The sequence below is a fragment of the Molothrus aeneus genome, chromosome 5 (genome assembly GCF_037042795.1).
Source record: "Molothrus aeneus isolate 106 chromosome 5, BPBGC_Maene_1.0, whole genome shotgun sequence".
In the NCBI taxonomy this organism is placed as follows: Eukaryota; Metazoa; Chordata; class Aves; order Passeriformes; family Icteridae; genus Molothrus; species Molothrus aeneus.
In genome coordinates, this window is record NC_089650.1 from 6,418,080 (window position 1) to 6,693,117 (window position 275,038).

The following is a 275,038-nucleotide window of genomic DNA, read 5'->3' on the forward strand; positions in this document are numbered from 1 at the left end:
GAGGTGGGTACTGGTAATTTAACCTCATGCTTTGGAAGGGCAACTCAGGTGTGGCTTTGCCCACCAGGAAACTGAATCTGTGTCACAGTGAGATGCTGCAGGTGTCAGCCCCACCAGAAGAGTGTGCTGGGCTGCCTACAGGAATGGGCCATCCTCAAGCACCAGCACCAACTGTGCTGTGCCTGGGGAAGTGGACGTGATGGTGCAGAGGGCTGAGCTTCCACTGTGCTTTAGCTATTGACAAAAGCCACAGACATGATAATGTGTGTAGCAGTGTGCTTCTCTCAGAATCACCCATGTACATTCTTATTTGTTTCAATCAAATGGAAAAATGGTTAAACACCTAGAAATGCTTTACCCACGCAAACTGGGAGTGAAGGCTCTTCATCAAAAGAAAGAATTTAGAAAATGCCATAGAGACATCTTTAAATTGATGGATTTTATTTTAGTGGCCTTTTCTTTCTCTTCTACCTAATATCCCTCTCCTCCCATAAGACATCTCAGGACTTGTCAGATTGATCATCTTCATTTTGTGCTTGGGAACCCTTGGTCCTTCAGGTCTTACTTGCTGACTGAAAGCTCAGTGCTGATAAATCTTTAGCAGAGGAAGTTTTTCTCCCAGGTGTTTCTCAACCACATGAGTTATGGCAAGGTGCACAGGACAAACAACACAAAAAACACTGAGCTTAACAGAACTTGGCTGTTTCACACCTGACAAAATCTTACTGCCAGAATATCCAGTGACTTTATCTCACTAGTTCTCCCTGTATCCAGAGTATTCCAGGGGAAAGAAAATGAGTAGGCACACACTGAACTAAAGCACTCTAAGCCAATCTATTTTTCATTGACAGGTCACTTTTAATCTCCTCCAGTGATGGAAATTCCTTTTCTTTTCTTGTATTTATTTTCAGTTTTGTTCTTGCCATATTTCTTTTACATTTTTATTCCTTCACCGTGTTCTGTTTTGTTTGTGCTGTTGACAGCAGGAGAGATTTAAAAATGCCCAGACTTTGAAGCAAGTCATCTACAGATGAAATTGTTCCAAAGGGCTCCTAGCAGCTGCAGGGACAAGTGGCATAAATGCAGATTTAATACCAGTGGCTGAAGGTAATTGTAAATAAAAGTACTCTCTGTAAAAAGTATTGCACAGGTTTCCAGATGAATAATATTTCAAAGAAGCTGAGTGCCCTGGAAACATGGCTGGAGAGCTATACATATGTGAGAGCTATACATATGTCCTGTGCCACAGGACTAGCTCATCCCAGCTTGACCAGGATTGCCCAAGATGAGGAGTAGCAGAGATTCTGGCAGTTTTCCTGGGGAGAAGGGGTCAGTGAGGATGGCAGATGATTCTGTTACCAGGTATTAACAGTCCAGCCTCTGGTGACAAAGAAACTCTGGACACCACAAGGGGAGTCTTCAACAGGCCACTGGGTTGGGAGTCACATAAGTACCTGGGAGTAGAAGCTGGGAGGATTGAGCACAGGAATTGTCCTGCCTTCCCTACCCTGGTCTCACACCTTTTCCCTGTCTATTCCCTTGGGTGTTAGGAGTCAGACCTGAGCTCTGAGCCTGCTCAGGGAGGAAGGAGGCCAGCCGGCCTGGCCCCCCCTGCAGGTTGGCAGCATTGCTGAGGTTGCTGAGGAGGAGGCCATGCCGTGACTGGGCTCAAAAAAGCAGTGCCTGCCAGCTCTGCTCTGCTGGCCAGCTTTGCTTCCCTTTGGAGGTGGTGGACTTTGTGGGCTTAGTCACCAGAGCCAGGCAGGCTCATACCTCATAACAGCTCTTTTCAGTGAGTGCAGCCCTATTCCTCTGCAAATTATCCCTGCGTGATTATACTTCTGCTTATTTTGCAATGATTGTGTTAATGATTTTTGCAAATGAATTTTAAACCAAGAGATGTCTAGCCTGATTATTTGGCTGCTTTCACCACTGTCATCACATCCAATAGCTGTTATTTAGAAAACACTCTTTGCACTTGTGTTTACTCACACAGATTATATGGTGGGGTTGGGCTCTTTTGCTGGATATTTCCCAAGCCACCAAAAGCTTTGGAGGTGGCAGCCCAAGTGCTTTGAATGCAAATACTGAAGCCAGTGAGTATTTGTCTGAGTATCTGCCAAGCTCTCATTTTCTGGGAACACACTGGTGAATCAAAATTTAGTCTCATGAACATTTATGGAAAACAACCAAGAGAGCAGCTCCAAATCCCATCCTTTCAAATGAATTCTGCTTCTCTTCTAAGGCATGTTCCCAAATTCATTTGGGCTTACCAGTCTATGCCTAGTTCTTGCCAAGTATGAAATATCCATGTACTGTCTTCTTTTCTTGGTCCAACTTCCCTTTTTTTTTCTGGAAAAGCAGGGGTTGCTCAGACTATTGCTGAGAGACATTATTTCTCTCCAGCACCTTTTATACTTACAGCCTGCTTCTGCCTATAACTCGCACAACAAATATGATACAGAAAACACTTGTGGCTTTCAAATTCAGTTTTTAGCCCTTCAATGGAAAAGGTCACTTTCTGGCCTGTTTTCTTTCCAGACTAGAAGTGCATGAGGTGGGGAAGTGGTTTGCTGTGCTTCCTGTGAAGGGAACCTGCCTGTGGTGGAAAATGGTGTTCCCAGTGACCCACTGCAGTTCTCAGGTGTTCCTCAGCCAGGACTCTCTGGAGAGCTGTGAAAACACATATAACAGGCTGGTTCCCTCAGGCTGAGATCTCCACCTGCCCTGCAAGCAAATTGCTACTGTCTCTCTCTATCTTTTTATTTTAGGAGGTGTCACATCAGGAGTTGGTCTTGAGGAGAGATTGAAGACTGAGAGAGAACAGTGATGGATGGACTAATGCCACACTCAGGAAAGGGTGAGCTATGATATCTTGATAGCTGAAGCTTCACTCTTTCTGACAAAAGAGTGAAACTCTGAATTTAGCTGCAGGTACCTGCTTTAATTTGGTTGGTTTGGCTGAAGCAAATCTCAATCTCCCAGTAACATGGCATTGCATTCAAAAAGCTCCCACTCCTCTGAGATTTGTGGCAACTGCAAAGCAAGCCGGGCAGATGAGGGAGAGCTGAGCCTCCTGCATGGTCCAGCACATCCAGGGCTGTGCCTGCTCACTTCCCAGGAGACAGGGCAACATGCCTCTGCCAGCTCTGCTTTCACCAAGAGTTGCTTCATAGATAGAATGGTTTGGGCTGGAAAGGACCTTAAAGGTCTTCTAGTTCCAGCCCCACCACCACAAAAAAAGCTCTCCAAGACAATGGGAACCTTTGTTCACCAGGAAGGGATTTGATCTTGTCCCTGTGGGACTGAGCTGGCAGCAATTCCAGCAGTGTTCCCTGGCATGGTGGGCAATAGTGATTTCCCTGTTCTGCACTGCGTGCTCCCTGTGCTTGTAGGTCTGGCCAGTGCAAGCTGTGCTCAACAGCAGAAATACAGAACGGGTTTCCTAGGGAGCAAAGGCAGCACATGTTCACTGGCTTATTTTTTATCCCAGCTAAGAGCCTAAATGAAAGATTTCCAAGATAGATGTAGTTTACTTCTCTTTTTACTCCATAGGCTGCTAAATAAGAGGTACTCAAGCTTCCAGAGTAGAGTGGGGGTCACAGACTCCCTGAAGAGAAGAGGGATGAGAGTGCTCTGTCAGACCCATAGCTTTCTTCCAGAAGGGATTCCCACTCACTGCATTTGCTTCAGGTCAGAGAGGGTGCCTTTTTGTCAGAATGCATCCAGTGTGTGTGCTGGAGAGCCACTCAGCTCTCAAAGCCCCCTGGGTTTACCCAGTAAAAATAATTTTCTTTCTCCAATTTCCCTCTTGCCAGCCTTCCTAGCACCACTGTCTTTCTCCTTTAAGGGCCAAAAAAGCCTGATGGGGGTCTTACTGCCTACTCCATGCTCCTCCAGTGACCACTTAGTCTGAAATGTGATCTTTAAACACAGTCTGATGGCAGGATAATAGCACAGATGTAGGTGGCAGCACAAGCAGCAACCTCAACAAAGCTCTAAGGCAGCAGGTTTTCCCTCCCATCCCTATAGGGCAAGAGTTTTGGCTCATGAGCTGTGTCAGGTTTAGCTGTGATGGGTTATTTCCTGATCCAAGGGGGCAGAGGGGGCCTTTAAAAAAGGAGAGTTTTGATAGCAAGGAATAAAAACTGTGGTATTACCTTGGTCTCCTCAGCACTGAAAGCCACTAAATGAACTTTTGTCATTTTAAGCATCCCTTTTAAGCATCTGTTTTAACACAAAGAGAGGAGCTGGTGAAGTGCTAAGGTGTCCTCTCTGGAGAGAATTATGTTTTAGCTCACTTGGGCTCCTTCCCCTGCCTCTCTGTCAATGCTGCCTCTAACAAGGTGATGCTCCCAGCATCAGCAGCTCCCCCATACTGCTTTTGAGAGCAGCTTCTCCCGACTCCCACTGGATGGAAATTATCTTGGGCCCCAGAAAGCAAAAGAAAAGAAGGGTTCCACACAAGCTGTTTTAGAGCCAGTGACAAGATTTACACACTAAGCAACTGGTTATTCACATGTAGCTCCTTTCCTTGGTTGATGGTTGATACCTGCCACTTCAAATGAGAAGTATCCATTTTCCTGCAGCTGGCCCCTCCATCCCAAAAGCCTGACCCACAGCCAGTAATGCACTTGATCCTTGCAGGAACTGCTGCAGCTACATGGGTTCAACCAACCCATTGCAACCAACTTGCTTGATGGCTCCCCCTTCTTTGGCATCAGGCCCTTTTGCTTTGTCCTCCCTCCTGCCCATGACCTTGGAGCCTCTTCTCTCCCAGTGGCTGTGATTTTCCAGTGGCTCTGGGACCCCCCCTCCCCTGGTTGTGATTTTCCAGTGGCTCTGGGACCCCCCCTCCCTCCCCACAGCCCCGACATGCAGGGTGCTGATTTGACTGGACGTGAGTGCAAAGCTCATTAAGGACTCATCAATAGTGCAATGAGAAGCAGTGTGGGGTGAGGCAGGGGGACAAGGGCCCTGTGGCAGAAGGGGCTCACAGCTCCCCTCTGCCTGTGGGAGCAGCTCTGGATGTGCATCCCTGGGCTGGTGGCTCTGTGAGCAGCTCTGCGTGTCCCAGGGATCTGGCACCGTCAGGCAGGTGAGTCCACTGGCACGGCAGGGTCTGGGCTTGGGGTGTGGGCACTGGGGGCAGAGAAGGGAATGTCAAAGCAGTGGTGGCACAGAGCCACCTGCCTGCACTAGCACCCCTGGGGAAGAGTGGGGCAGGTGCTGGGCTCTCCTCCATCCATACTGGGTTGGAAGTGGGGCTGAGTGGTGCAGCACCCTGAGGACAAGACAGGATGCAGGATGGTTCCTGTTCTCCAAAAGGTGATGGAGGGCTGAGCAAATCAGGACAGCCCTGCCTGGCACTCAATAGGAGGAGTGTGAGGTAGAGCAGGTATTGCCCAGCTTTACCTGCAGCTGCACCACCACAATGCCTAAATTTCTTGTCAGTTGCCATTGCAATGTCCCCTTGCTCAGGAAAGACACCAGCAACTTTCCCATCTGTCACTCCCATGCAGAGCTAACTGGATTCCCATTGGTGTTAACAGGCAGGTGCAGCAACCAACCTCCAAAACCTGTTCACTGAGCAAAATCCTGGGCTGAAGAAGTTGTTTCTGCTGCAGCAGAGAGGTGGGGCATGAACCATCAGAGATGGTTCACCCCCAGTGGGGGTGGCTGGGAAGGATCTGCAGGTGCTGCTCCCTGCCCCGCTGCATGAGCAACCCCCTGCTTCCATCCAGGGAGCTGGCACTACCAGGCAGAGCAAGAGGGGAGGTGACCGTCCCAGAGCATGACCTGAAAATGGTACTGGGGTCCCTAAGATTGGAAAGCTTCTCACAGTGCCTGTGGGCTGGGAAAAAATGTAGTGAGTGCAAGTGATTGCTCAGTAAATACACTGTATCAGCACTTATGGTGATACCTTGGGCAGGGTGCTCTGGGGAGGGTCTCCAGTGGGTAGAACTCTGTGAATGGCTTAGGTGATACACACATAGGAGGCATGGGCTCAGCTGCCCCTCCCTGGGGCTGGGATAGCCCTCCCCAGCCTTACATGTTTCAGCCCCAAGGATCAACATGGCACACAGTGTTCTAGGTTCTTTGTGACCCTTCACAAAGGTCCTGCAAGCTCTGATGGTCTGTGGCAGTGGAGCTCAGCTTCCTTGCCTGTATAGCAGCTGGGATGTTTCTGGGGTCTGTGTCTGTGCCCTTCCTTCCTATCTACCTGCAAGAGACTCTGACTCTGGAGGAGGTAATTCACTCCTTCAGTGAAGCCCTCCCCATCTCTCCTCTGTCTCCAAAGCACCGGAGACCTGGACAAACTCACCCATCCCTTTCTCCCTCTCCTCCTACCCTCTCCCTGCTCCCTATCTCTCATGAGTGCTTCTTGGAGCTGCAGTCTGGATACCAAAGTCTCCTCAGTTTGCTGGTGACCTTGCTGTGATTCTGCCAGCACCTGGTAGAGACCTCCAGCACATTTAATTTTGGTTCTCTCCCCTCCAAGAGAAGCTCTGCAACAGTTTGGGATTTTGTTGTGTGGAGAACAAAAATCAGGTTGAAGACATGCCGCTGGAAATGCATTTTCTTATGAAGAAACTTAACAGGCACAAGGAACAAGGAACTGATGTCCTTATACTGCAGGTGAACACCCCATGACACTGAGTCCTGTTTGCTGGGGATAGAGCAAGTGGGAGCTGCGTCTGGCCCCTGTGGAGGTGCTCATGTGGTAAAGGCTGGTGCTGGTGCTGGAGGGCCAGGTCTGCATCCTGGTATGGACTGGCTGTGTGGGATGTGACTTGAGTGTTCAGCCAAGGCAGCAGGGACAACAGCCTTTCCTTCCTCTGATTTATCTCCTGGTCACAAGTGCTGGTGGAAGAGCTGCTCCTTCTCCACAGCTCTATGGAGCTTAGCACAAGAAGTGAGGATAGGAGAGAAGATCTGAATGTTAAATTGGTAGAAATAATGCCCAGCTAGTTGCAGGTTGATCCTGGACAGCAGTGGATGGTGCTCTGGGTAATGAACATGTTTTCCAGGAAACCTCAGCCAAGAGGCTACCAGTGCTCTTGCAAGGTTCCTGCTGAGGCAGCTGGCTCTGCTGTTTTCTATTTTCCACCCCCAAAAAAAGCATGTGATCAAAGGGAGCCCCTGTGGCAGCCTGAGGGCTCTGGAGCACGATTATCTCTCTGGTTTCATGAGAAGAACAAAGAGTTTGGCATCTGAGAATGAACACAGATTTTCTCTTCAGCTTGGCCAGGCTGCAGCAGGAAAACAATGTTACGGTCTCCATGGTGAGGCTCTAGTCCTTTTGGAGCTGTAAACTTGTGACAGGCACATTCACAGGTGCCATGTTCTGGATGAGGTGCTTGGTAGCTGCTGTGACCCTGCCCAGAAGGAGCAGGGGGAAGGTCTGGGATTTTCTCATTCTTTTCGTATCTACTTTCCTCCTTGTGCTTGCATCTGAATGCAGCAGCAGAAATTTGTTGAGGCAGTGCAGGGTTTTCACCTGCTCATCTTACTCCAAGGGCAGCAGTGTGGAGCAGGCTGAACTCGTCTGTGCCCTGTGCATGGGTCATTTCCCAACCTGAGCTTCCCAGCCCCAGGGACAGCCAGTCCTTTGCTCTTCTGCCACACAAGGTGAGAAGAGATTGCTCCCTGGCAGCTCAGAGCAGAGCTTGGATCATTCTCATGCTTGTTTCTGCTCTTTCCTGCACAATTCTTTTCCTTATTCAATTTTATTTTTTATTAAATTGTGGCAACGAAGTCCAAGGTGACTTTCTCAAGTGCGTGTCATTACTTATCTTTGCAACACTGATTTTGCCCAATCTGCTTAGTTCAATGGCTTCATTTAAAAAAAGGAGCAAAACCTAAACAAAACCCAAACAAAAAACCCCAAACCATGAACAAACAAAACCTCCCAAAACCAAACCAACCAAACAAAAAAGAAACACAAAAACCCCCCTAAAGCATACTAAGACAAATACAGCAAATAACCACTGGCATCACTTGCAACACCTCTGGAGCTGCATCAAATCCAGCTTTATGTGCATGAAGTTATGATTTCTTCCCCCTCATGCACTGCACAGCCATGGCTTTTGCACAGCACTGATGAGTCCTTATAAGACAGGGCAGTTTACCCCTGGGAATGCCAAAGTCTCACCCAGGATGTTGCTTCAGATCAGGATTTATGCTAAAATCTTGGCTCAGAGATAGAGTTTTGGTGAGGTAGTGGCCAGTGAGCAGTAACTCAGGCTGTATTGACTGAGCTGTGACAGTGCAGCCTCTCTGGAGAAAAGAGAGAAGGGGTCAGTGTAGATGCCTGCCCACATCCTGGTGGCAGTGCCTGGACACCACTCTGGGCTGTCACAAACAGGCACAGGAGGTATAAAACAAGTGAGAAATTCCATCTGAAATTGCCCTCTCTGTGTCCATTCTAGGCACTTCTGCCCCACTGATGTTCTCGTTGAAGGCCCTGGGAAGGTTTTTTCTGTTTGCCTCCCTGGAGTGGGACTATGCCTTGCCAAGGAACAAAGCAGGTCACCCCACCACCCTTATTCTGGAGGAGCACTAACCTGCAGCTCTTCTCTCCCTCCATTCCCTACTCCTTGAGGAACTTCTTTGAGAGCTGTGCTCTTTTTTCATGTACAGGTGAAACTCACCAGTGAACTCAAAAAGTAGCTGGGGTTGGGATCAGACAGATGGGTCTTTGCAGAATAAAGCTGGGCTAAAAATGTCCATGTTGCTTCAGGCAGGGCAAAAGAATAATGCAGCAAAACCTACCAACATCATGAAACTGGCATCCCAGCATGACAGGTTGCATTATACAAGAAAAGAAAAACACTTTTAAATTTAATCAACACATTTAAAATAAGCAGAAATAGGCCTTTAATCTTTTTAATGCTGTACTTTCACTGAGGAGGATGGAGACAGGGATGGCTTCAAATCTGGAAATGTGCAGTGTGCTCAGACACTGCCATGAGGGAGTGGGATGTGGCCTGGCCTTGATCCTCGTGCTGCTGTGGTGGCTCAGACTGGGTCAAGACAGTCTGCTAGGGCAAAAAAAGAGTCCTGCCATCTCTCTGCTTCCTGAAGAAGCTTCTCAGGGACCAGGATGAGTTTTTAAGTGAGAGCTTTAAAATGGTTCAGAGGCTGCATCATTTGCATTTTCCAAAAGAGGCACGGACCCCTGCTTTCCTTAGGGACAATATTGAGGTGGTGGCAGAAGTGGTGAGTGAAGCACAGCCTGTGGCCAGGGCAGGACCTGAGCCTGCCTTCCCCTATGGGGTGAGGAGCCAGAGGAAATTCAAGTGGGGATCTGGAGACAGGTTGTTGCTCTAGTTGACCCCATTCCTCCTGCATGTATAACACAAAAATGAAGGTGCTCCTTGGCAAAGCAATTGCATGGAAAGATGAAGCCAGTCCCAGCAGCTCAAAAAACTTTTTCAGGGCTCTGAGGTACTGCCATAGCCCTCCTGGAATCATGGCTGGGGGCTGAAAGATGTGTCCTTGCCTCATGTGAAAGTCACATTTATCTGATGGTTTATGAAACTTGGCTCATGCCCCTTCTTCTCATCTGGATAAGGTTGTCGTGTTGTGCCAGCCTCACCTGCCACATTATTAAGAGTGATGTGAGCTGCTGGGGGAAGAAGCACAGTGCACAGCAGCTGCAGGTCAGACCCAGGTATCATCAACACAAATCTTATGCAAGAGGATGGAAAAGGGCGTGGAACTGCAGGCCACCCAGCAGCTCCATCATCCGGAGAGGTAATTTATTTTTTTCTCAAATCCTCTGTGAGTGCTGGCTTCTCTAACCAAGCAATCACCTGTCTTCAGGTGAAAGCCCATGAAATGTTGGGTGACTGCCATGGCACCTCTTGGGCAGCATGCAGAGAGGGCTGTGAAGCATGAGCCTGACCCAGCTGGACAGGACAGTGATGCTCCAGCCCTGAGTGGACTCTATGTGGGGCCAGCACTCTGCCAGAATCCCCAGGCTCCCATAGGGAGCTTTTCCCCAGACTCTCCAGCTTTCATGGATGCAGGAAACTCCAGCATATGCTGCTGCTGCAGTGAGCAGAAAACCAGCAGAGAGTTTGCTGTGCCCTGATGGGCCGGTCATGGCTCTGAACAAGACACACCAGCCTTGGGGCTACTTGGCTGTCATTAAAATGCTGTGGATGGAAGGAAAAGTCTAATTGACTAAACAACAGCCTGCACTGTGTAATTAAACTAATTGTGGCTCTACCTGCATGGGTCAGAAGTAATTTGTGTGGCTGTTAAATCACTGACAAATAAGAGGTGGAGAGGTGTGTGAAAGTATTTCTTACATATGTTTCCATAGGTCATTTTGCTCATTTTGCTGTTTCATTTCAGGCAATTTTATGCCCTTGAAATTTTTGGTATATGTCAAATTTGAGGAGATTGTTAATATTTGATGCTGAAGCAGGGGAAAGGAAAAAGGTCACTGTTGTTAGCAACAGTGTTTCAGGAGGCAGAGTTTCAAGTGGCAGCAATACTTTCTCGGTGCTATTTTCTTATTTGAAGTGAAATCCCTCAAAAAAAAGACAGTCTGTTTGCCAGAACGTGTATCAGCCTGGCTCTGCATGCACTGGGGACAAGGCAATTGTTTTTATTGACTTGAGCAGCAGAAGACCAGGCCTTCTATACAACTTGGTGAAACACAGTCACTCCTTTTACTGCCAGGAATTTATGGCATTAGCTTTCATGGATTGCTTGGAAAGTTCTGGCTTCAGAACATGGTGCATTTGGAAGAAGTTGAATGAAAAACCTGCTGTAGTGTCATGTTGAAACTTTGACCTTGTTTTCAAGTCCTTGCAAAGCAGAGCCACCTCCATCTTGTAGCTCTGCTCTTATTGATTATCATTTTGAGTCCTTCAGGCATTTTGCTGTGCCCAAAGCACCGTGTGCTTTTCAGAACAAATAATCTGACATGACAGAGAGCTGCTGAACTGACTCTGCTCCCTCTCTGCTGTCAGCACAGGACAAAGCTTTGTGCTTGTGCTGGACGAGACCTGTGTGGTTAAGTGGAGGGGCTGATATTTTGTCCCAGTAGGACTTGTTCAGCACGTGAGCAGCACAGGAGTCAAACACTTGGCCTGGGGAGACTGATGCCTGTGGTTTTGCTGGTCAGGGCTATGTGTCTGGGGAAGGACATGGCACAGCTGGGCTGTGGGACATGCACAAGCCCTTCTGTCCTATCATCCATCACTGCAGAAAGACAGGACAGTAGGTGGGATGGATCCTCAGTGGGATCCCCTTGTCTGTTTTTCTGTTTCTTGACCGTGAAGAAACCTCTATAAATCTAGCTTACTCTTTCTGAGCTGGAGATGAAGGACCTCACTTTTCAGGTAAGAGGAAATTTCCAGTGTGGTCTGATGTTCCTTTATCATCTTACCCCAAATCTAGGACATATGAGGTGTGACCATCTAGCTGCAGTATCACCCCAGAAATGTGGCAACAGGAACAGGGAATAGAGCACAGGGAGAGCAGGATATACAAATACTTTTTAAAGATAGCAGATTACCTTTTTTTTTTTTGTCTACAGAAAAAAAAAAGTGAGTCTAAATGGCTCCTACTGAGTCAAATTTTTTATATCTCCAGGCATAGCTTATTACCCTGACTTAGCCCAGCTCTGAGTTCTTCCCAAGGGTTTTGGTGCTATTTCTTCTATTTTGATTTATAAATTTTCTTGATTTTACTTTCCTCCTACATGTTCTGCATAAGCTTTTTCTCCCTGCCTTAGTGAGGAGCCAGAAGCCTGTGTGACAGTGCTATCACAAGGTGTAGCACAGAAATGGGATCTGTCAACCAAAGCCTTTGCTCTGAGTGTCCTGCAATGGTCTCTTCTGGCATCTGCCTCATGGGCTATGTGCAATGGTCTCTTCTCCCCAGAAACCATTTTCATGCTGCCTCTTACTGCTGGGCTTACTGCAACCATCCTGGGGCTGGAGGAGTGAGGGTGAGGCTTGGTGTGGGCTCCATAGCTCAGGGAGCTTGGTTACAGACTTTGTACCACAGCAAGGGGATTTCTGGCTTCTCCACTGACTTATCAGAAGGAATTACAGATATTTCCTGGTTCAGCCATTCCCTTCACAGCTGATAGACTTTTTCTAACCTCAGTGAGGAATTCTGTGGGGAAAGAAAATCCACGTGCTGTAATCATGGGATGCTTGCTGTAGTAAACAGGAGTCACACTGCCATTGAGCCTGGATTTAGGAGACCATCTCTGTCCGGTACACTTTAGGAATGCCAGTTAATGAGTCCCCCAAACATCCCATGGGACAAATGGGTGCTGTTTCTTTATGAGACTAGACTGCCAAGTCTAGAAAGAAGCTCAAGCAAGGTCAGCTTTAACTGCCAGAGCATGACATCTCTTTACAGCATTGATTTGTTTCCTGATATTTCCTGATATACCTATTTTGGTTTTCTTTTTGTTTGTTTGTTTGTTTTCCAATGTTTGCATCTATTAATGTTTTTGTCAACAGACTTCTCTGGGAGACTGTAGCACCGATCACCCTCAGGACCCCTGGTGAGGATTAAATTTGTCTCTATAAAATGGGCTGAGAAGTGGGTGAGAGCAAACCCCATGCCAGTCCTGTCTTCTGTGCTGGCTGAGGGGAGAGGATAAAACCAGGAAAAGTAGAGAGTGCTATTTCCTTGGAAGAGTCCCTCAACCTCCAACAACTTCCAGCTCAAGGTTTACTGCAGAATTGCAGTAGTAGATTCTGGTGGATTTTCCTCCCATTATTTATCCCCTTAATTTCCTCTTCTAAAGTCATATAAACTCTTGGCATCCAGCATGTCCTGTAGTGGGGAGTCTTGCTCTATAGCTACACATTTTCTGGAATATCACCTCTTGCTCTTTTTGAACCTACCACCTGCTGGTCATGGTTTAATCCCTTGCAGTTCTTGTGTCAGAAATGGTGAATACTTGTATGCTGTGACACTGATACATTTATAGGCCCCTGCCAGCTACCTCTTCCACAGAACAATGGATCCTGTTTCATTTATACTCTCTTCACATGGAAGTTACTCTACTCTTTTAAGCAGCCTTTTGGCTCTCTTCCATGCCTTTTTCTGACTTTGCAATAGCTTGTGTGACACGAAGAGAGAATTGCACTTATTTTTCAAGACATGAGTGCAATATTGGGTTAGACACAGGTGTAGTAACATACCCTGCTCTCTCTCTTTCCAAATTGTTTTGGTGTGATGGTTATATACTCCTTAAGAACTAAAATCAATGCAGGTATTAACTAAATTTTTTTGTTGGACTCACGCAATTAATCATCAGGACTTTGAAGTCCTGACTTAATGGGATTTCAGTGGTTCACAGGCTGGCTCTAGTCACAGTCAGCACAAGCTGGGTACACCTGGGGATTACAGAACCACATGCAACATGGTGTACAGGGAGGGGCTGAGCAAGCAGTGATTGCCTTGCCAGATGCTGCAGGTGTGCAGCTGTGAACAGGCTGTGTTGCTGCTGTGGTGAGGGATAAATGCATGGGATTTCCAAGGGGAGCACATCCATAGCAGTGCTCAGCTGGCTGGGCCACACAAACTCTCAGATGGCTCTGTGCTCTAGTCAGTTTTGGACCCCAGACCTGGGAGCTCTGGCACCTTCATCGTGCCCTCCTCCACTGTCACTCAGACAGGACAGATGTATTTCTGTGCTGTGTGGTGGGTCACCCACAACCTGTGGTTTTGCTGCCTGCCTACTGGTCCCAAAGCTCTTCCTGCAGAGCACTGGGATGAGAAGCAGGTAAGATGAGAGTTGAGGGATTTATTCTGTAATGGTAACAACCAAGTCTGACACACCACATTGATACAGGACACTTTCCTTCTCTCCTTTCTCACCAGGAGCTTTGCATAGTGCTTCCCATCTTGTCTTCTCGTGGCCGGGGCAGAAACTGCCTTTCCTGCTCCTCCAGCCCCTCAGCAAGAGTGGACACACTTCTGAGTCACCATGGGCAAGATGGACAACACCTCTGTGGAGCTGAGCTCTCCCTCTGAGGTGAAGCAGGCAGCCCTGGAGGAGCCAGAGCCCATCAGCCCTGAGGTTGTGGGCACCAAGAAGAAGAAGAAGGAGATCCCAGACAGAGGTTCCTGGAAGGGGAAATTTGACTTCTTGCTGTCCTGTGTGGGCTATGCTATCGGTCTGGGCAACGTCTGGCGCTTCCCTTATCTCTGTGGCAAAAATGGAGGAGGTGAGAGAAATGCACAATGAGCAGCCCTTGTACCTGAGCAGGTTTTGGCTTGGTGTGGGTCTGGGCAAATGGGTGGTCCTCCAGCTGAGAGCTCTCCCACATGGTGGGAGTTATTAAGTTGTCCAGAGACAAGTTTCCATGATTTGTGGGCTTTAGTAGCAAGTGCAGGCTGGGAAGAAGCAGTCCAAAGAAATAAAACAAGCAGTTTGAGTTCTGTCATGCTTGTGAAGTTCAAATTTGCTACAAAAAACCCCCAAAACAGGCAGGTGGGACCTCATTTACTTACAGGAAGGGCTATGCACAAATAGGCACCCAGTGGGATTCTGGGGCACCTCCAGAGAAACCAGTTTGCATCTGTTAAAGGTTGGGTTCTCCTCAGTCTAGGGTATTCTCAAGGAAGTTCTCTCTGCTCAGCTACAGAATTTCTGCACGTCTTGGATCAACTCAGAAAACACACTTCTGTGCCTCAGCCCCCCTCTCAAATGGTGCTCTTTCTTCTGCCTTGTCAGGGAGGTGCTTTTGTGGAGGGGAGTACAGGCAGGTGTCAGTAGAGCAGAGGCTCTTTCTTCTCACTCCATGCTGAGCTCTCCCATTGCTTGTGCCTGTTACTAAAACAGCCTTCCTTCTCCCCTTTGAAGAGCTGCTCACTTCCTTTTACAGAAACCATTTTACAGACTTCCCACACAAGTCCAAACCCATTTTCCTCACCTTTAAGGCTGTATGTATAATTTTAGTTTTTGCCTGCCTAGTCTTCCCACGTTGCTCTTTGCTTCCCTCTTAGCTCTTCCTGGCCTGGAGTCCCCATGCCAAGTGCCACGCTCATTCATGTTGCTCTGAGGGTCTCTTCTCATGTTTCTTCTCCATGTCTTTTTAATTTTCCTTTTACCTTTGGCTCTCATAACTTCTTGTATCACCAGCCCATTTCTGCTGTTGCAGGCAGTGTAGGATGCTCTTCTCCTCCAACCCTGGAAAAGAGGAGAAGGGTCTTGTTCCCTGAAGCAATGTCCACTTAACTTCATGGCATTTAAGGGTATCTAGGCCCTTTCTGTGAATCATGTGGAGTGAGTCCTAGCAGGAGATCAGAAAGTTAGCAATTTGGACAAGAAGATTTCTAACTGATTATGCTGTTTTCATGGAATTGTAGAATCATAGGATGATCGGGGTTGGAAAGGACCTAAAAGATCAGCCAGTTCCAAACCCACTGCCAAGGGCAGGGACACCTTCCACTAGGTTGCTCAAAGCCACATCCAACCTGGCCATGTACACTTTCAGGCATGGGGCATCCACAGCTTCTTTGGGTTTTGTGGAGAGTGGAAACGTGCAGCTGAGCTGAGTGAGGTTTATGGGAACGTCCAGGCCTGCCCTGGGGAGCCTGTGCCACCAATTCCAGAGCCATGGTGCAGGTTTGTCATCTTTGTCTGGCCACGCTTTGGCTGCTATCTCTCCTCACAGAACATTTCTTCGTGCCTGGGTCCAGCACTGGTTGTTAGCCCTGTGGTTGCTGTGTCATCTCAAGTCTCACACCAGCTCTGTGCTGCCCATGACTGTCTCCTCACACATAAAGGTGGAGATGACAATGCCTGTAATGAGATGAGGGGTGTAGCGAAGCTAAAATCGATCCTACGCATGAAGTCAGCAGAGAACCTAGGACAGAGGGTGCTGGAGAGGTGCGGGGCGCTATTTTTAGCACTGGCAATGGCACACAGAGCGATCTCTGCCCCGGCAGCCGCGGGCACGCAGAGGGAGCAGCCGGCTGTGAGCAGACAGATGCAATGCGGGAATTGCTCCCTGCTCCCAGCACCCTGCCTCCCCTGCCGCTTCGTGCCGTTCGTGGCAGCCTGGGTGGCTCCTTCCCCTGGCCCTGCCGCTCCCGCAGCCGGCAGCACCAAGGAGCGAGCGGCGCTGGCTCAGCCGGGGCTGACGCACGGGAGCATCACCGGGACGCGGCTCCTTCGCAACCGGGCGGGCACCGCCTCGGCTCTGCCTCGACGGAGCGCAGCAGACTGTGGGTGGAACGCTAATTTTAGCGTCCCCGCATGTGCGCTGCTCAGAGCCCGGCCGTGTGGGCTGCTTCCATTACGCACAGGCAAATTGAACTGAATGGAAATATTGTCGTCTCACTTACCGCTGTCGCATTGCATCGGCTCACGGCTGGCTTGCTCGGCGCAGGGAGCCCGGGGCACGGCAGCACAGCGCTCGGCCCAGCCGCTGCGGGGAGCAGGCTTCACCCAAAGTGATGCCTGGGCTCCCTGCTGGCCCTGCACGCAGCTGGATGTGCCCAGCTGTGCCTCCAGCCTCTACAGTGATCTCTAACCTTATACAGTCCCTCTGATCTCAACAGAATTTGTACGAGACTCCAAATGCACTCTAAATGCAGCTCAGTACATGCTAAAAATTGCTTGTGAGATCCTAAGCTTGAACAACTCGAGAGAAAAACAGTCCTTTAAATAAGCATCCTCCACTCCTCATTTGCACACTGAGACTCAAAACAACACAGTGTAACAGCTTGTAATGCTCAATTTTTGATTCGTGGGCAGTGTTCCCTGTTTTAAGGATTAATTGTTGTTCTCTGCTGTGCAGCATTAGGAGCAGGCAGATCTAGGGCTGCACAGTGAGTGCCAGGGGCTATTGATCCTTCCTTGCCTCCAAGGGTCAGTGCTCTGAGCAGGACCAGCGTCATCACCTCTGACACCCATGGATCTGGAGACAAGCTGGGACTTTCACAAGGTCATGTGCAACCATATTTTGTACCGGCCTGCAAACTTGAGATACAAATTTCAGAACTGATTTCCCATCTGGCTGTACAGGACCTGGGGATATTATCCATGCCTACTTGGGGACCTGGCCCTCCAGAGTGGCAGTGGCATTGCCAACAGCCCTGAGCTCAAGGAGGTGGTCTGGTTTGTAGTTTTCCCACTATTCTTGAGTATCAAGCCAGGATAAAGACTTGTGTCCAAAAGTTCATTTGTTTGTTTTTTAGTTTTTTTTTCCTCCAACAGTCTAATTAGATCTTTCACCTACAAACCTTCCTGACCTACTGTAGATGAGAAGTGCAGAATCATCAGAGCTGCAGCCAAATTTCATTAATTGCTTGCACAGAGGCGAGGAGGAGACTTGCACTGCTGCTAAACTCAGCCTCCAAACTGCACAGCAGCAGGGTGGCAGCAGCCCTGGAGCAGACACAGGCTTCCCACAGGGCTCTCAGGGGCCTGAACCTTGCAGGCTGTGGTGTCTAGTGAGCACACAGGGGAGGCTGCTGAGCAGGCACAGTGATGCCCAGAGCTGTTCTCTCCTGTGCACCAGGCTGCTGGTGAAGCCAAGAGCCTGTGCTTCCACGCCAGCTTGTGATTCAGGTTCATGGTCACTGAGCTGCTGGCACAGAGAGTGTTTTCTCCCCACCACCCACTGCCAGCTCCTCTTGCATGCTGCCTCCCATGGACTCTCATGCCGAGTGCTGGCACCTGCCTCTCCCAGCTGGGTTCAGCTCCCTGCTTGGCAAGCAGATGTCCCCAGCTGGGTGTCCCCTGAGCCAGCATCCCTGGCTGTGCCTGGCTGCTTCCCTGCCCTCAGAGAGCAGCTGCTGGAGCCTGGCTCTGCTGGGTGCAAGCTGGGCCACAGCTCTCCAGAGTGGCTTTGCTTGCTGGCTCTGTGTTTGCTTTCCTACAATTATCTGGAGAGGAAGACTCAGACTGACAGCTCAGCCCTAAGGCTGGTGCAGGAATCAGTGCTGTCCTGAACACAGCCAGCCACTTCTAGGCAAACTGAGTGTCCTCCCTCCATCCCCAGTGAGCATCTTCTGCAAAAGTTTGTCCTCCTCAGAAATGATGGCCTATTCCATGAGAAAGATAAAACTGGGCTTTGTCCCACATCCCAGAAGCCAAGATGACCTGAACTTGTACAGCCTTCCAATCACAGAGCAAGGCTTTCGTATTCTAATTGCTCCTCTAAAACTGGGTGCCAGTAATATCCCTAGTGAATGAGTGTTCTACCTCCTTTCTAGTGATGAGATGATTTCCATAGGGCCATGGACAAGAATAATATTTTCACTAGGAATTTTAAGGGTAAAACCTAAAACACAGGTGGGGTGGTATATAGCACTGTTACAAGAGCCAATACAGTCTTGGTCACAGATTTTTTAAAAGACTGAAGCAGCTATAAACAAAGAAAGCATGGCCAGTGCCAGATATTCCTGTGCACTATTCCCTCAAGAAGAAGAAGAAGAATTGAAAGCTTCTGCAGGTAAGACAAAAAGCATCAACAAGTTATCAATGTCAGTGTCCAAGCTTTTGGGGTTGGTGTCAGATTGGGTTTAGCAGCTAACAAAGTGAGCCTGGCATTGCACAGCTAGTGATGCCAGTGTATTTGTACATGTGGTACATGCATACCCACAGTGATAAGGGAAAGGCAGCTGTGACCTCAGTGGGAGACTCACCAAACACATCAACTCCAGCTGCAAGCTGTCACCTCTGGGAGAGGCTGCTCCTCATCACATAGCTGTTGCAGAGCAAGAAACTGCAGCTGGAGGCATTTCCTTCTTGATCAAAGGGGGAACTGCCTGATAACATTGCTCCTTCTTTCAGGGGCCTTTCTCATTCCCTACTTCCTGACGCTGGTGTTTGCTGGGATTCCTCTCTTCCTGCTGGAAACTGCTCTGGGCCAGTATACCTCTATCGGTGGACTAGGAGTCTGGAGATTAGCACCCATGTTCAAAGGTACTGTGCTGTATGTTTGTGCCAGCAATGACATGTTACTACAGGCAGCATCCCATTAATGGTTTGAAGGCAAATCAGCAAATCCCTGGGGGCTGGGATAGGGTGCCAGGTGAGGGGGGGGTTCCTCTCTGTCTTTATCAAGCTGTCCTTGACCTCTGTTTCAGTCACTAACAGCACTGTGCTCTGTTCAAGCAGTTTTGTGTGATGACAAGGGACTGTGACTCTGGTTGCAGAAGACCCTTTGTTTTCCCAAGCCTCTCTATATGTGCCTACTTTAATTGCATGGGAATGCAACCTGTTGCCATGCTTGAAGTAACTGTTTTCTAGAAGCCAATGGTGATTTAGAAATGCCTTGGATGTGGGAAAATACGGTTCTGCCAGGGAAGTGACAAGATCCTGGTTTCATGGAGTTCTGTCCATGGAGTACCAGTAGCACACTGAAGTAACACTGTTTCCCCAGTAGAAATGGGTGGATGAGAGACATAAGGGAATGAGCCTCCCTTGCTGACCAGCTCACTGCACAGCTATAGCACACTCTATGTTGGTGAGCTGGTTCCCTTTTTTTGGTTTTCAAAAAAAAACCCTTGCTGTGGTGCCCATGAACTCCCTTGGGTACTGGAGATCTGGATTTGTGGAAACCCAGGGCACTGGGAATATTTCTCTGTCTGCTCTGGGGTGCCCTGACCCCCACGGGAGCACTGACTCTGACCCTCATTCATGGAGAAAGTTTCCCAGGCTTCAAGATAAACTAGAACCCACAAAAGTGTGAAATAGATTATAGAGAGTAGTGTAGGTGTATCACTTAGGTGAGAAATTTAGTTTTTGGGATTTTAGTGTGTTTTGGATGGAAGCAAGATGGAGGGCACAGGGTGTTGTCCTGAGCTTCTTCTTCGTGATTCTTCTTCCTTCTTCTTCATGGGTTCTGCCCATTTTTTAATTGGGCAGAAAAGTCCACATTGCAGCTCTTTGGGATGAGTTATTGGGTTAAAAAGGAAAATAATCTAGGTGTCAGTTTTTAATTGGATAGTTTAGTCTTAAAAGACCTTGGAACGAGGGACTGTTGGCCATTTTGTGCCTTGCTGCTGAACTCACAGCAGTGAGACTGTTTTACTGATAAGAAATAATAAACACCTGAGTCCCAACATGAATTAGTGTCTCAAGTGCCTTCAATCCAGACCCAGAGAAACCAACAACTGGCACTGCCACATGGATTGATGCTGCTCTCTGCCTTCATTTGCAGGTGTGGGACTGGCAGCCATGGTTCTGTCCTTCTGGCTGAACATCTACTACATTGTCATCATTGCCTGGGCTCTCTACTATCTCTTCAACTCCTTCACTTCGGTGAGTAACGGGCGTGTCTGCAGCGTGGCATTGGCTGTGCTCTGGGTCCTCACTCCCACCTGTGGGCAGTGGTTTGTTCATGACCCACAGTGGCCACTAGCTGCTTGCCATTTGTGCAAAGAGCCCTTGTCAGCATCGTGCTACACCCTTCCTGAAGAGGTTCATCAGCCCTGGAGGTGCTGATGGGTAGTGGTTTTGTGATGCTGATGGGTAGTGATGCTTGTCCTCTGGTGAGGATGGTCCTATCCCCTCTACAGGAACTGTTCCCCACTCACTTCAGTCTTTAAAGCTCAGCCTGTGTTTCTGTTTTATTTCTAGGGCTGCTCGAATCTGAGCTGCGCATTGCTAGAACTGCCTTTGTTACATCATGGTCTTATTTCTCAGGACTTGCTCCTTATCTTAATTAGTTCTTGTTCACTCCTCTCTTGATAAATGATCTCCAAGGAATTTTTTTTCTGCTGGGAAAATGATTCAGAAAGTATCTAGACATCTGCTTGTGACTGTCCCTTAGTGTGTGCTTTGGTGTTATAATTTATAGTGAGTTTCTCTTCCATAGCAGGGCCTTCTACCATACAAGGTTAGAATCACACCCCATATTAACTTCTTGGTAGCTGAATTATTTATTTCAACCCAGAAACTGGTAAGAGTTTCCTTAATGTAAGTCTCTGAGCAACCTGAAGCCTTAAAGAAATCAACCCCATGGTTCAAATGGGATCTTTTTAAATGTCATTTAGATATAACCATGAAGTGCTATTGTGGATGCTGCACAGCCAGTTTTCCTTTTTGTTCAGCAAAAGTTTCAAGTTTCTGTCAAGACTTTTGCTGAATCATTTTATTTGGCATTCCCAACTGAATTTCTACCACCAAAACCACCTATCACTGTAGGGTCCTGGATCTAGAACAGAATTATTGGCTGTGGGTGATTAGATGCACCCTCAGGGGTTCCCAAATAAACAGAGGTCTTCCCCAAAGTAACCCATCCTAACTCCACCCTGGGCAGGATGTTTCTCAGGATAAGGCTTTGGTACATCCAGGTGTTCTCAGGATAAGGCTTTGGTACAGACCCAGGTGGTGACAGTGCTTGTATGTGTGCATAGGCAGATCCAGATGTTTGGCTCAAGACCTTTTCTTTTACCAGAGATAATAATTGCAAATTCCCAAAAGGACCCAAGGTGCAAATGAAAAAGCCAGGCTGATATCTGTCCCCTGTGCCTTCTAAATTTGACTAAGAGTATTTTGAACTATAGTAAGAGCCCAGCCTGCCTTCTGCAGTTTCTGTCCTCTGAAATTCAGAGGAAATGGAGCAGCAACAAACTGTCCCCCAGCCTGCCCCTCCTTGTGAGAGCTGTGCAGCTTCTCTAACATGCAAACATTGAAGAGCTGCTGTGCAGCACTGCTCACGCCACTGCCTTTTCTTCAGTGCAGTTAGCAAGTCCTCATGAAATCACCACTGAGGGGGGTGCAGTGGTCTGGGTGGCCACTGGAATGTCACCTCCACCCCTGCAATAGTCACCATTCTGCCAGGATACCATGTTTGAAGGTATCTTCTGCTGGAGTGAACTGATTTAGATGGAGCAGTGAAGGCAGCACTTAAAGGCACTTAAAATACAGATAATTTTTTTGAAGAGTGTGGCATTTACATTCTCTGAAAAAAATTCCTTCGCCCAGGGTTTTTCTCCTGGGAAGCTGAAAGGCAGCGAGAGAGGCCTCAGAGAGAAGGAAACAATTCTTATCTCATTTGCTTCTCCTGTGTTGTGCTCATGTGGAATGTGTTTGGAGATCGTTTACCCACAGGTGATTGTTTCATTGGATTCTGGTGTGAGTTGTTTTGACTCATTGGCCAATCAGTGCCAAGCTGTACTGGGACTCTGGAAAGAGTCTCAAGTTTTCATTATTATTTTTTTAGCATTCAGTAAAGTATCTTTTCTGTATTCTTTAGTATAGTATAGTATTCTTTAATATAATATAGTATAATAAAGTAATAAATTAGCCTTCTGATAAGATGGAGTCAGATGCATCATTCTCTCCCCTCGTCAGTGGATCTGCTTTTACAACAAAGAGGTGTCTACGTTCCTGGAGGAATAGGGATAGATACAAACTTCTTCTTAAACTTTGTTGAGCTGTAGCCTCAGGTCTTATCTGCAGAAGGAAATCACCCAGAATGCAGCTGCTCTGCATTTGTCTACACACACTGTGCTTGGGAAAAGAGGTAGCTGCTCATATCTGAGCTGCTTCCTTGGGCTGGCTCAGCCATGGCACTGCATGGCCTGGGTGAGTTGTCCTGCACACTCACACGGTCCCTGGCACTGCTGCTTCACTGCCTGCAGTGCCAGAGCTGATTGCAGCAACTCTGTAGTGTTGTGCTGCTGTCTCACTGCTACCCACAGTGTAAACATCTCCCAGGAATCCCTTTGTTGCTGCTTATAATCAGGGCAGTGGACAGCATCAAACAGCTACTGTCCTGGACAATTTTCTCCTATGCTTGTGTTATAAAAGTCTGTTGGTGTAGACAACCCTTTGCCTCCATTCTCAGGGCCATGTTGCTTTTTAAGCATTGAAGTTGCTGTAAATGAAACATAAGAAACAAATCCCTGCTTATTCTTTCTGCAGTAAATTCCAACCACTTGTTGAGTGAAGCTAGCAAAAAGCTGTAATGGTTATAAACACAGTATCCCTTGATAGTATTTTAATTTGTAGGTATTCATTATCAACAGTTAATTGGAAGTGGCTTTCTATGTGGGAAATTGCTAACATTTTACTGGAGCTACAGTATTGCCCTAATCACATCGTGATATTTTTTCCCCAAAAATCCTTGTCACAATTTATCATATTTTTGAAAATTTTTCCATTATTTTGGCTACAAGGGCATGCCCATCCAGTGGAGCTGCCCATTATCTTTGCAAAAAAAAAAAAAAAATTAAGGGGCTTCAGTTTAGAAGAAGCCAGATTTCACTTGGGAGATATTCCATGAATGATGACCCTCCTGTCCTTGTTCTGGTGCAGGAGCTGCCATGGCAGAGCTGTGGGAACGCCTGGAACACCGAGCGCTGCTTCTCCAACTACTCCCTGAACGACACCACCAACCTCACCAGCGCCGTCACCGAGTTCTGGGAGTACGTCCCCAGCTGCCCACACCAGGTTTCTCCCCCTCCCTGTGGTCACTGTGCCTGCCCACCAGGGCTGTGGCTGTGCCTGTGGGCTCTGCTCCTTGGGCAGCTTTGGCAGAAGGGCATTACAGCCATGGTGGGCATGGGGTGCACTGTGCAGATGCACGTCAGATGGACCTGCAGGCAAACAGTCTGTCCACCTCTCTTCACCTCCCTTTGTCCCATCACAATGATCCTCACTTCTCTCTAGGGTGCTCACACTTGTCTGCACCTGGCCCTTCACCCTCCAGCCACCTCTGGGAGCTCCAAATTCCTCAGCCCTTGATTGTTAGACCTCCTCCTGACACAGTGTCTCCCACCCTTAGGAGGAACATGCACCAGATGTCCGGAGGCCTGGGGGAGCCTGGCACCGTCCGCTGGCCCCTGGCTGGCACGCTGGCCCTGGCCTGGCTGCTGGTCTACTTCTCCATCTGGAAGGGTGTGGAGTGGACAGGCAAGGTACAGTGTGAGGGCTGGGTCTTTTGGTGCTGCCTCTCATTGCTGCGCCGTCAAAATGTCCTCCAGACTCAATTTTATTTAAGTGTCTATAACTAAGGTTACAGTGCTTACAGGCAAAATCACAGTAGATGCTATTAAATTCCTGACATTTACCTTTCATGGCTGTGAAAATTGCTATGATGTTTATGGTAATTTTCATTCTAAGTGTAGAGAATAAGTCTTGCCAGTAGGGTCATGGGTCTGAGCATGCATTCTTTTTGGGAAGAGGCATTTTCAGAAATTACTTATATTTCCCACTTTGGGACAGCCCTTAGAGAGAGCAAAGCTTCTTGTGGCCTCCCAGTTCTGACAATCACAGTCTCTTAAATTGCCTCTGGTGGAAAAAATCTCACCATCTCCTTTGACAATTTCCCTGCTGCCCTTTTGATATTGGTGGGAGACGTTCAGATGAGAAGCCCGTTGTTTTTCCCTGTGCAGTGTTCCAGGCTAGCACAGCAGAAAGGTAATTGCTTTGTTTAGTGAAACAGCAGTGCTGAGATGCTGAGATGTGTTATTTAGAGCACAGCATGGTGCAGCCAGACACTATTATGAAAGGAATAATCTAGAGGAGAGATCAGAAAGAAGCACTTCAAGGGTAGGTCACCTAAGCTGTTAACTTCCCCAGTGGCTCTCAAACAGGCTTTAGCTACACAGCCACAGCAAAGCCCTGGTGATTACTGGTGTGAGCCCTGTGATGAGGGATGGCATATACCCATAAGATACTGAAACAGTGCTGAAAAGAAAGCAGTGGAATCAAGACAACTTGTTTTGCTTGATGCACTGGTCTAGAGAAACACCAGCTTTAGCTCTGCAAAATAAGGATGTGATGACTTAAGGGGATTACTTCTTTGGGCTAAAATTATCCCTGTGCAATTCCCTTGTCTTTGGGTATTTCATCCAGACTTCAGCATGCTACTTTTGTGATTAGTGTGTCCTTGTGTATCATTGGCAGGGAGAAACCTCAAACAGCCAGAAACGTTACTAGCATGGGAATGGGGGACAGAAAATGCAAGGAAATCCTGCTGAAAGTGGCTGTGCTTGGGAGCCTGTTGTCCTCACAGGAGAACATGCCAGACTCAATGACACCCTGGGCAGGAAAGGTCCTGGGCACTGGTGGGCTGATGTCTTCTCTCCCATGGGGTCTTTTTCAGGTGGTGTATTTCTCAGCCACCTACCCCTACTTCATGCTTTTCATCCTCTTGTTCCGGGGAGTCACACTGCCAGGAGCCAAGGAGGGGATCCTCTTCTACCTCACACCTGACTTCAGGAAGCTCTCTGACTCTGAGGTTTGTAGCCTAGTGAGGAAAGCTCTTATCTCCCAGCTGTCTCTGCATTAGGCTTCCCCAGGCACTTCCCATAAATATTGTAACTACTTAAAATAACTCCAGAATAACCCTGTACAAGTATTCATAACCCATGTCCCATAGGCTGAGACGAAACAGAGGAAAAGGTCCTTCATGGTGGAAATCTGTGCAGCAGCTCTGCTGTACTCAGGCACAGTGTTATCCACAGGGTATGGGGAGGCAGAAGTTATCCTGACAAAGGGACCTTCCCTCTGGGCTGGGAATGTCTCATTTCAGTGACTGTTCTGGTGGTCCCAGAGAAAGGATGATGTGGTGCTGGCATGGGGGCCTCAGAAGGAGCACAAACACAGCGGCACCCACAGCAGCAGTTTTTGTAAGTGCTTAAGTGATGAGTGGTGGCCAGTAATGTGTTCTTGGTCACTGGTAGCAGAGAGGAGACCCAGGAGGAGCAGGGATTCTTGCAAAAATGAAGTTTTCAGGATACACAGACTCGGCATTTTTCAGCAGCAATACTCTCATAGTTTCAAAGTCACCAGTCGTGTGCGAGTGGGAACAGCTGGACATTTGTCACTTTCCAGCGAGGGTCCCAAGGATCCCTCTTTCAGGACACTCTCTGTAACCATACTACCAACTGCATTGGCTCTAATGCAGGAAACAGGGTTCTCAAGACCAGAAGAGTTGTGTAAAATACTATGCAATTAAGAAACAAAGAGGCTGTCTCCTTTTCTTGAACTTTCTAAGCTTTAACACCTTAAGGCACTGGGACCAGCTTTGCAAGCTGTCCTCTGCAGTTGTTTGCACAAACAGATCCATGTTGGAAAATCAAAGACACACTAGTGGAAGAGAAATGGAGGGTGTGAGAGAAGGATGTGGGTCTCTGAGTGGAGCAGCATCCCTTGGGGGCACATGTGAGAAAGCAAACACACACACACACACACACACACACACAGACTCAGACAATGCAAGAATCCCTTCTGATCTGCACAGGACACTGTTCAGAAATGCATGACCCTTCATCCCATTGGAGGGGTATGTCTGGTGCTGGGCCAGGCTGCACTTTGATACACTTGACACATGGGAAGGATGCAGATTCCCTACCTTCCAGAACAGAAAGGGCCCTACAGAAAAGCCCTGGAGAGGGACTTTTGACAAGACCATGTAGTGACAGGACAAGAAGAATGGTTTTAAACTGAAAGAGAATAGCTTTAAATTAGATACTAGTAAGAAACTCTTGACTGGGCCCTACTGCCAGGGTTCCCTCAGGTCCTGGCCACTCCAGTGGGCTGGACATCCAAGCACTCAGCTCCGCAGTCTGCACCCATTCCCCCTGCTAGCCCTGCACTGTGCTGCTGCAGGACATGCACCTGCAGCACAGAGTCCCCTTCTGCTGCTCTCCTCCTCTGGCTCCTTCTCCACAGGTCTGGATGGATGCAGCCACTCAGATCTTCTTCTCCTACGGCCTGGGGCTGGGCTCCCTCATTGCTCTGGGCAGCTACAACACTTTCCACAACAACGTCTACAGGTCAGCGGGTTTTTCCACCCTCCTGTGTGGCTGGGACTCCTCATGGGTGAGGCAGGGGGTTGTGGTGAATCTGCCTGATCTCTGCTGTCCCCTTGCTGGCACCATGCAGCCTAGGGGACACACTGTGATGTCTTTAGAGGGGCTCCCTGCCTACAGGACACTCAGTATGTCACCTGTGCTACCTGTCCAAGGCACAGGACCAGCTATCCGCAGGGCTTGGTCTTTTGTTTACCCCACCCTCTGCTCTTGGTGGGACCTGCAGGTGGGATTTTTTCTCTCTTTCTCTCTTCCAGAGACTCCATTATTGTCTGTTGTATAAACTCCACCACAAGTGTATTTGCTGGATTTGTTATTTTCTCTATCATCGGCTTCATGTCACACATCACAAAGAAGTCGGTGTCAGAGCTGGCCTCCTCGGGTAAGCAGAAACCCAGGCTCAAATGCAACAGCCACCTGTGACAACCATTTGTGTGGGGTGCTCTTGTTCTGTCCTGACTACGTGTGCTGAAGTTTTATTTTGCTGTAGTGAAATATTTAGGCCATGTGCTGTCTGAAACTTTCTTATGGAGAATAGGTACTACCTATGTTTTCAGTAGATGTGATCAAAATTTGGAGTCCCTTTTTCATGCAAAATCTTGAGACTGAGATCTCAGAATAATTTTTTAACCAAGATAGGACTGTGTCTTTCTGCATGAAGACATATTTTGAAATTGCTGTCTTTCCAGAGAAAGCTTTTATCTCAAGAAACAGCATTTTGTGGTGGGGAAAAAAGAAAAAAGCACCAGGAAAGTTATAACCAGCTCTGAATATCAGTTTATTTTTCTAGCACAGTGCTCCAGCTCCATTTGGTTGCAATAATTTGATTACTTGATTACTTGCTTGCAGGACTTGTTTCTCCAATCCTGTCTCCCCATCTTGCCCCCATGCCTCCCACCGAGCTGGTGTGTCACAGGCACAAAGGCACAGGTGTTCCTAGCTCCTGTATGAAAACCCCTGAGTTCTTGGCTGTAATTTTTGTCTGTCTATTTAACTGTGGCACTTATCTCAGACTTGCCATCAAATGCTTTGTGAACATGGGCTCATCCCCCTTTTCCTTACTGCAGGCCCTGGACTGGCTTTCCTGGCCTACCCACAGGTTGTCACACAGTTGCCCTTGTCCCCACTCTGGTCAATCCTCTTCTTCTCCATGCTGATGATGCTGGGTCTGGACAGTCAGGTGAGACAACTCAGGGACAAAGTGGAGGAAGATGCAAAGATGTCTTCAGGTACAATTGTGGTGTCCCCTTCTGCACTTGGGACAGTGCAGAGCAGACTGGGTTTTTACTCTCTCGTGGTGTGAGGGCTGTGCTTTCCTGCAGCATTTTGGCATTGCTGTTGATGCCAGCAACAATGCAACCCTGAGCAGAGCTGCAGCTCCCTGGCCTGGTCTGTAGGTTAGCAGGGATAGATCGTGGCAGAAGGATCTATGCCTTGGAAAAGGCTGTGCCTGGGTACCCTGACTGCTTTGCCATCTTATCTGGTGGCAAAGTTTTACAAGATACTTGAGGGGGAAGAAGTAAGATGTAGCAAAAGGTCTCTACTCTGCCCCCTCAGAGCCCTCACAAAACAAACAAAAAACATTATCTCTGCATTTTTACAAGTGGTGACAGTTTTTTTCTGATAATTCAGCATCAAAGTAGCTACTCAGTGAAGCAGTGCATTGCAGCATGCCTTCCTTTGGAGTGTATAAAAATCAAAGGTTCCTGCAAAAACTTGCACTTGTCTGTCGTATCCACCCTTGTGCCCCTGTGCTCTTCTCTTGCAGCACAAACCACCAGTACAAAATGGATGCTCTCTTGGATTACAGGCAGTGTTCATAAAGCCAAGCCTACTTCACAATCAGACTCAAAGCTATTCCTGAAATGTCACACCTGGTTTCCAGGAAAATCTAATCAACAAACCTGGTTTTCAATCATGTCACACTCTCATATGCATTTTATAAAGCTCATGAATGCATTACCACAGACATTATATAGGAAAAAAAATTAAAATAATACCTGAATGTTCTGAAAGAAACTACATTTACAGAAAAAAAAATAGCTGCATGGAATATTCACTCAGTGCTGGTAAATCGAGACATGACAATAAGCCCTCTAAGCACTCTGTGTGGAATTTATTTGCTGCATTTGCTTCTGAAATACCCCTTGAAATTCTCCATGTCCCTCCTGACAGCCAGTTTCAGAGGGCAGACAGTCTGTTGGGAGGCTATCATTGCCTGGAGGGAGAGGCTGGGGTGGGGGGAATGAAGCATCAAAAGGAAAACAAGCTTTTAAACAGCACAGCTAAATACAGGCGAAGAAGCTTTCTGTCTGCATGCTGGAGCTCTGCCTCATTCAAACACACCAGCAACAGCATGGCAGCTTCTGCATATAAACCAGTCAGCACAGGCTGCTACACTGGCTGCAATTCCACATGCATTTTGGAGCATTTAGTTTAAAAACAAAGGATTTTCTGTGTGCTGATTGCATATCCTTTGTGGCATTTGCAGATGGGGAGCGAGCATTGTGTCCTGCAGGTGCAGCACAGCTCCAGCTGCTCTTCCTGCCAGGGTGCTCCTGTGGGATGAGTGACCTGTACTGACAGACACCTCCCTCCTGTGCCTTGGTGTTCCCTCTGCTCTGATCCAACCGGGCTTCAGCTCTCTCCCATCCAGAACCTCTTTCATAATATCCCGGTGCTTCCTTTTAACCTACCAGTTTCCAGGTCAGGCATTTATTGCTCAGGGGAGCTGGCAAGCCTTGTGACTGCCAGCCTGTGTCTGTCCCATGTGAGGCTGCCTGGCACAGGTTGGTCATGAGGATTTCCAGCTGCCAGCAGTGAGGCCACTCTTGTGGCTCCCAAGCCCAGATTACTGGACCCAGCAGGTTGTGTAATGATTAGGCCCCTAAAGAGGAAAAGAAGCAATAGAGAGAAGTTAATGGAAATAAAATGCTTGGGAAAGAAATAATATCATGGGGTGAGGCATGAAGAAGAGAAGAATGTGTGCTAAAAATTGTGGCTGGAGAGGGTTGGTGGGAAAAGGAGAATTTTTCGGAAAGCAGATTGCAGTGGCAAGAACAGGAGGCACCAGTGCTCAGCTCCTTGCCACTCTGAAAGCAGCATGCTTTCATTCAGGTGTCTGCATGTGCAAGCAGCCAAGGTTTGGTCTGTAAGCTGGGAAGAGTGAGCCCCATGCCAAGCACCTGCAGTCCCTGGGGCTGGAAAGGTAAACCTCCTCCAGGCTGCATCCCCTATGAAGTCTGAGGCTGTCTTGAGGCAATTTTCAGTAAATGGTATGAAGGTCATTGTCTGTTCCATGACTAGAAAAAGCAATGTACAACCATTTATTTCTCCACCTTATCCATTACACAGGAGCTTAATTTTGATAGGAGACAAAGAGAATTCAACTGATTTGCTGAGCCCTGTTCCTCACCACCCATCTCCCTGTCTTTCTTTCTGTGCATTCCCTGATTTTGATCATTCTTCCTGCACCAAAGGGCTGTCAGCTTTACTCCATCCAATTATTCAAGGCATCATTTTCTTTGCTTCTTTTCTGCTGGACACCACCCTCTGCCCATGACCAGGGCTGCTCCCCTCCAAATGCATTTGCCTTTTTGGTCTCAGATCCCCTGGCCCTGCCATGACTCTGGCAGTGCCTGGCCATGCATCCATGTGGAAGGAATAGCTTTCAGCAGTGTTTTTTTTAGTCATGCTATCTTTTCACACTGTGGTGCTAGCTCAGTCCTGACTCTTCCAGACAAGAAGCCAGGTGGGATGGGGTGAAGCACTCACTGTCAATGGCTATAAAGGCAGCTTAAGCCATGCATGAACGGCAAAAGATTCTTTAATGGCACTTGTGCCAACATAAAAAGCTTAGCTCATTCAAAATTCAAGCGGAAGCAGTTGAGCTTCGATGCTCTGGGAATACTGGCTTTCCATGTGGATATAAAGCCCTGGGCATGCACATCTCCCTTTGCCTTGCTCTGCCCATGTGGAAGGCAGCCCCAGCAGTGTGCAAGCTCTTCCACCATGCCTGCCCAGCTATAGCCTGTGGTATTCACATGCCCTCTGAACAGAGAGAAGCTGTGAGAGAGGCAGAGAAGAAGGGAAAACAATTCTTGTCTCTGCTTACTACTCCTCTTGTTTTACAGATGTAGAATGTGTTAGGAAATTATTTACCTAAAAAAATTTAGCAATTAAATTCTACTAGAAATTATTTTGTTTCCTTAGCCAATCACTCAAAACTGTGTCCTGACTGTCAAGAGACAGTCACAAGTTGTTAGTTAGTAGTAAGTATTTCTTTAGTATTTTTTGTAGTACAGATATAGTATATTATAATATCTCTCTTTAATACAGTTATAATGTAATATAGTATAGTTTTAATAAAACCAATATTCAACATTCCAAAACCATCAAATCAAATACCAATCATTTCCCTGCGCTGGGGTCCCTAATTTTACTATCATAGGCTCAGGCAGTCCATTTTTCTTCCACACATCTTCCCAACCCTCTGCTGCTCTTTTTGATCTGTATACTTCCACCTCCACTCTAGGGGATTTTTTTCTTCCCAGGGATGGGGAAGTCCCTGACATTGAGAAGTGATGAAAGCACTTTAATTTTCATTGCACTGGCTTGTACATTTGCTCAGCATGACCAGGGAAGCCAGTTTGCTGCCCTCATAAATTCCCAGGGTTATTGCTAGAGGCAAGATGTGCTCTCTGAGAGAGCGTATGTTACCTGTAGTTTCTGGGAGCAAGATATAAAAGTACATCTCACAATTTATCAAGAGATGGGAGAGAAGAATGCACTTCACAAGGGCAGTCAAACTGCCCTTGTGCCAGAAGGCAGAAGTAGAAGGAAAACTGGAAGGCAACACTCATGGGGATTTCGTTTTGTGTTATGGTGCAGACAACATTATTACACTGTGGCTGGTGCAGCTCTGCATAAACCATCCTAGGATTTCCACCTCTGGAAAGATGATGTGCTGTGAAGATGGGCTTTTGGTGTGCTACATGCATTTAATGCTGTGTGCTTGAAAAAATGAAATGCAGTCAAGGACTGGGTAATCAGAGATGTTGTTATTTACATGCACATGAGACTGGATAATACAAGTCCTTATTGAGCATTTTAGATCGTTGAACAGCACAAGGAGTGTTGCCACAGGCTGACAAGAGCAAGAAGGGGAGAGCAATAAAGGTCCTGCATGTGTCCCAGCAGCAGCCAGACCCACAGCTGTGGCACAGGGCCTGGCAATGTGGGGAACAGGGAAGTGATAGGGAGACCCTAGAGAGTTTGTGGGAAGAAAGAGGAGGCTTTGCATGAGAAGCAAAAGGCAGAGATTTATCTGAGCTATTTTTAAGTACTTAACTTAATATTTATAGTTGGTGCTCCTAGCTCAATCTGTATTCAGTGGGGAGAGAGATGAATTTTCAGAAGATGGTTCAGACCAGCTTTGTGCAGAGATGACTCTTTTCCAGAGTCTGCAGAGTCCATAAGGTTCTCAACATTGAGGTTAAATGTGTGCAGGTTAAGTTACTTATATAAGTATCCTCAGTGTGTGCCTTTTCCCATAGTTCTGCACTGTGGAAGGGTTCATTACAGCCCTGATGGATGAGTATCCTCAAGTCCTAAGAGCCAGGAAGAAGATCTTCATCGCAGTAGTCTGCTTCATCTCTTATCTCATTGGATTCTCCAACATCACCCAGGTACAGATTGTACAGGCCGTGCTTTTACCTCCATTCCTGACTCCTTTCTGGCCACTTGGCATATCACAGCACCAGCAAAGCTTTGGGACAAGTGACAGCATTTCCCCTAATCTTGGTGATGTGGTTTGCTCATCACTGCTACATCTCAAGTGACTTAGGATGCCTCCATAATTTTTACCATCATCCTATTGTCAGTCTTGGCCTATTGTTCTGCTATTTGCAATAAGGACTCAAGCCAACAGACCCCAAATTTAGGGAATGCTTACTTCAAAGAGTTAAGATAACACAAAGAAAACCTGTGTATTGGGGGCTTGAACCTCTGGAGCTGAAGCTGAGGTTCTCATGAGGGGTGGTGAGGGCTGAGTGGTCTGCAGACCATTTGTGGAGCAGTGTGGGCTCATGAGGAGGCGAGGCAAAACTCTGGGGATGGGCAGAGCAGACTAAATTGACTCCTTCTAAAGCAGAGAAATAGAAGAGATCCTAGTAATTACTTTTGTCCTCACCCTGGGCTATGCCTGAGCAGGCTGGCTAATTGTCTGCAAGGGCACATCAGTTTTGCTGCTGGGAACAAGACTCCAGTGGAAACATAACAACAGTGGCTCTGCTGTCCAAGGAAATAGACATTAAACCAACAGACATGGACAGTAGCAATCCAAGCTGCTGGCTAATATTGTTGATCATAGTCTATAACTGAACTCCTTGACCCTGTTTTTGTCTTTTCAGGGTGGCATTTATGTCTTCAAGCTGTTTGATTACTACTCAGCCAGTGGCATGTGTCTTCTTTTTCTTGTCTTCTTTGAGACCATCTCAATTTCTTGGTGTTATGGTAAGCACAAAACACCTTGTTCCTTTGTTTTCTCTGTGGGCATGGTGACTTACTGAAAAAGCCAAAACCAGTGAACACAATGACAATTTTGCAGCCAAACACAGCTTAGATTGATAACTTCAGAAAATCAGGAGTGGAAGGGTGTCATCTCACTTCTCCAGACCCTCACAAAACCTCAGCACAGACTGGCAGATGCCCAGGGTCCCTCCCTCTGGGCCCTCAAGAGGACCCCAGGAACATGGAAACTGTTAGCATGAGTTTGTGTCCCACTACTCCATCCCTTCCAGCTAATTATTCTTCTCATGCCACCCTGTCACCCCCTTGCTGTGCCTGGCCTTGCTCTGCCATGAAAAGAGATGAATGCCATGGTGCAGGGATGTTTTGTTTTTTTTTTTCACTACTCATTTCTTCTTGTAGGTGTGAACAGGTTTTACAGGAACATTGAAGAAATGATCGGCTACAAGCCTTGCATCTGGTGGAAGATCTGCTGGGCCTTCTTCACACCTCTTGTCTGCCTGGTAAGACCTGGGGAATCCTCTGTGCAGGATTGGGTCTAGAAAGGCCTCTAGATGGGCTGTAGGGAAACATTCTGTTCTGAACCCAGTGCAGGTCTGGTGCAAGGGGGTCCCAGGCAGACTGGAGATGGGTAAAGGGATAGAGGACCCTCTTTCACTCTGCCTGCTGGAAATCACCCATAAAAATTTCCAGATTATTGCTTTTAATCTAAATGAGGCCATCGGTTCTTCATTCTTTTTTCTTTTTTCTTTTTTTTTTTTTCTGAGATGCCAGAAGATAAGCAAAATAATGTCATGTTTTAAAAAGCTATTATCAGCTCTGGCTTTCAGCTACTCCAGCTTCAGCCTCTGGCAGGCTTATGAGAATGAAAGTTATCACCAAATTCAGGATAACTGACTGCAGAGCAGTTTGGCCTTTGCAGGTTCCTGCCTTCCCAGCAGAAGCAGTGCAGGGAGTGGTGTGATATGAAGACTGGGACCAGCTTGAGGATGCTGTTTACTTGCATAGGAGCTGCTGTGGAGGCACTGCTTGTCTGAGTAGTCTAGGGAAGAAGGAAATATGGGGTATTCCAATTCCAGCTTTTTGGAAAGCTTAGGTTATCTTATCCAGCTTAGGGTAAGAAGAAATTATACGAAATTACCAGTTGGTGGGCTGAAAGAATCAAGACAAGTGGAAAGAGCTGTTGGGTTATTGTAAGGCTGTTGGGAGCTAAGAAGGTAATGAAGGAAAGAATGGTGGAACCCCGATTTTTCACTTTCCCCTGCAATGGCTGGTGTTCTTTTCTAGGGTGTGTTCTTCTTTAGTGTGGTGGAAATGACCCCTCTGACTCTGGGCAAGTACGTCTATCCTGTGTGGGGCCAAGGCATCGGGTGGCTCATGGCCCTGTCCTCCATGTTTCTGATTCCAGGGTACATGCTCTACTCCTTCTTCACCTCAACAGGGACTCTCCGGCAGGTAGGAACAGCTTCACCACCCTCTGCCCAGGGTAAGCTCCTCCCTGAACTGAACCTGGCCCAAGCAGAGCTTGGTCCTGCTCTGACAGAGTTATCAGAGTGCACCAGCTTGGTGCTCAGGAGCTCTGTGCACCATCTCCCCAGGAGAGAGGGAGGGTTCAGATCACCCCAATGCACTGGACATCTTTTGAATATCTCTTTGGCATGGGGTACTGGAGCCATGGAAGAGTTTGGGAAGAAATCCTTGAGGTTTCTTGACCCAGAGAAATCCCAGCTCCTGAGGATTCCTGGCTATGAGCAAGTTTACTTGGCACTCCTCAGCTGGGAGATCAGCACCTCCAAGCCTGAATCCTGAACTGTCTCAGGCATTCTTCTAGCAGCAGAAACAAGCACAGGGGTGGTTTGTCATGTGCCTTTCAGAGAACACTGAGTGACTGAGGTGTTAGGAAGCAAGACCGACCCACAATACCCACCACATTAGTCTTGTTTATAACATTTTCTTTAGTAATTTGAGCAGAATTTTTTGAAGCAGTGAATCATGAGTCTCTATGTCATACCCAGTAGTTACTGTTAAGATTTTATGTACAATGTTGACATTCAGTCTTGAGAGCACTGGCTCAGTGCTTACAGTTGTAAGAAGCCACCCCAGGAGTGTTGATTTATGGCTTTCCCAGCCCAGCTGGAACAGCGACCAGAAGCCATCTAAATCACATGAGTTTATTTTAGGGATGCTGTATTTTTAACAAACTTTGCCTCAAAGAAGTTGTGGCTGGAATTACTGGGCTAAGGTCAGCTTCAGGTTCTCTACCTTTGAGGTGAAGTTGCAGGTGGATTTGAGTTTTGTTCCTCCCAGCATTCCATTTGGATGGGCTCTGATGTGGGTGAACTGGGTGGGTTTGGGATCTCAGATCTGCTTTCAATTTCTGGTTTCTCATCTGAAGCTGGGTTTAAGTACTTGTCCTTCCTGCAGGACTCAAGCCAGGGCATTATGTCAAGCCACTTAGTTGATTTTGGGTTGAAGGCCAACTGAATTCCAATTGTAGGCCCTTTCTCAGACATTTACAGGGCTCCTTATTCACTCATCATGAAAGTTGGAGAAGGAGGAAAGGGAAGCCTGAAAGTACAGGTATGGGTTCAACCCTTTGCCTAGTCCCAATCCCGTTTCACTGGAGATGGAGAAAGCACCCTGCAGCATCTGGGGGAGCCCAAACTGATCTGGGACCTCTCAGGAGCAGCTCGACTCCTCCTGACCAAAGGCTTGTGCCAATTATATCCACAGTCCTTCCAAAGTGCTGTGCATTCCCTGTGCTGCCCCAGGGGCTTGGAGGGAAGCTCATGAGTTTGTTTCCACCCCTCCCCTCAGCATCTTGTGCAAACCATCAGCAGCAGTAAGCAGCATGAGTGGCTGATGTGCACCCTCCCCGTGTGACTCTTCGCAAACATCACGAGACCCAGACCCCCTCTCAATCATTCATAGACCTATGAGTGAGCAGCAGATGGCAGCAGGAGGAAAGTAGGCTAATCTGTGTGTGCATGTGTTGGTATCAGAGAGACAGAGAGAATTTTTGGCCTCTTATATACACAGATCCTGGATTAATTTGTAATAGAGCTGGAGGGAAATTAGATGCCAATCCTGAATAAAGTGGTTTTGACAGACAGGAAAGATTACAAGTAATTTTGATCCTACTGAGCCTGAATGTTAGAGGGGAAAAAATACAATGAATGGCAGAAGCAGTTCAGTGAATGTTTCAGGGAATTCACCCAGAAGCAGGCACTTCAGTGGTATTGGAGGGTAGGAGTTTGTTCCCCTTTACTGGAAAGAGGTTCTACTTCTCTTAGTGATGTCTGTTCAGGTCAGGCTTAATCCCCCTCTGTATTCTCTTCTGCAGTGCACAGCACCAGTCCCTCCCTGACTGGTAAAAGCGATTCATTCTTTTTCATCACTCCTGATGCTCAATCCACATGCCTCCAGTAATGATTGGCCCCTCCATATTTTCATGGGTTTTTCCTTCACTTTACTTGACTCTGCAATTTCCATTTGGTCAGCTCAGGGTGGCAGGAATTGCTGCTGTGCAAAGGTTTGTGCAGGTGGATGTTCTGATCAGCATCAAAGGCACAGACTCTAACCTTGCTAACCTGCTATAGTTACTTAGTAATGCTCTGTAATCAACCCTAATTGAAAAATAGGTCTGCTCTGAAGCCTGTGGCATTGCAGCTCTCTCTTCTTCCTCCTTGCAGCTGGTCTTGCCTGGTAACAGTTTGCCTCTTATCAGGATGCTCCCCATGTTTCAGATGAAAGGAGGAGCTGCTGTGCTCTGTGCAGCATCAGAGCAAAGGTGACTCTCAGAGGCTTTTGGGCTACTACCAAATGCTGCTGGAGGAGTCGCTGCATGCACCATCCCCTTGCCCTGCAATCAGGGTCACCTCTGAGCCATGTGGCGAGGATCCCAACCCTCACTGCTGCCATGCATGCCCTGGCTGTCCCAGCCCTGGCTGACACACTCTCTCCTTTTATTCCTGGGCAGCGTTTGCAGCAGATGACCCAGCCCAGGCCAGAGGGACACGCTCACAACAACGGCCTCCAGCCCAAGACGTCCTTGAACGGGAAGATCTCGGACGCCGCCGTGTAGGAGGAAAGCCCCAACTCCTCGCTCTGCCCTGTAGTTGCTCAAAGCTCCACATTGTCCCTCGAGCTCCTCTGGCACAGCTGGCTGTCCCTGGCTCTGCAGTGGCTTTCCTTTGTCCTGGTGGACCTGGTGGAGGAACCTGCCTGTGGGTCTTCCTCCTGGCATGGCTGATCAAGGCCCTGAACAAGCTGCTGCCAGGGCATTGTGTGGTGGCCACCTTCATCCTGCAACATCCTGGTCCAGGCCCTCAGGGAGGAGCAGCTGGTACCCACATCTTCCTCCTCCAGAGGAGAGGTGGTGTCTCTAGAGAGCTTAGACTGATTGTTATCCACTTCTCTGTTTTTCTTGCCTTTCCATGTGAAACTCCACCGAGCATCCCCCAGCACACAGCTGTGTTTCACCCCAGAGAGATTGCTATCCCTGTGTTCAAATCCCAGATGGCTGTTGGTTGATGGAGCATAAAACACCAGCAAATACATAACTGGAGGGCATGTGCAGAACAAAGGGCTCTAGTGCAGAACAAGGGATTCTAGTGAAAAGTCCTGCCTGTTGGTAGCTGTAGGACATCACCCCACACCTGGAGAAGGGCTTGGGGACAGTATGTGCTGCTCACAGTGCCATGTTTCATCCCTGCACAGTCTCCAGACATGTTTGCTGCATCCATTGGCTGGCACTGTGAGCCAGAGCCCAGCAGAGCAGTCAACCTTTCTTTCCTGGAGCATCCTGCCCTCTGTAGCTGTGTGCAGTAGCCACACCTTGAGTCTAAAAGCAGCTAAAAGGGTAAATGGAGGGCTCTTTGCTACAGGCTGTTCAAGTCTCCCACACTGACCACAACAAGCTTCGTGCAGAGGCAAGGCTGTGTGATAAAGAGATTTTCCAGCACTGTGAAAATCTCCACCCAAGATAAAACAGGGTAGTTCCTTCCAAGCACCCTCCCTGGCTGTGTCCCTGGATGGGAAACAATCAGATGGAGCATGATGCCCATGGGTGGTTCAGTTTATACCTTTTTCAGGAAGTGGCCACTCCTAAATCCCAGCTGGTGGAAAGCAAGAATTCCTGAGGCAGTTGGCAGGATGTAACCACCGTGCTTAAACCCACCCCTGTGAAGCAGTGCTGACTTCCCTTGGGACGTGTTTGTTCAGCCAGATCAGTCACTGGCACATCCCAGCTCCCAACACATAAACCACAGAGGGCTGTGAGCTCTTGTAGATGGTGCTGGAGGAGTGTAACACCTGGAGAAGGCTGTGAAGTGTTTCAGAGCCATCCTAAAACAGCAGCATATTTCTTGGTTAGTGAAGCTTTGTGAAAGGAGGTGGCCTATCACAGCACCACGTGTAGGTGTGACAGTGACACTCCCAGTTGTGCCAGCCTCCCAGTGACCCCACACAGAGACATCCTTGGACACAGAGTGTTTGATGAGCACACAGACTGTCACTTAGTGCTGATTAGCCTCTCCCCTCCCCTGGCACAGCATTGCCAGGCCTGCTGACACTCTCAGCTTTAGATCAGAATCAACAAACTCATAAATGAGCATTCAAGAAAAGGTACATCCCACCCATCTTTTCCTGCCAAAGAGTCTGGTCTCAGAAGTGACACACTGCAGTCCCCCAGGTGTCCTCCTGCAGGTGACAGGTGCGTGATGAGCCTTTGCACAGTTGTTCTGCTCTCCAATAGTAGCTTCAAAATGCTGCAGGTTGGCCCTGTGCTGCTTGTCCCTGTGACTCACCAGAGCATGAGGCCAACCTACTCTTCTGCCAGTCTTCCAGCCTGTGGACCAGTAACAGAAGGAAGAAAGAAGTTTTCTGGTGAAAGCTGAGGTCAGACCCCTTTGGGAATGGGTCCCCTGCCAACTCATCAGTGCATCTTGATTAATGTGCTTCAGAAGTGTAACCAATCTGTATTTGTATGCATGATTCTCAGCAGTTATGGCTGTGGGCATTAAGTGCATGTTTTGTGGTCTCCAACACCCTGAGCTGAGATCATGCCCTGTCCCACCTGTAATTGTTACAGTGTTTGTGTCAAAAAAATTGCAGCTGTTAAATAGACATGAGGAAATGCTATATTTATAGGCTTAGTCTTGTAAAGCCAAAAGCCAAACACTGAAAGCTGCAATCATAGCTCATCACTATTAATCTCAGCCAGTTACAGACATGTCATCTTTCCTTGTCCTTAATTGTCTGTGCCACTTAGCTGAACATTTCTATTCCAATTTCACCTATTTTTATGAACTGGGGCAATAAGGAAACCACTCTTTATAAACATGTATGTCCTTAGAGAGGGACATCTGAGCACAAAAAATGTGTTTAAGCTCTAAACTTTGCAGTAATTACCCTTATTAGAGGCCTGCTTTTGCCTGTGCATCCAGGTCCCATGACCTCCCTTCCCTCAAATGCAGACTGAAGCTTGCGCAGGTGGGTGATGGGCAATGGACTCAATTTTTGAGTGAGGCCATAAAACCATGGAAGACTTTGTTTCTTCCAGCTTCATTGGGACACCTCAGGCCTGGGGAAGAACAAATCAGTGTAAGTGGTAATTTTTTTGTCTCTTGGCCAAAGAGCTTGATTGCTGGCAGAGCTGTCCAAAGGTTGTTTCCTCCAGGGGAGTAGAGAAGGAAGGGTCCAGAAATCAAAATTCTTTCCCTGGTTGCTGAGGAAATCTCTAAACCCCAATTCCTGTTTTCTAGGATTTTAGCCCCAGCATCTCTCTGACCTGTGGCCTTGCCTGTGGCACATTGTTCTAGATGTGGCAGCAGGGGCTGCTCATAATGACAATATTTGATGAGATTTAACCATTTGCTCCATTTTCTGCTTGTGACCTTCTCCTTTGCTCTCTCTCTCCTACCCTGCTCCTTTTTGTTGTCTTGCCTCAGTCCTTCCCTGGTATTATTTGCCCAGTGGAAATTATCTACCTCAGCTTTCTTCCTCCTGCTTTCTTAGTTCCACTACTGTAAAATTACAACTCTCCCTCCTTTCTCTTCTCCTTTCTATTCTTTCCCCATTTATAGCTCTTTTTATTATCACCAATCTCTCTTCCCTGTTTCTCTCCCGTGCTCTCCTCCCAACCTAGAACTCTTTCCTGCATGCCTGTGGCTTAGCCTCTCACTGTGTGCATGCTCAACACTTCTGCCTGCTGAAAGCTGGAGCCCAGGATCCCACAGAGCAGTCCAGCTTTTCACAGGATTTAGTCCCTAAGAACCAATTTCTATCCCAATATCAAAATTATAATGAAATTCCAGGTATTTCTCTTCCTCTTTGCACCAGAAAATGCTGTGCCAAGGAATACTATCTCCTGGTATTACTAGAAAGACATTTCAGCCCACATTTCACCAGTGTGCACAGAGCTGTGCCTGTTCTGAAATGTTTTGTGGCCTTTCCTGTTTTTGCACTATGTTATCTCCACCATGAATATTTGAATCTGTGAAGTCTGGCACCCATTACCTTGCAGGTAGGAATTTGCCCTTAGTCAAGCTCTGTCTGATGGACTGATCCCCTTCTCCAGCATTTCAAACTCATCCCCTCCTTAGCTAGAAGAGCCTTCCCACCTCCACACACAGGTTTTCCATCTAGTGAGAAGTCAGGGGGGTTGATGGACCCCCTTTAGCTCGTCCCACACCTCTGAAATGCCACTGTGGGTGGGTCTGTCAAAGCAGCCATATCTGTTCATTGACTGTAAGAACTGTTTTTGTCCTGTTCCCACCACATCTGCTGACCACCCCTCTGCTCCTCATTCCTTCTGACTCACCCATAAGAGAGGATACATAGCCAGGCTGTGGAGTGCTCACCTCTCCTCACTGCTGTAGTTCAGATGGGGATTTTTCTCCCCTGTGCTCCCCTACAGCACTCCTGCCTTTTCCCTGTCGCCTCACCTCCCCAGCACCTGCCAGCCTCTACCCCCCACCACAGGCAGCTGCTTGAAATAATCCTTTATGAAATCTCTTAATTCTAAGAAGCTATTTAGGGACCTGTGTTCAAATCCCTCTGAAATCCTCTTTTTCCTGAGGCCGGCAAAATATAAAATAAATGTCCCTGCCCCCATCCTCTGCTGCAGCAGGGGGTGACACGGGCCATGGGAAAGGCAGGATTGTTCTTCTGCTGCTCAAGAGCTGCTTCCCCTGGAGATCCAGGTGTGATTCTCTCCCCTGGGAGTGGGGAGCTCTTCCTGCTGCTGTCCTAGCAGATGTGTTCCAACAGCTGGCAGCTGGTTATAAAACACTCGTGCCATGTCCATGGCAGGATATGGTGCTGTGTGGCACTGGAAGGCTTTGGCTGGCCAGCCACTGTGCAGCTTGTAGTCTCTCCACAGCTCTATTAAATGGTGTGTTGAGAGGAGTTGTGTTGTGCATCAGGGGTGCCCTTAAAGCTGGTGTCATTCTGCACGAGCAATTTGTCCTTATCCATTGCCTCTTCCAGGGGGCTTCTCTCAGGACTGGAGGATCCTGGTTGTGATTTGGTGGTGATGGCCAGATGGGGAGGGGGTCTGCATCACTGCTGGGATATATCCTCTGTAGTTTGGCTTGTGCTGAGGGCTACAGCTCTCACCAAGCACTGCCTGCCTTCCTCAGCAGCTGAGCAGTGCTCAGCTCTGGGTGTCTACACACATGGTGTGCCCATAAAACACAGCAGGGAATGGATGGGGTGCATCCCACATCCCCGCTGCAGCCCTGGCTGAGGGAACACTGCCACAGGCCCTGACAAGTGAGTGCCCATCATCCCTGTGATGCCATCAGCCGGGAAGTGTCCGTGTCTGGAGAAGCTCAGGAGAGGTTAGTGCTCCCCGTGCTGATACCTGACAGCCATGATGTGATGGAGATGCCTCCTGACAGCTTGGCATGATGCCCCTGTGCTGCCAGGGACGTGGCACCGGCATTCACTGCAGTCCCAGGGACCAGCCACAGGCCCTCGTGGGGTGACACGTGTCCCCAGCTCAGCTCCTGGGGACAAGCAGCCCTCACCCCCACAGCCCTGTGCAGAGTGCTTATGGAGGGATTTACCCTGGGCACTCGCGGTGTTTCTGCTTCCAGATGAAGAAAACAACTCATCAGGAAGGGGCTTGTCTGAATCCCTGCTGTAATGGCATGGGGAGCAGGCTGGCCCCGAAGGTCCCATAGCAGAACATGGGGGCAGTGCTGGGGGGCACTGCTGCCTGATCCCTGCATCTCCCACAGGCCCAGGGCCCACTGGCAGAGCAGGGCATGGTGGCACAGCTGGATGTTTTTCTCCCTTTGAAGGCTGTGTGGCTTGGAGAAGGCTCTTGGCCTGTTTGTATTGCTTCATGCTGTTCAGGAAAATACAAATATCCCTGCACTGACCCCATAAAGAAAAGCACCTACTAGCTTTGTGCTGATGCTGCTGACCCAGATCCAGAAAAATCCTGCTCCATTTTATCTTTCCAGATAAAAGGCTCTATGGTGTAAACTCATCCCTTGCCATCAACCCAAGGAGCACTGCCACCATCTGCTCAGGGGCTGCAGAGCCCCTTACACTGACCTGGGGGTACATCAGCTCCCGGGGTGACCAGGACAGGACATGGTGGCACTGTGCCCCCTGTCTCAGCACAGAGGCAATGCCAGCTCCCTGCCCTGCTCTCTGCCCATCCTCAGGGAGCCCGTGTTCCTTTTGGACACAGTTTGCTGCTGTCTGAGTGCTCCTGCCACCCTCTTTTCTTGCATGTGCATCCCCCTCCAGCACATGCCAGAGCTGACTGACACGCCTTTAAAAATAACTCCTCGGTGTGAAGGAGGGCAAGAGATGGAGGGGGATGAAGAGGGACACCTTCCCCTGTTGGAGAGGGACAACATCCTCATTCGCCTCTCCCCGCCCTGCTGGTGGTGTCGCCCTGTCCCGGCCAAGCGCCGCCCTGGGTCGCTGCCTGCCCAGCCCGTGACACAAATGTGACACAAATGCTTTGATGTGGTTTTGAAGCGCATTTGGTCCTGCATGGGGGAGAGAGAGCTGACATCTCTGTTCCCTCTCTGCACTTACTGCAAATGAAGGGATTAGGAGTTATAATCCAAGATTCTTATTTTAAAGCGGCTTTCCAGCTCTGTGAGGGGAACTTGAGCGTGATGCTCCTGGGGGAGGTGGTGGCAGAGCAGCTGTCACAGCCCCGGTCACCGCAGCTGCCTGGGCGTTGGCAGCCGAGGCTCAGCGGCACTGGAGCGCTCCAGGCTGTGGGAGAGGCACCTCTGCAGGAAGTGGGAGTGTGTGTGCAGGGGGCTCTGCAAACCCAGCGTTCAGGGGACATCCCACCACTGGGCACTTGCCTTGGCACCAGGGAGCGCATCCAAGCACCGTGTAGGTACCACTGTCAGGTTGCACCTGTATTTACAGGGGTTTCCAGATGTTTTGAGCTCTGAAAAGAAGCTTTTTCCCTAAAATGGGGCTCTTCCTTTGGGAAGGAGAGCAGGTCTATATTAGCCAGCACTGTTTAAATGGGATTTATGCAGGTGGGCAGCACAGCCCCTCTGACAGCATCCCAGCCATTGCCTGGGGATCGTGTGCACCCAGCCCCGTGGGGACTGCCCCCATCCCTGGCAGCACCCTAGACCCCAGGATGACCCTCCAGCTGTGGGGACTCCTCTGCTGGGCAGAGCCTTGGGAATCTGAGGGATCTCTCAGCTGCTGCCAATCCCCCATGGCAGCATCTGCTCTTGGGATGCCGAGTGTCAAATTGCACCAGTGTCAAATTGCACCAGCCCAAAGCATCCTGCAGCCCTTGGAAAGCTTCTGTCCCACAGTGCCAGCAGTGTCTGCTTTGGAGAAATACACTGATCTCTCTTCTGTTGTATTTGTTAACTCTTTCTCCTTCTCCTCCCACTGCATTCATGGCAGACCTGTGTAAAATGTTAGCAAACTGCTGTTTTTTTCACTGGCATCTCTGCAGCCTTTCCCTCTGCTAATTATTATAGCCGTGCCTCTCCTAGGGCAAGTTGACAGATGGCTGGGGTTTTATCTTTGAACAAGCTATTTAAATAGGGCTCTGGCTTTTGCCTTGCACATTTCTTTCCTGGCTGCATGTCCTGAGCTGCTGGATGGGTTGTCCTTTTCACTAGGGATGACAGAAGTTGTGAGTTGAAACTGAAGACCGAGGTCAGATCCCAGGAGATGGGTTCTTTCCTTTCCTTTTAGAAAGGAAAGATCATTCTGCCCTGCTTAATGTGGCCTCATAGAGTGCTGTGGTTTGGATTTAGCATGAGAATAATGTTGATAACACCCTGATGTTTTAGTTATTGCTAAGTAGTGCTTACCCTAAATTAAGAGTCCCATTTTCTGCCAGTGAGGAGAGGCACAAGAAGCTGGGAGGGAGCATGGCCAGGACAGCTGATCTGAACTGGCCAAAGGGATATTCCAGGCCACAGCACATCATGTCCCATGCATAAACTGGGGGGAGCTGGCTGGGAGCTGCTGACCATTGCTGGGGGATAGGCTGGGCATTGGTCAGTAGGTGGTGAACAATTGCATTGTGCATCTTTCCCTCATTTTCATCATTATTATTGCTGTTGTTGTTGCTGTTATTAAACAATTCTTATCTCAACCCACAAGTTTTACCTTTTTCTGGTCTCAACCCTATTCCACGAAGGGTGGAAGGGGAAGAGAGTGAGCAGCTGCAAGGTACTTAGTTGCTGGCTAGGATGAATCCACAAGATAAAGAAAATGTACTCAAAAGTCAAGCCTTCCATAATGGGAGGGAATAGAAAGGTGTACATAGAATATCAGGATGGGTATATATCACTCTAAGTTTTTTCACTACCACAGCCTTGGTCCTACACTCCTGTGGAAGAAGATCCTTCTGTTCCCTGTGTTGTTTCTTGTTTGTTTGCTTGTTTTTAATGATCTTGATATTGTTTGGGACACCCTACCTCAATGAGGAGGAGGATTAGGAAGACAGGATTCTTGTTTTTAAAAAGTTCGTTGATAACTGTGCCACACTGTAAGATTTATGGGTGCTCTATAAAATATGATCCTGCCCTCCATACCTAAGAACATTCCCAGCTCATGGATTGTATGGTTTAAGATAGAAAACAGCTCCTCAGCCAGCTTTTAACCTCTGTTGCACTCATTAGCTGTTTAACCTCTTTTAACCTCTGTTGCAGAAAAGTTGCTCCAAGACCCACCAGGTGTGGCAGATCTCCTAAACTGGTTAAATCCCACAGCCCTGCTAACCATGCATCATCATCCTTGAGGCACCTGCTTATTTTCAGCCACCTTTCCCAGGTCAGGCAGGTATATGTGCATGACTCCATGCTGCTGAATTAAGGATCTGGGCAGTGACTTTACAGAGGGGCACCTCTTGCCCAGCAGCTGCTGATGACAAGAAACCTCAGTCTGTGGGGAAAGGTGAAGCCTGACTCTGATCATCTGTGCCCCAGGCACCCCCTTTCAGCACAATCTTCCCAGAGTGCCCCAGATGAGGTTAAAGGGACCCATAATGACCTGCACACAGCAGTGACACTGCTGGCACATGGCAGCTCTGGGTCTGTGCTGACCTTCCTGCCACCACAGTGCTCCTGGAGGACTCCCCTCTCTGTGCAGGTGTCGGGATGGGTCTGTGACCCCACAGGCAGCACCTCCAAAGCAGGAGGCAGCAGGCTGTGAAGAGCTGAGTTCAGTGGTGAGTCTGCATTTTGTTTGGCAGGGGTGGATAGAGCCCACCTACAGCAAAGCATTTGAGGATGTGCCTAATTAAAAGCCCATCTGAAAAGTTTCAGAGAAAAATTGCATCTCAAGATTCTCTGTGGAAAAGAGCAGTGTATTTTGATCCATTCCAACCACAGTATGTATCAGTTATTGCACATAATGGATGCTGTATAGATATAACAGGGTACAGATGCACTGTGACAATTGTGGTATTTGCTTTTTGGGTTGTGATCCTCTATACCAGCACTACCTAAATATGTCTACATAGTATCCTTCCCAGAGACACTTGCCATCTTCCGATTAATAACAGTATCTGAACATTGGAGCAAGTGAGGAGTATTTCACATATAGACAATCTGGTTTTATTGCTTTCATCTTCACTTTACAGCCAGGTGTGTGATCTGAACATCAGCCAGGAACTTCAATAATCTTCTGTTTCAAAACATCTTAGAAAATGCCTGTTTGGGATGGGCTGGTTTATAATATATCCATGGCACACAAAAACATAAATGGAAGCCTCTGAATCCCTGGGAAATATACTGTCTGTTTCTGGGAGGGATTTCTGTCCTCCCAAGTATTTAATGGTGGGCCTGGGGATCCAAGGGATTCTTTGAAGCCAGCAAAGAATTTGCAACCTATGGGCAGGGTTTTTTTAGCAGGTGCAATGTGAATCCAGCATCATCGGATCCAGCTGCAGAGACGGAGCTTGCCTTCCCCCACTCATTGCAGAGGAGAGCTCGCTTTGTGTGCACGTGCTTGATTCTCCCTCAAAGGTCAGCTTCATTAACCTTGGGGTTATGCTTTGTGTAAATATGCACTTAGATCTGATCTGCACAGGAAATGTGATTTTCCTCGCGTGTCTCCCATCCAAATGTTCCCCAGGGCTGAGCCTGTGTAGCTGGTGAGATGTGCTGCAATGGTGATGCTGCGGCCAGCAAAGCTGTCCTGCTCAGGCAGTGCATGCTGCCTGTGCCCCATAGTTTTGTCCAGCACCTTCTGTAGAGGTACCTCCATGCTCTCTGAGGTGCAGTCCTGTGTGGTGTGAGCACTGCCCCACGGTGTGTGCTGCTCTCTGGGGCACAGGTTCCTGTGTGGCCACGTGTCCCACAGTGTACAGCAGCAGGGAGTGCTCTGCAAGGCTGTGTGAGCCTCCCTCCCCAGAGGTGCAGCCTGCACAGCTGGGAGCATCCAGCAATGAGCTGTGGCACAGAAGGGCTCTGCCTTCCCCCTCACCGTTTTCCTCTCCACCTCCCTGTAGGGGTGAATTTCACAGTTAAGTTGCCACCTCCTGAACAAGTTTATTGCTTCCTGTTTTCCTCTGGATCTGATCCTCAGAGAGCCTGAGCACTGAGCTGGCTCCTGCTGCTTTTGACAAGAAAACAGCAGTAGCTGGGGCAGGCTGCCCCTGAGGCCAGCAGGAGGCCAGGATGCTCAGCACTCCATGGAGCACCCTTGGTGTGTGCTTGTGTGCCTGTGCACGCTGCTGGAGCCCAGGGACACCGGGGGCTGAGGCAAAGAAGACATTGGAGCACAAGTGACATTATCTCAATATAATTTCTAAAACTCTATTGATTGAACAGATAAAATACCTCTGATCTATTTTTTGTTATTTTTGTTACAAAATATTAGCCATTTGGACTCTTTTGCTAGGTGTGACCACACCACTTATCCCAAAGGAAGCTTTTGTTGGTGATATTTACAGCAGGAGACAGGTACAGACAGACAGGTGCTTTCAAAAGCCTACGCATAGGTAACACTTCTGTTGTTAAATTTTAAAAAGACACATTCAGATGGGGTTGTGACTAGTGTTGAAGAGCTGGGTGACTTCAAAGCTGCTGTCCCAGGCGTGGCTGCGAACGAGAGGGCAGGACAAGGACAGCTCTAGCTCACAAAACACTGCCAGCAGTCCCTGGAGCCTACACTAGCACAGTGAGGCAGCTGGTGGAGTGGGAGACGGGGAGAGTTTGCTCAGCAACTTGCATTTCAAAGCAGAGGCTCTGCCAAGCAGCAGCATCCTTGGTTGAGGGCTCAGATTGGTTTTGGAAACCTCAGGAACATGTGCACATAGTTGCAGGTTGAGCCTTCTGAGGAACAGGTAACAAAACTCAAAGCCTTATGGCTTGGAGGCCCTCAAATGCATCCAAATCTGGTGGTACCTTTCAGCATGAGTATTGATGAAATTCAGGTTGTGGACCATACCCTCACCTTTTATATACTGGAAGGAGAGAAAATGTGAACGTGGGATGCTTTGAAAGCCTTGTGAAAGCACTGAGTGTTGCTAACCCAGCAGCCAAGACTATAGCATTAAAAATTACTGTGGCAGCAGAAATGCACTGCATTAAACCCAAATTGTTTGCAAGGCTCAATTCTCCTGTCACATTTTCCCATCCCTTTGCTACTGGTGCAAACAGATTCATTTCACTGGGCCTGCACCAGCCTGAGCAAGGATCAGGATAGAGCCTGATGTAACCCAGCTCAGTCTCTCCTGCTGTTCAGCAAAGCCACCTTCTCATTTGGCCACTGACTACCCAACACTCACTGCAGAACACTTTTTACAAGGTTTCTGTTTTCTCTCTCCCCCCCACTCCTTTTTAATATAGAAGGGCATGAATTTGGCAGCAAAAAGACACTGGTTCATTTGGGTTGAGCTAATCTCTGCAGCAGCTCTCTGCCTGACTACTCCACCTGAAAGATTGTGCTAGGTTCATGATCAGAATCCCTGCTGTCAAGAGCTGGTGATTTTTCTTTGGGCTGGTCCCTCCAGGTGGGCTGTGGTGCACATTTTGTCCTTCATTAGGTTGTCACTGAGGTGCCCCTTCCAGCCTGCACCCTGTCAGTCTGTGTGCCAGGGTGTCTGCTCACAGCTGTAGGGCTGCACTGAGTCTGTGTGTCTGGCTGGCATGTGGGAGGACTGCAGGAGCAGACAAAACAATAGATCAGACGAGGTGCAGATATGTTTTAAAGTGCTTGTCATCCTTTGAGACCAACCTTCAAACAAAACCAAAACAAAAAAAAAAACCACCAAATCTGTATTTTGGAGTGAAGTCCGAAGGGCTCGGCTCCACGGTGGAGTTTTGACCAACCTGTTCCATGACAACCTGGAACAGAGCAGTTTTGTGCCTCTCCAGCCAAACCCAACAGAAGATGTGGTAGCCAGCAGGCCAGAAGACAGCAAGAGTTATCTACATTTGCTTCTCTGTCCAAAGCTCAAGGCCAGCAGTTGCCTTTGCAAGGTCAGGGAAACAGAACCAGCTTGCCCTGAGAGAATACTTTGCCTCAGGTACCTCAGCACTTCAGTTCACTCACTTCTACCTTTCATCCAGCATGGAGAAGGGAGTCTCAAGCAGCTTCCTTATTTCCTCTTTAGATCCTTGTAGCTCTCCCAATCAATTATTAAAGCAGCAAACATCTTGTGTAGGAACTTTGTAGTCATTGTTATAAATATTTTATCTAAAAAAATTATTTCCTCAAGTATCTTAAGGTTTTTTGCTGTTGTCACTTTGTGTTAAATGTCAAGTAAAATCTAATTTATTTATTTTAACACACACACAGAGCTTCATTGGCACACTGCACTCTGGGAAAAAAACCTGAACTAGTACTGCCATTCCTCTCAGACAGTGAAATAACTACTGGGAAGGGGGGACAGTGCCAGTGCCTCCTGGACACCCATTCCACTGCAGCAGTGAGCAAAAACAGCAGCAGCCACACGCTGCATGATCAAAAAAGGCAGCTGGCACACATGCTTTCTTGGGAAGCTATGGGCAGCTCAGATGAGGCTCTGGTTGCTGTGAGGCAGCAGGGTGTCACCCTGGAGGGAGTCAGCAGCAGACCAGGCCAGCTGTGCCTCACAGCTGGCTGGGGGTGAGGGGCTGAGCCCTGGCCAGGGGTGAGGACCTCTCCCAGCACCCAGTTCAGGATGCAGAGCATCCAAACTGTCCTGGGGGGCTGGCTAGGAGAAAGCTTCTCTGGCCTGGAGGGAGACTGGGCTTCTAGTCAGGGTTTTCTTACAGTCTTTTCTGTCATCTGCTGCTGCAATCTTCCCTGAGGCTCTGCTTGTGGGCTCCCTGTTGGTACATTTGCTGTTGCAGATAGAAGTGGCAGCCCGGTGCCCAGCTGAGCAAACAAGTCAGAGCTCTTGGCACAGCTGGGTCCATGGGTCATGCTCAGACTGAGGGGGACCTGGCAGTGAGCAGGCTCCTGCCCTGGAGGGCTGGCTAAGTGCAGGGGAGCTGTCACTCCAGCCCCTGTCTGTTTCCCTAACTTCAGCTGGGCTTCTGCCCAGGTCAGATGTGTGAACTCTCTCCCTGAACGTTCCAGCACAGCCAGCAAGCATCCAGGGAGCACTGAGGGAGCACTGAGGGAGCCAAGCCCATCCCTGATGCACTGCCACTGGCTTTCTCACTGGCAATGGCCCCAGAGATCAGCACACTGGCACAATCCCTAAGGAAATTGCTGTGTGGCTTTTACCCCACAAGGTTAAAAAAAGTTTTCTGCATCTGTCTTTGCTGCCCCTCTTGTCCTGACATTTTGCACATCCCCACCACTGGCAACAGCTCCTGCCATTCCTCACCCTACCATTACATCGTCAGCACCCAGTGCTCATGTCTCAGCCTTGTACAGGAAAAAAGAGAATTTCTGTCTTTCCTTCATAACATAAAATAAAAATAAGGGCCCTAAAAGGCATTCTGTCCTATTTTAGAATCCTAAAGTTGATCTTCTTAAACCTCGAAGGGAGATAGAATGAGTGACTGAGACCAAAGCCTTTAAGCTAATTAATACCTTCCCCTCCCTACTGCACAGATTTTTTTTTTTTCTAAAAATACATCCACAGTCCATTTTTAAAGCTGTCTTCCTTCACATCAATGTCCCCAATAAAGCAGAGGAGCTGAGCTGTCATCTCTATCTCAGGATCTGCCTCTCCTCTCACTTTGAATCTGGGATAGAGAGGGAGAGAGAAGAGGCCTTGGAGTCTGGTATCTGAGCAGCTTTCCTATAGGAAGGGCTGATGGAGGTAAGAATATAGGGGTAAGTGATAACAGGCAAGAGATACAGATGGGACCTCACATGAGTGGTCTCCAAAAAGTCCCTTCCCTCTAACACAGGTGGAAGAGCCCAAGTGAATGGAACACCCACCCCAAAAGGTGAACATAACACTTTGCTTTCAGAATACAAAAATGCAGGTGGGCAGGAAACACAAAACGAGCCAGAAGAAGGAAAGCAGAGGTGGGTCTGTTTTAGAGAAGACAATCTCCTGTGTGTGTGTGGGGGTGTGTGTGTGTGTTGAGGTGGGAGGGCACCTCTCGGTGCTGTCTCTTTGGAAAAGCACACATCCATTCATTCCAGGAAGATCCCTGGACTGAAGCCCTCCCTTCTGCCCCCTCAGAACTGCTTGGTGTTTCCTTAGTAAGCATGCTCATACATATGCTACCATACAGGTGTATTTACATGTGGTGAGGTCTGCTAGGTCTCAGCAGAGGTCTCTGGTACAATGCTCCAACATAACAACAGAAAAAGTTTTGGTGTTCAGTGAGGCCATCTCTGTGTACTTGTACTGCAGCTCAGGACAGTCTCTCCTCCTCTCAAGCTCTCTTCCACTCGTGCACTCCTTCCTTTGGAGCCGGTTGCTGCAAGGAGATAAAACTTGGAGAGCGATGAGGAGGAAGCGTGGCAAGTGGTGCAAGTTCTTACTCCAGCTTAGCAGGTGGCAGTGATGGTGGCAGGGAGAACTCCACCCCCAGGAATGCCCCAAGGCATGGCACAGGTGAGTCCATTTCTCTCTGCGGCTGGCGAAATTTCAGGGTGGGTACGAACCTGTGGCCAGGTAAATGCAAGGCAGGAAAGGAAGCTGAGGAGTAGGAAACGGAAGACACGGTGCCTAGAAAGCAGCAGGTCATCAAGCCTCTGAGGAACAGGGCAGCAAAGTGCTACATGGGGACAACACGAGCACAGAGGCCAGCTGGGCTGGCAGGGTGTGAGGATGTGTGAGCATGTAGGCTGGCAGTTTCTACAGATGGCTCCTCACAAATAGCATCGTCTTGAGGGGAGATGGGGTAAGAGTTAGGTCAGTTGGCTTTTTTTTTTTCTTTTGTTCTCATTTTACTAAAAAATAAATCACAAACTAGATCTCTGTAGGCAGAAAGGGTCCCTGGGAGGTGCTGGGGAAGGGGAGCGAGGAAGTCTGTGCTGTTTGGTGCTGGTGCTATGGCTACACGAGGCTGCGTGAGCCACTGGAATACCTGCGCCTCTGAAGCAGCGAGCTGGGGGGGCAGTACTGGTGGGGGTGGTTGTAGGGAGGGGGTGGAGGTGGCAGGGGAGGCTGATGGACCAGCTTCATGGGGGTCCCAGGGAGCCCACTGCCCACACCGCGCCACGGCGTGGAGGTGCAGGAGTCGGAGGTGACGTAGCGTGTCAGAGTCTGGTTGAGGGCCGGCTCCATCCGAGCGAGGCACGGCTTGTCCAGGACAATGACTTTGACAATCTGCTGGCACTGTACAAGTGTCCCCGCCGAGGCGGGGTGGGAGGGCACCAGTGCTGTCTCCAGCTGCTCCCGTGGCATGTTAAGATGCATGCTGGGCTGCATTCCACTCTCGGGCCCCAGGGCGGAGTTGTGCTGGTACGTTTGAAGCCTGTTGTGAATTGACACCTAGTTTAGAAACAGCCAAAGAAGCATTAAATGTTACAAGACTTTTCCCATCCGCTGCTACTGGCTGCCCTGAACCCCCGCCACCGGACGGCCTCACATGCATCCAACCCTCTCTCCCTCAAAAATCCAGAATAGGTACAACCCTGGCTGCACAGTCCCCCTCAACAGCCCCATTGTCCCCATCCAGCCTAAGTGTCCCTGTCCTTTCCATCAGGTCAAAGGCAGCAGAGCCGGCGTTCCCAATGCAGTGCAGCTTTGATTATCAAACAGCACAGGGAACACAAATCGATTCTAAGAGTAGAAGTGTCTGTGAATTCTCATGGAAATGAACAGACCTCGAGGCCATGACTTTGCCCCCACCAGCGAAAAGGAGAGGGGCACCAGGCCACAAGGTTTCAGGTAATCAAGGCTGTACGTTTCAGCAATGACAGCAGCTGAATCTGAGATAGAGAGCGACAGAGAAACTCAAGCCTTTCCCAGCTCCCTGCCTTTCTAAGTAGGAAGGTGCACCACATAACTGGCTAATCTCTTTACAAAGGAAAAAGCAGAAACCTGACATAGTCTAGCAAAAGGCAGCTCCCTCTGCTCCATTTGATGGTTTGTCAGTGAAAAGAAATGATTTTCAAAAGAAAAAAAGAAACAAAAAATGCCCATCTGGCTCGTACAATGATAAAAGAAATTCATGATGAAATGGCAGCAGATTAGATAATCTCAGAGAAATGGAAATGCTCCTCTGCTGGCAGAGTAATACTTGGTCAGCTGAAAGCAGGTAGGGAAGCAGGAGGTCATCAGGGTTTCCACATTGAGATGCTGATAATGGAATCAAATAAGGGAGCTCACTGAGACCAGTCTGAAAAGGATGAGCTGGCCTGGACGGGAGGTGCCTAGCAGGAGAAGTGCAGCAGGGAAATAATGCTTCCCAAATGATGAATGAGGTTATAGTTCCTTCTGGCAAGGACATGGGCTGATGGAGACCCCAAACCAGAGCTAAGTTGCTGGGTTAAAACAGAATGTCAGTCAAGTGACAAGCCCTGTGTAGGAAACAAGTGCTTGCAGGTTGGTGTGGCATTTCCAGCCAGGCAGGGGTACAGGTGAGACAGTGGGGCTGTCCTGAGGCTCTGGCAGAGTCAGCAGCTGCACCAGCAACTGGGAAGGAGAAGCTGTGAAGTGCCCAAGCTGCCCACCATGCTGGAACAAGGATGAGCTGTCTGTCCCTATCCAGACATGGAGGTTGCTCAGACTCACCACACAGCAGGACACAATTTTGTGTCAATATTTATTCAGGTGTTGGAACATCCCACAGGAAAAGCTGGTTGCTGGGCCAGGAAGTGCCAATGACATTAGGATACATGGAAGCTGTTCTACACAGGGAGACACTTCTCCCAGCAGGAATAGGAAGCTGGCTGGCAGAGGCAGCTTTCCCAGGAAGGGGGTGTCTGCAGAGAAATAGGGTGCTCTCCAGGGAAAAGAAGCAGCACCTGCTCCCCACAGAGAAGCTGAATTCTTTAAGTGAATATATGTTGACAAGAGGGGAAAGAACTACCCTGGAAAAGGGAAGGTTCAGGACAATGGAGATATTTCAGACAGAGAGAGAGTAGGAAGTAGTTGATAAGATTTTCAGTGTGAAGATTGCATTTTCCTGTTTCCTCACAGGCAGTGAGAGTATGGGTATATGTGAAGAAACAGGCAACCCACTGGATGCTGAGAGATTCCTGCAAAGATAGATGCACACAGGACAGCCAAGCTCCCTGCCTAGGAAGGTGAAGCTCTAAGGAAAGTCTGGTGTACAAAGGCCATGCTTAATCCCCTTCATGGGGATGGAGAGACAGAGCTGCAGAGATAGTGCAGGAAAGCTGGGCTGTGGGGGATTTGCATGTGATGCTGCATGGAGTTAGCATGTCAGGGAAGTCCTTAGTGGGGTTTTCAGTCTCCCCAGAAGCAGTGGGGTGGGTTAGTCTACAGCGTTTGGGAGCTTGGTCCATGAAGGATGTTACAGTTATAGAAACGGATTGAAAATGCTTTGAAGTTTAGTTTGGATTTGAAAGTTGTATTACCCGTCCTAGCAGTAACTTTTAATTGTATCTCTGGAAATTGGTAAAATTGTCAGTCTGGCTGGGGAGGCATTGATTAAAACCTGAGAAAAGAAACAACAGAGAATGTGAGAAGTGCTGAAGTGAGAGAGAATTACTTACCTCAGCTGCTCTGCACTCTACTTACCTCCACTGTGCTGTCCGAGACCTTCTCCCCCAAATCCTTCTTGCCTTTGAAATAAAACAGAATATCTCACTTATGAGATTTGCCCCTCTAGTCAAGAGCTGGCCCTCATACTGGAGAGTGGACTGGAGAGTTAAAGGGAGAGGTGCAAGGTGAACCCAGACCCTCTTGCAACCTGTTAGCTGCTTAGTAGAGTAAGTTTTATCAGTTCAGGGAAGAAAATTGGGCCAGGTTCTTCAGAAGTTACCCATGCTCTATCAGTAACAGCTCTTTACCAGGTATTACAGCTACAGACTGGATAATGAGACTTCAGGGGTTTTTCTAGGGTATTTGAAGAATGTATATGCTCTCATATTTCCACTATTTGGCCAAGGCTAAAGGGTACAAAACTGAACACTTCTTTTTGCAGTTATTCTCACAGGAACCAGTGAGAACACATTTGCAAAGGCAGCACTTCTAGACCAAAAACAAGTTGGGTACTGGTGCCCTCTTACCTGTTGGAGAGCCTTGCTTAGACTGCAGCTCCATCTGGGCTCCATTGGTCCTTAAGGAGAGAGTCTTTGTCCCTTGCTGTTTCTCCAGTTCCCCTGCAAAACACACATTTGGAAATAAATGAGGGGAGGGATGGAGGCAAGGTCACCAGCATATTGAAGGAACAAAATGGGAAATCAGCAAAGAGAATTAATGCAAGGAAATCACAAGTGAGTGTCAAGAAGGGAGAGAGGAACAGCCAAGAAAAAACAGAAACCGGAGAGGATTTGATATGTGAAGAAACTTAGGTATCTTTGTAGGACCTTCTTCTATAGGACCTTCTACATATGACCTACAGGATTTATATAGGATTGGCTAGTGCTGCACAGATGGGGACCACTGCAGCTGAGCTACTCTGGCTCGTCAGTCTGTACAGGGAAAGGCCATCAAAGGCTACATGGACATCTTGTCTGTGTAAGGCCATGGAGTGACAGACTGCCTGCCCTCAGGACAACCATGTTAAAGGTACAGATCTACCCCAGCTATTTACAGGTCATGTTTGCATAGTCAAAGGAGTATGGGACAGAAAAGAATCTCCTGGGTGTGACAGTCCAAGCTTCCCTATTCCAGGCTGTGTATCACACTCCCTGTCTCATAAACATTGTAAGTAGTTAAGTCCTTCTGTTTCTCCCGCTGGCTGGTGGTCACAGAGTGCTTTTTCATCCTATCAGTGAACACAGGAACATCCTGTGCAGACTTGTGCTGCTCATCCTCTTTGTTCCTGTTCCTGAGGAAGACTTCCCTTTGCCCTTTTTGCCTTATAGTCCCATGCAGTGTGATGGCATTGCAGTGTGAATTGTATGAGAGACCCTTACATTCAATTCGTATCTGTTCCAGTTCTGTCACTTCTGCTATTGACTCTTTCAGGTCTTCCACAAACTTCTGCATTTCCTCAGCACCCAGAGCACAGAAGTGTAGTACCTGTTTTTTCTCTGAGCCTGAAACTGGAGTCACCAGTGTAATGCCATGGGGATAATCTGAAAAAAGATATGCCAACAAAATAAAGAAGTGTTAGGCATTCTTGATGGAGTAGTTGGTTGTTTTGGTACATCTGAAGGACAGAGAGTTTTCAATGGAATTGCACACCCAGAGTTTGTCACAGTGCCAGCTGTGGGAACCTGCAGCACTGCAGCCCTCCAAGAGAACAGAAGGATCAAGCTGCAGCAGCAAGGCAAGTGTCACCAGCACCACAGTGCTGGCCAAACCAGAGAACTCTAGCTCTTAGTCACTTTTAGTGCAGCACTGGGCCTAGGAACCTGGGCACAGAGGTAAGACTGTAAAGCCTTTCTCAATCTGTGGAAGGGTAAACAGTGTTTATGAGGCCAACAGTACTTTTCCTCCTGTGGGAGATGCAGTAGGAGAGGTTGTCTCTGGGGTCAGAGCCACTGCATCCACAGTGGCAGGACTTGTCCCCAGTCTCTCCTTTCATCTGCAGAGAGCAAGAGAGGTGTTGGCACGGTGCAGATGGGGAGCTCATTGCACTCTGCAGGGAGAATGGTAAAGGGAAAGATCTGTATTTGTAGGTCTCTGCTTAGTGCTCCTCAGAGGCAAAACACACAGGAATGTAAATGAGGGGCCATGCCCAGAGAGTGAAAATAAACAGCCAAAGGCCTTATGCTTTAAAGATCAGGTTTGTGTGCAGGCAGGTGATGACTGGAGATTCAACAGAATCAGGAGAACATGAGAATGCAGAGAACTTGCCACACTTTTGACTAGACTTCCTCTATCATTTGCTCAGTGGCTGGTAGTTTCAATCCCTTTCCTCCTTTCCTTTCACACTCATCTAAATTTAATTTCCGTCTTCCCCTGTCCTCCTTTCATTTCTCCTCCAGTGCTTCTACATTTGCCTGCCTTTTGCCATGGGCAGTCTTCCTTCATTAGCCTTCCTTTATTAGCCTTTCCCAAACAAGCCAAGGCCTAACCTGTTATTTTCAGCCAGCTCTCTGCTCCCCCTGTTTGCATGCCAAACTCTTTTCCCACCCTGTCTCTCTCATGTGTTCAGATCACAAGATCTTTGTGACATTTGCTTTACTGTCTCTGCAGGGGATACACAACAGGGCACCTTTGCCAGAAGATTTGGGCACTCCCAGGATGGTCATGCTACCCCTGAAAGCTGATTCCAGCTCTGATGGTGCCTCCTGGGGATGCTCAGGTATGAATGGCCCTTTAGCCCACAGGGATGTGGGAGCCTCTGCATGCTGCAGAGTAGGGTGTTGGGAGAGTGACTCATGCTGCCCGTAGAGTAGAGGAGGGATAGAAAAGACTTAGTATAGCCACAGTGCTGCTACATTTTGCCTTCCTTGCAGCATGTTCTCCATGTGCTCACAATGGAGAGCACTGTGATCCCAGGGGATTGTGCCCCTGATCCCAGGGGCATCAGCCATGCTTGCCTGGGAGTGCTGTGCTGCCCCTGTGCCTGTGCCAGCAGGAAGCCTGCCTGCTTCTGGAGCTCCTGCATGGCACAACCAGCCCCAATCATGACACATCATGGCTCTATTCCCAGACCATCAAGGTCAGGCTGACTAGGGCTGGCCTCCTGCCATGCTTTGGTGGGTACTGTTCCAAGGGCTCTGCCTCTGCCTTGGGAAGCTCTCAGCACAGCATGGCACAGTGCAGGGAGGTGGCAGCAGCACCTCTGCCTCTGCCAGCATCAAAGGCAGCAGTGGGGGTTGTGACTTTGGGCATGAGGGGAGAGGGGCTAAAGCTGGCAGCAGCAGTTTTGTCAACAAGGTTCTGCACCAACAGCTGGCTTCTGGGAGCTCAGTGGGATGTATATGGGGATTGTTTCCCCCAGTCTTCACCACTGGTGTTGTCCCTGCCACCATAAGAAGCCAGATCCTTCAATGAGGCCCTTCTGCAGATGCTCAGGCCTAGGAGAGGTACCAGGAGCTTCTTCTCATCACAGTGTACCCAAAGAGTGATCTCCTTGGCACAAGCCTCAGTTTTCTCTCCTCCATTTTTAACTCTGACAGAATCTCTCTCCTAATGCAAACTCACTCAGCCCCCTCCCTCCTTCTCCTTTTCCCTGCCAAACCCCTCCAGGAAACCCAGGAGCAGGGGACTTACACTCATTCTCAAAGAGATGGAACTGCATCCCTAGCAGGCCGACTGACTTGCAGAATGTGTATGTCGAGGAGCTTTTCTTCTTGGGGCAGAGCTTGAGGATCTGTTGGAGGGAGAGAAGCATCATTGGTGCTGAGGAACAGTGAGGCAGGAACTATGCAAGCTGCTCAAGGCAAAAAAGCTCTGGTAAGTGTACATGGGAGCAGTGTTTGCTGTGTGACTGGATCTTTGCAGGAGAGCTGCCTTGTAACAACACTTCTGGAATCCCGTGGGCATTGCCCTAGGCCCACTCAGCTCTCTCCCAGAGGTGCTTGATCACCACATCTTGACTTTGAAAGGGGAATTCTCTTCACCAAGGAACAGATCAAAAGGCAAAGGGAAGCCTGTCATAAATACCTTAGAGCTGAGAACAAGAGTGTATGAGAATGCTGTGCTGCCCTTGTACCTCAGCACTCATGGACCTTGCACCTCCAGTTCTTCTGGATCTGGTTTATCCCATGGAGTAGAGGGATAGCAGAGAGCAGATCCTCTCCCCAGGTTCATAACTGTGCAAATGGCTGCAAAGGAAAAGCTGGGTGAAGCTCTCTTATCCTCTCCTTCTACAAAAGGCTTTGGGTTTAGCCTTGCATCTGCTGCCTCCTCAGTTTTACTTCACCATTAAATTCAGCAAACTTCCATTTTGTTTGGCCTCCTTCCAGTCTCAGTGTAACTCTGCTCTCCTGTACCTGCAAAATTCCATTGCTGGGGCAGGACACTTTCAAAAATACTCTGCACATTTGGGGGTCTGAGAAGTACTATCTAGTCTGCTACAGCCTTTTCCATGTTAGAAGGCAGTGATTTTAAAGTGTCTGGCAGGAGAGATTTAAAGGGCATGAGAGGGCTCTGTGTACTGTAGAACAAATAGACAAAGAAATGAACTTCCCTTTCATGAAATGAACCTCCCTGCTGGCAAAGGCATGAGAGAGAGCAATGACATTGCTTGGATGGCAGTGGGATGTGACAGTTTGGTTTTTTAACTGAAGTTCTAGATTTAGTAGGTTTTTTAATGGTGAAGGGTCCAGAGCTGTGTCTTACAATGTTGATGAACTGGGAGCTGTCCTTAGAACAGAGGGAAAATGGATATTGTGGGCTGGTTTCAGACTTCCTTACAGAAACCAGGGCAGGTTTTATTACTGCAGTGCCTAATTGCCAAGGCACACTCACCACCAGCAGGTCATTGAAGAGGAAGACTTCCCTTTGGTGAGCTGCCTGCTTCTGCACTTTGTTGACGTCGGTCACCTCGAAGAGGCGGCTGCAGCACACCAGCCGGCGGTGGGGCACCGACAGCACCTGCAGGGAGCACGGCAGGGGCTCAAGGAGGGGCCACTGGGGGTCTCCCCCACCCTCTGACTGCACAACCCTGCCCAGTGACACAATTGCACCCAGTCTGCCCAGACAAATCACCTCCCCTCAGCACCGCTCCTTGCCGTCAATTTTCCTGCCGGTGCAGTAACAGAGAAAGCCTTTGTGATCCAGGTCAATCAGAGGGCAGACTAAATGCAACCTTCTCCCTCACACATCCTATCTCTGGCTTCCAGTCCTTGGGTACTGCTCATCCTCTCTCACCCCACTGGACATCTCCAGGTTTCCTGGGCTTTGAGAAATCATTTTGCTTTATTTTGGATAACAGTATGTATGTTCTTGCACTACAGATTGGTTACTGCCCAGAGAAGATGTCTGTACTTTGGGGATCTTTTAACCCCAGCAATTTTTAGGGAACTCATTAGAGACAGACAGATAAGATTGTAATCTATCACTTTGCCTTTTACTTCCTACACCCTTAAAAGGCCTGAAAGTTTGAAACACTGCAGACCTATCAGTTGAGCCAGCCAGGACCTGCAGTAAAATTCATGGGCAAACAATTACAGCACTAGATAGTGTAAACTCTGGCCAAGGAGATCCCTCAAAATTAGGAAAGAATGAGAGAGCAGGAAATAAAGAATTTGGAGGAAAAGGAGTACATTTGTAGAGACAAGCAAGGGAAGTATTACATAAGAGAAGAAAGGCATAGAGGAAAAACACAGAAAAGAGGCCAGGGAGAGAGGTGGGGACAGAGGGGCTGAGTGGGTGCCAGAGGGTTCTGGGTGCTCACCGTTTTCATTCCAACTATGGACTTCTCCACTTTGGTGACATAAGTGACATGGTCCTCGTTAGATTTTAGCTCTTTCTGCTGGATCCTCTCATAGATCCCCACCACCAGCTCCCGAGGGATGTCAGCACCGTCGTCCACCCCTGCCAAACACAGAAAATGTTGGGCAGGCCAGCCAGAGAGAAAAGAAAAGGGAAGAACCAGTGGTCCCTGGCAGGTCACTACTGCCTCTGCACTGTGCAGTGCTGAGAAGTGAAGGAGAATAGCAATACTTCACTTTAGGCTGTCTCCTTTGTTTCTCTAATGCATCTAATGCACCAGCAGGAGAGACTGGCATCTCTAAGGCCAATGCAGTTGATTTCATTATTCCATTGCTCTGCATGGTGGCTCCTTTCCATGTGTTCCCTAAGGTTTTATAGCCACAATTTCACATTCATTTATCTTGGGCCGCTCAGCAGTAACCCCTGCATTGATTTTGTATCATCAGAAGTGCTAGATGTGGAAAAGGCCTATGATGGGATTCAGCAGCTCTTGCTGCCAATGCAAGCATCATCTCTCCTTGTCTTCTTGGTGACCTCCACCATTTTCCTTCTGTGTTGTCTCCTAGGAATAATGCTTTCCTGCTATTCTGTTTGTGGTATCTCTGCCTTGACCCTGCCCCTTTCCTCGTTTACGTCTCCTTAGATAATTCTCCAGATTTTGCTATCTGACCCTTCAGAGCCTGGCAGAAAAGTTTTTTTTCACCCTTCCCTGAGCCAAACACTGAAAATCAAGTTTTCAGTCCTTCCTCCAAACTGAATTCCTCCAGTCATTTAATATTGGTTTTCTCTGCATTCCCTGCAGCTCCCTGGTCTGAGATGTACTATCCTGAGTGATGCAGGTGAGGACCTGCTGAAAAATGGAAAGGCATTGAGATGTCCTGCTCCCTTACCTACGTCCTTGCAAATGTATCCAAAATAACAATTCCAACACAGGCTGCTGAAGCTGCTGGCCTGGGCATTGGCCTGCAGGTGAGTTTGGATTGAAGTGTCTCTGCCTGGCTGTGATGGGGTGACATTCACTTGCTCTAATGAGTTGGGGTGTGTTGCACACTGGAGATGAGTGACCCTCATGCTGATTTAATTCATTGTGGTGTGAACTGACAGTTTTTAAGGCAACTCTAAGTGTAAGTTAACATTTAAAAAAAACACCCCTCTTTTGTTAGTGCTGTCAATTGTAATACTAAAGGGGGTGATGGCAGGTAGCAGACCCATTCAGTATCTGTGGAATTCACTTGAAAGAGGGCCTCAGTGTCACATTATACTAGTCTGAACCAGATGACAAATTGTGGAAGGTGTGGGAGGCTCAGATGACACTTTCTGAACAGAAATCAGGACAAAGAAACAAGTCAAAGGAACCCAGAAAAATGCAAAATCTTTAGAAAAGACAGGAATTTATGCTGGAAAAACTTTGAGGGAGCTTTATATGAATTGCAGATGTGCATTAAGAGAAACTTGGAAAATGGCTGACCTAAGATGACCTAGGAATGAATATGGCTGGGAAATTAGACAATAATTTGTCTAGACATTATGTCAAAAAGGCCAAACAATACTGAGCTGAGTTACTAGATCTGAAAATAAGAACAAGGCAGTAGCTCTATATATGAGTATGTTGTGACCACATCTGAAAAAGTGCTTTTAACAATATATTACCAGGATAGAAAAGACTGACCTTGAAAATAGAAGAAAATTGATTTGGGGAACTGATGTATCAGAAATTGCAAAGAAATAATGTATGCATGAACTCTGTCACGCCTACAGTTACTATAAGTAATTGCAGGCAATTAAGAAGGGGAAGATTTAGCCTGAATAAAAGGAAAATGTGTTCATATATTCAAAGCAGCAAGTAGGGCTTGTTTAGCACAACCCAGCAGGGTCTAAGAAGGATGGATCTGAACAACAGGAAAATTTAATACAATGGACTGTTTCCAAGAAATGAGATATCTTAAAAGATGAAGCCATCTCTCAAAGGAAAATGGTTGGTTTCTGAGAAGGCTGGACATCTTTCTGCAGAAAACAAAGTTAATTAGAATTTCCCTTCCCCAGCACCCTAGAAGGCATCTCAAAGAGCCTTCCATGTCTGGCTCACAGGCAAGCAGCAGAAGACCTGAGGAAAGGCAGTTCCACTAGGTTTTTCCTGCCTTCATCGAGGCAGAATTTAGAAAAGCAAGAGGGCAAAAAAGAAACATCAAGGCAGAACCCTCACCTCTCAGATTGCGAATGAAGTCCTCCAGCATCATCTTCCTGTCAGGCTTGATGTTGGGGCTGTACATGTCTGTGTTGAGGAGGATGATTGCAAAGGCCAAGATGAAGATGGTGTCCGGGTTGTGGAACTGCTGGACCACATCTGGGTTGCACATGCAGTACCTCTGGCTGCAGCAGGAGGGATGCACACACTCAGCATGGAACATGGGAGCCCTCTGCTCCAGCTTGGCAATGCTTTACCACAAGCAGATCACGTTCCTTTCACCCCACCTCTCACACATAAGAGAAGGAACCCACTGCTCTCTGAAGGCAAATTTCCCCCCCAGTGGCTGAAGTAAGCCACTGAAACTTCAGCCTTCTTGTCCTCAGGAAGCAAAAAAGCAAGTGAGGAAGGAGTGGACTACCCAGAGTGTGTCAGTACACAAGTGGTGTGTGCTCCAGCCTGCCTTGCTCAGCACTCCTCTGGATGCACCAAGGAGAACCAAGCAGCCCTGCAAGCCCCTCTGCTTCTCTTCCCTGTTCCCAATGAACAGGGAATCCCTTGCTGGAAGCCATATCAGGACAGGCCCCTGGTACCCTTCATGCCACTGAAGCTCTGACCAGGCCACAGCTGTGACGCAGCACAGAGGAATCCATCCCTCAGGAGCCCCTCCATGATCCCCCACCTCTGGAAGGGAACTCTGTGCACATTCTCTCCATGACTGCTGTTTTTTTTGCCTTGTGCTGTGTTCCTTGCTTCCCCTGGTTGCAGCAGTGGGGCTGCAGGGCTCCTGCTCTTACCTGAAGGCCTCGATGAGCCGCTCCACCTTCTGCGCCTCCCCCTGCACGCGGATGTGGGCCTGGAATTTCCGCAGGGCTTCATCCAGCTCCATGCCTGAGAAATCCATCTCGTCCACCACACAGCTGTGAGAGGGGGACACAGCCTTCATCAGAACACCCTCCCGTGGATGACACCAGGCAGGCTCCTCCACTGTGGCACTGAGGCCCAGTCCCCGAGGGAAATCCCATGGGAGAGGCCCTGAGACATCACTAAGGCTTCCTGGATCCTGCTTACCACAGGCAGTGATTTCACTCAAGTGATTCCTGCATTCTACAGCTGGTGAGCAATTCTTGTGCTTTACTATATATTTATATATACATATATATATGTGTGTGTGTGTGTGTGTGTGTGTGTGTGTGTGTGTATACACCATCATATATACATATCACACTGTCGAAACCCAGGAAATTCCTCCAGCTGCCCTGGAGGACTCAAGCCCCTGCCTGGGGAGCTCAGAGACCTTGGCACAGAGCCCAAGACCCCTGTGCCTTTGATCTTGACCCATGGAGCAAATTACCACCTTTATACAAAGAATTACAAGTCAAGAGAGTTTTAAGTAAAATAATGGTTAGTTTGTCACAGGGTGAAAAATAGATTTTTGAGGTTTTTAGAATGGGAGCTCGGGGTCCCAAGATGGAGGAATTTGGGCACGCCTTGTCCTTTTTTCTTCTCCTTCCTAGCCTCCACGTTCCAGGTGATGTTGGCACTTTTGGATTGGTTTAAGGTAGAAACTCACTGTCTAACATATGTGATAAGTATTGGGAAGTAATTGTAAATAAAGTACACATAGTTTTTAGTATAAAAAGATAACAGTGCCCTGAGGGCAATCAGTGTGCCTCTGTCTGACCTGCTGAACAGACCTCGGCAGGTCAGGAGAAAGAATTTTATAGATAAGAAACAATAAACAACCTTGAGAACGAGACCAGAAGAGTCCTTCTTCAACTGCTGGGCTGGGAAAAGAGACTTTCTAATGCATCTTGGGATCACTGTGAGCAGCAGAGATTCTGAGATCACACCACAGACAGCGTATACATTCACATGAGCATATACAGAGAAAGTACATGTACATATATATGTATTGATACTTACCTGTATCTATATAGATATATAGACATCTATATTGACATAGATATTTAGACATCTGTATCAATATCAATAAGATCAGAATCAGCTCAGAGAAAATAGGAAATGGAAGCTTTTGTGCAGAAATGACATGCAATATTACCTGCTCATCTGGTGTCACTTTGCATTTCGGTGTGATTCACTGCCCACTGGAAATTCATGGCCAATTTAGATATCCCAAGAAGGGCATGACACCTCTCTTATTTCCCACTAAAGCATTCTCATCTTATAAAGGCCCTGCTGTTAGTCTCCAAAACCTACCACTACAGTACTTGCTCTCTGTATTAGTCAAATAATCTACTTGTTCTTATTCTTACTGCATGATATTTCAGTCACTTGTAATGACAACACCTTTCTCATGTGGCTTCAACACATTCTGTTAGCATATTCCTACCTTTTGTGCTCAGGTCATTACTGCAGCATTAATCAAAAGAAACCCCTGTTCATAATGTCCCTCAGGCCCAACTTCCCATTTCAGCAGAGTATGTAGGCACTAATGTCTGTATCAGCCAATTTACTTCCTTGTTTATTATTCCTCTGCTAATTTCTCTCTCTTCCACTCTCAACAAAAAATTTCTCATGTCCAAAGCTTTGCTGAAGTCTAGATCTATGTTCTGCATGTCCCCTCTCTAGAAAACTAGTTATTCTAACAAAGACAAGCATTGAATGACTCTATTTTCCACTGACTTTGGTATGTACAATTCATCTTCCTGCTTGTCATTATTCTTTCCCAAAAATAAATTTTCAAAACTGAACTTCTGTCTGACAGTTGAAGAAAATCACAGGTGCCAAAATCCCATTTTCTTTAAACCTTCATTAAATACAAAGTCACTAATTTGCTAATGGGGCCACTTTGACATTAGAAGTGCATTAAAAATTCAAGAACTTCATATTTTTTGCTGCTTTTTACCTTGGAGGCTACTTCTATTAGCCCCTTTAACCCCTTTATTTAATTTTTTGTATTGTGTTTGGGGTAAAGGATAAACTGATCCCCCATTGAAGGTTATTAAGGAGGAAATTTTCCCCAGGACTTTATGAGGAGTGGTATAGGGAAAAAAAGAGGGGGAGGGGATTTGCTATCTTCTGGGTCCTTCTGTTTCCCAGGATTACCTGGAAATTTTGCCAAAGAAACCTCTACTAATAAAGGGATATGCTGTTACCAGTTTCTTCCTTTCTGAGATAAACTGGGGCTGTGTCTGTTGGTCATTTCTAAGTGCTGCAGTTTGCTGTGGGTTGTTGGAAAGTGGTTTGTGCCCTAAGCTGTTGAGTGCCTCGTGCAGCCTTGCTAGAATAAAAATCTGTTGCACAATTCCTCAGATGGGTGAAGGACAGAGATTTCAGCTCAGAAATGTCTCTGCATTCCTCCATTGCCTTATTGATTCAGGAGTTATCATCGTTTATCTGGGCTGACACCTGCAGAATAACTTACCAAGAGCTCAGACTGAACATAAAAGTGCTTTGTATCTCCTGAGGTTGGACTTGTTACAACCTCAGCCAGGAATTGTGGGCTCTTTCTCTGCACAAAGTCCATATAATCGAAATTCAGAAACAAATAGGGAGCAAGGGAAGAGAATCAAAGGGGCTGCTCTCATAGGAAATCTTCTATGAAACATGTTTTTATCTCTCCAAGAGGTGGACTGCAGGAACACTTGGCAATAAGAAAAACTTCCTTCACTGCATCTTTCCTTTTTTATTTTTATTTTTCTCATACTTACACTCGGTCCCTTGGGTTAACATCAAGGCATTCTGCTTCTTGGAATTTATCGTTGATAGTAAAAACAGTTTTCCTCTTGTTAGTTGTTATTGTGTTCACAGCTGCAACTACCTCTGCACTTGAGCTTTTGTTATTATTTTTTAATCCTTTCCAGTGTGCAAGTGTTTCTCAGCACTGACCCCGGTGATTTTGCTGCTATTGTCTGCTTCCAGACATGTGAACACTGTGTGCTTGCATGCCCCAGGGACACCCAATAAGGTCACCCTAGTAGCCTCAGTCCCCCAGCATTAAATCATCTATCTTTTGCTTACTCCTTCCCTCTTTGAGCAGTCTTTCCCTCTCCACACAGGCTGCCCTAAAACATCCTCCCCTTTGTGTACAAATCTCAAGTAATAAAGTCAATGCCCTTAATACAGAAAGCATGGAGCCTTCATTAGGACAAGTAGGACAAGGCAGCTGTTCACAGCTCTTTTCAAACTCAAACAGGCATTGCTATTTGAGTTATGCTCAGATTCTCCTAGGAGGGTTTCTCTCACAGATTGACTGATGCAGGTTTCCTTTGTAAATTCCAGTTCCTGGGAGTCTCTTTCATTTGTCTCTCAGCCCAAAGAACGGTGTCCCCTGTCCTGCTTACTGAGAAAAGTTGACCAGGCAGAAAGCACAGGTTAGGAAGAATGTTTGATTCAAGCAAATACAGCCTGTGCTTGGATTTGATTTATCTGACAAATCCTGTGCCAAAGGTCTGAAGAACAGCTCCTAGAGGAGCCATCAGGTACCAAGCTGCTATTTCTGCTGTTAGACAGGCAGAAAAAAAGATGGGTCAGACTTGTCTGTTACTTTTGTGTGCAAATTTGACACAGCAAAGTCCATTCAAAGAGCCAACCAGCCTTGTGCTATGGGTCTGCCATGTTCCTCCTCCTCTTCCTTGTGCTATGGGTCTGCCATGTTCCTCCTCCTCTTCTAGACAGCTGGAAATTTTGCAGCCTTCCCTGGCTTAAGATTCCTGCACAGACTCACATTATCTTTCCAAAAGCACTCTGGTAACTGTGTCAAACATCCCCTGAAGTGCAGCACAACTTTTCTTCGTGAAACCAGAGCAAGGAGATCTTTTCTTTCCAAGCTAGAGACCATGGAAGCTGACAAAGGATATGAGAGTGGGTGGCTCTCTGCATCCAAGGAATCAACCAAAAACTTATGTGCACATGCCAAAACCAGTGCTGAGTTCCTTTTCCCACAAACACCTGGACACCTGCAAGATGAGTATTCCAGGACCTCCAGGAGGCTTGAGAGATGATGATACAGGGGCACAGTAATCACCTTATAAAATCTCGTGTTTCAACTCCTTCCTGCCCAGGAACTTGCAACAAGCCACACAAACTGAACTCACAGTGCAACCAGAGATTCATTTAGCGCACTATCTGCAAGGATATGACTTTGGATATTTGGATCATGCTGTTGAAGTGAGCAGGAAAAGTGCTGGCTTCCTGCCTCATGAACAAGGGGGTAGAGGTTGAGGACTCTTGGGCCACCTGTGTACACGAGGAGTTTGATGTTCCCCGAGGCACCTTGCAACACAAGCAGAGAATTCCACACCAGGTTCCAGGACCAAAGAGTGGGCTCCTAGATGGATTATTATGCTTAGCTGTTGTTTCTCTAGTAGCCTCCTAGACTACAGGGAAAAGATCCCCCTAAAAGTGAGTGGACATAATGGCAGAAGAGCTGTGAGGATTTAGCACAGGGCTAAGCATGGCAAAAGAGCCTGTGGCAAAAGGGTTCAGTGGAGACAGGAAGCAGCTGTACCATGTGGGGCTGGGATCTGCTCACCCAAGTGTAATGACCTATTTTCCAGCTTTTCTGCTCAGGTGACAATGCAGCAGGGGCTGGGATGCAGCTAAAAGCATCTGTAATGAACCTGCAGCCTCCACTCAGGGAGGGAGCAAGGAGGGAGGTAGCCAGGTGGAAAGTTTAAAATCACAAGGCACAAAGATATTTAATAAAAACCACCCCTTTTCTCAGCCTCTCTAATTCTACAGGCTTTCTGCAGGTGAATCAGGATTTGGGTGCATTGTAGAAGAGCTCAGCTCCCTGGAAGGAGACTGCCCTGCATCTGGGAACTGAACAGAAAGAACAGTTAGCAGGACTCCCTGATTCCATGCACCAGTGGGCACAGGTGTGTGTCCCAGTGCTGTTGTCCCCACGGAGGGGAAGGACAGTCTCTACAATGGAGACCATGCCCACACTAGTCTTCCCTTTTTGGGGAATGCTACAGGATTGCTGTATTGCCTGTTTTTGCCCTGGGCTGTCATGCCTGCTCACCCTCCCATGGCTCTTGGTAGCTCACATGGCTACTTACTTGGGAATCTACTCCTTCCTGAGTTTCCTGGGGACTAGGCAGGCTCAAGCTGCACATTCAGCCTGTACAGGCCTGGCATGGGAGGGCTGTTCTTACATTTGGTGTGTGCCACAGCCCTGCTTGCAGCTGGAGGTCAGAACTGCCTAACACAATCTTCCCTCTGTCCTGTTTCCATCACATCCTTATTGCTCCTGCTCAAACCCTCCTGTGATGAAAGTGCCCTACTGACCCTCTGTAGCATCCTCAGTAAGAAGGGGAAAGAAGGGTAGTTTGGGCTAACCTGACAAGTCCATCTGTCTGTCCAAGAGGAACCCAATTCTTCTCTGAGAGGCAGTCCCTTTGCTGGGCTCCCAGCTGTGCATGTTCTGAGAGCAGCTTCTCTCTCCCTGACTTTCCATGACAGAAGGACAAGACAACACAGGCTTGACAGACAGGAGACCTCCTCAACCCCAGGGAGAATGTCTCCAACAGCAACTTCCGCTCCTAACACCAGCCAGACCCCAACTCAGCACAATGTCTCCTCTGCTGGAATCTCTGCCCATTTCTCCTCTGACAACAAGTGCACCAGGACAGCCACATCTGCACTCCCAAATCCCACAAGCTGAACACAAACCATCCAGTACCAGCACAGCTGACTCCATTCATGAAATCACTCACATTATCTTGTTCATGAATGAACTATGAATGGAAGTAATTCCTGAGTCAGGAACAGGTGGAGGGGAAGAATGGACTAAAGTGAAGGAAAGTATGAAGAAAGGAGAACAAAAGCAACAAATAAACACAGAATGAAGAAAGGATGCAAGAATGATGACGTGTCTTATATTAAAACTATGTGTTAATGACTTGGGCCTGACTTTTTCAAAGCAACAGAATTATTTTTCTGCAGTATTTGACAAATAGATTTGATTAAAACTGCTCAGTACCACATAGGTCCTTTAATGGGCCAGGCTACCTCTCTCCAGCTGTGTTCCCTGGACTGGTAGACACTGAAACCCTGGGGCAGGTCTCCAGTGACCCTCTCACTGGCTGCAGGACAGCCTGTAGTAGATCCTTGGATCTTACTGGATCTTCTTAGATCCTTCTGGATGCTGATCACAGTGAATGGTTATTTTGTGAGGTGCTTAAAATAGGTTATAAATGGGATTTATGCCCTGCAACGCAAAATGCCTAAAAGCTGCACACCCAGACTAAACTAGCACACTGAGAAAAACAACACTCTTGAGGGCCCCATGTCTCTCATTGACAAAAGGAATTCATAAATTTCTAGAAGACAGTAAACTTGGTGGTGGCCAACAACAAGTGAGATAAATCCTAGTTTTAAAGACTGAAGTCTTTTCTATACAAGGAAATTACATACTGCATCTTCCTAAAGAGACAGACCGGAGTGGTTCAGTGTTATCAATGCATGTGTGTCAATTATAGTCAGAAACTGTTGAAAATCTCCTGCTCTCTCTGTTGTTCCTCTGGCTAGCATGTAGAACTACTTGTGAATTATCCAGACACCTTTTTTGAGTTCCAAGAAAATCAGTTTAAGGTTGAGAGATAAGAGCATGAAGATGGAAAGGAGATTAGAATTTCAGGGCATTTAGGTGCTGGGCATGAAGGTGTGGGAAGGCAAAATAGCACACCAAAGTGCTCAATCCTCATAAAATGCTTACCTCACCTAAACCCCTGCCCTTTTACATAAAAGGCTTTGCAACCAGCATAGCACTTCTCTGGAGTTTTACATTCACTGGTGGCAGTAAAGTGGGATCATCTTCACTGTGCCAAACGCCACCCTGCACTCCTGAGCTCTGCTGTTTGACAGCAGGAACAGCCTTCTCTGTCAGCCAGCACAGCTTCAAAATCTGCAGAAGCCAAGAGAACTCTGCAGAGTTCTACAGACCTAAGTCTGGACAATACAGCTGAGTCTGGAGTTTATAACCTGGGCAGCTCTGCCCTGCCTCAGAATGCACAAGGGAGGCTGACACTTTTGCAGATGTTTTAAGAGCTGTGCTATTATTTATTCATGCAGCTGAGTTAATTCAACCTGGATGCAATAGAAACATCGCTCACAATACACAATTGCAACATAAGTTTTCACATCAAGCAAAAGCTAAACTAACACAGCAAGTAGCATCAATAATTGAACTTGCTTTTGGGAGGTAGAGGAGGCTCCAGGGTCAGGTTTGGGATGTGAAAGAGCACAGACATCTCTTCCTGCATACAGGCTCCCTCACTGCAGGTGATCACAGCCTGTCCAAGCACTACTGCCTGCTCATGGCCACCCTGCCTGGCCATTTGACCTCAGCAGGACTAAGTGCCTGTTCTTCTTCTGCCCATTTGGGCCACAAAAATGACTGTGGTATTGGGCAAATTGTGCAAAAGCTACTGTATGAGCTCTTCTGTCTGCTGCATGCTCTCCAGGGAATGCCATGTACCTTTACTGAGCGTGGGTGGATGTGGGGACAGCGAGACAGCCCTTGCAGAGTCTGTCCTCCCAACCTGTGCCAGTGTTCCTGAGCTAGTTTGATGGGAGTTGGATGGGGAATGAGAACCAGACAAGGTCTTAGGCAGCTCTAAAATGCCAAAAGGTCCCTGATCTGCCTCTTGCTCTCATAGAAACAGCTCGTAAGTTGTGACCAGCCCTCGAGATACAGTGCACTGGAAATGCCAGCATACTACACTACACTGCCAGCCCTCTTCTTCCTGCAGCATGGACAGGAAAAATATCCAGGATTATAATTCTGGGCCATGATTTCTCCTTTCAATGCCTTATTTCCATGCATGGCACACTGCTGGGTGTGCAGCCATTGCCCATCCAGCTCTCACGAGCAGCTGATGAAAAATTTGCTTGCAAAACTCACCAACTATGCTCAAGCATACCCCCAAGCTCAGAACTGGCACAGGAAGAAAGTACCTTCAAATGGCACAGCTACAACCAGCTGAATGTGCATGTTTTTTCCTTCCCGTTTTAGAATATTCTACATATATTTTAAGTCTACTTTTATCTTTTATCCTCCAGTTTTTATCTTTGCCTTTATGGAAGACAAATTAGGCATTTATTGTGAAGAGGGGATGGCAGCACAGATTGACAGTGCAAGCATATCATCTGTGGCCTGGCAAGATCAGACACAGGTTTGAACCCTGAACTCAGACCCAGTTGTTTGATACCTGCTCAAGTACACAGAGTCCCTGCCCCAGATGTATCCATGCACACACAGCCTCAACATCTCAGTCCCCATCTTTGAGCCTTGTTTTCTACAGATGTTAACAGGATGGGCAAGGTCACTCCTTCACTGAATACTTGGAGTGTTACCATGAGAGGGGCAGTGGAAACTGCGAGTAATGAGCATGATGGAGTAGGGCCACCTGCTCCAATGGCTCCCATGCCTCATGCAGGAAAAGGAAAGGCAACCCCAGTGCAGCAGCTCCTGGGCACTGAGGCTGGGAGGCTGACACCAGGCTTTGCAATAGGCACTGCTCCCAGGAGCTGCTGACACTGAGTTTGTGGTCCCACGTGAGGCAGAGGAACATGATGCCAAATTTACTATTACAGGGAAGTGTCAACCTGTTGTTGTTGCAATATTCCCCTGTGTGTGCAGAGGCTAGGTTTGGACCTGAGCAGATTATCTGTGAGGGGAAGCAGCCCACACAATGCTTACTGGAGAAAAAGAGGCAATTACTTTTAATTGTAGTTCTCAGTGTGAAGAGACTGGACAGCACATGTGTATTGTTGCTGGACAAATCAATACTCCTACAGTATATTAAAAAAAGAGATGGCTCAAAGGTCACGTGGGTACCTGCAGAAATAAGAAGTAGCAATTGCAGCTGGAATTAATTTTAAAATTTAGGCCTAGATTTGGCTCTTGAACTTTGGCATCCTCCAGTTTTTCTCTGGAGTAGAAGTGGTATGTGGATGGGATTTGGAGTTTCTTTATGGTTTGATTCAAGAGAAACCATTGCAAAATTCAAGGGAAATAGAGAACATTTTGGAAAATTGGAAGAATGTAATAAAGGACGCAGTGCAAAGGACTTCCTGTCTAATGGAAAGCAGCTCTCACTAAGAGTTGTGCTTCTGCATAATAAAAGAAAGACACAGCTGAGTGCTGGTCATGCCTTGAAATGAGTCTCTGAATGAACCAGACTTGAAAGAGGAAAGATGTGCAGGCTGAGAGATGCATGGCTTGTGACCAGGAGAGGGTGACGGTGAAAGAACTGAAAGAAACAATCCAGCAAAGGCAGCCACTGAACAGAAGCAGGAAGGGAACCTCAGATTTTGTTCTGTAATGGGGCAGCTCAGCTTGTTGGAGATTTTGGACTGGGGATGCTCCTCAGTGCTCCATGGCTGCTGTGGCAATGACAAGCCCTTAGTAGCAATGACAAGCATCTTTTCATAGGCAGGCCTCCTCATCACCACAAACAGGACCTTGTAATTATCCTCATAATGCAGTTGGACCAACTCAAAAGGCCACCAATTTCCAACCTGGACAGAAAGAGAACTGAGTATATAGCCAGCATTCACTTCTCCCGACTGGTCTCATAGCAAGAAGCAGATATTTTTCCTCCTCTGTCTCTCTTAGTACTTCCCAGAAGGCATCAAAGGGACTTGATATGGATGGGATGAGACCTCAGCCAAAGAGTTTCCCAGCCCCCAAACCTGCCAGCAGCACTTGTTCTACCACCTGACAGTGCTGAGCTCCTGCTAGGTGACCGCAGGCCTGCTGAGGAAGGACTGAAATGAGAGAAGTGATGATATGAAGGGTGACACACATAGCTGGGAAATGTGTGGGGGATGCCAGATAGGGACTGGCAATGGTGGAGTTCCTGAAGAGTGGGGGCAAAGGGGCATGGAGTGCTTGCTGGTGCAGCCAGGGGTAGAGCTGGCAACACCTTTAGAGTGGAGGGAGGAGGGGAAGAGATTTCCACACTTACTCCAGAACATCCCTGTTGAACTGCTTCTTGCTGTTGCCCAGGAATTCCCCAATCATCTGGCGGCTGAGGCCCTTGCGCTGCAGCAGGAAGTGTGCCACCCCAATGGGGGTGTCTGGGATGAAGCCTCGCGAGATCAGGAACTGGATCCCTTTGTCTGGGTTTCTGGAAGGGAAGGACAGAGACATGGTGAGTTTGCATGAGCTCTTGGAGGCATTGTTGCCTCTGGCTCACCCCATGGCTTGCATCAGTGCAGCCCTTGGTATGTGCCTGGGCTCCTATCCGTTCACGGCATGTCAGCAACGGGACTGGTTGGGGTGAGGGAAAGTGACTTGCTGTGGGCCCCCCTGGCTGCTGCTGAGGACAAAATGATGTCATAGGACCTGTTGTGTCACTTGCAGCACCTGCTGTCACCTGGTAATCACAAGTGGCATCCCACTGCCACAACAGATCCTACTGCATTGTACCACACCTCATAAGTGACTCTTCTGCCATCCATCTGCTCCACAGTCAGAGGCCCTTCCCTCTGTGAAGAAATTCCTGAGACATTGCTGCCATGGTCTATGGGCAAATGAGGCTCAAGGCTCCAAGGGGAATAACCAAAAGTGGGCATTTTTTCTGTTAAACAAATAATTTTGTTTTTCATAGATTTTCAACATTCATTGTAGAGTGATACTTTTTTACCTTCCTCACCTGAGCTTGATGTTGGCTGCCTGAACAGAAATCCCATACTCAGATTTGTTTACCTCTCTTCTACTCCCCCCACCCTTAGCTGTGATTTTCTTCCTTTCTCTATTGATTCATGCCCTCAGGCAGAAATCTTTGTGTGTGAGAGAAGGCACCCAGAGAATGCTTTGTCAGAAGGAGGGAGGGAGCAGTGTGCAGCTCCCAGACAGAGGGCTTTTCTCCCTCTGTGGCTGTGAGCATCTCTCTGAGAGCAGGTCTGGTGCTGAGTGGGCCTGATTGCCTGGCTGTGGGAGTGATTTTCTGCTTCTTAATGTGCCAGTGTCTGTGCCTGCACACACAGCTCTTACAGAAGCAGAGTGGTTTGGGTTGGGAGTGACCTTTAAAGGCCATCTACTCCAACCCTCCTGCAGTGAGTGGGGACATTTTCAACTGGATGAGGTTGCTCAGAGAACCCTCCTACCTGATATTCTATATCTCCGGGATGAGGCATCCACCACCTCTCTGGGCAACCTGTGCCAGTGTTTCACCACCTTCATTGTAAAAATCTTCTTCCTTACGTCTAACCTAAACCAGCCTTCCTTCAGTTTAACATCATTACCCCTGGTTCTATTGCCAAAGGCCCTGATAAAACATCTGTTCCCATCTTTCTGTCCTGGTTTATAAGCCCCTGTGTATATGGGAGTGCTGTGAGCCTCTGTGGTGCCTTTTCTTGCAGACAAGAACAAACAGTATGTGTGTATTGTGCAGGAAGTTTTCCTCCCATATTTCAGTCTGCCCCACTGAAGGGTCTCTGTCATGGTGCACTGTGCACAGGTGAATCACTGCAATGGCAGGAGGATTGCCACATTTCTTTGGTTCTCTGGGAGAGGTAAGAGGGTGACTTCATGATATGATGTCATACTTCCATCATTAATCCAAATTCAGGGTTCCTTGTCAAGGCTCAAGGAGTGAGTTTGCTCAGGCAGTTTCCTGGGGTGAGGAAAGAATAGGATGAGATTTCAGAGCACGTGAATGCATGATATGCACAGGCACAGACTGTGACATTGTCAGGTGGTGAAGTATGTGGGTGAGCAACATATGTCTAGCTATAAGGGGAGCTGCATTCAGCAGAATGGCCTGCTCCTTACAGGGGCCTCACGGACATGTAAAAAGTAGATGGGCTTGAAATAGCTCTGCTTACTCTGTAATGTCAAAAGAAAATATCCTGGGCAGTGTGGCATTGCTGGGGAGAGGGCTGCAAGAATAATCAGCCCATTAAATTTATAAACAGGAGAGGTGCAAGATCTGATAGTGAAAACCCCAGGCCTTCTTCAGGGAAAAGCAACAATACACCTTCTTTATTATCATACAGACCTACTGGTTCACTGCTGAAGAGTACAGGCAGAGTTCCCTGCTAAGTGCAAAGGTGATATGGTTGGGACACAAGTCAAACTAAGCACCAGAGATTCATAAAATGCACATCCACCTGCACACTGTGGTATTTTGCAAGGGACAGTACGGTGTTCACAACACAAGGATGAACTCAGTTACACCTGTGTGACTCCAAAGTCACTGGACTGACTTTGGATCCACTCCAGAGGAGCTGAGAGTTTAATATGGCCAGAAAAATGCACGCATAGAATGGATGTGCAGGTTTCAGTAGAGATGGTACACACAATGCCATCAAAGGATGCAGGATAAAACAGTACAGCTGTGACAGTCCTCCTGCACTGCCTGGACTATAACTCAAAAAATTCTTTCACTAACAGCAGCCTTTCATCAGTTTTTCCCAGGATTCAATTTGTTCTGCACAAAATCCTGATAGCAATACAGCATCTCTGCCACTGAACACCTGCAGATGTATCCCACGTAGTGCAGCACGAAGCTTTTACCCAAAGGTGCAGCAGACAACTCTACTCCTCTCTCTCCTGAGCCTGGTCCCTGCTATTCATTTTTGGTGCTGCAGGGGTGTTAGGCAGAGCCAGCAAATGCTGCGGGATTCCTCAGTCCTGCTGTCTTTCCCTCTGCCCACGCAGCCAGCTGCCCACACACGCTGAGCTATCACAGCAGTGCTGCATAATGAAGCACTCACCATTCCAGGGATTTCACCCCCTCACGGTGCAGCAGGGATGGGGAAAGTGCCACTGCATCGATGTGTTTCCAGGGGCCTGCTCCAAGCCAGAGCACTCCCTTCCAAAAATGCACAGCAAAGCCAGAGAGACTGTGGCAGTTCCCACTGGAAACTGCAGGCTTTCAGCTCCTGCTCCAGGGAAAGCCAGGAAAAAGGATGTGCACACACACACACACAAACAGCCTCAGCTCCATGGCCTACAGATCAGTGCCTACATCCCAAACCCCACAAGAGTAAACTGGCTTCTCCCTGGAAATAGACAGGGAAAGCCACAACCAAATAACTGCAGAAAGCTTAATGGCCCTCCCAGCCCCTTGGAGAAGAAACTACAAGGGGAGCCACATGTCCCTTAGACACTGCTCAGAGATTGAAGAAAGACATCATTCCCCAGAGCTAACAAGTTATTTTTCTCACTCCTGTCCTCCAACCTGTACTCAGAACTGGAAATATGTCCCTCTCAGATCTGTAAGAGTCCCAAATCTGTCTGACCTAACACCACTTCACTTCTGGGTGTGCTCTGAGACCAACCCTAAAAACTCTCTTCCTGTTCCCTGCCTCCTGGAGCCTACATGGTACACATATATAAATCCTGTGCATTGCCCCTTTGTCTGTGAAAAACTTCTGCCTAGGGCTGCATAATGATCAGTCTTTGCTTTGACTAAAATGCCCACGCTAATGTGTGGAGAAACATTCTCCTAGTATGGGTATATTGCATCCTCATTATTAGGGGACTCAAATGGAAACAAAGACAGAGATATGAGAGTGTGATGATAAAGCAAAACCCAGTACTTCTCATGGCTTGCTTAGATGACAAAAGTCTCATTAAAAGGCAATGAGCAAATCTAAATCTTAAGGGAGCTCAGCTCCTTTCTGCCTATCCACGTGTGACCCTGTGAGTTAAGCTCTTCTGATGGTGACCTCTGCTCTGCTTTTGCTTTCACACCTACAGCCTCCTCATAGGATATCAAACTCAGATATGTCAGAGACAGGTGACTAAACCTGGTCTGTCAGGTGAAAATATACCCAAGTATCTGAAGGAAAATGACAGCCAGAGAGAAATTTTATCATTATGACTCATACTGGGCTAGCTAAGCTCAGCTCTACCTCTGTCTCCCTCTCTCTTTACTTGGAATTGCCCTGTGTTAAGTAACCAGAGCTGGGTTTACAGTCCTAGCTATGTTTGGTGCAGGGTAGGACTTGCACCAAACTAAGCTAGGACTGTAGCTTAGGGCTCCTTTGCAACAGAGTGAAGCAGAGTGAGCCCAGGCTCAGCTGGTGGATGCCAAATGGACAGCAACTGGAACTGAAGGTTCAGTGAATTGTGAGAGCATGGGCACTGCTCATGGGCTTGTTCCTCTGTTAGGCAGAAGAGAAGGACAGTACTCGGGAGAATTTAGGGAAAGAGCTTCTGGGAAGCCAACCTGTGTTGTGCACTGCATACCCGGATGGTCATGCCCTTGAATATGGATGAACTTCCCTGGAGATGGATCTAGACCAAGAACCTGCCATCATCTGTTCCTGTGAAGCATAACACTGGCTGGGAAATAGAGGAAGAGTCACTTACATATTAAAGAGGTTCAGCCCAATGCGGTACAGGCGTTTCCTCATGGTGTCTGTGGAAAGTGTGGGCGACTTGCAGCTGGCTGGGTTCTCGCAGTGGTACCTTGGGAGACTGAGGATCATGGCCTGCAGGGCTTCTTTTGAGGACACCTCAGAGGCTGACTTGGCTGAGGTGGAGGTGCTGCTGCTGCTCAGCTGCTCTGAGTTGTCTGCATTCTCAGACTCCAAGCCTTTGCTTTGTCCTGCCTCATTGCTTGCATCAAACTGGAGCTTCTGCACCGCCATCTGATCCGGCTCAGCGCTGCTGTCCCCTGTGCCATTGGTACTGACATCCACCTCGGTGGAAGTGAGGCTGTTCTCAGGTAAGCTCTCTGGGGCAGACAGTAGTTCACTGGCTTCTCCCTCCCCTTCTCCTGGGCTTTCTTCAGCCTTGGTAGCTGGAGACAGCCCAGCCTGGTCGTTGCTGCTGAGACAGTTTGCCATGGACACCGAGGTAGATGATGAGACAGAGATGTTCTTGTTGTCGATCTGCACTGTGACATCTCGAAAAGCCATCATGAGAGTGCTGCTGCTCTTGGGTAGAGTATCTGGCAGGAGACCTTCCTCCTTCTCCTGATCCTGTAGCTCAGCCTCTAAGTCTTGGTTTGGCTGCATGGAGCTAGCACTGAAGGTCTCCCTGATCTGGTAGGAGCCCCCATCTTGCAGGGAGCACATGGTCTTGAGGCTCCAGGTGCTGAGGGCGTCATCGATGGATTTCGCCAGGGACTGAACTTGTTCAGTGAAGGAGTCCTCCAGCTCGGTTAGTGCCCCACTGATAGTGGCCGGCAGGGACGGGGACCTCACCAGCGGGATGCCCACGAAGTTGTACCCCTCCACCAGGGCCTTCTCCGCGGAGAAGCTCTCCGAGTTCTGCACGCGGACTTTCCTCAGGGAGATGCGGCGCGGCATGCGGCTCTCCAGCAGGGAGTTGCGGATCTTCTCAAAGTTCTTGCTGAGCTGGTACTGCCGGAACGCGGTCTGGATGGTACAGGCTGCCCTGCGGGACACCAGGTGGCCGCCGTATTTGTGTTCTAGCATTTCGATCTGAAAAACAGACAGCAGATACGTTAGTTCTTGCTGATTGCCTCCTGATGGCTTCTTATTGTCCAACTTCCTACACTGATCAGTCTTCAATGACTCTCAAAGGAACTTCTGACACCGAATTAACTTTTCCCTGCAATGCCATGCCCCTGATTTCAACAGAAGGTTCCCATTTGGGCATGACTGGATAAATCATCAGCGCCATGAGCTTCCTCACAGCTGTAATGAGATCCTGCCTCTTCCTAGAGTGCCAGTCATAAAAGCTGGAGCCTGCAGGTGCCCTTCCCTTGCAGACTCACTTCTGATGGCCTTTAGGGCAGGTTCATCACTGCAGATACAACATTCCAGCAATATGTCTTCCTGCTCAGCAGTGCTCTGGTAATGTCAAGCATTATCTCTTGTCTCAGAGTGTTACTAATGCTTCTCTCCTTCTTAGCAACCTTAGGAAATACTCTTAGCAAAAGGAGAAATCATTCAGAAAATGGAAAAAAAAATTAAACACAAAGAATGCTGGCTTGATCTAGCAGTTAGCAAGAAACATAAACTTCCATATAAGTTAGTGGAGGCTGAGCTTGTTCTGGGTTGTGTCTTTTAAAAAGTACTCTGAATCCCAAAGTGTCTTCCTGTTTGATATCTGAATTTTTCAGGTGTCAGCCAGCAATGAAAAGAAAAATACCCAGAAAAAGAAAGACTCTCAGTTTTGAAAGGAAAAAAGTCAGAATTTTAAATGTTGAGACAAGATAATAAAAAATGCAGAAGGAGGATTTACCTGAGCTGGTAACGACAAACACATGTAAATACATCGACACACACCATCTCAACTGGCTTCAGCAAAGCAGGTGTGTATGGCTGTTCCTGTAGTCTAGAATTTAAACTTCCTGGAAATCCCCCCACTCTTCCTCTGCAGCTGGGCTTTCACTAACAAATTCCAGGAGAATGACAGATGATTTGGTTCCAATGAATGACTGACAGAGGAAAAGGGGGACAGTGTGAAGATGAAGGTGGAAGATGGGGTTAAAAAAAAAGGAGAATGAACTCAAACTACCTTCACTGAGGTTTAGGCTATAAGCTATCATTGGCACTACACAGGGCAGAGTGCAGGTGCAGACTGTAGCGTTAATATGTGTCTGCACACATGTAGAAAAACCAAAAAAAAGTTGAAAGGCAGGACTGAGAGTGCTGGTGAAGTCAGTCCTGAATTAGCAGAGGAGTCACTGCATCAGTCATGAGGTGAATTTGAGCTCATTAGCAGAACCAAAGGACAAGTTTTACTGACTGCATCCTCATCCCCAGACACAGCACTTGTCCCTCACCATGCCTTGTTGGCCCAGTACTCACAGTTTGAAAAGCTGAGCTCCACAAGATCTGAATTTAAGTGCAAATTGCTTTCACAGTCCAAGTGAGACTGAAGCATGAGCTCACAGAGTCATGTTGTGTCACCTGCTTCCTTCTTTTTCATAGCATGACGTAAGTTACAGATAAAACCACCAGTGAGTGATGTAGGTACACGTAAAGACCTGACCTGACAGCTATGAGAAGTGTAAATGACCTCTGGAATCTTTCCAATACTGACTCCTCTGGAAGTAGAGGAAGATAATGTGACCTTGGGAGATGACAGGCAGAGAGGAGCAACCTAAGCCCAGCCCCATTTTGTGTCTGCACTGGTGTCCTGGCTGTGGAGCAAGCACTGGGAGGCTGACATTTAGGGAAGAGAGTGGGATGGGGAGCACATCCTTTCATATTTCCCTCTCTGGACATGAAGCAGGGACCTTTGCCTTGTGCTCAAACATCAGGTGATCAGGTGATTCTGTTTTCTGCCTGCCTTGCCCTTGAGCTCATGGTCTGTCAAAGGCGAACATCAAAGCCCAGCACTAAGAAATACCAGCAATTTTCTTAGTGATGGCGTTGGCCACTGCAGTTGCAGAGGTAGCTGGCTCAGAGCTCTGTTTACCCCTAATTTAAAGAACATTTGCCTAATACTTTCACTGCTGCCCTCCCAGAAATGGTCTGCATAAATGTTGCTAAAAATCACCCCCCCAATAATCATGGGTACAGTGTCATTTACCACAAGACCTGGCAGCAGGCCTTTTGGATAAACAAGGACATCTTAAATCCTGCCATAAAACCAACACTCCGGATACATGTCTTTAAAGTTGGCCTGCCTGGAAAGAGACTGAACTATCCCTTGACCCATTCCTTCAGGATGAAGGCTTATGCAAATAAATATAAATTACATCAGTAACCTGCAAAGGCCCAACCCAGACAGTTATTACTGACTACTCACCATTGAAATAATGATCTGGTTAATGAAATAATAATGATCTGGTTAATGAAAATGTAGAGCTAATTGTGTTAGGAGAAAAAGAGGAACAAATGAGAGGGACAGAATAACAGTAAAATGCAAAATAAAGCAGAAGCAAGAGCCTTACAATTATCTGAGGTTTCCAAGGAGGTGAGAGCTAATTCTGAAAACAAGAAATTCATATGCTCTGATCTTATTAGAGGCCAAGACAAGATGTCATTGCTGATCTAAAGTAAAAGGCCAGTTTATCTCATGCAAGGACAGTGCCAAAAATGGCAGGCTTTAATAGCTAGTGAGGAGAGATCCTTCTAAAAGTCTAAAGGAACAGAGCAAGCTGTCAGTACCTCGATAAAAAACATCACCAGCTTTTTGCAGTCCATAATCTCAGTCCTCCCAAAGGACTAAGGCATTAAGGAGCAGAACAAGATCTGAAGTGAGAGGGCTCCTCATCAACTAGTTTGTTTTCTAGTTCATACCAGGGGTGCAAGGCTGAGTTCTGCATGTGATCCACTGCCTGCTGGCACTGTCCAAAGCAAGGGGAATCCTACAGTATCTTTCAGCAGGCATAGCAGGGACAGGGAGTGTTCCAAGGGATGCTTGAGAAGACTGGCAGAGCTATATGCAGCATCCCCATAGAGTGAAGTGCCCTCCCCACCCTTGTTTGCTAGCAGTGGGTCTCTGTCTCTCTTTCTTTGCTGTTGCCCAGACATTTGCTGCTTATGGATGTCTGAGACATACTCATTTGCTGTCAGACTGAGCTAACTGACAGTCCAAAGGAATTAAGGATTTCACACAGCTGTAGCTTGTGTTCTTCCCCTCCAGAGGAGGGGAGGGCGTCTGTTAGCACCACAGCAGTCATGGGTAATGGAGATATAAGTCTGGATGGCTGGAGGAACCTTCTGTTCTCATCTGAGAGCTGAGAAAGGCCAGACATGATTGGCCTTCTCTTGCTCCTAATAAACCCCACGAATTACAAGTAATTGCCTACTTAAAGCTACTCTTCTCTGGGGAATGATCCGACAGCCGGCGCCAAAGGAAGGGGAGAGCAGGAGGGGGATCAGGGGGGGATTTCAAAGAATAATTAGCTTAATACATTTCTGGGCCTCAGTATGAACACTCATTCTGAGCAATTGTGGCTGAATTAGAAATGGCTGTGAAATATCCACTGCCACGAGGGATTGCGTATGAAGGGAGATTTAACAAGGTCAAGGCAAGCCAAACTGCAGGCCTGGATATGGCCAAACATCTGAGGTGCACACCCCATGGCTTTGGTGCTGTAGGCATAAATTTATAAATCTGCCAGGAGAGACCACTTATTCTCTGTTAGCACTGGTTTTCTACCCAGGTTGCCACCATGTTATAACCAGAAAAGAATCAGGCTCAGGGACAGAATCTGAGTCACTTAAGGCAAAAAAATATTAGGAAAAAAATACTTAAAAAGCATGCATGTCACTCATTTTTAATGCTTCTCCCTCCCTCCAGCCTCTCACAATGCAGGACGTTGCTATAAGGGATATTTGTTAATGGAGTGTTTTCCTTTATCCGTAGGACACGTGCTGCCCTTCAGCACAGCCCAAGTGTATGTATGACTGAAAGCATTTTCCCTACATTACAATAGAGTCTAAGCACAGGGGAACTTTAGTACTTGAGTCTCTGTTCCAGCCTCCCAGCATAGAGTACTTCTGCTCTGTGCAGTGTCAGAATTCTCTGCTTCATGGAGTAGTGTAGGGGAATAGAATATAAGTAAATAAAGGTAGTATAGAAAGTAATCTTATCCCCTAAGGGCTGCAGCTGAACCAATTACTAAAGATTAGGAGCAGGCCTGATGTTAACAGGCTGCAGCTGTAGCCAATCAGAAGAGTGTTATAAAAGAGTGGATTGGTAGGAACTGGAGTCAGTTGGCTGCTGTGAGGACAAGGAAGAGTCAGTGCCCAGAGGAGCTGCCTACAAGAAATATCAAGGAGGTATGAAACTCTAGCAATAAGGAACCCTTACAATGTAATGACAATAGAACTCTTGCAATATAATGACAACGGGGTAGGGAGCAAGGAGAGCCGTGAAGCCACTCACCAACTCTCTAGGGTGATGCTGAGGGGCTATGACTGGTCCAAGTCTTGCGGAGGAGGCTGCACTTTACCCTTCTTCCTTACTAGCACTCAATTCTCTCTCAAAAGGTAAATGTGACTTCAATTGTGCAATGAAACTGAAAATGTCTCCTTGCACCTTTTCTCTTACTGTGAGTTCTATTCCTGTATTACAAGTTCTCCTATAAGTAGTGTTCTACTGGGACAGCACTGTGCAGGTCCTATCATTGTTATTCCCATTTAAGAAATCTACCTGATGAGTAAACTGAGAGGAGTATCTATAAAAACACATACTACAGTGGAAGAATTTTACTTTTCATGGCCTGAAAAACCCCCCTTCCAGAGGCTGCAGGCAATTCACTGAAGACACCCATGAGTCTGGAGAGGCACACAAATTGTAAGGCCTCTTTAGTGTGAGGAAAGTGGTTTCACCGAGGAAATAGGCTCAGTCCCTGCAAGGTCATTTCTGTGAGGCACCAGACATTAATGAACAATCAGCTGAACATGTCTCTCTTGTTCACATGCATCCAGGGCAGATTTGGCCTCTGCTGCAAGAACAATGATATGACAACGTGACCTTAAAGCTAAAATAACGCAGGACAGACACTCCCCAGGACAAACCAGAGCAGCTGTAGGCTAAGAACATGCAGTCAAGATGTGTCCCACCCTGAAGATATTCACATTAGCTTGTGAAGCCTGTTAATTAGTCTATCTTATTTTTTTCCTGGTGTGACGCAAGAATTCTGAGTATGCAGCATTTTGAGAAAGACAGGATTAGAGAGCAAATGTGTCTCTTTTGCTCGGAAATCTATTGGTCATTGATCTGACTTGTATGTTTAGGGACAGCATCTGTGCCTTGAGGGAAGTGGTAGAGAGATGTCCCAGAAGTAGCAGCTTCTTCTGTGGAAACCTCATTAGCAGAGACCCTTCAGCTGCAATTGCACAGCTTCCACTGAACTCTCCCCCTGTCACTTGTCCTCCTCACCTCACAGCCTGCAGGGTCTGCCTGTCCTACAGCCTCTGACTGAGCTGCCTTCCCAGGAAAAGGCACAAATTGTGCTTTAGGTTCTGTTTTGCACAACAGCTCTCCTGGACAGTAATCTGTAGAGATGAGAAGGGAGGGGACACATAGCACCTGTGAAGGAGGAGGCCAGCTGCCATTAGCCCCTGTCCCCCTGTCTCCTGCTGGGAGTCCACTGGGACACACAGCTAGAGATGGGCATGCTTGTGCTCTGGAGCTAGGCTGTAGCCCCAGGCACAGAATGCAACTTGTAGGACTGAATAATTTTCTTTTGTTCTGGTAAACTTGCCTATCTCTTCAGCATCCTCCTCTGGACTGAGGGCAGCGGTGGCAGCAGTGCACAAACATTGTGGTAGATGCTGTGCAGGACACTCATTGAATAAACCCCACTTCCTCTTGAAAGCTCATGCTAGTACAGAAGTGTGCTGGGGGCCTGCCCTGCATGCTCCAAGATGGCAAGATGGTTCTTGGAGACTCATCCATGAGGGAAGTAATTTGGAACAACCAGTTGCTGGGAGCCCAGTTGACACTGTACACTTGAGAGTAAGGCACTACCCTTGGATGCTGCTGCTTTTGGCTGCCTGCAACCCATCTCTAACCCTACACTCACAACTGGGTTTCCAGGTCCATTTTGGACCACTGAATCCAGGCAATGAGGAGCATATGCCAGCGGGTTTGGGTGAAAGAGTGATTCAGTCACAGAGGGGAATCTACTTCCTCCATCAGCCTCACGTGGAGGCTAGGCAGGGCAGAAGCTCCAGGTGAACAAAAGGCTAATGTATTTGCTGAAAGTCATTCCACCACAGTGCAAATACAGTCCCACCCTCCCCATCCCCTTCTCCCACAGCCTGAGGAGGAAGCCTTGGTACCTGTTTATTCTTTAGGTCAAGGGAGAGCTCATAATCGGAGGCAGCCGCATGGGAACACGAGGCCGTCCCTTTGCTGCGCTGCACTCTCACTGGGGAGCCCGTGTGGTGGAGGCTCGCCTTCTGCACCAGAGGGGAACACCCCGCTGCCTGCTCTTCTTGGAGCTCCTCATGCTGGGCTCTTAGCGGGTCGGACCTGCCTTCCTGGCCACTCTGTCTGCCGGCCTCCTTCGGATCCTCCGTTTCACACCCGGCTTTCTTGCTTGTGGAACCGCTGGGATCGTCACTGTGAACAAAACGCAATGTTTTGCTTTTTTATTTGTTTATATTATATTTGATTTATGACCATGTTTGCTGCTGTTTGTTATACTCCTTCCCTGAGCTGCGTTTTAAATGTCTAGGGAGCCTGGGCTGTCGGGGGTCTCCTCCAGTGATGGATCAGGATTGGAGGTTGATCTATCCAAAGCTCTGATGCCTCCCTCTCCAAGGGCAGGCATCCCTGTATGAACCAATCCTGTGACTTCTCAAACTGCCTGGTTTCCTCCGTTCCAGCTGCTGCAGTTGGAGGAGGTGGAGAGCCAAGGAAGGTGTCATGGTCTGTGGACACCTCTCCTGCCCTTTGGAGCAGCTGGCAATCACCCCTGTGCACCTGCCACCGACTGCTCAGCATCTCTGCACATCCTGAGTCCCATCTGGCATGGAGCCTGGATCCCAAGGAACCAGTTTCCCCTTGGAGTTCCTAAGGGCATGTAGGAAATGGGGCAGGGGCGGCTGAACGGTGCTGAGTTTCCAGAGAAACTCTTGGAGAGCTGAGAATATGAAGGGGCAACAGAGCCAGCCAGCCAGCCCTGAGATCCTGACCCTTTAAAGGGTGTCTCCAATACAGCCATAGCAGACTGCAGAGCTTCCATGAAAGAAGCTGCCTCTTCCTCACCCACAAATTGCTGTGCCACTGAGATCTTGTGGAGAAAGGAAAGTTCACTGTTCTCCTGTCAGCCACAGCAGCAGCTGTGTGAAGCCAGGGTCTGACAACAGTGCACCCTAAGAGAAGGGGACATCTTGCTCCAGGCACGATGGGATTAGCATGTCTGATCCATTGAAGTGATGAAGAAGTCTGTACTTAACCCCTCTTACAAAGTATATTCCAAAATCATCCAAATTCAAACAAGATTTTGTTGTTCTGGGGTTCTGTTTGAACCATGAGTGTTTGTTCATTGTTACCTTAGCCTCCTTCTTGTAGCTACAGAGGAATAATTTATGATTTCCAAAAGTGCACAAGCCTACTGGCTGCTACTCCACCAAGTGCATCAGACACAGTTCCAGTGGTTTCCAAGGGATGAGCATTCAGCTGAGAAACACATCCAGTTTGGATATAATTACTACAGAACCAATGCATTTAATTTCACTGAAACCAAGGATGTATATTGCCTCCCATACTTAAATGCTATTAAATGATTTAATTCACTTCTGAAACATATCTCTTTCTCTTGGATTTGCTCCACATATAACCAGTTCTGCTATCAACTAGATAATAAATCATTTTATGATTGGTGTTGATGTCAGAGCAAAGAGAGGTAAATTAGATATGATTTTATGTAGTGCCCAAATTACTTAGAAGCATTTAAGTCTCATTTTCAAAAGTGCTGTATGCCCTTAAGAGTCCAAATCTTCTAGCTGTAAATAGACTTTGCCTCCTAAGCCTCTGAGCACTTTTGCACATTTACTAGTACTTTAAAAGGAAGTTTATTCTCTCCAGTGGCAGCTTTTCTGTTCAATAGATTAACAATCAAATTTAGAAACATTCCCACAGTTTCTAAGAGGGCTCCAAATCTGATGAGCCAGACACTACCACAACTTCAGAATTAAGAAAGATGAAGGATTTAAATTTAGAAAGTTTCTTCTTTTATACACATGCTTATAGTCACCAGTTAGACTTAAAAAATAAATTCACAGAAGAAATCAGTCTCTTACGTAAATGCTCATACGTAAATGCTATATGACCAACTTTGTCAAAGAGTATTAAAGTGACATCTTTGCATAATCATCAGTCAGGAAATACATTAAAATGAAGCATAAAACTGTTCTTTTAGGTTGAACACCTTATCAAAGTTTGCATTGTTCTATTCCTGATGCTACAATTTTTCCTACATCTAAAGATATTTTTAACTCTTTATTTTTAATTCTTTCTCTTCTATGTCTATCTACATAGCAGGAAATCTTACTAAAGGATTTTTCCCTTACATATCTCTACTGTAACATTTTTATTGGCAGCTCCTGTACTGTCCATTCTGACTTTAACCAGCAGAGCAGCAGTTTTTATCCTCAGCCTAAAGGAAAATCAGGTGACATAGATTTGATCACATTTTCATTGAAGTGCATGGCAAAAGCTTCCTGAGCATTTCAGTGGGATCTGGACTGTGCCCTATAAAGCAATTTCAGCTAGATGCATAAGCTCTCATTCAGCAAGACACACACTCCAAATTGCTCAGCTGAGTCAGGGCCACAGTGGCCAGTGTGACCTTCTTTAGGGCAGGTCAGCCCCGAGGCAGTCAGATGGAGAGCTCGCCTTCCCCCGACTCCCCTTGGAGCTTGAATGGACTCTAAATGCCAGCAAATATTCCCTGACATGATGGTCCTCTAAGCACTGGCACATGTGCTTAGCTCTGTTTTCCTGAGGACTCCACTGGCTGGTCTGGGTAGAGCATGGAGTGTGTGTAAGAGTTTGCAGCACTCGGTGCCGCTGCTCTGTAAGGAGGACATCACCTCTCGTGGGTTCATCTCTGCTTGGTCTTCTGTCACACAGAATGTAGAGCCTGAGTAACATTCACAGGATATCCTGCATCCACTGGCAATATAAGAGCAAATCAGCAGGCTTTGTAGAATCAGACTAACCTAGACTGGGAGGGAAGGCTGGAGGTGTCTCCTTCAACTCCCTGCTCAAAGAAGAGCCATTTTCAGAGGCAGATAAAGTTAATCTGGACCTTTTCCAGGCAGCTCTTAAGCATTTCCAGCATTAAGGTTCCCCAGGCTCTCTCCCCAGCCTGGACCCACCAATCCCTGATCCAGCAACACTGTAGGAGTGCTGGTCCCCAGCCCTGCCACAGCTTTCCCCTTTATATGGCCATGGACACACATGATCTGGACCCCAAAGACTGACTCCTTAACTTGACCTTGGACTTGCCACAACACCACAGACCTACTGATAATGGGCTCTGTCTGACCCTAGGTACCCTCCCCACACCCAATTCTGACCCTGGCCAATGAGGCACAGGGTGTTGGACCAACCCAAATTGCTCAAGAAGCCTCCTTTAACCTCATTAGGCATTTAGGTTATTCAAGACACAGGAGGGCCCTAAGACTGGAAGGACTATTCAGGCACAGATGTGTGAGAAGCACCATCCCCCTCAGCACTGCTCCCCCAGGGCATTACTGAGGTCCCTAAAGACTTTGTGCTGGGATAAGGACATCAGCTAAGCACACATACACATTAACCTTTCCTTCCTCCTCCATGCATGCTCTGAGCCCAGTGGACACAGCCATACAGAATGGATTGTGCTTATGCATGGAATTTCCTCAGGGTCAAAATTCAGTCAAGTCAAACTCAGATTCCATTGGAGCATTTGTCAGCTAGATGTTTTTATGCTAAATATAGAATTTTTAACCCCATGCTGGTTTGGCTGTGGTGCTATCCAGGATGCAATAGCAAACACTCCTGCTGAAGTGGGAGTTTCTACATGTTCTGTTGTGGGGGAAAAAAATCATGAAATGGCTGAACCATTAAATCATTTTTAAGTTCTTTTAGTGTGAAAAAAATCTAGGAACAAACAAACAAAAAAGCAGACTTATTTCACCTTTGAACAAACCTGGAAAATTTCAGTTTCAGCAGTAAACTTCAGTGACTTTTAAGCAGTGGAAAAAAGGGGTAAAGACTGGTTTTGATTAGCAGTCTGAATGTTACCATTACAGCCCTATGGTTCCATGTACAAAACCTCTATTTCTCCCAGGTTTACTCTCATCTTGAACCTGTTTCTGAGGAAGTGTTTTGGGAAGGCCTATTCTTGGTTTTCTAGCAGCAATGGCTGATGAAGCCACAAATAAGAAATAAGATACACTGTTGAAGATGAAAACTGATGCTACAGTGAAATAAATAAAAATGTAACAAGTCTGACAAGTTTTAAAACTTAACAAGTTTTCCTCTGTCCTGAGTGACACAGTTGATTTGCATTGGTAGGACACAGGGTTCTTAACAAAAGAAAGTTCAAGAGCTATTATGGTCACAGTAACAAAAAAAAAAACCAAACAGTAAGGAAAGTCAGGAGAGGAAGGATAGAAAGTATAGCATGAAAGATCTCTGGGGGAAAAAAATGTTATTAAGCAAATTGGGGGGATTCACCTGCTTTCCCTTGGCCAGTAAGCAATCAGACTCCCTGGCTGTGGGATGAAGAAAGGGAATGGAGCTATTGCTTGTTCTGTTTCTTGGATGAAAAAATTGGTCTAATCACCTGTAACAATTGGTCAAACCACCTGTAAGAGTCCCATGCAGAGTCTAAGGTGTGAATCCCAAAGTCCCAGCCAAACTCCAACTAGTTCAATTAGTTTGAATCCCAGCCTCACCCCTGCAGTTTCAGCTGTAGTAAGTGCTCTTTACTTGCTGTCCTCAAGTATCATATGCCACCATTATGCACAGCTTTTACAGTCATACAATCAGGTAGAGAAGGTTTGTAATTTCTTTGAATTCTGTTTGATTCAAAGTTGCAATATTAATGTAAATTGTTTGCAATCACGTAAAAAGGAAAACTACAAATTCAGCTGTTCTCTTCTTCCTAGATGTTCCTACATTACTTTTATGACCCACAACGAGCCTAGTCACTGTTACAAATAGATTCCATCTGCTGTGAAAAGCATCTCTCATGTTTCAGGTATGTCCTGCTCATTTGCACAGTTGACTTGTATATGCCTGCTGCAGACAGCTTTGTTAACAGAAATGGTTACTACAGACAATCTGACTCAGGGCTTATATAAAGTACTATCCCCAGTCTAGCATTTCAAAACAGGGGTATCAGGGTTGTGAGCTGAATCCCAGTGCTTGTTTCAAGAAGGCAGGATGGTGACAAAGCTCTCATTGAGACAATTCAGCTGGCACCCATATATATTTTTATTTAGCACAAGTAAATCAGACTTCTGATACTTAGCTTTTATGTGCAGGTTTCTCGGGAAGATTTTATATAAGGATTAGAGTAAGGGAAGGATGAAGTGAGAAGATGGAAGAGAAATGTTGTAATAGTGAGGTTTTTTTATTACTCTCTTTTTTCTCTCTCCCTGCTCTTATGGAAGCATAAAGACCAAATCAGTGACACTAAATTACCAAGCCAGAGAAGCCATATACCCATTTCTAGCTGTATCAACTCCACATGTCTGCACAGAGCTGTTGTGTCACTGTCTGTCCTGGGAGAGATATGACTGCTTTGCACCTGCTAGAGCATCAGGATGTTGCACTTCCTTGCATACTCCTCATCACCTCTTTGCTGCTGGAAATACATGTTTCCAGCTGGGAAAGGAGCTGTTTCCAGCTGGGAAAGGAGAAGTGCAATTCTAATTGACAACTGTGGAGATGAACCATGGTTATTTATTGTATCTTGACTGTCAGGCTTAGACATTCCCATACGGCATGACTTGAGAAACAACACACAGCCCCTTCCCCTCAAACATCTCAAGGCCATTTCAAGGCAGACCTGCAGGCAGGAACACACAAGTTGGATGCTCCAGACATTCCATTGCACCACTGTCAAATACCAGAATCAGTTCACGGTCTGAGAGGAGTTTTCAGAGCTCTCAGAAAAGTGTTTGCAGGGTGGCTGAGTGACTAAACAGGGCTCAAGGACAAGAAGAGCCGCTCTTCTCAAGGACAATAATGTTAGTCCTGTAAGAAATTAAAACTGAGCTTTCTCACGGATCACGCCAGAGCTGAAGAGCTCCCATGTGGTCACCACACAAAACTCATCTCTTTGTGCCTTCTCTCCTTTTCCAAGAAGAAAAAAATGTGCACATAAATAAGAGCAATAACAGAGTAACAACAAATAGCAGTGGTTCCTCTGGATTTGGTGGGGGGTTTAAGAAACTGAAGAAGAGAATGTTCTTGTTGCCAGGTACAATGGTTATGCAAAAAGGTCTAGCTAATCATACAGAAGGAAGCTAGGGCTGTGAGGTGTTACAAAAGTACTGCAGAGGCTGATCTTAGCTCTTTTTTGTGTCTCTGTGTCACTCTAGGAGAAGACCATATTTCTGTTTCCCATGTATAACTTACCAAATGCCTTCTTCATAGCATTCAAGGTCAGAGAGCAGGATTGTGACCTGTAACTGAGGCAATGACTACCTGGACTAGTTGTGAATGACCACAAATTTTATGCATCAATTTCTCAGTGCTCCTTATGAGGATTGGTTGGTTATAGTACATATACTGTTCTTAAATTGCTGTAAGTGATTAATAGCCTGATTCATTGCCTCTCATGGTCTTAGATGTATATAGACTTCAAAGCTTCAGAGATGTCAGAATTAAAAAAACCCCTGCAAAGTACCATACAGAGAATTAGAAAAAGAGTTCACTGCTAATGCCAGCAGAATGGAGTCCAGACCCCAAGTCTGCAAAAACCTGTGCTTCCTCTGTCTTTCCTAAGCTTCCCTGCTCAGGAAAAAAAAACAAAAAAAAAACCAAACAAAAAAACAAAACAAAACAAACCCAAAAAACCCAAAAAACCCAAAAAACCCCCCAAAAAAACCCAAAAAAAAAACCCCAAAAAAAACCAAACCAAAAAAACTCCAACAACAAAAAAACAACTGCTGACTTAGCAGGGTCCAAAGTGCCTTTTCAGTTTATTTCACTTCAGTGTTCCCTGAGGATACCCATGACATGTGGTGAATGGGTTCATCAGAATTCAATGGAAAAAAAAAAAATGGCTGAGACAGGCTTGGTAATATATTATGGGATCTTTGCAAGGTTCAGAGATTTCTGACATGCAGGGGGCCTGAGTGCAAAAGAATTGCTTCTGATTTGCTTAGAAGTTCAAGTTTTAGGGTGATTTGGAGGCAGTGCTCTCTGGGAGCCTGCTGAAACTGATGGAAGGCAAAAGTCCTCCCTGCCAGAAAGGCAGGGAACTTGGAACTTGATCTTGGCAAATCATCCCCTGCCAGCCAGGCTGCAGCTTTCTCAGCCAGTCTCCCCCAACAAAGACAAATGCAGGAACAAGATTCTGATTTTGTCTACATTCATTTAACACCTTGCAAAGCAGTGGCATCAAGCCATCTTCTCACACTAGTTTTACCCAGAAGGAATTAATGGTAATTAGCCAAGCTCATTACCCATCCCAGAATATATTACTTATTTCATAAAAGGTCTGGCGCACACACACACCTGTAAAACAGATTTGACAGTATGGTACAGTAAATATGTTGGAAATCAATTAAATTTAACATCCTTTAGCACAGACTGAACCAGGCAACATCTTTTCAGCACCGCTTGAAGTTTTTTTGGTGAGATGTACATTAAGCAGACAGAGAATGCAGTAACACTAGCAGGACCCTCCTGTCCCACAGGGACCAACATGCTAAAGCCAGTGCCTTCATGTGACAGTGTTCACAGGGGTTCTTGCATGAGGGAAGAGACGAGGATCTGACTCCATGTTTCAGAAGGCTTGATTTATTATTTTATGATATATATTACATTAAAACTGTACTAAAAGAATAGCAGAAAGGATTTCATCAGAAGGCTAGCTAAGAATAGAATAGCAAAGAATGCTAACAAGGGTTTGTGGCTCAGGCTCTGATTGGCCATTAATTACAAACATCCAAGATGGGCCAATCACAGATCCACCTGTTGCATTCCACAGCAGCAGATAATCAATGTTCACATTTTGTTCCTGAGGCCTCTCAGCTTCTCAGGAGGAAAAATCCTAAGGAAAGGATTTTTCATAAAAGTTGTCTGCAACACCTTCATTTCAGATTTACTCTTTAAACTTGATTCCCCATGTGCTGTGTAATTCCCACAGTGTTGTGCTGTTGTGCCTTTTGCTACAGAGCAGCATTACAGGAACTAATTGTTTCTGAAGGCCCCCATGACATCCTGGTGCAAAGATGATTGTCCAGGTGTCAGACTGGGCTGGCCACCGGTCTGAGGGCCTGGGTCTGCATGACAGATTTCATCTACCAGAGGAATAATGCTTTTCCAAGAGGACAGACAGGCTCCAGAGGGTGGCTGGGAATAGCTAAGGCAGCTCTCACTTTATGAGAAGTGGTGTTCATGGTGCAAGGCTGGCTGTTCTGGGTGGTGTGGGTGGCTGTCAGAGTTTTTTTCTTATAGTTGCTACATGTGTCTGGATGACACCTCAGAATGGCCCTTGGGCCACCTCTCTGGCACACCCCTCTTTCCTCTTCCCATCCGTGCCTCCTGTTTCACCAGCTGCAGAGCACAAGGCTCAGCTTAGGAAGTGTAGCCCCTTTCTGAGCTGCCTGTCACACCTTGGGGCTTGGCACCCCGGGCTGGTTGCTGTGCTGTCTCTGCAGGTTAGACACAAGTCCCACAGCCTGGCACTGCAGACAAGGTTACTTGTGACTGCTTTGAACAGGCCGCTTGTGCTTCACTGAGGTGTGAAGAGCACCAAGTGGACACTAAAGGCACAGGAGGTCCTCCTCTGCAGGGTTTAATTACTTTTATTTTAACCCCAGACCTCTCTTGCTTCTGCAATGTTTGGTAAACACGACCTTTTAGAGAAAGAAAGAACAGATGGCACCCTGCATTAGTGTTACTGCCCGCTCAGCACCCCGGGAAAGAGAAACTTGGCTTCTCAGCAGCAGTCTTTCTGCCACTTTGAGTCAGATCTCTTGGCCTCTCATCCCTGAGGCAGGTTTGAACATCACCAAATTCGCTGACAAAAGCCTGCCAGTGCGATCATGCAGAAGATAGAATTTCACTGCTAAAATGAGATGAATTCAGGGCTGGGAGGCAGCAGAGCCTCTACAAGGCAAGGAAAGCTTGCATATCCCTCAGCCCATTGCTCCCCCAGTCCAGCAATGAGCTGGGTGAGGGACATGGCTCTTGGTATTTATAGACCTGGGCAAGGGCTTCTCTAGTCTTCTTTTTCTTCCTGCTGTGCTGGACTCTAGGTTGGACTGCACCTCTGGGCTCCTTCCTAAGGGATCAGGGTAATTGATTTGTCAAGGCAGAGAGGAGCCACTTCACAGGTAGATCTTGGTGTAACTCAGATAAATTTTGTTTCCATTCTCAAGTATCTCAGCTATTTCACCTCTTGTGATTACTGCAGCCCAGCAGAAGGTCACTGCTTGTGTCAAACCAAACAGAAAGAAGCCTTCTTCTCCTCAACATAAAGAGGAACACAGCCATAAGTCACCATCCCCCTCAATACAGACAATGCAAACAGCACTCAACAGCTTTATCTAGATTTTAACTTTGCCACTGTGTTCAGATCCAGAGGCTTGCATTGCCCTTTGGCTGCTGACCAAGATAGAAACAGCATGGTTTGCATTCCCTCCTCCTTTCCCCAATGCAGTGACCACCCCCACAGCCTTATGCAGTAGGCACAAAGCTCTACTTTTCCAGTTTTTAACCTATTTTTTCTCTGCTGCTTCCTTACCCTCTGATCCACTTCATGTCACATTTCTTCCCTGAGGCCCCATTTCTTTTTCTATCTTTTAAATTCCCATTTGGAAAACAGGATGACTTAGCAAGTTACACATTTGGCCACACAAGCTCATGTTTCCCTATGGCACCTCAACTTTTCTTACCTACGAGGAATGGAAATTTTTCCTACCCCTATTCTCTGTACTCAGTCATGGAACTTTTGGGGCAAGATCATAAAAAACCCATGAAGTTTGCCTAGACTCAACCAATCCTACTGGGTTGTTGAGCAGAATCCTGGCTGGTGCTATAAATGGCTTTATTCCAGTGGAGGATCTGGCCCAATATGCTCTATTTTAGCACATTCTTTATAATCCTTATCAGATCCAGTTGTGCTGAACAGCACAGCAATATTTTTCACACCACCGTTCTGCACCATTCTGGTTTGTGCATCTCCACTTACCCTCTCACATCAGTGCATTCTGGGAGATTACAAGAATTAGTTATATTTTGCCAATGACCTCTGGAGGCACATGGAAGAAAGCACTAGCAGTGTATACACAGGGTAGCCTATCTCCATCCCCCTCTTTCTGCAAAAGGGGGAATGAGAGAGGATGCAGTCAACCCAGACACACAGACAACAATAACAGCATCATGACCTGCTTACAGGGAAGCAGCACCATACCAGTGTGGGACATTACAAAGGTGACACACAGCTCTAATCACCAGGCAATTCATTTCCAGTGGGATGATGCTGCAATCTAAGGGTGTGTGTCTAGAGAATCGATGTGCCAAGCAAAAGTTGTTAAATGTTAGTGGAACACACTTCCAAGTGATGTGGCCAGAATTAGGTTTCACAGTCTCACAAGAAAAATCTCACTTAACTCAGATCCTGTTTATGATACTTTTCTTCAGGATGATGTTTTCCCACAGAAAATGGAGTAGTCTCTAGCTGTTGTGCAGTTTTTGTTCAGGTGAGATGACAGTTCAAAATACCTCCCAACTTGTTTGCATGCACTCCCTCAGCTATCTACTTCTGTTTGCAGAACTACTCAAAGTGGCATGAGCAGTTGTACAGTGTGCTCCTCTTCAGCATTTCAGACTCTTCAGTTCTTCCTGAAGTGTAGGGGGATACAATATAAGAAAATAAAGGTAGTAGAGAAAGTAATCTTACCCCAATAAGGAGTTGCAGCTGAGCCAATTATTAGAGATTGGGAACAGGCCTGATTTTAACACCTGTAGCCAATCAGAAGAGTGCTATAAAAGAGTGGGTTGTTTGCTTGAGAGGGAACTGGAGTCAGCTGGCTACTGGGAGGACAAGGAAGAGTCAGTGCTTAGAGGAGCTGCCTACAAGAAACATCAAGGAGGTATGCAACTCTAGCAATATGGAACCCTTGCAATGTACTGATAATAGAGCCTTTGCAATATAATGACAACACTGAAGCATGTTAAAATCTGCCAGGGCCACATGCAGGAGAAGGAACTCTAGTGCACAGAGATGTTTTTCCAAAGGGAGAGCTTAGTGTACCCAAGGACAGAGCCTGTTCCATAGGGGAAAAGAAGATGAACCTTCATAGGAGTGAGTTAGTATTGCAGAGCACCAAAAAGACAAAGGCCTTTGGATTGGCATCACACCATAAAAAAATGTGTAATAAAAGGCCACAGTCTTGTTGTGTCACAGCCAAAGAATGCTGGCATGAACAGGATTATTCCAGACAAGGGCCCTGTTCATTTATCTTCTGCTCATATTTTCTTGTTCCCTGCAGTTCCTTCTTTCATTTACACTATTTTTTATCTTCCTGCTTTTCCTGGTCCTTCTCTCCTGTTTTTCTTCTTCTCTGTATAGTACATTTGCCATCCATTTTTCTCACAGTAGCACTGTTACATTTGTTGGGATGAGTCTCTCTCCCTTTTCTTTCCATCTCTTTGCCCTGTGTGTCTCTGTCTTGAAAGCCATTAACAAGCATGTGAACAGAGGGTCCACAGAAAACACCTGTCAAGTTCAACAGAGCACACCTTGGTGTACAAAGGTCTGGAATGGCTCCATTTTGGGGGTGGGTGCATCTTGACTGATGCAGATCAGGTCAGATGATATTAGCAGCAGATTAGGATGAATGGTGTGAGCTCCACCATTGTCCATCTGCCATTATTTTACAAAGCATCTGTGCCCATTTTCTAGCGTTAGATACAGGGCGATTTCCAAGGCTGGCACAGCTTCTTCCCATGCATGTCTGTAGCGTTATCACACAGAAAACACAGGATAGAGCAGGTGTTTATATTGCATTCCTCTGGTACCAAAAAGTTGCCATGGCATGGACAAGAAATTCTTTGCAGTATAGGAGAGAGAACGTGAGGATCATCTGCAAGCCAGAGTGAATTGCCCAGTGTTAATGCCACTACTTGATCTCAACAGCTGAAGAATGTGGCTCCCACAGCTGTAAAGTTGGCTATGATTGATCCCCTTGCACACATATCACCATGGCCCAGGAAACAGCAAGTACTGGCACATGTGGGAGAAAAGCACTTGAATCCAGGTCTAAATTCTTCTTGGGCAAGACCCACATAAGCAACAGGGGAGAATAAAGAGCTGGAAGAACATGTGGCCAGGCAATGGCTGGATACAGCTTCAGGCTCTCAGAAAACGTGTCTGATGGGCACCTTTGCAGTTTCAAAATAGGATACTTCAAGTGTGTTTTCTTCAGCCTCTCTCTCCTAGCATCTTCCACCTTCCTGAAGGAAGGTGTTGATAGCAGCAAGCAAAGCAACCACTGTGACAGGGAGACTCCAGATTCCACTAGAAATATTTTTTTTCCTGTTGAGGAGCCAATCTATTCCTCACTTTACTTCTCCATCCTCATCTTCTCCACACTTGCCTGAAAGTAGTTGCACCAGCTGTTGGAGAGGAGCAGGGAAATACCTGTGTGGAAGAGAGTGCCAAAATGTCCTGGTGGAGCTCCTCTACAGGACTGGGACAATGCATCTGAAACTGACCTCCTGTTTCTTTGGATGCTTCCAGAAACAGCCATTCCTCCCAGGTCATAGTACCAGAAGATTTCCCAACTATACCTGACTGCAAGACATTCCCAAGGTTGTTGGTAGCTACAATGTTAAGGATGTTTTCTAAAATAGTTTTTGCATATAATTCTAAGTGTTTCCATATTTGCTCTAAATTTACATTCACTTAACATCTTTGTGATTCTGGACTTAGTCTCCTGCAATGCAACTGAAGCTGCTAGTCCTCACTGTACAAAACACCCATAAAAAGTGAGGAGTGTGCTCACTCCCAAGCTTAGGAAGAGTCCAAATCTGGGTACAGACATTACTTTTGGCTCACATCTTTGTGTCAGACTGAAATCAAATCTCTGAAAACTGTGAGCTGCGGAATATTTATGTGAACTCTGTTGACCCATATCTGCCTGTTTGCAGCTTCCTGCAATCTCCAATGGTACTATCTGGAACAGGGTTATTAAGTCTACAGGGATGGAAGAAAAAGTGATGAGCTGTTAAGAAGCAATAAAAAAAAAATCTTCTCTTTGTGCCCATGACCTCAATAAGAAAAAGAAATGAGAAGCACAAACAGGATGTGCTAGCAAAGCAGAAATGTTGCTCCAACTTATGTGTGTTTTCAAAAGCAGTGCTCTGGAAGACTTTGGGGAAGAAGCCAGACTGTGAGCTTTGCGTATGGTCATTTGTCCTTAGAGTACACAATACCATGAACGTAGAGGCTTGCTTTGCACTGGCATGTCCACATCCTGTTCAGATTGACCTGGAGTCTTCCTCATTAAGAATCAGAGAAGAATTCAGCCTCCATGGTGCACTAATTCTAGGAATATGCACTTGACACTGCCAGCTGGGGGCCAATTAGGCAGAGTTGTTAGGCTTCTTGAAGTGGAAGATTATAGATCTGATTTGATACAGACTAAAATCATCATCGTGCTTCACACCTGAGCCAAAGCCACAGAACAGCTCTGAGCTGAGATGAAGCACTGACCTCCAGATTCCATATACAATATCCTGCCAGCAATCCTAAATCAGAAATTATAATTTCCCGTTTCATGAATTGGATTTGCATTTGTCCTGTCAGGCAAGGTCAGTCTTTCACAAGTTTGGATAAAATGTTGAGTAGTTCAGTTGTTTAACTGTAATGCTTGAAGAGCCACTGTCCAACTGTTTATCAAGGTACTTCAGTAATGTCCAGAGTAAGCATCCACTTGGTGAGTGGTTCAGTTCTCAACAACTTCACGGGCCTCAGCCTTAAGGGATATAGCAACCACAACCCAAACAAGGTCTTGGGAATTTCTCAGGAGGACCTAACTGTTAGAGAACCTAAAGTGACCCAAGGGCAAAGGGAGAGCTGTAGCAGAAGGAGAGATTCTCCTGGGCTACAGCAGTGAGGATTCAAAGAGGGACGTGATGCTGTGACTGTGCAGTGGATAAAATTCATGGCTCCTTTGTGCCTACATCTTCCAACATGACTTCACAGGACAAAGAACAAATGCATGTTCAATGGAAACAGAGAGTTCAGGTAAAGAGACATGAAGAGTAAGAGACAGAGTTGTCCAGAAGTAAATTAAATCAAATTTTGGACTTTAAGCATGTGCTGCTGAGGGTGCAGCATACTCATGCAGCTCAGAGAGCTATGAAGAAAGATGTTTGAAGGTTTGGTTTGAACAAATTGTCTAAAATCTGCCCGTCCACTTATCAGCCTCCCACATATAAAAATGGAGCAACCAGCACCAAGGGCTTCCTCCAGCAAGAATAGTGGAATTCACACTTCCATTTCAGAACTTTGGTAAGCCACAAGTGGGGCAAGAAGGAATTTCTCCAGAAATGCTAGGAAGGCTGGCTTGGAGAAGTAGCCAATGGTTCACATGTCTCCTTACCACTAACTGGTGCCAGGAAGCAGCTAATCTGTTATGGTGACTAGTCCAGCAGGCACTTTAGAAATTAGTCCACAGGGGTTGAAAGTTTAAACAATATTGAGTTAGAATTTCATTGGTCCACAATCATGAAGTAAACATTTTTAAATGAGTGGTGCTAATCATGTTTTAACCCTGATCTAAGCAGCATCTCCCTATTGGAAAGTGTGGAAAATATGAACAGAGACAGCTTTTCCAAAGAAAAGCTTCAGATCCTAGCCCTTCTTTCAAGTACACACCCAAGCCCTTCCAGAAGATTGCTCTCTCTTCCTGAAAGAACTGTCTCCTTTGCCTCAAAAGCAGGTCAGGTCTCATCTGCAATTCTTCCACAATGCTTCAGCACTCCAGTGCTATTCCCAAGTCCATTGCCAAAGCAGACCTGCCCCTGATGCTTAAAGTTTTCTGTAGAACTTTTCCCATCACAGGAGGAGAGGTGATTTTCTGCTGATTTCCTATTCAGCACTACAGAGGCAGACTTCGAAAAGCCTATGAAAGGCAACTGAATGAATATACTGTTCCCTCCAATTGTGACTCCATAATTTCCTCTCATTACTCTAATAGAAACAAATCTTTCTAATCTCAGCCCTATTACCTCACACAAAGGAAAATGGTCTGTAATCCCGTTAGAACTGGGCTGCTGCTGGACACATTTTAAGGTCATTGTTCTGGGATGCCAGCCTTCACTCTATGTGACTGGGAGAAGTGGGAAATGCAATTACTGGGCTATTCAAGTCCCTAGAATGAAACCCTGCCATTAATAGGCAAAAGCCAGTGAGAAAAAGAGCCGTTGCTTTATGAAATTACAGGGTTTGGCTAAATTAGAGTCTAATCAGCACCTCAGTAAAGGAGCAGGGTTAGCTCCTACTGCCATCCCTGGAGTTTCTTCATGTCACTCAACCAGATACTTGGCATCCCTTATGGAAACCCAACCTGCAAGATGGCTTATGGTCATGAAGCTGGTGGTGTACAAGTCCAGTGGAGACAATGGTGAAGGATTTATACTGTCCTTTGATGTGGGAAAGCCCTTAGAGCTCAGGAACAGAAATCTGCTTGCTGCTGCTGCCATCACCTCATCCAGTACTTTGGCTTTGAGCTTTTTGGCAGAATCTGGGATCAAATCTGTCTCTTAATATTCATGGCCTACAGCACCAGTTTTACTAATTGCTGGTGCAACCCAGCTAAGCAGCCAGGTGGGAAATTTGCATTGCTAAACTCATGGAGATGCAACTTCCCCACAAGGAATTCACACTTGGGAGGAGAGAAGGGGGCTAGCTCTGCTTGTGGCAGTCAGTGAAGCAAAGCAGAACAAGATGAGTGGGAATAATCTCAACCACCTCATTGAGCTGGCTTCTGTTGAGTGTTTAGACACTGACATGTTACTAATCACTCCCATCCATGTGAAGCCAAGGCATTTTTAGCTGGCAGCAAAGAAAGAGCAAGAAATCTTGCAGATGAATGTTAGGAGAGACCACACAAGAACAACAACGACCATCACAAACCACAAGCAGAGACAAACTTTTGTCCCAGATTGTTCCTGGCATTCAACCTCCAACTGTTATTCCCTGCATTTGCTTCTCCTCCTGTCCCTCTCTTGAGCTGTATGGCTGCTCCTGCTGGTCTCTCCTGCAGTCAGACAGCCACTCATGTCACTGTTTTGAAGTCCCTCTTTCTCCTTCTCTGCTGTGTTTTTCCTCAGTCTCCCAAAGGACTCCTGTCCCACAAGACGAGTCTGGGCTTCTGCTGAAAACAGAACCATTCTTGCAGGTCCCAGACAGAAGGGATGTGGGCTGAGGTACAGTTCCTGCTAGAGGAGGAGGAAGCAGCTGATCACCACTGGAATCTCCAAGTCTCTTGAAGAGCTGAGAGTCACTTCGCTGTTTATGCTCTTTATTAGTCCCTATTCTCTTTAATCGGCTTAGACTGATGAGCCAAGGCAGCGGTAGGGATCAGCCAGGCTGTTTAATTAAAGGATTGCAGCTCAGCCTTGCAGTTTGGGGGTTTGTGTAAATGAGCTGCAAGTACATTATTTAATCTGCTGTGCTGAGAGGAGTTGGGGCATTAATGAAGCAAACTCTAATTAAAACTAGATGGCTGATGGTTATTAGTGGCATCAGTTCTGACAGGATTTATCTCATTTAGGGAAATCATCAGAAGCGGGAAAGAGAGACTAAACCCGAGCTGGTCTATCAGAATTCACAGCAGCACCACTTGTGACTGGCTGTCCATTCAGTGGGACACAGGAGAGCTGCACAGGGAGCCCCTATGTACCAGGCTCTCCCACCAGGAGCCCTGATGAGCTTATTTAGGGATATGCTTGGCTCACCCAGGAACTGATTGTCTATTCAAGCTTCTGACCCACATATTTCAGTCTTGACTGACTTTTGTTCTGCCTTGGTTTAATGGGGAACTTGTTCATGGTTTGAGCAGGGTGACAGACTCTGTAAATGATATGATTTCTCCTAGAAGCCTACTGAGCCATTCCAGAACACCTTATGGATATCAGCTCCATGCTGACTCTGTTTTTTTCTCTCTCTGACATTCTTTTGCCTTCCTCACTGCATTGTATGTGTAACTTTGGACATGAAGGAAGCCCGTGCTGACTGCAAGACCTGGCAGAGGCTAGGAGATGTTTTATGGCTAGCATAAATCTAAATATTGAGTTTAATAACTCTCTGACGTTTCTCACCTTCAAATAGCCACGGTGGCTTCAAGCATCTTTGTCTCTGCATAGAATATTGTGTCACACACAGATTCAGGACTGCTGTTGGGATCTGGAGGCATTAGAAATGGCAAGAACCCAAGAAAGACTGACTGGGGAAAAAAAGTAAGGAATGCATGAGGCCTGCAGTGTGGGGCAAGCTACAAAAGGCATCAAATGGACAGGCATAGATCAGTAGGAGAAGCCCAGATGCAACATGCTATAGGGATCATTGTCATTCATCCCAAATTCAGGATTTCCTGGCTCAGACTCATCTTCAGATGCAAAGCTGTTAAATTACTGAAACAGGTGATCACTCCTTCTTCAATTTACCTGTCCAATCCCAGCAGAAGGAGGGCAGGCAAACTTGGGCTCAAAGGATAGGCAGGGCCTTTGGGAGTCAGCAGGACAAAAGGAAGGCTTGACAAAAGAACATGACAAAAATGATCCTAGAGCTTTAGACTGTAGGACTGACAGCCTTGTAGAATAAGAACATTTTAGAAACTAAGGGATCTGATCAGAAATAAGATGGAGGCCGGGACAATGGGGCAGGGTCAAGGATAAGGGTATAAAGATAGAACACTATGGCAAAACTGATCCTTAGTTCTAGACAAACTAGAGCACTTAAACAAAACCCTCTCACTCTGGAAATGTAATGTTTCCCTAGCACAGAAATCTCCAAGGTCTCCTCCTCTGCTGTCTCCTTTTCCTTGCCAGCATCTCCCCATCTGCCATGACAGGGCTGCCATGTAAACGTCCCCAGTGCCTGAAAGCTCCCAGCACAGAGTGATCATGGGGGTTAACCCTTCCATCTTCATACACAAATGGGCAAGAGAGCTCCTTCTTTACCCTGTCTCTAAGTGTGGCCAAACCCTACCCATGAGCATACACACCCACCCATCCCTGCTCTCTTCACACTTGTCCAGCACTCACACTTTTGCTTGGAAGGAAATCAGAAACCACAGTCTGCTCCAGTGAGTAGAACAAGACAAATGTAATTATAAAAATGCAGTAGCCTCACTACTGCAACTCAGCTGCCCAGTTCTGTTCAGAGCCCTGGTAGTAACTCAGGGTTTTTACACAGGTGCCAAAGGTCAGAGGTAAAAGTCTAGCAGTGTAATGAGAGACATCTTTAAAGAGAAACCTCTTTGCTGTTGTCAGAAGGGTGACGAGGCCTGGGAAAACAGGTCTGTAAGAGGTAAGGGTGGGAAGTCATGAGAGGGGAAGGAGATGGCAAGAACAGAGGGACAAGGCCAAGTGTGGAACCTAAATGCAGTATATGCATCTCAAGTACCTCTGAAGCTCTTTGGACCCCCTGGTCTTGGCACTGACATCTTTCCCTGATGAGGAAGGGCTGAGAACTGCTGGTGTCCCCACACCTGGCTGCACTAGATACAAGCTGGTGAAAGTTAATAGTACCTGTCTGTAGCTGTTGTTTGTGGCAAGCTCACATAGGTAAAAATGCTCCCCCCACCCCATCTCAGGGTGTGTGACAGAACCCTGAGTTTTTTGGGTGACTTTTGCTGTACTTATTGTTATAATGTGTGTGTCCAGGAACCTCATAGTGTGAGATAAATAATTTGTAGGAGAAGAGAGAAGCATGTGTGTGTCAGTGTCACATACAGTAAGAAGAGGTACAAGCATGAATGTGGGTCAGCAGAAGTGGATGTTTGAAGAGAGGCTGAAAAAAACACTTTGTGTGTGTGTGAGTGGAGATTGAGGAGGTTTTCAGGCAATTACACCACAGTACAAACAACAATCTCTGAGAGGGAAAAGAGAGGGACAGCAATGCTGGGAACATGGGATGGAGGGGAGCATGGAGGAGGATTGGCATGTGTAATATGTGAGTTTTGTCTGGGGCAGGAAGATCAGTGATGGATGATAAAGAAGTAGAAAAAATAAAGGTCTTGCTGACAACAATTTCCCACCTTGGTGAGGAGTCTGGAGATGAAGGCTTCTGCTCTGTGTCAGCTGCTGGACAACAGAACTGGTGTAAAACAGTTTCATTCCTGTAAGAGAAAACAAACCACAGTTGGTCAGGGTTCCCTTCACTCAGCAGAAAGCTCAAGGGAGAATGCTATTTTTAGGCTGCTCCAAGGGGACAGTGACTCCCAGTGATGCTGAAAGAGTAGTCTAATTATTACGTGAACATTTTTTACTCCAAGGTGGAGGGGAGCAGAGAGAAGGGGACAGTGACTCCCAGTGATGCTGAAAGAGTAGTCTAATTATTACGTGAACATTTTTTACTCCAAGGTGGAGGGGAGCAGAGAGAAGGGGGCTGACAGTTCTATTCCCTTCCCTTCCCTGTTCTGCTTCTGATGTCAGCCTGTGGAGAATGGGGCAAAAGTGCACAAACCAAAAGTTTTCCTTCTCGCAGCATTTGTTTCACATCCCATACATCTCCTGAAAAACAGTTTTGTCTGTCTTTCATTCTATTTTTTTGGGACAGAAATATGTCCTTAAATGTGTTTTCTTGTATATGTTTCCTATATATTGCAAAGCAGTTGATTTTCTTTTTTTACCAGTGGCTAAATTACCTCAGCAGACATTTCTTGTGAAGAGCACAGAAATGGCCTTAGCACATCACTACTGGGGATTATCAGGAATAATACTTGAGAACTGACAGGACAAGCACAAGGAGGAGAACTGATACCATGACAAGAGAAAGAGACCATAGAAGAGAAAAGCAAAAAAAGTAATCTAGTTGAGCAAAACAGGAAAACAAAACATAAAAAATGTGTTTATTAGATAAGAAAGGCAAAAGATTTCATCCAAGGTTAGAAATCCTAGTGTTACAGAAATTTCAGACACTGGGCTCTCATTTCCATTAGAAAGGTTTATTGCAAGAAATCAGTTATGGTATTTGGTGTCTTGAGCTTGGTGCCTCAAAAGAGGGACCCCAATAAAAGAAATCCCTGGACAATTATACCCTCATGACCTAAACTCCCCATACCTCATGCAACAGCTCAACAGCATTATTGGGGTCTGGGGTCTCCTTGCTCTTCATTGGTTTGGTGTTTTGTTACCAAGTGGTTGTCACTTTTTCTTCTCCATATCTATCGCCGGCCAGGGGCTCTGTACAAATCATGAATGGGACAGGACTACTAGGAACGAGTCTTGAGCTGTTTTATTTTCCAGCATTGGTCTCATTACATGGTTTTGTCAATGGGAAGGTGCTATCAGGTCACATTACAGGCAGCAGACCAAGAACTTAATGTTACAACTCACTGTAAAAGTTTTTTGACCAATCACACAAAGCAAAAGCACATTGACAGTAGTTCCATCCAATCGCTATAAGCTTCTCTCTTTTGTGATCCCCAGGCATACACCAGAGGGACTGGGTTCCACCTTGGAGACTACTCCTGTTCATTTTCCACTTTCTTTCCATCTCTTGATCCTGGTCATATCTGATATTTTTCAAATCCAAGCCCTCACTTTTGCATCATAGCACCCAGACAGGAGCAGGGAGAGGGTTAACCTGTGGAAGAAGTTGACCCATTCCCACCTTAAGAGGTTGTGTCTTAATTGTTATCAGGAGAAAGCAGCTCTCATCTGGATGGAAAAGGCAAGTGTCCTAGAGCCTCACTGCTACTTCTAAGCCTCAAGAAAGTGCTCCAGGAAAGCAACTGTCTTCCTAATGCTGTGAAATCTTCAGGTAAGATGTTATTTTTGTTGCTGTGATTCAAGAGGGCCTGCCAGGGTTGTAGTGTCTGGTGGCTACCTGGATTTTATCACCCTGGGGTGTTGTCAGCTTTTGCAAGTTTGATGTTTGAAGTGAGCCTTGAGATGTTTAGTATCTGTCGTAAGTCAGGGTAATACTTTTGATGGTGGTTTGTTGTTTTTTTTTTTTCTTTTCCTTTCTATGCTGTCTTTTTGTTGTGTTTTAAAACAAATCTTACTTCATAAGCCAGAAAGGCTACATAACTTGAACATGTGGCCTCTGAGGAGTTGAAGCCTAGAAAGCCTGAGTCTTGTTTTAGCCTTTGAAAAATCGGGAAAGAGGCAATGTAACTTCACTCACTACTTTGGAGTGTGGATCTGTAATTTTGTTTCTTTTAAAGTACTCCTGGTAGGTGGCAATGGTCAACCAATTAAGAGGGTGGGTTCAGGGCTTGCTTTTTTGCCCACATTTTTCTGTACATCCTCTGCTTTGCCTTCCTCAAACCGTTGCAAAGACTGAAATTAAGCACACACTGTTGAAGGCTGATCAGGCTGGTGATTGTGGAGATAATTCCTCCCCACCTACCAGGATGCTGTTGAACTGTTCTTTTCCAATGTATTGCTTTAAGAATAAACAAATTATTATCTCTTGGGCTGTGTACTGATAAAAGCTTGGAAGGGAAAACCAGCAAGAAGAAAAAGTGTTCTGGGTGAGTTGGGTGGCACAAAAGAGGAAGGGGCTCAGGGGGAGGAGGAGGAGGAGGCATGCTGGGGTAATTGCTGCCAGCACTGAGGCCAGTGTGGAGGAGCAGCAGAGGATAAGGGTGAGCACAGATGCAAAGGGAGGACTGAGAACAGCCTGAGCCTGTCAGTGCCTTGCTCCATCTAGCTGGGATGCATGCTCCGGAGGCAAGGATTTGACAGTCCAGACCTATCTTAAATGCAGAGATAGCTTGGCCAAGAAGTTACCCATGCTGTCAATTGAAACGTTAGCCCTCTCTCCTCTGAGAGAAAACAGCTGACTGAATTTTATTCAGTTGTCTTTAACATTGCTCCTGACAAGAGGTGTCATGCAGCCAGCTGCCTGCAGCCTCGATAGGGGTATCTGTGAATGAACTGTCCAGCCACAGCAATTCCTGCTCTGTGATGAACTTTAGAGAGGCTTGTGCCAAACCTCCTGGCTAACACAAGCTGTCTAGTGAGCTCAGGAATTAGCTCTACCTTTCTGGCTTCTCAGGGAGTGGGACTGTGCAGCAAAGGGGCTCCATGACTCACGCTGCCTTGGTCTTTCATTGATGGATCCCAAGGGGATAAGCTTTTTTCCTCTTTCTTAAAAACTGGCATTGTAGAGGGAGCAACAACTGAGGTCCAAAAATGTAAAGTCTCTGTAGCTTGCACATCACAGGGCCAAATGGAGAAAACTTTCCTAAAAATTCCTTTAGTCCTGTATCCTCCCTTTGGACAAGTAAGTGCCTGGGGCCTTCTGTTCAGTCAGCAACAGAGTCTTGAACAGTCCTGAACAGTCTTGAACAGTTGGTTTCTCAGCTTACTTTAGCCCATACAAGTTGCCCCCTAAACATCAGTGCCCACTAGTTTAGCTCTGATCAAAGCTGTCTTGAAAAAGAGATGCCCATCTGCAGAGAGCTGTATTATGGTAAAAAAACCTAGCTACTTTTTGTTCTCCTGCACCCCCACAAAAGCAAATCCCCAGACAGCATGTGGAAAACGGTTGTGCTCCCTGCTCTCCAGCAGTCACCTTTAATTAAACATATACCCTGTGTGGCCTGTTCCCAAAGATAAGGAGAAGCTCTGTGTTTTTCTGCATGAATGATTTTAGACTACAAGAAATGCCAAAACAAGACAGAATGAAAATTCTTCCCCCTATGAGTACACAGAATGCACTTCTCTTTACCATGGTGCAACACCCCTGCATCCATCCCACTGCTCTGGTAAGTTTTGTAGGACTGCTGGCATGCTCCATGAATGAAGACCACTGGGTTAGGCCACTGCCTGGACCGACCAGCCTCTGGATTCTGATCCTTGAGCCATACTGGCCTGCATATCAGCAGCCCTGCCCTTGGCCCAAGCACACAGCAATTCTTAGAAATCTGACAATGCTGAATCAAGCAATGCTCTATCAGTAAATAACGAGTCCAGCTCATGCAGCCTTTCTGTTTTCTCTTTAAAACTCCACATTTTGAAGAAAAGCAAGAGACTTCAAGCAAAAGTCACTGGTTTTAGTGCTGGATATCTCAGCTTTCCTGGAGTCTTTTGCCACTTGTCTCTATCTTGCCTTTTTTGAGATAGCTGCCAAGAGAACAGATGGAGTTGCAGAAAATCATGGCCTAGGAGGGGAAGATTAAAGGCAGAAAGAGTCAAAGGAGAACTGAAGTCATCTCAGATAAGTTTTACTGGCTGTTATCTTAAGATGAGCACTGGAGAACCACAAACAGCAACTGTTTAGCAATGCTAAGTTAATGAAAGGCCAGTTGCAGTCCTCTGGCTCTCTAAAATGTAGCTCAATGCTCCTCCTACCCATGGAGCTGTGACAAAACCTAGCTAAGGTTAGCTGCAGACCTTACTCCTTCTATCACCTCCCTCCTGTGATAGATCTATTTTTGACTCCAGTCAACCTGATACTGAGAGTTGAAATGAGATCTCAAAAAGGCACTGTTTCCAAAAGTACTGTCTAACAGCTAGCTGCTTCTCCCCCCCTTCTTCACTGCAGAATACCACAAAATTTTCTAGCTGTCATCTCAATTGTAAGGCATTAGACTAGTGTTTTGGAGGCAGCTGAGTATGGGCAGGGTTCATATTGTAAGGAAACATACATGATTAAAAAGAAATTCAAAGTAATTTCTGGAATTTAAGTTCATTAAGTTCCTGTAAATCTGATGGCCTTCTCAGTCTTATGGGATACTGTTGACAGCAAGAATTTGATAAGATTCAGAGAGGAACTGGGCATTTTAAAGATTATCCTATTAAAGTACTTAATGCAGATCCTTCCCAAAGCAAATGTGTAGGACTCAAACTTACCAGCATTAGAAAGCCCATAGCTCTTTTTTATTCTTTGCTCTTGAACATTTGATGTTGGCTACCTCAGAAAAACAAACCAGAACCACAAAAGTGATTGACTGAGAAAATTCTGTGTTGAGGGGCACAGGCCTTAGTAACCAAGATATTGAAGTGTAGCAGTGCAACAAGCCCGAAGCTATTGTTGCCTGGAAATAGAACAAACCTTCCCAAACAATGTTAGAATGATGATATAAAAGCAAACCTTTGCTTGAAAGCCTTCAGGTACACAATATGGCAAAACCTGCATGTGGTACCGTAATTCTACCATTTTTATAAGGTTAGTTGATTAGTATACCTATCATATATTGTCCAATTAGGAGAGTAGTTGGTTAGGTAATATTTCCTTGGGTACTGCCCCTTTGGAATTCGTCCAGGGGCTTCTTTTCCTCACTTTGTTTTGTCTTTCCAGATTCTTGTTAGAAAACAGAACATCCTTGTAGTTGGCTCTCTTCTTGGAATAAGACTACATTGTATTTCAGGAATGTAGTTAGGTTAACTTACTGTTCCAAAATGTAAGGGAAAGGGGTAAATGTAAGGTAAAAGTAACAAGAGCTACAGCCATGCATTAGCAATTGACAAAGCTACAAATATATGAAAAATACAAAAAGCTAGAAATCTTTAGGCATCACTATCATTTTATTTTACATTCCCAGCAACTACTATAATCCCAACCCGAGTGTTGCTGGGATTCAGGAATCAAGCATTTTCATAGCTTATTCAGACCAGTGCCTGTCTAGTTCTGCCTATAACCCTCCACAGGCTTCCATCTCTAGTTAATTGCATGGCAAAAATGAAGATGTGTCTTGATGCTGTCTAAATTCCAGGACACAGTCCTGCCTAACAAAAGCAAACTGATGAAGGAACCCCGCTGCAAAATGGCAGCACGATGGATAAATGTACAACACACACAGACATGCCCAGCCTAGCCAGGATGCTCAGTAGCCCCTTTTTCAGTCCACCTGAGTGCCTGTCATTCTACAGCTCTTCAGAATTTTCAAAGCTGTTCTTCCTTCTCTCCACCACTCAAAGTCATGGTAGGAGGGAGGAAGAGTGGGGGGAAGTTGCCAGGAGCATCTATTCTCTCTGCTTGCCTGCCAAAAATGAAAAATCAAATATGTTTTGTAGTCTGGAACTTGGCTTGCTTTGATCATCTCATGAGTGTTGGAGAAAATGTCTTCTTCCATTATGTTTCTCTATAAATTTGATTATTGAAAGATCACTCATCCTCTAAAACTTACCTAGCACCTGCTTAATCATCATCTTCTTTTTTTGGTACAAAAATCCATTTTAAGTCATACATCCTTTGCACGGCATTACTATAAATTTCTTCTTTCAGTGCTTGGGGATGGGATGAAGATGGGATTCCCATTGTTAGAGTATTTACAGTTTCTCACTAGAATGTGTTGATTTTAGAGACCCTATAGAATATCTTAAAAGAAATTGCCCTTGCTAGTATAAAATACCATATGCAGACAGTCCTGTTTGGAAGGTGACAATCCAGTGTGACACTGTGACGCAAATGCGTGTCTCTGAGCTATTGTGGGGTTTTCAGAACAGCACAGCTTGCAAGGATAAGCACAGAGCACCGTGCTGGGGAAATGGAATTTCCTGTGTTGGAGGAAGAGGGTCTGAGCCAATGCTGCTGTGAACTGATCTCTTTTTGGTTAACTCATTGGGTGACTACAACTGATATGTCACATGTGCCATTCATTTATCACCATCTGCTTCAAGGGATGGGGAGATTAATGCCATATCTTCCTGAACAGTTGGTTTCTCAGCTTACTTTAGTCCATATAAGTGGCAGGGATTTCTTCTGTTCATCTTCACTTTTACCTTGAAGAAATTCTTGGGGGAAAATGTGGTATGACTGGCAATGGGTGCATGGATTTCAGAAAGAAATTGTGATGTTTTGCACCAATTTTAGTACAAAGAACATGACCTGTAGACATGTGGGTGTGTACAAAGAGGGTCTGAGCATGAAGTGATAGATCCTCTTTAAAGTAAGGTGGCACTGTTGGCATCAAAGTCAGCAATGTGCCTGGTAAATGGTGAAAATGAACTGTGGCCTCATATTATGGCTCAGCAGGGTCTGTTCCTCTGCCATGGACCTAAACGCATGGTTCTTTCTTTGTGACAGGCTGCTTGACATGAAGATGTCACCTGTCACTGTATTCAGTGAAAATTGCTGCTGAGAAGTCAATTTTGTTACCCAGAAACACTTGAAGGAAATCTCAGCCATTTGTTAAGTCTACCAGGTGTGGTTGGGCGAACTGCCAGGTTTTCCTACATGCTGGAAATGGGCAAGAGTGGGAAAAGGAATGGGATGTGCTCAGGAATCAACTGTAGGGAGAGTCCATACTGGCTTCTGGGTCCAGTCTGACAGATATCTCCTTGTGACAGCCAGAAGCAAAGTCTGGGGCCAGGTTTTGGATCCACTTTCAGCATTTCTCATGCTAGCTAGGGCATTAATTTGTGCAGTTTTGTGGCTCTTGATGCTTCAGCTATGATGGGATTAAATGCCAAGGTGAACTAAGGAGGATCAACTCACTCTCAATTTATCTGTGGACCAATTCTGTTATAACCAGAGACAGATGAGAGAAATTGTCCATAGTAGGAAACTTAAGATCAAATATCTACTGTATAAAGTTAGATCCCTAAAGTAATTAAATGTAATGTATTGCATGTACATGCAGTGCCTTCATAAAAGATAGCAGCTTGAAGGGATTTGGAAATAGTACTTAAATTGGATGGAACAAAACATTCCAATTTGTAACATTTGGATGGCCTGGGAAAAGCTAGCTAACTCTGTGCAGAGGGATACTCATATCTCTGATGTTGCTGTGTTGGTGTCTCTTACAGAATTACTTGTTGATGAAATACTCTGGGTTTATGGGGAATGCTTCTCAGGTTCCCTCTCCTGTGTGCCCAGTGGAAGTGATTCACTCAGAAGTTTATTTTCTTGCTATTCTTTCCTTAGGGACAGTAGGAATAGGAATGAGGAAGATGATAGTACTTGATAATCAATTTTCAGGAAAAAACTTCCTGGGGAGAGGAGAGTTTGTCATTAGCTGCTAGAGGGATTGGGGGCCTCCATCTCCTGAAATATTGTTGAATCACATGTCAATTGGGAGTCCATTCACTCCATTGAAATTGGCATGGCTGTCTGCTAATTGGATCGGTGCCTGTAAGCACAAAAAGGAAGAGGCCAAAGTGGCCATGGGAGGAGGAAGCACTGTATGTTGAACTTTGCAGTCCAATGCGCACCTTCAGCCCCTTCAGATCCTCTGTCAGTGGTGGAAACAGTTGATGACTTTTGGTGCTAGACAAGCCACAACATCATTTTCTTTGGCTTGCTCACAGGCTGAGTAGTGGCACTGAGGAAAAGCAGCTCCTGTATAAAGAGCAGTCTGATATTCTGTGTGTGTGTGCATCTGATCATGTGGAGGGATCCTCTGGTGACACACGCAGCACTCACTGCAGTGAGCAGGGGTTTCATAAGTTGTAGCCAAAACTATACTTCAGATATCACAACTAGAAAGCTGCTAAAAATCCAAAGCATGTGTGAGGGGGAGTTTGTGTAAGTTCCTGAAATAATTTCGGTTAAATAATTACCATAAACAGAAACTGTGTCAAATAATTCCTTAATCGAAAGCTATTTTTCCAAGATAACATGTGACCTTTTCCAAGACAACATTCCTCACTTCCAACTACAATATAATCATTTTTTAAAGGTTATATATGTAATGGAATAATTACATGTCAGCAAATGCATGCTGATAGAGATCTTCTGCAGTTTGAAACATCTTTTCATACCTCTTCTATTTTGTACTAGGCAAAGGCCCTTTGTTCAAATAATAGATTTATAACTATATAAAATGGAAATAGCTGGCAAAAGCTCACTTTTAATTACACTGATAAGCATGCTCCAAATCCCCTCCAGTACTTCATACAATAATTATAGTTTGTCAGCCTCATACCAATGAGTTTGTGGTTCTTCTGAAGAGATCCAGAAACAGCACTCTGCCTGAATGCTCCGCTAGCAGAGCAAACACCTTTTTTCTTCTCTCCTATTTTGGGCCAATGTGTATGAACACTAAAAAAGAGGCAAAAGGCTTGTATTTGTGGAATTGGCAACCCCTTTCATAATTACTGGGACTGTGAGATTTAAACGGAATTTAGGTCTCTTCCTCAGTAAGAATAAATTATTTTTATTTTTTGAATGCGTCAGAATTGGACTCAGTAAAAGGATTTTTATTATGACTGAGTATTTGATCTGTTTTTAATCAAGCTTACACTTTTTACTGGCTTCTCACTCATCTTAACCCCTTAGTATGGGAAGAAAGCCCTGGAATTTTCCAGAGGCTCAAATCAAAGTGTCCCTAGCACGGGAGAATGACACAAAAGTAAATGAAGGAGCGCAGTTCAGTAATGCAGAATCTCATAAACATGCAAATTAGCTCCATCCACAGCTCACCTCTGAGCTCTCTGTGCCCCCTGGCAGTGCTGTCTGCTGCAGACCTGTCCCTGGCTGGCACTGCATGGCCATGTGCTGATGGTACCCCTGCAGCCCCCCTCAGGCAGGTCTGAGCCCCCAAAAGCAGCTCTGTGTCCCCACAGGCAGCTCTGTGCTCCACCCTTGATACCAGCACAGCATGACAGGGAATTGCAGCAGCAACTAAAGCTGAAAAGCTCGTTCCTACCACGTTGGACTGATGCACTAAATGTCAGTGGTGGTATCATTGTGCTCACTCACCAAGGATTTTCGGGATTGTTCTGTGCAGTAAGTCCTGCTGGCAAGGGCTGAGCTGCCCCAGCTCTGCTGTTGAGGCTTGACACCAAACTCTAACACAATCCTACAATTGAATGTAGTGAGGAAGAACAGGGCTTGGCTTGCAGGAGGCTTTAGAGCTCTGGTTTGGGGCCTTGGCTCTGGAAACCCAATTACCACCACACCTACAGGTATCTGGGGCTGCTGCATCAGTGACCTCAAAACTGAAAGTGATTTCCTAATGGGGAAGGACCACGAGGAGAATTAGGAGTGCTGAACTGGACACAGGTTGCCTGCTGGCATACCCAAGCTAAATGTTGCTGTTCCCTAATGATGGAGAGCTGAGTTGCTTCTGCTGTGGGAAAGAGAAGAGGAGAGGAAAAGTGGAGGCCCAGTTGCAGAGCTGACTCCAATGCCTCAGGGGACAGATAGCAATAGTCACCAGTGCTTCAGAGGAAATTTAATTTGCCCATTTCCCTTCCACACACACCCACATGCTTCCACCAGGGCCTTGACATATGGAAAGCAGGCAGTGTTTGATGCTGGCTGCGGACACAGCAGCTGGCTGACACCAAGAGCAGCTGTATTTGCATAAGTAGCTGCCCTGGAAAGAAAGTACCATTTGGCACCAGTGCAAATGGGGAGAGGACACTCCTTGAATGCTCAGCACATTATCATCACAGATACTTGGGTTTTAGATAAGAGGAGATTTCACAGCTTCATAAAATCGTGACCTTGCTAGAGTTGCAAAAGAACAGATGGAATTAATGAGGTGTTCTAAGATTTGGAAAATGTATGAAAGTTGTTCCCTTTGCCCATCTTAACTGTTCAATAATTCCTGAGATTTATAACTAGTAGGACATTCAGTGTTCTGTCAAGTCAATTTATCAAGACAATGACAGTTTAGGTTGGTCTTAGTCACAGGAGTTGGATTATTTTATACTCTTTCTGGTTCAGCAAAACTGGGAAAAAATTACCACGAAAATGGAGAAGGCATCTCTTCTTAGCCTTGTATACAGTAATTGTTCATCCATGCCCTATCTCAGAACAAGTTACCAATGTTGGTTAACACTCATATATAGATATGTAGATATAGATTTACATCTGGCCAAAGGAGCAGTCCTTCAGTCAGTGATGGTTATGGGAACCTATACAGCCTGCACCTGCCACCATATGTACAGTTCACCTGGAATTAAGTGGGCTACTGCACTGCACTCCTGGATATCTCTGTAGTGCCTTATTCCAGCTGACTTGTGCCTTGTGGGGACTCTGAACTTGCTCAGCATTTCACATCCAAAACCATGACTGTTCTCTACTTAACGAAGTTTGGAACTTCACACTTTGTGCTGGAACCCTTTGTATTTGGAGGAAAAAAAACCTCTAAGGTGTGGTTCTGGAAACATAAACATAAGAGATTTTTCTGTATTGCAAGAGCCTGATTTCTGTAGAGATATTTCAGGTAAGTTTCATAAACAATTACTAGAATTCAGAGTGAGAAGCTGTGGGATTAATTATGCTTCTGCTCCTGAAACAAGACGGCTGATGCAGACTTTTTGAACTTTGCAGTACTTACAGCTGGGCAATCTCCTCTAACAACTGAGATTTAACAAGTTTACTTCAGTACCCTGGTGCCAGCAGGGCTGTAGCATAAGCTGACACCATGAGGCTCAGCATAAGCTGGCAGTGCTATTTGTGCTTTCACACTTCAGCTGTGAAGCCACATCAGTGATGGTTCCAGACCCGGCACGTTGGGATCTGATGGTATTTCCCATCTTGGGAAAAGGCAGCAGCAGTGGCTGTATCTGCATCTGTGGTTACTTTAGCACTTGGAGCTGTTGAACTCTTGATTCTTGTGGTGAACACATTCTGCCTAGACTCCAGTTTAGCCTTGGAACCTGTGTGACTGGGGAAATTCCAGTTTTGGCAGCAGCTGTGTGGTATAAAAAGCGTGTGGTGCATGAAGAGATCCCAGAGCTGTACAAAAGAGACAGTGAAGCTTCTCCCATGAAAAAGAACGTCATCAAAATAAGTTTTTAATAAAAAAGAAACTTCTTGGCCACCTGGGAAGACACTGGCTCATGTTCAACAGATTGTGCAGCACCCCCAGGACCTTTTCCAATGGGCAGCACTTTCCAGGCACTCTTTCCCTGGCTTGTAGCACTGCAGAGGGTTGCTGTTACCCAAGGAGGGGACCCAGCAAGGACTTTGCCATATTGGACCTCACACCATTGGTCTTGGCCCATTGATCCAGCCTGTCTAGATCCCTCTACAGAGCCCTCCCACCCTCCAGCAGATCAACACTCCCACCCAACTTGGGGTCATCTGGCTTTATACCTTCGAGCAAAAAAATGGAATTTTCTGACCCTTTTAGGCTTGTTGAAGACCACCATCTTTTTTTTTCCAAAGTTATTTTCCAGAATAACTGGAATACATAAGATATTTCAGACCCTGTTCCTATGTCCTCATAACTAGGTACTTTAATTCCTTTATCTCAAGGAACAACCACTGCCATAACAATTTTATTCTGGTGTCTCTACACTAATACAGTACTAAGGCAGTGAAGATCATATTGCTACTTTTGATCCAGCACAGACAAGGCTCAGTGAAAGAGTACGTTGTGATGTTCTAGCAGGATGTTATTTTGGAACCTGCAAGATCTTAGAATAGCAATTTTTTTCCTTGCCAAAGTTATGTTCTTGAAATAACTTAAGTAGAAGGCTTTGTCTCATTAGGTCTTATGATAGCAAGACTTGGATTCTATTCCCATGCTCACTTCCAAACAGTGACCCACTCTCAGTTGGATGGAGACAGAATTTCCCATCTTGTTGAACAGGTTGCATTACAGATTGGATTCTTGTGGTTAGGCTGCACTTGAATGGATCATGATTTTTTAGCATTTATTGAGATCACATAGTTAATATTGCCATAGGACAGCCCAAGTCTCTTTGCAAAGCAGTGCTGAATTGCATAAAAGGCATCAGTAGAGAAAAAAATAGGGTTTTTTTGCTGCATCAGCCATGGGGTGTATCTGTTGGCCGTGACTCCACTGCATGTTTCAGTACCATTATTAAGGTGCTGCATGGAGCAGCTGGCTTTTCACAGGATCAGAGATTCTAGCAAAGGTTAACAATATTAGAAGTTTCCCATAAATAAAATATAAGGAGAAAATACATGTACTGAGAGATTCCCCATTAGCAAAAACCTGTAAGGATTCCAGAGGATTGAAAATTTTCCCATGACACACAGCAAAACCTCAATGTCAAGTCCGAGGTACAGAATCTAAGGGAGGAGTTTGGAGGCCTTCTATGGAATTCTTACTCTTTTCAGAGGAAACATATAATAACTGCTGTCAATATGCCAGCCAAAGAAGGGTAAATAAAGCTTGCAGTGTCTTTGACCACCTACTTGCTTGTGTAGGCTTCGATCCTACATCTAATCATCCTTTGTCCTTTAAGTTTTTCCAAGGCAGAACGGGTTTGATTGAAACAGAATGTACCCTGGCTGCCTATACACAATCCTTTAACATCACACTCCTGAATGCCAAACCTTGGCCTTACAAAACTGCTAGCACCTCTGTGCAGTGAGAAGGACAGAGAATGCCCCAGAACTGTGATGAGGCACCATATGGATACTGTTTCCAAACTTTTTAATCTTTCCCAGCACATACAAAGAAGCAGCTGTCCAAGAGCAAGGGTTGAAAGGGAATCTGATTGTTATTCATCTGGGATCTCCTCCAGCTCCCACTAAAACAGTATTTCCACTGAGTTTGTATATAATCTGATTTCAAGTCTTATGCAGTGAATCCTAGCCAATTCAGCTCTTAAGGGTTGTCCTGACTCAAATGCTAACTATCTGCATGCAAATGAAGGCTCTTCTTACTTATGAACAGATCTTATTCTTCTGTCTGTAGCATGAGAAATGTCATTTATTGCCATTGCAAGTGGAAGAATCAATAAACAATATGGCTTCTCCCACAGCAACCTCTTGTAGCAATGCCTATGTTGTCCTCCCTGTCTTCTATCTTTTTATATTTGTAACAAAACACTTTCAAATGGAAATATTTTACTCAGGCAGAGTCGACAGCCTGATCTTTAGTGCCCCTGATGATTTTATCCTGAATACTTTTAGAGAATGGGTTTAGAGAGAGATTATGTGTGAAAGGCATACAGTTCTGAAAAATCCATGGCTCACATATAATCCACAACACATAATATTCATTTCCAGATGATAGAATAGTGGGTTGGGAGGGACCCACAAGGATCATCAAGTCCAACTCTTAAGTGAATGGCCCATATGGGGGTTGAGCCTGTAACCTTGGTGTTACTAATGCCATGCTCCAACCAACTGAGCCAATCTCATCCTGTATGAGCCACAAAAGGACTGAAACAACAGCAAGAGAGGTGTCAACTGTCCCACTTAATGTCTCTTCAGTCTGTGTGCTAGTGTTACCAAGTCCTACCTGACTTACTGTGCCCCACTAAGTTGATGCTGAGAGCAGGCACAGTTGGCAGTGGCAGGTGGTGGGTGAGTACATCACTTTCCGGAAAAAAAAAAAAAGTACTTGCCCCACTTCCTCACTGAGATCAGTGAACCTCTTGTGGGTGGCAGGAACATTATTTAGGAGTGTCTGGAAAGACCTTTGATTCTTGGGCTGAAGACACTTTGAAAGAGAGAAGTGATGGTGGATGCAGGAGCGCAGCCCCGTGCTCCTGTGGTGCATCCCTTTGGGTGAGAGGTGATGATGATTTGCTGAGGCACTCCATGGAAGCCTGAGCCACCACAGCCTGTGCTGTACTTGTTTTCTGAGGTAAACAGGAAATCTCAGACCACAGTGATGTCAGCTCTGAACTTCTCAGCAGGGCTAAATTCCATTTGAAAGGAAAAGAGCACTAGGAATGATCTCTGTGTTTAGTTATCTTGTATCTTGTCTTACATCATCCTCTCAGGAGTATGCAGAAGGCCAAAAGGAGACCTCTGATGGTTGTATAAATGACCTGCATAACAGGCTTTTCCAACTGTTGATATGGCATGTGGAAGACTGAGTGACCTGTGTTCCTCTTCTGCCTAATTCTGAGTGACTGGAGAGGAAAATCTTTGCTCTGAATCAGTGGGAACTTGAACCTATGCCTCTCTCCTTTCCCAAATGAGCTCTAAATTCAAGAAACTTAACTGCAAAAAATGCTAAGCTGGATCTAAATTTATGCCTCCACATCTTTTTCTTAGTATTCCCACCGGCAAATGGTACCATTGCATTTGGAGTGTCATACATCTCTACAGATCTAATCATCAAAACATAAAAAACACCAAAAATATTATCAGTCCTTGTCAGAGACAAGAAAAATGCTCTCTCTGCTTTTGTTTTCCTTGGCCTTTCTCTTACAAGCTTTGCCTTTTTCAGGCTCCATCTTCCACCTGTTGGGAGAGAAAGTTGTTTTGTCACCCATATTTGCTGCTTTGAGCTGCTGGAAAAACAGGAATTATGTGTAAGCAATTTAAAACTGCCCTCCTGAGAGTTCTCTCACCAAACAATGTTTGTAAGTCGAGCTGCTCCACCTAAACAGCCTCAAAGAGAAAATGGAGTTGTTAAGCACAGTATGTGATTCTCTCCATCTGAGGCTCAGTTCCACATCTCAGTGCTGGCTTTGGGACAGTACTAGGAATGTTCCAGTACATCTGCCTGATTCAGCCCCTACTCTCATTTCTGAAGTTGTGGCACCTTGTATTGTGTCTAAATTGAAATATATTACAATTATGTATAGAAATTGGCTTCAAAAGCTGTCTCAGAGACTGTCTTCCCTTTGTTACAAAGCACAGTCCCACTCATTTTTTTGCTCCACAGAGTGCTGTCAAACGTGTCCAGCCATCCAGCAGCCACAATGTTCATCCTTCAAAGGCAGCATTCTCAAAGCCCCCCACAAACCCCACTGGCAGACACCTCATGCATACTCCCTGCAAGGGGAATGAGTAACCCTCACCTGTGCACACAGGGGATGCTGAAGCGAAGCCAGGCCATGCAATTTGTCCCCTGCCACACGGCAAGCCTGCCTGTAGCATGAAGTTCCTACTTTAACAGCTCAGTCCTGGTTTCTAAGCAATAACCCAAGCTTCCTCTCTATTCAGCAACTTAAACTACTGCAAAGGATTAAGTAGGTACTCAACACCATATTGAACAGGAGCCAAAAGAATTCATTTCACAGGAGAGAAAGAAACCAGCACAAAGAATTAAACAAGTCAGGGGGTGAAAGAGCTGTGTGCTGATTAAAAGACAGAAACAACCTACACTTAACTGCTAAAGCTTGTCGTTGTCAAATCTAGCCCTCCCAGGCTCCTTCCTCTGCCCCCATTTGTGATACTTTGCAGACCAAAAAGACTCTTTAAATAAGGAAGAAACTTCCCATAGAACAGAGTACAAGTCACTTCTGCCCAGTAGCTCCCCTAAAGGTCTCCCTAAAGTAAGTTACTTTACTGAGTAGTCAGCACAGGGAGCAGAACTGGGCACCTCTCTGTGACAAAAATGGCATCTGAGTCCTGGTGCTGTACTACATAACCTAAACTGTGGTTGAAGCAGAGTATGTCTGTCTCAAAAGCTTTATGCTGTGTCTGTGGATTAGGTGTTATTCTTGCTCTGCCAGGGCTGCAGATGCTATGTAACCTGCTCACTTTGAAAAGCCTTGAGCCTGAGCAGCATAAACCTGGGCTTACAGGCTGAGCAAAGCAAGCCATTCATTGCAAGTAGCAAGGGCAACACAAAATGAACTGGAATGAAAGGGTTCACCTCACTAATAAACCACAAGGACAGGAATGAAGCTGACCTGTGCTGCTCACTTGTTATTAACAGCAGCTTCACTGACTTTTAACTAGGCTCCTTCTTTCCAGAAGACAACACAGAACCTCAATAACGCAGTGAGAACCTCCAGTGATTCCTCAGCACACAAAACAAGCAATACCTTTCTGTTGGAATCACCCCTAAAGCTCATGGAAGTCTTGCAGCAGCACAAGGCTGAACCTGTAGCTTGAGAGTAGAGAAGTAGAGGCTCTAATGTCTTCTTATGGAGAAAGAATCTTTTCCTGACTGACATAAAGGAGGGTCTCTTTGAGAATGTGTAGGTGTCATTAGGATTATCTATTCCAGTTTCCAAGTTTACTTAAACCAAACTCCATCTAATAGTTCTCCATCAATTCTACTATACTGCAAAAAAAGCAGATGGCACATGCGCTCAAAGAAAACCAGAGATAAAGGGTTTGTCTAGAACTTGAGTCTATTTCATGGTATCATAAAAAGTGTTACCTTTCTCAAGGCACACATTAACATGCTTTGAGTCTCACAGCTTGCCTGCTTCCATTCAGGCAGAAAGTGTCTCAGGAGGAAGGAGGTGCAGCATAAGTAACATACTTAATTTGGGTTGATATGATAAAATGATCAATCTGAAAAGTTGCAGCATGCCCTAATAGGCAACACCAAATCTCTTTTACTAATGTACCTTCCCTAAAAACTACTGCAAGCAAAGGGAAAAATAAAATGGAGACCCAGCAAAATGGAAATTTCAGCCAGCCAACAGGAACAAATACCAACAAATTTCCACATAAGCATTTGAAACATTTTCCCCTTGTAAAACAACTCACACAAACAAAGTACAGCCTTTAAATAATGAAGTTTATCTTCTTCTGTGCTTGATCCCAACACATATTTATTTATGTGGAACTCACAGTATGAGGAAGGAACATGAAAGCAAGAGGCTGTACCATGTGCATAGAATGGAAAGCAGCTTTTTTCCCTCCTTCCATGTTGGTCTAGCATTTGCCTTGTCTTTGGTTTTAGGTTCAAAGAATTTGCCAGCTTTTGTAGATGGGAATTCTTCTTCTGAGCCTGCCAGTAGGAATTGCTCAACTGTGCTTGCTCACATGGAATCACTCTGAGTTCTCACCCCATTTCAACTTATGTCACCCATGCTGAACACCACCCCATCAGGGCTGGGCAGGCTCCCTCCTCCTGCAGACTAATCTGGCTGCTTGGCATCAGTGGAGGAGCTTTCAGAGTTGAGGAGAACTGGCACACTTGAATACCCTGCTAATCCTCTTTCAAAAGGCATTGTTGCTATTCTTGGAATAATGAGTAGGAAGTTTCCTTGCTCTGTTAAGGGGTCCAATTAGAAGTAAAATTGTTGAGTTGCTTTCTGACAGCTTGCTCCAAGGATGCCATGACCCATTATCACTTCTGGGTAAAGCAAAAGGAGTCAAAGTTTTCAGGGTATTGTCTAAATGACGATTCATTAAGCAATAACTAGTAAAAATTGCTAGAATCCAAACAGCCTCCTGACAAGAAGTGTTTGTTTGGCTCAGAAGGAACACTAAAAGACTTTTAAATGTTGGGGGTTTTTTTAATGACCTTCCAATGAACAATCTAGGGACAAAAACCAGTTTGCTGATTCTAAAGCATTGCATTTTTTTGAAAGATACAGGTTCTCATGAGACTTTATCATACATTGAAAATGTGTGGGTGGTTTCTTAGCCAGTTTTAGTGCCCATAAATATTCTCAAATATTGCCAGAGGGAGATTACAAAAACTTATGCTTGTGCTCAGTAGAAAGGGATTCTGAATTCTAACTTATCTTCTTGGAGACTAGCCACTAGATGCTGTTATTCCAGCAGCACAGTCCCATCATCCCAGACTGAGTGCAGTGTTTTCTCCCTCATTTAGCAGCATGGTCCAGCTGGGCTTAGGGTGGCTGAACCTCACCTGAGAAATGAGGTCTACTTTCCAGTAAAAGGGTGTTAGTACAGTTCAGAACTGCCTGTGAAGACACTCACCTTCTCTCCCACACCCATCCCATCTGCTGGCATTCTGATGTCTGTTTCCATGCCATAGATATGAGAAAGACATTGGAAAACTATTCACTGATCCAGGGTGTAACATGGTCTTCCTCATGCAGTAGTGGTGACCATGGATACAAATGTGACTGCATTGGTATTGAGGAGGGGGAGGTGTTGGAAACTCCATTGCTGGAGAAGAGGTGAAAGAGATAAAAATTAATGCCTGGATGCTAAACTTGAGTGTCTTGAGTCTTCAGCCAGTATGAGGGACATGGCTGGTTGAAGAAAGCAGTGAAGCCACATTTTCCTCTGTGGCACTACTTACCCCATTTCATAAAATTCAGGTAGAGCAGCTGTTTGGAATGAGAAATATAGGCAACTTTTAAAATACTCCCAGTAATCCCCTAAGTGCTTTATGAGGCAGGTAGTGGGGAGAGAAAAGTAGAGAGTGTAGCACTGAATGCCCACCCATCTCTTAGGTGTGATCTGGCAGTCAGGATGCTGCAGAGCCCTATGAGGAGGAGCTTTGATCCAGGAATATCTAAACACTTTCTCTTGCAAAATATACTGGAAGATCATTTAAGGATTTAAGTCATTCTGGGAAGATCTAACTGCTCTTTTTGCATGAGTGTTAATAAAAACCGAGCACCTGAAATGTCCTGGTGACTTTGGAAGACTGAGCATTTTAAAGCCAGTCAGAGCAGATGGGAACACTGCTGTTCAGATTCCAAATCTGAGATGTGCTGCTCCACTGTGAGCCCCTGAGAAGACAGTTTCTTTGCCTTTGAACAGAGCTCTCTTTGCAAATAAATGCTCAGATAAGTAAGCCATTTTGGATAGGAACTAAGAGCTGCCCTGCTTCACTGTACATTGCAGGTAAGCTAAAGATAACACACATGACTGCAGCAAATCCTCAGAAACCAGTGTTCCTTGAAAGATGTCTGGTTTCCTTAAAATTATTTCACTGTCCTAAAGCAAGTGTACAGACTGGATTTTGTGAGTTCCCACAAAAGTATGCCATTCTACTGCTTTTAGACCTCCATTACCTTCTCTGTGATTCTTCATCACTTTGCACTACCCTTTGTGCACTTCTGACTATGTTGTTGCAGCTGACTGGATTAGAAAAAGGGAAATTACCCTTTTATTTGTGTTTGATAGCTTTGTTTCCTTTCACAAGTGGAAACTGCAGCATGAGGAGCCTTTACATAAGAAAAAATGTGGAAACAGGCACAGATTGAGGCTCAGCTAGTTCATGACTGGCACATAGAAATGTTTTAGGGATAAGACCGGGCATTACTTGTGTTTTATCCTTGCCATGTTCAAAGGCATGCTTCTCTCCTTTGGAAAGAACTGGAGTAAGATCTTTGTGTTTAGAATGGCAAAATTCACAGCAGGGTCATATTCAGAGTCCAAAGCAGAAAGACTGTGTCAAGTGTCACTGTCATATTTTCTAAAAAATCCCTTCTCCAGGATTTCTTCCCCTGGGAAGCTGAGAAGCCTCAGAGAAAAATGAAAACAATAATTATCTGATTTGCTTCTCCTGTGTTTGGCTGCTTTGGAATGTGGTTGGGGCATTGTTTACCAACTGGTCATTGTTTCATTGGTTCCATGTGAATTGTTTTTACTTAATGACCAATCACTGTCAAGCTGTGTTGGACTCTGAGGAGAGAGTCACAGGTTTTTCATTAGTATCTTGTTCAGCCTTCTGTAAGTTTCCTTTCTCTATTCTTTAGTATAGTTCTAGTATAGTATTCTTTTATATAATATAGTAACATAAAATAATAAATTAGCCTTCTAAGAACAGGGAGTCAGATACATCATTCCTTCCTGCCACGTGGGCCCCTGAAAATACCACAGTCAAGATTTTGCTGCAGCTGTTAGACCTCCTCCATCGAGTTGGAAAGATCTGTTTAGCTATACACAGTAGGCCCACAGGTGAAGAAACTTCCTTGGCTGTTATAAATGTGTCATTCTGGGCATGCAGCTGGATTGAAGACTTCCAACAAAAACTGAAGGGGATGCTGCAGTAAGTGGTACCCTTCCTTCTGAGGCACCCCTGCACGTGAGCCATGGCAGGTGCTGTAAGGCTCAGTGCCCCCAGCAACATGGAATGCTGAAGCCACTTGAACTCCTGGTAAGACTAAATGGAATTTTGTTGTTGTTATTGTTGTTCCATGCTTGTCTGTCTAAACATGGAGTCTTCTGTCAAACTCCATTTGGTTAACAAAAATCACCAGGGCACCAGTAACAGCCTGGTCTCAGCTCGCCAGCCCAAAAGTTGTACAACAGATTTTGTGGAGTAAATGGCAATTCTGATTACAGGGAGCTGCTGCCTCCTGTCCCAGAGGCAGCCATGTCTCAGTAGCAAATAATGGTCAGTCTGAGTGCTCAGAAAGAAAAAGGCTTCTATAAATGGAAATTCATATTCTTCTGTGTTGGAAAAAAAAATACTATGTCCCTCAGGGCAAGAGGGGAATTCCAGTCCAGAGCCATTATTTGATGGAACCGTTTCGTTTCCAATTACATATGCTCTGAACTCTTTAATTCACAAACTCTTTTTTTCTAAGGGGAATAGTGCTTCTGAAAAACCTTGTTAAGGCGGGGTATAGAGGGAGAGAATTTCTTAACTGCTTCAGTGCAAGCTAGGAATGATAAGAATTGCCCTGATAAAGTTCACACAACTATTGAAAACACATGGAAATTTAATTGCACTACTGTGTAGGAGCCCCTGTAAAGAGCAAGCCAAAGCCTCTAGCAGACCATAGATCTGGGATCATAGAGGAAGAGAAGTAGAATCCATTGGAGTGGTTATGGGCACCTTGAGAGCATGCTTGGAGTAGGTGGTGTTGCCTGGTTGTATCAAAGGGAAGTTCTGGGAATGACCTATGGGGCTGGGCACTGCTGAGGGCCATGAAGAAAGGAAATGCATGTCTGATTATCCTTAGGAATATTAAATAGCAAAGAGACTAAGGGTGAATTGAACTTTCACATCTGTGTACAGCTCCATATTACACCAATTCTGGAAATCTAACAGTGGCTAGCTAGAATGGAAAAGATATTAGAGGTTGGAAAGATATTCTTTGATGTTCTTCACTCAACATTTCAGTGTCATAGCCTGAAATTTTCTGTCATGATCCTTAAAATGGGAAAGACAATTATTTGTGACCTTTCCTATCACTCTCTTCTCCATAATCCACAGCTGAACTCTTACACCTCTGAAGGTGTCTGCAACTAGACTGACAACTTTTAGAAGCTAAACCCCAGCTGAGGCCAGGAGATGCCAATGAGATGTTAGCAAGCAGAGAAGGAGTAATGGTGTTCTGAATCTTTATGAGGTTGGGTTTTTTCTTTTATATACTACTCAATATTTCATAGTCTCTATGTAGATATGAAAGATGCAGACCATCTAAGTCCAACTCAACAGGTTTATCTTTTCATCTGCAAAGGGCCCTGAACAAAGTTCTGTGGATGCCTAGGAATAGACAGGTTCCTGTGGGCTGCTGAAGTATCATGGATGGGGAGGGATTGCTTTGATTGTACATATGTAAGTCTGTGCCTTTCTTCCATTTGTTTTCTGGGAGATTCTAAACCAAAACATTTGCTGCATTCTTTATCAGTGTTCCTCAGCTTATCTGTCTTTTTTAATCCTCACTCTCTCCCGCAGACAGCTTGGCTTGCTTTCCAGGGTCATTGAGTTTGAGCTTTCACACTTTATTTTTACAGTAATTAAGCCTTGTGTAATATTCTTGCTTTCTTTTGCTCTCTTTCTGTGACATTTTCTAGTTCTGGCTTCTCTTCTTTTGCTCTTTTGCTGGAAGCTCCAAGTTTGTTGGAAAGGATTTTGCTGCCTGCAGTGTACACAGAATAAAAGTGCTGTGGATTTTTGCCACTAGACATCTACAGCACAGCTGCTTTTGTCTGCAAGGAACTAGAGCCAGGAACTTTTTTACAGCTGGTACTGAGAGCTCCAAGTGTCAGGATGAAATTAGGAGATGCCATCATTTCCTTCACCTTCCCCAGCCTTTCTCTTACTTCTAATGGTTCAGAAAGACTATAGTAGCCTCTGCTGCTCAAAAAGATCAAGGGAATGGCACTCACATTTACTGTTTGACCTCAGATGAAATAAAATTCCTCTGTCTTTCTAGCTATGTGATGGTTTTGACCAATGGAAGATTTATAGGAAGAAAAACCTTCAGGGAGCAAGACAAAAAAAAGGAAACAGTGTGATGGAAGTACCAGAGGTGGATGGGGAGTGTTAAAATGGGGTTTGGGCATCCCAATTCTGCCTTGGCAACTAATAAAGTTAGGGCTTTTACATCAATCCAAGGAGTACTCAAATGAAAGGTAACATGAAGAATTGTTAACTATGGAAAGAAATGGAGAATACAGTCAAGAAGAATGTACAATTTAATTTTTTTTCTATCTTACCAAACTGAAATTCAAATGCATCTGGAGGTTGGTCCTCAAAGACAAATCCAGAGGCTCCTCCACTAATAAGCTCCCTTTGAAATTCCATAAGCTGTGAGGTAATTGTGAACCTCTGGCATTGAGCAATACTCACACATTTGAAAATGGGAAACTCACCACCTCACCTGTAGCTCTCCTCAAAACAACAATGCTGGGTCTGAGAATGGACTGCTCAAGAGTAAGCAGTAAGTCTGTCCGATGCAGGAGCAGCAAGTTTGGATGACTGAGTGTCATGGTGCACAATGTGCTGCAGCTTTGTGCCTCTGAAATGTAGCAGTTGATAGCATTAGCTACTGCCTCATCTCCTCCTTCCAGCTGTTTGCTGTTTTGCTTTGTTTAATTAGGCCAGCCTTCTGAAGGACAGGGTCATGCAGCAGTGATTCTGATGTTTAACTTCCTTCATAAAAACCACTGCTGTCAGGCAGCACTGGGGCTGGGGTGATTACCAGATCCTTTACATAAATCACTCTCCTGAAACTAATTTTTCCTAATAAGTTCTTGTATCAGTGTTCTCTTTATTATCTCTCCCTGGGAAGTCTTGCTGTGTGTCTCAAGACCCTCAGCCTGTTAAAGGAGGAGGCTAAACAGAGGCAACTCATTAAGTATGGACTGTATCACAATGGACTGACTGGTGCTTTCCTGTGTCCCTCTAAATAATTGGCAGGGAAATGCAAGGTATAATAAAGTGTTTTGTTTTTTGCTTCTTTAGCATTTATAAAGGATGCCTTCATATGACACTGTCTTTTTAATTTCATATCTCCTTTCCTCTCACAGTTTTTATTCAGATTTACCTTCTTCTTTTGTGTCAGATCCTTACTGAAAGGAACCCGGGGCTCTTCTTCTCAACAGTGTGTGTCAGGGAAGAAGTAGGGGAAGAGGGATAAAGGCAGGGTAACTTACATTCCATTCTTTGAGGGTCTTGGTGATGATGAGTTTCTTTGAGGTTTTTTTATTTAAATACTTGAGTGTTGAAGGAAAGGAGTGTGTTGACATTCCTATTTGTGATTCTCCAGTATCCTTGACTGAATTAAACAATAGGAAATAGGGTAACAAAGGCTTCATACTTTTCATGTTTAGAAAATAAAAATCTGTTTGGGCTAAAAGTTAAAACACAAGACAAAAGAAAAAAAATATTTACCCATGCATCTTTGTCTCACTTGTGCTAGAACCAGGATGGGCATGAACCTTGAAATATGCAGCAGTGCACTGGAATCTGCTGTGGCACTGGGGCACATGGCATGTCCATTCCTACAGCTAATCGTTCTCACACAGACAACAGCCTTTTCTGGGACAGTGCTGCCCTTCTTGTTTGCTTATTCAAGATCTGTTTTTCAGTTAGCAATGCAGCCTGTGCTTCTACCAAGGCTGAAATAACTTTTGCTATTAACTGCTCAATCCAGCTAATAAAAGTTTAATTAAATCGGAATCTGTTGCCTGCAGGTCCACTAGGACATCAGGGGCCCCTGCTCTCTCCTCACTTCTGCCTGTTCATGGCTGTGGACTTCCACTGGATTGGCTTCATTGCCTTCCATGGTTACTCTCCATTTGTGCCAAGGTATCAGAACAGGAATGTCACACTAAGCATCTGGAAGACACTGGAAACAGACAAAATATATGAATAATTTTCTTTTTAGGTCTATGGTTTATTCTGTGGAAAATCTTTATTTTGGAGACTGCTTTGAATGCTGTTTGGGAGATAGCTTCATCTAATTATTTTAAAAACCTATTCTTATGTAATTAATAATTAAAACAACAACATCAAAAGACTGATTGAGAAAATTGGTTTAGATTCTTCATAGTCAAATCCCCAAACAGTCATACACACAGAGAGAAATCCTGTGCATGGGAATTCAGCAAGGCTTTCTACCCAGGAGATTTTCAGCCAGCTATGGAATTGTCATGCTCTTTCCACCATTATAAATACAGCTTGGTGAGCATCATGGGACATCCCAAGTTCTCAGGGCTGCATGGACTGTGTGCACCCTGCAGGTACACAGGTGGGTGCAAGCACCCCCACAAGTATGCCAGCATTGTGCCATTGGAACAGCATTCCTGTCTTGCAAAGCATGCCAGGAATATCCTCAGTGGATGGATTTGCTATTATTAACTAGAATACCTATCAGCAAATGAGGTGATTTCTGGCTTGGTACTAACAGAGATCACAAGGCTGTAAGGACAAAGAACAATCTGAGCTGTTCAGTGAAAATGAGACCCTGAGAAACAGAACTTTTACAGAGGACAAGGGAAAGGGAGGGGTCAGTGGCAAATAATCAGCCAAGGCTTGCACTCATCATTGTGACAGGCAGGATAAAATTGAGATGTCACTTTTCCAGATCCCTATCAAGTTCTCTTTTATCTAAGTCCACAAATATGAAGCTACAGAGCCTTTCCCTCCTCATTTGAGGAACCTCCCTTTTTCCTTCATAATTTATATGAATATCAGTGCTTGGGGAAGCAAAAGATTAATAGCAACTGTCTGTGGCAAGCAGAGTGCAGGCAGGTATCCTTTGTGCAGCTCTGCAGCTCTTCTCACCTGCAGCACCTGCTTTAGCTTAGCCCTGAGCACCCATATTGCTGGCAGTGCCCAAACCCTGCTAGCCCAGCCCTACTCATCCACAGAGTTCTGCTGCTCAGGCAGAAAGATGTATAAACATCTTTCAGATGAACAGAACCCTGTCCTGCTCTTTGCCATGCTATTCCAGTCTTTCTCCTTCACCCATCTTGCCAATGCAGCATCTGCTAATCCTTTGCACATCACTCAGTCTTCATCTGAGTCCTGCAGCATCACTTCCTCCAGTTCCCCCCGTTTCTTCCTTACAATGCAGACCTCTTGCATTCATCTCTATCCTGCCCAGCAACCCCAGCCTCACAAATGGAGTTCTGGATTTTCGTAGCATCTTTGCTGAGCAAACTTGGATTTGTCAGCCACAGAAACATCATCATAAAGGGTACACAAACACCACTACGATCACTTTAGTTTATCTTAATCCAAACACATGGTAGCCTGTAAGAGCTGAAATGAGGGATGTGGGACTCCAGGCAGCTCTCCAAAATGCAGTTTATTGTATCCAAGATGTTACAGCAGTCCAGGGAGGGTCCTGGGTGACAGAGCCTGTGCCTACAGCTGTCAGCTCCAGCTGCAGGCAGGCCTGGAGACCCTTTGGTTTAGGTTACATTGCATTATACACTTCTCTTTGCTGAGCATCTTAACACAGTAGAACCAATCTATACCTGAACTTTAATCTATAGCCTATCATAACTACTGTAATTACCATATTCATGTTACTATTCTCCAGTCACTAAAAGTTAGTGCATTACAGTTTAAGCTAGAAGTTGTTTTTCAGTTTTCTTGCAGTGGAAAATTCTGAGACCTTTTCTCTACTTGCAACTTTGCTGACTTGTTTGCCTGTGCCATCTTTCTGCTTGGTAAAAACATCTTCTTGTTTGGGGTGGGTTTATCCTTTGCTCTAAGCCATAAAAACCCGTCCTAACTAACACACCCTTTGCCTTCTTGGTTATCCAGTAAGACTGGCTCAGCAATTCTTTTCTTCTATATCAAAACTTGCTTCCATCTCTATTCCTTCATCAGACTCAACATTTAAAAATCTTTCTGCCAAGCATACATATCTGTGAGACTTCCTTGTCAAACTTTCACCCTTCCCAACAGTAGCCTACTGGGATGGCAGCCACTCCATGGTCTGCCATAGGAGATCTCCCCAGCTAGCAGAGGGTAGTAGTAGACAAAACCAACTATTTCAGTTTAAAGAGGAGAATCCTCCATTGCAGCGTTAATATTGATAAATAAATCTCTGAAGTTTGTACCAAAGCAAAGCCACTGCTGCTGCTCACCCCACAGCACCTGCCACAACACATCTGCTACAACAGCTCAGGAATGGAGGGGCAAAAGAGGATGTCTAAAAGAGTAAGAGAGAGAGAGAGAGAGAGAACTCCTCCTAAAAGAGGAATCTTTTAGCCCCACAGACTGTGGTCTGAAGGTTGATACTGAGGAAGGCTATGCTTGATTTGAGTTGCAGATGTAACTGTGGCTCTCTGTTTCAGTGTAGGGCAGGAACTGGTGACAGGTAGACAGCATTTTGCCTGCTTCAGTCTGCATTTTGCTTTCCTACTGAGAGCTCCCACCTGTGGTTTTTCATGTTCTGTCAGAAGTTTCCCAAGCTTGACTCCTCTTGCTTAGAATGCTCTACTTAGTTTTTCATTCTTGTAGCATGACTTCTTTTTTGCTTACTCAGAGTTTCTCCTAAGCTATCTCTGTGGCATTTTTAGTCCCAGGTTCAGAAAGTGCTCATTTACTCTTTGATGCAGAAAACACAGGCCGAAAGAGCTGACTTGTTTTCTGTATTCATCACTGCACCACTAAATGAAACAATTAAATGTGAAATTCTTTTAAAAAACCATTTGGCAAATATTCCTTTCCATCTTTCCTTACTGATGATTTTGTTAATTCAGTGGGTTTCTGAAACCCGTGTAAGTCACCAGCTATAAAAACTGAGTAGAGGTGACATAAAGCATATCTCACTTAGACAATTCAGAGACAATAGTGAGTGACCATATATGGCTATATATATTCTAATCAGGATATTCTAATATATTCTGATATTCTAATCAGGATACAGGTCTATCATCCTACCTATCCTACTGTTCAGTTCATGCTGGCATGCCATGCTCCTTGTCCTCCCAAGAGATGTCTGGGAATTGAACAGCAGAAACTTCCCTCAAAGCCTTGCTCTCAGCACTGCTGGATTCAAACAAAGCTACTACAGTGTAGCTCTCACACTCTGCTCTCAAAGCAGAGCTGTAGAACGGAGGTTTGGGGCAAAAAGAGGTTAAAATAGCAAGTGAGGAAGAGGAACAAAGGTGAACTCAGTAAGAACAAACTAGAGGTGCTGTCTGGAAGAAGCCAGTGAAGTTTGGAGAAGGACTCTAAGGTCTTTTCCTGAAGGCCAGCAGCATTCTTACTATCTTTGCAAAAGACACTGTACTACAAGGAGGCACTCAGGTCCTAACTTTTCTTTGTGACCTTGACAGAAAAATTAGTAATAGAGAAATGTCATTAAACTGGTCGTATTTTAACTGTTTTTTTTGTGAAATATCTCCAACCAGTGCCACATTGGATCCCTGGAGAACAGTTACTAATTTTGCCTCTGGTTAGTGCTCACCTCAGGGAATTCAACAGCAGCAAATAACACCAGAATGGAGAAATAAAAAAAATAGAGCTGGAAGATAATGAAGAGAGAGTGAGATCGTGGTACTCCAAGATCCTAAGTCTTTTCAAACTGAAGAAATCAGTATCATCCTACAGTACAAGCTGAGAGGAGAAAGTAACTAACACAAATAACCCCCTCCTGGTAAGAGAAAGAAACTCCATAAACATCCAAGGCACATTCACATCCTGAAGGCATGCTTGCCCTCTCCCTTGCCACCTCTGCTGCTAACAAATGCAGTCTAGTCTGCACTGAACACACCCACTGACTGTGGTACAAGTTCTGTAAGAATTCCCTGAGTGTTCCTGCTCTCATCCATGCACCAGAGTGTGCACAGAGCACTTGGGTCTGTGAACCACTGGGTCTGCCCCAGCATAGAATGGGAAATCAGGCAGGATGGAGGATCCATTTCAGAGTGATGTCCCTGGGTAAAAGCTAATCAGGATAAGCTAATGAAACTTGTTACCATCAAACCCTGTACCACAACCAGGAGGGATGAGCAAACACAAATGCTCTTCTTATTACTGGACATTAAAATTCAGCCCAGAATCCAATTAAGCCAGACACATCCATCACAAAAGAGCTCTTCTTGGGTGAGACAGGAAAGATCTCACAGCACAAGGCTTTGCATGACTTGGTGATTGCATGTACTGTTGTGATTGTTCCAGGTGATGAGGGGACAAGGGCACAGACCCCTCTATGGCTCCATACCTAACAGGAGAACAGGGGGAGGGGAAATACAGCAGTGAAGAAGAAAGTGTGTCTTGCTAGGCAGGGTTTTTTGAAGAAGGTCCTCTGTCAGCTTACTGATGTGCACTTCTGTGTGTGATAATTACTTTTTGCTTCCCCAGGCTGCATGCAGTGCCTGCCTCTGTAAGAGGCTTTTCCTTTGGCTTCCATGAGAGGAATATTTCTGGTGTCTTCCATGTGCTTGCTAAGTTTTCTGCCATCAAAGCAGAGTGAAACAGCAGACAATAGATTCTTAACCTTCCTTTTCTCTTTACCCCTCATTGTTCTGTGCAACTCATAAATGGTTCATTGCTGCAAGAAACCTTGCTGGACTTGCATGTAATACACATCCACAGCCCTGCCAACCTGAAACCAAGTATCTCAGTTCCTCCTCAAATTCAATACTCAGTTTTGTTTCCAGCGCCCACTGCTCATTCTTTCTAGTGTGCATAACTGACACAAATCATGAATGTCTGCTTAAGACTTTTGATCAAATTACAGATCTTTAATTGGCCAAAATTATTTCTGTTATCAAGCTGTCCAGGGAGCAAATCAAATTTCATGATTTAGAGGAACATTATTTATGCCATAGAAGTGACCTGATAACATTTAACGCTTCTTGTCCCGTTTGTCTCTTTCTTTCACTGTACCTACTTGACAGATCAGAGCCCTGGGACACAGGTTTTACTCTCAGCTTTGACTGGTTGGGTGAACTCTGGCAAAATGGTTTCCATGTCTTCATTCCCTCCTGTCAAATGAGAACTGCCTTTGTAAGGACTGAAGGGTTTACTGCTAGACAGTAATGCAGAAGAGACATTATTATTATTATTGTTATTATTATTACTTACATTTGCTCGGTATTTCTATTATTCATCCTGCTTCAAGACCTTTCCAAGGTTAGAGGTATACTAGAGCTTACCTGCTTGCTACTTGGTGCACTTTTAGATATTGGTAGGGACATTTACTAGCAATATTCCACATGTGAGTAAGTGCATTACTTCCTAAAGCACTTTAAAATGTAACATTAATGTGTATTTGTGTTCATCTCTTAAATGCAAGTGTTTCTGGTGGCAGACTGCAGTTTCTTTCATAGCAGACTGCAATGAAGCCTTGTAAAGAACTGCAGCAAAAACATGGGTTTTGATTCCTTTTATTTTATATTACTATTTGTGCTTGAGGTAGCAGGATGTAAATTGCTTAGTGAGGATTTGTCAGCATCTCAAACCTACATCACACAAAAGAAAACAAGTTCACAAGATGAAGACAATGAAGAAGGAGGCCTGTTATCAATAAGACAAAACAGTGAGAGGTGTGTGAGGATGAATTTACTCTGGCATGTGAACAGGGAAAACACTTTTGTTCTCTGTGTGTGTATCCTGTGAGGGGACCCCAACATTTAACATGAAAAACAGAGGTATTAATGGCAGGCAGAGACATCCCAAAAATTGTGCTATCTGCAGACATACTCCACTGTCCTCTCTTGGCACTCTGGGTGTTTCTTGGAGATCTCCCAAGCATTATCCAGCCAGGTTAAACTGCATTGCTTTATGAGATCTGATAAACCTCTCACCCCACAGTGATGAGAGCTAGTCACATAAACTCTGGGCATGCAGCAGTGGGCTCCTTCCTTATGCCTAGGAGCTGCCTACTGGGCTTCAACCAGTTGGTACCTGTTAAGGATAAATGTTTGGTGTTTGCTGTTTATTATTAATTTCTGGCTGATGAGAGGCTTCATAAAATATAACATAAACCCCTGTCATTCCTTCCCTCCCCCAGCATCATTACAGTTGCACATGTAAATGAACCACACACTCAAAAACTTCACAGGAGCCTCTGCTGGGGCTCCTGGCCCTTCTGCATTCTACAGTTTCACTGGCTCTTCTCCCCTTACCCTCGTAACTCCTCCCCACTGCTGCCCACTCTTCCATCACCTCATAACCTCCTGCACAGACATCCTCTGCTGAAGGCCAGATTATGGCATATCCCATCTCTGAGTGCTGCAGAGGCTGCAGGGAGCATGCAGATGTGCACACTGCTGCGATGCACTCCTGAGGCAACGCTCTAGCCACGCTGCCAGGCTTGGGATTTGAACACTGAGTTAATATAGACTCAAAGCCAGCCTGAGGGCTGCCCTCAGCAGAAAGCAGAGACACACTGTAGATGCCTCTCATCCTCTTCTTCTCCTCTTCCCCTGCCACAGTACTTCCTTTCTTCTGCCTGCCTGTAAAATAACTTGCTGAAAGCAAACAGTTGGGCAGAAGTCTGATCCCTGCCTTAAAAACTAGTAGATTCTTTCTTCCATTTTAGGGATAAATACCTTTAAATAATACCTTTAAATGTCTGAGATTCAAACTTTTTCAAACTGAGATTCTAAATACCTTTAAATGTCTGAGATTCAAACTTTTTGCCAACACTTTTCTTCCAACATGGATACAATCTGGTATTCCCCATCAGCTTGTACACATGGCTGTAGGAGTCATGGTAAATGAGGTGATAAAGGTGGTGTAATAGTTCCAGTCAGAGCATGTCTAGTGAGGAAAATATTTCTGTATTCAGCTTAACAAAAAGGAGAAACTCACCCCTTCCTCAGCAGAAACAAGCAAACAGCATTGGATGGTCCTGAAGCTAACATGGGGATCACAGTCCCTATAGGAGGAATAAAGAATTCTTGGGGGAAGCTTTACAGCAATTGGCTGTGCCATCCCAAATGGGTGTCAGGGCAAGTAGGCAGAGAATCTGACAGTATGCAGAACTAACTCTAACCAATTCCAGTGGTGGGATGGAAGTCAACTCAAGAACATCTGTAACATCAGATGTGTATGATATCTCATGTCTCTTCCAATTTGAAGCCACCTAGTTAAGTGAATTCAGCCAAGCAGATTTGCATTTAAGTGGTGACAGAATCTGGCTCTTAGACCTACCTAGATTGTAAAATAGCATGAATTACTGAGCCATGCAGTCTGTCTACTTCAGAAGTTTGACTGGACATAGATTTATTAGCACAGAACATTGTAGAAGAAAATAACTTGAAGAGAGGCCTTTGGTAAGGGAATCAGTGAATCCTGAGAGCAAAGGTAGGAGATTCCTCAGCTTCCCTGCTAGTTCAGATGAAGGTCAGTTGTCCAGTGTCCCTGGATATTAGGACAAATCCAGATGCTCAGCTACTATGGTGAAGGGGGCCATGTGAGTACCTAGGCAGACACAGGCAATTTACTGGTGCCCTACAGGGAATGGATTTGCAAATTAAAAAACAACAAATTAAAGACAAGGACATCTGTGAGAATTCTGAACTGACTGAAGAGCTGAACTGCCCAAAAGAGGCAGAATCAGGATTCCTCACGGTGGGGGAAAAAATCAAGAAAAGAGGGCTGAGCTTAGTTCCTTAACTGAGGTAAAAAGAAAGGAAATAATCTCAATAAATATGGAGAGATACCCTCTCTTTTCAAATATGCTATAGCTTAAAAATTTTGTGAAGAACCTTAAGGCCAAACAACACTGCTCCAGGAGGCAGATGAAAGGATGCTCCATGGAGGCAGGGTCCACCCAGGCACTGCAATACCAAGATGCTGGATGTTGAGGTTGAAGAAGAAACAGTGTAAGAACAATTCTCACACTGGAGCAGGATAATGTGAACCACTTTAGAGGAGTGCCTAGAAACCAACGTGGCAAACAGATTGACAGCAATGTCCTGAATTTTAATAGAAAGGTCAGAATTCGAAGAAACGTCTGAAGTTCAGCAAAACCTGAAGGATATCACAAGCTTCCTTAAGATCTGTATTAATTTCAGTGTCAATTTTCTACTTCTCTTGAGAATGACATAGATGCTTTAGTAAGCTTCAGCAAATATGAACTCTCTAGCAGTAACTTCCTCAGCAGCAGCCCATGCCCATGCAAACGTTGGCAGCTGGAACAAGATAATCCACCAACTTCATATGGAAAGCCAGGAGGAGCAACAGACTCCATTGCCAGTGGTAAACCTCTACCTGTGTGTCCCCTGAAATGCTACAGTAATTCCCCAATTCTTCATTACCTTTAATATTCCAGGACTTTTAAGCAGCTATTAAAACAGAACACCAGCTCCAAGACAGGGTCACAGATTTGGAGTGGACTGTTCAGCCATCTGATGTACATTGCTTCATTGATCTAGGACTTGATCTTTATTCCCTGGGTTCCTAAGCAAAATGTGAGTTCTGTGACCATATATATTTTCCTTTTTTCTTCCTATGCCTGTGTGTCTCTCTTTCTCTCTGTGTGTATGTGTCTGTGTTGGTTTCTGCTTTGTAACTGCAAATCCCACAGAGAGTTTCAACCAAGTTTGAGTCAGTTACAGTGATTTCAGAGATACTAACCTCTAGCAAGTTCCATAAAAGTAGCTGGCAGGGTGTAACAGAGAGAACTTTGTAGGTCCTCCTATGAGGAAAAGGCTGCTGCTGAGTGAACTGAAGCCATTTCTCCACAGAGAAGTCTCCATGTTGGAGTGAGATGTTATAAAAGCCTTAGCACCAGGAGAAGCTTAGATGAGAACTCACATCTCGTTATGCATCAGAAAATGTAACTGTGACACAAGTCTTCTGGAAGGCAAGCTTCATTAGTTCTGCAGATCACAGAACCCCTTGTTTTCAGCTGGAAGAGGGCAGGAGGGATAAGATTTAATTTTGTATTTAAAATCACTTCAATTTCATCAAAATGGTCTCTCTTAGATGTGATTAATCATGGAAGATATTGATCCACTTCTATTTCTCTCAGAAAGTGCAACTTCAGACCACATGAAAATAAGGGCTGAGCAATGAGCCTAAAATAATACAATAATACCTGTGTGAGAAGCAGGCTGTGCAAACACAGCACAGAGAAAATAATAAAAAAAAATTCATTATCTAAAGAGCAAATATGCCTTTATAACCCTGAAGCAACAAAACTCCTACCACCTTGTATTAAAATACTGTAAGAGAACATCACAAACCTATTACAGGGAGAATGAGAATGCTGCTTAATGGTTTTCTCATTGTTCACTATTATCTCTGTGCATTGCTATCCATTGCTACTATCAGCACTCATTTGCACCAGAGGAGGAATGTGTATTTCTGTGTGAGGAAAGATACACAAAATCTGGTTCCCATCCTCAGGTGATGCAAATTGTCAGGGCTGTACTGACATCAGTAAAGATGCACTGATTTCCTCCAGCAGATGATTTGCTTTTCTGTATGTAAAAAGCACAGAAACTAGGTGCTGTTTCAGCTTGGCTCTGAGACACTGCTGTGGACAAATGCTCATGCAAATACATTCTTTTTATGTGCAAATATACATATTGCCTTGCAGTACACATTGCAAGAAAGGACAGGAACTTTAGGCTGCTTCCTATGCTGGAATTTAGAAAAAGGATTGTTCCTGATCTACCTGCCTACTCCTGTCTATAACAATAGATCTCCAACTGCTTTGTCACAGATCTTAAAATACATAAAGATGAAAGGGTCAGTCCAGCATCACAAGTCTGTTAAAAATACATTTAGGAGGCATTAAAGTTTGATTTTAGGGCTGCTAGTCTAATGCTTGAACTGAGATCTTAAATAGAGCCATTGGGCAGAACAAATCCAACAGTCAAGACTATAATATTCTCACCAAGGGCTTAACTAAATGAAATTACATATTCCAGAATAGATGAACACAAGAATAATACCAGTTTGTTTCAAGTTACATCTCTTTGAGGAGGAAAAAAGCAATATATATATATATATATATGTATATATATAATGTTTAAAAAAGTAGGAAAAAAAGAGAAAATTTTCAGACTCTGTCTTTATATATGACTTTTATTTTTTTCTTATTTGCTTTCATGTGGTTCCATGGAATGTGGACCAAGTAACAAGTACAGGCTACAAGTAATTCTAAAGCAAATAAAATATTTTCCATCTCTTAAACAGAGAATTATTTCTGGCTTTCTATAACATTTTCCTAAGGGAGAAAAACAAAAGGTTTCATAACTGAGACTGGAAAAAGGAAATAAACCACTGCTGAACTAGGAAAGAAAGAAGAAAACAAGCAATCTAAAATGGCATTTATAGGGAAAATAACAGAGAAAGCAGAAGATGAATAAACCCTATATACAGAAAGATTATGAAAGACAGGCAGTAGCTCTTTTTTCCTGTTTCAACCTGCATTCCAAGGCAAAAGGAAAAAAACTACAGCTGAGAAATTTCTACAGTCTAATTTATATATTTGTGTAGAGGTATTTTTGCTTGCAGAAGTGCACATCATTTTATCATGTGAACTTTTTTTTAAAGAGTAAGTAGATGCCATAATTAAGGGAAGACCCAAATTCCAGCTGACAGGCTCTGTTCTGGCACTATCTAAGGACTAGATGAGCATCCTGAAGTGAGATTTCTCTGATTTATTCTGACTAAAATTGTAAATAATTTCAAATATGGTGTTGGTGGGAATGTGTGCAGTCTCTCTCACATAAGTAGATAAGTAGATATCACCTTCTGCATGCACAAACTGTTTGAACCATGCCTTACCTGTATGCTCCTGTGCACATCATTTAATGAAGGATGTGGAAGTTGCTGCCAAGAGTGGGACAGCCAGCCCAAGAGCCACCTGGCACTGAGGCCCTGGCAGAAATTCTCAAGGACATTGTTAACACCGACTCAGCTGGGACATTTTCCCCTTAATACTTTTCCAACCAGCCCTGTGTGTATTATTTTGAATGCTAACTGTGTCGCCATGTGAGTCCCCTGGTCCTAAAGTCTTCTCACAGAGCTTTAACTTGGATCTGCCTGGGAAACGACAGCAAATGGGTCCACACAAAGCATATGGGAGAAAGGTTGAGTGACATAAAAATGTCACCATCTTATTAAAAAAAAAGCAAAAAACCCCACAAAATAATGCATTTGTGTCCCTTCTTATTTAAGTATTTTAAATTTCAGCTTTTGGCTGTTGTTTTCAGCCCCCAGCTCATCTTGCTAAATTATGAGTACAAGTCTTTGCTATTCCAAAGCATGCTAGATTGTTTCACAAGAATTCCTTCATTGATATTACTCCCTGATGCTCCCATCCCACCAGGAATATTTCCCACAATAGAAATTTCAGCCTTGACACTATTCTGCTCTGGCTGGGACTTTATACAGCATCCTACTGAAGTCTTATCCCTGTGGAAGTCCTTGTGCTGTCCTTACTCAGCAATTTTATAGCTAGAACTTCATCCTGAACCATTGCTAAGCTAAATGCTTTTCCATCTCTCACTTCATCTATTATTTCTGAAATATTGTCATGAATCACTAACTCCATACTCCTCTGCCCAGCATTTTACAGGCCCTGCTGTAGGTAAAATGCAAGTTATAAAGTATATGTTATAAAGTATGTCTTAGCTGATTGCAATGAAAGTTATAAAGTATGTCTTAGCTGATTGCAAGTATATGTTATATGTTATAAAGTATGTCTTAGCTTATTGAAATGGAAGTTATAAAGAATGTCTTAGCTGATTGTGAGTGTATGTTATATGTTATAAAGTATGTCTTAGCTGACTGCAATGGTAGCAGCATGGATGTATCTTTAAATTAGATGTAGTCAAGGAGAGTCTACTTTCTGTTTTCCTCTCAGTGTGCTTTTTATGCCAAAATCATCTAAGCAGGACTTTAGCATCTGTGAAGCTGTGCCAATGCAGACCTCTGTCATTTGAAACCTGCTTACAGCACTCAACTCCAAATAACTTCTGATGCTGAGACAGAACATTGCTAGCAGGGATTTGCAGAACCCAGGGCAGCACCAATGCAACTATTTCTGGTGTGTGAAAGCTCAGGGGAGTTAAACCCTGAAATATGCTGGAGGAAATCGGAGGCACTGAAAGAAGAGGGCAAAAGTAGCATTCCTTGTGTGCCCAAAGTGAAAAAATAATGGATATCTGGGGTACACGAGCCATTTGGAATTGTTCTGATCTTCTTTTTTAATTGCTGCAGGTTTTTTTTGTGCTGGTGCAATGCGCAAATATAGCAAAATATGTTAATGGTAAACCATAATATTTACAGTTGTTGTTAGCTCCCATTGAAATCAGTAGGATTTTTTTCTAATGTCTTTACCCTGGAGATAATCCATAGAATAGAACATCAACGCATAGTTAAAAAGAAAAATTATGGAAAACAGCACCTCTGCATATGCAATATCTTCATTTTAAAGTTACATAATTGAGCTTTTGAAATTAACAAAAAAACCAGCAAACAGTCTCAGAACACAAGAGCAATAAGTGACTCTAACATCATCTTTTAAAACTTGCCTCTTTACTAAGATAAAAAATTCTATCCTGATTCAGTACAAAATAAAATTATATAGATTTCAGTCTAAGGCAAATCCAAAATGAGCTTTAAGACCTCTGGGAAAATGTGACTTTAGAAAAATTCTTCTAAGAGTTCATGGAGTTTGTTTTACATGAGGAGTTATCTTGTAGACCAAACACAGGCTAATAATTCAAAGACAATACTTAGATCCATTATGTCATGCTAGACAAAGACTGTTTCTATGTCTTCTTTTCACTGCTGATGATATGGTTAAAGGAAGACTTTAATGCCACTTTAATACAGAATGTTTGTGAATTGCAGCCATGTCTTTTGATGGAAGGAACTATAATGGATTATTAGCTATTATTCTAATTGTATTTATCAGAGTGAGTTTTCCTGCTAATTCCTGGGCTCAGAACAGAAGTCCTTCTATAGACAGCTCCTACTGAGAGTTCCTCTGATAAAAGCCAGCAGGATTTGGGTCATTTAGACTTAATCTGCTAAATTCAACGCTGTGGCATTTCCCTGATACTCAATGAAGGGTACTGGGGATTGGCAAGGAAGGTTGTGTTCTGATAAAAAGCGATGGAAAATTTATATTCGCAGAATTTGCCGACACTTTGGCATGGTCCCTTAAGACAAGAGGCTGCCTGGTAAGGGTGATCTGAGCTATGCTAATTTGGCAACCTGTATTTTTGAAGTAAAACATTCCATGACGAATGACCTTATTTTTTTGTTTTTAAAACTGTGAGGTGCTTATGCAATAGCCTCCTAAGGTAGAAAGAGACAGATGCCGTGGAATAATAATCAGCCTAATTCTTGCTGAAAATCTCTGCAAAAATCTTTCTTCTTTGCCTCCTCTCCTTTCATGGGAAAGCTGAGTACCACCTTTCCCACACAAAGACATGCAGCAACAATTAGGGGCCTCTGCATAGGTCAGGAATGCTTCCTTTTACAGAGATAATCTTGGTTTTGTTCCCTTTTAAAATGTAGGTTTTGGTTGGGTTTGGTTGTTTTGGTTTTTTTAAGCTTTAAAGAAAAAAAAAATTGTCAGTTTTTACAAAAACTAACAGCAAAAAATAAGACTGAAGTTTTCTTTAAAATAAGAGAGATGCCTCTTTTGCAGAAGACATCCCTTGCAGAAGACTGTTCCAGCTGACATGAACAGTCACACGTGTCCAAAAGCTCAGGTCTTCACTTCTATCCAGAGCCTGAGGTAAGCTGGGCTGCAAAAAAACCCTCAAACCTGACTCAAAATGAGCAAAATCCATGGGCTGTGTCTGAGGTGAGAAGGCCCAGAACAAGTCCACCCTTAAACACATTGCCAGAACCTCCTGTTTTGTGAAGGCAGAGGAAATTCCATTACTGGGCAGAGAGAGCAGGGCACTGCCTGGGTGCTGCTTTAACCCCTGCTTTTAGCCCCTGTATCCCAAAACATGCTAAAATATCCTTTTTGTTCCATTTAGAGTGGCCATTTTCTGTAGCGAGCAGTCAGTCCTCTACTCTTGGCTAAGAAAAAAAAAAAAAAGATAACATTGAATTTCAGAGTTTATAACAGGGAAAAACATGTTTGGACGTGGGGGGAGGAAGGAAGAGAGAGCAGACACCTGGTCTGTGCAGGTATTAACATATATGTCTCCTGCTGTCACACAAAAGCAAAAATACAACTCACAGGTTGGCAAGCTGAATCATAAGGTATATTGGGCATCCTGTCAATTGGTGGTGAAAGACTCATCACCCTCCATCCAAGCTGCCTTTAAGTTAGATTTTGCAGTCTCTTTGCTTTCCCTCTAACAGTCAGAGACGAGAGAGTGCGAAACTCAGTGTACAAAATCAGTGGGGGGAAAAAAAGAACCTGCAGAAATGAGAAATGTAGACTGTTTGGCATCTCTCATATTTCCTTTTCTATACAAAGATTTTGGTTTGCCTAAGCTATAGAAGGAAACAGTAGCAGTCTATTTTAATCTTCCTGAGTGAAGAACGCTGCAGGGATTGCTCTGTTATCCCCAGCAGCAGCCCTGACTTTCCACAAAAAGGCTCCATCCAACCTTCTCCCTACCTCTCTGAAACAGAAAGATCATCATATGATATACCAGCAATCAGCTGGGTTCTTAATGCTCTTCTCTTCCGTGCATTTTGGCATGAAGGAAAAAAAACCCTACACTTCTTCCCCCAGTCAAACCCCACTGCAAAAAGAGCTCAGAAAAGGAGGAAGTCTTTAGTCTTATGCAGAGAAATTGATTCCTCAGTCTGTGTAATGACGTATGTTAGAAACTCTGTGCAGAAGCAAGGAAAGCCCTTGCCGAGATGATGCTTCTTACAGAGCCTTCACTGCAGGGAGTCACTCCTTAAAAAACAATAGGGTTGATTATGCATTTTTATTTGGGTTTCTTAGTGGATTGACTTGAGGGATTCAGACTATGTTATTCTGGATTTACACCAATTGGCATGAGTTCAGGATCTAGCCCCACTTCTTTTTTTAAACTCCAGCTATTTCATGATGAATAAGAGCCAGATCCTGCAAAGGCTTACTACCTGCATTAATACTCTGAGGAGCCCACTCACTTCCTCTAAGTTGTGATTGAAAAATTGAGTCTTACAGTGCAGTATTTTAGAAGCAAGCAGATGCTTTTTGGGATTCAAGCATGCCTTGACCGTACATATTCCTTTAATAGCCTTTCTTTCAATAGCAATACCTTCACTGATTTTCACAGAATCACATGATAGATGCTGAGCTGTTATGAAGTGGTGTAACTCTGCTTACACCAGTGGAAAACCCAGCTCAGCGTTGTAGTTCTGCTTGTGTATTCAAAACAAACACGAGAGAGAAGGGTCCCTTTATTGAAATTGTCAAAAGGCTTCATTTGTGTGCTTCATATGTACTTGTGTGTTGTGCACTTCAATTGTTTTGACATCCCTATAACAAAGACGATAGAGACAATTCCAGGAAAGACATTTGATCTAGTTTTACTACTTAAGTTAGTTTCTTTCTTATCTAAAAGAAGCCACAGCAGAAACTATGCTCCTTCTCCTTCTAACTTTACTAACTCTGGCTTTCAACCAGAAAACATCCCCCTGCTTTCCAAGTGCCTAAACAAAGGAAATTACAATACTGACTGCAGCTGTAATTACCAGCTGGTGAACTGATGGCACATACTGAATACATAATCCAAGAGAATGTTGCTCTTCAACAGTAGCCCTCTCCACCTATAGTGCTGGAATGCTCATCCTTGTTTACTATACATTCATGCACACCCAATGCATTTCAGTATCCAATACTAGTAGTCAAGCTTTCTTCACTGAAGATGAGACACCAGCAAAAAATACTTTGTCCTTTTGGACAGCTGGATCAGTGTCAGATGCCACGCACCAAAAAAACCCCAAATCCAAAAAACAAAGACAACCCACACGCGAGGGTGATAAGCACCCTAAATGTCAAACCTAAGCACTGCATCTGTATACATCACGTGCAATGTAATGCACCCCTTACATCAGCGAGGGCAGGAAAACCCCAGCTCACTCCAGGGAGGATGGGGGTTTTTAGACAGATACCAGCAACTTAAGGCAAGCAGAAGCGACCACAGCGCTGCTGTGCTTTGCGAGGCTAAGCCACACTCATCGTCGATCACGGAGTTATTTATTTCTGTCAGACAATGAGGGCACGATGCCGTGTGTGCGCTGCCCAAGGGGTACAGACACTTCTCCACGGGAATGAGCGCAGTGAAGCGGGAGGCTGATGCGTCTCGGAAGCAGCATCCTTGCTCCTCTTCGCACCGTGCCTGCTCTCCCCGAGAACGCATCGAGGGAGGGATTCCCCACCCACCCACACACTGCCTCTCCCTCCTTGCGAGGCTGCACGGGGGTATAACCCAGTTCCCGGCTGGATGCGGGCGCGGAGGGAGCCGCCACCCCTGCCCGCCCCCTCTCCCCCGTGCACTTACTCCGCTCTCCGGCTCAGGACGCCTTTGCCGATGGCCTGGGGGGTCTTGTGCTGGAGCAGCGCGGCACAGCAGCCCTTGTCCCTGCCGTCCTTCTCGCCGGGGTGCTGGTGGGGCTGCGCCGCGGGGTGCTGGTGGCCGGCAGCCCTCCCGCCGCCGCCGGGCCCCGCCGGTGCCGCTTTGCCCGCGGGCGGCGGCGGCTGAGCCGGGAGCTGTTGGTGGTGCTGAAGCGGCTCGGACTGGCCCGCTGGCGGCGGCGGGGGCTGCTCGGCCGGGGGAGCCTGGGGCGGCTCGGCGGGGGCCGCGGGCGGCTCGGCCGGGGCCGCCGGCTGCTGCTGCTGCTGCTGCTGCCCGCGGAGGCTGCGGTTCTCGGTGCTCAGCTCGTCCAGCCGCCGCTCCAGCTCGTCGATGCGCTGGCGCTGGGTATGGATGAGGCTCTGCTGGTTCTGCACGATGGCGGTGAGCTCCTTCAGGTAGAGCACGGCGCGCACCGGGTTCTCCAGCAGGCTCTCCATGCCCCGGCCGCCGCCGCGGGCCCCGCCGCCCGCCCGCCCTCCCGCCGGCGCTCCGGCGGCAGCGGCGGCGCGGGATGCGGGGACGCGCACGGGCACGGGCACGCGCACCCGCGCCGCCGGCGGCCGCGCGCTCCCGCGGCCGGGCGGGAACGGGAGCGGGCGGGAGGGGCCCCCGCGCGAGCCCGCCCCCGGCCGCGCCGCGCACGCGCGTGTGCCGGGAATCGGGAATCGGGAATCGGGTCCCGTCCGACCCTCGGTCCCGACCCGGCGGTCCCTCGGCTGCTCTGCCCGCCGCCGCCCCCCGCCCACCCGGCCGCGCCCCGGTGCCGGTGCCGCCCGGCTGCGCTGCCGAGCGGAGCGGCCGGTGCCGGGGCGAGCCCTCTGCGGAGCCCTTCGCAACCCCTCCAGTACCCGGGCTCCGAATCCCTGAGTGGCCTTTCTGAGTCTTGCTGTGCTTTCGTTATCCAGGATGCCTAGTTTTGGCTGCCGTGTTGATAACGTCCCTGGTTTTAGCTCACCTGATTAGAAACAGAATCATTAAGGTTGGAAATGTTCTCCAAGATCATGAACCCAACCTTTGACTGAAGAGCACCATGCCCCCTAAATCATTGCACTAAAAGCCATGTCTGCTTCTATTTGGGACTTCCACACTTCCCTGGGCAGCCTGTGCTTTAAGCCAATGCTTAACTACTCTTGCAGTGAAGAAATTTTTTTGTAATATCCAACCTAAAGCTCCCCTGGAGCAACTTGAGGTCGTTTCCCCTTGCAGAGTCACTGGTTTCCTGGGAGAAGAGCCTGATCCCCACCCCACTACAGCCTTTTATCTGCAGGAGTTGTAGGGGGTACAAGGTCTCCCCTGAGCCTCCTCCTCTCCAGGCTAAACACCCCCAGCTCCCTCAGCCACTCCTCACATGGCTTTAGCTCCAGACCCTTCTCCAGCTTCGTTGCCCTTCTCTGGACTTGCTCCAGCACCTCAATGTCCTTTGTGTAACCTGAATGCAGGGTTAAATGTCTCAGAAGCAGTTTCTGAGGAAAAGGGATGTTAAAGGAACTTGCTTGGAATTTTTAGTGTCCTTTAGGTTCTTTGGAAGAAAGCTAGGGCTTATTGTGGAGTTTTGCTAGGGGTGTAGGTGCTGTAGATGTGAGAGCTGACAGGCAGGGCCTTTGCTGTTAGACTCCATGCAGGTTTTCTTCATTTCTCAAGAAATACCTTCTCTTGCTCTTCTTTATCCACAGCCATAAGTATTTGCAAACCTACAGCCTTGAGTCTGAGAGACTATCTGTGTGCTTTCTATTACGTTCATCAGTAAATAACCTGGTTAAGGGTAATGAAATCACTTTCAGTAACCTCTGTGCAGGTCCATGAAGTTATTTTTGTAATGGGCAAAATCCTATCCAGTCATTGTGAGTGCAGAAGGTCCAGGAGGCATCACGAGCAGTCAGGTTTTAGACAAGCATGCCAGTAGATTTGACTCATAGTACAAGTACTCTACAAGGAGTGTAGAGCTACTCTCATTTTGCCTTTTCAGATCAGCCAGACCTGCTCTGTAGCAAGGATTTCATGAAGTGAGGAAAGAAGAAATGTGAAAGAGAATCTCTGTTTCAGATGAGCTGAAAGGTGTATTTCCAGTCTCTTCTGTTCACAGATAGCCTTAGGAATGGAAATGAGTGCAAACAGAATCACCAGGATTAGAAACTGTTCACAGACTTCTCCTAAACCAGAGCTGCTATTCACAGTTCTCTTGCAGGCACTTAGAGGTGGCTTTGCAGTATCATTCAACATTGCCACATTTCTCCTGTGTGTTGGGGGAAGACCCCAGAGTGAACTCTAAGGATATGAGCATTCAAATCTGACACACTCATGATTTTATTGGAAAACTGAATGGGAAATGTTCCTCTATCTCATTGCCCAGTGTGTCAATAATGTTTTATGACAGGAGATTGACTTAGCAGAAACTGGCATTATTCAGCAAGGGCAGGGATGGTTACAGGGGAATGTGAAGAAAGGCACACACAGGAAGACAGGAGGTGAAAACACCTAAGCTATATTTGGGGAAGAGTGGAAGTGATGGTTTGAGAAATTGGGCTGGCACGCTGTCTGCTTTCAAAGGCAGGGCTGAACAGCAGTATTTCAGTCTTGCCTCACTGGAACAGAGTCCAGGGACAGCACTGAAATAACATGCTTAAGGCATTAGCAGATTCTGGGATACAAACAGGGGTGGCTATGTGCACACTCATAATTGTAGGTGCACACACACACAGAGCATTTTTGGGAGAGACTTCAGGCACAGATTGCTTATTTGGTAGAACAGAGGAGGTTCTTTTAAAGCTTAAGGCAAGCCCTGTGCAGAGTTCTGGTTTTGCAGTGGACATCATGTTCCTTTGCAGGTCAGCTGGATAAAAGAGATGAAGAAATAAGGGTCATAGACATCACACTGGCCAGTCCAGGTAAAGCCAGCCAGGTCATGGCATGTATTCTTAAGGAAACACTAATGAAAAAGAAAAAATAATCCTGATTTGGATGTTTGGGGCTGGGACAAAACAGCCTGGAAGTCTTGTGTCATGATGCTTCAATGCCTATCAGATGTGACTTTTATTGCACAGAGTGAACCTGATGTATTCACTCCCTGTTTCTGCACCGTTAATTTGCTTGACCAGCCTTATTAGCCTTATTTGTACTGATAAATCTTTGTCCTAAATTAAACAGAGACCTACAACAATGTATTGGTAAGCTAAAACCAAGCAGATTAGCAGGAGAAAAAGAAACAAACCTGTTTTCTGTGCAGGTGTTGTAACTGGTGGACAAAAAGGCTACAACCAGCCCTGACCTTCCATGTTTCTAACGAGAGCACATGTGCCAAAGGAAATGCAGCACAATGCTTTTGTGCCTAACATGAGGGACTATGCAAGGATTTCCTTACAAAACTTCAAGAGTTAATAGAGTTGCATAATCCTCTGTAATAAGAAAATTCAGTAAAGATGGAGTATTCATCCAGGAGGAATCTGCAAGCACATCACCAGAAAGTGAATGTCTCCTTTCTGTCTGTGAGGAAGATCCTGCATGGCTGGAAAACGCCTCCTCTTTTATCCAGCCATCACTGTGGCCGTTTGATTATGCTGCCACAATACCTGGCACGCAGCATTTGCACAGCTCTGCAGGCTGGTGAAGCACTGTTCTGTAGAAGGTAAATGGCAGGATTGTAGCCATCAGAAAAAGGGAAATGCAGACATACAGTGGGTAAATGATTTGTCCAAGGGCGTGCAGGAACCTGGGGAGAGAGGATACGGCAGGAGGGATGAGGGGGGAGAAACCTGTGATGACACCACACACACACACACAACACAACCGATCTCTGATTTCAAACATCTTTGGCATTTAGCACAAACTTCAGGTCATTAAATGCTGCTGCTTCTCTCTTTAGGAGTGATATTATCTGGAAGGAAGCAATGGCAAAGATAAGGAAAGCCTGAATTCTGTTAAAATTATTTTTGCCACAGATAATTTGTTGGTATTGTATTTTTCAAAGTACTGATTATTTTCAGTCCATTCCAGGAAAAATAATAATGAATAATAATGGATTAATTATGTTCTTATGGAATAAAGTGGCTTCCTTATCCACTTAGCAAGGTGCTTGGGCATTGCACAGACAATTACAAATAAAGTGCAGGAGTAGTAATTAAAATAAGCATGCATTATAAATCCACAACAAAATGCAAATGAGTCAAGCCTCAGGATTTAATGGAAAGGTCTAATACGACATGATTTAATTTTATATTTCTTTAGCTATTTAACTCAGAGTAAAATTAATCCATAAATAAAGGTATACTAAGAAGCATACATGATAGGGAAGGTAGTAAGTGTTTCAACTGCAGAAAAATTTGCACTGCAGAATGTTCTTGTAACATTTTCTGAGAGGTCCTAATCTCACTGTAATTTTCAACAGCTCACTGAAACCTGATGCAAGCAAATCACTCCAGCCTCTTTGACAGGTAGAGACTTCCCATGTTTTTCCATTTGAAATTCTGTTTGAGGCATTCCCTTCTCAGTTACACTCTATCTCTTCTTGGACAGGAGGTCATCACAGCAAACCCAGGCAGTCTTTTCCTCATTTCTTGCATTTGATCCCAATTTCCTCCACCTTCCATGCCTTAACCTTGCAAGGTTAACAACTTCCCCCTGGTAATTCAGTATCCAAAGTGCTTCCAGTTGGAGAAGCAGGGCATACAGCTTAGGTTCCCAGCTATGATTCTGTGGACTTATAAGCTTATGATAAGAATTTTATACTTCTATAAGACCTGCATTTCTGCATATTGTCTTTGTTTGAGGAGAAAGAGAATTTAGGAAGGTGTGTACAAGGACATGGAATACAACAAAGATTATTTGTGTTTACGACCAAGTCCTTGATCCTTAAGGAAGGGCACATTGAATGTTGGCCAACTCAACCTTAATTGATCTAACATTTTCTCCCCTTCTTCCTGTCAGAAAGCTAAGTGAAATCCCCACAGCTGATATTTCCCATCTGATCTAAGTTCTTAAGGAGAACACACAAGGAAGCATAGCACAAACCATATAAAGCCCTACAGAACTACAGTAAAAGATGGGAGGTAAGAGATGCAAGAATCATGGTCCTGTATTTCCATCTTTCATTCTGGTTTCTGGGGGAATATTGAGGCATTTTCACTCTCACCTGGAAGTTAGCAGCTGCTCAAGTAAAGCTTCTCATAACTGCTTGCAAACAGGCTGCAGACCAAAAAGAATTCTGCAGGAATTAGATTAATAATCTCAAAATAGAGGATAGAATCAAGAAAATAATAATGTTCTCATGCATAATTTATAGCAGAGGAAAAAAACCAAAAAGCTTCTCCTGAATGCTTCTTTCATCCAGGCTTTTTTCACTTGAGGCTGCATCCAAAACTGTTCAGATCAATGAGATGTTTCACCATCCTGAGTCCAAGCCAAGTCACTATCTGCTGACCCCCATTAAACAGATGGATAAAATGAAGCTAACACAAGAGAAGAGTGCTGCCCACAGTCACACAGGGCACTGCTCAGTGCCTGTAATTAGAAAACAGTGGAATCAACAGCAGTGTTTCCTCTGCTTCCAGTGAACACTGAAAAAGTGTTCTTTGGGTTCTCTGGCACCCTCTAGTCCAGCACCTAAAAGCCAGGTGTTGTGGTCTGCAGTCCTGGCATCTGCAGCAAGGTGAAACCTCTCTGTCTCTCTTGTGTTGTGGCTGTTGAATTGTTAATTCATATTGATACCATAAAACCATAAGCAGTGGGAAACATCTCAATTTATAAATTAAACATAAAGAGCTGAGATGCAGTAAGGGCAAATACTTTGGTTTCTTTCAGTTTTGGTTGGGTTTTTTTCCTCTTCAGTTGAGTACAGCTAAACTGCAATGCAAGTATTCAAAACAGCTGCTCATCAGGAGAAGGTACAAATTCAGGATTGTAGCCTTAGTTGAGATGTGTGGTTTTGACACATTTTAAAATCTTGACTGTGTTTGAACTGTGCTACTGCAGCCCTCTGTTATTTACTTCAAATTAAAAGGAATCAAGGTCTCTCTTCAGACTGCACTTCCCCTTTTCATGTTGTTAAATGTTACATTATCTTCTGCCTTTTTCATGAAATTAAGCTTTGACCACTTAATTGATTAATTCTAGAGAGCAAAAATCACACAGAGACATTTTCTTCAGAGTCAGTCAGGTTTTTGTTTGAGCTGACAATTGTTGAGTCTTTTGTAAATACTGCAGCAAAATAAAATAAAAAATCCAAACCTGAATATGAGCTTGATTCTCCCCATATTATCTGACTGGCTCCTTCAAATTTCAGAGGGGACAAGTTCATGTGATCTGACCTTGCTTAAGATAACAGTGGAAAAAAATATAAAAAATAAAAAGAAATGGAATAATCTTAAGTGTAATTCATACTCCAACTAGAAGTTTTTCTGTAATGGTGGAAATCAAATACTGTCAAGCGAACAACAAACATCATGAACAGGATGCATTTCAGCTCAGGCTACAATACAGCATTTGTCCCTACCACATTTCAACTCTTTATGTTGGAATATAGAAGACATTTTCCCTTTGCTTCTAATTCTGTGCTATCAGTATAACTTAACAATTCAACAGCCTCAACACAAGAAAGTTCACCTTGTTGCAGAATTCAGCTTAGAGAAGGTAAGACTGCAGACCACAACATCTGGCTTTTAGCTGCAGGGCTAAAGGAGAAGATACCAGGGGACTCTTCCTACCTTTACCCAATCCTCATGTGAAGCACAAAGAGCCCTTTCTGATCACAGAGCCTCAGTGCAGTCCTGTTCACCTTGACAGTGAGTCTTGTTTGGTTTGTGCTCAGGTTTCATAACAGGGGAAAGCAGACGCTGACTTCTCAGGGAAATTAAAGCCAGGACAAATCAATAAAGCATCTGGCCTGATGTGCTACGTACTGTATAACCTCATGCAGCTTGGAACATGAGTTTAAGAAAAATGTATCTCCAGAAATGCTTCTGGTACTATTGGAAAGAGAAAAGGTAGAGAATTTGTCTCATTCCATGATGATTTGTCACTGTGGTTAATCTCTGTCATGGTTGACAAGTTGGAATATTTTTCTTATATTTAGTTATCCTTTTTATTTTCCAGACATGAGTAATTATGCCATTCTCTACCAGGGTAAAGATCTTCTTAGTCCTAAAATTTGTTCTCTTCTTGAAGGTGACTGATCAAATCACCTGATGATATTATTTTTAACAAGATAAATGGACTGATCTCTTTAAATGATGTAATTTTCTAAAAGCTTGAGTCTTTGGGGTTTTTTGGCTTTTGAGGTAATCTCTCAGACTTCCTGCTATGCAGCATGGTCTAACCAGAGGCAGCCCAAATGTTTGCTGAACGGGTCGCTGCTGAGATGTGCTCCTGTCTCTTGTTGCTCATTATTTATGGGGTCAGGCTTTTGCTCAGGTCAGCTTTTGTCTTCAAATCTGCTCGTAGACAGGATCCCTTCTGCTCAGACAGGCTGTCTTGTGACAAGTATTTCTCTGTTCTATTTTGGTGTCTGAAAGAATTTCAAGGAGCATATGAACAGGCAAAACTCAAAACTGAAAGAACTTGCTCCAGACTTTTCTTTGAGGAACACTGCAGAATTGTTTCAGAGATTCACCACCAGAGATTCATTCCACAGTGTAGAACCTGTGCCTCATGCAGAGGACACAAAATGCCCCTCTGTTTTGGGAGACCCATAAAGAGTAGGAGCTAGGTCAAATGGTGGCAGATCACAGGTCTGGCTTTTGTGTTGCATGAATTAGCTTAAAGTGAGGCTAAGCTCTGGTGCAAACCATTCAGTCTTGTGAATTTCTTCACAACTGATGGGATTTTGGCAATGGTTGAAGCCAAAATCACCAAAATTATTTGGTGATAAGGCAAGCAGCTGAAAACTCACAATATTTACCTTGTCCAGAAAGAAATTCCCCACTGATTTTCTGGCTACCTTATTTGTACACCTCTCAAGTAAGAGCAGCCTAGCAGATCTTTTCAGATAGTGAGCAGAAGTATCTTCTAAAAACAGCACTGCACTCATTTTTAAAGGATGAAATAAAGAAAACAATCCCCACAGCTCACAGCAGCACTGCTTTGTGGTTCCATCCATTGCAGAGATAACAGTTCAGTTATCTGAACTGCACTCTCTGCAGTGCTCACCTTGGGAAGCAAAGAAATGGCAAAGGACAAAGGGTCTTGTCCCTGGAGAAAGGAAGAGCTAAGGAGCCACAAGCAGTACCCGTGGCTGGATGGTGGGGAACAAAACTGATGTGAATTGGGCAGCATGGCACACAGGGAGACTGGTGGAAGTGATAGAAGGAGGGACTGAGGATGCACAGGCTGCCAGTCACTGTGCTGGGCAGAACTGAGGCAAGGGGGAGGCCGATGTTTGGTCTGCAGGCAAGACTGCTGTGCAAGTTGTAGAAGAAAAGTGAATGTGCAAAAAGAGGCAGAAAGGTACCTAAAGTGCTCTCAGTAAGCTGAAGAGAATGGCTGAATGTTTGTTATAAAGACATGCTGAGTACAGTCAAAAGGAAGAGTCAAACCTGGGAAGTTGGATTGAAGTCCATTTTGTAAGACTTGAAGAGTGTGTAGGTCTGGATCCTAAAGGAGTCAGAGCTATTTGCTGATGACTTAAGTTATGATTTGTTTAAAAGCTTCCCATCTGTTCAGGTTTGTACTCTGTTTGACATTGAAATTACTGCTGGATAGATGTCATAGAGTGGTGATTTTGGACACATTCTCATTGGGTTTTAACTTTATGTGATATTTCGGGCTTTTTTTACAGAGATCAGCACAAAAAGGCAAAACACAACCAACTGTGACAGAATATATAAAACAGAATGAGCTGCCTACAGATAAATGAAAACAGTCCAAAATAATAGACCAATGTGAATCATGACCAAGAAGCTTATTTGTAATAATAAACATGTCATCTGTGTCAGATAAACAAATCACAAATATTTATTAAGATAACAAATGGATTATAAATAGAGAGACATCACAAATTCAGATCATGTCTCTCAGTGATAGTAGATATGAATTAGCAGCCATATCTGCCAAAATAAATCTGGCATTCTCACAGAGTCATCATTTTAAAAAAACCAAACAATAGTAACAATAATAATAAATAAAAAGAAAGAGAGTGCAGAGGAGAGGGCAGACAAGCATTGGTTTTTTTCTTCCACTAGTATGCCATGGTTTAGAGACATCAGGCTGCATTAGCTCTGCCAAACATGATATAAGCATGACAATGATAAGGAAAAACTGGAGGCAGGGTTGAGGGAGAGGCTTCCCTGGTAGCTGCAGTTCTGACCCCAATCCTATAACCTGCTCCAGGCAAGCAGGTGCATGAGGCCTCATTTTGAAATCAGTGAGTTCAAGCCAAGCACAAAATTCTGTCTAGCCAAAGCATCAGCTGCCAACTTCCATTTACCTCCTTCTGCCACTCTTTTAGATGCAGCTAACACTTTATTGATATGGCCTTTGATATAATGAAAAATATATTATATTTATTCTTTAAATTCTGCTTGTGAAATGAAGCCAGTCAGTTTTAAAAGACCAAAATTAATTTTCAGGAGGACCTAAATTAAAACCAGTTGTTCTTAATGCAAACCTGGCATTAGTTTGTCATGTTGTTCTGAGCTCCTGGAAATGGAGAGGCTGAGATTCTGCAGCAGGGGGGATTCTTCCCTAACATACATTCCTGTGTTTCAGACCATAGATCTCAGGACATAAACAGTACTATACCAGATTAAACAAAGCAGGCTATAAAATACCAAATGTGACTGAAACAATATTGGGCTTGGCATGAATTTTTTGTATTTCCTTCCCTTCTGTGAAGTTAATGATGTGTCCTGCTGCCTATATTCAAAGGAATGGAGGGACTCTTCATGTGATAGTCTGCCTGTCCTGGTTGGATTTCCAGAGAGGAAAAGGAGCAAAACTATTGCTAGTGCTGGTCCAGATGGACTGCTCTGCAGTAAAAAATACAAGGTAGAATATTGTGCCACCATTTGCATGACTGTCAGGAATACAGGCAAGAGGATGGGGCCAGGCTCTCCTCAGAGGGGCTCAGCAATGGCATAAGAAGCACAGGGCACAAATAGAAACACAGGGAGTTCTACCTGAATATGAGGAAAAACTGATTTACTTTGAGAGTGACAGAGCACTGGTACAGGATGTCCAGACAGGCTGTGGAGTCTCCTCTGGAGATCACAGAATCACAAGGTTGGAAGAGACCTTCAAGATCATCAAGTCCAACCCTGACACCTCAACTAAACCCTGGCACCCAGTGCCACATCCAGTCCTTTTTTAAACACACCCAGGGATGGTGACTCGACCACCTCCCCGGGCAGACCATTCTAGAACTTTATCACTCTTTCTGTGAAAAACTTTTTCCTAATATCCAAGCTGTATTTCCCTTGATGCAGCTTGAGACTGTGTGCTCTGGTTCTGTCAGTGCTGCCTGGAGAAAGAGACCAACCCCCAGCTGCCTACAGCCACCTTTCAGGGAGTTGTGGAGAGTGATAAGGTCACTCCTGAGTCTCCTTTTCTCCAGGCTAAACACCCCCAGCTCCCTCAGCCATTCCTCACAGGGTGTGTGTTCCCAGTCCCTCTCCAGCCTCGTTGCCCCTTTGGATGCACTCAAGCATCTCAATGTCCTTCCTAAACTGGGGGACCCAGAACTGGACACCAGTTTCAAAACCCAGCTTGATGTGATCCTGTGCAACCTGCTTTAGCAGGGAGGTTGGGTTAGATGACCTCCAGAGGTCCTATCAACCCAGCCATTCTGTGATTCTGTGACTAAAGCCCAAAATAAAGTCAGGACCTCTCAAATGTAAATCCCAGTCAGCACAGTAAGAGGTAGGTGCTGCCCCAACTGTCATCTGGATATAGTGCCACCAGTACTAGACCAATTTGAATTTTAAGGGATATTCTTGTGGCTGGTTTATATTTTTATTTTCCTTCTGATAAGTAGGGTACACTCAAAAATCCTTCTCTTCCTTATGTTTATATGATTGGATCCTTTCTGATATTCTTTCTGCCCTGTAGCAGTTGTTCTGTGAAGGTCCTGAGCCCTTTGACTCTTCCTTACAAGCCAGATTCTTGCTCCTAATGCTGTTGCACTGGCCTGTCCTGGCCATCTCTGTGCTCCCCTATTCCCCTGCATGCCAGAAAGGTCAAGTCCCTGCTCCACACACGTGTGGACACATCCAGAACCACCTGTGCCAAAGGCAGGGGTGCCCCAAGGCTGCTGTGCCACTGCCCAGGGCAGGATGCTGCCTGTCTTCAGCAATGCAACCCAGCACCTCTGCCTGGCAGCAAAACACCTGGAGAAAGATAGACCAAGAGGCCTCCTCACACAAACCTGCAGGATTTCTGGGCTCTGCCCTGATGCTCAGCACTCAGTGAGAAATTCAAGGTCATATTCACATTCTGAGAAGAGTCTTTTGTTGTTGATTGAAGCTCAGCCTGAGCTGGGAGGTTAGGAGCTTGGCTGTGTATTCCTGATGAAAACCCTTGGTTCCTGGCTCATTTTAGTGGATGTGCTCGTCTACAACTGAAGGCCATGATAAAATGAATGTGGTCATAAGTTGTTTATTTGTCAAACTGAACAATGAAAAATTCTTTGTGAATTTGGGACGCACTCACTGAATATTTTTGAGATTTAAAACAATGAGGATTACATTTTGTTGGGTTTTTTTCCTAAGCCCTTTGTCTTTTCCCAGGAACAGGGAAAAAATTAAAGCCTGGAGTCATCTATAGGTGCTTAGCTCTACTACTTTTTTATAAAATGAGCTATGCTGTTTTGCTGGCATGTAGAAATACTAATAGAAGTACTTACTAAACAAATGCACTGGTTTTATTATGAAACAATGAGAAAATGTTGTTAAAATATGTGTTGTGTTGCACACTATTATTTTGGCCTCTTTACATCACTCTAAAAGGGAAGGGGAATTAAAGGCTGAAGTGGGAGATATGTATCCTACTGCTTTGTAAATGAAAAGAAAAATTGCATCTGTAGGTCTTAGAATTAAGTAGGGATCTGATGTTATAACACAAATGCAAAAAAAAAAAAATGTTTTTAGAGAAAATTCCTGTGGAATTAACATGGCACCTTGGCATACAGCTATTACAAGGCAGTTAATATGGCATAATTTTAAGGACCACCAGGACATTTGGCCTGCAGCACAGAGGAATTATAATAGCCTCAAACAGTAAGCTTTGATGTGAAATATTATAATAGCCTCATATAAGGTGAGCTTGATGTGAATACTGAAGAGCAATACAAAGCACCTGAAAGACTGAAATGCAAAACTAATAAATTCATTGGAAATGTTTAACATGTATTTCACTTCTCATTCAGAAAGCAAATATTTCAGGTAGGAATTTTGAGTTTTCACTAAATTTCCATTTCAGTAGAAACTGGGAAAAAAACCTCTGAATGTAATGCCTAGGCTCTTCTATGAATCTAGTAATTTGCTTTTATTGCACATATCTGGAAAAAAAGGTTTCAGAATTAATGTTGGTTCCAACCAAAAAATAGCAAATGACTTACCCTGAAACTATGGAAATTTTATTATTTACCAAATACACTGAAAACAATGTTTTGGGTATGTCATTGGAAAAAAAGCAGAGTTTAATTTTTTGGTTCAACAACTAAATCAAATAATCAATTATTTGCGCAAACCAACCAATTTGAACATCCCCTTAAATCCTAAAACAGAAGCTAGCTATTGACAGCAAGGAGTTTGGATGAACTTCTCACAGCTGTGAGTCTTGTTCCCAGGGAATATTGATTTCTGTTATTTAGTTTTTATTTTTGAAGATATGAAAAATTGTTTCCAGCTTGAAACTAAGTCTGCAGGAACAACCTTTTATTAAAGTGCAAATTTCATTTAAGTACAAATTTTTCTTAATCACATATTACTTAATTTTCTGAAATATGTTCTTAGGAGGCAATGTCTAAAGTGCAATTACATGGTGCAGGACTGAGTCCTAATTGATGGTGACAATAATGAAAATGAATTATTTGCCAAAGGCTTTTTTTTTCTTCTTTTTTTTCCCCTTGCTTTTACCTCTCATTATTCTGCTTGGAAACAGACTGTCCTAAAATGATTTGAGTGTCCTGCTGTCAGTATTCAGACAAGCATTTGTCAGAATGCCTTAATACACATTAATATTTTCAGTAGGCTTTTAATAGAGCACCTTTCTCTCCAGTTCCTTTTAGTCCTAATCTTTAATGTAAGGTCTTGCATCTCTTTTCATGCTTCTCTTTTTATTACCTTTCCATATGTATTCAGAAATCCCCTAATTTGTATCCAGCAATGACTTCTGTATTGAAGCATTAAAAGGTACATTTAAAAACATTGAAGCTAGTGCTGGAAACTGATAAAATACTATTAAAGTTCCTAGTTTAAATAGATGTGATTTAAAAAATACAAAATTTTAAAAGAGCTATTTTTATAAAAAGGAAGAAATGTTTTTGAGAATTCCATCTATTTTTCTTATCCTTTTAGGGATTAAAAGTCCAGAAGAATTAAGAACAAAACAAAAAAAAAAGTAATGTCCAAAGCTGGGGGAGGGAGTGCAGTGAATTTTCATCAGCGTGCTGATTTTTATTTGAGACTTTCAGGATGATAAAATAAAAAAAATCAATCTTCAATTTTTTTTGGAAGCAACATCTAATATTTAGCACCCACACTGTTCTAAATAAACTTAATGGATGTCAGAATCAAAAGAAGAGTGATCTTCACAATGACTCACTCACATTCTAGCTGGGAGTTGTAGCTGGCTCCTTCTTCCTTGGGTTCACCCTTTTCAGAGGGCAAACACTGAATTCACGACAACTCCTGCCTTTGCTGTGGCAACAGAAGGACAGCCAGCAGTGGGGCTCATGGCTGCAGCAAAGGGGAGAAGCTTTGAGTAGCTGGCTTCTGGCTTGAAAATGAAATGGTAGACTGCCAGAATTCAGGACATCCCTCTGGCTGTCCTGGATTGCCAGGACCCCTGCCAGGGGGCTCAGAGACCCTGGCACAGAGCCCAAGGTGCCTGTGGTTTTGATTATGACCCATGGAGCAAGTTACCTACCTCATATGAGGACCTGCAAGCCATGAAATTATAAGTAGAATGATAATTAGTTTGTCACAGGGTGAAAAAATAGATTTTTGGGGTTTTTAGAATGGGGGTTCAAGGGGCAAGATGGAGGAATCTGGGCGTGTCCAGCCTTTCTCCTTCTTCTTCTTGGCCTCCATCTTCTGCTGTGATGGTGGCACTTTTAGACTGGTTTAGAGTAGAAGCTCACTGTCTAACATAGGTGATAGGTATTGGAAAGTAATTGTAAATATTGTACACATAGTTTTTAGTATAAAAAGATAACACTGCCCTGGGGGCAGGCAGGGTGCCTCAGTGTCCTGCTGAGCAGACCTCGGCAGGCCAGGAAAAATAATTTTATAGATAAGGAACAATAAACCACCTTAAGACTGAGAAATTAAGAGTTCTGACTCCTTCTTGGAGCACCAGGCTGGGAAAAGAGACTTTCTAACCTATGTCAGGGTCACTCTGACCAGCAAAAGCCCTGAGAGTAGCCAGGACTGCATGGCAAATAGCCAGGTGTTGCAGAATGTGAGGATAAGACTCTATGCATGGTTGTCATAGAATGTCAGGGTGAAATAGAATGTTGCAAGTTCTGTGAGTCTTGTATGTGTTGACTTTAATGGTAAACAAGTCATTTAGGATCAGGGCTAAATGGATGACCTTAGAATACCTGTTGCTTTTCTCTTAGCCACGGCTGTTCTTAATGTTTCTCTCTTTCATGTATTTTTTTATAAAGGCCTGGCATGGGAGGTTTGATCTCTTGCCAGGTAGCCTAGTGGGAATGCTCTGTTCAGTTATGCAAGAAGAATGGATTTGATCCCTACCTCCTGTTAGCAGGCTCTGAGGAATCCACGTTGCAGAAATAAAAGCATTAGCCTGCAGCTGCTGTGCTGTGCTCCCACACATCTCACAGGGCAGCAAGGGCAGCCCCACTCAGCACTCTCAGGGCTGGGGGTGCTCTGGCAGTGTGGAAAGGAGCCAGAGAGTAAAAGAATGTGCATGGAACACTGTCCTCATCTGTGCTCTTCTCCAGGGACTTTCTGCTCTTTGTGGTCTATTTTGTTTCACTGATATACCTTTATTTCAGAAATGTGGGGTTTTTTTAAGTCAACAAAGACTATTACTGTGAGCATGCAAAATTGTGTGGTTCCAATGTGAAGATTGGCACTTTGAGTTCACAGCTAAGAGTCTTCCCAGTGGCACTTAAGACAGAGGACTTGGCAATCCAGCTTTTCCTTACCAATCAGTTCAAGGTGTGTCAGAGACACTGGCTCAGTGCAGTCATACAAAGAGGTACCATCCTTACCTGTCCCAGGAATACAAAAATCATTTTATACTCATGTGTGCACTGAAGAAGTTGCATTTTTATGGTTTATTGGGGGAGAGGGGTGAAGGTTCCCAGCCTTGCCTGAGGGCTTCAACCTGAGCCCTGTGGGAAACACTGACATGTTGTGCCCTGCAGAACTGACAGTCTGATGGGCACTGCAGGCACAGAGCATCAGAAGGGCTCTGGCACTCATAAGGAATAAGTAATGTGATGCTGGTGAGTGATATTTAAAGACTCCAGGGCTGAGCTGTAGCCTTGGATGATAGTGGAGAAAGTGTAGAAGCAGAAGGAGTTGAGGAGAAGGAGAAACAAGAGTGGTTGAGAAGGGGTACAGGTATGGTGCTTCTATCAACTTCAGGCTCTAGTTTGTTCCATTCCACTGCATTTTACCCCAAAGCCCCACTTCTGGGGGGGAAAGGAAAGGCTTTTAGGAAAGCCTCATGTTTGTGAGGAAGTGTGTGGAAAAAGTGTCTCCAGATACCTGAGTCAGAAGAAAGCTTGAGCAAAAGGCAAAGGGGCTGCACTTGGCCTTTGTTTTATCCCTCTGCAGTAAGAATTCCTCAGAGCTAATACAGGTATTCATGTTATAGTTAGAGCACCTATATGCCATGGGGAAATAAAGGTACTTTGCCTTTTGCTTTTCACTCCCAAATGACAAAACACTGTTTAGTTTTGTCTTGTTTCAACATCTTGTGAGCATACACTGATTGTTGGTGTGCACTCAGACGAGGTGCTAATTGTCACCAGGCACAGAACAAGGCACAGAGTTCCTTCCTGCCTGTTCTTCTAAAGAAATGCTACAAGCAAAGCATTAGAGTCAGACCTGAAGCAAAATCTGAGCTCCAAACAGTTCTAAAGGTTAGGTGAGTTTGACCCTACATCCAACTGCAATAGCAAAACATCCCTCAGATCTGAAATCCCCCAAAACAAGAGGGATGTCTGGAGCAAGAGCTGATTTGTGTTCTGACCTTGAGCAAAAGCAACTCAGACAGTTCTGCCTGAATGTTTGACAAATGCTGTTCAACAGAGTACAAGAATTTCCAGCACCTTCAAAACACGACCACAGCAGCATTCTGTAATCTCTTCACCTTTGCTTTTTACATTTTGCCTTCAGGTTCTGAGTTTTATGTTATTAAATTTTGGTATAAAACATAATAATAAATATTAAGCAGCAACATTTTCCATCCTAAAAATATTAAAGATGGAAAAATATTATTGTTTCCCTTCTTGTGAGAAAAGTGAGGCACTAATTACCTAATGACCTGCCAAGGTGACTTTGCTCAGTAAAAGATAACAAAAGAAAGAGCAAAATAATTTAATGTTTTGAAGGTTGAGTGTTTTGGTTTGCCCTTTTTTTTTTTTTTTCTTACTTCAGAAAAAGCACTCTGGTGGGAAAATGCAGCTTCAGAAATGTGAAAATGACTTCAAATACAATGTGAATCTAAAAGGGTTAGCTGCTGCTCATGAATTTGTGTCTGTGACACAACAATAGATGAGTGATCAGTTTGTGTATAGATAATTGCAATGGGTCTAGCCTACAGGAAAAAGAATGCTTTTATGCAAGAGTTCTGGACAGGGTGGAAGCATTTGAATATTGTAGTGATGGAAAAGCTAAAAGACAGAAGAAGACTCTAGACAGTAGTGCTCCTTTTGTTGGAGCAGAAAGATACTGTGTGTGACTTTTTGTTGGCTGGAATTGCCAATGCAAGGCAGTGCAGAATGAGCCTGGTGGCCATAGGTGCCAGTCAGATCCCTGAGAGCAGTTCTTGGTGAACTAAAAGGGTTCTGTCCTCAGGACCACCAAAAATAGCCAGTGAAAGTTATGAAATGTATCCAGTAAACATTTTTCTGGAGAGAGAAGAAACTGTGGGCAGTATTCCACTGGCTGGGAATGAGCCAAGCCATGCAGCTGGATGGAGACTGGTGCTTTTGCACTTGAACTGAGCACTGTGTCAAGCAGCTGCTCCCCTGATTTGCCTCCAGACTCTGTCTGTGCTGTTGTCCACACCTGCTTGTGCCTGGTTAGACAGATCTTGTCTGCACAGGAAAGAAGTTTGATATGTGACAACATCACCCAGGAGGTCACAACCATTTACAGCCTCTCTGTAAATGTAAATGTAAAACCCTACTGCCAGGGTTTTCCTAGAGCTTTATCCAGTCCAGTGCTGCCCTGCTTTTGCTGCTCACTCAGGACTTGCTGTACCCCTGCTGCTCTGCCCACCCAGCCTGAGATCTAGTCTTCCTTTTCTCTCTCTCTGTTAGCTCTCTTTTTGTCCTTTAATGATGGATTTTGCAAACCTGCTGGCTCCTCTTCCTCAGGCTGGGAGGGGGGCATGGGGAGGGACTGTGTCAGCCTGCTATCCATCACCTCTTGCCTTCTCTTGAACTTTGTAAATGGTTTGAGCTGGATTTCACCAAGCAGCAAAAAGCATTTGGCGGGCTTTCTGTCAGCAGTACATAAATAAAAATGGATAAGAGTAGATTGGATCGCTGCTCCTTACATCCACTTCCGCATTTTATTTTTGACAGGTCCTGACACCCACACACACGCTCCTTGCTCAGACTCAGATAGATCTGATTTTTTATCTGCTTTGAGCTTTTGGCAGCATTTTCCACCCCTCATAGAGAGTTTCAAGAGCTTCTATCCTGGTCCTTAGTGCTCAAGCCTTTTGCCCTTATGCTCTCCATACTTATGGGTCTTACCAGGCCCATCATTAAAACATCACAAAGGCAAGGACTGTACTTCCTGCAGGCTCTGAAACACAGAAGTTGCTTCTGGCTGCTGATCTCCTTTGCAACTCCTCTGGGTCCAGCATCACTGCCCCCCTTCACTCTGCATTTCCCACTGCAGAGGAAGTGGAACCGAGCAAACAATCTGCAACAGGTAATTTATGTAATGAATTTACCCTTTTCCCTGAGCTAATATGCATGAGTGGGTGCTGATGTCTTCAAGTGCATTCCCTGTTTGAAGAGGCTTGCCTTATTTTTTTCCCCTGTGCACCGCTTTTAATGCTACATATCAATCACGAGTGTTCCCCGGTGCATCCAAGAGCTGGTGTTTGCTATTCAAATGGCGTGAAGTTGCAACTGTTTACATAAGTTTGGAGAAATTGTTTCTGATCCTGAAGTGGAAAAGCATTCAAACACCTCTGTGATGTGCAGCACGTAGCCCTTTAAAGTGTGGGTTTAATGTTTACAGATGCGCTCTCACAATTCATTTTTCATGAGCGTTTGTGCTGGGAGACCTCGGCTGCTGGAATGTGTGCACAAAGGAAAGCGTGAAAGCAACACGGTGACAAACTAGTGCCACATTCTTGAAAATTCTGTGTTAAATCAGCTTTTAAATTGCCCAACTCTAGACATGAGCAGTGGAGAGGAGTGTGATGCCCCCTTTTGCTTGCCATACTCTATACCAGATAACAGGGAAGTAAAGCAAAAAATGTTCAGCTTTCCTGAGAGGGGAAGAGGAGGGACAAGCACTGATCTCCTCTCTGTGGTGACAGTGACAGGACCCAAGGGAATGGCCTGAAGCTGTGCCAGGGCAGTTGAGGTTGGGTATCAGTGTGAAAAACGCCAATCACTCGTTTTTAAAATTTTAAGAGTTTAATAGTAATAAAATAGTTATAAAAATAGTAATACAATTACAGTAACAATAATTTGGACAATTTGAATTAGGACAATATGAGACAATAGAGACAAAGAGTTAAGGAGGTCCGAAAAAGGACCTCCATTAACAAAGGATTAACCCTTAAAAGCAATAGCCTGTTGCATATTCATACACCTCATATATGATGCATAAATTCCATTCAAATACAGGATTCTGCCTGGTCATCCTCATCAACTTCTTCCTCTGAGTCCTAACAGCACCTTCGGAGGCGGGAAGAAGTTAGTTTCTTCTGATAAGAGGGCAATAAATTCTTTTTCTCTGAAAGATTTAGGTGTCCTGTGGCTGCTATCTCGCTGCAAGTCCTTTCTTTAAAAAAAAAAAAAAAAGTATCCTACATAGCAGCTTCTATTTTAACATTTTTATAACCTACAACTATATTTAACACACTACTTAAGAGAATTAATACTGCACTACTTTCTAGCACAACACATATAACATTCATTTTAATATTTGCGAAAAGCCAACGATAAAACACGCATTTTTCACATCAGGAAAATGTTTTTTTTCCCCCAGAGGGTGGTTGGGCACTGGCACAGCTTCCCAGGGCAGTGGGCACAGCACCGCCTGACAAAGCTCATGGAACATTCAGACATCGCTCTGGGGCACAGGGAGTGACTGTGGGGATGTACCGGCAGGCCGGGAGCTGCACTGGGTGACCCCGGGTTCCTCCGGCCGAACCCATCCCGCCCTTCCCTCACTTCCCCCGGCCGGGGCGGCCCTGAGGAGCCGCGGTCCGGCCGGAAGTGACGCGCGCGTGAGGGCGGAAGCGGCTCGGGGCGCGGGGGCGCGGCCGCGGGCGGCAGGTGAGGAGCGCGCGCGGGGGCGGGGCCGGGCCCGGGCCCCCTCAGAGCCCCGGGAGAGCCCCGGGACCCGGGCGGGGCAGGGGAGCAGCTCCTGGAACAGCTCCGGAGAGTGGCTGTGGCTCCGGTGGGTGCCCTCCGGCTGTGCAGGGGCTTCGGCCTTCACGTCTGGGGGCCGCAGGCGCTGCCTGGCGGGAGCCCCGGCGGCTGTTGGGCAGGAGAGCTTGGCAGGAGAGCTTGGTGAGGGAGGGAGAGCAGGGCTGGAAAATGGTTCTTGGCAGAGCTCTTGAGAACCTGAAAATGGTTCTGCAGAGAGCCTGAAAATGGTTCTGCAGGCAATGGTCTTCCTAACGCACTCACTTTTCGTGGGTGCCTTAGGAAGAGCGTTGCCTGCAGGTCGAGGGAGGTGATCCTTGGGAGGGACGTGATGCCCTTGTGCCCAGTGTTGGTGCTGTGTCCAGTGCTGGGCTCCTCAGGCCGTGTGACAGACACATGGAGGAGCTCCAGCAGAGAGCGACAAAGCTGGTTAAGGGAGTGCAGCATCTCTCCTGTGAGGGCAGGCTGAGGGAGCTGGGTCTGTTCAGCCTAGAAAAAGATTTTCCAGACAGGTTGTGGAGTCTCCCTCGCTGGATATTCAAGGACCATTTGGGTGCAATCCTGTGCCAGGTGCTCTAGGATGGCTGCTTGAGCAAAGGGTTGGACCAGTTGGCCCATGGAGGTTCCTTCCAACCTGAGCCGTTCTGTGATTGTTACGTGGTGCTTCGGTGCTGAGCCATGGCATGGGTTGGGACATCTGCCAGGCAGGCATGGAGCATGGAATTCTCAAGTTGGCAGTGACATCCAGGACTCCTCACCTCCATATTCCCTGAGTGTTTCGGGGAATGGCGAGGGCAATGCCTCTTTTCAGTGTAGGTCAGGTACCCTGTAGGGACAGATGGGAGATGCTGCAGCCTGGAGGAACAAAAAAAGAGAAGAAGGTGTCTGAGAGAGACACGGGATTCTGTGTTATGTGATTTTTCCTCAGAAAGTCAACTGATAGCTTGTGATGGGGTTTGGGTGTCTTGTACTATTCCAAGTAGTTGTACTATTTGTAGTACTTTGTACTGTTCCCAGGCCAGTACTTGTGCTGGTTGTAATGATTTGTCAAATAAAACCTTTTGTCGGTGTTGGCAAGTGAACCCAAATTGCTGATACAGTTATTGGAATCATCTTTTTCTATGTTCAAAGGGAAGAATGAATTGGCCAGCAATAAGGAGACCACAGGACTTCTAGACCTAGCTGTGTACATGAAGAAAGGATGCTGATGGGTTTAGGGAATGTTGTGAGTTCACATCCAGCAGTGACAGTCGTTGTTAGTATTTATTTTAGCAATCGACAGGAAATCCTGTGAAAAGGCTCCCCCCTCCTTTTTATTTATTTTTTGTTTGCTTGTTTGTGGGGGGTTGGTGTTTTATTTTTTTTTTTCTTTTCTTTTTTGATTATTAAATGTGGTTCAGATATTGAATGGTTGAATAGCACCTGGATTTTCCCAAAGACCTCTTTCCAAAGAGGAGGCTCTTTATCCCTGTGCAGAGCAGGCTAATTGTTGACTCTGTGCAAGTCAGGCAGAGTGGGGTGGTGCTGATGTGGTTGTGGCATTTCACGTGGCTGAGGCAGATGGCAGCTAGCAGTTTGCTTGGAATGACCTCTCTGTTTCATGGAGGTTGTTGCATGGGGGGTGTTGGTGGCTGTGTTGTGCAGACTGGGCTCACCCATCCTGGAGTGGAAGTTAGAGCTGCCCCCAGTCCTTGGCAGCTCCCTGCAATACAGAGCTTTCCTGGAGCGCTGAAAGGAGGCAGAGCAGAGAGTGCTGCTCTTGCCAGAGGCAGGGCCTGGAAGCAAAGTGGCTTTGGCATGTCCTTGTAGAGACCTTTCTGCATGGCAGTTTTCTGGGAACCAGAGGTGCTCCAGTCAGCTTGCCCTTGCTTAGACTTTATTTTAGGAAGGTTGGCTGATAAGTTCTCCTGATATTTCATGATGTTTGTCTTGTATGAGTGGTAAAGCTGGGATGTAGAGGCTGCCTCATATATCTCTGTATTCCAGGGATGCTTTGGATGGGGGGGAAACGGCCACAGCTCCAGAGCCTGAGGCAGAAGGGTGCCTGAGGAATGCCTAGAGCAGCACAGGCTGCTATTCTTAGCATCTGTCCTTCTTCTATCACTCCAGATATTGAAACTGAGTTTTAAATCTTCATTCCTTCAGATGCAAAGTGCTGTTCTCTCAGCTCAGGCATTCTTGGGCCAGAAAACTGAAAGCAGATAATTCCTGGGAGCTACTCTGCAGTCTGGCTTCTGGGAATACCAGGTGACTGTGGTGACATCAAGCTCAGCTTGGGGAGTGAAAGGGAAGGGTAGAAATTGAGGGCTGGGGAAAAATAATATTGAGGTAATCCTGAAAGCAAGGCAGATTTCTTTTTTATAACATTTTTTTAGATTAAAGGTAATGTGCAGAGGAAGAAGAGGATTATGTCTGAAATTGTTATGTTTCCCATGGCTGTGGTGTAAGAGATTGAAGGGAATCATTTTTATCAGTCAGAAAAGCAATTTCTGAAGCAAATCAGCTCTGCTTAGACTCCCTCTCAAGATAACCTTTCCCAGAAAATACTTCATCCAGGTGTCATTTTTTTGACCCAGCTTTTCATCAGCTCCTGTCAATCAGGCCACTGTAGGGATATTCCTTCTAGCAAATGTGAACACACTTGAAGACATTCCTTATTTTGTTGGTTCCCCTCCTGTCATCTTCTAGAAATGCAAGCACTGCCTTTGCTTTTGAATGTGTAAAACAGGCAGGAACTGATGTGCTCCCTGGCTTGATTTAATTGTTTCCTTAATTGGATGTCAAAGGCTTTGTTGTAATGCTGCACGTGGAGCCTGGGGGCTGAAAAACTCCAGAACTTTGGAGCAGAGGGTGCTGAATGTGGAAGTGAGAACCGGGAAACTGCAAGTTATGGTTTGTGGCAGTGGTTGGATCTGCAGCTGAGGTGCCTCTGCAGGAGGGTGGAGCTGATTTTGCATCAGAAAATTAGAGGGCAAAAGTAGCTGGATGTTTTTTTCTTTCTTCTTTATTTTAATTTTTTTTTGGACATGGTGTGTTTCTGGAAGTATTGCTGTGTCTGATAGTGAGAATGAGAAGCTCCAGACATTCTGCAGGAAGCTCTACAGCAGCATTCTGGTTAGCCTGGCTTTGGAATCCCATTGTTTAAAAGAGAACTTATTGCAGAGAAATGCCTCTCTAGGGGACTTTGCATAGCCAGTGGCTTCTGTGTACTTGAAGCATACAAAACCAAAGTGCCCCCATTTAGGACATCAAAGAAGGAGCTGTGTCTGGATGTTTGGGATGGGATTCTCAACTTTAGTTATGATGTTTGTAGAGTAGGTGTAGCTAAGCTGTTTGTTTGGGCTTCCTTTGTAATAAATAGTGATAGGAAGGCAATCAGCAGAGTGTTTGTGGTCAGTTGTATATGCTGCCCTGGAATCAGATCAATTGTTCATTCCAGCATCTGTTTGTCTCCATGACTGATGGGAGCCAAAGGTGGCAGTTGCAGAGGGGATTATCTGATTAACTTATCAACATCTGTCTGTCAAAATGAGCTTTATGTATCCAGCTGGAGGAAATGAATTTCAGCCTGTGCATAGAGGACAGGGCTTTCTCAGCAAGGTGATGCAGTGAGGGAGGCTGCCTGTGCTTCACAAACAGAGCTCTGTGTTGAGGGGAAAGATTGTCCTGAAGACAGCAGTGGCTTAGAGGGGGTCTTAGCTTATGGAGCTGGCAGGATTGAAGTGCACCTCTAAATTCTTTTAAGTCTCTACTTTTCAGATTCTCTTAAAAAAAAAAAAGCATTCTCTCTCTGGATAGTCAGTGTAATTTGTTGTATCTAATCCATCTTTAAATGTCAGGTGTTTTTCCAAGGAGTTGCCACATGCTATTGTAAAGCTGGGCTCTGAGATCTCACATTTTGGTTCTTTCTCTTTAGCCTCAGTGGAATATGCCAGTAGTGACAAACCAGCAAATCTAAGTGGCTCTGAGTAGTTTTTTGGGTAAGGGGGAGTCTCCAGATTTCACCTATAGTAGCTGCCACAGCTCTTTCTCTCAAAGCAAAGTGTCTGAACCAAAGGTGTTTTTCACAGGCTCTGGCTTCTTGAGAAGGAGGTGCCTTAAATGCTGGGTTCCTGCTTTCAGAGGCAGATTTTTGACAGGCCAGTGCTTTTCTCCAGGTAGTCCTGCTGCCTGTCAGGTGCCTCAGTGCTCTACTCCTTCTGCAGGGCCATGGTGAGATGTGGGACTGGCTCCCTTTGAAAAGGGTTTGGCTGTTCAGGTCATCCCATATCAATGAGCAGCTGTGGGAGCAGGAGATGCCCTGTAGGATTCATTTTCTACACGGAGTTTTTCTTGCTGGTGTTCCTCTGAGGTAATGCTGTGCTGTAAGGATAGGCTCAAAGGTTGAGGTTGAGCAAGTATCCTCTAAAGCTGGAGGAGAGGAGCAGAAATGGCTTTTAGAGCTGTGGCTAAAGTAGCCTTGTGCTGTAGATTGGGCCATGGTGTGCTCCTGCTGCTGAGAGAGAGGGACAATGATGGCTTCTCAAGTTTTTCACTTTCCTGCACCCATTGCCAGCTTCTGTGTCTGGGAACTCCAGCTCCTCTGCTTAATTCACTCCTTGATAGTGGGCAGGGTGGGACAGCTGGAATGGACAGAGTCATTTAGTTCCACAAATAGCACTGGGAGGCAAAATCACAGCCAATGCCAAGCACTCCAAAGATGGAGAAACCCCTTTCTTGTCTAAAGTAGCTACTAGAGGTCTTAAGACCAAAGCAGTAACATCTACAAAGGAGTTTGAGGGTGCTACTATGAGAGACATCTAGTAACATGAGCACCCTGGTGGAGTACAGCCTGCTACGGGGCCTAATTAGGGGCTCATTAATGCTTTCTTTCATCACTGCCTTGCAGCCTTCAGATGGTGATTAGACCTATTTATAGGGGCAGAGTTCCTTAATATACAGCACAGTGTGCTTCTTGCCAATCAAATCAGTAGCATCTGCATCTTTGATTGCTGCTTAATAACATTGTAGAAGATGGTTAATTAAAAATATATAAATAGACCTTTCATCCTCTTAACTTACCAAAGTGTTTCTCTCCTGCCCCCACCTTGCTTCCCCAAAAAAAGGGTGAAGTTGGATTAGCACAGGGACTGTGGTGAGCCTCTCATGTCACTGCTGGAAATGCATCCTGCTCTCCTCTCCAGGGTAGTTACCTCTTGTGTGCTCTGCTGGAGAACTGAATTTCATCCCCTCCCATGCATGCACAGGGCAGAATGATTGTATGCTGCATAATAATGGATGTGTAGGCTCCTGTGCTGCCTTTGAGCAATTTCTAGCTTTTGTTTCAGTGTCTACATCTGTGTGAATGTGTGTGCACACATTGCCTTATCCTGCCTTGAGCAGCATTTCATATGCAATGCCATATTTTGCTTTTCTTGCTTTTCAAGTCTCTTTTTAAAATACTGTTCTCTGTTTTTGCAGCTGGTAAACTCACAGGAGTGTGCTTTATCTGTGGAGGGCAAGGTGTTGTAATTAACTTTTTATATTCTTATTTTTTCCTTAGAGGATTTAATTCTGGTATTTTGTTGGGATAGCCTGTAGGCAAGCCTCCAGAACAATCAAGGTATGACTTGAATAGGCCAGCAGATTTGACCATGGGGAAATGTTTGTCCAGGTAAACATGGTAGAAAGTATTACATGTCAGAAATTACTCTCAGGGCAGAATTTGGGATGACTTCTTGTGATTAACCAAGTTATGGATGTGACTTTGCACTTTTTGGTAAGCCATGCCCAGAGCCTGTGTGCTCCATCTATGGAGCGTGTTTGATCTTAAACTGCAGTTCATTTGTGGTTTGGTCTGTTGCCACTTTGGAGCCATCCTGGTGGTAGTGGAGTAGTCAGGTGTGGTGAGGGATGTGCAGAGGGATATTGCTGATCCCTCTGTCCTAACAAGGATCTTTTATTGGGATCCTACAAAAGAGAGACATAGGGTTAGAGACAGCCTGTGACTTCTTTTTGGGGCTGTTACTGCCTGTGGGAATTAAAGGCCTCTAGTTCTTGCTGCCTTTCCAGGGCAGTGGTAGAAGCAGCAGCACAGTAATTGCTAAAGCAGCCATTGTAGCTTTGAAGTATACACACTGATTTTTTTCAAAGTATTTAATCCCTCTTCTCCCCTGAGCCTGCTCTCTTTAGAGTTCTTGAAGCATGTTAAGGAAGCAGGTATTGTTGATGGCTTGCCTTATTCTCCCTTTATTTTCACAGCAAAATACACATCTGCTAAGTGCTTGTATACAGCTTTACATTCTGCCTGTGTTAAAGGCAGCCATGCTATTTTTTTAATATTGCCCTTTTTAATGTTCCTTTGAAAATCTAAAATATTTTAAGGTTGTAGGGTTGTTTTATTTTTAGATAATCATCCCAGTAATCAATCCTCCATAGAGCAGTATTTTCTAAAGAACTTAGGGAAGTGTTGCTTCTTTTACAAACTCTGTTTGCTCTGTAACAAGTTCTTTAGGGCTTGCCTTAACATGAGAATGTAATTATTCTTATGGAGAGAGGTGAGGAAAGCAGGTGGAGTGTTTCTCTGCCTATCCAGAGCAGTGAATTATATACTTTCTTTTCCAGGGGCAGAGCTCCCCATGTCCCTCCAAGCATTAGACTTGGCTGTGGTGAGTGAAGAGCAAGCCCAGTTGTTGGTTCCAAATGCCTGGAAACCCTGGAGTGCTCAGCCTGCTTTAGGTCTTCTGGAGAGGCCAGACAGTCTGGTGGAGGCTGATTCTGTTTCCCACTCCTGCTGTTCCTCTCAGCTTTTGCCAGTGTGAGTGTTGGACCTGGGAGGGAGAGAACAGCTTTGAGGGCAGAGGAGGAATAGCCACCAGCCCTGAGGAGCTTTGGAGCAGCTTGCCTGAGGTGAGAGGCACAGACAGCTAAAGGCAGGAGTGCAAATCTAAGCAGTCAGGAGCCTTAGTCAGAACTTCCAAATCAGAACATAGCACTTGGAAGCAGGTGGTGCAGTGAGAAAACAACCTTTTTCTCTTTGCTTTCACTTTAATGAGGTAAATGAGGTTATTATATAACACCAGAGCATATTTGTCTTGATCATGAAAGTTGACATAGAAAAAATAATTGAATATAAAATGGCTGGAGCCCCCAGATGCTACAGCTCTTTTTCAGAGCCTCTTTGATCACAAAAAAGCAAAAAAAAAAAGCAAAAAAAAAAAAAAAGAAAAGCTCTGTCTTGCTGTTTCTTCTTCTTTGTGTGACCCATTGGTGGTCACACCACTAATGATTAAATCTCTTGGGTGATCTGACATCTGGTTTTGTGACTCATACTTTCTTTGGGCGCATGTGTCCATTTGTCACTGTAGCATCAGAGTATTTCATGTCAGCTGTCATAATTCCAGCATTGCTGTACTTCCTGCAGGAACACACCCTCTGTAAGATTCTGGAGTGATACTGGAACCAGTTTGTTGCTTTGCTGGAAGTCCCTTCTGTATGTAAGATATAAGCAGTTTATTTGCACCTTTGCTGTTTGTGTTACATGAAGGCTTGGCACCCATTGGATAGGGTAGAAGAGTTGACATAGTCTAACACCCAGCACTCACTTTTTTATTTTTTATGTACTAATTCTGATAGTGGAGCATGGCAAGAAAAGGTGCTGCTTCCTTCTCAGTGCTCTGGAGTTTGAGATAAAGGAAGAGTCAGTCTTACTGAGTGATGTTCAGCCTTTGCTTTCCTTCCTGACTTCTGCTGGGAATATTTTGGATTTCCCTTTAAAAATATTCCTTATTCCTGCAGTCTCTTTCTGTTAAGTGAAGCAATTCTTTTATTCTAACCACATGGTGGCCCTTACTCAAATTGTTTGTAAAACTGGCTTATTTCTCTAATTCATTTGGTCCTAGGAGGTAACAAATAGCAGCTGTAGCATGAGATTGTGCCCAGGTCTAGTCATTTAGTTGTTGCTGTTTTCCCTCCTCCTTGCTATGGCTCTCCAACTTGTTCTCTTGCACAGAAAGAATTGTCTCTTGTATCTGTCTCTGGCACTCATTTCTAGAGTCTGCCATGTTTCTCCACTTGTGAGAAAAAAAAAGTGAGAATCTGAAGCTCCTTTGAGAGTCTTCATGGAGAACCTGTGAAGGTGATGTTTACCAACAGACAAACTGTAGCAGTGTGAGCAGGAGCACCAGGGATTTTCCTGCTTTGCCCAGTACTGGGGGCTCCTCTCTTTGCAAGGGAGCAGTGGGACCTGAAGGAGAGTCTGTAGCTTCTGACTGTAGGCAAAGAAATGTTTTGGGAGTAGCTAAGAGGAGCACTGCTCCCAAGTCAGCAGCTGAACTGAGCTTGGTTTTAGGAAGGACACTAGGAGAATTAGGATTGGTGAGAGTCTGAGAGATCCTATTGGGGCTGTATAATCTTATCTGGCCTCAAGAGGTGAAAATCTTGGCTTTCTTAGGATTACCTTTACACAGGAATGGTTTTGGTAATGAAACAAGTTTCAGAAGTTTCCTTCTTGCCCCTTCTTCCCCCTGTGTTTCATGACTGGACAATTACAGCTGTTTATCTGGCTGTGGTAAATTGGGTCATTGAGCTGATTTGAGTTAAAAATAGGCATCCCAAACATCAGGAGCACTGATGCAATGGCAGAGTTTTTGACCAGTGGCAGGGAGGATTATATACTCCTTTTGGGGCCAGAGTAACTCATAACCACGTCCTTGCTGTGTTATCTGGCCCCTTTATTCCATGGTGACAGTCAAATAGCAGCTTTGAAAGGAAAAATATTGAAGCTTGATTGTGGTCAGCAGATCAAAAACTGCTGTCTCAAAATTAGCTGTACTCATCTCAGATTAACTTGTATGCTTTACAGCTCTAAATAATAATTTCCTGTCTGCAGAGCAGGCCCAGTCAAGAAGACTAATCAGTGTGCAAACATTGCTGCTAAAGAGTGCAGATACAGAGTCTTGCTGCCAGTGATGCATGAAATGAAACAGAGTAGGTCTAGGCTTCCTAGACTGGCAGCAGAGCCAGCTTTGTAATGGCTGGGCTTGATCTTGAAAATTTGTTAACTGTGGAAAGGCTTCTACATACTCTTAAATCTCATATGATTCATTACTAAACAGCCCCACAAAAAAAGCCCCAAAACTCAGCAAACCCCACATCCCAAAAGAACACCCTTAAATAACAGTCACATCACATTTACAGAAAGCTTTTTCTCCCCTACTGTGGTATCATGTTAAAGCAAAAATTTGGAGAGGGTGGTGTTTGTTAAATACGCAGAAATGGCTGCAGGCAAGTCTAATCTGCTACCTCTTTGTTTTGTGAAGCAAGATAGGGAATTGAAGGAATGTATGAAGACCCCTCTCGTTTTCACATATTAAACTGTTTTTTTTTGTGTTGTGACTCTCTTCAGGCTCCTGATTTGTGAATTTCTCCAGTACGGGCTGTGTTTCTATGTCATTCTCAGCCTACACTGCTGTAGAGCCAGGAAGGCAGGTTGCACACAGCACTGCTCTGAATTGGCTCCTGCAGACTTCCAAGTACCACACAGGGAATGTGGTGCCTCCTGAGATATCCCTGTCTGTGATACCTTGGATTTTCATCCTTTGTTTTGCTTCTCCTCAGCTTAATGAATATTTTCTTATACAGATCTACAGAGCCCTGTGTGATGCAACCCTGTAATGAGCACCTGTAAACTGTCTGGTTTTTACAGCCTGAATGAGAAGAGACACAGAGAAAACAAGTTTGGAGGGAGTTGTGCAGACCTAGCAGTAGAGTTTGGGTTAGAAAACTGTATGGATACTCTACTCTGTTCATTCTTTAGAATATCCTAATAGAAATGTATTTGTGAGTTTGCAATTTATAATGTGCTCAGAGAAATGGATTTTTTTCTCTTTATGTTCTTCCAAGTCCCAGGAACTTTTTTGTTATTTTTGTGAGTAAAGTTGGGAGGCCAACTTTTTGGGAATTGCTGAGGGAGAGGTGAGCAAAGCTCAGGATGGAAACATGGGTGGTGGATGACCTTCTCCTGGTTGAGCTGTAGAGCAGTGGTACTGGCCCAGCTGCTTCCAGAAGTGTGCATACAGCTCTGGTGTGTGGCACACAACTGAAACATTTTGGTGACTGGTCAGGCTAGAGATGTGAAAGGATTCTAAAATAAGGAGGCTTCTTTCAAGATAGTTACTAAGGAAAAATCCAGTCCAGAAGCAGCAAAGAGCTCCTGGGAGTGTCAGAATGGAAGAATTCTCATTAACCTACTTGGAGCAAGGGGGTGTGTGCCCATGCATGCCTTGTAATTTCATGGCTTCTGTTCTTGGAAGGGCCTGATGTGTGTTTGTTGGAGCAGAAGTGTAAGATGAAATACTGCCTTTTGCTAATATGGTTGGATGACCTGAAATATATCCATGTGGAATATGAGGAAAGGGAGGAGGGGACAGGGTGATTTGTGATGAGTCTTATTGCCACCCTGAAGTGACTTTGCTTCTAACTCTGGTCTTTGTTTGCAGCACAGTACTGAGCAGAGATTTGTTAAGTAGCATGCTAAAGTAAAATTATGGTTTCCAAGAACATTCAGCTAAGCAAGAGAGTCTCAGCTCACTGTAGCTGCCTTGAATGTATTAAAAATCCAATATGTCAGCCTTACTGCTTGTGCCTTTTTCCTCAGCTTACCAATTCTGTTGCAAATGCTTTCCTAAAATAATTAGTGGAGCAGAAAGTAGAAGTCCCTTGAATAACTGCTGTGATAAAATGGCAGTGTGTTTAATGTGTAATGACCTATTTGTTCTTTCCCTTAGGTACAATGGCCACAGTAGCCCAGAAGCACTTTTTGGAAGGACAGCCATACTCAGTGCCCCTGATCCAGCCAGACCTACGCAGGGAGGAGGCTGTGCAGCAGGTGGCAGATGCACTTCAGTATCTGCAAAAGGTGTCAGGAGATATCTTCAACAGGTAAAGTGCCCTCCTGGGGGCTTGGGTGCTTAGCATTCAGCAGTGCACAACACAGTGCTGGAATTAGGTTGCAGCAGTGAAGGGGAAAGGGCATTGGGTTGGCAAACAATGGAAGTTCAGAAAAGAGATGAAAAAGGACCGGATGCACTTCAATATGAGTTTATTAGATTTGAGTCTGTCAAAGTTAAGCATAATGAAATGGCTGCAGTTTGCCAGAGATTGTTGGTTATGAATTTTTTATTCATTTTTATTAATGACTAAAAATTATTAATTTTTATGCCACAAATTGCATTACTGCTTCCACTGCATTTATCCCTTATTCCTTCCTGCTCATGCTTTGAAGGGGAGGCATTGTAATTTAGAGTATCTTGAAGAAGATGTGTCTTTTTGAGTCATTGTACTTGAAGCAGTGAAGTAGAAAATGTCTCTTTGTTCTGATCTCTGCAATGTACAAACTGTTCTCTTTGGGCTTCTGGTGTTTCACACTTCCCTTTTTGTGTGTTGGAAGGGCTGAGTGCCCTGGGTAAGACTGGGTTTCTTGCCACAGTATCATAATCCATCAAAGTCCATCTCTTCAAGGATTTGGTCCAGATTTGGCCCCTCTTGCATATGATCATCTTTAGGATTGGATCTTTAAGGCTGTCTCTATAGCAGATCAGAGAGATTCTTGTGTTTGCTTGCAAATGATGGTAGATAGTGTGGTTCCTTTTTCTGTCCAGTGCCATCTTTGGCATCTCAGTGCTCTGGGATGGTGTGGACTGTCACTGGGAAGGAAACAGATCAGCATTTATCTTCTCATAGCCTAATCAGTAAAAGCACATGCTTTGGTTTCAGCATGTCCCATGCCTATCTAGTTTAATTTCTTATGATGTGAGCAGGATCATGACGTTCTTTCTTTGAGTTTTGGGAGGTTTTTTGAAGGGTAGATTGAAGTTCTGTGGTTTCTGATAGTGATGTTTTGAAGGGTAGCCTCTGGAGAAAGAGCAGTCTCTAAGGCTGAGCTCAGGTCATTGAGGTTAAGATTTTCCACTGGAATAGTCCTTGTTTGGGCAAGGGCTGTGTGTGGGCTGGATTAGGTTGAACACAAGGTCTACTTCATTTGTGCTCTTCAAAGTAGGGGAACACTTCATGATCTAAGGCTGGGAGAAGGCTTTCTAGAGCTGCCCTAAACGTGTGGAAAGCACTTCTCAGACTTGGGCCTGGTTGGCAGTGCTGCCCCTCTCTGTGGGGTAAATGAAGCTCTTGATAATACAGGAGTTGCTCTTTCTGTGTCTCTATTTTCCCTGTTTTTCCTCTCCATACTGCTGTCTAACACAGTACCCTGTAATTTCCCTAGGGAGATAAGCCTGCTGCTTTGTATGCAAGTCACTCCTGAGTACTGAGCAGTGACTGTGATGCTGTTCCCTCACTCTTTGGTGCACTCATGACTTTTAATTACCAATTTTCTCCAACAACAGAGGAGGCTTCATTGGCTTCTTTGTTTGCTTTGCCTTTCCAGTGAGGTCTTGGCTCTCTGATATAGTTAAGAGTGATTTAGTAATTATGCAGGCATCTGATTAGAAGTTCTGTGACCTTGGTTTTTCCATGTCAATCAAGGGGCAAAGCTTTCAAGGTGAGAACTTTGCTACTTAGTGACCTTTTATCTTCCCCTTCCTGAGATAAGGCAGCTCTGTCTTCCATTTCCAGGAAGGAGCTGGCTTACCTGGGCAAGCTGGCTGTTTGATCTGCAGAACAGCAGCTTGCAGTGCTGATGGAGAGGAAACTTGTTCACTGTGGGAGACTTGGCTGAGTGTGTCCAGCTCCTTACTTCAGTACAGCAGAGATGCAGGTGTTCTGAGGTTGTGTTGTGGGAACAGGTGGATTGGTACAATGCTTTTGAGAGCGGCAAGCCAATCTGTACTTTGTGGAAGGTGGAGTGAAAGTGTCTCCTACTCTCTATGAAAAAAGGAATATTTCCACAACTAGCTCTTTGTTTCCATTTTAGCTAATCAAAGTGTCTGCTCATAATTGTTGCTGACATGATAATTGAGTATGAAATCTTCAAATGAACATGTTGAGATGACACAAGGAAGATACCTTTCCATTTAGGGAATTAGAAGAAAATACAGGGAGCTTTCCTTCACTTCCCCCCTTTTTGGGCAACTTGGGAAATAACCCATGTGACAAGTCTCTGCCAACTCTTGTTCCCAATCATTCTCAAAGAAGCTTATTTGCTATTAACTATGGCAAGGTACCTGGTGAATGAGACTGCAGGGTTCATTAGTTCCTAGACAATCAAGGGGTGTGTGGGTGCAAAACCTCAGGTAAGCTATGGCAGAGACCTAGAGCATCCCCACTGGGCCCAGCCGTGGAGAACAGGCCTGGACTGCAATCAGGAATCACTTAGAGCAGGATACATCAGCTCAGCATCCCTCTCCATCCTATCCCTAACTCTCAGGAGCAGAGACCCACCTGACTTCTTTCACATGGGCAGCCCCAAAGCTCTTGGTTGCTGGGCAATAGAGATTGATGTCTCAGGCCAGTGCTGTCCAGCAGTGCCTTCCTCTGAGCAAGTCCTGTCCTCTTGGGGCTGATATCAGTGCTATGACAAGACCAAGAGGCTGCATGTTCTTCTCAACTTTATGCTTTGAAGTAATGGAAGTTTTAAGTTTGTGTGTGTTAACTGAATCCAAGTCATTAATCTGTTGTGGAAGCTGCAAAGGTGAGATTCACTGCCTGTAGTTACTTAGATATTAATACTGCTTAAAACATAAATATTTTAACAGAGCCAATCTGACATAAATTCAAACAGATATTAACTCCTGGATTTTTAGGAAGGGTTTTTGATACAGGTCACAGGAGCTGGGATGACCAGTTTAAACCCTCAATTAACAGTAGTCTTTCATCTATTTTCTATCTATTTTCTATCTATTTCTATCTTTCTCATCTATTTAATGAGTTTTTCTCATTAGTATTTTCTGGGTGGGAGATTGTGCTGGAATCACATGCTTTGGAGTATTTTACAGGAATGTTCTTGGGATAAGTGCTTAAAATAAGTGATGAGTTTAGATTTCCTGATATTCCATCCTAGTTAGGTAGGCTTGTCCTTCAGCATTTCTCAGTTTCTGAGGAGTTTGTATTGGCAGGAGATGTTAATAATCTCTAATATTGTCCATTTGCTATTGAAAGTGTTAACTTTTAAGTAATGGATGTGTGGAAAGTTGTTTTTGCAAGTTATCTCATGGAGTGTTACAGTAGTAGAAAGAAATCAATTGCTTGGGATTGGGAGGTTGTTATCAAGGTCCAGGATTTGCCTGTAATCCAACCCCAAGTTGTCCTTTATACAAAATTTCCCATCCTTAACCTTCTTTTTTTTTAGTTTATGGAAAAAATTTCTGGCTGTTATTTTTTAAAATCTTTATTCAGTGTTTTTTGCTTGTCTGGAATAATACTTTGTTAAACCAGTGTATCCTGTTTCCTCCCCAGCTGCATTCAAACTAATTTCCTATTACATATTTGAAAAAGGCTTTAATATTAAGCAAAAGTTTAAATGACAGCCACATTCTGAAAACCATAGCTGGAAAACAAAAGCACTGTGGAAATGCTCTTTGGGGTGGGGAAGAAATCTGGTAAGGCTGTGATAAGAAAGGTAAGGAGTAGCTGGCTGGGTAGCAGAGCCTTCAGGGGTGTTTATGACAGGAGCAGAGCTGAGATGTGAATAGTTCTGAAATTGAAAATACCAACAAAATCTTAATCATGAGGTACACTTGTGTGTTTTAAAGACCTCCTTGTTTTAAACTTGCTACTTTGATTAGTCATGATCATCAATAATGGAAGTGGGGACTGGTACATCAGTGTAAATGTGTTTAATTTAGGAGGTCTGTGGAATGGAAACTTGCCAAGAGGGGTCTTGCTGCAAGCTGCACTGTGCTCTTTGTTGTGCACTGGGGCTCTGGGATGCAGCTTGGAGCTTGGACACTGCATTGTGTGTGTTCCTCTGCTGGCTGCAAGGGTTGATCTCCTAGGAAGAGAGCTGTCCACTGGGATGGCTCACCGTGCAGGTGAGTTAACACCAAGAGACACACTGCAGCACAGGGAATCAATTTTTCTCCAGTTAATTTGAGAGTGTTATGCCTCTTGTTTAACAACAAGGTGCCTCATGGTACTTTGGAGTTGTCCCAGAGGTCATCTGAAAGAGGATGCCAGGTCTAGTTTTGTTTCAGGTACCTCTCTTGAGGTTGTAGGAGCAGTTGTTTGCTGCCAGGAAGATAAAGCAGCAGCAGGGAGGTAAAGTGTGAATGGAGTCTCCTGCAGACATGAGGAAATGGAGAGCAGGGACATTTTGCCTGCAGCTAGTTGTTATTCTTGTAGATATATGTCCAAGTGACGTGGATTTATTTTCCTTTTAAGTGTAGCACACACTTTCTACGGCACCTTTCATTTGTTATGGCTGCCATGATCCTCTGGAAGATAAGTTTGACAGCTTGTGAAGATGTAGCTTCAGAAAGGTTCCTAGACTGTAGAAAGAAGACTTTAGGAGGTGACCCAAGGGTGTGATCAGCATGCTTGGAAGTCTGGCAACAGCTGGCACCAGCAGGCATCCTACACCCCCATAAAGAGGCAAAGGGAGTGGGACTGTTCTGCAAGAGACCAGGTCACAACTCCTTCTGGATGCTGCTAAAATCCTTAAGCTTAAGATCTTCTGGAATCTGACCTGTGCAAAATTGCAGCAGAGGTGTTCTGCTACTTCTGGAATTAGTCTCAAACCTGCTAAGCAAAAGGAGGCACACAACAATTTCAGACTTTAAGGAGCTCTTGAAAACATTGTTTCTACTCTTACAGCAGTAGTGGAATTCTTGTGGAAATATGAGACAGTTTGCTTTAAAACAGATGGCATGTGCAATAGGAAAGGCAAACAGTAAGGAGAAACTAAGGTAATTTCAGTACATATGGATTGTTGATTTATTTTAGTTCATGGGGTTTTTTTTAATGCTGACAGGGAAGTCTCTTGTTTGTACTCTGTTCCTTGTTGGAGAAAATTCAATATTGAGTAGCAGCCTTCAAGTTCCTGTGAGCTAATTTTGTCCAGCAGTAAGTCTCCGTTAATTAAAAGGGTTTTGGCAAAGATCTTATGAACTTCCCCATGCAGAGAGTAGTTCCTTTACCCCTCAGTCCCTGACTGCAAGTGGCTGTGGCTGTTACTCTCTGGAAATAGGCAAGGAGAAGCATGTCATAAGAGCAATGTGAGGCAGTGTGTGCCCCACAGCAGAAGTGTTCCCTTATTTCTTAGCCCATGGTTTTGGCAATATTGTTGGATTCTCCCACTCCCACTATTCTTGATACAGTAGCATCTGCCATGTTATTCCTTTATTGCACAAAGTGATATCTCTACCTTCTCAACCAGCTTCAGACACTGGAGATTCACATATGTTGGAGTAATTTTCTGTTCCTGTGGATGACTTTTGTGTACTCAGTCAGCCCTGGAGGAAGAGATTCAAACATGTAATTTTGTTTTACAGTCATGACTTCCATTAGGGATCCAGCATGGAGAAAACTGTCTGGAAAATAACACTGAGTGCCTTGAAATGTGTATTACAGGCTCATTCCTATGGGGGTGTGCACACTGAGGGGAGAGTTGGGGGAGGAACACCAGTGCCAAAGGTCTGTTCTTCACACATGACTGGTGCATTAAATTCCCTTTCCATGGTGCTTCTTTCTGTCTTGCCGTGGTGCTGTTGGATTTTGCAAATGGGGAAGGTTGTAAGGGTTTAGGTGTAAATGCAACTGACAGCAGAGACAGAGCAGTGCTTTTGGAGACAGGAGACCTATTTGTAGGTGCTAATGAAGGAGTTTCTGATTTTCTTCCATCTACATCTTCCAGAACCTAAATTACCCACCTGGGGTTTCTCTTTCACACACTATACCATCCAAATTCTTTAATTCAGGCTCCAGAAACTTTCATCCCCTCCTCTAAATCCACCAAACATTTTATTGAAGGAATTCACCATGCTGTGCCATTAATAATTTTTATCCCCTATTCTCCCTGGCACAGCATGGTGAATTGGATTCCTTTCTTAATTCATCCAAGAATATGATCCTTATTCCGGATTAATGTGCATTATAAAACCAGGTATTTGCATTTAATTTTCTCTAGGACTCTTGTTTTAGATTGACCAGCAAAGCTGAATCTGAAAACATGTTTGATGGGCCTAAGAGGCATAACAAGACATTCCTTTTAGAAGAGGAGGTAAAGCTGTTGCAGTTCTGCTCTGTGTGAGTGCAGTAGGAATAGCCTTCTGGTTGTCTGTGACATATATATGTATATAACATTCCAATGTATATACACACACACATATATATATATATATAACATTCCAGTAGCTCAGGACCAAAAAGCAAGGAAGTTCATGGTGTCTCCACAGTGCAGTTCTCTCTGTTGTTTTGTCCCAGTGACTGGGTAGTTTGGTTTTGCTTCAACAGTACTTTTGAGAGTGACATCCTGGATTTAAGCTATTAAAGGGTATGAATTTACAGTTCTGGCAGTTTTGGGGTGGAGAAGGAGGTTTGGAAGGTACACTGTATGAATTTGTTCTGGTATTACTGTGAGGATAGTGTTTCCATTCTTAGTGACTAATTGTGAGTTAGTGCATGGGAAGGACGATTTTTAAAATGACAGTGGGGGAAATGAAATCATGTGTCTAGACCAATTCTCAAGGTGTCTGATCACTGATGTGCCTCAGACTGTTTCATTGAAATGACAGAGCAGCTGTCAGTGCAAGCACAGAGATAACTGCTTTTTGATGCTGTTAGGAGAATCTCTGCCTGTGGCCCAAAGTTTTTGGGGAAAGAGTAACTAGAAATCCCTCAAGAAAGTAACAAAGTGCTGTAATCATTCAAGAAAGGTGTTAGAAGGATAAGGTGTCATAAAGAGTTGTTCTGATTTGTTAAAGAAGCACAGTCAAATTAGCTTGTTGATGGGCATATCATACACGGTGACTTTTGAGATTTGAGTGTGACTGCAACTGATTGTAGGAAAATGAAGAAAGAACACTAAACAACCTCTGTTTCTAAAGAGTAAATATTAAATAAAAAACTTTATTTGCAAAAAAAAATATGTGAAGAAATCTTTCCTTTAAGAGAAGGAGGTCTGTTTGGAAAGAAGATCTGTTAAGAGAAGTTCACTTTGAAAGCAGAGGTAAGAAAGGGGAAGGCTAAATTAACAAGGAAATTTTGTAACTGGCAAAGGGCTAGTAACTGTTTCTGAGAAAGTCTATCTTATGAAGCTGGACTTGTTTTAATTGTAGCAAAATTTTGGGTGGATCTTGGGAATCCCCACTAGTTCTGGCAGGATACTGAAGAGGGTCATTGCTGAGCAGAAGCAGTGAGTGCAAGGAAATAGAATTTTCACTGAGATATAAGCCCTTGAAAAGTACAGGGATCACTGCAACAAACATGATAAGCAGAAACATAGTGCTGAGTGCAAAACAGAATAATGATCTGCTTATTCCAAGTCATGCTTCAAAGGCCAGTTTGGTCATTTACCAAGTATCTGATTACATCTTCAACAGGTCAGCACAGTGAGGGAAGACCACAGAGGCAGACCCTTATTATGTGATCAAAGTCAGAAAGGAAGTAAGAGTTCTGAGAAGACATGAGGTGTAGTTGTCTTTAAACAGACATTTTATGGTACCAAGTCCTTTTTCTTGGTTGGGCTTTCCTTCTCCTGAATATTCAAGTCCAGCTGTGCAGGAGAGCAGTTTTTATAGAGTAAGCACTAGCTTGTAAATGACAGCTTTTAGATATACTTTATTGAAAAGGAGACTGAAGGGTTCAACTTGTGACCTGCAAGTAAAATTTCATGTGATTGCCATCAGCTGCTTGGAAGTGGAGAAAATTTCAAGTCAATGCAAAAACCTTTACTGGTAAGCATGTGTCCTAAATGTGGGTAAATGCTACATCTTGGATCACAAGAAAGAAGTAGTGGTGGTGAGAGAATTGTCAGTGTTTTGTGTCAGTTCTTGCTGGCTGTAGTTTATTCTGGTGAGCAACAGTGGGATGGATTTGGCAATGGCGAGACATTGAAAAGGGCAGATGAACCTGCACAAGTGGCCTTAAACTCAGTAAAATGGGAAATTAAGCAGCTACTGAAAAATATGTGCTAAGTCCTGTGAATTAATGCAAAATTGTTTGAGTTAGTGAATAATGGACTGAAAATCTGATCTGTTGAGACTGTACTGTGAATTTGCCTAGGTTTTCTTTGTTCCGGGGAACAAATGATTCCACTCTTGGTTTCACAAGCAACCAAGACTTAATTAACACTTGGAAATTGCTTGGAGATCTTTGGGTGAAAAGCTATGAAGTTGTGAGGATATTTGATTAAATGCAAAGAAAAGCAGTGCTTTTCTTGGAGAACGGTGAGAATGGGAACTGCTATCACCAGGAATCATTTTCTGCTCTGGAGGCAGGCATGTTTTGCTCAGCATTCCTATTCTTGATGACAATGACTTGTTTTGGTGAGATGAACAGACTAAGAGCAGTGTTTGTGCTGTGTGCTGTCACAGTATGAGAAACCTCCATCCCAATAAAGGAGTGGGAGCTCAGCTTTCCTGATATTTTCAGCCTTACATCAGGGGAAGACCTTAAGAGATGCTCTCTTCTTTGTGTTTTGTTACATTTGTGTAACTGAGTACTACTTACCTGAAGAAAACTGATATAAAACCATTTGGAAGGCATGGGGGAAAGCTAGGAATAAAGAGAAACTTCCTGACTGCCTGGCCAGTGGAGGGGAGGAAGGCTCTGCAAATTTCATTCCTCCCACATGATCATGGCAATTTATCTTTGGTCAAGTGAGGCACAGCCTAAAAGGGCTGGGGTGGCTGCCTGTCTGTGCTCCTCTCCTGCTGTTGCTACCTTCAGGTGAAGCTCAGAAGAAACAGTATTTCTGGCTGGTGGCTTATGAACTTCTCTTGCTGCTCTACTTGAGAGAGGGCACAGATCAGCAATTTCAGTCCAGGCTGATTCGCCTCCTGTAACTGTTGCTGATAGGGAAACTGGAGCATAATGTCAAATAAGAGTGAGCTGTGTAACAGAAATATTGTCTGTGTAGAATCAGACGTGGTACCGTCAGTGATCCAGAGGAATCTCAGGTCTTTTCAAAGACATTAGCTCTCCCTACCCCAGATACAGTTCACAACAGGGTCACCTGGGCATTTCTGCACTGCTTATGTTTGCTGTGGCTCTGTAGTGTATACACATTTTCTTTTCAATGGGAACAGGGAGGAAGATCTTTGGCTAGCCTGAGAATGGAGCTTTGATGGGAGAATGAGAAACCTAATCTTTGTGTACACACAGTTGATTAATTTAAGGTTACAAGGTGCCAAAACACCTTCTCAAGCTATCTGCCAAGTATGATCTATTACTTCGAGCAACATGAAAACAAAATTTATTTTTGACAGCCTTGTAAAATTCTGTCCAAACAGGATTAGCCCTCCTTTGACAAGTGATTAAAAAAAAAAAAAGAACAAAACTGAAAACACTTAAGGCTATTACTACAAAAGATTAAGCTTCAGTGAGTAAATACTTAAGAAATTTTTCAAGGATGAGTGGAAACTCTAAAGATAACAAAATATACTTCACTATTAACTTTTACTGGTTACAGTACTAGCATCAGTTACTACAACTCCTCTCCTCTGAGGAAGGGCTGAGAGAGCTGGGGTTGTTCAGCCTGGAGAAGAGATGATTTGGAGAAGACCTCATTGCAGCCTGTCAGTACCTAAGGGGCTCATAAGAAACATGAGGACAAACGTCTTAGCCTGTTGTGAAAGGACAAGGAGTACTGGTTTTAAATTAAGAGGGTAGGTTCAGACTAAATGTAATGAAGACATGTTCTGTGATGAGGCTGGTGAAACACCAGAACAGGTTGCTCAGAGTATTCAAGGCCAGGTTGGCCGAGGCTCTGACCAGCTTGTTCATCTGAAGATGACTGGGTCGCTTCCAAGCCAAGCTATTCTATGATTCTGTGATTCTATGCTGACTATCATCAGCTGCCTAATATCTCAAGACTCTTCCTGTGCCTGCTGCTTTGGGAAGCAATTCCACTGCCAGTGGAGGAGCTCAAAAGGTCACCTGTGAAACTCCAGCAGTACTGGTAAAGAACCATTTTTTCCATTGCTTCTTCTAGAAGTAATGGAGTTCCTAAAGTCATCTTTCCCAAAAGTTGTCAGTGTGATGGTAGGACCTGTGTTGTAGATGTATATTGACACTGTTAATGGAGAAGTAGAGTGACCAAAAGTAGCCTGTATAGTTTAAAGATCTTATGGTGTACTTTATTTGCAGACTTTCTGCATAGTATACACTGATTTTCTATTTAATATATATTTCTTCTAAAGAAATGAAAGTGCATCTGCTTTCAGACCAGTCAGTGGTATGAGACAAGTAAAAGGCTTGGAAGGTTAAAGAAGAACTTGTTTGTGACCTTTTTCTACAAAGAAAAAAAGAGAAGCTGCTTTTCTGGGGAGGAGAGTAAGCTGCAGGGGAAGAGGGAGAATGGTGCTGTGATGGTAGGTCAAAATTCTAAGTTTCCAGTTTTTTCATACACTTAATTCACAGTAGTGGGAGTGCCTTCTGAAATGAGAGATTAAAAATCAAAATGAAATGTTTTTTTTGTGAGAACATGACCTGTGGAGAGTGATATATGCTGGATCCTGCTGAGGATAACCTGGCAACCTTGATCACTCTCAAATCTGCAAGACCTTTCAGCATCACAGGAACAGGGCAATATGCAAATGCTGAAACACCTGCAAATCAGGCTCGAGGAGCAATCAGAGTGAGATAAACATTAATTAGTATAATACCCAAACCCTTAATGGAGGAAGGAACGTTGATTGCACAGCCTCACTTGGGACTTCTTTCTGTCAGAGATGCTGGATGATGACAGTTTCTGATTACACTTACTCAGATAAGAAGTAAGACTTTAAAAACTGCTTAAATATGGAGAGAGAAGAGCAGAAAGCAAACAAGTTGATCTTTCTGTGAGTGGTTGAATGTGTTTGGCTCTTCATAAGAGTATGTATTTTTCCTTTTTGCCTTTCAAACTTTTGAGGTGAATTGGCTTTGTGAGCTGATTTTGAATGCTTCCCTGGATCACTGTAAACCTTACGTGTCTTACCAGACTTTCCTTCGCTCTCCCCATCTTGATCCTGAGATGTTGCCAGCTGCAGGGGTAGAGGCACTGAGTTAGAGTGGGGAGTGGGCTTCTCACAGTGTTCATTTTGACACTTTCTTTCCTTGTTACCCTGCTCCAGTACCTGCTGCTTGGAGTGTCTGAGAACAAAATTAAATACAAGAACCATAAACTCAATCCCTTCTTATTCATGCCTCCTGCAGTAAGGGAGAAATTTAATAAAAGCATACGTCATTTGGCAAAAAGAAAAAAAAAAAAAGGTAGCTTGACTTTTAGGCAAGAAGCCAAGGTTTTATAGAATAAATTTACTATATGTACCCTGAAGTTTAGAACAGCAGTGCCAAGCATCACCCTGCTATCTCTAAGGCTTGGAGCTTGGGCTGGGAGGTGATGAGAAGCCTGATTTTCTGTGATGTGTACAGTCCTCATTTAAGGAAAAAGTAATTTAATACTTCATCTGCCTTATCCTCCTGTGCAACTTCATTTCTCATTCTGCTCTGTAATGTTCTTTCTCCTTGGTTGATCACTTACTTTTATACTTCAGACATGAAAATGAAGTTCTTTGGTATTCTAGAGAGGTTTGCTCCAGCCTCTGTTGCCTAACCTTTCTCGTTCACCTTGGTGTGCAGCTTGCCTGTCCTCTCTCCTCTTCATTTCAGAAGTTTTGTCATCCCTGTCACTTTTGGGTGACATGGACATTCAACGTAGAAAGCAAAGGGTCTCTGGCTGCTCTGATACTTCCTTACAGAGGAATTCTGTCTTTCTCAGACACTGGTCTTGGAATCTGTTGGCCTATCTTTAAACTTTCTCTGATTTTAAACTTTTTTTCTGTTGCTGTCTGATCCTTAGCAGATATAGATGATAAAAATCACCATTTTTTGGTTGGCACTGTGGAGTGCTTGGAGACTCGCATACAAATGTAGCATTATTGCCAGTGCTGACAGTACCATCAGGCAGTATCCAGTGTCCTGGATGCCAGATTCCTAATGCCTCAAATCTTTTTCCTGTGGGAGTAAGGAAACAGTGAATTTTCCACCATGAATAGACACAGACACAGCAGAGAAAGTCTTTCAGTAGCCACCTGAATGTGAGATTTATCAGAGGAGTTATAACAGAGTAAGAGGAAAGATGTGCTCTGTGGTTGCAGATGGGACAGAGGATAGGGGGCCAGCAAGAGAGGCCCTCAAGGGGTTCCCAAGAATTGGGAGGAAGTATTCCTGGAACTTGCTGTGGGTGTTGGAGAAAATTGCCTGTAAAATGGAGAGTGGCTTAAACACAGCAGGATGAGGATTTTAGGACAAAGGAGAAACAAGAGCTAAGTTGGGGGTGAAGTGCAGAGGGCTTGAGGGCAAAAATATTTCAGAGGGACAAGAGAAAGTGAAAGCTTGAATCAAAGCAGCTGAAAGGTTGGCTTTAATATCTGCTTCGATCAAAAAATAAAAGTCTGTATGGATTAAGAGATAATCCAGTAGATAGACTTAATCTGCCATGTGTATTGCTTCCCCAAAGAAAAACACTGGGAGGGGAAGGTTGATTTGGCTCAGTGCCCAGCATTGGAAGGTAGGTGATGTATTCTTCTTTTTCACAGACCCCCCCTTTCACTTGTCCTGAATGAAGCACATCCTGCTGAAAGGGAGGGGCTGTAGCCTCCTGCTTCTTTGCAACTCCAAAGTCATATTGAATTTAACTAAAGGCGTTTCTCAAGCAGAAAAGAGCACTGAGAGCAAAATAACACAGCAATGACTAAGAAAATAGGCATGGGGTAGGTTCAGATGCTCATGGTGGTTTTGAGAAGCAGTACTGGGCCATTTTATTAAACTTAATCCCTCTTGTCCTAATTGTCCTTGTCTTCCCTTTAATGGAAGTTAAGGTCTGAATGACACCTTTCCTCCAGCACTGCCCCTGAAATCCTCAGCCATATCCCTCCATCCCTTCCTTCCTGTTCCCTTTCTTTACAAAAACTGGTTGAGTCCTTTGAGTAAGTTCAGTTTCCACAGCAGTACAAATAGTTGATCAAACATGAGGAGGTTTTCTCCATGTATTTTTTCTGGTAAGGTATGTGGTGTATTATGTCTTCTAACTAACACATTCAGCTCTATCTTGAGCCGTTCATGCTAACAGTCATGCACCTCTAGGAGCCTGTACACATGGAATTTGGATTGGTTGGATTGAGGGGGTTTCATTTTTATTTCAAAGTTATCTTGTTCAGCAACAAATAAATTAATCTGTAGACTGATATGTATGCCTTCTGTGTTGTGGGCCTGCATGTGTACCATCTCAGGTGAAGGTTTCTTTGCAGATCTTATAAGGTCAGTGGGATTTGGCCTGTCAAATCCTTGAGCAGGAGATCACAGGAGAATGTACAGGGTGCCTCAGAGAGAAGATCCATCATGGTTTGAAACACCTGAGCTGGCACTGGACAACTTGCCCAGCTTGTGCTGGGAGCAGGCTGTCTGCCTGAGATGGTCTCCTTTCACTGATGATATTTTGTGGGCAGTGGGGTTGGATGTCTGCCCTCTTTTTGTTTTCTTTGTCTTTGAGGGAAGGGAAGAGGTTGGTGAAACACTGGGGATAATGTGGGGCAGGAAAGGGAGTGAGGGAGGTGTTTGCTTCACTGGACCCACTCACATTCATGAAGTGAAAGAGAGGAGAACACTTACTGGTTTCCAGGCCTGAGCTTGCATAACTATTTGCTTAGCACTTCCTTCTGGGGGAGAAACATGTGCCTTTTCAGATCCTGAAAATTGTGTCTGGAAGTCAGCAGGGTACTGGCTAAAAGGCAATTGATACCTCACTTTTATTTGGAGCTTCAGGAAAGCTTTGTGGAGTTCTTCTAGGAGAGAGGTCTACTCTCAGGTGAGAGAGAAAATTGCATCATTGATTTGAGGGAGAGCAGCAAAGCAGAAATAAATGACTCAGTTTTTTCAGCTTTGAAGGAAGCAAAAATAGTCAGATGCCCCTGGAGAGCAGTACTGGAAATAGTGTCAATCAATACAATTATGAAACCTCTAGAAAAGAGGTGAACTGTGAGGTGGGAAAATGTGCTGGTGAGAGCAGTTAGGAAAGATTTAGGTCCTTCAGAGGCATCTCACACTTGAACAAAACAAGGCAATGGGACAGCCCTGTGACACATGAAATTTGCTGCAGACAGGTGCTAGGAAATGCAGACTGAAAGGAACAACAGAAACTACTCTGAGAACCTATCAAGTGTAAAAGTGATATGAACTTACTCCACTGAGGCAGAGGGAGGGTGTGGGAAGGAAATCATGAACAGATTTGTACTCAGTGTTGGTACAAAATACAAGCTGTTAGACTGTGTTTAAAATAAAATGGGGTAATGGAGAATAATTCTGAGAGGGAGAATCTCATGAGGTTCAATTTTGCTCATCTCCCACTCCAAGCAAAGTAAGGTAGAAACAGGCTGTGTGCTATCATGCCATATGCATAAGGAGGAATTTTTCATGCCTCCAGGAAGAGGAGAGCATGGCTATAAACAAATAGAAATACTTCAAGTTTAGAGAAAGTGAGGGGTTTTTTTTAGAATGGTACAAGGAGAACAGGCTGCTTGTTCTGGCTGTTTTTCACTGTCTGCATTGAGGGGGGCCTTTATATTTCTATACTATAATAGAGAATGTGCTGTCCAAATATATATATATGGAAATACTGGAAAAGATGGATTTGGTACAGTTTGGAATTGGGAATCATGGATCACTGCTGATCTCAAATTCATTACTGAAGGGAATTAGGCAGAGCAGAAAAAGAGCATGAGAGCTCTCTCCTCAAAAGCAAAGAGAGATTCTTGGTGAAATTTCAAGACAATGCTTGAGATTGCTTTTCACAGGCACAGAATGATCCAGTGGAACTGGGGTGAAAGTTCACAAGACTTTCCAGCTTTTGCCCTTGTGGCTGAGGAGAATCTGCTGGTTATGCATGGGAAAGGAGGCCTCTTTGAGAAGGTGACTCCATCATTAGCTGTAGCTAATGCCTGCTCCCAGCATCCCAAAGCATTCTGATGCTGATCTAGGGTATGGGTTGAGATAAAAACAGGTAAATTAAATAATAATAATAATAGTGATGATGTAATGTAATGTGATGTAAAGGAAAATAATGAAAAAGAGAGAGGAATACAACACAAGAAAGACAAGTGATGCAAATAAAAACAATTGTTCACCACCAACTTGATGAAGCTTGTCAGTCCCCAAGCAGTGGACCCCAGCCAACTTTCTCCCTAGTTTCTATGCTGAGCATGATGCCATGTGGTCTGGAACATCCCTTGGGTCAGTTGGGATCAGGTGTCCTGGCTGTGTCCCCTCCCAGCTCCTTGTGGTGGGCTGAGAGGCAGAAAAGGCCTTGACTCTAAGCTGAGCAATAATTAAATCATCCCTGTGTTATCAACGCTGTGTCTGTTGAGAGTTTTCCATCTTTCTGTGCCCCAAACAGCCACAGGAACATCATGCTGTGAGTCATGGATTAATCCTACTTCATGTTGGAGTACCTAAAGCTCTCAATGGGATGGATAGAAGCATGGCTCAACCATCACTGTTTTTCACTGTGAAACAACCCACTCCCCTGGGATTCACATCCTTCTCTGAGGGGCTGGGAACTGCTGTTTTGAAAAGAGCCACTGATTGTTCAGCTCAAGAAGTGTTCTTGCCTCCTTCCTAGGATCTCTCAGCGGGTGGAGGCCAGCCGGGCACAGCTCCGGGCGATTGGGGAGAGAGTCACCCTTGCCCAGGCCAAGATTGAGAAGATAAAGGGCAGCAAGAAGGCTATTAAGGTAGTGACTTCAGTGAAGGCTGCATGGCCTCTTGTCTTCCTTCTTTCTTTACTCCTGGCATAAGCTCTGGAGAAGAAAAGGTGCTCAGCTGCTACAGCTGCTGCCCACTCACCTCTCCATGCCTTACTGCTGAGCAGGATTGTGGTGAGAATCCCATTCCTGACTTGGCCAGTGGATGAATTTTAGACCCATGAGCCACACAGCTCCAGGCTTTATGTAGCCTTTAGAGGTTTCTGTCCCAGCTGCTTCCTGAGAAAGAGAAAAGAATGTGCTGAGCTAAGCCTAACTAACTCCTTCACTTCAGGCTCATAGACATTTATTTGAATGAAAGCTGCTGTCAGAGAGACTCCCTTTAGTGTATCTTAATCCCATTGAGCCATGTAAAACTGGTGAAAATCCTTCTTTCCCCATTCTTGCTCCATTTTATACAGTATTCCCAACTCCTTTCCTGCCAGTGATCTCCTAGTCCTTTTAGAGAGAGAGAAAAGCTCTGGCAATTCCAGTTTCAGAAGTGGCAGCCCATGCATATTTGGATTTGTTCACATAGCCCTTAGGAGCCTGTTGACTCCAAGGCTGTCCATTCCCACTGGCAGCACAGGTTGCATGTTTGCTCCTCTCCAGGTGTTTCTGCATTGTAGGATTGCCTAGTTGTTGGGATTTTTTAGTCCCTCCTTGTTTCTCCATAGGTATTTTCCAGTGCCAAGTATCCAGCCCCTGAACGGCTGCAGGAGTACAGTTCAATTTTTGCTGGTGCAGAAGACCCAGCTAAACAGAAATGGCCAAGACACAAGATTCAGAGCAAACACCAAATGCTGGATGAAAAAGCTCTGCAGGTAAGGAGCAGAACAGACCTTGGGAAGGACAAGCAAAGAGAACCTGGAGGCTGTTAGTCTCTTTGATAAAGTGGGCCAGGGCTTTGGGACATAGGCTAGGAGTAGAACATATTTTCATTTGGCCTGTCATTGGGGGGGAGGGTGTGAGGTCAGACTGGGAAGCTTATGGAGGTGAGGTGCCACATGGAGAGGGCCATGTCAGTACAAGAGTTTGGATGGCTGTGAACTGCCAAGTCTCTGGAGCAGTTCCATTTCCTGAAATGCTGCTGTTTCCTGCAGCAGTGTTGGTGGGTGCTGCTGCTGCCTGGGCTCAAGGCCTTGGCTGTGCCTAGTGAGGCAGCTGGGATCAAGCTCATGGTTGTTTCAGAAATAGTTTCTGAAGGCTCTGATATAACTTCTGGTGAGAGGGGGAAGGTAAGAGGCTTGTGAGTGTGTCAGGAGAAAAAGGAGACATTCATTAGAGCATTTTTCTGCCCCAGGAAATCGTTGCATTTGGGCACTGTCCCTGGGTTGGAAGGACAGGAAGGAAGAGTTGCTGTGCTTAAAGTTTAAAAGTTGCTGTGTTATGTGCTGTGTCAGGAGTTGCAGATGTGCTGTTCCTAGCAGGTTAAGGATCAGTTTGACAACTTCCCTGCTCTCCACCCCTAAAGAGACTTCCTTCCTCATCCTTGTGTGACTTGGCCAAAAATAAAGCTGCCACTGAATAATTTATCATGCTAAACTTCCCTGAGTGTTAATGGAGTTGAGACTTCACACAGAGAGGTAGTTATGAATATTTCAGCCAGGCCAAGGAAGCAGGATTGCTGGCCAAATGGAGAGCTGGCAAACTTGAGCAGGGTCCCTGCTTCCTTCCAGTCCTGGCAGTAGCACAGGCAGAGCTGCATGGGACAGGCTGGTGTCTGCCAGGGAGGCCAGTGAGTGCTGCTGTCTGGAGTGGGGGGCAGCAGAGGCAGGCAGGGTGCAGACAGGGAGATGGGCTCCCACCCTGAAGGGCTGGTGCTGAAGTACAGCCCTTGCACAGGGAAGGGATTGAGAAGAACATCAGCTGTTAAAAAGCAGTATCCCACAAAGAGCAAATGGTCCACATGCCATGCCCCACAGCCATGTACCTGGGATGCCATCTTTTCCAGTCCCAGTCAGTCTCTGTACCATTCTGCCATGTTCTGCCCTTTGTGACTAAAGCTGCCATCACCACAGGAGCTTTGTTTCAGGCCCTGGGGGATGTTTGTTGCTCCCCTCCTGTGACCCATCTTTTGATCCTCTTCTGGGACTGTTGATCTTTCTCTGGCTTTGCTGAGTCTGCCTCATGCAGCAGTTGTCACTGTTGCCAAGCTCACACACACGAGCTCCTCTGTGGGGTGGGGGATGCTGCTGTCAGTGGTGAAGGATGGAGGGGCTGATGTGCTGAATGGGGCTCAGCCTGGCCAAGCTCTGACCACATTCCAGGGGGACAGGCCCTTCTCAGCCATAGCTGAGCACAGAGCCTTGCAGTAATGAAATGTGACAGGGAGAAGTCTAATGTTTGCATTTATGCTTTCCTCAATTATTCAGGGCTTTCAGCAGGGGCTCACTGCCTGTTTTCAGTTCTGATGAGAGCCTCTTTGCTGTGAGCAGTCACAGTGGCCTTTGCTAAACTCCTCGTGCACACAACACCTCATCAGGAAAGCAAACTCTGCTGATGTCAGTCTGAGGGGAAGTGGTGGCAGCCTGTGCTCAGCCTTTAGGGTTTTTGCTCTGGGGGGAAGCAACTGAGTTGGAAATGTGTGATTTTAAATGCTTACCCCTTGGAATTTCTTTTTGCCCCCTCAACTCCAAGCAAGTGAAAACTTATTTGTTTAGAGGATGCTGTTTAGGTTGGTAAGGTAAGCAGTGATGGGTAAGAGTGCCAGAAACACAGTGCTTGTGGTAAGCCTGGAAAATCCCTTTGCTTTGCACACTGCAGTGGTAGCAGCAAGGCTGGGCTCAGCAGGCAGCTGGCTACAGCCCTATGGGGCTTCCCTTTGTGGTGGAAGCTGTGTCTGGGTGCTGCACATGGGAAGAAGTCCAAGCAAAAGTTACCATCCACTGCTGGACTAACCTTGCTAGGCTTCAAAAGTGTCAGTAACTTGACATGTCCTTGTGAATTCTGCCTCTCCCAGAGTCCATCATAGGCATGTGGAGGCTAAACCAGGCTTTTGTCACTTGCTCATCTTGAAATACTTTCCTAGGTGGCCTCAGCACTCCATTGGTGTGGGGGGAGTGGGATTGCTGGTACATCCCACCAGTTCCATTTGTAATAGTGTGTGTTTAATTAAGCTGAAGAACCACAGTGACTTTATATATTTTTAATTTTCTTGGGAAGAAAAATGCCTGAAAATGCAGTGTCCTTGGGGATTGTGATCCTGCCAGGTGCCAGACCCCAGGTTGGGGTGTTTGAGCCTTCAAGCAACCCCCATGACTTCAGTATGTCAAGGTTGCCAAACTTTGGCTTAAGAATTTAGTAATTCCTATAAGAATGTTCCTATAAGAAAACTAATTTTTAAATGACACCTTAACTTGTGGAATTCACAGTTGCAGGATATTTTTGACAGTGTGTGGAAGTTCCAAATTTCAGAGCATCTCTAGGTACTTGAGTAAGACTAGCACTTTGATGGCATTTAAATTAAAAGGATTATATTTCACGTTTCAGAATAGTCATACTTAGTGCTTTTATAAATTCCTTAGATGAGGTTTATAAGTAAATGTAAGGTAATGGTTGTTTTCTCACTACACCCTTAAAGTGATGCACAATCTTCCAGTCCTAACTGAAGTATACAAAGAGAGAATTAAAAAAGATATATAAATGACTTGAGGGCTAAGTGTGTCTGAACAGTTCTGGCAAAAAGAGTCAGTACTCCCTCATGCTGAAAAAATTAAACATTGGGAAATGAATATTAATGATCAAAAGAACTTTCATTTTTGAGTCTCCGCTTCTACAATCTCTAAATAAGAATTTATATATTTTTGCCTATTTGCTCCCATTAAAAAATAGAAGGTGTTAACTTCAATGTATTTTTCACAAGTTGGAACCCGAATTAAATCAAAACCTTACAGGTCCTTTCTTATAGCATTTTATAGTCTCAGAGCATCATATAAACTCTTAGTGGATTAACTGAACTGTGACTAAGCCATTTCCTTGGATTTCTGGCTACCAGATTCAAGACTGAAATTTCAATCAGCAGGAACTGCTTGTGTCCCTGAGATGTGGTCTTAAAACTGAACCACCAGTGGTCACCATTTGTCCCATACAAGTACAAGGAGGGGAGAGGGACTCAGAGAATGGGGTGGTGCAGGGATGCTGGAAGTAGTGAGGCAGTAGGAAGCTGTGGACAGTATTTGGAGTGGTGGCAGAAGAAAACCACAGGTGTGGCGAGTTGCTTAACCTGACAAAGTGCTCTGGTTTCTCCTGGTATGAACACTTACTACCTTGTAGCTGCTGCCTGCCTTACTTGTGAAGAAAGAATTGTGAAGGGGCTGAGGAGGGGTCTACAGAGGGGTCTGAGGTGGAGGTTTGTTCATCCCAAAGTGTCTCTGTTCAGGAACTGATGCCTTTCCTCCCTCTAGAGCAGAGTGCTGTGGGCACTGAGCTTCATCCCCCAGAGCATGTGGCAGCGGGCACTGTCACGCCAGCTGAAGCACTGCTCTGATGTGGGATGGCAGCTCCTGTGCTCTATAAAAGTCAGGCAGCTCAGATGTAATAAGTCCTTTTCGAAATGGAGCTCTATATATTATGCATGAAGTTTTAGAACTGAGAGAGAGAAGATTTCAGTTCATTAGAGTTGAAAACTCCTGCAAATCCCTCAGGCTTTGCAAAACCATCTGGCACACGTTCCACTCTGTGCACTCCTTTCTGCCTGATCTCTTGCCTAGTGCAGGCACTCTGTTCTTTCCTAACCTCTTTTTCCTTTGCTTTCCTGCCTACCCCACCAGTGCAATCACAGCTCTTAAAACATCAAGTGAAGGCAACAGAGGGGAGGTAATAGAGATGTGTGGGGAACTCTGCCTGCATGAAAATGTGTTGTAATTGGAGACACTGTAACAAAAGCCTTTTAGGCTGTGGTGCTTGATCCCAGCCTCTGACTGTAGAGCCAGAGTGGTGGTTTTACTCTGGTGGATACTTGCCAGAGTAACAGTGTTCAGTATGACCCATCCACAGCACCAAAAGCACTTGCTGCCATTCTGAACTGCCAACACTTGCCATGATTGTGGGGTTGCAATGTTGTCCACGTACTTCCTAGCTCAAGGGGAGATAGGGAGCAGCAGTGTTCCCAGACCGTGCAGTGCATCCAGCAGTGTGGGGTGTGGTGGCTGGGGAGAGCTGCCTCAGCAGCCATGGTTCTAGTGTCTTACCATCTTTTATCTGTCTTCTTGCAGGAAAAGCTCAAGTATTTCCCTGTGTGCGTGAGCACCAAAATTCACCAGGAGGATGATGCAGAAGAAGGCCTTGGCAGCCTTCCCAGGAACATCAGCTCCCTCAGCTCCCTGCTACTCTTCAATACCACCGAGAACCTGTGAGAGCTGGAGCAGTGCTGTGCTGCTCACCTGCCCCTGCTTGTCCTCAGAGGAGCTTTCCCTTCCTCAGGCATAGCAGTGACTGCTTGCTTTGCTGGGGATGTTACCTACCAGGCTCTTGATAGGACAGGGTTTGATACCTCTCTGCTGGCTTCCAGCTGGGAACCTTCCCTGCTCTTTGCCTTGGGTGGAAGCAGTTACTTTGTCCATACCTGACCCTCTACTCACCTGATTCAACCCAATTTTGCACTTTCTTTTGCTTAGTTCTTCCTATGGTTCATCTAATTTCTTTCCAGCCTTGAGATGTGCAGTCACTCCTGCCCTTCTCTGCCCTGCGTGTCAGCTTAGGTACTGCTTCTTCTCCTGACAATTCCTCACAGCATTACTTTACTACTTTTGCTGCTTTAATGTCTCCACCACCTCCCTCACTGCAGTTTCCTTTCCCACTCACATCATGGTTCTTCTTTCTGCTCTTATTGAAGAGCTACTTTAAGCTCTTCTTGAGCTTTCAGCTGCTGGACCTTGTCTTTCTTCTCCTGAGCCATGAATCATTTCTCCTTTTTGTCTGTCCTCCTGGACCCTGAGTGACAAGTCACTGGTGTCCTGCTGCAGACTGTAGGATGGTTTCAGGTCACGTGGTGGAAAGGGGAGAGCTTGATCCTGGTGGCACTACAGTGGGGCTTTGCTTTAGAATTAGTCTGGAGGCTGCACTGGCAGGGTGGGGAGCTGCTTGCCTCCTGGTTGTGAAGGGGAAAGGCAGAAAAATGGAGCCAAAAGAAGGAACCTGGAAGGCCCAACATGTTCCATCTTTATGAGTAAAGTCAGGTCTCTGCCTCCAAGGCCCTCTTGTGTACACTGTTTTTTCTGGCCTTGGCTCTCACTAAAATACTTATTTTCTGCCCTTAGGTACAAGAAGTATGTGTTCCTGGATCCCCTGGCTGGAGCAGTGACCAAGACCCATGTGGCTCTAGAAACAGAGACAGAAGAGAAGCTCTTTGATGCACCTCTCTCCATCACCAAAAGGGGACAGCTAGACCGACAGGTGAGAGGCAGCTGCTTACATTTCAGAGGGTTGTGCTCAGCTCTCTGAAAAGAGAGGACTTTGATAGGGTGGTGAGCAGGTAGGACAAAAGCCCCTTACAGGGCTGCGGAGTATTCATTTACCAGAAGGACCTTGCCTGGTGTTGTGCTTGAGGTCCTGGTGTGAGCTTGGTGAGTGAGACAAAAGCCTCACACTTGGCAGGCATTTCTCTCTGCTCAAGCCTTTGTTGAGTGGTGAAAGGAGAGTAATGGGATGGGGTATCAACTCACCTTGCTCCTTCACCTCAGGGCTGTAGGGAGGTTTGGAGGATTTATCACTTGATCAGCTCCCTTGTGCCAACTCCTGAGCCTCAGAGTCTGAGGGTGAGGTGCCACTGCTAGAAGGTCCCTGGGGTGAAGTGTGGTCCCATAATTCCTGCTGGGAAGAGGTGCCTACTGCTGCAAACAGAAGGGCCAGCCAGACTGAGCAAAGGGCTGTGCTTGGTGTACACATGGGGCAGGCAGTGCACCAACCCAGTTGCCCCAACATGTGACTGGTACCTGGCACCTTATATGGGGTGTACCAGCTTTGCTGGGCCTGGGAATCATTTGCTCATCACGTTGGACAGGAGGATATAATGTATATAGTGATAGAATGTATATAGTGAACAAACTCTTTATTCACAGTGCACCATCACTACTGTGTTGCCTGTGTTTTAAACACAAAAGCAAACCCCTGGAACTACTGGGTTGTGTTTCTGCATTTTAATCTTGGAAATGGTTCAGACACTATCCTCTTCTGGAGGAGAAGGGACTGGTTTGTTTAGGCTGCAGCAGTTAGTGCATGAACCCTTCAGAGTTCACGTGCTACTGTGAAACTAAGAAGGGTCCTGCACTTCCTCCTCCTGCAGCCTACCTTTCCCAAGCCTGGCCTGCAGGAGGTAACCTCTAAGCACAGAGGTGTAGGGGTAGCTGATGCACCAAGGTACACCAGCCCAGCTCTGACTGCTGCCCAGGTTGTTCCCTGCAGTGCCCCTGTTTGCAGCAAGCACATAGTCACTGCCTTACCTTGTTGGTTTGGGTTTCTTTAGGTTGCTGAAAATTACTTCTATGTGCCAGATCTGGGCCAGGTCCCTGAGATTGATGTGCCCTCCTACCTGCCAGACCTGCCTGGCATTGCTGCAGACCTCATGTACAGCGCTGACCTGGGCCCTGGCATTGCACCCTCTGCCCCCAGCAGTGCAATTCCAGAGCTGCCCACTTTCAACACTGAGTCGGTGGAGCCTTTGCAACCAGGTATTTTCAATCTCTGATCCCAGGACCCTATGAAGGAGGAAGGCAGGGATTGCTAGAAAGTGGAGATGGGGCAGAAGGTCCCTTGGTAGAAATTTTAAGATGGATGTTGCACCTCTGGCTTAGGCCTGAGGGAAAGCTGCAGCCTGCTCAAGTTCTGGCCTGACTGCAGCCCCTTTACCTCCCTCCCCTTCTCTCTGCATAGCTAGGGAGGAGGGAGCATAGTGTGTGTGTCAGCCTGGTGGGATGCCCTTGTGCAAGTGGGATGCAGCTGGGAAGGGAGAGTAGGGGAATCTCACACTCTTGCCTTGGCCCTGGCTGCTGTTAAGAGATGGTGCACAGGGCAGGAGTGCTCTACTGCAGGTGCTGAGGACTCTGATCTGTTGCTGCTGAGGTGTGTGAAGCTCTGAGCTGAAACTGGGACTCTTCAGATACAATTTTTTTAATATTTCAGATCTTCAAGATGCTAAACTATTGCCACCTCCTCCCCCTCCACCTCCCCCACCGCTTCCTGTTGTGCCAACTCCGGTGCCTCCTCCACCGCCCCTGCCCCAGCCCACGGCACCCTTGGAACCAGCTCAGGCAGTGAGTGAGGAGAGCAGCAGCACAGTGCCTGCAGGTAAGGGCTGGGCTCCTCCACAGCTGCACCAGCCTCCTTCCCTTCACCTGTGTCCTTGGGGGGGCCTTCCCAGCCTTCCAGCAGGGGAGGAGGTGCAGTGGGATGAGATGCTGTCAAGGTCTTGGAGTAGCCCTTGCCATGGGAATTTGGTTGGGCCTGTAGCTGACGCACTGACCCATGTCTGCTGCCTGTCCTTCCTGTCCCTGCAGCTTCAGTCCAAGGAGCCCCAAAGGAGGTGGTGAACCCCTCCACTGGGCGTGCCAGTCTCTTGGAGTCCATCCGCCAGGCCGGGGGCATTGGGAAGGCCAACCTTCGCAGTGTCAAGGAGAGGAAGCTGGAGAAAAAGAAGCAGAAGGAACAAGAACAAGGTGCTGATACTTTTTGGCAGAATTTCTTTTCATTGCCCAGGCTGGGGAAGCATTGGGTCTGGGGGCAGGCAGGCAAGTTAGGAGCACAGTGAAGTCACAGAGCAGAAAGGAGTTGTCTCCTCACAGGCTGGTGGAGTCTCAGGTGTTCACCACTCAGCCAGAGCTCTGTGAACTTGCTAAACCCCACTAGCCCGAAGGGCATCTGTCCCAGGGCTTGTGGGGAAGTTTCACATGTGATGCACAGGAGCAGGCACACAAAGGAAACCCTGGGGGACAGGGCTGAACCAGTTTAAGTACCTTGGCTGAGGTGAATTCCACTCAATAGAATTCATTTAATTCATTCCTCAATGAATTCCACTCTTGGTTTTCCCCAGGAGATGCCATTAACACTGCTGTGCCTAGTGTTTTCCTGACCTGAAAATGGACTGTAGTTTTGGGGTGTCATACAAAATTAGAGGTTTGGAGTTTTTTCTTTAATCTGAAGGCAGTATTGCAGGGAAATGCTTTTGCCATAGTGCTTAACTCAGACTAATCTTTCTTCACTGACTTGTTCTGCTCTGTTTCAGTGAGAGCTACGGGACAAGGTGGAGATTTGATGTCAGACCTGTTCAACAAGCTGGTGCTGAGGCGCAAAGGTACTGTCCTGCAATGTGGGCTCCTTCCCCTAGCAAAGACAGAGAGCACTCCCTGGTACCCAGGTTGTGTCAGCCACAGCCTTGGAAACAGGAACAGAGATTTTCCTGGGCAGTGTACCACAGTATAGCTGGGAGTGTCTTTACAGAGAATGAGCAGAGGAATCTCCACCTCAAGTCCAGCTGGAGGCACTGGAGGAGTTTGTATGTTTCAGAGGATGGACCCTGAAAGCTGCTTGTGCAGAAGGGACAGCAGTGTCTTTTCTGATCCAGTCCTTGGGCAGCTGGCCCACTGCCAGGGGCCCGTATGGGCACTTGAGATGCCATGGGAGGTTTCTGGGGCATTTAGATCAAAGGTCACACCTCAGTGCTGGGCAGATGACAGCAGGGACTTGCTCAGGGGGAGCTGCAGTTGAACCTTGGCATAAGTCTACGGCAGCATTAAACATGTTGGCTGTTCTGGTTACCTGGGTGGTGAGAGCATGCCTTTCCCCCTCCCCTTTGCTGAATTTCTTTGGTCTCTAGTCCCCAGGTGTCACTCAGTGGTGATTTCCTTCTCTCACAGGTATTTCAGGGAAAGGCCCAGGAGCCTCTGGGAACACGGATGCTCCTGGCAGTCCTGCTGGTGCCTTTGCTCGCATGTCGGACTCAATACCACCCCTCCCACCCCCACAGCAGCCCGTGGGTGAGGAGGATGAGGATGACTGGGAGTCATAGATGGGATCAGTTGAGTATTAGTGTGAAACTGTTGCTGCCTGAAAAATTTCCACGAAGTTGAAGGAAGCAGGTCCTTACTGTCTTCACTTTGGTAAGAGTGGGAAGTGTCATTAATTAAGAGTGTGTAAAAGGAAAGCCCAGCTGTCCAGCCTTACAGCCCAGCGCCACAGGCTGGAGGGCACCAGCTGCTAGAAGCAGGTGCTCCCCTCCCTGAAGGCAGAGCTTGTGCAGACCACAGGGTTTGGACCTACTCAAGGGGCAGGTGACTCGCAATGGAAGTTTCTCAGAGGCAGCTGTTTCTTTCCCTGTGGGGCTAATTAACATACAGGGAGTGGGTAACAGCTCTGTGGCATAAGTACTTTCTTCCTTGTGAAGAGCCTGGAGAGGTGGCATCCAGCTGCTGAAACTGGAAAAGAAGCAAACAGGGCTTCTGAGATGAGACTTGCTCAGGATGCCAGAGGTACCTGGGAACAGCTGAGGGATTATGTGGCTGTCCCTGGTGTTATTGCTGCCCTCCAGCACTGACCCATAACCCTGGAAAGACCCCCAGGAAAGTTAAATTTAAGAAGTTACTTTGAATTTAGAAGCTTAGGGGTTAAAAAGAGCAAAGCAATCCTGTGCTTAAACATGATCAAAGGAGAAGTTCTGTATTGTGGCCATATCTTTATTCCCCTTGTAAGAATGAAATGCTTCAATCTATTGGCTGCTTGAAGCAAGGCAGAAAGAGGGTGAGAAAAAACGTTACCCACAGCTGCTCCATTACCACTCTGTGTTATTCCAATATGACATAAATTAGTGGCCTGCTAGTTTAAAATTCCTGTGAAAAGCTCAATGATGGCATTGGTCAGTCAGGCCTCCTACACTTGGTGGTTGATGGGAAAAAATCATATGTGTTCAGTCAAAATAATTACTCCCCATACTTAAGTGTACTTAAATAATACTCGCCATACTTGAGTGTTTTTATTGAAAGTATTTAATCAATTTAAATAAAACCTTAACAGCTGTAAACAAGTAGGTGCCTGCTGCTACTCTCTTCACCTGCCTCAGTCCTACAACCAGTTTCCCTCCTGCCTGTGGTGCTGAAGGCTCTCTCTCACCATCATAGCACTCAGATACTGAACAGTAAATATCCACAAAGGACGCAGAAGGCAGAGATTTTATGAAGTCCATGGCACAGAAAAGCAGCAACTTGTGTTACTTTACCTAGTCTTCAGAGGTATAAGTCATAATGATGAACACCATCTGTTCTCTGCTCCACATCACAAAGCATCCAACTTGCCTCGATGGAACTGGGAACACACAAAACCAGGCAGTTTATCCTCGGCCTTACTCTAAAGGGAAAGCTCTAAAAAGGTCCAGATGAGGACAATGGGGAACAGTGACACAAAATACAAGGAGTTCTGACCTTTCTTAACTCAGCAAACGCTGATCCAAAGGCAGGTTTCACCTGGGTCCTCTCCCTGATCCACTGGGGCAGTTTGTTAAAGACGGCAGGGCGTGCGTACCTGTGGTCCAGGAGCAGGATGCTTGCAAAGTCCTTCTGGTGGCGAATGGCTCTGCCTGTTCAGAGGATAAAAACAAAGAATGGCCCACTCAATTGTTTGTTCCCATCATCTGTAATGCATCCTTTTTCCTGCCCTCCTCCTCCAGTGTATTTGGTATCCCCCAGCCTGTCCAAGAAAGGATGATTTACCTATTGACTGGTTTACTGCCTTCATGCACAGGTTTTCAATCAGCACTCTGCTCGGTGCCTGGCCACCAGCTCTGGGCTGGAAAGAAGAAATAGGCAAGTCTGAACACAAAGCAGATGTAAATCAAATTGAGGAATCTTCCTGACAAAGTGAGGTGTAAATACTTTTACCCCTGCAGGGTGAGCGGGTAGCCGGGCAGACCCCAAGTGGAGAGTAAGGAGGAACAGAAGAAAGGCTGCAGGCAGAAAACTGTGTTGAGCGTTCACAAAGAGCCAACCCAAGGTGCTCTTGAAGGCAGAAATCTTGTCCCCAGGAACAGCACCTCCAGTGAGCAATGAGAAGAGACAAATAATCCTGGCAAGCAGCTTCTACCACCCTGCCACCCCCTCTGGGTTGAAGGGTCCTTGCTCCCCTTGGAGCTCAGAGCTGCCAGCAAGTCCTGGTGGCATTTCCCTCCACCAGACTTCTCTGTGTTTAGGGTCACCTGTCCAGGAGCAGCCTGGAGAAGACTGTGCCCTCAGTACCACACTGTCTGGAAAATGAGGGCAAGCTAAAGGAAAATAAAACCTCTGAAGGCAGCTCTGGGACTCATGTGCTGGGAAGTTAGTACTATAAAGCAGAATTGAAAGAGACAGAGGTGTAAGTGGCTCCTACCATTGTTTTGTCAAGCCAAGTCATTTTTTCCTGGAGTTCTGGAGATTTAATGTTGGGGTAAGGCATTCCCACCATAATCACACACCTGCAAGGGAGGACTGCATTATTCTTAATGTCTCATCCTAGGGCACTTTGCCAACAGACTGATAAATTAGAGGTCACTGCACCCCTGAAAGACAGCCAGCCCTGCAAACTAAAGGCAACAATAAAGCACAGCAGTCTGACAAGCATGTGCTGAACAGAGCTGCAGAGGGATTCAGGGTGCCAGAACAAGGGATTATCCAGCACAGCAAGCCTAACTGCATTATTCACAGAAGAGTGGCCTGGACAGGCAGGTTTTACATCACTCAGCAGACCCCTCCTGTTCCTTTAAGCATCAGTTAAGTACACATTCCCCATGCAAGTACTAATGTGCCCATCCTGCTTGGAGTCACTACAGCAGAAGCCACAGCTGGCTTTCCAAGGAGAAGTCACCTTACCTTCCCAGGTCATCAGAGAAATTGATCCCTTCACTCATTTTGCCTCCAACTACAGAAAGCAGCAGGGCTCCTGTCATCTGTCCTCCTGTCTGGCTGCAGCGCTGCAGGAGAGGGACAGCAACTTAAATCAGAGCAGGGAAGATTTCTGTGCTTCAGAAACACTCCCACACCTTGGCTAGAGCCTTCTTTCCTTGTTAAAAGTCCCCTCCTTTGCAGCATTCCCATACCTGCTGGGCTGCCACACTTCCACCAGACTGCCTGCTCAGCTTACCTTTATGCATTTGGCATATTCCACTAGCACCTGCTCCACCTGGTTGGCTTTCTTAGGCTCCTGAAAGATCTGTCAGGCACAGTTCATCAGTTCAGCAACACAGCAATAGGAAGCAAACAGTTTAGAGAAAGGAAGTCATTTTACCCCCATGCCATTAAACAACACATGGAACTGAGGTCATGGAAGGGAAAATTGCCTGAAAAACTAACTTAACCAGTGCCTTTCCTCCACCCTAAAAATGCACTATGGCTCTTTTCTGCTGGGCTCTGAAGGGAGCAGCAGCTGCTCCTGCCCCTCCAACATTCCCTTTCAGCTTTGGGAGACTTGTTCAATACTGCAAGAAGTTACAAGTCATCCAAGAGCTGAGAGGCAAAAAAGCAATGTGCACCTCTTGCACCTAAGAATCAAGACTCTCTGGGGTCAGGGGACTCTACAGCTGCAAGATATTGGAGGATAGGGACAGGACCCACCAATTTGAATCATCAATTAATTCCAAGCAGGGGCTCCCCTTGCCCAGTGAATAAATTAGCTTTTCATGCAAAGTATAAATAAAGTAGTATATCTTTATATTATTCTAGCACACCTAATTAGTTACTGATAACCTCTGCAGTTAATCAAGCTGTATTTTACAGGTGCTGTACCTTGGCCTAAAACACAAGTAGATTTCCTAGTAAACAAGAGGTCCAACATCTGTCTTCTCTGCAACAGTAAAGAACCTACAGAATGTGTTTACCTTTGGTTAGCAAGAAGTAATATAAAATTTTAACAGTCAAAATCAGTCTTTCAGTAGAAAAATAACTGGTAATTACAAATATAAGCCAAAACTCACTTATTGAAAAGTAGCTATTTAAGCTTCTGATTTAAATCAACTTTCCCTGTGTGATTTGTATATAATCTCACTGTGATCTCACCACAGCAACCTCGGGAAAGTCTTGAACCTTCCCCTGCTAAGATTTGATCTTGTGTGTGGGCAGTTGAAAGTCTCACTTGCTGCACTTACACCCAATTGCCTTGCTAATGCATATCCAATTTTCTGGAGACTGCAGAAGTAAAACAAGAACAATTCAGAGTTGAAATTTGGAACAAACTGTTTGTGGCCCAAAACCTTGGAGGAACCAGGCAGAGCATTGGGACCCTGACAGAACACAGCTGAAAGGCACTCAGAGTGGTAACTCTACAAACACAGAGAAAATGAAGCACAGTGCTTCCACCCAAAAACCTACAGGCTGCCCCATGTGCCAGAATGCCAAGAATCACCAAGGCTGTGAAATATCTGGGACTGTGGTAAGTTGTTTAGCTTTCAGTACACACAAGTCACAGCCAGGGTATATGTAATTTTTCTTTCCCCTGGCACATGATCCAAGATCCCTGTACCACAACCTGCCTGACTTTCAATACCCAGCTTTCAAATACCTGTTAAAGTCATTGCAAAGACTTCATATTTGCAGTGATCTCCCTATTTAATGTTTCTCACTGCTCCTTCAACAGGAGTCACCACTGCTAGTCTTCCAGTTCTCATCTCTACTTCCGGCAGATAGCAAAATGCCATTTGTCTTATGAACTGCACTGTTGTCTCACTCTGCCCAGCCCTTGGCTGTGCTGGTCTGTGCTCAAGGGACACACAGATGAGCCTGGGAAAAACAAATTCCCTGCAGGAGTTCAACCTGAACAGCCCCTCCTAGCCACAAGAGAACAAGCCTGCTATGGATAGCAAAGACTGTCTGCCCCCATGGCCATTACACAGTGTGCACTTCAAGGATGTATAGCTGCAATCAATCTCATTTAGATAGCAGCTCAGTGCTCAGCCACCCAGGAAGTGTAATTTATTCGTTCCTGGAGGGATTAGCTGGATAAACATCCATTCTGCTCTGTGCATAGAGCATGGGAACAACTCAGAGAGAGGTTCATAATGCATATGGGATTGTTTGGGTTTTGACACCTCCGTGGGAAGTCCCAACTGTCCTGGCTGCACAATCACCTTCTTCCTGGCTGCCAGGCGGGAGAGCAGCCCTGTCTTCTCCCAGTGTCCGTACACCTGCTTCTCGTACTCGTAGGAGGGGAAGAAGCACACCACACCTCCCGGGATCACATTGCACAGGTTGCAAAGGATTCGACCTGTCTCATCCATCTGCAAGAGAGATTAGAGCATATTGCAGCTGACAGGAGCCAATTCTCTGCTCAATCCCAGGATCACACCTTCCTTATGACATGACTTAGGGGAGGAAAAAAATGTGGGAAATATGCCAGGTCTGTGAGAAGTCCCATGAGGAGCTGGGTATCACTAAAAAGCTCTTCACTGCTTGGCCTTCTTCCCTAGCCTAGGGTTTCTGTTCTGGCTGTGGAGCTGTGGTCGTTCAGGAAAGGAAGGTTTGCCTCTGGATGGAAACTGTCCTATTAGAACAGATATTGAGAGCTGGTTAGCACATCTGCTTGAGATTGTGCAGAGACAGTGCAGACCTAGTGTCTAGCCTTGGGTGCCCACTGGCCTGTCACAGGAAGAAGGAAGATGTGCCAAAACACCTGCAGCTGCTTCTGTGGTTTGGGATTTCCTTTGCCATGGCTTTTGCTCAGCCCCCCTCTTAAACACACAGTATACCCTGCTCTGAAATATAAACATGTGAAGCAAAAAAGAGATCCCAAGGAAGGGAACAAAGGGCAAACTGACCATCTGAGGCAGGTCTCTGGTCTGGTAAGTGAACTCCAGCTGCTGGTTGGAAGGACCACTGCAGAGGATGATGGGTAAAATATTTTCTGGAGGAATCACATGTCCTGGGGACAAAAACAGGCAGAGTCAACATCACTGCTGTTGGCACAAACCCCATGAGCTGAAGAACTTGAATTGCATTCTAGTGACAGAGGCAAATGTTTGCTTGGCTAAGCCAAAGTGCCTAAGTCACTCAGCTGCTCCAATTTCCATCCCCTCGGCCTCTGGGAGGAAGGCATGGCACACTGCCTGCTAATACCAGTCAAGACCACAGGGGAAGCTCAGAGTGAAAGGGAACTCGCACCCCTTTGCTGCCCTGATTTTTAGGAAAGATGCCACACTGCTCTGAGTGCTGACAGAATAGTGCTAAAGGCAAACTGCAGCCCTTGCACTGCTGAGCCCTCCCTGCCAGCACTGCACACTCACCACAGGAGAACTCCACGATACGGGCAGGGTCCACGCCAGCACAGCACAGCAGCTGCTCTCGGAAATCAGCCACCTAAAACCCACAAAACAAAGACAAGTGAAGTACCAGTGTCCCAAAAACCTCTACACCAGCAGCAGCAGCACTGCTGGTCAAGCAAAGGAGCGGCAGCGCCCTCTGCCCGCACACAGCGGCACCGGCTCTGCAAAGCTCCCGTGGCACGATCCCAGTGGGATTCCCGGCCTTGCAGAGCCAGGATGGATCACGAGCTCCTCCCTCTGCTCCCCGTGCTAGTTCCAACCCACCACCGGCTCAGCCTGGCTGCTCTCTTCCCACCCCGGCTTGCAGACAGCACCCCCGACCTGCTGAGAGCCCAGCACAGCATCCTCATTCCCTCACCGGCTGCATGGTGCCTCCAGCAATGATGACAGCACGGCATTCTTCCACAACCTTGGCAAAGTGGACAGCTGGATTCAGCAAGAGGAATTTGAGGCTGCTCTGACCAACTGTGCCTGGGAAAAGGAGAGAAGAGCATTCAGGAGCAAGCTGTGACACAAATTCAGGGATATGAGAGATTCTCCCTCCTGACCTGGGTACTCTGGCAGGTACCCACCTCTTAAAGTAAAGACTTGCTGTTCAACACAGACAGAGGCAGCAGCAGGTAATGCCAACCTGAAAGTTACCTTCTGCTTCCTAATCTCCCTGGAGCTGTACAACAGGTGCAGTAAATTGCAAGACAAAACTTGACATCCAAAGTGGGAGCAGACCTCTGCAAATCCTGGCCCCAATGCCCTTGGTTAAAAATTCCCTTGGGATCATAAGCATCCTCAGACAGACCAAGCCTACCAGCCTACATCACAGATGGCACAAATGCAGGTTCCAGGTTCCCCAGAGACTCTTATATCTCCTCCCTCAGTGCCAGTGAAACAACCTGCTTGTGAGTAACTCATGCCACCCCTCCCCAGCTCACCCTTTCCAGTACCTTGCTTGTTGAGAATGACTCTGCCATCTTGGTTTGCATTTGTGAGGGCTGAGAGAAATCCTTCAATCTGCATCAGTGGAGAGGCAGTTCGGAGCTGGTCGTGCTCAGCCTCCACGGGAGGGCTCTGGGGGGTACCTGCTGGCCCAAAAAAGAAAGGAGAGGCAGGCAAGGCAACTTAGGCCACACTTCTAAAGTCAGGGGTTAAGCACAAAACATGCTCTACAGGAAAACAATACCTGGCAGAGAATACAATATGCAGGCAGAGAATAAATACCCATTAAAGGGAAAAATCCAAATTCTGTCTCATAAAAAAAAAAAATTAAAAAAAAAAAAAATCTGATTTTTGTGGATGGCACCACTAAGCAGAGCTACTACACACAGTAGCTCAGGTCCCAGAGCCAGCAGGTCACAGAAGTGCAAAGCTTGAGTGTATGTGGTGTGAACATGGAATTACATCATTCAGCTTGAAAGGGACCTCACTAATCCAATGTACAGTTGTACATCAGCTAATGAGACCTGTTAAAAACACCCATGCAGGAGGACACCTTCTTCAGTCTCTCATTCTGCACATCTGCCTCCTCCCTTTCCTCATGCAGAGATGTGGGTTCCACATCCTCACTCTGCCCACAGATGCACAAGGAGAGGATGCCTGAACTCACCCTCCTTATCAGATCCCTGCTGAAGGGTCAGAAGAAAGTCCTGCAAACCAGCCACCTTCTGGTTCTCCTTGTTGGTCTTCACAGCTGAGGCAGAGCCCCCATATCGCTCCACAAACCCAAAAAGCTGCCAAACAAAAGCCAGAAATACTAAGACTACCAACAGCAGGAATCAGAGAGGATAAGACAGGTTTGCTGGCCTGCCACAAATTAAGTTCCTCAGTAAGTGTTCACAAACCAGCCTAATCAGAATGTATCAGCTCCCATTACTTTCCTACACCCACCGAATCAAAAGAAAAACAAGTTTCTAATGTCTGTTCTTCCACTGCAAGGCAGCCTACCTGGCTGGCAAATTTGAGGCCAAGCAGCACAGAATTGGCACCCACTGGAATACTGTGGCAAAGCACATTGTATTTTTCTTTTCTGGATAAGCAAGAGTTACCCTGTCCATATAGTATTTTTTATAGGAACCAGTTTGTTTGCAGAACAGGATGGAGAAGACAAGCTCCCACCCAGCTGCTGCATGTTCCATCTCAAAGTGCAGGTGTGAAACAGCATTGGAGCACTGCTGACCATGAAACCCCAGGGCAAGTACCTTCCTGCTGATAAGGCTCTTCTCACAGTAGCGCTGAACCTGTTGGAGGAGGACAGGAAAATGAAATGGCATTCAGCACGCCTTCTGCATCCTGCTGCCCTTGATCCCTGCCCAGCAAGGCTGTCACTTGCTGTGCTTTGGGGGAGAGCTGCACAGCCCTTTGTGGGCACCACCAGCCAGAGAAGAGTTTATTACAATGTGAGAAATGTTTGTTACAACGGCATCCCAGAGTGGAAACACACAGTGTTGAGGTGCTGTGTCTGGAGGTTCAAGGGGGAGAGTTAGGTTACTGGAGTAGCAAAATTTCTGCATGACAGCCCTTACAGTGTAGCTTTGCCTTACAGACAGTTAGAAAGCATGGGCTTTGGCTCTACTTCCAGTTTTCACACAATAATCTCAAACAAGTCACCACCACCTGTGCCACGTTTGCATTACCTTGAAGAGGTTGATATTGTCAATCTGGCTCTGAAATAGAAAGTCATTGATGGATTTTAGTACTGTCCCTGATAGAAAAGAGAGAGAAGGGGAAAAGAAATTATTGGCTGCTGCTGGGCCTGCACCCCTTACTGCCCACATCCATGTCCCTGACTGATAGCTCCATACCCCAGGAGTTCACTCCTGTCTTACCTGTTTGGGAAACTGCCTGGCTTCCAGGATTCTGGTTCACATTACCTGTAAGGCATGAAACCAATTCAAGGCAGGCTTGAATCTATCTCAAAATTAAGCAGGAAACTAAAGACTGACCTTGATGGGTACAGTGCACAAGAAACCCAAGAAGTAACTACACATCTGCAAAATGTGTCTATGCAGACTGAACACCAGCTCTCACTCAGTTTTAATTTGCCCTAGAGTAGCCCTACACTGTAGAACAAGAGTGCTACTGCATCCTAAGGAATACCACCTACATTCCTAAGATCTAGGAAACAGATCATTGGAGCAAAGGAGCAAGCCCTGCAAATTCCTGTGGACGTAAAATCAAAGCAAAATATTTTCTCACAAAGGAAAGGCACCACTCAAGAAAGATTCATTCTGCAGATGCATGCTGACACACAGAGGCCTTGCTACCAGACGACCTGGAGATTTATTTCATGCAGTTCTTGTGCTACACTGTTACACATTTTATACATCTGCTGTATTCCTCACTTAGCATTTTACATCATCCTCATTTCAACTGGATCTCAAAACTACACAGAAAAGGAAACTGCCTCTACCAACTTACGTCATCTGCTGCTCCTAAGTTAGTGAAACTAAGTAAAGGGTTCCAATATACATCAGTCAACTTCCCCAAGTACAAACCAGCCTGCAAAATAAAACTACTGGCATCTGAACCTATACATAAGCAACACTTCCCTGCAGAGGAAGAAGGGAGACAGTGTCCTGAGAAAGTACTAACTAGCTCAGAGTTTATCATTATCCCTGGAGACACAAAAGGTTTGCTTACCTCCCAGCATAGCCACAAACTGCTCCAGTAAATACAGGATCTGCTTAATGTACATCAAGTTCTTTGCCTTCAAACGTTTCCTATGAAGCATGAGACATGTTTAGGCCCCAAAACCTCTTCAGGGACTAACCAAAGCAGATGAGCTGCAGAAACAAGTACATGAACTCTTCTTCATTTTGGAGAGTCAGGAACTAAGATTTCTTCCAAGTTCACTCTCTCTGTGACAGGGCAGAGCCATCTGGATATCCTGCCCAAGGTCATCCCAAAGCATTTATCCATGCTCTCCCCCACTGTTCCTACCATTGCACCTCTCCTTGCATATTAATTATAGCTGGTTTGTTACAATGGCAGTGATGCCTCAAGACCCTGTTGCAATAATGCTCCAAACATTCAGAGTTATTATCATTGAACACAACAATCAGCCACTGCAGGGATGGCAAGGTGCAGAGCCAAAACCCACATACAGCTTCCGCCTCCTCCTCAGAGCTTTCTGCTTCTACCATCATGCCAGTCAGCACAATGGAAGACTAAGGGAGAGACATGAAAGACTGAGTCTTTTGAAACTCTGCATCACAAAGTAGAAGTGATTAGAGGGAGATATTGGGAAAGGAACTGAGTGTGTAAGTGTATACAGGGTATACACTGTATAATCCTCAGGGTATCCCCTTCTTGCTGCTTAATACCAGCCCCAGGAGTCTGACTTAGATGAATTCTAGACAGAGATAATAAAGCAAGTGTCTTTTCATCTGCAGAACTCTTAATGCAGTAACTTTCCACTGGGGAAAAGCAATAAAGACCCTGCAGCCATGGGGCAAGCCAAGGCATCCACAGACCTTGCCTGTGCTGAGCTGTTTTTCCCCAAGATCCTCACCTGTATCGCTCCATGTACTGCGACAGCTGGGAGTGGGCACAGCACAGCTGCACAAACAGAAAGCAGAAGCTGTTGTTATAAAGGAGAGAAGAAGGAGCACTGCTGGAAGCAAACCTCCCTCCCCTTTAGCAGGCCAGGCTGTCACTCACCTGAGAGCCGCTGACCTCAGCGCTATGGATGCAGGTGATGGTGTCGATGAGGTTGTGGGCCTCGTCAATGATCACAACCTGGTCCTTCAGCTTGATCCCAGCCGCCTTCCTGGTAGGCTCATGCAGAAGCATCTGATAGGGCAGCACCACCAGCTACAGGAGAGGCACACACTGCCCTGATTCCAGCTCTCATCCTTACAAACTCAGGGCATTCTACAACCACTCATTAACAGCCCTTATCAGAGGGCCATGAAGAATTCAGCCAAGTGACTTACTCTTATTAGGGGAAAAGTAAGAACAAAACCAGGAGCACATGCTTGAGAGGGGCACTGGGATGTCAGCTGAAATGATTATGCTACAATTGCATATGGGTTTAGGTTACCTTTTAAATCTCCTTTGGGGCACTGAAACCCTTCAGAGAGAACCCAGCAAGGAAGAAGAGTGGTGTAAGAGCTAAGAGTTCACCTGTATGTCAGTATTGCTTCACACTTGCTGAACTGCTCAAGTATTTCAAAATGCTGAGACATACAGCATCCTTATGAACTTCTGATGGGAATTCTCATTTTCCTTTGCTTTCTGAGCAAAACTAGAGCTGACAGAAACACAGCCTGTTTACAGACTCCCCAGTCTAAGTGACAGTACTAGAAGGAGCAGGCCATCAGTTCATTCATAGAGCATCTGGCATTAATGCCACTAAAACTTAAGCCTTACCTGAGCATCAGGGATAGCAAATCGACTCCCATAATATGGGCAGGCTTTGGTCTCCCTTCCTAAGGACACCAACTGCTCAATATCCTTCACTTCCACCAGAACTTCATCACGGAGAAACTGCATTTGCTCAAAGGAATAAAATGGGCACACGGTGCGACTCACACGTCTCTTCTTCCCCTCATTCTCCTCATTGCTCTTCTTTTCTAACAGCAGAAATCAAAAGAAAGCTATGAGCAACACACACAACGGCCTAAAATAACCATTTTGCAGAAAATCATGGATTTCAAAGCAAGCTTTGTCCTGTGTATTCCTGACCTATCACCTATTTTTAAATTATTCAGCAGTAACATTTCCATCTCCATAGTGGACACTACTCTTGCCAGTTAGATTTAGCATGTGACATCTTCCAACATTTCTAACATTGAGTTAAACACAAGTATCCTTCTGTGCAGAAGTCCTGACCAGCTTGAGACACTCAGAAGATTTATCCTGATCTCAGCATAGCCTGGAGATCAAGAAAAGCACCAAGGATTCCTGTTTTTCCAACCTGTCATTTTCAAGCTTGTACCACTCTTGCTAGAACTGACTGGCAGCACCCACTGCCTCCACCCTCTCATGACACCTTTATTAGGAATTGCTTCCCCAGGCTGTGGGAGCATGTGGTATTTCTGGGGTCCCCCATTGTGGGGAGGAATGATGAATCTGACTCCATGTTCTTAGAAGGCTAATTTATTATTTTATGTTACTATATTATATTAAAGAATGGCATACTAAACTATACTAAACAATAGAGAATGGATACTTACAAAAGGCTTAACAAGATACTACTGAAAAATTTGTGACTCTCTCCAGAGCCTCGACACAGCTGGCTGTGATTGGTCATTAAGTTAAAACAATTCAAATGGAACCAATGAAACAATGACCAGTTGGTAAACAATGTCCAAACCACTTCCCAAAGCAGCAAAACACAGGAGAAGCGAATCAGATAATTATTATTTTCCTTTTTCTCTGAGGCTTCTCAGCTTCCCAGGAGAAGAAATCCTGGTGAAAGGATTTTTCAGAAAATATGATGGTGACAGGAGCATTCTTACCATGTTTGTTCTTCTGCATCTCCATGCAGCGGTCATTGATGAGCTGGAGAGCACCCAGGCGTCGCACCTCCTCGTTCACACAGAGATTCTGGCACGTGCAAACAGAGGAAGAGGAAGGGAGTCAATTCACAGCTGAGTGCCCCCATATGCACTCCCTGCTGTAAAACAAATGATTTTCTTTAAAGCAATCTCAGGCCAGACTCCAAAAATGAAAAGTCTACCAGTTAGACATTATACATACTAACTGCTATAAACATGCTCAAAACTCACAGAAACTTAGGAGGAAAAAATGAGAAAAAGAGGGCTCACTGCTACACAACAGCTTCTGAAAAATGCTGCCAGAAGTACTAGTTTACTAAGAGGAGCACCTTCTCAGTGACTCAGACATCTGTAATACTCCATATTAGCAAAGGTAAAACATATTCTTGTATTTACATCAAAGGGTAAATGACCAAAACAGAGTTCACAGAAAGATGTACACCACACAGATCTGTGTTGCAACCCATGGCTGCCTTGGTTTTTCAACAGGAGACTCAGCTGTCCCCAAGGTGACTTCTGTGGCACCAGATCCACACAGCTCCTGGCAGTGTGTTCTGGGTCCCTGAGAACAGCAGCACGTACCTGCCTGGATCCCAAGGAGACCAGACGTGTGTCTTTGCCAAAAGGACTTTTCTGCACCTCATGCACAAACTGGGACAGCTGGGAGTGAGTGCGGCTGCAGTAGTAGATCTGCAGTGAGGAACAACAAAGGGAAGACAAGAAGAATATGGAAGCCATTCCCTACCTATGACCAATCCTACAAGGAAGCAGCCAAGCACTTCAGCAAAGTTCACCTTGCTCAAGCCTTCAAAAGCACAAGGGAAGGCACATGTTTGAGTGTCATCTTAAAACTGCTGAGGCCAAAAGCCCCATCTTTGTTTTCTCCTCTGCATTTGCTTTTGTTGCCAATTAATTTTCCAAGGTCTCTATAAAACAGGGACTCACCATGGGAGAGTAATAAAACACTATTTATTGCTGTGTTCTTTTACAGCGAGCCACAGCAAAAACAAGCACAGCAAGCTGCTTAGGCAGGCAGTGTAGTCCAGAAGGAGATGAGCACAGCAGAACTAGCTATCTTTATCAACAGACCTGGCAGCTTTTGGAAGCTAGCTCCTAAATCCTTCTGTACTGCCTGACTGTTGGAAAGGTGCAAGGAAGCCATCATTCTGCTCACTCCTACACTATTCTATGAAGTGGCACTATTTAATTTCCTCCTCTCACCTTAGTAACATGCTCCTCTTCCAAATCATCATCATCATCTTCTTCCAGCCTAAGAAAAGAGAAACCTTAAACAGTTTCCTTTCAGCAGACCACTGACAGTAAGAATCAAATGATGCTCCACCACAGGAGTGAGGTCTCAAGAGAGATGATTAAGTCATCTCAAAAAGAGCCTCAGAACTCATCTCAGGTGGTAAAAGAAAATTTAACTTTTTAAGAACAGGGTTCTCTTTAAAGGAAAAATCTCTCCTGGGCTGTGCCTTTTTTCCAAGTTCAAGAATTTTTTCTTCCTTTTGATTGAGGAGCCTCTAAGCCTCAGGCATAAGCTAATCAGTGCTGTACTATTATTTGGTGACCTTATTTATTTATTTTTGTAAAGCTTTCCCATTAGAAGCAATTTACCACCCTCCAGATATTGCATAAAGAAGGGCTTCAGGAAAGCATTCAGCTGCCATTGAGCTCCTCAAAGGCAACAGAAGTTCAATGTTTGATAAACTACTTACATATAAAAAAAGTAGTTAAGCATTCTTCAATTTTAAGGTAGAAGGAAATGTCTAAACATGAATTAGTAAATTTGTAATTTAAATGTGTTTGATTTTTTGTGCTGAAGTATGGCTTCTGGCTTTCTGCATAAGGCAAATGCATGGGAGAGAAAAGTGTGCATGGGATTTTCATACCAAAGCTCTGTCTTAAAGAAATGTGAACATCTCTGCCTTTAGAGTATCAAAATATGCCAGTGCTAATCTGCAGAACTGACAGCTGACTCTGGTGTCCTGAGTTCCATTCTGCTTTTCTAATGCAAGGAACTTGATCTCAAGTCATTCACCCAGCATCCAGAGGCACTCTTTGGGAAGCTGGGCATGGATAAAGGCAGGACACTGCTACACATTTTAAGATGCACTTTCTCAGAAAGCACTTCAGGTCACTCAGATCGGTCTAACAAAAGTTTATAAAAGCCAAAACAAACCAAACTAAAATCCCCCCGAGACAACCAATTAAATAAAACCCCAGAAGAACCACCACCTTACACTGTTTGAAAAGGTGAGAAACACTTTTTAATAAAATCTGCACAACCTCTTTAATCAGGGCAAGACAAAAATTAGATGGAAAATGTTTCCTTAGCATGGAATCGCCTCAGTCCCCGTCCTTACCCAGATACCACTTTCTTTTCATCATCACTCTCATATTCAGCAAGAATCAGCTCCTCCTCATTGTGATCCAGCTGGTCTAGAGCATCCTCTCCAGCTCCCTGTGAAAGAGCCTCCTTGCTGAGCTGAAGAAGGCGCTTTGCCTCATCATCCTCACATCTCTGGAAGGAATACAAAGGCACAGCATTTCCCATATAAAAAAAGAATGGCACAGGGGTTGCTTTATGGCATGAACAGGTCAGAAGACAGCACAGGTCTCTCACAGAAGGCTGAAGCTGTTCAGCCTTACAGAAATCAGCTGTTACCAAAACCAAAGACCTGCCCACACAGATGGTTATGAAGAAGAAACATAAAGGACCTTCTCTGCAAAAGGCCTGCTGAACTAATATACCCTCAATGAAATGTTCATGTAATCCAGTATTAGCTGCTTAAAGTGGCCCAAAAAAGATGTCTGCCTGAGAGAAAATGGTGTGTAAATAAGTCTGAACAAACAAACATGTAAAGGCATAATCAAACACTCTGTGCACATTTAACTCAAAGCTAGAATCAGCTCAGCATCTGGTTTAGAACAAGATTTCTCTTCCTGATTTTTCTCCAGTTGTATGACTGTTACTCTAACACAAGTCTACCTCTCTACAAAAATTCAGTTGAACTGTTGAAGAACAGTTTTCTGATTAACTTCTGTGTCACAAAAAAGAAAAGTTCATTTTTTTCCATCTCAAAACAGTATCTTCCAATGTTAATGAGCATTTTATAACCATGGAAAATACAATGAATACCATGGAATATACAATATACAAGAATATGCATTCAGTAAGCACTAACTTAGAAAAGAAGAATCAGTCGCTTTTCTAAATCTCCATCATATTTCCCTCAGTTGCTTTCTTGCTTTTCATCATGCTTCTCATTTCACATGCTCTTCAGTCTCTTTTAAGAGACAAGTTCTTTGTTCCATTTGGTTTTTATTTGCCATTCTCTACTATTTCTGTCATATCCTTTTGACAGGAGTTGACCAAAACATTACACAGTATTTGAGATAGAGCACACTAGAAATCAATAGCCTGGCAGCCTAATAAATCTATCTGGGGACCTGAACTGAGTATTTCTGGGAAGTATAATTCATATAATCAAAAACCATCAAGAGCACTGAGGCCAGTTCATGCACCTAAATGAGAGGAAATATGTATCTGTGAACTTTAATACCATTTTTGTTCCAGAAATACAGACTGTTTCACATATTTTCATAAAACGGAGATCTTTCCAAAAAAAGCCTCTGAGTATTAAAGCTTTTTAAAGAGAAGCAGAAAGCCAGAAGGCAATCAGAACACACATCATTTCTGCCCACACACAAAAATTGTCACAGAAAATCATTGATGCACAAATTGTTTTTCACATCTGTACTTTTAAAATTTAACAAATAATTTCGGATGACCAATTTCAGAAACCTCATACAAAGAGGTCCTCAAACAGGTGGGTTGGAAAACTCAGTGTGAAGTCACACATAAGCAAATATGAACAACACTGAAGGTAACCAAAACAGAAAGTTTTGATCTCTGTGGAATAACTCACCTTCCTCTTTGCTGCGTATTTTAACTGCACGTTTTGCCGAATTTTCTCAAGATGATCTTCTCGCTTTTTCCTTCTGATCTGCTCTTCCTACAAAAATGGGGGAGTGTAGGCAGGATTACGTGGATTTAGTCCTCAACCCTTGGTATCACTACTTAGGCTCTGGGCATAGAAAAACGAGTAAGGGAAACAAAATTTCTGGGACAGGGTTCTGTTCTCTCTGCGTGCTCGCCTACAGAGTGTTACTCTGCTCAAAGCAATACAAAGCAATAGTTTCCTGTCTTGGGTAACCTGCAGGCACACCACCACCAAATTTGCCTGACGTCTTCTCCACTCACTATCCAGGATACGGGAACAGTTTGCCCAGAGAGGTGCTGGAGTTCCCCTCTCAGGAGATGCTAAACAGCCTCCTGGACACTGGGTACCGCGCTCTAGGGAGAGGCCGTGCTAGGCGACCCCCAGGGTCCCTTCCAGCCCCAGCCACGCTGTGTCTATGCGAGATCAGCCCTCGTTATTTCATCCATCCTCTACACACGAGCGCATCCCCACCTTCAGCCTGTCCACCATGTCCCGCTCCTCTTTCCTCTGCACGAAGGCCGTGACCCAGTCCGGCTGCCCGGCCGTGTCCGCACTCCCCGGCCGCGCCTGCTGCGGGCTCAGCCCGTCCTGCCCGCCGGCCCCGAGCGCCAGCAGCTGCTCCTCCTCCTGCCGCCGCTTCTCCTCCCAGTCCCGGAGCCACGCCAGGGCCCCGCAGATGAGGCTCAGCGATTTTCCCTGTCACGGAGAGCCGGCAAGGTGAGGAGCGCTGCCGCCACCGCCGCGGCCCCGCCCGGCCGCAGCCGCGGCTCGGCCCCCGCCGCCTCACCGTGCCCGTGGGGCTCTCGAAGATGCCAACCCGGCCGGCCTCCAGCGCGCCGTACAGCGCCTCCATGAACTGCTCCTGGATGCGGTACGGAGTGTAGGGGAACGGGAACCGGCCCGGCACTGGGCCCGCTGCCGCCGCCCCGCTCTCCATCCCGCCGCGCTTCGAACCGAGCGCCGCGGCCGCGGCCGCCCCTTCCCGTGACGCGGCGGAAGGAGCGCCCCGCGCTGCTCTCTATGCACAGAGCTCCCTTCCCGAGCTGTCATCCCCTTCCCCGTCCCCTCCCGTCGCGCACGAGCAGAAAATTACATTTCAGAGGAAAAAAAAAAAAAAGAAAAAAAAAGTTTTATTTAGGATGAGTGAAAAATGCGTATTTTATGATTGGCTTTTCACAAATATTAAAATTAATATTATAATATAATATGAATATTATGTTAGAAAGTTATGCTGTAGTAATTTTCTTGAGTATTGTGTGTGTTAAATATAGTTTTGGGTTATGACATAATGTTAAAATAGAAACTATGCTATGTAGGATACTTTTTTTAAGGAAACTACTTGCACCGAGATAGCAGCTAGAGGACACCTAAATCTGTCAGAGAAAAAGAATTTATTGCTCTCCCATCAGAAGAAACGAACTTCATCCTGCCTCGCTCAGCCCTTAAGACACTGTCAGGATTAAGAGGAAGAAGCTGACACTGACCTGACAGAATCCTGGGTTTGAATGGAATATATGCATAATGTATGAGGTGTATGAATATGCAATAGGCTATTGCTTTTAAGGGTTAATCCTCTGTTAACGTGTGTTCTTTTTCAGGCTTATTTTGCCCAGAAAGAGGTACCTGGACTTCCGTAAGTCTTTGTTTTTATTGTCCCATATTATCCTAATCCAAATTGTCCAAATTATTATTACTCTAATTATATTACTATTTTATAGCCCTTATATTACTATTAAACTTTTAAAATCTTAGAAACAAGTGATTGGCATTTTTCCCAGATGGAAACGCACAATAACAAAACACTGCCATATAGAAAGGGTTTATATAATACTCAGTCCTGTATTTGAACTGTCTATGTTCATACCCTGGAAACAACAGTGACCTAAAGAAGAGCAGCATAAAAAGAACAAGACAACTGCAATCAGTCTCTGGACCAGCATTGAGAACTCATCGTGTACTGGTTCAGGTTAGGCCATCTGGGGGCAAATCCTTTCTTTCTGGGTTAAATAATATAAGGCTATATTTTTGTCCATGTTTTGTTGATGTCCGATGTTGGAAGGAGTTTCAAATCAGCAACAACAAATCTGGGAGAAGCTATAGACTTCCCTTCAACTGGAAGCACTTCTGCATCCAGGTTTTCTGGAGCAGCCATTGGTTTTGTGTTACCTAGCTATCATGAGGTAGGAATTCCTTGTCCCATGTAAAGATTTGGAAAATAGAAAGGAAAGACAAACAGATTTAAGTTCAGACTATATATTTCATTTCTTCCTTGCAGTCATAGCCCTTTTCCTTAAAAAGAAAGCTCTGCAGCAAATTGTATCTAGATTTCATCTACAGAACAGATAGACAACTGAGTAAAATTATAAACTGGTTTATTAACCTTTAGACTGAAACATTTGGAGGCTCCTGGTTTTTCATAGGTTACACTCATTTGGAAACACACGTTGGAAATTCATGCTAGAGTGTGAGGTACAATGGACAGCACTGCTTACAGACTGAACATCTTCCTGTCACGTGGAACAGGGTGTGATGCAGCAGACTAAACCCCCCTGTTTCAGATGATCTGCAGATTTTGGAAGACACTACTACACTGGTTATACCAATCCCCAAAGTTTGTTTACAACACTTAGGGCTGAAAAACATTTGCAGTACAAACAAAGGTACTCAAAAGCACCTCAAAGCAGCAAACTGACTTAAATATTGTCAAATATTGTCAGCACAAAAAGAAGAAAAAGCCATACTTTGGTTTATGTCTTTTACCATTATGAGTATATTCTTTGCTGAAAAATACACAAGATTGATTTCATTTTGGACAGGGTCTTTTTGAAAGGGTATTTAGATACAGGACTTTTCCATACTCTGCCTACAGATCTTCCTGGAAGCAGAATCTATTTACTGAGGGAGCATAAGAGGCAAGGTGAGTGTGGAGTGTGCAGCATGGTACAACCCAAATTTTCAGCATTCAGCTCTTCCCTTCCCAGACATGCTCCATGCAATTTCTCACCTTGTGAGCAGTCTCTCTACTGGCTCAGTGTCGTGCTGCTTCTGGTCACAGACCTGCTTCTCTTCATTCATCCAAAAGGTTAAAGCCAAGCTGGGGACTGCAGGTCCTGATCAGAGGAAGGAAAACAGGCATAATAAATACTTGTCATGGTAGCAGTGCTGTAGGGTGGGATTACAGGAGGATAAGTATTTAGGAGCTGAAAGTAACCTAGACCATAGGAAAATGATGCCCAGAAACACGCGTCAGGGTCACTGTCTGTCCTTCTATGCACACTGTGACACCCCTGTTCAGGTCCATTAACCAGGGCCAGTTCAGGTAGCACACACAGGTCACCCAGATGTCCAGAGAGCTGCCTGACAGCTCACTGCCTTCTCACAGGTGTCTGGATGTTTGTCCTGCTGCACTTCTGGACCAAAAATGTCTCCTGATGAGTTTTGTGTAAGAAAACTATTGATTCCTCAAACCATTTTCTCTCCATCACCTTTCTTTCTGGTGTTTTCTGTCATGTCTGGAGCCCTGTTTAGTGCTTTGTGGATCCTGTCTTAATGGATCAGCCAAGCACACACAGATCTGGGCAAGAGACAAGATTTGATCTGCTCACACATTATCAACAGCAGCAGCCCAAAGGCAGAATTTCCTGTCCTGTGCTCCAGAAAAATGGCTGTTTGACTGCCTCTTTCCAGATGGATTTTACAGGGCTGGCAGTGAGCAGAAAGAAGGAGTCACACACACCTGTCCATGCACAAACAGTGCCTGGGGGAGGGGGCAGCAGGGAGGAAGCAGGAGCAGCAGAGGATGGAGTGTTCGGAACGCAGGTGTCTGTGACATCAGTGGCAGAGCAGCACAGGTGACAGCTCCAGCAGTGCAAGTGGGCCCCAACTGTCACAGGCACTGCTCCCAGTGCCATGACGGCCTTGTGGGCTTATCTGGCTTTGTCTGGTGAGTAGGACATGTCCCTCCTCCAAACCCAGCTGTGGGGAAGGGCAGCCAACCCAGCTGCTCTGCACTCTCCCCATTACTCCTCAAAAGGAAGGGATGAAGCATCCTCCAATGCCTCAGGTGCAGAGATCCATGGGCTTGTAATTTTGGCAGATTTCACCCCTGGAGTTGGTCTTTTATTCATCAAGGAGGGCCACAGAGTGACCTAAGAGCCAGACAGGAGTCAGATCTGGATGCAGTGGGCACAGGCTGGAGCAGAGGTGGAGGCTGGAGATGCCGTGACTGGGACAGCTGGGTGCATTAAACCAGACACGAGCACTAAGGCACAGGTCTGGAGCTAACCCACAAAGCTAAGAGGGAAGAGGTGGCCCAGTAAAGCAACAGGGGAAGCAGGAGAAAGGTCTGAGAGAGGACCTTGGTTGAAGACCTATTTAGACAGAGGAAGGGAGTTTGCAGAGGCTAAAAATCTTGGAAGCAAACAGTCTACTTGCTCCAGCCCCAACAACAGAGCAATATTCTCAGTTTCAGCCACGACTTCCAAGACATTTCTCCCAGTTCAAGATTTGAATCTCCAGAGCTTTGGTGAAGGTCCCTCAGCCACATACTGTCACTCCTTTCAACATGAGTGAAGCAAATTTTCCACAGGTCTGGACCTTCCATCTCTAGCTTGTTAATTAATTTTCCATGTGCTGGATCCTGCACCCAGAAAAGGCAACAGAGATGTGGGTTCAGTCCTCCAGCTCTTCCAAACATGTCGTGGTTAGCGTTTCCTTCTCCCTCTGACTCCCTGCACTCTATTTTCCACCAGTGCTCTTGGGCTGGGGCTGCATAGCTGGCCCTCAGGGCACAAAGGCACAGGAGCCAGGAACACCCCTCTCTGACCAGGAATACCACCAGTTCTTCAAGTTCCTGAGGATCACCATCCAAGCCAGAACCGCCTGCCAGCTCCGTGAGCTGTACGGCTGCAAGAACTCACTCGTCCAGAGGCTGGATGAGTACGAAAACCACGGAGTCATCCCTTTAGGTAAAGCCAAACATGATTCCCAAGGGCAGGCAGTTGGACATGGACAGGAGTCCTGCATGGCCCTGATCACTGGGAGAGGAAACACTCAGGATCTGGGGAGGAGAAGTGGGGGGAGAGAGGTGGGTAGCAATCCTGCAGTGAGAAGAAGGCATGTGCTCATGGGCAGCCTCTCTCACATTTCATTGGATCCATGGGAATCCAATGGATTTCCTAGGACCAATCCCTAGGACCAGCCTCCTCCCGCCCCTTGGGTCATGAAGATGACCAAGAAGCAGTGGAGTTTCTCAAAAGGTCCCCATATGACACAGGGGGGTTTTCATGGAGGGATGTCACTCCACAGGGAGGTTATTGCAAAGGGGGATGCCAGCACTGGAGTCTGTCACTGGGTCTGTGTCTTTATTTGCCTCTTTCTAGGACCTATATGCTCCGAACTACCAGAAAACCCTTCCTTCCACAATTTCTGCACCTTTTCTCTTTATCGCTGTATTATGAAACAGTATTTCCTTAAGGTGAGTTATTTGGCTGTTTCCTGGAGACTATGGTGTGCTCTGGGAAATTTATAGGCAAAAGAGAGAGCCCTAAGTACGAGTAAGTAGGAAGACAGAAAACTAAAAGACAGGGAAGATAGAAGAGAACCATGGGCAGCCCATCATCCAGGGGCACTCACACCAAGCTGATTAGCTAACACAGATGGCACCTGCAGCCCCTTGCCAAAAAGGAGACTTTGCAGGAGGCATTCTTCAAGAAAATGAATCTCTGAGGACCGCCTCAGCCCTCTTCCTCAGCTCTCATTCCCAACCAAGTTGAGACAATCTAGGTTTCTCCAGAAGAAAGGGGGATTTATGTAGGCCAGAAGAGAGTAAAGAGAGCCGTGAATCCCAAGAGAGGTTTATGAGGAGACTTGACAAGGAAAGGATATGAAGGTTTATATTTCTTTCCTGGGCTCATCTTAGTAGGAAATGGGAAAGATGAGATTGTGCAGTGAGAGCTAAACCCACAGAAGAGGGCTGTGCATAGGTGCCTGCTCCTAAGGCTCTCCAGAGGAATGTTTTCTCCTCCACAGAGGACTGTGTGCGCAGGACGCCCAGAGACACAAAGCATTCAAGCCGGTGCCAGCCCCATCATGAGCAGTGATGCCATGCCATCCAGCAGCTTTGGCCCCCTGCCAGCTCCCCCCATGCCTCCCACACCTCACTCCAGCCCCGAGACAGAGGCACCTGTGAGCCCCACCTCCTTCCCTGTGAGCACAGAACCAATTCCCTTCGGCCCAGAAGCCACAGAGGCGACAGCCAGTGGCCAGCAGCAAGGACCCCTGCCCAACAGTGACATCGAGGATCTCCTCCTGAGGATACTGGACAGCCAGGTGCAGACTTCACTGCAGACAATGAAGTTGTTGATGTCTGTTGGGAAGGCAGTGAAGGAGGAAGAGTTGCAGAAGGCTGCCATGACCCTGCTGGTGGCTCTGAACAATGCAAATGTGTCTTGGTCACCAACCAACTGATACAGCTCAACAGTGTGGTAAACACAGGGGAAAGGCCATCTCTTCAAAATGCATGGGGAAACAGAGCCATGGGAAATGCTCAGGATTCAAAGAAAAAGATGGTATCCTCTTGGAAGTAAATGTATTGAAAAACTGTAAAAACTGTTTGCTCACCATTAATGGTGTTCGTTGTGTCATTCAAGGGATGTCATGGGACAATGATGGCTTTTCTTCATTAAATGCAGGTGCTCCTGCTCAAAAGCATTAAGAGAAGACCTGTCTTTGAAAATATGTATGTGAATATACATACACAGATATACAAGGGATGCTCTACAAGTGCAGGAAGGCTTAATCCTGCAAGGGAACTGCTGGTCCCATGCAGTACTGGGGTTGCACATGGTTGACATCTACTTCTGAAATGTAGTTATGAAACACACAGGATAAATATTCATATTAAGAGCCTCTTGTCTCTCACAAGAAATCAGAGAATCTGATTCTTGGAACTTTGGCTGAAGTGCTGCTTCTTTTCTGAACACTGAATGTGCCTGTAAGTAAAACTGTGTGAAGCCATCTGGAGTCTGCACTTGCTGCTAAAAGGAGAGCGGGAGCTCTGCAAGAACCAGCTCTGGTTGTCTGAACCTCCATTCAGAAAAAGATGGTGTTACCTTAAACTCAATCCAAGCTCCAGTGGTTTTTTGCTTTCAGGAGATCACCCCTGAAGTGAGAGTCCCCTATTCACCTTTCCTTCTGCAGGCTTTCTTATTTTCTATTCTACCAAGGGCTCTGAGGAGAAAGGGCTCAAAGTCAGCTCTCTCAGTGGTGCACCACACCAAGCAACATCCTTGTGGATTCAGTCTGGGATGCTGCTTTCCTTTACACTGCTAAGTGACACAGACAGCTGAGTGAAATATTGGCTCTGTGTCTATCCATTGAAGGAAGTCCTTAGGAAGATCTCAAAATCACAGGTCCTCCATTGTCCTGGGAATGGGAGAAGATTGCTGGTGTCCTACACTTAGGACCCAGTCATATCTTGTCTCAGACCTTGTTGAAAATGAGAAACAGTGGTGACAAGGATAGACAAGGGATGAACTTAACTGCAAACTTTGCATTAAATCTGTATTACATGGCATAAAAAGTGAAACTGCTAAGATAACATGAAGTAAACAAGGAGACATAAAATTTAAAAAATAGTAGCTGTACATAGTCTCAATTTTGTAATATGGAGAAATAAAGTAAACAAGCAAAATAATCTAATTGGAGAGAACAGCTGGCCACAACAGTCAGATGGACTTAGTTCCTTCTTGACTGAAAGAGGAAGAAGGAAGGTCAAACTCTGGTATAGGGCTGCCCAGGGCAGTGGTAGACTCACTGACTCCGGAGGTGTTCAAGAAACAACTTGACATGGCCCTCTGTGCTCTGGTCTAGTTGACAAAGTGGTGTTTGGTCAAATGTTGGATTCAATTACCTTGGAGGTCTTTTCCCACCTTAATGATTCCATGCTTCTAAGAGAGTGGGATGTCTTCAGTGGTTTGAATGCAGCCTTTCACATCTAAAGGATGGAAATGCCAGAACTTCAGACTGCTTTCTGAGTGCCCTCATAGATGAATCAGTCAGTATTGCATGTTTAGTATCCCCAAGACTGATGGCTTCTGTAAACCTTCAGTCTCTTTTTAACATTTTGGGTGCTGGTGTTTCCTCTACCCCCCTTACTATCAAAATTCTTAGGGTTTTGCTAGAAGCCTAGGTGCTGGAAACTTCACCTGATGCTCAGAACAGAGAGCATTTAATATTTTCTCCACTTGGATGTGGTATCTAAATTGGTCAGAATCAACTTCCTAAAACAATTTGAAGCATTAAAAAGCAGGCATTCTTTATCTGTGCAGGACACACAGAAAGTATCTCCTTATTCTGTGTGTGTGGTGAGACTTTACAACAAGGTATTTATCACACATATTCATTAAAATGTGCTTCTTATCCAATACATAAACATCACCTTTCTAGAATTAATTTGAATGTTTTAGTACCTTTTGACAATGACAGGGAAGGGGAAATTACTTTCTGTCAGTATTACAGTGTATGTTAAGTAACAACCTGAAGGAACTTGCTGACAACTCAGCACTTAAAGGATTTGTGTTGGGGTTTTTTCTTGGTGTGAACTGGAAGGAAGGAGCAAATAAAATTCCTATCCAGAGAAGAAGAGCAGAGCAGCAATTACCCAAATTATAACTGGTCTAACATGGTGCATGGGAGCTGTATTTCCTTTGGCCTTCCTGCTGATGAGGCTCCAGTAGCTGTTGGTTGTCATTCTTCTGGTACAAATTACAGTCTTCTCTACAACTGGATTGATGCAAAAGAGATTGCATTAAATCTGTTTTAATTATCCTGATATTGTACTGTTTCCTTAAATAGCCCATTAGTCAAAGCTGTGGGATGCTAGAGCTGACTTGACTTCTAGAGGTGAGGCAAGTGACTTTTGTTTATGGAAATAAATTCATTTACCATTGGGTCCAGCTGTGTTCAGAATTTTGTTAGGCAATCTGTGCCCTTAGTAGTCTCTCTGAGTCATGAAAGGAAATGGGTAAACCCTCTAAATTGAAAGAGATGTGGTAAAATATCTGTGCTGAGTTTATGGGAAGCACAAAGATAAATATAAACTTTGCAATATATTTCACTGCAGTATTGGCACCTGACTACAGACAGGAAAGCTAAAAATGCAACAGCAAAAAAAGTGAAGAAAATTAAGACAGAAAGACCCAGGGTCACACATTTATGAACTAGATAGCTATTATTAGTTTAATTTAAATCGTTTCTTACCACTTGAGAGAGTTTCCTATATGTTCTTGTCTAACAACTAAATGATGCTTCCTTCCCACTCACTCCCACACATTTTTTTCCTCCTCCACACCCACAGTACCAGTGGCCTTACATTCAGGAAATACCAGCTGAGCCTTTTTTAGCCCAGTGTATATAACTGAATTCAGTGCTCTTAATTTTTTTTCAGCTTTGTTTTACAAGGTTTACAGACATCAAAATGTTTTGGCATATTTAAACACTGAGATCAGTTCAATTGCCTTTATCTTTTTGTTTAACACAGAGTAAATTCTGCTTTGTCAGACTGGGGTATGTGAATGCATGTGCATGAGAGGAAATTCAATGAGCTTCAGTGCTGAGAGCAGCAGATTATGTTTTGCTCTTCTCAAAGCAAGTAGATGTGATTACAGTTCACCCACACACATGAAAAAAAACCCAAAAAAACCAGAGTACAGGCCCTTAATATGTGTCAGGCTCTGGGTTTCCAGATTGCTGCTTTGACATAGAACATGGACAGAATTGTGTGGTGTTTCTAAATTTTTATCTTGGATTTTTGTGTGACATTTCCAGCCACAGAGGTGGTCTCTATGTGGCATTGGTTGCTAGCAGCTCACTTTGCATTCACTGAGTGGATCTTGCATAGAAGTATTTTTACTGAAGACAAAAAAAATCTGTCTCAAAATGCTATAGCAAAATTTTGTGTGTATTGAAACCATCCCAGCCCTCTCCCACAAGCTATGGAGTCCTTAGCAAGGCACATTTCATCCTAAGCAAGGAAAAAGAGATTCAGAGATAGCCTGGTCTTTTTAAACCATTAATGAGAGACAAAATGTTAGCATAAATGCATGGGACAAACCCAATATTTCACAAGGACCTATGAAGAATAGATACACACAGGTTTAAATAATCACAAAGCCTTTTCTGTTCATAGTTACCTTAATTACTTGAAAGATAGGTGAAAACTCAGTACAGGGAGCTCTGTCTAAATATAATTGATGGTGAGTTACTTTAATAGACTTCAGGTCTATTCTTCAGGTTTCAGTGCTTTTCTCAAGGTGGCTGATGGTAATTTACAGGGGTGGCAGCAATTCCTTGAAAGCTGGAAGCACCACTGATTTTGACCAAGTTTTCAGGTGGGGAATTTCCAGTCACTTCTCTGAAGGTTTCAGCTGCTGGGTGAAAGCACAAGCAGCACTGGCTCTTCACTTTGAGATGTCAAGATAGCCAATGTATCAATGCTCCCCTTTTGATAAAGATCCTGGGCAGGAGATGGTGTGGCACTGTTTCTAGAAGTGGAGATTTTTGGACATCTCAGATATAATGATTTTCCCAAGCAGAAATGTGCATATATTATACCTCAGGAAAAAAAAAATTGTTATCATACGGAAACATGCAGGCATACATCCAGGATAAGGAATATTAATGACACACAGATGAGCCTTCCTTAAAGCCAAAAAGCTTTCTATAAGTTACTTGATCAAAACTGTATTGACTGGGAGATTTTTGGTAGGATGAGCTAGAAAATAGTACTTTCTAGTAAGAGAACCTGACTCATTGCTGCCCCTGCCATGCTGCTTTATTTCTGCATGCTTCTTGGATTGTGCTTTCTTGGGCTCCTGTTTTCCTCCTCTTCTACACTTGTGAAGATCCCAGGAGAGAAATGCTGAAGGCTTGAGTTCCTCTAATGCATATAAAGAAATAAAAGGCTGTAGCCCAGAGATTGAGTAATACCATCTAAAGAATATGTAGCATTTCCCTTGTAGTTTTGTGCCTTTCTGAAGAAAGTTTCTGCATAAATACAGAGATTTTAAAAAAAATTCTAAGCACTATGCACCTTTCTTTTAATTCTTCCAGCTTTATTTCCAATGGCTTTTGGCTTTTTCATGTGCAGCGATTGCTCATAGCAATAACCCCTAAAAGAAAAGGCAGCATAAAGCTGCTGAACGTGTAACAGATGCTTGTAATATCACTGCCCTCTCTACAGGGACTTGTGTAAACTGATTGCTTGCTACACTCAGCATGTTAACATCCAGGAGCAGAATGCTGTTTGTGGAATTTATAATGGAACCAGGGATTCCAAAAATTGATCCACAGGGTCCTATAACTACAGGAGCTCCAAACTATATGTTATCCATCTGCCTTGACTTTGCTGGTTTTCAAATACAACTCTGTTTGCATTTACAGTCTATTTGGAATAATTTTCACTTGGTACATCCTTACAAAGAAACTGTGGAGAAGAATGAATATCTGCCAAGCACTGATGTGTTTGGGAATATTCAGCACAAGCTTTTGTGTGTTATTTAAATGAATGACTTATTTTGTCACCCTTGAAATATGCATCATCACTTTGGCAACCTCTGTGTGGTGCAAGGTGTGCAGTGCAATGAGATGCACAAATGAACAAGAGGCAGGCAGCAGGGCACACATGAGGAATGAGAAAAGGAAGTCATTTAGGAAAGCCTGGAGTAAAATCAGGAGGGGCAAAAAAAAAAATCTCTCTCATGTGGCTGAGGTGGGAAAATGGGGTTGGTTTCATTTTCTTCTGTCTTGGCAGATGTCTGGGACTGCTTGCCAAGGCTTAGAGGGAAAATGTGCATGTAAAATGCAAAAGTTCATGAAAAAACATAAACTCATCCTTTCCAGTGTTCAGTTCTTTTATGACATTATTTTATCTTCTCTGACTCCCTGTTGTTTTCCACTGATTTCTCAATCCTTTCTATGAATAAAATGTACCAACCCCATACTCCCACTACCCCTCTGCCAGGCTCTGTAACTGCAATTATTTTGCTGCCCCAAAAGCTCCTTCTTCCCCGTGAGCTCTTTGGTTATAAAAGATGATTTTCAGTCACAGAATCTCAATCCCTATATTCCTGCCATCCCTGTTCCCCACCTGCAGACATCAATGAGCACTTGCTGACTTATTTCCAGAACATTGCCTCCAACACCCAGCTCTGCTCTAAGCCCCAAGATTTTCTTTGCCTGTGGCTTCTACCTATTTGAGGAGGTACATAGCAAATACATTTCCCCCAACAATGGAATAGCATTTTTTATCTTCCTGATCAAAAATATTATTATTTCAGTAAAAAAAAAAAGCCCCTCAAACCTATTTTCTTGCATTTGGGTTTTACTTTTTTTTTTTTTTTTCCAGAGTGGTACCTTTAGATCATGATTAAATAGATGAAATTAAATGCTTTTCAAAGTAATTTTTTGGTTTAAATGGTCTTATTGAAAAGTAAGATATGCCTGTAATAGTGTGCAACTCAGAATTAATGTTTTCAAGAATAACTAAAAATGCTAGTTTGCTTGTCAATGAATTATTATTGAAAAATTTAAATGTTATAAACTTTTGCTCTCTGGTAACTTTGCAGAATTCCACCACCTGTGCATATCTGTACAACACCTTTTTTTTTTTTTACTTTATTTTCTCTTTTAGTTTTTTTTTCCTTGCCTAGCCTAAATCTGCATATTTTCCCGTAGAATCACAAAATGGTTTGAATTTGTAGGGTCTTTAAAGATGACCCAGTTCCACCCCCTGCCTGTCCTTGAACACTGCCAGGGATGGGGCAGCCACAGCTTCTCTGGACAACCTGTGCAGGGTCTCACCCCCCACACAGGGAATAATTTCTTCCTAACAGCTAAGATAAACTTGCTCACTTTTATTTTTTTTATTTTTTTTTTAACCCTAAGTACTTTCATGGAAATCCTGGTCTTTGATGAAAATGGCAGTATGTGAACAGAACACCTTATTCCTATTTCTGTCAGCATCCCTTTTTGTAGGTAGCTGTCCTGCAATCAGTCTATAAATACAGGTAAAGCAGTTCAATTTTTTAGTGTCAGAAAGGTGTTACATGTCATTTTCTTGGAATCAATGATGTATATAAAAAGCATCCAACCCCATAAGCCTTTGAAGCTGGGACATCTACTGTGTACTCGCTCCTGTTGATAGGAAGAGCAGTAGTGGTGCCACCATCTCCTATATTCACTTGTTAATTGGCTGTTTATCTCATCCCCATGAGAAGTCCTAACTCATCTTCATGAATTCTTCAGCCACTCTGAACACATTAAATCAACCTGCAAATACCTGGACTTCCTCCCCTGCACCTCCTCATCCTACAGAACCACAGTATCCAGCATAGTTTTTATTTGGTCCTTTTTTCCTTTCCTGATAGATTACAGATATTGTCCATACTTTAGATATTGTCCATAGAGTTTAGCTGCTTATCAGGCACACTCTAAGGTTCTCCATTATCTCAGTTGTTACAAGATCACTAGGCTGTCTCACATTGCTTTAACCAACTCATGTTATTTAGCTTTAAGCACATATATTCCACTATCCCACTGGTTTAGGAATGCTTCTTGTCTTCTGAATCCCCCCCCCCTTTTTTTTTAATTAAAAAAAGGAACGTTTTGAGGCACTATAGGTGGGATCCATATTTGAGAACCTGTATGACAGCATCACTAGTTTTGTGAATACTGCATTATTTTTCACACTATACCAGAAAAACAGAGTTGCTATACTACCTCAATTATTCCCACATCTAAAATCTTCTCCAAATCGTTGTTAACAAAAATATGTTAATGGGTAAGAGCAGCTTTTCATTTGAATAATGACTTAATGCTTCTGCAAATTTCAGATGGTGGAATAAGCCCTTTCTTTAAAAGTTTACAATTTCCCTGGAGTTCTTGGAGTACCTCTACTCAAGGGAGAAAAAAAGGCAAATGGGAGACTTCAAACCTCAGCACCTGATGGGGTGCTGCTGTGGTTTACAAATCTGTTTAGGGAGATGAAACATTCAATCCTCTGCTGTCTTTTGTTCAGAAGACTGACATTGATGGGAGAGAGGAAAAGGCCCAGTGGTGTTTGATTTAGTGTAGATCAGGTTTGTTTTTCCTGCCTCTCCAGGTGGAGATGATCCTTGGCAGGTGCTCACTTCAGATGTTCGAGATCACTGAGGAAAGAAGCACCCCTACTTTCTTTTGACATCAGCATAAGAGAGGCAACAGATCTGAGTGAAAATGAATTCTGTGAAGGCCACTGGTGTAAATTGTTCAACTTGGAAATTAGTTATGGGATTCAGTGCTAGCTGTCATGCCTCCTTCATTCTCTACTTAAGGCCATTCCTCCTACAAGAGGTTTTGTTGTCTTACTTCATTTTTCAGTGGTAGGAAGATGTAAAACCCATTTGCTAGATAGTCAGTAAATCCCAAAATACCCTGCTGCCCTATTTTCTATTGATTTCCCAAACTTTGCACGCTGGACATCAAAATGGCTTTGATCCAGCTAAAAAATCAGTAACACTCCAGTCAAAAGACAAAAATAGTGGGCAACAGCATTAGACCAGTCATGAGAGGTCTCTGTTAGTGTGTGAAGATGTGGTTCAATAGCCAGCCTCCAGGCTCTTCTCATGCTCTTCAGGGAAGCTCCCAGCTCAAACAGGCATTCTAGTTCAAATCACTGTCCTATTTTAGGATGAAATGCAAAGGCAATACCATGCTCCCCACACCTCATTTCTGAAATAATTTAGACTTGAACACATTTGTGAACTACTTAACAGAAGTTTTGAGCATGGCAGGGGAGCTGAGAAGGTGGTTTGAGGCTGGAGTGTGTCAGTGCAGCATCCCAGTCTGTCCTTCTGCACTCAGGGGCACAGGGGGGCTCTGTCCGTGGTGCTTGTGAGACAGAGCTTGCAGTGAAAACTACAGACAAGTCTGAATCAGCTGCTAAAAAACCAGCTTCCACTAGGTGGAAGGCTCTTCTTTCTGTTTGCTCCTCATCTCTTCCCCCACCTCACCGAGTCTGGGACCTCAAAGCCGCTGAGCTTTGATGGCACTCCCATGTCACCTGGAAAAGCACTTGCATTGCATCAACAATTCACTCTGCAAGGACCATCCGCTCTGTCTGGTTTTCTAAAGGTGTGCTTAGCACGTCTGTCTAAAAAATCCAAACCATTAATTATTGGCTCAAAATGATATATATGCTGAAGCTGAAAGCAAGAAAAGTATTGTGCTTTTCTCAATAATGATTTGTTTCTCCTATGTGAATTCCTCAAAGTATCTATGTGTTTCTATCCCTTTCACTGTAGAACAAGAATCTAATACCATTTGTCTTGCTAGAGAGGAAAATCATATGTGTTGTATATGCAATTGCAAAGGTGCTGATAGAAGAATGTGTAAATAGATATGTTTGTATTTGCTGCCATCAGCCTTTGTGCAATAAAACATGCAATCCTACAATAGTTGTGCTGTTACAAAAGAACTTGTTTCATTGGAGTGGAAGGGTTTTCCTGTTAGTGGAATAAGGTTTAGTTTAACCATCTTTATCAAACTGAAAAAAATTAAGTCAAGTAAGCATGACACTGATATAGAAATAAAAAACCACATTAGTAAAATCCAGTTTGAGTTCTCTATATACATCTTCTGGGACACTGGTGCAAACTTGGACTCCTAATTAAATACATCATTTTGAAAAGCCAAACACATTATTCCATAATAGTGTACAGAGAAGTTTCAGTGTAATAGATAGAAGTCAACAGAAGCCATATGGAAAATGAATGAGATTGTTCTCACTTTGTTGCCCATTATCATCTTGTTCGAGTTCCATATGGTGACTGAGCTCTATTTACATAACTCTTATGTGTAGGCAACTATGTTATTGGAGCTGTTAAACAATTAATAAAAATCTACAGCCATATGTGCTGGTTCTACTGTTTGCTGTCGTATTTGCATTGGAAACTGATCTGGGAAATTTTGTTCTCTGTTCTGTTCTGATACTAATAATGTCCTTTCTTTTCTTTTTTTTTCACACAATATTCATCCCCTAATTGCAAGAACCAATCATCTCATTACCCATCTATAACAACTCTAATAATTATTATCCCATATCCCACATCACACATCCTGCACAGCCACTGTGTTCATTGAGATGATCAGCTGAGTTGGCACTGAGGTCTTCCAGCAACAATTCTGTGGTCCTCAGAGTCATCTCTGCCCTGATCTGAATGAGACCAGGGGCTTCCTCTTCCAAATTTCTAGAGAATCTCGTTTTACAAACTGAGGCCACTGCCACAGTATGGGGTTCACATAAAGCCACCTCTGAACAAGCTGTTTACTCAGACATACAAATAAATGCAGAGGGGATGAGGTGCAAAGGGGAGAATTTGATGCTGCCTGAAGATTGTAGAAATGCATTGGTCCAGCAAAAAATCTGGACTTGCCTCCCTACCCCTCCCATTTGTGCTATTGCTCTGAGAAATTAAATGTCACTCTCAGCAAGGATCTCACCATGGTCTTCTCCATGTGAAAGTATGCAGCCTGGAGTCTCATATTATTTGGCAGCTAATTAAGGAAGTGGCCAAGTCCATGGAAAAAAATCTCTTTAAAGACCAAACTAATGCTAGAGAAAACCCCCCCTCTGAGTTCTGTAGGATGAACTTTAACACTTTATTTAGCCATGAACTTCACATCTACATTTTGTTTTGAGGTGGCAGTTGGCTGCAACTGAAGATGAGCAAAATGGTTTTGTTTTAAATCAATGAGATTTAGTCTAAGTGCATTCACTGGACGTGTTCATGAGGAGGAAGGAAGAACAAGCACTCTTCAGTTGCTCTTTTTAAGTTGCAAACTGTTAATACAATAAAAATGAAAGCATAAAGAGATGCATTTAAAATAGAAAAGGTCTATGCCAAGCAAGACCAGGGCATTCAGGTTGCATACATAAAATCTGAAAGGTGTGATTGTAAGGGAATCTGGGAACCTGACAATGTGTAGTTTTGCATAAGAAACCTGAAATAAAAACCACACATTTGGCTTTTTTGGGCCTGAGGGGTTAGCCTAAAATAAACCACAGCCATGCTGGGCCTTAATTTTAGGTCAGACCTAGTGGCCACAGTGGCCCAAGAAACTGAAAAGTGTAGAAATTTCGTGTGGGACTTGTATGTAGTGAGAAAATGGACTGATCCAAACAGCTACAGGCTCTTTATCTGACCTCATTAGTACACAAAGCTTTGCAACAAACGCTGAAGGAAAACTAATTAAAGATGTGGAAATAGATGAAAACCTAGTTAAAATGCAGCAGTACTTCCACAAAGATAGAATATCCCAGACTAAGCCAGTATGATAAAGGCTGATAAATCATTCTCTTAGACAATGTAAATACAGTAGATGAAATCTATCTGGACTTCAGTAAAACATTTGAGAGGTTGCCATGCGAGAAAATATTAATTAAGATGGAGAGATGTGGATGAATGTAAGAAATGAAAAGTGAGGACAATAGCTTGTGCTGAAAGGAAGAGTCTTGGTGGAAGGAGGTTACTAATGTGGTTCCATAGGGAGCAGTCTCAGAACTAATCTTGGTTAAAATTTTATTAGTGACCTTGGCAAAAAATATGTGTGAGCTAATGAAGTTTGCTGACAACATAAACTTAAGACCTGCTATTACAACAGAAAAGGGTTGGAATGCCTCATGGAAAGAACTGGGTGAGTCTGCAGAAAGAGAAGCTACATGAAATTTAATAGAAGAAATGCAAAGTAAGGTCTATAAATGCACGATTGTTACAGTGGGGGTTGCTCATTGCAGACATATAAATGACACAAACTCTTAGAAATCCACATGACGGCAATGGTTTAGTGTGGAGGTCGTGCTTATGTAGGGGTTTGAAACACCTTGGTTTAAACCACTGATTGGTCTGGCTTTAACACCACCCAGCATAAGAATGTGCTCCCTGATAAAACTATCCCTTGGCTCCTTTAAAAGGAAAAAAGCCCAGAAGTTTCTCTCCTCAATTAGCAAAGAAGACACCTCATAAGACCTGGGGGATTTCACCTCAAACTTAAGAATAGCCAATTGGACAGAAGCCAAAAAGTCCCACCTGAGTAATTAACTAGAAAAAGGAGAGAACAAAGGAACCAATCACTTTTGTGAGGTGTTTTACCAGGGGCAAGAACCTCTGGCACCTACCTCGGTTTTTCTCTGTAAAGAGTTTTGTTATTTTGCCTTTTATTAAAACTTTTCTGTTTCCAACACTACCACAGAGGCCATCCTGCTGATTTTATGCCTTCTAAGGCAGCTGAGCTATCTTGGGTGTGAAATAGATCTCCAAGAGATTATGAGACCTGGCCCAAGGAAACCACATACCAGCCCAGCTCTTTGAGCAGCTAGGATGGAGCTTAGGATGGAGTTAGGACAGAGCTGTTTCTGCAGCTTAGGATGGAGGGTGATTGGGTGAAGTCCCTGTTTAGGTTTGAATGAATCCTATCATTGTTCATCCAGGACTGTTTATGGAGCCTGTTTATGGCTGGGCTTCTTATTTATAGCTGAATTAATTGCCCAGCCACAGACCAGCTGTGACAAAGAATAATGTGCATGCTGAAAATCCAGTGGATTGGATGCTCCATCTTGAAATGCTCCATGGTATCTTTTAACACATGGCTAGGAAGAACTAGAGAAGATTCAGAATATAAATTTAATGAGTCTGTTCTTAATTTTAAGAAGGCATTGAATTATTATGAAAGAATGTATTACCTGCTGTACAAGAAATAGGCAAGACTAAAGTGTTTTTGTTCACAGACTACACGTCTTTCCTGTTACTGTTCAGTTCTTAAATCTGTCACGAGGCAGAAGAAAAGCACAAAATTATTATGTTTGCTGTATACATAATCTTTCGTGTGTTTACACATGCTAAATCTATAGAATAATTAAAGCAATGAGAAAAGTCAGGAGTTTAATGCGATTCTTTATCTCAATTTTACGCTCTTTTTTGGTCAATGTTGCTAATGAAAGTCTGTAATGTCAGGTGAACTTCCACTTTTATAAGCTGTCCCAGACTGTGAAAGCCACTTGCTTGTGAAATCCCACCTGCAGAGTGGCCTCCAGTTCTGGGCTCCCAGCACAGGGAGTACACAGAGCTGCTGGAATGGGTCTGGAGGAGGCACCAAGGGGTGCAGCACCTCTCCCACGAGCAAGGACTGAGGGAATTAGGTTTGTTCAGCCTGGAGAAGAGAAGTTTTGGGATGACCTAATCGTAGCCTTTCAGTACCTGAAGGAGGCAACAAGAAAGAGAGAGACTATTTAGAAGGGTATGGAGTGGCAGGACAAGGGGAGAATGTGTTAAACCTGAGAGAGGGTAGGTTTAGATTGGATGTTAAAAGTTCTTTCCTGTGAGGGTGGGGAGGCCCTGGCACAGGTTGCCCAGAGAAGCTGTGGCTGCCCCATCCCTGGAAGTGTTCAAGTGTTGGACTGGGTTTGGAGCAACCTGGGATATGGAAGGTGTCCCTGCCCATGGCAGGGGGTGGGACGAGTTGAGCTTTAATGTCCTTCCCAACCCAAGCCATTCAGGGGGCTGGAGTTCTGTGAAATGTAAAATAGTTTTTGAATTTTTCTTTGGCTGTAATTTCAAAGCATCTATAAAAATCTAGTGGGGGATGTGATTTGAAGTATCAAGATTCTGAGGATGGGATGGATGTACTGATGTAAATAGAGGGGAAAATTGAGGTGGACAGCATTAGGGTAGGATTTGCTTTTAGGGTTGCAGTTAAGGCAGCTGTTGTTGCTGCTGGATTATATGGCTGGTATTGAAAACACAAACTTGTTTGGGCCCTCCTGGGCTCCTTGACACCAGCAGAAGAATCACTGAGTTATCTGAAACCCTCACTGAGTGTCTGGTCAGCTCAATGGGCACTGTGCATTGAACTCTTGTAGTAAAACACTTCCATGCCTTACAGCATGGCATTTCCTGCACAGTAAATTATCATAGCAGAACAAAATATCCAGCCTGCAAATATTTCATCTTAATACTTGTGAGTTAATGGAGAAATAATTGGTTTGGGCAAACCAACTGCTAGCTGGGTCTTCACTGCACTGGTTAAGAAACAGTCTAGTGGAAATGAAGAAATAGTGGGATGACAAGTGTTGTTATAATGATTAAAGTTGATTTTGAATTGGGATTTGTGCCTAAACATGGGCTATATGATCACCATATAGAATGGCTTTGGAAGTCTGGTACTTTACAAAACTGTTCTGTTTGGTGCAGCTTGGAGGTGAAAGGGATGATGGTAAGCCTGGGTATTTTGGCAAGAACTAGAAACCTTGACCTGTGTTGCATAAATATAAGAAGAACAGGAATTTATTTTAAAAGCCCTAATTTATTCCACCCAGAGGAATCCCCAGTGAATAATTATGCAATTAAAAGAACCCTTTTTAACACAATGCACCAACCCTTTGTCCAGTAACTTGTCAGAGGAATTTAATTAAAACCCACAATCTTAAAAATGTACTTTTCTGCAGCTGAAAGTATGTAATCCCTTGGGATGGAAGCTAGTTAAACAGGAGTTCAGGCCAATGTAATTCTGCCACATTAGTGTGTACTGCAGCACTAATTTGGAGAGCAAGCTCCATAGATGACTGATCATTAGTGTTTATTATGATTACATTATAGTAATTTTTGTTTAGTCAGTGACCAGTTATGCTGAATCCAAAAAATGGTGCAGTGTATTTATTGCAACCACTTATCCAGGTAATTTTGTCCCAATGATAGAGCAAGCTTACATAAGGCTTTCTGTCAGCTGGTCATACATTAGGAACTTTTTTTTTTACCTCTTGTGTTTGTTCTGTGCCAGATGAACAAGTGTATGTGATAAGAAAATATCTGTACTGTTTCAGACAACAAAAAATATTTCCAAAACCTCTTTGCTAGTAATGGCTAGAAATAGTCCCTTTACTTTAGTGTTTTCAGAACTAGGAATGGCTGATACATGCAGGTATTTATTTATATGAAGTAGGGAAACACTCTTTATTTCACTGTGACATGTGACATGCTTAATTCTTTCTCATGAATAGATTTTTGATTCCTTCCAGCAGAAGAGGTATGGCAGGGTGTGTGGGGAAGAGATTTTGTTGTCAGTGAAATGACAGTGTGTCACAGGTTTCCAGTAGAGGAAAACTGGTGATGGGGAGTTGAGGTTTAAGATTTCCTCACCTGCTCCAGCTCTGCAGCTGTGACCACAAGCATTATAAAGGTGCAATGTACTCTGAGGTTGGATGTGTGATATAACTGTGGAAAGATGTTTAATCAGGTGAGTGTCATCATGGCAACCTGCAAACTGACAGAGGGCAGGAGTAGATGGGATATGAGGAAGAAATTAGGTTAGATATTGGTGAGAAATTCTTCTCTCTGAGGGTGGTGAGGCTCTTGCAAACAGAAGCTGTGGCTGCCCCATCCCTGGAAGTGTCCAAGGCCAGGGCTTGGAGCAAACTGGTCTAGTGGAGGGTGTCCCCTGCCCATGGCAGGGGGTGGGATGAGATGCTTTTTAAGATCCCTTCCAACCCTCACCAGTCTGTGGTTCTGTGATCCTGGAACAAACACTGAAAAGACTCAACTGCATGAACTTGGGCTTCCAAGTGTAGGACAGTAGATACCACCACTGAGCAAACACTGCTCACCTGTTTTCCCAGTTGAAATGGGATGGATGAGCCCAGTACAAAATTGCTTTCAGAGAAACCAGCACTGTTTGATCAGTGTAGAATTTGGTAGGCTAGAGTACAGATGCTCTTGTCAAGGAGACAATCTTCCTCTCATTCTGATTTTTAAGGCTGTGTCTCAATTCATTGAGGAATTAACTTTCCTGTGTGCTCCTTTTCTGATCATTCTATGAAAAGAGGTTAAAAAACTCCTAAACTAATGTGATATAGAAAGAATAAAGTATTTGGATTGAATATGAATTCAATCCAAATTGACATAAGGAGGCCAATTGACATATGAATTTAGTTTCTACGTTTCTCTCTTACATTTTAACATCATGTTTTTTCATGTTGGCCCTAAAAGCAGGAAAGTTCTTGTATTATTTCTGGGACAGAGCAGTGATACTACATAGCACAGTGTTATTTTGCATGGAGAACTGGCAGTTTTAACAATTATGAAATTTTTACTGGTTTTATTAATTCTGAAAGAACAGAGGTGTCAATATAACATGTAAGAACACAAACAGTGTTACATTTTATGTACACCATAAATGCTAAATGGTTGCAGGAATATTTCTAAATATTTTTCTCCCCTGAGCTGTGGCAATTCTTTTGTCTCTGTTAAGTACCTGGTTATTGTCTCCTAGCAACATGTATGGGGGAAAATTCCTTGAGAGAAGGGGAAAGGAAGAATCATAAACCCCAACAGTAAAATTGAGTTGAACTTTTTAAAGTAATAATCCTTTGATTTCAAACATCAGCTTACCAACATGTGTGGCATCAGCATTCAAATTCTTTGGGATTTTTTTTTCAAGTTGTCAAATTATTTCAGCAGAGAGAGGCCCAAAGAACCAGAGCCCTGTGTGTGCTCTTGCTGTCAGTCTCAGTAGCTATTTGCTGATTTTCACCAATTCATTGCCAGCAAAGAATGGCAGATCAGTAAAGAATATTAAAAGAAACTATGCCAAATAGCTGAAACCAACTCATAATGAGAAATTCAGATTTGGGGCTTGGTAGACATTGTGTAGGAAATGCACTGAGGAAAAATACTGTTTAGGGCAGACAACCTAGGGGAAGACAAGGAGAATGTTTTCAAAACATTTTTCACAAGTACATTATGCATTCAGCTCATGTGTTGCTGTGTTTATAGATTCCATAGCAAATTTCCTGCAGTATTATAAATAATAAAATAATCTCCTGAAAGCCCTTTGCCTGGTTTTGTATCTGATACCCCTTAGCAGATTCTGGCTTTACACAAAATTCTTGTCCTATCAAAATGTAAATTGTGGGCTGATGTTACAGTGGTGAGCTGTGTCAAGCCGTTTAAAAGTAACAGAGAATATCAGTGAAAGGCAAGAAAAAAAGGGAAAAAATGAAGAGAAAGCACACTATTTACATTTGATGAAGAGCATATCTGACAGCTGAGTGCACAAAAAGAATTGGCATTAACAACGCCTGTGCCTGACAAATGCTGCAGGAATCTCTTGCCTCTGGAGTCTCTGTGGATGGGAGTTCATTAGCAGGCAGCTCTGTGTGTGCCTGCCTTGCTCCTGCTGAAGCAATAATCCTTTAGGGATGTCAGTGAGTAACAACCTTGCCTCAGGAGGAATACAGTCTGTGATATTTTGTAAAATACTTCCAAATTTCTATTTTTAATTAAAGGCTTGTAGTTTGGGTCTTCTTTTTTTTTTCCTTCAATTACCTTTCTGGTAGGGTGGGGTTGGGCAAGGCACTAAATCACTTTACTAGAGCAGTGAAATGTGGCATGGAACACTGTAAAGGAGATGATGTTGTGTCTCGGGAGCAGAGAATGCTGCAGTCAACAGGAAACCAGTGTCTGAGGGTGCTACACTAAGTTTGCCTCCTAACTGGAAACTTTCTAATTGTTGCTCCAAGGGAGCAATAAGCTGAAAACCAAGGCAGATGGCTTCTTCTGCACTTCCCTTGTTCTTTGATTCCATGTAAATAATTTCCAGCTGCATAGCAACTTTTTGTGTTAAACATTTGTAAATGTTTCAACACTATCAGAGTTGCTCTCTCTTGTGCAGTAACTTGGCTGTTCAGAAGCCAGATGTTTTCAGCAAGTTTCAGGGGAAACCTGATTTCAGATTTTTAAATCTGCTCTTTCTAGACTGAGCCACTACTTCTAGCTATAGCATTAGCAGTTATGAAAGAGAAATTGTATTTTGTCCCATCCTATGTATTGAAGGATTGTATTTAAGTTTTTTTTTCCCTTCAAGCAGGGGGTGAAGGAGATGGCTTTTTTCCTTGTATTAAAAATTGTTGTATATAGCCTTACAAAATAAGGGCCTTGTTACCAGTGTAAAATCATGGCTCAGGCCTGTCACTGTTTATCTTGACTTTGAAAAGCTTTCTTTTCTCTTGGTAAAGGTGCATACCAGAGCAATGACTACAACCACGTGTGAATGTTTTTTATTTACTTTCCAGGAGCTGGGAGGTGGCATGTTTGAGTGGATGGCCATAAAGGCAGAAACTCTTCTCTAACGAGTGCTTGGTGGTGTGGGTTGTTTTGTCTTTCCTGTGTGTTCCCAAGACTTTTAAACTTTCCCATAGTAGAAACATATAAATATTGCAATTTGTGTAATAAAGATGGGTCCTGCTGCAAGAAGCAGGGGTCTCTGTTTGTTTTTTTGCCAAGCTGCCCCAATTAAATTCATTGAGACCTTCATTACTCACATTATCTGACAAGCATTCTAGTGGCAATGATATAGCCTAATTTTTATGACTTATGATTGCATTTATGCTTTAGATTCAACAGACTGGAAAGGCCTGGTGTAAATAGGAAGGTAAAGCCCATTTCCTTGTAAGAGTTTTTGGAAATGGTTGGGATGAAGTCCATGAAGCTCAGATATATTGGACATTGGTTTTGTTTTTTCTGAAAGTACAAATTCACAGGTTCTTGAAAACTTCTCAAAGTCCTTAAATTCCTTTAAAAATGTAAACATTTTGTTTAGGAAAAAATGTAATGAGAAAATGTTCAGGTAAGATAGAAAAAGTCAGATTTCCTTATTTTATCCTTATTTCCTTATTTTGTGGCTTGGCTTCATAAACACTTTTAAACTTTGTTCATTCAAAGCAGATATTTATGCACCATTTATTCCTGGCCATCACAGGTGCAGAAAAGTAGATAATGCATCAAGTGCTTATGAGCAAACTATCTCACTTACTAAATCATCTACAATACCTGCTACAGATTAGTTGCTAAAAAAAAATACATTATCACACCAGTTGCTAACTGTCAGTCTTAGAAATATCTAAACATCAATATCTATCAATAATGAAAAATTAAGTACTCATTGGAATATCAATCACTATTCATTTTTAATAGCAATACAAATCTGACCTAGAATTGCTTTTTTAAAAAGAATATTATTACTCAGTGGAAAATGGAATATTTTTTTTTAACTTAATGGGACCCTCCCCTGTGTGTATGGACTTTGAGTTTCCTGTAAGTGGAGCTAATTAATTTCAACAAGGAATAAGTAAGATTGTTACAAAATAATTGGCAAGTTTATGAAAATTGTCTAAGTGGTAGAACCTGCAGCAAGAAGGCAAACTGGCTGGATTTTTTACGGTCCAAAATAATTTCCCGGTTTGAGTGATTTGAAGGATCAATACAAAATCTGATGTCTTGGCAGAGGAGAACATGCTTGAACAACCCAGCCATGAATTTACCTGTTTTGTTTTTATTTAACATGTTCTGATAATACCAAACTGATGTTAACCAAGGGGGTAAACTAAATTCAAAGGAGGGGTCTAATAGCTCAATTTCTTTCTCGCCTCCACACCTGAGCCTGGGTTTTTAATGTAAGGGAAGTATGCATTTGGAAGTACTCATTTTGCTTTTTGGAGCAAATGCTTGGGAAAACAGATCCTCTAAATCTTGTTTTTTGGTCCTGATTATAATTTTGACTGTGTTCTTTAGTACTCTGTTTGCAAAGCACAGAGCCTTGACAAAAAAGCAGCAATTATACACAGCAACAGCTGTTTTTTTTAGTTTTTCATATGTTAATGCTCTCTTTAAATTTTTGTGAAGCTCTTTTATGTGAAATATGAGGTATAGAATGTTTCCTGTAATGAAGCTTAGAATTTTTATAGGGAAGTGACCTGGAGTGAGGGTACAGAGTGTCTATATCAACATCTACATTAAGAAAAAAAGTTTTAAGTTGTTTTCAGGAGTGGTATTGGTCACTATTAATTCATAGCTTTTATTTTTAAATGTGCCACATTGTCATGATAACTTCCTTTCTTTATTTTTGTAGGGCTGACCCAAGGATCATTTAGTCCTTCAAGAATCTATTTGCAAGGTTTGCATTACTTGTTCCTAAGGAGAAGCGTGTCTGAGGTTGACCATGAGAAATTACCTGAAACAGGTAAATATTTTTATAATATTTCAAATTGCATCTTTGCAGAGCTACAAGTGATTTCATAGAGCATCATCAGTAAATGAGAGGCTTCACCCACACTCTGTAATGTTTATTGGAGCAATCCAGTATGAGTTACAGCTTCTGTACTGGTGTGTACCCTACTAAAGCCATTAGGGTTGAAGGTTCATTTCATCCATGTACCTTTTGTGAATTACTGCCAGATATTCCTAGAGCAAATTTAGGCTGTGGGAACATCATCATCATCCCATGTTGTGGCACAAATGGGAGCCATTCTCCAAGCACACGAGTATGGAGTGAGCACATGTTGGAACCCAGAAAATTCCTCTGGCTGCCCTGGAGGACTCGAGAACCTGCCCAGGGGGCTCAGAGACCTTGGCACAGAGCCTAGGACCCCTGTGCCTTTGATCTTGACCCATGGAAAAACAATTACCAACCTTTATATGAAGAATTACAAGTCAAAAGAGTTTAAGTAGAATGATAGTGAATTTATGACAGGGTGCAAAAATAGATTTTTGGGGTTTTTAGAATGGGGGTTCAGGGGGCAAGATGGAGGAATCTGGGTGTGTCCAGCCTTTCTCCTTCTTCTCCTTGGCCTCCACCTTCTGCTGTGGTGTTGGCACTTTTAGACTGGTTTAGAGTAAAAGCTCGCTGTCTAACATAGGTGATAGGTATTGGAAAGTCACTGTAAATATTGTACATGTAGTTTTTAGTATAACAAGATAACACCACCCCAAGGACGTGCAGTGCGCCTCAACCTGACCTGCCAGACAGACCTCAGCAGGTCAGAGAAAGAATTTTATAGATAAGACAATAAACAATAAACAACCTTGAGAATGAGACCAGAAGAGTTCTGACTCCTTCTTCGACCGCTGGGCTGGGAAAAAGAGACTTTTCTAGCCTATCTTGGGGTCACTGTGAGCAGCAGGGATTCTGAGAAGTACAGAGCATTGCAGATAACTGCCAGAGGTGATCATTGAGTGGAGCAATGTGAACCAAGGCATCAGGGGCTCAAAATTTGGAAAGATACACATTATTTTTGGGTTTTTTTTCCCTTGAGTTTTTGAAGATGCCAGGCTGAAGCCCAGAGCAAGGCTCTTCCAGATCCTGCCCAGCCTGGCTCAATCTCAGCCTCCCTTTCCCTGTCCCTTCTGATTTAGATTCAGATGTTGAATTCTGAGAAAAACTGTAGGAAAAGAGTAGGCCCTGATTGCTAGATATTTTGTGATGAAGTCACTTAAAGAATTGATTTGGTAAAGCTTTTGTAATGTCACTGCAATTCTGTTATGGTCTTGGAACAGGTAATTGACTGTAGAAAAATACTGGTTATTATATGCCTCCAAAATACTCTGTTATTTTTCAAAATACATGTTTTCTGGATGAAATGTAACAAGGAATTTGCATGCTGTAAATAAACCACAAGGCACTCTGTAACAATATCTGTTTAGGTATATTTTAATTTCAAACTCTTAAAAAAAGTCTTGATTGACTGTCACTACTACTTTTTTTCCATTAAAATGCCACTAATACTTAAATCAGGGATCAAAACAGCATTACATTAATTGCAGTGTCAATCCTTTTTGCAAGATACTTGCAGCCTAAGATTCACAGTATGCTGAGGGAATTAGATAAATGAGACTGGGAGTACAGGGTGAGAATTGAAGGGCTTTTCTATGCAAAGGGAGAGAGTCAAAGTGTTCTTCATACTTGCAGATAGTCACAGCCCAGTAAATGGCACATGGAGCTATCTGCTTTATTGAATGAAAATCACTTACATACAATTAAGAGCAATAGTTGGGGCTGGTGCAGAATAAGAAGATAGCATTGAGAATAGCATGAGAAATTTGAAATCTGACACAGCAAGAAATGCAGCTAGATTGCACTGCTCCATCATTGCTTTATTTGAGTCATTGAGCTGTGTAATGGGCTATCCTGTGTTCTCAATTGTAGAAGAAAGGGAATGAAAATCATCTTAAACTATACTGTAAAAGAATGAACACACAGCAATCTGCTTCTAAAACATGCAGTGTTATTTCAAGATGGGATGCATAGTGTAGTTCTTTAAATTAATTTTAGGGAATTTATATTAAATTTAAGAGAAATGATTCACAAATTCAGTCCTCACAATGCAAACAAGTGAAAGACAAATATATTCAAGAAGAACAGTTTCATTAGATGTAATGGATTTTTCAAGGATTTAGAAACTTCTAAATTGAGAAGAAAGCCCAAAACGTATTCTTTATTGTTTGAAAATGCAAAATGACATTGTTTGCTTGTCTAAAAGGAAGGACAAAAACTGAGAAAAACAAAAGTTTCGTTAAAATGCATCATTTAAAAATTTCTTGGCAAGCACAGTTCTATATTGTATTCATTTTAAAGTGATTCATGAGCACTGTAGTTTTTGTTACTAAATATTTTCTTTAAAACTTCAGGCATCGCAATGATGTGGAATTATTTGCCACTAGAACAAGATGAACTTGTTAGATAAATATCTTGAAGCAAACATAAATTTGCAGTCACTAGCATTCTGTGCAAAAATAGCAGATTTTCTTTTCCAGTTACTGCTTCAAAAATCCCATCCAGTAATATATCTTAAAACCATAATGTTATTTTTCTTCTCAAGTACTTAAGGTATACCCAGTATGTAGAGAGTGATTATATGGTTGTCTACTTTCCCTAGGGCTTGAAGGCTCTGAGCAAACCATCTCTGAAATGGTTACAAACAGCCTAAAAGGAGTTTGACAGGAAGTAAATCTCTTAAAGACTTATTTTACTCTTCAGATTGTCTAATGTATTTCCATGAAGGAAATTAGGTGGATCTGTCCTGATCCACCCACAATTAACTCAGCTATTCAGCTCTACCATCTCTGGCATTTAACATTTTTCCTGACTATTTTGTTTTCCTTTCCTAAGTACAAGAAAAACCTTAAAGCACTCTATGTTGTCCATCCAACCAACTTCATAAAAATTCTGTGGAATATCTTTAAACCACTTATAAGGTGCTTGGCACTTCACTGAACATATTTTTCCCATTTATTTCAAGGATGGCTTGTTCTCTAATAAGTTGCTTTTTAAAAGGCTTGGAGTAAAATATGTCAGGTAACAGCTCAACACCCATTTAAACTGTCTTGACATGCAGCAATAATTGCCTGCTAATTCTTATAAAGTATGACTTTACAGGTACCCATTGCAAATACTTATTTTCCCTGGTTCTTACTATGTCTGAGTTTTTTTTTGTCTTGGAAAGTATGACACACTGGCAGTTGAAAAGTGAGTGACCCTGATACACTTAAGCATTCATATCTAGCATAAATAATTCAAACCAATGCCTGTCATCTTAAATGCATCCTCATCTTGACCTTCTGATCATCCTGTTTTCATCACAATTGGTTGCTTCTGTTTGTACTTAACTTCTACCTCTGTGTACCTGGATACTGGTTCTGAGTGTAATTTAGTAACACTCTACTTTCTGTCTTATAAATCTGTGACCAACAGCAACAAAGCTATTTGTACATTGGGACTGACAAAATAATTGAAAGTATGAATAAAGTCTGAAAAGATCTACAAACCAGAAAGCAGGAATCAGCTGAAGCTAGGGAAAAACCCTTTTTACTACTTAAAATGGTTTAATAGCCAGCCATGCCTTTTCTTTTCAGGTTGACTGTAGTTTGGGTTTGTCAAAAAATTTGGGTTATTAAGTGTAAAATGGCTCATGAACAATTTGGCTAAATTATACTTTCCTCAAAAACTAAAACTTATTAATAACTTGTTAATTTACTAGAGTAGTACAATTTTAAATTTTTTTCATAGTACCTTTCTTATTCCAGTTTAGACTAATCTTATCTTGGCAAATCATGCTGTTAAGTGTCAGTATTAATCCAGTTCACAAAAATAAGGGAGAAAAATTCTCTAGACTTTCTGTTCCCTAGCTTTGCTGAATTATAGCCCAGACTCATTTGTATACAGTGTTGCAAATAAAAATAGCAGATGTAAAATAGATTTCATTATTATGAGGCATGTATTTATTTTTCTTTTTATTTTATTTGTCTGTTAGTACATTTGGTACCTGTTAGCACATGGCCTCAGCACTTTTACATGACAATGTATTTGGTAACAACTGGACAAATGACAGAGTTATTATAATGAAGGATTTTAGCATCCTTTTATTTGATAGTATTAAGAAAATGTAAGTATTTTTGAAATTTTTCAAGTTCCTGAAGCTGATTGATCTTCTTTCCAGTCCCAAAAGAAACGAGAAAGAAGGTAATGTGTTAAGTCAAGAGTATTTTCTCTAAAATGCAAGATAACTGTAGGAAGACCATATTTCTATGAGCTAGCAGAACCCGTTATGAAAATAATATACATTTAGGTGGCAGTAGTGATGAGCAGCATTTATTCCTAACTGCCCATGAATTTTTTTACATATTGTGAGTTCTGTGACACATCCTCTATTACCAGAGGTGATTATTTACAGAGTTATGTGCTCAACTGTGGTCTAGGAAAGATGTTGGAAGCTCGGGCTGTTTTGGATGCGAGACACTCTGGAGAGCTCTGAAACTGTGCATGCACAGAACGATATTCCTCATGTGTCCCAAAATTCCTGTTAGCTGAATTCAGGGCAGGGACTGTTTGTTCCATGTGCCGCTAGAGGGAGGATGTGCACGTGGATTGGACAATCCAGGGATAAACTCATCCATCCAGTGTTTTCCCCCAATTTTACTATGAAAGTAAGTTGCAGCAAAGCACACTTTTTACCATCAGCTCCTACTATTTTTCATGACATTTCATGACAGTCCAGATATTTTGTGTTGTGGAAAAACAAGACATTATTTCAGCTCATATGTACAAACACGTCCCTGACCCTCGTTTGAGCACCTTGGCTTGTGTGGTCGTGTATTCTGGCTGAAACTCAAGACCTAACTAATAGAGCTTCAAATCTGGAAGTCTGTTTTGCACAACTTGTAGAAAATAAATAGTATTCCAGTTGTTTCCTAGAAGATATCCAGCCCTTTTCAAAAGGGGTAAAGCTGATGGCTGGCACTTCAAGGCTGTACACTATCAATGCTTCGAAAATTTTACCTGTTGCTTAACTACCCCAAAGTTTATTTCTACATCCCCATTATTTTGTCTTTTTGCAGAGTGGAATACCTACATAATACAAAGATGTTGGTCTGTTGTCTGGATAATATTCTCTTGAAGGTTAACCGTTTCTTTTAGTGAGCTTCCTAATGCTGTGTGAAACCTTGTTTACAGTGCCTTTTAAAGCAATGTTTTTCCTATCTGTGCAAATCACAAAACATTCAGATGGAAGTCAGTTGTTTTTATTCAAATCAGACTCTCAGGCATGCATGTGTTTGATCATATGAAATGAAATCCATCTTATGTCTCCTGCTGCTTCAATTACAGTCTAATTTTGAGTTGCATCAGCACTTGTGTTTTTGTAGATTTAAAAGAGAAACCTCTTATAAATGTTCTTCCCATGCTAATATTTATACTATTATGTGATTTTAAAAAAAATTTTAGCCACAAGTTTGGGGAAAAGATCACCTGCTTGAACTATTTAGGCAACCTGGGACAACATCTCAAATCTGACCAGTTAAATATCTCTCAAGAAGCCATCTGGTATGTGACAAATTTAATATACATTGCCCCACTTTTTTCTCAGGTGGGGTTGCATCCTGATCACTGTATTCCAAGAAGAATCTATTTCTTCAGTGTAAAATACCTGTTGGTGCCAGGTTGGATTAATTCTGAAGGCTGCATTGCCATCAGAGATACACTGAAGTGCATCAAGTGTTTAGTTTGATACTAAAAAATTTGGAAAAAAATCCATCTCTGTCATTGAGCATTTTCTTAATATGATTTCTACTTCTGTGTGAGTGTTAGCAAAACCAATCCACATGTCATTGCTGCTTATGAGTATCACACAATTTTCTTGGGAAAAACCTGTAATCCAGACCTCTTCCCTGATATATTGTAACAGATTGACTTCCTTTTATGAAGAGCATTCCCAATCAGCAAAGTGTTGATTGATTTTAAACTTTGTGGGTGTATCTATTGTTAGTAGGTCCATTATGTGTATGTGGAATTTATTTGTGTGTGTCAGGGGGAAGGATTTGAGAGTGGATGGGAGATGAAAAGAGCTGCACAGGGCTGGGATAGTCAAGCACCAGTATTAGTATCAATAACTCTTTCTAACATGATGCTTTACATGGAAATGCTTTGATGTACTGACAGAAAGTGATTTTATGTCACTGCTGAATGAAAGTAACTGGAAGCTTTGATTATGACTGCTACTGATGCCTGGTGGCTTTTAACACACCTTTTGTGTAAATATGGGATAACAGAAAATACCTTAGAGCTCTGAGGTTATAAATTGGATTGCATGGTTGCCAAAGAAAAGGGAGTTGTAATTTGAGGAGCAAAAATGTTTGGATTTTGCTGTTAAATTATACTGTGATTCTATTTTTTGGACACATTTATTACTATATTCCACTGGCTGAAGCAAAAAGGCTCTTCTATGTCTTGCTTAAGTATTCCACCACAAATACTACTTAAAAAATTCCTCCTGCTGGAATTCTGAAGGACAAGGTTCTGTGAGACCTGCACCATGTACACTATTGTCAGGAGATCACATCATGAGCAAGACTTGTAGCTGTTCACATATACAGTCTGTCATCTGCAGGTCACAGATTATCACTGAAGTCTTGATTTTTTGCAGACATGGTGAAAATCTTTGGAGGAAACAGAAGGGAAAACTTCCACCTGTGGTTAAGGTTCCTCCACCATGGCCACCTCTGCCTACCCAGCAATTTGGAGTCAGCCTGCAATAGTAAAGCCATAAGATTCCTAAAATATTCTGTTGCTGGTGGATGCTGACAGTCTGAAAGTGTTTTGGAGATGTTTAGATAATGGGTAGGCAAGCCAAAACACTGTCCTGTGCTGTATGTTCAGCAAGCTCTGATAAAACAAAGTAATAAAGCCTTATTGCTGCACCTGATTGCCTCTCTCATCAAGGAAGGGCACAGCTGAGCTCAAATACAGCACACAGAGCTGACCTTGACGAGCTGCTGACATTAATTAAAATAATTATTAATAAATAATAATTAAATAATAATAATTAAATATTATTATAAAATAATAAATAGTAATTAAATAAATAATAATTAAATAATATTAATTAAATAATAGTAAATTATTAATATTAATTAATATGGATTAAATAAATAATAATTAAATAATAAATAATTTTAAAAAGTATAAAATTAATAATAATTTGAAACTGATTCGTTTTTAAATCTAAAATTAAATATCTTTTGTGAGAAGACAGGGAATTTTTTATTTTTTCTATCTGATGCCATGGATGTGGGAAAGGGGACAGAGAAAACATTCAAAATTGCCACAACTGTGCAGCTTTTGCTTGTTAAGTTGTCATCATAAACATTTCAGAGTGCTTTCCTTTTGGTCATAATCTTTCTGTGTATGGATGACCAGGGAGGAGGAATACATTCTAAATCAAACCTCCATGGGCCTCAGCAGGGAGAAAACGAAAGGGAGAGGAAAAGCAAAGAGAGAGAAAGCACTGAAATGTCATGAGGTATTCTTGGCTGATAATCTGTGTGTGAAGGCCTTGCCTGGATAACTGCCTGCTGTCTAGAAATGAGCCATTGGGTGTGTACCATTCTGCTGTAATTGATCACGTGTCCATTCAGTGAGCAGTTCTTCTCCCGGGCACTGTGTTCACCAGAACAGATCTCTCTGGAACCCGACATCGCTGCGATACGACTGAGATCTCCTCGGTGAATCATTTCCAGCAGCTGTACTGCAGAAAGGTTCTGTTCTGTTCATCACCTAAGCAGAAAGAGTAAGAAAAGATCATGTTTGAAATGTCCTGTAGCACTGCCCAATCCTCAGTGGCAGCTTGTGTTATCCATCACAAGGCACTGCAGCTCATCCCACCATCCTGAACATGGATTGCTTGACAGGATCCAAAAAGAGAGGACAGAGGTGTCATTTCATTGATCTTTGAGCTGACTTACTTTAACTGATGTCCTGAGCATTTAATGTCACTTTAGGTCCAGTAAAGTGAAAGCTGTGTCCCAAAATGTTAAAATGCTCTGAAAAATACAAAGCCCAGCTCACCCCAGTGCTGCACAAACACAGCAATCCTTTGCATGTGACTGTCAGGGAACAGTCGATTCTATTTTAAATACCTTTTTTTTTTTTTTTTTTTGAGAACCTGGTTTATTTTACTGAGAACAGAACCCTTCCTTCAAGGGAAACTAGAATCCTATAGAAAATGGTAGAAGTGCAGAAACTGTACAACTATACCTTTTTCCCCTAGAAAAAAGAAAGTGATGTGTAGGGTTTATTATTACAAATTATAGCCTAGTTATTTGTTTTACTTCCCTGACAGATATATACTATTTCTCAACAGGAGCAAGTGCTGTAAATAATCAGTTTGCTATTTATACACTGCAACTGGAAACACATTTATGGCTAACAATAATAATTAGAGAACATTTAAAAAAAGCTGCTGGGTTGCTATTTGGTTCCTCTGGAGTGAGCAGCTGTAAGAAAGAAAATGCAATCAGTGCAACTTTAGAGAGGCTGAGAATGGGTTCCATGAGCTTAAATTGTCAATAATAAAGATGTAACAGCTTCCAAACACATTAAAGTCTTGATGATGCTCCCATTTAAGTGAGTTAGGCTTTTGACTGATTTTAATAAAAGCTGCTCTGAGTGTTTAGGGTTTAAATACATGAAATAAAATCCTTTGACACACAAGGAGTATGTTAGAACTCCCCTTTTAGAAAAGCTAAAATTAATGTGCATTTTTTTCCCCTTTCCTTGATTTTCTGCAGGCTTTTCCTCACTGGCATCTGGAACGTTGGCCTCAGTGCTGACCTCATCTCCCACCCTCTGTTCTTTTTCAGTCCCTTACTGAGAGACATAATTTCACTGGTTATTTCAGCTTCACTTGGTGTGCAAAGAGACCCTAGAGCTTCCTTCCTGGTGTGGTTTATTAGTAGTACTAGTTTATTAATGGGGCTGCACAGTCACTGTGAGACTATATTGCCTCTCTGAGTATGGCATGAGCTTGGCCTTGGTGGCAGAAGCTTCTCTCATGAGTGGGGTTTTTTTGGTGGAGTACCCAAAGCCTTTGCTTTAGCTCTCAGAGGTCTGTGATAATGGGGAGCATTGCACTGGGACTTGGTCTTACAAGTCAGGTCATAAATATTTCTTCTGGCCATTATCATGTCATTATGCTGCTGCAGAGATATTCTTTCTAATAAATATTTTTTCTTCTGGCCATTATCATGTCATTATGCTGCTGCAGAGAGTCATTGCTCCAGCAGGCCCAGTGCTGTTTTGTACTGAAATTAAAGGTGCCTTGCCAATGTATAAGAACAAGATGTTGGATAGCCTCATCTAAAGATTATACTGGCAAGCAGCAGCAAATAATGATAATTTCTAATGTATAAAAGACCATAGTTTAGGATTATCTGAATTAAATTAATCCCTTGCTGTTAGTCTTTTCTTTCCTGCAAGTGTGTTGCATACATTGCATACATTGTAGAATTTATTTGGTCAAATGTCTGAGATGGTCACATTGTGAACGTGGTTTGGGAAATTTGGCTGCATTTTTAAAGCAAAATGTCTGTGTTTGTTTACAGCAAGGAAAATTCCCCTTTCCTAAACGTGTTCATGTTGCATGTAGGTACAGTAGTGTCCACAAAGTGCTATTAACCTACACATAGAGCATCACTGAATTTTATACACTCTATATTCTGATATGGGTATTTAGTTGAAAAACAGCAGTCAGTGGATTGATTTTTAGTAAGGCTCACAGAAGAGCTTTGGGCTTATGTCATCCAAACTTGACAGAGGAGTAGAGCTTTCCCAAATATTGCAAGCTTTTAAAAATCATTGCTTGAAAGGATAGAAACTGTAGCAGGAATTCAGTTTTCTCTTGCCTTTAGTGTGCTGGTGCATCAGTTAGTGTTTAGGTGGTGATTAGGTATGAACTCCTCTTTACCTTATGAGTAAATATGAGACAAAGCACTGAGGGGAGGATATGAAAATATCTGTAAGGGAAGAGAGGTGGTAGATGGTACAAGGAAATAATCTTTGATTACCAAGATGCAGAAAGAGGTCGGACATAGGATAGGAATCCATAGCAGCAAAAAACAACTTCATTAGTTCTGTAGCTTCCTTTTAAACAGCAGATTGGTCTAACATTTGAAATAGTAGAGAGAGCTCTGGGAGGTGTATAAACATGTTTATTACAATCACATAGCAATTTGCAGTGTTTTCTGCATCACATGAGGAAGTGATGCATGAAATGTAGTATGAGAGAATGTGGATAACATAATAGAGATACAGAATTTAGTGCCTGGGGAGAGGCTGGGTGGTGAAAGTAGGACAGAGGAAGAGAAGGACTGGCTGGGCACTGAAAATGTGATTGGGAGAGACTGTACTGGTCAGTGACAGCATTGTGTCCCTGGAGTGATGAACAGAATCAAAATATTTGATGGCTTAATAACCAACTAGCATGAACTGAATTCTCATGTCAATTTATGAGTAAGAGGGGCAAAACCAAAGGGGGATTCAGTATCTAAGGCATGATCTGGCTCTGAGTCTTCCTGTTGGAGGATCCCTCCACTGCAAAGCTGGGAGTGACCAACCTCTTGAGCATGGAGACCCAAAGAAAGGTACTTTCTTGGGCCCATTTGACGATTTTAAAGAAACAGAAGGCTTATGGTCATCATTATGTTGTGTTAGTGACCAATAGCTAGTTATTCTTGCACTGATCTGACATAAAACCTCTATGTCTTGCTTTTGTTCTTTCTAGGTGTTTTGTCTCATCACTGCTGCACCAATTTCTAACTCTTCTCCCTCAACAATTGCTGACTCAGCTCAGATACTCACAGTTTTCTGAAGAAGCAACACCAAATGTGCAGCAGAGGGAAAAAAAAACCAGTCATGATGGTTATGGTTAAAAAAAACTCCAGGGTTGGCTCATCTTCATCAGTGCAGAATTTCTCCCAGATGAAGAGTTTAGATGAAATGGAATGTTTTTCCATTCTGAAAGCAGTAATCATCCTTGAGTTTTCTCCAAACCTTGTCCACCTTTGGCTATAATTTCATCTATTCAGTGCAGGATCAGTACAGCTTGGGAGGGATGGACTCTGATGTGATGAGATTTCTTGTCCTACTTTCTGCATCTTCAGAAATCAGTGGCATAGTAGTGTTGGCCACTCATACATAGTCCAGTTCAAGCACTTCTTAGCTGAAATATCTAGTTTTTTCCCCCAGCTCTCAATCCTTCTGTGCCCTCAGGAAGGAGGGTCCAGGGCTCTGTTAATGTTGTTATTTTCCAGCCAATCCCAGGTTTGCTCAGGGCTGTGATATTCCCCATCATAAAGAGATTTCAGCAAACCAGATTTGTGAAGAGAGATTCCTTGTCAGGTACAGCATTTTTTGACATTCTCAGCCAGCTGATGCTTGAAAGCCAAGTACCTGTCATGCCAAGGCTGTTAAGCAATGGGTGACAGACATGCAATTTCTTTGCACTTGATTGTAGGTGTGCAGGTATCTGTTGTGCCTGCTGTCTGCTGTGATTTGACTCTTCCTGTAAATCTGGAATATCTCAGTTGTGCCATCTCCAGCAAGTGCTGACCCTGTGGGTTGCTGACAGCCCTGGGAGGGTGACTGGCAGCATTCTTTGCACTCCAGACGTGGCCTTAAGCACAGTGAAAGCTTCAGTTTGTCTCCTGGAAGTGACAAAAATTCACTGTCATTGCCCTGTTTCATTTGATTTTGGCAGAGTTTTCAGCCTTGCAGCGTTAGCAGGAAGTGGGATTTGGTTTTCATCCAAGGTGCAGCAGTTCCTCTCTTTCTTCCATTGCTACATTTTCACATCTGTGTACTTGAATTCAGTTTTGGAAACTCTGAGTTAGACCACAGAGGCTTCTGCAAAAATCCTGCTTCATCAGCAGAGTTAGGATTCCTTGAAATATCAGTGGCCCTGTGGCATCCCTTGGGTCCGTTCTGCACCTCTCAGACTTTAATTTCTTGAGCAGCTCTGGTGTAGGAGCTGTGCTGCTATTCAGCCCCTGCAGTGTCCAGGCTGAGGAATCTCTCAGTCCCTGAAGTTCCCTCAGCCTTTTTCACCTCCCTGATTCCAGCCCCTCTGACAGATTGCCTGGGGTCACAATCTCCCTCCCTGACATTTAAATTTTGTGCCTCAGCTCCAGACACCGCTATTTGCAGCAGCTCCTCCCAGAGTGGAGGCACTGTCACTGTACAAAGGAGCCAAAAATTCCTTTCTTGGACCCAGTTTGTATTTATCTGACATTTACTTTTATCTGACAGTATAGCTAGACCTTTCTGGCCAAGACTGCTCTCACTGGATCTCAGTAGTAATCCCCTCAGTACTTTTACAGACAATAAAGAATTTCCTGCTTTCAGAGATTCATCTACATCTGCTTGTAGTTTAGAAACAATAACTATTATAGCCCATGCCTCAGACAGTATTACAATAAACACAATAAACTGAAGTTTCTTAATTTCTGTAATTTTCAGGGGGTTTTTTTTCAAGAATGGAATAAAATAAAACCATTTCACCACTTTCATTGGAGCCTCGCTTTAGAGTGAAAAATGCTTTTAATACTGAATTTTAAAATTCCCCATCTAGGTTTTTTTAACTTCCACAGAGAAGAATTGGTATCCCAAAATGAGTTCTGAGTATCTGAAAAAAATCATCATCTCATTAAGTTCATCTTCTGCACCAAACCAGAGTAGTTCTCTTAATTTCAGACAGAAGGGTGTGGTATGATCCCGAACCCATGTGATGATTTAGTCAGCCCAAAGAGGTTTACCTTGTGAAAAAAAGCACATTTGTGTCTTGATATTAACCAGCAAACCAGAGAACATTTTTTTTCCATGCACAGCATCAAAACCATCTAGTTTATAAATGCAAGGCTTGACTTGCACTAAGTAAGATTTTTTTTGTGTGTGTACCATTGTGGGAATTTGCAGGGGTCCCAGGATGAGGGAAGAGATGAGAATCTTGACTCCATCTTTCAGAAGGCTTGATTTATTATTTTATGATATATATTATATTAAAACTATACTAGAAGAATAGAAGAAAGGATTTCTTCTATTCTTTTTTTTTTTTTCAGTATTTCTTCAGAAGGCTAGCAAGGAAAGGAATAGAATGGAATGATAACAAAATCTTGTGACTCTCAGAGAGTCCAAGACAGCTGGACTGTGGTTGGCCATTAATTAGAAACAACCACATCAGACCAATCACAGATGCACCTGTTACATTCCACAGCAGCAGATAATTAATGTTTACATTTTGTTCCTGAGGCCTCTCAGCTTCTCAGGAGAAAAGTCCTAGCAAAAAGGATTTTTCATAAAATGTCATGGCTACGTACCATCTTATCTCTACTACGCCCTGAGAAATTACACTGCTTAATTAAACATCCACTCTCTTCTCAGAACAGTTCTTAAGTGTTTCTAAGCTGGTATTGTTCCTTTGGCAGGGAACAACACCTGGTGCTTCACTCACAGCACCTTTTCTCCAAGCAGCCAAACTTAGCTCATTTTCTTTCCCTGGTTGTTGTGTCTCCATGTGTCCTCAGTCTCTTCTATGCCAAAGTGAGATGTAAAAGAGGCTGCCCCTCATGACCAACTGTTCTGGTTGCTACAAAGGATAAAACTGCACAACAAAATCTGTGTCTTGTTTGCAAACCCCCCAACACCTGGAGGTGAGCTATCAGCTTTTGTGGGATTTTTATTTGATTGAATACATGTAGGAACTGCACCTTTCAGACCTGCATGAAGATGTCAAATAGGTTACAAAAGGCAGGGATGTCACCCAAGGCTACTTTCAAACATTGATACACTGTCATTTGTAGCTGCTTGTATGCAAACTTTGAATGATTATGATTATGATTATGATTATTTAGGATTATAATAATAATACTAATGTATTTCATGTTTTAAGGAGTATCCTCAAAGGTATAAACAACATGCTTTAAAAAATTTAAAAGCAAAGTAACCTGCAATGATTATTACTAAAATTTCCAAAATCTGATAAGAAAGCCATGCAAAACCGACACATCAGGCATTACAAATAAATTATTTGCAGAGATTCCAAGTGTAAACTGAGACCATTCATTCATACATGCAAAGGCTGTGCAGTTCTGAGCTGCAAGGACACAAGTACACTTTGGATTCTGCTGCTGCTCAGCTTTTCAGTAGGGCTGGGGCTGTCTCCTCCCTTGCCCTCTGCTCTTGCTGTGCACTTTCTTGCAGTGCAAATCACCTTTATGGGCTGCAGACATCCCACTCACTTGCTCTGTATTCATTGCACAGAATGCAAGGAAAAGGGAGGATGGGCAATCTCCTCCTCAAACTTCCACTGCTATCCTAGCTTTAAAAAAAAATAAAATTCAAATTTGTCCTAAACAAGAATTTTAATGCCACTTTTAAGAAGAAACAGTGACAATTAAAATATGCTATAAACTCAGCAGTCCTTGTAGAAGAAATAAATCAGTTCTGATTAAAAAAAAAAATCTTACTAGAATTAGGAAATCTGAAAGAAGATGTCTTGGTTTAGACATGTATTAGTGGGAATGAAAACCTCTTCCAAATCAGGATGGACGCTTTGTAAGACTTGGCAGGACCCCAGCTTCCAACTTACTTAACTTACTTACATTTTAACTTACATCTTAACTTACTTACATCTTAACTTACTTACATCTTAACTTACTTACATCTTACTTACTTAAATCTTATGACTGCAAGAAACATTTCCAAACTCCATTTGGGACAGGAGGGATTCAGATGCTCACTCTTTGCCATTTCTCTTCTGAAAGCAGACAAATCAACGAAGGTTTTTGATGCCAGCAACCCTCAAATCAAGGATGATTGAAAGAAAAAGAATGCAATTTTCTTGTCTGCCTTTCTTTGACAAGTTTCCAGCAATGTGACAGCATGCATTGCTTTAATTTATCTTTATCAGTTTTGATTTTCTGTGTCTTTTTTGTGGGACGACTGAAGGGGGCCAGTAGGAGGGGAGCTAAGCATTTTTAGCAGCAGTAAATAAATGCAGAGTGTGACACAGTTGTGTCATGGCACTGTGAAATTTTGTCTACTCTGGTGAAAGCCATCTTATTTCAGTGTGGAATAAAGTGCCTGCTTGTTGTCATTTATGATTACTGACACTTAAATAATTCCTCAGTTGCATTCTCAATTGCAGTATCGCTTTTTATTGAATATAGATGGCTTCTTTGGAAGTCATAAGCTACATTTTTCTGTGTACCACTTAATATTTAGAATAAAATGTCACTCTTTTTGGTCTGAGGAGTTTAGTGCAGGGTGATAAAAGTCCATTGGTCTCTAGATGTGTTTTTCTGGTGAAGGGCAGGGGGCAGTTTGTGAGAATTGCCTTAGCACAGTGGTGACAGAATCTGGTGACATGCAGTGCTCATCAAACTGGGGAGTCCAGGCTCATGTCCCCAACCCCTCACAGTGGCTCTGGCACTGCTGCTCCAGGGTGGATATTCTTTATGCACTGTGTTATTCATGCTATTCATGGCAAAACAGCTCAACTTCTACACACAGACAAAAAAAAAAAGTCTTTTTACTGAGACAGCTGTAAGGGGTCATGCTGTGAACAGGATTCGATTGAAGAACATTGCTAACAAAAATTAAATAGACTGCTTCAAAATTATTTCTTGATAGGACAAAAATGAATTCTTTGAGCTGTAATCATCAGGATTGCCTTCAGTCAAATTTGTTTTCTCATCCTATGACTCGGGTGGTTTAAGCATGCATGTTGTCTGCAAAAAGGAAGACACAGTGATTAATTTTATTTCATTCTGGGTAAGTTGTGTTGGCTTGATTATGGTAGTTCAAAGATCTGGGTTGTTTTTCCCCCAGTGTCTGAAAAGGCAGATTCAGGGTTGGAGAAGGTATTTCCAGGCTTATAAGGCTGTGTACTTACCCATCACAGTGGAATATCCAAGGAGAGGCATCAGCTCCCTTCCTTCCTTCCTTCCTTCCTTCCTTCCTTCCTTCCTTCCTTCCTTCCTTCCTTCCTTCCTTCCTTCCTTCCTTCCTTCCTTCCTTCCTTCCTTCCTTCCTTCCTTCCTTCCTTCCTTCCTTCCTTCCTTCCTTCCTTCCTTCCTTCCTTCCTTCCTTCCTTCCTTCCTTCCTTCCTTCCTTCCTAAATTCCATCCTTTCAAAATTCCTTCCTTCCTAAATTCCTAAATTCCTCCCTTCTTAAATTCCTTCCTTCCTTCCAAAATTCCTTCCTTCCATTCTTTTCCCCATGCCTGTGTGCAGTCTGCTTGTTAAATAAACAGGTTTTTTCACTTTTTTTTCCACCAAGAAATTCCTGTAATAGTGCTGGGGTGAGGGCATGCCAAAACCTACTTCAGAGGAGATGCCCCTTTCAGGATATTTTCTCCTAACTTTCCTCTGTCTCAAACTGAGACATATCCATCCCTTGTTATGAGACCTTGTTGGGGTCAGATTCTAATGCTGCTCATGCTGTGTGACAAGGGAAATGACATCTCTTAAATAATGCATTTAGGTGGCTTTCACCTGACCAGCTTAAACACAGAGAGCACTAAGAGCAATCCATGGATTTACAAACTTCTAAAGCAAAGTGTCCTTTTCAGTTCATGTTTATCCCAGCTCATCAGTGAGCTCAGGCTCATTGTTTCCCCCCATCAAGAGCATAACTGCTGTTCACTTTTACTTCTGTTTAACAGAGACTGAAGTTAGAACCACAGATTGATTTAAGATTTGCTCTAATTTCTTATTTATGGTCTAAAATATAAAATATTAGCCTGTGCTGGTCTGACAAAACAAAAAAATTGCAGTTTTGAGAAGGCTGGCAGGCTACCCACAGCCTTGGAGGCACTACTGTGCAATTAAGCATCTTGTACTCACAGAAAGGGAAAAAAAAAAAGATGTGACTCTTGCTGTTGCAGTTCATTTACTGTAGAAGAATATTTTCTTTTTTTTCCCCTAAGAATTGTACTAAGCTACACTTAATTATGTGTCCTGTCATTTGGCTGGGTTGCCCACAAATGTAAAAAGCACTGGGTATATTTACTTTGGCAGCTGGCTTGTTGCCACCTGTGATCAAACAAATTGCTGTGCATTGATTAAATTTCACCTGGCTTGGCAAGTGGGTTCTGGAAGAAGCACAGATATTGCTGTATCCCAGTTTTTGCAGATAAAGATAAAAGTGGCTTTTTCCTCTCCAAAAACATAACCAGCAAGAGCTTAGTGTTATTTGCCATTACAGTAGCATTGATGGGAGGCAGAGCCAGACAAGTACAGCTGTTGTCTGTGCTACAAACAAATGTCTTTAATAAGACTCTTGAAAGCTTAGCCAATAAATTTATAAACCTGTTAATAATTGATATTTATTACATTACTCCTTACAGCGAGATTCACATCAGATAAAAACATTAATTATTAACCCAATTCCTGAAAAGCAAATTGAAAGTGTTTATGGATATCTGTTTTCTGAAAGAGTTGTTTGTGTAGAACACCTCTAGTCAGTGACAACCAGCATAAAATTCTGCAAATTCTCAGGAAACAATTGCTGAGGACAGAGCCTTGATGAGCTAGCAGTTCTCAGCTGCTTCTTCCCAAATTGTATTTTTAGATAGGCTGTATTATAAATCTAATGGAACAGTTTTACTACAGTGATGTTATTTGCTGTAAATGTATTTGAGTGAAACAAAATCTGATGGAGAATAAAGCCAGGGGCCAAATATATGATCCTTGGTTCCTTTAGTGACCATACATGTTAAGAAGGTTAGATATGGTAGTTTGAAATGTCAAACTCCTTCCAGAACTGAGTGCGTGGGCTAAAATTTTAATATTCAATTCAACAGGCAAGGGCATATATTCCTAGGAAGTAACTAGGAGCTGTATTCAGCTGAACTCCAGCCAAAGCTCTAAATCCAGCCAGTGGAGTGCTCTCAAACAGAGCCTGGGGTCCTTGGCAAAAGTCCCTGAAGCTTGTCTATGAAAATGTACTTCAGTGGTATGTTATCAGCTCTTTTAGTATACTGACCTAAATTCATGTGCAAAATACTAGATGATGGGTTCATTAAGGAATTTTGTTATTGTTTACTGATTTTTCATGTATGAAATACATCTGAGTGAATTTGCAAGAACGACTGAGTATCCTTCATTGATGTATGACTCATTTATTCTAGAACAAAGTAAAGAATCTTGATCATGCAAACAAACCCACGTGTGCTTCAGTTGAAATACTCAAATGTTTCAGTCTGGCTATTTACCTGCATGAAAAAAAAGTCTATCTGGTCTTCCTCATCCATATATAGAAACATACAGTAGTGCCTCCAAAGCTGTGGGTGGTCTGCCAACCTTCTCAAACCTGCAGTTTTATGTTTTGTCAGAGCAGAACAGGCTAATATTTTAGATTACTCTGCTTCCAGTAGAAATTTCCAATTCCGACAACATGCAAGTGAAATTACATTGTGTGCTGGGTGTGAGGAGCAGCACAAACTGGAAAGAAGGAAAGGGAGAGGCAAATGAGAGTTTTACCAAACTCAAAAAGCAAGAAGTACCACAAGCCTCAAGAAAAGTAGCAGTTCTTGGCCCCATCCTATTTTGTATAATCATTGAGATAAATAACTTACCTTGAAAACTGAGGTCCAATGAGATCCTTTTTCAACATTTTTCTTCTCTAGATGAAGTCACATTTCAATTAGTCCACAATTTTAGATAGACATCTTCCAGAAGATTAATGATAAATAATTCAAAACTGCCTCAAGACTAGAATCAGGTATTTCAAAATACCATGGACAGGCAGTGTTGAGGCCCAATGGCTTCCAGAGAGGTGGAAAGAGCAATGGTCTGCACCAAAATACCTTAAAACAGTTTCCTTTTAAAATTTGTTTTATAGTTGTTTAATTTTTAAATTATTTTTTGGGACTTCTAGTAGAGGGCCTCTTCAGGAGGTCAGCCAGCATCCAGAATATCAAAGATGTGCAGAAATTCTGCAATCAGGGTAAGCTGTGATCACACCTCTGCCAGTAGCAATGTGAATGCTTTGTTTATCCTGGTTTTGTTGAAGCAGGAATACAATTCCTTGCAATTAATTAATCAACATAAAATAATAAGAGCACTAGTAGAGAAACCTGAGACATGGCAATAGGCACTTAATGTTTACTGAATAGCAAATCATCTCTGGGTGTCACACCAGAGCTGTAAGAAAATCTGTAACAGCTAATGAGGTTTGAGTCAAAAAAGATATATTTTTTTCACAAAAAAATGTTAAAAAGTATTGAGTCTATGCACTTTACTGTAGTTACAGAGTACAGAGTCCCTGTGTCATCTTGCCTCTTAATGGAGGCCTCTGGTTATGGCAAAGAAATATAATTTTACCTAATAATTTATGAAATGTAGTGAAGTAATTTTGAAAGTCACTGACTGCCATGTAAAGTCATTTTATGAATTGCCTTTAAGGGGAGAACCTCTTTTAGGAAAATTAATAAAACTCTATGCAAATGAAAAAGGCAAAAATAAAATATCAGGAGTTACCAGCAGCAGAAGGCCAAGAGACTTTCTCTTCAAAATGTTGTGTGAAACAGTTTTCAAGGAGCAGTTTGAAGAAAAAGGAAAACATATCATTGAACACCCATTTTGCTTCTCCTCCTTTTAGGCAAGTCTCTTAATTTCGATGATTATTATGATATCCATATTCCTGTGAGGAATCCAGTGAGGTAATTGGCATTCAGTAGCTCCTCTTGGGCTACTGTCATGTTGGCCATATTTTAGCCAACAGTGTATTTCAGAAACAACAGCATTTAATCCCATTTTCTGTCTAAATACCAGCAGAAAGCAAGATAAAAGGATAAACACACTGATATAACCAGCAGTTGCTATAATACCCACATGTTCATTTACTAGCTGAACTCTAAAGCTATTAAAGAAATCCTCATGTCATTTACCATTATTCTAGCAACTGATATCTCTCCTCAGTGTTATGAATTGTGTAAGTGACTTTGTTCCAGTAATAGATACATCATCTTAATGCACTTAAGAGCTGAGCACTTGGTATGCTAATGAGGTGTGCAAAAGTACCACACAGTATTTTCTGTAATTGGGCAGCAGAATATAGCATTCTTTTTGAGTAGGCCTTATTATGTCAAGCACAGCATCAAGTGATGCTAGCGCTCACATCTGCAATTTTTGCTGATCCATAGGTTTTCTTCCTTAATGTCTCAGGGAATATTTGCATTTGGAAAAGGTCAAGGGAACATGAAACATTCTCAGAGCTGGAAATCTCTATTCATTGCAGATTGGTGTGCTGCACAAGCTTCCACAATTTATACTTTAACAGTAATCCTAGTTTTTACCTGCAGGCATCTACTTTCTGCCTTACTATAAAAGGCAATTTAATTCTTCCATGAGTTAAGTCTTGAGTAGTGCAAGAGGTACTTGTAGCAATTTCATGAAGTGGGATGAATTGTAATCACTAGATAGAGGTTTTAAACACTCCAAGTTTGATCCAGGCTTATGAAAAGAGAAGGAAAAAAATCCCTATTTTCTCTGCAGTCTCAACCACTTTGCTTCCTTCTAGCCCAAGAGTGCTACAGCAAGACAACACAACTTGTACAGAAGTAACAGACTTGAATTTCAAAAATAGGTCCAAGTTCTTTAACTTTGGATTAGTAATGATTTTGCCAGTAATGAGCCCAGTGGTGAAAGGTATAAATCAGCCAGCCCATCTCTACTTTACAGCCCACCTAGCTGCTAGAGAAGGGTTTGTAGGGGCTTCTTGGAGTGGACTGAGGTCCCAAGCAGAGATGGGCAACCAGGAGCGAGAGGGAAAACAAAGAAGTCTCCTTGCAAAGAAGATGACTTGGCAAAGCACTCTGAGGTCTACAGGCACCCAGTTCTGAAGCCAAAAATCATTTGGTAGAAAACTATAATTGTGTTTTTCCATGACACTTTAAGGCTAAAGAAGCAAGAGAATCTGTAGAGGCTTACATTTTCCCTACCTGCTGCTGAGTTCTGCCATCATGCCTGATGTGGGGGTAGGATGGAGGACTTTCCTGGAAGAACCATTGCTGGAAGAACCTTGCTGAATTCAAATTGTCAAACCTGGGCCAAGTAGAAAATGGACTAGGTCTGGGACCCATGGGCTGTGCTTCAGATCTGTTGCCCTGATTTTTTAAGTTTTTCTAAGCCTTCTGATGCTTACATTCTTGTAACGAACTTTCTCACGCACTTTCTGTAAATAGCTTATTGTTTTGCATTCTTTTATAGAAGAAGAGAAATTTGATGGACTATCAGTTTGTCCAGTGTCATTGGAGAGGTGGCACTGTCACCCTCCAATCCACTGTCACTTTTAGAAAACTATAAATGTTGGAGTCAGAAAATAACTTTGTCCACCTTGAGAGCAGCGGTGTTTCGTGACATCAGATCTGTAACCAAAGGAGCAAATTTAAAACCAAATGCAAGCTGTAATGAATTGCCCTGAGTTGTTGTTTTGTCTCAACCACTTGTCCAATTGGAAAGTGGAATTACCTTCAGTAAAGCTTGGAGGTGGCTGGAGATGTTGGGAAGGATCAGATGACTCAGCCTCACAGAGCAGATACAAGCAGTTGGCATATCTGCAAAGCGGCTGGTAGAAACTTAAATTTCACTCAGTTTGTGGGGGTGTTTTAATATCTAGTAATTTTCTTTTGAAAGTGTTTTGCAGAGTTCCTTTCAGCATTTTAACTGAGAAATCAGAGAGATGGTGGTGTTGCTATGTTTTGAAATTGTGGTAGCAATTGGCTGTTTCTACCCCCTGTATTTTGCAGTTTAAGCTCATTAGGTGGTGTAGTGCCTGCTTCACTCCTGTGGTATCCATAAATCACAAAATTATCAAGGTTGGAAGAGACCTTCAGGATAAAGTCCCACCATCATCCCAACATCACCATAATCACCCCTAAACCATGTCCAGAGAAGAGAATGGTGCTGGGGAAGGGTCTGGAGTACCAGAAGCTTAAGTAGAAAACTATAATTGTATATAAGTTGTTTAAATAATAGGTATCAAAGTTATCTAAATAATTGTATATAAGTCATCTAAATTCTTGGAATTTTCCTCCAAATTCTTGGAATTTTAATCAGTGGAGTTTTATATATTGGCGAGTGCATAATACAAAATATAGACTAGTTTTGAGTACCCCCAATGTTTGGACTGCATTGCTTTTGCAGATTGAGTTGATAGAAATTTCAAATTTCTTTAGAAAGCAGTAAGAACAACAACTTGGATAATATACCTAATATTTTTACACATTGAAAGTCTGTTATTAGTCCCAATGTAAATTATTAGCCAGCATAAAGGGAGAATTTTCTGTTTTCTTTCTAACTATGCTGTGAATATTGCTTGTGTTTGATGAACTCTAACAACCTTCTATTTAGGTTTAACTGTTGTTTAACAGCTTGGTAATGGCATGTATTAAACAAGTTATCATCATATTTGCCTGTAGAGCAAAAGAAAATTAGCCAGTGTTAAAAAAGATAAGTGGTGTTTTCCCTAATGCTCTGGGCTTCTGTACAGAGCAAATAAAACAGAGGGAATATTTAGATTGCAGTAAAAGTCATAGTCTCAGGAGGACCTAAATACAACCACTTTTTATCCCACAAGTTTTAGTGAGTTGAGGACTTGTGCTTCTGTCCTTCCTCTTGGCAGCTGGACATTGCCAGCCTGTGTGAGGAGCACAACAAAACCCTGTCACAAGGGTGAAGAGGATCTGTTCTTGTCTCAGGAAATAGCCAAATATTCAGGAGGCTGTGGAGTGCTGGGTGTGCCAGGCCTTCCTTTGCCCAGTAGGTGTCATCTGCAGCATTAGGCAGTGATTAAAATTTGAAAAATAGAGGCTTTAGAACAAGGTGGGTTAGGACCAACTTCTGATGGCATAGCTGTGTGTTTTCTCCTGTTCCTCAAGTATCATAAAGACAACATGTGGCTTTTGAGTATCTGTATTGCTTGAATATCTAAGCAATAACCACCTATGACTCCCATTTAAATATAAAATCTGGCATTTGACACAGAGAATAATTAACGAGAATTCAGGACTTTTCAGAAAAATGAGATTGACACGGACAAAACTATCATAGTTTTGTATTGCAACTCATCAGCTTTACATTTGTGTGAGGATCTCCTAGTCCTTCTAGTTGTATTGAAACTCAGACATATGCTCAGCAACTTCTTTCTGTATATCAGCACCCTGTTTTGATAGGGGAGGAATTTGGCCTCTGGGAATTAACAAAACCACAGTATTTTGCCACCCTCTGACTTTGGTCAAAATACATATGTGTTAGTTTCACTGTCTGTAAAAAAAACAAAGGAGCACCTGGCATTAGAAAAGTTCCTTGGGATTAAATAGTGATAAGTCCTATAAAAGGGTTGTTTCCTATTTCCTCACATCCTTTTTTAAAAATCCAGCCAACATCAATGGTGTTTGGTCTGCAGGCTGTGTTACATAATGGGAATGGGAGTCCTGGACAGCTTTGGCACCGTAACAGACCAGATCCCTGTGGGTTGAAATCCTGAGTTCATGGAAGTCAGCTTTGCTCAAAACATCCCCAGAGGTGGGCAGGGGGTCCCACACAGATTTAGTTCTCCCACTCATCCTAGGCTGGGAGACAGCAGGAATTTGCCAGCTGCAGTTGTCAGAACACAATTGTCTCTGAACCTTTACATTTACAAAGGAAAAGTACAAGCTGCAAATATCCCTTGAGCTGATTTGCCTGTCTGTGGACTCTGGAGATGATAGTTAAAACCAGACTCCCTTTTTCAGTATTGCTCACATGCCAAACACCAGGTCCTCCTCTTACTGCTGTGTAAACTACCATTTCCTAGCCATTAATAGCTCCTCTCATTTAGTGAATGAAGGACAAAATGGTGCTTTCTCATGCCAAGGTACCTTTTTCTTTAAAGAACAGATAACACCTGTTATCCCAGTCATTTGATGCTTCTTAGGAAAACCAGCAGCCCAGGTTCTGGTGGCCATTAGCTCTGCTGGGGACAGAGTGATGGGGGCTCCTGCTCCCCTTTGCCTTCCTGCCTCCCCAGCAGCCTGGGCAGAATCAGGGAGGGCCTCACCTCTCCCTGCCTTTCCCTACAAGGCTGCTGATCTCAGGGAATGGACTCTCCCAAACTAAAGGCACCTAGGTACAAATCCCCGGTGATGAGACCCCAGCCCTGTCCCCCAGCCCTGGAGGAACTGGTGAAATCCTCCATCTGTGGCAGAACCCCCCCAGTCTCTGTCCTCAGTGCCAGACTTAACTATGGCATTAAATCAGCTCACATGAATTATTCAGAAGGCTTTGGAGTGAAATTCATGTTAGAGAAATCTATGTTTCAAATTTCCTGACTCTAAGAGGAGTCCTGGAGGTGTCCCCTGCAGTTACTTTGATAACAGTTTCTCTTTACAAATGATAATTGCACGATTCAAGCTTTTGTACAGTGTGGCCTTGTGAACTCTTCTCTCGTATCAAAGAACAATTTTAAGATCATTTCCATAGCAAAAAGAAAGTGATTGTGGAGATAATCTGTTGAAAACACACAGGCAGGATTTCAGTTGAAAACAATAAAATGCAGTCATGAAATGAGAAATCAAGTGTTACCTAGCTGACGATATATAGAGAATAAATTGCCTGGGCATTTTAGTTTCCTGAGCTGCTAGGATTTGAAAATTGGTCTCAAGATTAGTCTGATTATCAGGACACATCTAGCAACAAGCACCAAAAGGGAAAGGGAATACTTTTCTACCCTGAATCTATGAAGAAACATAAGAAGATTGAAAAAATGTCATTAACCATTTGGGGGTTTTTGCTAGAACTGCAAAGGGGGCCCTTTGCAGTTCTAACAAAAAAACTTCCATAGATGAATATCACTTACATGTGTTTAGATGATCTGTCTGGGTGTGCTGCAATTCTTGAGCAGCATTCATCACAGAATATCTCAGAGCCTTATAAACTTTAATATATTTAATATGAGGAGACCAATAATAGAAAAGTTCTCGATATTTTATTTGCATGATCAGTGTATACTTAGGTAGCAAGTTGAACTTCTAATGGGATTGCTGGTACAATCACACATCCTCCCTTTTGTTTCCTGACTAGTTTGTATTCCCAGCTGTGGAAAATGTAGGATTGCCAGCACTCTCACTTTTAGAGAGGCCATGGGGGTGTTGGATCATGGGGGAAGAAGGTGAGGGAGAGTTACTGCCAGCACCTGGAATTTTTGATGTTAGAAATTTGCATTCAGCCAAACCTCTGCTGGTCTGTAGTGTTCCTGTACATCCCCTGTTCATTTCTAAGAGGGTTTTAATTACAAAGAGAAGTCAGAAGCAAGCATGCCCTGTTTTGAGCTGGAACACTCCATTGTAGCCAAAGGAATGTCTGTGAAATGTGTGTGAATCCTATATTCAGTACACATGGCTGGGGTGTGAAAGGTGTTGTGCCTTTCCTGGTGGAGTAATACTCATTTGCACAGTCTGAAGAGTCAGATTTTTGTCTCTATCCATGCACATCCTGGAAAGCCATTTCAGTGTATGGAATGTTGCAAAGGATTCCAGTTTCCTGCAGCATCATCTGAGAGCGATGGAAGATTGCAGTGAGGGGCTACAAAAACCCTTTTCTGTCTTGCTGGAGAACAGGCTGCCTTGAGGGCTGGTGCTCTGTACAGTGAATTGGGCTGGAGACTAGTAAGGGAACTCAGAACCAGGAAAAATGCCCTTTTCCACAGTGGGTTGGTCAGCATCTAAGAACTGCCACCCAGAATTGTCACTCTGAGGGGAAAATCTTTTGATTTGCTACATGAGTTCTCATGTTTCTTCCTAACTGGTGTCTTTAGTGCTAGGAAAGCTGTGGAAATTGTACACAACAGGACCATAGAGCTACTATTCTGGCTGTTCCTCTCTAGAATAGTTGGCAAATGAAAAACCTAAAAATAAGCTGATTGAAAAATTCTTTCTGCTAGAACATGACAGCAAAAATTACAAGTGCTTTCTTAAAAGGCTAGTTTTGTTGCAATTCTTCCAGAAATCCTGGAGTTCTTCTAGAAAGCTGCCTGTGTCCCTCTGAGCTCTGAGAACTCACAGTTGATGTTTGGAGATGTGGAATTCCCCCCTTTTCCCTGGCAATAATTGCAGCACCGCGTGCAGAAAGGTGATGCCATCTCAGAAGTGCATGAAAGGGAAGCAGTGATGTTTGTTCCCTGCCTCTGGAGCACTGCAGATAAAGTGAAACTCATCTCTGTGGGTGGGATTTGGGATCTGGTTTGGTTTTTTTTGTTTATTTTCTTCAGTTGTGAGATAATGGAGGAAGATAAGAAGAACAAAACACATAGTCAATGGCTCAGCACATATTTTTTTATGATGCAGGTTCAAACCACTAGAAAACTCTCTAGTTATGCAAGTGCACTTTAAACCATAATATAATATCTACACCAGAATTTCATTTTTCTCAATTCACTGCTTTGTGAATTTATTTCTAATGTCACCCCTTCTTCACAACTGAAGTTTCCACCTCAGCAACTAGAAGAGTGTCAACTACAACAGGACTGCTGTGTTTCTAGCATGAATATTGAGGGAAAAGGGGATTTATTGCAGTCTTTTAAGCCCCAAGATGAAATGCAAATGTGAATTAAAATGTCTGTGGTAACTGCTCAATCAAAGGTTGAAGTGCAGTATTTCTGCTGCATTTAAACAGCAAAGAATCATCTGCAATTTGCCAGTGCAAATGCAAACAAGAACTTCAAAGGGCAGTGGTATCTTTTCTTTTTTGGTTTTTCTTCTCCCTGGATAGAATGTATTATAGCAAGTTTGTGTATGCTTTGTATATTTTTTTCCTGTCATAACAATTTAGTTTTTGTTTCCTTTTTTAAGGGAGGGAAGAAATGCCAATTCTTGCTTTAATGGTCTTCACTATGGTGAACTTTAAAGTGGCTTTACATCAGGGGAGTGAGGCATTTTCTGTTTGCATCATCAGTTGCTAGCACTTGATCTCAGAAGTCAGCTTTCATTTTCTAAGCAAAATAGGCTGCAGTTGGATAAACCTGATGAAGGTGAGTAGATTTTATCTGATGTGCCTATTGCCACTCATTTCAGTGCAATGACTTTCTTTCCAACTAGGGATGACATGCAGAACACAGAACAAAAAGAATGTGTCAGTTTGTAACGCATTCTTCTCAAAGTTTAAGTGATCCTAATAGGCCATCAAACTACTAGAAAACAGCTTGGCATGTGGAATAAGCTCCTGATCAGGCTGCTGTAGTTTGTGTTGCCATCCTTACACAGAAGTCTGCCATGAGAGAAGCTGCTTGCTGGCCTGATGTTATTGTGAAAGCATCTTGCAACATCTTGCAAAAATTTCTGTTCTGATTGTAAACTAAATACTAAAAAACAATTGAGTGGTCTTGACTTTGTTTCCTGACTTCTGAGTATTTAGGTCCTAGTGGCTTCTCTGCTAAAAGTATGAAACCTGGAGACATCTGAGATCCTGACACAAAAATTGCTCATTCTGGCATCGCTCTGTGTTACTTCCCAACTGAGAGAAATGTTCCTTTTCCTCTCATTTCTGAGGGACAAGAGACAGTGAAGTGGAAGAATAGGTGACATTACATTTGCAGAGGTGCAGATACAAAACTGACAGCCTTGGAGAAAATACATTTCATTCAAATGGCTATTTGCAGAGCAGGTCCTCTGCAAGATAACTTATGGTAAAATAAAGAGCCCTGAAGCTGTGAAGTCTGGCATAGCTGTGAAAATAACTTTCACTTGGGAGGGGAGGCTGGGAACCCTGCAGCTCCCGATTCTTTCCAAAGACAATGCCTGTACCACAGCAAGGAACACGGAGGGGACCGTAACTCCTGCAAATCTGCACCAAAACCCCAATTTAAAATGCTATCAAAGATTAAAGGCTGCACTCTCTTTCAACTGCATTAATTATCAAGGCAGCATGCAGAGCTCTGTAAATGGCTCCTGTCTGTTAGCACAGCACTGAGTTGAAAGGTTAGGGTGGTGGCAGACAGATGATGGTGATGACGACGACAACCTGTGATTTGCAGAGTTTTCTGCCATAGGGGAAAGGTGTCTTCTCATCCTGGAAGCAATGTGAGGAAAAATCTTCCAATACTTCTAATTCTGGAAGCAAGGTTAGGAAATACCAGTCTGCCTTTTATGTAGCAGGGGCTGGGAGGGAGGAGAGGGCAGCTGAGCTGTAAGGGAAGCAGGAGCGCAATGCTGAGCTCCCTTGCCTGTTGCAGCCTGAAATTAAATGGTAATGCTGCCAGGAGGTCCAGACAAGGCAACACACTCCCAGCCAAAAAAAAAATACTCTTTTCCCTACCCCTGACAAGAAAACTCCAACCCTGTTTCTGCTCTGCATAAGCACTAGCCACTGTGGCAGGTTTTATGCAGCTGTGACAGTGTTCTGCTCTAATTTGATTAATTTTATTGGGAAGAAGTTCCATCCCTCCCACCAGCCAGAAACCAGCCAATCCCTGTTAGGGCCCTCTTTCCCTGTTTCTTTACTACAGTTACAAAGTGATTTATAAATTACTTTACAAAATAGGGTCACCACACATTTGAAGAACACCTGAGAGTGCAGGTGTGAAAGGAAAGCCCAGGGGTCTGGTGGACTGGCAATTATTCCAAGAGGTGGGAAGCTAATCAAGGGACTGCACAGGGTGCCTCTGCCTGGGAGACACAGTGGCCTCAAGGAAGAGGCCACCTTCCGGACAGAAAGCAAGCAGAAAATATTGTACTCATTCTTGCAGGGCTTGAGTTTGAAAATGGAACACAGTGGTGGAGAAATTTCTTTCCCCCTCCCCACCCCAGGAGAGTCTGGCCAAGGAGGGGATCCCTCAAGAGGCCCTGGGCAGCAGAAACCACCACAACAATGCCAGGAAATTCTCAGTCAAGTTTAATGCATCATAAAGAAGTAAAACTACATTGGCATATTTAAGACAAACACTTCTTTTTTTTTTTTTTTTTCTATGCACACTATCCACTGGACAGCCCCCTTTTCAAAATAACTACTTTTAACAGTTGAAGACAGTTTTTCAGAAATTCTTCACATATTCAACCTTCTACAATTTTCCTTTATTTTTTATTTGTCTGAGAAGGAAAAAAAAAAATTATGAAACCTGAAAACATCTACATTGCAAGCCACTCAGAATGTATAATTGCATACATTAACCAATGTATAACAACTGTGTTTTACTTAGTTCACTCTATTCATCAATAAAAGAATATAAAAATCTTGTTCAATCGAGAGTTGTGTATTAAAATAGATTTGTATAGTACTGCACAGTTTCTCCCGGAGTTGTGAAAATGGTTGAAGGGACCTTGTGCTTTCTGGGCAACAGAAAAAGCCAGTCCCTCGTGTGTTCGTTTTTTAAAATGAAAAACAAAAAAGGCTATTCGGCACCACGTGATATGCTGATGTGAGGGACCAGCCTTGTGTCCTGCTCTGGTGGCTTTCCATAATTACCTGTTTGTGCTAATTGATG

At 44.3% G+C, this 275,038-nt stretch overlaps 4 protein-coding genes across 15 annotated transcripts; 2 read left to right on the top strand and 2 right to left on the bottom strand.

Moving 5' to 3' along the window:
- Positions 1-13,879: 13,879 nt before the first annotated feature.
- LOC136556383 (sodium- and chloride-dependent GABA transporter 1-like) lies at positions 13,880-37,387 on the top strand. Its single transcript, XM_066549560.1, has 14 exons — positions 13,880-14,216; positions 18,797-18,928; positions 20,169-20,269; positions 23,273-23,382; positions 23,742-23,874; positions 25,065-25,199; positions 26,636-26,739; positions 27,033-27,157; positions 27,843-27,955; positions 32,331-32,462; positions 33,186-33,288; positions 33,706-33,806; positions 34,591-34,758; positions 37,283-37,387. The coding sequence occupies exons 1-14, from the start codon at positions 13,976-13,978 to the stop codon at positions 37,385-37,387; spliced, it is 1,803 nt and encodes a 600-aa protein (XP_066405657.1). The 5' UTR covers positions 13,880-13,975.
- Positions 37,388-46,111: 8,724 nt separating this feature from the next.
- Positions 46,112-146,166, bottom strand: IQSEC3 (IQ motif and Sec7 domain ArfGEF 3). Of its 4 annotated transcripts, XM_066549517.1 has the most exons (14): positions 145,655-146,166; positions 104,646-104,726; positions 85,476-85,758; positions 78,124-79,202; positions 73,766-73,927; positions 63,623-63,745; positions 62,844-63,010; positions 60,603-60,742; positions 59,675-59,800; positions 58,475-58,574; positions 56,224-56,385; positions 55,372-55,464; positions 54,881-54,924; positions 46,112-52,663 (listed from the first exon to the last, which is right to left on the bottom strand). In XM_066549517.1, the coding sequence occupies exons 1-14, from the start codon at positions 146,164-146,166 to the stop codon at positions 52,226-52,228; spliced, it is 3,510 nt and encodes a 1,169-aa protein (XP_066405614.1). In that variant the 3' UTR covers positions 46,112-52,225. The 4 variants fall into 4 exon arrangements, with proteins under 4 accessions (XP_066405614.1, XP_066405618.1, XP_066405617.1 ...); XM_066549520.1 differs by lacking the exons at positions 104,646-104,726; positions 145,655-146,166 and adding an exon at positions 54,718-54,797 and having other exon boundaries at positions 52,534-52,646; positions 85,476-85,586; XM_066549519.1 differs by lacking the exons at positions 104,646-104,726; positions 145,655-146,166 and adding an exon at positions 54,718-54,797 and having other exon boundaries at positions 52,569-52,663; positions 85,476-85,586.
- On the top strand, positions 146,035-203,576 carry WASHC1 (WASH complex subunit 1). 4 transcript variants are annotated; one of them, XM_066549526.1, is made up of 11 exons: positions 146,035-146,110; positions 176,462-176,615; positions 192,442-192,553; positions 193,240-193,386; positions 197,779-197,915; positions 198,823-198,958; positions 200,028-200,232; positions 200,684-200,848; positions 201,058-201,216; positions 201,783-201,851; positions 202,414-203,576. In XM_066549526.1, exons 1-11 carry the CDS (start codon positions 146,077-146,079, stop codon positions 202,563-202,565), a joined length of 1,470 nt encoding a protein of 489 aa, XP_066405623.1. In that variant the 5' UTR covers positions 146,035-146,076; the 3' UTR covers positions 202,566-203,576. The 4 variants fall into 4 exon arrangements, with proteins under 4 accessions (XP_066405623.1, XP_066405627.1, XP_066405625.1 ...); XM_066549530.1 differs by having other exon boundaries at positions 146,107-146,124; XM_066549528.1 differs by lacking the exon at positions 146,035-146,110 and adding an exon at positions 165,523-165,602.
- On the bottom strand, positions 200,737-220,266 carry DDX11 (DEAD/H-box helicase 11). Of its 6 annotated transcripts, XR_010783667.1 has the most exons (27): positions 220,121-220,263; positions 219,805-220,029; positions 219,259-219,345; positions 217,693-217,850; positions 216,545-216,593; positions 215,906-216,013; positions 215,285-215,372; positions 214,194-214,396; positions 213,483-213,635; positions 213,334-213,380; positions 212,463-212,542; positions 211,649-211,693; positions 211,457-211,524; positions 211,022-211,060; positions 210,430-210,553; positions 209,771-209,908; positions 209,188-209,300; positions 208,791-208,863; positions 208,326-208,429; positions 207,639-207,788; positions 205,661-205,729; positions 205,390-205,490; positions 204,911-204,995; positions 204,259-204,334; positions 203,971-204,125; positions 203,769-203,854; positions 200,737-201,182 (listed from the first exon to the last, which is right to left on the bottom strand). XR_010783667.1 is itself a non-coding variant. In XM_066549525.1 (26 exons), the coding sequence occupies exons 1-26, from the start codon at positions 220,184-220,186 to the stop codon at positions 203,825-203,827; spliced, it is 2,631 nt and encodes an 876-aa protein (XP_066405622.1). In that variant the 5' UTR covers positions 220,187-220,266; the 3' UTR covers positions 203,513-203,824. The 6 variants fall into 6 exon arrangements, 4 of the variants coding, with proteins under 4 accessions (XP_066405622.1, XP_066405621.1, XP_066405619.1 ...); XM_066549525.1 differs by lacking the exon at positions 200,737-201,182 and having other exon boundaries at positions 203,513-203,854; positions 209,771-209,905; positions 220,121-220,266; XM_066549524.1 differs by lacking the exon at positions 200,737-201,182 and having other exon boundaries at positions 203,513-203,854; positions 220,121-220,266.
- Positions 220,267-275,038: the final 54,772 nt, after the last annotated feature.

What these genes read in the sequence shown, in the direction of transcription:
- LOC136556383 (XM_066549560.1), top strand. Translation starts at nt 13,976, where the DNA reads ATGGGCAAGATGGACAACACCTCTGTGGAGCTGAGCTCTCCCTCTGAG. An exon ending in GGAAGCTCTCTGACTCTGAG is followed by an intron (nt 25,200 to 26,635) that starts GTTTGTAGCCTA and finishes CCTTCTCCACAG; the next exon opens with GTCTGGATGGATGCAGCCAC. An exon ending in TCACACCTCTTGTCTGCCTG is followed by an intron (nt 33,807 to 34,590) that starts GTAAGACCTGGG and finishes GTTCTTTTCTAG; the next exon opens with GGTGTGTTCTTCTTTAGTGT.
- WASHC1 (XM_066549526.1), top strand. Translation starts at nt 146,077, where the DNA reads ATGGATGAGGCTCTGCTGGTTCTGCACGATGGCG. An exon ending in GCAGCAAGAAGGCTATTAAG is followed by an intron (nt 192,554 to 193,239) that starts GTAGTGACTTCA and finishes GTTTCTCCATAG; the next exon opens with GTATTTTCCAGTGCCAAGTA. An exon ending in GCAGAAGGAACAAGAACAAG is followed by an intron (nt 201,217 to 201,782) that starts GTGCTGATACTT and finishes GCTCTGTTTCAG; the next exon opens with TGAGAGCTACGGGACAAGGT.
- IQSEC3 (XM_066549517.1), bottom strand. Translation starts at nt 146,166, where the DNA reads ATGGAGAGCCTGCTGGAGAACCCGGTGCGCGCCGTGCTCTACCTGAAG. An exon ending in TTGACCTAAAGAATAAACAG is followed by an intron (nt 79,203 to 85,475) that starts GTACCAAGGCTT and finishes TCTGTTTTTCAG; the next exon opens with ATCGAAATGCTAGAACACAA. An exon ending in CCATAGTTGGAATGAAAACG is followed by an intron (nt 59,801 to 60,602) that starts GTGAGCACCCAG and finishes TGCTCCCTGCAG; the next exon opens with GTGCTGTCGGTGCCCCACCG.
- DDX11 (XM_066549524.1), bottom strand. Translation starts at nt 220,186, where the DNA reads ATGGAGGCGCTGTACGGCGCGCTGGAGGCCGGCCGGGTTGGCATCTTC. An exon ending in GCCTGGCAGCCAGGAAGAAG is followed by an intron (nt 205,730 to 207,638) that starts GTGATTGTGCAG and finishes TGTGCCTGACAG; the next exon opens with ATCTTTCAGGAGCCTAAGAA. An exon ending in CTTGGCTTGACAAAACAATG is followed by an intron (nt 204,335 to 204,910) that starts GTAGGAGCCACT and finishes TCTTCTTTCCAG; the next exon opens with CCCAGAGCTGGTGGCCAGGC.